At 56.5% G+C, this 240,418-nt stretch overlaps 9 protein-coding genes and 2 long non-coding RNA genes across 20 annotated transcripts; 7 read left to right on the top strand and 4 right to left on the bottom strand.

Moving 5' to 3' along the window:
• Nucleotides 1-39,005: 39,005 nt before the first annotated feature.
• On the bottom strand, nucleotides 39,006-41,075 carry PIGM (phosphatidylinositol glycan anchor biosynthesis class M). The gene has a single exon (XM_004775968.3). The coding sequence runs from the start codon at nucleotides 40,991-40,993 to the stop codon at nucleotides 39,695-39,697; it is 1,299 nt and encodes a 432-aa protein (XP_004776025.3). The 5' UTR covers nucleotides 40,994-41,075; the 3' UTR covers nucleotides 39,006-39,694.
• Nucleotides 41,076-41,250: 175 nt separating this feature from the next.
• Nucleotides 41,251-46,492, top strand: LOC123393728. 3 transcript variants are annotated; one of them, XR_006608532.1, is made up of 3 exons: nucleotides 41,251-41,580; nucleotides 42,437-42,600; nucleotides 43,014-46,492. It is a non-coding gene; the product is annotated as an uncharacterized LOC123393728 (long non-coding RNA). The 3 variants fall into 3 exon arrangements; XR_006608531.1 differs by having other exon boundaries at nucleotides 41,253-41,580; nucleotides 43,009-46,492; XR_006608533.1 differs by lacking the exon at nucleotides 41,251-41,580 and adding an exon at nucleotides 41,587-41,911 and having other exon boundaries at nucleotides 43,009-46,492.
• A 687-nt stretch (nucleotides 46,493-47,179) lies between these two features.
• KCNJ10 (potassium inwardly rectifying channel subfamily J member 10) lies at nucleotides 47,180-76,079 on the bottom strand. The gene is made up of 2 exons (XM_004775831.3): nucleotides 75,813-76,079; nucleotides 47,180-51,258 (listed from the first exon to the last, which is right to left on the bottom strand). Exon 2 carries the CDS (start codon nucleotides 51,256-51,258, stop codon nucleotides 50,119-50,121), a length of 1,140 nt encoding a protein of 379 aa, XP_004775888.1. The 5' UTR covers nucleotides 75,813-76,079; the 3' UTR covers nucleotides 47,180-50,118.
• On the top strand, nucleotides 71,472-82,262 carry LOC106004053. The gene is made up of 2 exons (XR_006608534.1): nucleotides 71,472-73,907; nucleotides 81,918-82,262. It is a non-coding gene; the product is annotated as an uncharacterized LOC106004053 (long non-coding RNA).
• A 590-nt stretch (nucleotides 82,263-82,852) lies between these two features.
• KCNJ9 (potassium inwardly rectifying channel subfamily J member 9) lies at nucleotides 82,853-91,165 on the top strand. Of its 3 annotated transcripts, none has more exons than XM_004775969.3 (3): nucleotides 82,853-83,057; nucleotides 85,006-85,871; nucleotides 88,238-91,165. In XM_004775969.3, the coding sequence occupies exons 2-3, from the start codon at nucleotides 85,025-85,027 to the stop codon at nucleotides 88,567-88,569; spliced, it is 1,179 nt and encodes a 392-aa protein (XP_004776026.2). In that variant the 5' UTR covers nucleotides 82,853-83,057; nucleotides 85,006-85,024; the 3' UTR covers nucleotides 88,570-91,165. The 3 variants fall into 3 exon arrangements, with proteins under 3 accessions (XP_004776026.2, XP_044942537.1, XP_044942538.1); XM_045086602.1 differs by having other exon boundaries at nucleotides 82,853-83,577; XM_045086603.1 differs by lacking the exon at nucleotides 82,853-83,057 and adding an exon at nucleotides 83,594-84,218.
• A 629-nt stretch (nucleotides 91,166-91,794) lies between these two features.
• Nucleotides 91,795-98,917, bottom strand: IGSF8 (immunoglobulin superfamily member 8). Its single transcript, XM_004775834.3, has 7 exons — nucleotides 98,614-98,917; nucleotides 95,177-95,554; nucleotides 94,015-94,476; nucleotides 93,242-93,649; nucleotides 92,640-93,053; nucleotides 92,175-92,305; nucleotides 91,795-92,039 (listed from the first exon to the last, which is right to left on the bottom strand). The coding sequence occupies exons 1-6, from the start codon at nucleotides 98,669-98,671 to the stop codon at nucleotides 92,190-92,192; spliced, it is 1,836 nt and encodes a 611-aa protein (XP_004775891.1). The 5' UTR covers nucleotides 98,672-98,917; the 3' UTR covers nucleotides 91,795-92,039; nucleotides 92,175-92,189.
• Nucleotides 98,918-111,476: 12,559 nt separating this feature from the next.
• On the top strand, nucleotides 111,477-135,590 carry LOC101678357 (sodium/potassium-transporting ATPase subunit alpha-2). Its single transcript, XM_004775836.3, has 23 exons — nucleotides 111,477-111,611; nucleotides 116,084-116,188; nucleotides 116,376-116,435; nucleotides 117,697-117,900; nucleotides 118,373-118,486; nucleotides 118,727-118,861; nucleotides 119,551-119,668; nucleotides 121,428-121,696; nucleotides 122,503-122,701; nucleotides 122,807-122,916; nucleotides 123,071-123,205; nucleotides 123,735-123,924; nucleotides 124,034-124,209; nucleotides 128,060-128,196; nucleotides 128,657-128,807; nucleotides 128,908-129,076; nucleotides 129,292-129,446; nucleotides 129,671-129,794; nucleotides 129,986-130,131; nucleotides 130,295-130,425; nucleotides 132,530-132,631; nucleotides 132,746-132,837; nucleotides 133,691-135,590. Exons 1-23 carry the CDS (start codon nucleotides 111,600-111,602, stop codon nucleotides 133,717-133,719), a joined length of 3,063 nt encoding a protein of 1,020 aa, XP_004775893.1. The 5' UTR covers nucleotides 111,477-111,599; the 3' UTR covers nucleotides 133,720-135,590.
• Nucleotides 135,591-141,556: 5,966 nt separating this feature from the next.
• On the top strand, nucleotides 141,557-170,749 carry ATP1A4 (ATPase Na+/K+ transporting subunit alpha 4). The gene is made up of 22 exons (XM_004775837.2): nucleotides 141,557-142,027; nucleotides 142,165-142,224; nucleotides 143,633-143,836; nucleotides 144,561-144,674; nucleotides 146,471-146,605; nucleotides 146,863-146,980; nucleotides 150,054-150,322; nucleotides 151,844-152,042; nucleotides 152,244-152,353; nucleotides 152,521-152,655; nucleotides 155,787-155,976; nucleotides 156,101-156,273; nucleotides 160,047-160,183; nucleotides 160,594-160,744; nucleotides 160,997-161,165; nucleotides 162,436-162,590; nucleotides 162,749-162,872; nucleotides 164,091-164,236; nucleotides 166,659-166,789; nucleotides 166,904-167,005; nucleotides 170,196-170,287; nucleotides 170,456-170,749. The coding sequence occupies exons 1-22, from the start codon at nucleotides 141,875-141,877 to the stop codon at nucleotides 170,482-170,484; spliced, it is 3,096 nt and encodes a 1,031-aa protein (XP_004775894.1). The 5' UTR covers nucleotides 141,557-141,874; the 3' UTR covers nucleotides 170,485-170,749.
• Nucleotides 170,750-173,986: 3,237 nt separating this feature from the next.
• Nucleotides 173,987-182,560, top strand: CASQ1 (calsequestrin 1). Its single transcript, XM_004775841.3, has 11 exons — nucleotides 173,987-174,552; nucleotides 176,204-176,288; nucleotides 177,056-177,156; nucleotides 177,385-177,496; nucleotides 177,814-177,887; nucleotides 178,177-178,307; nucleotides 179,225-179,270; nucleotides 179,682-179,736; nucleotides 179,963-180,063; nucleotides 180,880-180,954; nucleotides 181,937-182,560. The coding sequence occupies exons 1-11, from the start codon at nucleotides 174,268-174,270 to the stop codon at nucleotides 182,078-182,080; spliced, it is 1,209 nt and encodes a 402-aa protein (XP_004775898.1). The 5' UTR covers nucleotides 173,987-174,267; the 3' UTR covers nucleotides 182,081-182,560.
• A 2,721-nt stretch (nucleotides 182,561-185,281) lies between these two features.
• Nucleotides 185,282-193,540, top strand: PEA15 (proliferation and apoptosis adaptor protein 15). Its single transcript, XM_045086601.1, has 4 exons — nucleotides 185,282-185,434; nucleotides 190,710-190,883; nucleotides 191,981-192,136; nucleotides 192,288-193,540. The coding sequence occupies exons 2-4, from the start codon at nucleotides 190,712-190,714 to the stop codon at nucleotides 192,350-192,352; spliced, it is 393 nt and encodes a 130-aa protein (XP_044942536.1). The 5' UTR covers nucleotides 185,282-185,434; nucleotides 190,710-190,711; the 3' UTR covers nucleotides 192,353-193,540.
• Nucleotides 193,541-194,628: 1,088 nt separating this feature from the next.
• On the bottom strand, nucleotides 194,629-237,042 carry DCAF8 (DDB1 and CUL4 associated factor 8). 6 transcript variants are annotated; one of them, XM_013047459.2, is made up of 14 exons: nucleotides 236,907-237,042; nucleotides 235,807-235,879; nucleotides 222,852-222,926; nucleotides 219,450-220,120; nucleotides 218,379-218,519; nucleotides 217,048-217,142; nucleotides 212,484-212,594; nucleotides 204,119-204,191; nucleotides 203,577-203,634; nucleotides 202,957-203,064; nucleotides 201,275-201,405; nucleotides 197,681-197,800; nucleotides 197,149-197,265; nucleotides 194,629-196,533 (listed from the first exon to the last, which is right to left on the bottom strand). In XM_013047459.2, the coding sequence occupies exons 3-14, from the start codon at nucleotides 222,898-222,900 to the stop codon at nucleotides 196,417-196,419; spliced, it is 1,791 nt and encodes a 596-aa protein (XP_012902913.1). In that variant the 5' UTR covers nucleotides 222,901-222,926; nucleotides 235,807-235,879; nucleotides 236,907-237,042; the 3' UTR covers nucleotides 194,629-196,416. The 6 variants fall into 6 exon arrangements, with proteins under 6 accessions (XP_012902913.1, XP_044942531.1, XP_044942532.1 ...); XM_045086596.1 differs by lacking the exon at nucleotides 236,907-237,042 and adding an exon at nucleotides 236,736-236,875; XM_045086597.1 differs by lacking the exon at nucleotides 236,907-237,042 and adding an exon at nucleotides 236,579-236,662.
• Between the last annotated feature and the right edge of the window lie 3,376 nt (nucleotides 237,043-240,418).

The raw sequence follows: 240,418 nt of genomic DNA, 5'->3' as shown, positions 1-240,418 counted from the left end.
TCTGGCAGGACCAGTGAGCCCCGGTCCGGGAGGCAAGGGCCAGGCGCAGCCCCTTGCATGCTCTGGCGGGGAACTCCTTCCTCGTCTCTCGTGCATCCCGGATCCCACACTGGGTTCCCACACGCCCCCGTCCTTCCACTTCTGTGTCAGGGGCTCTGGTTCCCAGAACGCGGTTTGGAGCACGTGCAGGCAAAGTCACACGCAGTGCCAGGGAGGGCTGGTCACAGGGCCGGCTCCTTTTTTTTTTTTTTTAAAGATTTTTTTTTTTTATTTATTTGACAGGCAGGGATCACAGTAGGCAGAGAGGCAGGCAAAGAGAGAGAGGGGGGAAGCCGGCTCCCTGCTGAGCAGAGAGCCCGATGCGGGGCTCGATCCCAGGACCCTGAGATCATGACCTGAGCTGAAGGCAGAGGCCCAACCCACTGAGCCACGCAGGCACCCCAGGGCTGGCTCCTTTGGCTCCACTCCAGCCCCAAGGAATCAGGGGGAGGCTGTGGGGGGAGGGGCCGCAAATCCACCTGCTGCTTAAGGTCCCCTGGGGGTTCCAGTGTGCGCTTAAGTTTGAGAACACCACACTCTGTTCTTGTGTTTCACTGAAACCGAGAGGAAGTTCCCCAGCCTCCCCCGTCATTAGCCTTTGTCTTCTGTCACAAAAGCTTTCTCTCCCCATGAGTAGGGCAGTGAGACTGCCACCTTCTTGGGCTGGGTTTCCTAGAACATGAGAGGGTCTCTGGGGCTTTCAGTCTGTCCTCCTGCCCCCCCCCCCGGGGAATTTGGGAGCACCGTCTCCCAGGAGATGGGAAACAGGTGTGAGGCCTGGGAACTTGCACCTGACCCGTCTGCTTTATCCGTGGACATGGGGGGTGATGAAGCAGAACTTGTTGGATGCGAGGGCGCTATTGCCAAAAGAAAAAGAGTTTAGAATCTACTGGTCTTGTCCAGCCCCTTATTTTACAAATCAAAACCACAAAAGGCAAAAACAAAAACCAGAGGGCCTGGCATCAAGAGGTCTGAGGTCACACAAGGCAGAGCTGAGCCCAGTCTGCGTCACCTGGTGTCTTGCTGGCCAGACCGGACTGGAGTAATTCTGCAGGTAACAGACCTGTGTCTGGTGATGTCCCAGCACACAGAAAAACCTCAGTAAAGGGGCGCCTGGGTGGCTCAGTCGGTTAAGCCGCTGCCTTCGGCTCAGGTCATGATCTCAGGGTCCTGGGATCGAGCCCCGCATCGGGCTCTCTGCTCAGCAGGGAGCCTGCTTCCTCCTCTCTCTCTCTCTGCCTGCCTCTCTGCCTACTTGTGATCTCTGTCTGTCAAATAAATAAATAAAATCTCTAAAAAAAAAAAAAAAAAACCTCAGTAAGTGTTGTCGCTGTTGGTGGAATTATTACTTTGTATTTGTATTCGTTTGCTCATTGTATTGAAGACTCGAAGCTCAAAGAGGAGGGTGCAGAGAAAAGCTGGGGCCTGGGTGGGGGTGGGGTAACGGGGCGGGGGGGGGGGGATGGGCGTGGAGGAGGGGCGTGGAGGAGCGCACGCGATGGGATGAGCACTGGGCTGAGTTATACAAAACTGACCAATTATTCAACGCTACCTCTGAAACTAATGATGTACTGCGAGTTGGCTAATTGAATTTAAATAAATTTTTAAAAGGAAAAAAAAAAAGAAAGAAAGAAAGCCGTGGCGGGCAGCCCACGCAGGTCTGTGCCTGATGCTGTTTTTCTCACGGAACTCACCTGGATCCGACCCCGGCTCTCGCATCCCAGGCTCAGAACTCCAGCTCTTCCACATCCCAGAATCGACCAGAACCTGGGATGCTGCCTGATATCACCGCAGCGGTCACGAGCTGATGTATACAATGACCCCCTCGTCCTACAAGTATTTACGAAGCTCCGGGTGAGTGCCAGACGCTGCCCAGGATGGGGACAGCAGCCGTGCGCAGGAAAACGTGGAGGCCCCATCACTGAGTGGGGCTGGGGTAGACCGGCAACAGAGGAGAAGCAAACAAATCCCTGACATTGGGTAATATGAGACTGACGCGCTACCTACTGCGCTCACGAGGCACCTGACATTAGGTAATAAAGTGAGAACTGAGCCGGACCAAGTCATGACCCGGGACGGGGGCCAGAAATCCACGTGGTTGAGGGCGCTGGGATCCCGCCCGCCAGCAGTAGCCCTCCGGCCCCTGCGTGTCCCACAGGGACAGTCAGTTTGAGGGGTTATCAACAGAAGGCTGCCGGGAGCATGGGATTCGGGGCACAGAGGCGGTCGGGGTCCAACAGTTTTGTGACAACCCGCCGTGCCCATTTTCGTGGTGCTCCTTCAGCCAGGCCACTGGGCCGCCACGGGTCGACTGTCAGAGCCCCAGACAGAAGCCAGCAGCCACCGTCAGGAGTCACCTCTGTGACTGTCGTTGCAATGCGTCCACAAGCACCCCGTCTTGTTTTTCTAATAAGGCAGGTACTTCCGTTGGATCATTTGTTTCTTTGGGGATGATTTGTAAATCTCATCCCGGATCCACTAATTGGTCAATGTACTGATTTGGGACTCCGAAGGCGACCTCAATTTCCCCTTCTCCAGGGCTACCTGGTCCTCCCCGCCACTCGCCGCCCCCCAACACACTAAATACTTTCCGAGAAATGCTGCGCTCCTCATCTCAGATAAAAAACGGCTCCCTCTTCCCCATCCAGTTCCCCAAAGAGCAGATTCCCTAGAGAGGTTTCATGACACCCAGTGGGTTCAGCGGGCCCTCTGGGTCAAATCTTTCCTCCTAGACAAGAGAGGGGCTCTCTGGGGCCTGAGCCAGAGCACCGAAGGCGGCCTGGGGGCCAAGCCATCTCCTGGAACTGAGAGGGTACCCTTCTCCGAGGGGGCAGCAGCCTGTAACAGACACCAACAATGAGCCATGTCCCCTCAATCTGTGGACATGCGTAAGGAGTGGGGAAGGCCTCGGGGACCCCCATCTACTAGAAGAGGAACTGGAAGGTCATAAGGAGAAGTGGAGAATTAGCGGCTCCCAGCAGGCCGCTCTGTGGGAGGGGGAGAAGCGGGGGGAGACGGGTCCCGGGAACGGACAGCTCCTGGAGCCGCGGACCGCCAGGCCGGCCGACTGTGCGCTGGGAGGGCGCGCAGCAGGAGCAAGGGGCCGGGTCCGAACTCGACGCTTTGCAAAAGCTCGCCTGGTTCCGTGTCCCCCGAAGTCTGTGCCACCCAGTTCTACCTTCAGACCGGGGGATTCTCAATGTTCAAAAATATCCACACGGCCGCTTCCTCAAAGGAAGTATGAAGAGAAACCCAGTTTGTGAAACACAAGTGCACTTTTCTGGTGGGAGCTGGAGAGTGAAGCCCCTCTCGTCGTAAACCCCACGGCAGCAACCGGGGCCCTCAGGGTCCCCTGGGGGCGCCCACTGGGGACTGACGGACAGGACAGCAGGGAGAGGGGCTTCTAGACCTCCTCCCTCTTACTTACATGTTGGGCTTATGGAAAGATTTCTTGGGGGGCAGGGGAGAACTTGCCTTTCAAAAACCATCCCCCCACTATACTAGAAATTCTTTAAAATACTGTGTTGGTGTTTTGTTGTTGTTGCTGTTGTTGTTTTACCAACTTTGTAGCTCTCAAATCGCAAGAGAATACCTCACCCCGCTCTGAGCATGGTCGGCTCTAGCCGAGGTTATCACAGCTGGGGTGCAGGGAGTTTGCCCCGGCCTTGGAGAATCACCAGCCCAGTTACGGCAGAAAGCCAAACCACATCCCGCAGGGACCCTGCCCACTGGCCCTTCCCAAGCAATTGGCCGCGGGGCCCAGAGCCTGTGTGGAGGGGCATGAAGCAGGAATAGTCCGGGGGTCATGGACAAGACGCAGTGAGAGACGCAGTTTGCCATTGCCTTGAGATGGGCATAGACCTGTCCTGTGATGCCATAGACCTCGCTGCCATCAGGGGACAGCCACACCCGCGGCCCGGCCACTGCCAGGACAGAGCGCTGACGTGTGCCCTTTGGATCCTGACCTTGTTCCTGGCTCTGGCTCCTCTTTCCACCCTGCTGGCTTTGGCTCATTCCCCCGATGGACTGGCAGCTTTTCGCAGCCTTTCGCAGACCACACGCAAGAGGCTCGCCGCAGGTGCAGTCAGAGAACACGGCCCACCAAGCGCAAGCTGCAGAGATTCCCAGAACCACCGGGGCTTCGGTGATCTGCTAGAAGGATTCCTAGAACACGCTGGAAGCTTTTACATTCACTACTGTGGTTTATGACAGGGAACGGCGACAGATTGAGCTCAGCCCAGTGGGGGAGTCCGTCGGCCCCGGAAAAGAGCCGAGCGTATCCTCTCCCCGAGTTACACACCTGGCGTCCACGTGACCACACGCGTGGAAGAGCTCACGCCGGCCTTGGCTCCCACTGCTGTTGGAGGCTCCCCGCTCTCTGGCTTCCCTGCCTCGGGAGGCACATGGAAAGGAGACCGAGCACAGCCACCTCGTCCTCTAAGCAGCAGCAAGCGGGACAATCCCCGGGGTCGGAGAGGAGCAGTTTGCAGAGGAGAGCCGGACTCCAGGGTCGGAGTTGCGGAAGAGCAGCTCTCCACGCAGGCCCCTGCTCCGATGAGGTGCGTCCGGCAGGCAGAAAGGACTCCCAGTCCCTCGGCAGCCTGGCTCCAATTTGGAGTCCCCTGGGTGACGGCCGCCGGGACGGCACTCAGGCACGCCCAGAGCTCAGGAGGGAGGCAGCTGAAGATGCCCAAGTCACGTCTGGGAAGACCGATTCTTCGTACTCTCTGTCTTTCCCTCAAGTTTCTCTTTTGCTTACCCCAGTCTTCACTACGTACTTGTCTGAAGGGGTCAGCCACGTGGGAGAGGGAAAACAGGTCCCCCAAAGCCCAGCACAGGGGGCATTGGCAGTGAAGCACGGCGAGCCTCTGAGAGAAGGCGAGCCTCAGGGGCGGGGAGAGTGTCGGGTCTCTGGGGTCCAGCTGCCCCTCCCCACAAACCGGAGAAATGGGCTCCAGGCCCAACTTGGCTAAGCCCTGAATTCGGGTCCTGTCTAAGAAGGCAATGCTTCCCTGCAAATACATCGACCAAGCAGCACACCGGCTCTCTGCTCCGGCAGGAAGGGGGGTTCCTCTCACTCCGTCTTCTCTCCAAACCACTCCCAGAAAACACCCCATTAGACTGTGTGGCAACACGGGCTGCTTCGGGTTTTGTGGTGCAGGGGATTCATCTGTGCTCATGGCGAGGTACCCCCGAACCCCGGATGTTAGCACATGGGTCCCGTGAAGCTGCAGCTTTCTGTCCCTTGACCTTGTGACTGGCCACGTTCAGTTCCCCTTGTCCCCTTGTGGCTTGCTGGGCACAGCTGCCAGAAGGAACGCTTGCAGAAGTGGGGTGGGTAGGGGGAGTGGTCGCAGGGGTTACAGAGCAGGGGAAGCGGAAGCTGCGGGCTGGTGTCCTCCGAGTGGTTTCACAGAAGCCCCTCCAATCCCATGTCTCCGGCGTCCACCCCGCCCCACACATGAAATCTCGCTGATTTCTTTCTGGTCACTATGTTCCGCAAGTTCTTCTTTTAATATGCAAACAGTGCTAGGAAGATAAGAGGAAACCACATCATATCTTCTTAGAAACCATTCTGGTACGTCTGTAAATGTGCCCGGAAAATGTAAATCTTCCCGAGCCGGCAGGCTTAGATGAGGCCGTGTGCTCCTTTCAGTAAATGTGCTTAAACACTTAAAGCAAAGGGCTTTAAATCAATCTAAGCTTCAAAGGGCAGGAGTTGAGTCAAAGGACGGGCGCCAGAAAGATACCTTCTTGACTGGAAGAGCCCCTCGTGGGTCTCTTTGCCATGAATGACACAGACAAAATAACATCTTCTTCTACTCCAGTTCAACTCAACAAAGATCTCTTTAATGCTGCCACAGGGAAGGCACTGTGCTGGCTAGAAATGGGGACCAAATGGCATACGGCAGCCCCATTCCCAGGCGGCCTGGCCACGCAAGACCAAACACACAGACACACAAAGCCGAGGCGGGGGGAGCAGGAGAGCGGGGAGGGGGAGGCAGCCCACCCCGTCGGAGGGCTCTGCCGGCATCCGGAAGGGATTTGCCGGCAGCGGCAGCCCGAAGCGGGATGCGTTGCCTGTGAAGGCGGTGACAGGAAGGAGACACGGGGAAGCGAAGTCACAGGATGCTTCAGGAAACATCCATGGTCGGGTCTGCATGGAGCATGGGGCGGGAGCAGGAGAAATAAGAAAATCGGGAGAAAATAAGGGTCGGACTGAAGATTGGGACCCTCGGAGCAAGACCAAGGCCAAGGGGGTTGGGGCCGATCAGCAACACATCTGCTGCTCCTCTGTGTTTCTCTGCTGCTGCTGCTGCTGCTGCTGAGAACTCCTCCCGCCCGCCCGCGAGAACGGTGGTGCCAGGGGTGCCAGGCGTGCTCGCAGGAAGGGCCCCGTAATCCTTCCTTCCCCGCACCCCTCCCCCCCCAAGATACCCACACAGAAGAACAACCCTGAAGGTGCCGCTTACGTCCTGCCGTCCTGCTCGGGACAGGCTCCGCTCTCAGGGTCGTACCCTGCCCTCAGCACCTGCCCCGGGACAACCACAGGTCTGCGAGGCTCCGTCCCTTGCGGGCAGCCAGGGGCATAGGACGGGTGGGTAGTTGAGGAACCGCAGCCTGAAGTATCCCGGGCGTGAGTGTGGGCTGGGGTTCAGAGGTGGACAGGGAGGCTTCCCTTTCTGGAGAAGGGGTCCCCAAGTTACCAGGAAAAGCAAGAGATCAGATCTCCCCAAGAAGATGTTTCCTGGCCACGTTTTTTTTTTTTTCATGAGTTAATTCATGTCCGTTTCTATTACTTGCTACTAAGGGACTTTAATGAATTCATTGGAAAGATCTTTGTTAGAAAGGAAATGACTTGCTCGAGAGGTTAAGCTTCAGTTACAAGTCAGGGTCAGCGAGGACACAGCAGAGCAGGGTGGTGGCAGGGCAGGGCTGGGGGAAAAGGTTGCATGACATTTGAGGTCCCTCCTTGGAGGACAGAGGTGCCTCTTCGGGTCCATTATGCTGCCAGTCTCCTCCCTCTTCTCCCCACAAAATGAGAAGCAAAAAAGCAGCAATAAGAACTCCTCACACATCTCCAGCTCCCTCGGAGGAGGGAGGCATGTAAATCCAGACAGGGTCACTCTCAGCTGCAAGCCCCCAGGGCGGGGGAGGCACAGGAGTGGCCATACCTTCCCCAGCAACAGCCGTGCTTCTTCGGGTCTGGAGCAAAGGCAGTGGCCCCTGGCAGGAGCAGGGCGCTCTGACAACACGGAAGGTGAGAAGTGGAAGGGGAAAGTGGCCTAGGCTCAGCGTCCCCCTGCTGTGATTATGAAAAGGGAGGCCCCCTCGCTCCAGGCAGGCTGCATCACATCCCCTCAAGATGTTTCCAAGCCCTAACCCCCGAACCTATCACCATTCCACTCTATGACAAAAAGAGACTTTGCAGATGTAATTCAAATAAGGATTTTGCCGTGAGGACATGATCCTGGGTGATCTGGAAAGACCTGATGTCCCCACGGGGTCCTTAGAAAAGGGACTCTGGAGAGGTCACCATCAAAGGCGGCCGGGTGACGACGGATGCCGAGGGAAGCGCTATCAGGGACAGAAGATGCTCTGGGACAGACTCTTTAAAGACAGAAGAAGGGGTCCGCAAACCGACACACCTGCGGTCCTCGGGAGACAGCAGCCACCTCGAAGCATTGCTACCCGGGAGTCAGTGAGGGTTAAGTGATTAATCCCCGTCACGGCAGTGACTGTGCACTACCCGCAGCAACAGTGCCACAAGCCACGGGGAACTCTGAGCACCGGAAACGTGGCCCGTCCGGACTGAGGGATGCCACAAGCAAAATACATCCTAATGTTAAATACTCAATACCGAGAAGAACACGGCCCAATCGTTCTTCTATGGAACACATCAAAATGATCATATTCTGGATGTACTGGATACGTAACAAAATTATTAACATTAATGTCACCTGTTTCCTGTCCCCTTGCCATTAGCCTCATGGTAAAGTAGCTGTTAGAACATGTAGGTTTCTGACTGTGGCTCCCATTGTCTTTTCACCGGGCAGAGTCCTTGGCATCTCTGGCACCTGCTGGCCAAGGTACAGAGGAAAGCTGGACGCATTCGGAGAAGCGGCCCCCACTCCGTGGCTCACCTGCTGCTTCTCTTGGCACACCCATGATGCTGACCCCGGGATGCTCTGGGGATCACGCTTCGTTGGTGACTGTCCAGTACGACTAGACCAGGACTGCAAGTCTGGCTGGGCTCAGACATAGCGTGCGTCCCAGCCCCAGGGCTGCGGCGAGGGGAACTGCCTCTCAGCCTTTGAGACTCACGGTGAGCCAGAAGCACATCCTTACACGGGTTTCAGCAGGTGCCAGAACCCCCGCCCCGTGCTGGACTGTCCTTTTAATCGCTGCCATCTGTTCCAAAACGTTCACTCGCCAGCTGGCTCCATGCAACCGTTCGCGGTTCGGGCGATGCTCGTGAAGAGGACCTTTAACCCCCTCTGGAGGTGGAGGCTGGGGCTGACAACGGTCAGCCTCCAGAACCGTCGGCCTCCACACGCTTTCCCTGCTCCTCTGGCCCCAGAGCGGCCTGCGACCAGAACCTCCCAGCATGGCTCCCCCTCCACTTTGTCCCTGGAGACGCGCACACAGCCCTCAAGACAGGGGACAGTCCACAGAGGACAGGGCTGGGCAAACAGGTCCCGCTCGACTCTTGTGACCAGTCCCAAGTGTGGCACTGAAGTGGGCATCGGACCCTGCCCAGATGCCCGGGGTGGGACTCACCACCTGAAGGTGAGGGCTGCGGGCTCCCGTGTCTGCGGAGCCCACTCCCCACTAGTAGGCCTGGGTGATGCCCACTTCACTCCCTGCTCCTATCTCCCTCGGGACACCCCTCACCATCCCCATGAAGGTCTGTGTTCCTACCAAACAGAGAATTAACACAGATCCAGCCATCCTCCTTCTGGGTATAGACCCCGAAGAACTGAAGGCAGCCCCTCCAGACAGACATTAGGACAGCCATGTTCACAGTGTTTGCAAGACAGCGTTATTCACGGTGGCCAAATGCGGGAGCTACCCAAGGGTCCATGGGCGGGGAACAAAACGGGGTCCCCCCACGCGGCGGAACAGCATCCGCCCTAAAAAGAGAGCGTTTGGACAGAAGCTGCACGCAGGGATGAACCTCGAGGACCCCGTGCTCCATGCAACAAGCCAGACGCAAAATGGGAACTACTGTGGCACCCAGCCGGTGAGGCCGGGAGAGGAGCCCCGCGCCTAGGGCGGAAAGCGGATTCCGGGTTCCAGGCCGATGTCGAAAGCAGAGGCGGACTCCCTGATGAACGGTGCAGGGGGTGGTCTGGGATGTCCTGGGGGTCGTGGTGGGGAGGGTCGTGCATCAGGGTCAACGTACCCCACGCCACTGCGCGGCACACTTAAAAATGGTTAAAACGGTAAATATGTTACGGCTATTTTACCACGATTTAAAACAAAAAGTGCCTCCAACTTAGGGGGAAAAAAATCTGAGTTTCTCGATCTCTAACCAGAGCCAGGATGTTACCAAACAGGTCCCCAAATCTGAAACACTCCTCGCGTGCCCCTCCCTTTCCGGCGGGGAGGAGCCCCCACCGGGGACCCCCCCAGGCCTCTCCCACCCCGGGGCCTGGTGGGCTTCGCTCCCACGCCTCCCCGCCTGTCCTTGGGCCTCCAGAGCGCATGCGCCACAGGACCAACCTGGGGAGCCCGCAGGCCACGGCAGTAAGTCCCGCCCCTGGGACGCTGGCGAGCACTGAGGGCCTCACACCTGACACCCGAGCCTGGTGGCGATAAAGCCGAGATGGGTATCTCCTTCTTCTAACCACGGATGCTCCCGGGGCTGGCTCGACGTCAAGCCCAGGACAGAGAGGTATTAGCCCGTGACCCCCTCAAATCCCAGCGCTTTCCATATTAGACCAGAAGGCCAAGTGCGGTTTTCATGCGCCTAGGTTTGGGCAAGCTTACCTTAGGACGGTGTGCACTGCTTAGGAAGCTATCGTCTGGAGGTTCCAAGTGTGCCCTTCCCTGCTTGGCTCTGCAGATTATGTCTCCCCTCTGCCGGCTTGAGACTGCTGGGCTCCGCCAGCAGGGATGCAGGGCAGAGGCCCGAAGGCAGGGGGAGGGAGCGAGGTTCCTCCCCAGGCTTGCTGCTCCTCGCAGAGGGGGCCCAACAGTGGCAACAGCAGCTCTCCAAGCTCACAGCCCAGAACCCTGACCTCAGCCCTTGTGCCCCAGCCCCGGAGGGCAGCTGCTTCCTGCACCTGTTTCTCTTGTTACCTTCCTACCTCACGTTTGTTTTAGTCCTCCAATAACTATTTAACCAACTGCTTACATTAACTATTTTCTGCTAACCTGCCTAGTGTGCTGGTTGTTTTTCTGGCCAGCCCCTGACTGCAATGGTGGTTAAGGTCTGTGGCCTATAGACCCTTAGAGTGACCCCAGGACTCCTGGCCCCTGGCGTGCAGGCTCGGTAGGCTGTCCTGTTGAGCATGCGCAGGACCTGTGACCTGCTTCCAACCACAGAGCACAGCAGAGGGGAAGGAATTCTGCAGCCGTAATTAAGGCCCCAGAGCATTTGACTTTGTGTTAGTAAAAAGAGGCGGTCTGGGGGTGGGCCTGACTTAATCAGGTGGAAGTCCTTAAGTGAAGGACTAGGTCCTGCCTGAAGTCAGAGGGCTCTCCTTGGTGACCTGATGAAGTATGAGCCATTTGGAAGAAGTCTACACAGCAGAGAACCGAGCAGAGCCTGCTGCTGGCACAGAGACCTGTGACCAAAAAGGAACTGATGCTGCCAGTGACTCCGATGGGCTCAGAAGCAGACGTGCCTGCAGTCGAGCTGCCAGATGAAAGCACAACCCCGCTAAAACCCCGACTGCCCTCTGGGGAGACCCTGGCAGAGGACTCTGCTGAGCCACGCCCGGGCTCCTGACCCGGTAAGCTGATGAGCGTGTGTGTTTTTCAAGCAGCTAAACCTGTGGCAGTTTGTTCCGCAGCAAGAAAACAAGTCATACAGCATCTGCAGACGTGGCGCGAGGCAGAGGAAATTCAGTGTTAAAATTACCCGAGAAAATCCCTGAAGCAAGCCGACGTGAGAGCTAGGTTTCTCCCTTCTAGACTGGAGCTTATGGTACGAGTTGAAGTAGGTGGCTTTCATTTAGAGACCATGTGGCTCAAAAATGTATGTGTTTTCAACACCACGTCACACTCAGCATGCTGAGATGCTCGCACAGGAAAGCTGAGATTAACAGCGCGAGCCGAGCCGGGGCTCCGCTCATCCCCTTCCCGGCGGCAAAGGCACCGACCGGCGAGCGCGGCCTCCTTTCTTAGGCAACGTGCTCTCTGGCTTAGTATGTTCTCAGATTTACTCCTGAAACAAGTACATCCTGCAGTTCTCCTGTATTTGAGCTCGGGTGTTTGCATTTTTTAAATGAATAAGACATTTGTAATAAATGTCGGAGAAGCTGCTTTCATAACCGAAGACACCTCGTTTAGCCAAGACGATGCGGAGCCTGCCAATAACCCATCAGTAAGAGAAATGGGAAAGTCTCCTGGGACGTCGCCCCAGCCCAGCGCGAATATTTAAGGACAAGGGCAAGTCCCCTACCTCCACCCAGGCCAGAAATAATTAGTGAAAAGTGGAAAATGACATGTCTGTCACAAAAACGATCTATAACTCAGGCCAAAGAGATTTCTAAGTGTCTCCCAGAGCAGCGCTGGGCTCGATGCCTATCGTCGAGTCATTTTGCAAGACTGAGGAAGCTCGCGTGAAGCTCGCCATTCAGTAGATAATCTATCGCCAGGTGGGGCACCCAACCGTAAAGGGGTTCTGAATCTAATCCAACAATCTCAACTTAACACTTCTTTATTAAATTGCATATCTGTTGGGGCGCTTGGGTGGTTCAGTGGGTTGAGCTTCTGCCTTCGGCTCAGGTCATGATCCCAGAGTCCTGGGATTGAGCCCCGCCTCGGGCTCCCTGCTCAGACGCAAGCCTGCTTCTCCCTCTCCCCCTGCTTGTGTTCTCTCTCTCTTTCTCTGTCAAATAAATAAATAAAATATTTTTAAAAAGTAAATTGCCTAACTCTATCTATGTATGTATATCTAGTTCTTGCACACGGTCTGAGCCCGTTTGAACACCTTACTGGTTTCCATTTTAATTCATGAGTTGGCCGAATACAATTTTTGACATGGTTTATTTTATAGTTGCATGAGAATAGGGCTTTCATCTGTTTGAAAACTCTGCTTTAACCAAAGTTCAAAGAAGACAGCAAACACGTGCCGGAAACATCAGTGCATCTCTCTGAGACAAGCTCAGGTAGGACAAGGCTGGAGAAAGACGACAGGGTGGTTTTCACCTCTCTTCCTCTTCCTCGAGGAAGCACAACCGTCCCTCCCCGCCGCCCCACGCTCTGCAGCTTCCCCTGCTCTTGCACAGACAGAGGCCAATGCAAGGGGAGGCCCCCGGGAGGAGCCAGGAAGGGTGCAGATGGGGTCCGGTGAGACGGCGGGCTTCCCGAGGAGCCAAGCACGAGGCCCAGCAGCAGCAGCAAAGGAGGAACAGGAATCACGTCGGACGTTCACGGGCCCCACCAGCCATGAGGCCGGGCAGGGACAGGTCTACGCCTAAATGACGAGTGTTTCTTAATTGCAAGCACACACATGCATTACAAGTAAATTCCATCATTGCCAAGCATGAGGGTTTTGTCTTGTTCTCTGCTCATCTGGCGCCAGTGGGGTGTCCGCCCTTCACTGGGATTCCAGCACTAGGTGCACAGATGCGGGGCGCGAGCTAGCCCCGGACCCACGGGCGGCCGGGCTCCGTCCCATTCCGCTGTCTTCCCTTCAGAATCAGTTTCCGGCTCACTCGCACTTCTGCCCAACGTGGCTACAAAATCAGGGATTCCCACCAACCCACCCCCAACCAGGTCCCATAATTTGCTGGAAAACTCCCAGAATCCGGAAAATTCTACATTTGCAATTGTGATTCATTACGGTTCTGTTAATTAGACAAGGAGGCCCTGAGACTGAGGTAGTTCCAACTCCCTGACGGCCTAGAGAGTGAACCCAGATCTAAGCTCACAAATGCCTCCAGGTTAGGAAGCCAAAGCTCAAGGACAAACACCGACACAAACAGCCCACGAGCTTGAAGCTGCAGCCGGTCGATGCTTCCTTGCTTGCTTCTGTCCCTGCCGGGTCTTCAGCAGAGCGCGTCTCGCCGCTACCAAACCATGTTTGCTCAAATAAGCTCTTCGGAGTTTTAATATGCTTCAGATTCTCTTTTATCATAAAGCTCACAAGTGAACAAGCCAAGGAAATGGCCGGAGGGCAAGGTCCTGAGAAGTCCCGCATCTGGGAGCCTGTGTCCCCGCGGGGTGGCCCGGAGCCACCTGCCCAGCACACGGTGTGTTTGCCAACCCAGAAGCTGCCCGAATCCCATCATTTAGGGTCTTTATGGGGTTTTCTGTGAAGGCATGATTGCTCAGTCATTGGCCATCGGTGATTGACTCAATCTCCAGCCCCCCCACCCCCGCAACTCCCTGTATGTTGGAAGGGGAGCAGGAGGGGCTGAAGTTTCCAGGCATTCTCTCAAATTGAGAGTAAAAAAATATGAAACAAGCATGTAATTGAAGAGGTTAAAAAGAGGAACATTAAAGCTTAACAAAAAAAAAAAAGGAGAAGAAATAAATTAAAAAGCTAAGAGATGGAATTAATTGGAAACCCGTGAAAGAGCAGATGTGGCAAATCAGCCCCAGGGCATGGGGAGCAGCGGGTCCTAGTACATCGAGGGCTCCATCCCTCGGGGTCTTCGGGAGAAATCCCAGCGCCAGGACCTGCATCCCTTTGCAAGACACGACGGCTTTTTCTGAGATTGTGGGAGGCCTTTCTGCAGATGCCTAAGCCCCCCCAACACACCCCACCGCCATGCACAGTAGCCCTCAACCAACAACTGTTGGAGTTGTGTGTGAATCACTCGACTCCACCATCCCTCCGGTGGGAAGCCTCTGAGACATGCTTCTGCTCCCCAGAGTCCCCGGGATCACATTCCAGCCCCTCCCTACGGGGGTGGATGGCGGAACAATTCATCCTTTTTCGGCTGCTTTCCTTCCCCAGGGTCACCTCCCTCCGGCCCGGCCCCCGCCCAGCGTTTCCCTACACCAACCAAACAAACCACTTCAACTCAGGGGCGCCTGGTAGCTGCTCAGTCCATAGAGCATGAGACTCAAAGAGCATCGTTCTCAGGGTCGGGAGTTCGAGCCCCATCCTGGGCGTAGAGTTTAGTTAAATTTAAAAAAAGAAAGAGAAAGAGAGCAAGAAAGAAAGGAAAGAAAAGAAAAGAACAGAACCTGCTTGAACTCAAACCCTTGTCTTGGGAAAACCCTAACTATACACCAAATAAAAATCTAAAACAAACAAACAAAACTCTGTACCTATAGGGGAAGAAAAAAAAAAGAAAACCAAAATGAACCAAATTAGAGGTAACAGCCACAGATTAAAACTAAAGGTTATAATCACACAAATAGGGAGCAAATTTTTAAAAATTCTATATAAAACTTTAAGCCAGATTATTTGCAAATCTTAACAAAATGGCAAATTTATGGGAAAATACAAGGATCAAAACTGACTCAAAAGAATGTAGGTCTGAGAAAAGTAAGAAGCATGGGATAGGTCGTAGATCATCGCTGAAGAACCGCATCTTCCCTATGGCAGGTCTAGATACAGTCCCTTAACATGCCGAGAAATAGATAGTTCAAACCGACAGCCGGTTGTTAATGCTAGCAGAAAGCGTAAGGAGACTTTACAATATTAATGGTGAAAGAGATAGATTTCCAGCCCAAGTCTGACTAAAATAGCACCAAAAAGAGAAAATTACAGACCAACCTGACTCATGAATATAGACACAAAAATTCTGAATAAAATATTAGCCAATTAAATGCAGCACTGTGTTAAGAGAATAACACACTGTGATGGTGTAGGTTTATTTTTATAAGGATATAGTAAGGACCAAAATTAGAACATCTATTAATATGTTATTGCCCATAAAGAGAAAAATTAAAAGATTAACTCAACAGACACTATAAACACTGCTTTCTGATATTAAAAAAGAAAGTAAACTCGAGCTGAAAATACACTTATTAATAGGAAAAGGAATATTCATTTCAAACCAATGGGCAATGTTGGATTTAAGGCAAAACTTTAGGGGCGCCTGGGTGGCTCAGTCAGTCGAATGTCATGATCTCCACTCAGGTCACCATCTCATGGGTGGTGGGATCCGTCCCCTTGTTGGACTCTGTGCTCATCAGAAAGCCTGCTTGAGATTCTCTCCCCTTCTCCTTCTGCCCCTCCCGGCTGCATGCACACGCACTGTGTCTCTCAAATAAATAAATAAAACTTAAAAAAAAAAATGGGCAAAATTTTAGAGACATTCCCAATACAATAAAAAGAGTAAGAAATCGTGATTGCTCCTGCCCTCCTCGGGTGACATTGTGGTGGTGGTTTCAACCCCACGCAATAAGACAGGAAAAGACGCAAATGTACAGCTGTCAGAGAGGAGGAAGTTTTCATCGCCTGTCATACAACTGCTATCTGTTAAAAAGCCAAGAATGTTGTGGAAATAAAGAAGCCCACCCAAATGAAAACAGAGGCTATTTGCTCAGAGCTGGCTATCTCAGGGGAGTCAACCACCTTCCCTTGCTTTGTGGAAACTCAAAGGCCGGTCAGGGACAGGAAGGCTTTAAAGCGGAAACGGGAGAGTGTTCATATGTTCCAATAGGAGGCTGTTGGCATAAGGAGGCTGGGGGAAGCCTCACGAGGTGCAGCCTGTGGGTTCGGTTTGGGGAGCATCTTTGGTTTTCTCTCGTTGGTGTTGAGTTGGAATCGGGGGTAGAAACTGGGGCAGCTGGCTGTCACCGAGCGAGTCCTCAATTCCTGAGCCTATCCCTCCAGAGGTCCTGGTTCAACTTCCCTGCTTGGTCGCTGCCAAGGATGTGGGTCAGAGTGCTACAGTCACTTATGGTGTGACTGTCATTCATTTGCATATTTAATCTTTTAATATTGGCCGAAAAAGAAATGAAAACCAATAACATAATAAGGTAACGAAGTACAGCTGTAACCCAGATTTCTGCCACCAGGATGTCTGAGTCATTCAGGCTTCCTGAATTACCTTTCTCTTTAATTCAAACAGAACAGCATCCAATTAAATGAGATTCTCCGAGGACTTTATACCTCTCCCAGGGACCCATCTCTCTCTGTGACTCCTGCATTTCACTGATCCGTAGTTTTTGCCCTGAACTCACCTTTCATGACAATTTTATTCTTCCACCATCCCTTAGTGCTACCCTGGATGTGACCCTATTCCTTCATGCACCAAAGCACTGTTAACCCAAACGTGTTGTATATAGCGGACGTTTAGGCAAAGCACCTGAGAAAGAGACTTCTTTATTGCAGAACAGTGTAGATGACCACATGGAATATAAGGCATCATTGTCTTAAAAATGCATCTTTTGTTCCTCAACATGGGGACTTTCCCACTGACCATAATCCTTGGGTGCCAGTCTACACTAGCGTATCAACCTTGGGCATTAGTCTACACCAGCAACTTGACTTTGCATGCCAGTCTACGTGGGCATCTCAGCCTCTTTCTCTCCAGTCCCCTCCACCCCCCTCTCCAGACACCCCTCACTCTCCATTCACCTTCCGGGCCCTTGGCCCCTCACCCCCCCCAACCTGCTTGCAGGCACTTAAAATTCTTTTCACTTTATAATAATGTCATTCAGGCCTCTTTAAGTCTTGCCTAACCAAATATGAAGCTGTGACTTCCTCAAGCAAAATTGCCCTTGAGGAATTTGCTTAAGACACAGATCCATGGGGCACCTGGGTGACTCAGCCATTAAGCCTCTGCCTTCGGCTCAGGTCATGATCCCAGGGTCCTGGGATCAAGCCCCATGTCGGGCTCCCTGCTCCGCAGGAAGCCTGCTTCTCCTTCTCTCTCTCCTCCTGCTTGTGTTCCCTCTCTCGCTGTGTCTCTCTCTGTCAAATAAATAAATAAAGTCTTTAAAAAAAAAAAAAGACACAGATCCATGTACTCCAAAGATGAGTTATGACATTGGGGTATAAGGCAGAGGTAACAGTTCTTTCTTTAAACCTACTCTTGTCTGTTCTCTAACACAAGATGAATTTGTGAAAATCACCTATATTTTAGTATAAGAATTTATGGGGATAAATTCTGTTAACAATATAAACAATAAAAAGGATGCTTGACAATAAATATAAAAAGTATGTAGAATTGATATAAGGAAATATTATAAACCTTATATTGAGGATTATAAAAAAGATTAGAGAAAGAGACACCATATTCCTGGATGATAAAATCCAATATTGTAAAAGTGTCAGTGCTCTTATATTAACTCATAAATCTAATGCACTTTCAATCAAAACCCCAAGGGAATTTCTTTGTTTGCAAATCGACATGATTATCATAAAGTCTACCATGAAGAATAACAAATGAGAATAGCCAAGAAAACATTCTAAATGAAGAAAGACAGGTGTCTGCATTGTCACATACTAAAATGTTACAATGTTGAAATCAAATGGCATAATTTGTTACATGAATATGCGGATACTAAGGGAACTTAATAAGAATCTCCATCAGTTAGAATTTGGTTCATCTGCAATGACCAATAAAACAACCTAATAATGGTTTAAACAGTACAGAAGTTTATTTTTCTCTCATTTACTAGTATAAACAACAAGATAACAACAAAAACAACAACAACAACAAAAAAACAAGGCAAATAATCCATAGCTGATAGAAAGTCATCAAGAACCCTTTCGACACTGAGACTTCTATTTTGCCATAATGTTCAACAAGTAACTTCTGTTCATGGTCCAAGATGGCTTCCAGAATGCTCTTTGTCACCGCACTTGTCAGAAAGGAGGAAAAGACATGAAGAAGAGTATGATCCTTCTCTTTCAGGGTAAGTCCTGAAAGTTACATACAACATTCCTGTCTCACATAGCCACGTGAGCATACCTACCAGCAAAGGAGGCTGGGGAACATAGTTCTGATTTGGGGGAACCTTGTGCCCAGCTAAATTAGGAAGTTCCGTTACTGAAGATGAAGAAGAGAAGGGCCATCCTGGCACTGAGTGTAATTCAGCATAGTGTAGAGGTGGCATTTACAGCCAGTGGAGAGAGAGGGTTATCTAGTAATGGGGTGCTGAGATCAGTGGCTAGCCTTTCGAGTAGTTAAGCTAAAGCTCCACTACATTTTTTATATCAAAATAAATTCCCAGTGGATTAAAGAGGTGAACATTTAAAAAACAAAATCATGGGGTGCCAGGGTGGCTCAGTGGGTTAAGGCCTCTGCCTTTGGCTCGGGTGGTGATCCCAGGGTCCTGGGATCCAGCCCCACATCGGGCTCTCTGCTCAGCAAAGAGCCTGCTTTCTCCTCTCTTTCTGCCTGCTTCTCTGCCTACTTGTGATCTCCATCTGTCAAATAAACAAATAAAATCTTAAAAAACAAAAAACAAACAAAATCATAAAGGAGCTAGAAAAAAAACTCATACTCTTGGGTTTGGAAGACCCTTAAACCATAACACCAAATCCATAAAGGAAAAGATACACAATTTTGACTGCAGGAAAACTTAAACCATCTCTCAGTCCCAAAATGCCGTAACTAAAATGAAAGGCAAATGGTAAATCAGGACAAAATGCATGCAATAATTAACGAGTACAGGTCTATTCTTTTTTTTTTTTTTTTATTTTGAGAGAGGGTGCAAGCGGGGTGGGGAGGGGCAGAAGGAGAACGAGAGAGAAAGTCCCAAGCAGGCTCCGCGCTCAGCACAGAGGCTTGATCTCACACCCTGGGATCATGCCCTGAGCCAAAACCAAAAGTTGGGCACTGGACCGTCGGAGCCACCCGGGAGCCCCGAGGTACATTCTTATTCTATGAGATCCCAAAAGTCATTAAGAAAATGACGATCACCCTAATAGGAAAAATAGGGGAAGGATGGAAACAGACAATTCAACCTCACAAGCAGTGACCAAAAAATGACAATAAAACTAAGGCTATTTTTTAAACTCTACGGTATGAGGGGACGTGAGTGACGGCCATCACCCCGTCTTGGGAAGGGTAAGCGGCTGAAGTACCAGTGACGGCGCTTTGGGAAAGACAACTGGTGATGCCGGTCAGTGGTCTGAGATGCTCCTCGGACCTTGTGACTCCGCTTCCGGGCGTTTTCAAGGAAATCATTAGAGATGTGGGCAGCCGGCCGGTGCAGCGACGCCACCACAGCGTCACGTGTGTATCTGGCTGCAGGGTCTCCATCTAGACTCGGTTGGGGGGGGGGACCACAGACACTGTTCTCCCACGTTGGCAACTGGACCGAGATTACTGCCAGCGGGTTCGTGTCGTCCTGAGTCCTGCCGGCCCTTCCCCTGTGCCACCAGAAATGCTAGTATTTGAAAAGTGCTATGAATATCAGGCTGAGGGCCAGGGGTGTGGAAGACTGTCCTTTCTGCGAAGCTGCGCTGTTGTTGTCATTTCTGCTAAGCACAAAAACGACCCAGCCTTCTACGCGTGCGGTGTACTCTGGGTACCCGTAGCGTCCTCTCCTGACCTCTGTTCCGGCTCCTTCGCTCCCTTGCGTCTCTTTCTTCCATGCTTCCTTCCAACCAGGGCAACGCAACCCAAGGGTGTTGTGAATAGCACAGTTTTCCTGAGGGGTGGAGTCACGGCGGACACTTACCGCCAGGGGAGGAAACCACGTCCCGTTTAACAGCTGGCATTGCCTGCGATGGGGAATTCCTCGCCCGCCATGAGCCTCTGGAGGGTCTACCATGTTCTCTGCTGCCAGTGCTTCTCCCGCGTCTCCTGCCGCTCTGCAGCTCTGCACCCCTGGCCTCCAGCGGCCCCGTCGCTTGAGCTGCCAGCTCGAAGTTGCCATTCAGGGCTCTCCGCGCCCTGGAGGGGAGGCGGGGTGGCAGGTGCCCGCCATGCCCGCTGTAGACCCAGCAACAGGAATGTCTCTAAATTAAAACAAAGCTTCGTCGAGAGGAGTTCCCTTGTCCTCATAAAGGCAGAAGCAGCCGCCGTCGTGTGGACGCAGGTTGTCAAGGCGGACGTCTTCGCTTCGCGCTTCGTGTTTACGTATTACTACTTGCTGTGGTTGCAACGAAGGACGGGAAATCCCCGAGTGTGACGATGGTTCTTGTGCTGGTTGGGATTACAGGAGCATCTTCTTTTCTCTCCCTGGTGATATGGTTTTCCAGGTCTTTGGCAACGACTGTATATTAATTTCGTATGTATGAACGCCGTGTTTTTAAGTAATCACATGAACCAACCCAAAGTCCTTCTGTTACAGAGTTGTACCTCTCCAATGTCAATACCTTTCACTTCCTCTTGGGTTTCTTTATGCCACCGCGCCCCAGATACTCACCAGCACACTTAAGGAAGAACAGTTCATAAACAGCTAAGTAGTGTGAAATACGCATTTCGAAGATGTGCACAGACAAAGATGACTAAAAACCAACTCTTAACTAATGTGCCACATTGGTGCTTGGGTTCAAACTCTGGACGAAGACTGTCCTGGACTGATGCCACCTGCGTTTTGGATTTCTACCGCGGGTTGCCTTTCAGCCGTATTCAATCAAACTGACAGACATTTGGCCAGATTCATGGCCCATGAATTTTAAGATAAAATTTGATAAAATCTGTCAATCTTGATGTTTAGTTTTCAGAAAATATTTATATCAGCCATTTGTCTCGATAAAGTCCCTGAGGGACAGTAGACAGGCTGAGAGCAGGTATGTACGTGGGTGACGGAAAACTCAGGAGGGAGGGGACCGTGTATGGAATAGCGTCCCCCAAAACTCGCATCAGCCCAGAACCTCCGAATGCATCCTAATTCAGAAATAGGGTCTTTGCAGATGTGCTGAATGTATTGTGAACTTAGAAGAGAGTACATGTGAGATGAAAGTGCGGTTAATTAGCAGGAGAGACTACACTAAGATTCAGAGGAACTGATGGCAGTCTGTTGAGGTGGAGGAATTAGCCCCCAAGCCCCGGTCTGGGAGCCAGGGACACCCCCCCCCCCATGACCAGATGCCCTCGAGGAGGGGAGCACAGGGGGGTACGAGCACACGCTCTCTGGACAAGAGAGCTTGGCCTCTGGATGCATCGGATGGATTGGGATCGGTAGGGGACCGAAGACCACAGCCTCCCATCACAGAGGAGAAACAGCAGGAGCACGGAGGGCGCGTGGCTGGGGAGGAGGTGCTGCTCATTTCTGGGTGCAGCTAGAACATTGTTAGTGTGACAGTGCCCGCTGGAAATTAATCCACGGGCGCGTGAGTCTGACCCATGAGCCCCAGCGTCTGCCCTGCCAGGCTGAGAAAAGATTGTGATAACTCAGGGTCAGGAGCTATTTTTATATTCAATACATCCCGCATGGGAAGTATTTTCAGTTCATAAATGATGATGATGGAGAACCTTCCTCCCTTCGCGGGCAGGCGGAAGCCAGCGGCCGCAGGGCCAGGCGGACAGCGTGTGCAGCCCTGTGCACCAGTCAAATGTGACAGTAAATCTGTGTTTTTCCGTAAGTCTCCAATTGTCCTGTTTCTTCAGAGAACCCCGACTAATACAGGAGGTTTGCACTGCTTTGATGAGGAGGCTCCATATAAGAGGAAGGAAAGGGCTTCCGTTCAAGGCAGCCGGGAAGTGATTTAATTTAATGTAATTTAATAGAAATGACTCTCTGCATCTCAGTTGGGGAGGCTGACCTCGATATTAAGCCAAGAATCTTCCACTTGATCCAGGCTGAGAAAACAGTGATGCTGGAGGTGAGCCCAAGGGACTGCCAGGGAAGGCTAGCTTCTCCCAGGCCCCAGCCCCAGAGTTTGAAAATTCAAGTACCGTGTCCGGTGAAGACCGGCTGCTCAATAACGTGGCACATAGTGACATCTACTGGTCAGTGGGGGTATTGCACTCAATTTCTTTTTCTAGGAAATAGAAGGAGCCACTTGGGGTCGATCCTACTTGTCTCCCCTGTAAATCAAAATAGGAGAAATTCCTGTTATAGAGAGAAAACAGAGGGGAGATCTTGGAGTCTTCCAGAACAAGCCCGAGTTACAAGCCCGAGTTCTGGTCCTCGCTTTGCCAGCTGTATAAACTCGGTTGGGTCGCTTGGTGTCCCGGCCAAAGGAGCCTCATCTAGCATCACAGGGGGTGGGGATCACAGCATTTCAGGGGCTACAACCTTGTGCCCCTAAAGCCCTAAGGGTACCCCCAGCGGCGTGTCAGAAAGGCAGGGCCAAGACAGGCTCCTCCCCTTCCCTCTGATCTAGGTACTTCTCTTTTTGTCTCTTTATATACTAATTTTTAAAATAATACTGTGATTTCGAAAAGAATTTCAGAGCTCTTTCTAAGTTTTCAAAAATTCTGCTTCTGCTATAAAGACCTGGCCAGTGCCCATCAACAACATTTCCTGCGCCTGCCACATTCGAAGATCCTGTACTAACTCTCTCTGAGCTACAAATACAAGTCCCTTCTCCAAAAGGGCTTACAACCTGATCGTGGACTAAAACCAGCACATCGGCTGCTACTCCTTCCTTAATAAAGCATCTTTGCCAAATCTTTAGGGTATTTTTTCCATGTGATCATATCTTTGATTTTATAATACAGATCAATGGGAAAGAAAATTCTTTTTATAGTCTGTCTTGCTGGAAGTCATCTCCACTGTAAAACAAATGTTTCAGGAGTCTCTTGGGAAGAAGCCGTCACGGAGTTGAGATTCACTGTCACTACGTACCCATGTCCTTCTCATGGGAAGCCCGGGGGATTAAGAGACTTTGTAAGCGTTATCTTTGGTTTTTAAGCAAAGTCTATAAGGCTCTAGGTGTCCGGACCCAGAAAACAGGCTATATATCTACAACAAGGGCAGACATGTAAGCTATCTTCAAATTTCCCATTAGAGGAATTTCCTATTCATCTTCATTCAGAATTCAAGTTGTTTAATATTTAAACATTTCTATTAAAGAATAGGAAGAAGGGTGTCTGGGTGGCTCCGTCGGTTAAGCCTCAGACACTGATTTTGGCTCAGATCATGATCTCAAGGTTGTAAGATCGAGTCCCACATTGGGCTCCGTGCTAGGAATGGAGCCTACTCTGGGATTCTCTCTCCCTCTCCCTCTGCCCTCCCCACCCCTACCCCTTGTGCTCACATTCTAAAAAAGAATTTTAAAAGTATAGGGAGAAATTTACTCCTCAATGGTCCAAATAAGGTAACAATACATCATGAAGAATTAGCACTGATTAAGTACTTATTCTGGCCCAGAAAGGGTTCCAAGAGCATTGTTAACTCATTTAATCCTCACCACATCCCTAGAAAGGACAGTCCATTTTTAACCCCATTTTACAGACCAGGAAACTGAGACACGGAGTCATTAAATAGCTAAGGAAGTTAGGATTGGCTGACGAGGCTGGTCCAGACTTTCTGCCCGTGGGGAAGCAGACACAGCAGTCAGACAAGCCCCACCTGCACCCACGGCCCACCGCTCACCCTCCAAGGCCCTGCTGTGGGCAGCAGGTGCCTGGCTCTGGTCTCCAGGACTATTTGCACCAGGCCCGAGGGGGCATGGACGGGGCCTGAATATCGCCTGGCACTCTGTCCAATAAGAAAAAACAACCTAAAAAGAGACGGTTCAAGTCCTTTTGGCTGGTCTCTCGTCTTGGCATCCGGCCGGTCTAAATTAGATTTATCTATCTAATCTAATCCTCCTGTAGCTGAGATAAAGGAGGCTTATCTAATTCTTCCCAGGTTGGGCCCACCTGCCGGGTACTGTAGTCAAAGACGAGTTTCAAGGCTCCAACAGGCAGGAAGGAATCAGAGAGTTATTTTACTCTCCCCTCTTTTCTCCATCCAAGAACTCATGGTCATATGTGCGGTTTCCAGATCTTGGCTGGAGGTGCCCTACCCTCCCTGCCGAGCCCCACGGACACAACCGGGAAGGTTCTCACCCTTGCATTATCTTCGCTGCAGCGGGAGCTGTACGCTGGAGACTCCGGGTCGTAACTCAACATCTGAGACGAGCTGGATGGACAGGCCTGCTCTGCTAGACACATGATACAGGGAGTGAAAAGCAAAGAACCTTCCCTCAGAAATGTCGTGATCCCCATGCTTTCATCCTTTCTCGTAATGTGTGTGATTTATCTTCTCTTGGAAAGGCGCGTATAAATGTGAATGCACTGTACTTAGGAACAGTAGGCAAAGCCACTGTTTGCTACCCCCATGCGTTTCCCAGGACGAAGGGAAGTCATCACAGCCTGATGGGGGCCTTCAGGCCCGGCAAGGGGGCTGTCTGTGACGGGAGGGTCCCTGAAGGGAAGGCATCTCTGATTTGTCAGGCCCTAAGACAATAAAAATATCCCTGCGATCACCAGATGGCCCCATCCTTCAAAGCCTGATCACAAAACCCTCGGTGACATTGAAGGAGCCGCCACGCAACATTAAGACTCCAGGACTGGAGAGACTCGCCTTAGCGGCCGGACAGTGCACCAGTGATGGCATTTCTGGACAGAAAAACATGAAGGACACTGTCCGGCCCCTGCCCACAGTGTCCTTGGCAGAGGGCAGAGGGTCAGGCTCCCACGTGCTATCCAGAAAGGAAGAGGAGAGGCGTCTGATTCAACACGGGGAGCGGACCCTATGCTCCGGGGCATCTGCAGCCTTCAGAGGGGCCCCCCCTGGGCATCTGCAGCCTTCAGAGGGGCCCCCCTGGGCATCTGCAGCCTTCAGAGGGGCCCCCCCTGGGCATCTGCAGCCTTCAGAGGGGCCCCCCCTGGGCATCTGCAGCCTTCAGAGGGGCCCCCCCTGGGCATCTGCAGCCTTCAGAGGGGCCCCCCCGATACCCGCTGAATAGGCTCCGACTTTCTCAGGGCAGGGATCAGGGGGAAAAGATGCTGCCCGCCCCCCACCCTCCCCCCGCCCCCCAGCTCTGAGAGGCCTTGCAAACGCCCAAAGGTCCATGATGCAGCGCAAGAGTCAGCCCGGGGGACACGGGCTGTTTCCTGTCCAAAATGACCATTCGAGGGGATGCCTTTAAGGGCCGCCTGGGTGGCTCAGTGGGTTAAAGCCTCTGACTTCGGCTCAGGTCATGATTCCAGGGTCCTGGGATCCAGCCCTGCATCAGGCTCTCTGCTCAACAGGGAGCCTGCTTCCTCCTCTCTATCTCTCTGCCTACTTGTGATCTCTGTCAAATGAATAAATAAAATTTTAAAAAAAAATACAAAAAACTCGCCTTTCACAGGATGAAATGACTGGTGGCACAGACAACAAACCTCCTGCCGCCGTGTGACCCCAGGCAGGCCCGAGTGAGCCAGGAGGCCTTTTGGCTGCGGCCTGGGAGCCCTGGGACCGGAGGCGGCACCCCCCACAGCCAGCCCCTCTGACCCTCACAGACCGTGACATTTCGAAGGCTGCGGACATCAGGAAAATAGAAACTCGTTTCCTTTGCCGAGACTAAAAGATTTCAATGGGATCACATCATTTCTAACAGAATGTGGGTCACCCCCTGGCTGGACAAACCCAGATCTTCCCCTCAAGGTTGAGAACCTGCGGAAAACATTACCAGATACAGAATTAAAGGGGCGGAGATGAGACATGCCAGGCGGATGCCATAAAAGAAGTTTCACCTGGAAAGATTCTAGCAAAGATGGAATGTCAGACAGAGATAAAGAAAAAACAAACCCCTCTAACCATCCAGGTAGAAAACAGAACGGGGTATGGTACTGAGAAGGAGTGGGTTTCCTCTTTGCAACGTTTCAAATGCAAGAATGTCCTTCAATAGCAGAGCAGACAGTGAGCGCGTGGGCTGGACAGGGACAGGCCCCGATCACAAGCGGGAACGAGCTGCACACACGACACTCGGAGGGTGCGGGGGGCACGGGGGCGCCTGAGACTGCAGGGTGAGTCCACACACGCGGGCCTCAGATGCCGCCCAAGTGGACACCACCTTGTTCCAGGATGCGTAGCCAAGGGGGGACTGGAGGCGAAAAGCGAGGACGCAGGTACGCACAACTCGGGAGAGCGGGTCCGTCTGGGGGTGAGGGGGGCGCCATCGGAACGAACTTGCCGGCGGTAATGAGGCTCCACGTGCGGCTCGGGCGTGAGGCTTACTGTTGCCCTTGAAATGGCACAGACCCGTGTCGTACACTATTCCGCACGGACAACCCGTCTCAAACAAAATTGTAAGACACCGAAAAAAGACATGTCGGGGTGCCTGGGTGGCTCAGTCGTTAAGCGTCTGCCTTCAGCTCAGGTCACGATCCTGGCATCCTGGGACCGAGCCCTGCTCAGCGGGGAGCCTGCTTCTCCCTCTCCCTCTCCCGCTCCCCGTGCTTGTGCTCTCTCTCCTGCTTCCTCTCACTCTCAAATAAATAAATAAAATCTTTAAAAAAATTTTTTTAATTTAAGAAGACATCTCAAGTGGAAAGCAAAGGCAACATATAATGAAAAATTAATTTCTTGCAGGTTTAAAGAATGTCCCAGCCGACTTAAAAGCCGAGGAAGCACCAGCGGCGGGAAGAACGCTGCCCGCAGCAGATTTCAAGAAACAACAAGTCAGAACACCAAAAAGAGAGAGAGAGGAAGATTATAACAGAGGAATCTCATTCACAAAAATAGATGCAAAATCCCTACTTATTTGGTTTTTAAATAGGCGATTAGAGTGAGAAGTGTATTACTACTAGGGCCCATCCTGTCAGTCACTGTGGGCGTTTGTAATAAAAACACAGGCATGGTTCGGCATATCTCCTATTTGAATGGATTAAATTCAGAGAAAAGTCTCTATAATCGCTGGCAATTCATTTGATCAACTTGAACATTTTACTAATTTTAATAAGGAACCTGTTCATCACTGACCCACAGAAGTATAGCTCCTGGACAGAACAACACCATTTAGGGGGACCTGGGTGGCTCAATGGGTTAAAGCTTCTGCCTTCAGGTCAGGTCGTGATCCCAGTGTCCTGGGATTGAGCCCTGCATCGGGCTCTCTGCTCAGGGGGAGCCTGCTTCCCTCTCTCTCTCTGCCTGCCTTTCTGCCTACTTGTGATCTCTGTCTGTCAAATAAATAAATAAATAAAATCTTTTACAAAAAAAAAAGAAGAACACTGTTTACTTCATACTTACACGTCGGATGCTAGGGGCATTCCTATTAAAATCTGGGGCAATAGAAAGACGTCTGCTATCATGATGTTATTTGAAATTATTAAGTTTTAGGCAAGTATAATATGGTAAGAAAAAAATAATTAGGAAATATACATATGGAAGAGAAGGCCAAATTATCATTTCTGGCATAATTACCTTAAAATCCAGAAAATTTACTGAAACATGATTAGTACTAGAGAGTTCTTATAATATGTTCAGTTGCAAAATAAACATACAAAACTTGGTGGTGGTGATCGTGTCCTCCAACGCCCTCCAGCTCACAAAGCGAATGGAGCTTCCGTGAGGATGGAGACAGTAAATACACATCCCTTGCAAAGGGAAAGCGAGCCCAGATTTGTTATTCTGGTTGTTCAAGAGAATTGGTAAAATCCGCTTTCTGTATCAAAATTCCCAATTTCTATATGCGGGTAATGAATTCAAAAATTGTCTGGACTAACCGTGTCCGTAGGCTAGATGTGACCACGGGCCCCCAGTGTGTGACTTCCAATCAGCACGTTCCCGTAGAACTCATGCGAAAATGTAATGGGAGCAAATGTTAACCAGGACCAAAACTGATCAATTTTTCAATCAGAGGAAGACGACTATCCTATGATCTCACTCCTATGTGGGATTTAAGAAACAAAGCAGAGGATCCCAGGGGAAGGGAGGGAAAAATAAAACAGGATGAAATCAGAGAGGGAGACAAAGCAGAAGAGACTCTGAAATCATAGGAAGCAAACTGAGGGTTGCTGGAGGGGAGAGGAGTAAGGAGAAGGGGTGACCGGGGCCGGGCACTAAGGAGGGCATGTGATGGGACGAGCGCGGGGTGTTCCACGCAGCTGGTGAATCTGTGAACTCCACCTCTGAAACTAAGAATATAGCATATGTTAATGAGCTGAATTTAAATTTTAAAAATGAAATACATTTTGGAGGAAAACACTGATTAATTTTTGAATCGCTAATCATTTGAAATAAATTGAATTAAGCTTCTTCCTCTTAATGACACCAAATAAAGTCCACAGAAGAAAGATTTAAATGTAAAAAAATGAATCTAAACAAGCACTGGGAAAAAAAATACTTAAATATTTATATGATCTTGGAGTGGGGAAGTCTTTCTACAAATAACAACAAATCCAGAAATCAGAAAAAGAGAAGACTGACCTTGATTATATATATACTTTTTAATAATTTCAGGTCAAAAAATAAAAGGTCAGTGGCAGATTAGGAAAAACATTAAAAACACATGGGGTCAATATCCCCGAGACAGAGACTGGTCTTACAAATCAGTAACAAGAACCTCCGGAAGATCCGAAGCACAGGATTGAAAAGCCAGCCCAAAATAAGAATCATCGATGGCTGATGAGTATATGGTAGGCATTCAGTCTCACTAGCAATTAAACAAATACAAATTAGCCAATTACATGATGCCATTTCCCCCTATTGATTTGACAAACGTTTTTTGTTTGTTTGCTTTTTGTTTTTTTTTTGTTGTTGTTGTTTTTAGTCCAGGCGGAAAAGGCATTCATGGTTGGTAGAAGGATACACAAACAATGTGTACAACAATTCTGCAATATGTGTCAGAACCTTCGACTCAGCAAGTCTATTTCTAGAAGGTTAATCTAAGGAAATCAGAATATATACAAGTATTTAGCTGCAAAATGTCATTACTGCTATTGATGTGGGAAACAGAGACCGAAGAAAAATTATTAAATTTCCTTACCTATTGACAAGCCCTTAAAACAGGGCAGAGTGACTGTCCTCTAGGGACTCAACTACCCCCACCTTAAGGCTTTGCTAAGGGGCAAAGGGCAATCCTAGCCTGACCTACCCCTACCCCCAGCCAGGATCCTGTAAGTCTACTTGAACAATTCAGTCCTTTGGAAACTTCATCTCTAAACCTGCAAGATAGTGTTGACAATCATTCCCAAGCATATGGCCCACTGATAGACATCTAAAGGGTCTCAGGAGAAGGTTTTATTACTGGTAATGAATAACCTTTTCCCCAAACAATAGCTAGCCCCTCAAGGTCCTAGAAACCTTGCTTCCAAAATTCCTTAGAGACTTAGCCATCCCTAATCCCCTTCCCAATTTACAAGTATATAATAGAGCACTCCTCACATCCCCGGGGCAGCAGCTCTTCCTGCCCACGGGGTCTTGTCCCCCTGCTTTCGTAAACCACCATTTTGCACCAAAGATGTTTCAAGCATTCTTTCTTGGTCATCGGCTCCGGGCCTCACCTCACCGAACCTCACCTAGGTTCTAGAACTTCATTACTATCACAGCAAAACACAAAAACAGACAGAACAATGCCCACACGGACCGAGAAGTAGATAAATGAGTACTTTCACAGGATGAAATTCCTGGCATTCTTAGTCTGAAAAAGTCCTGAAAAGTATTTAATTTTTTTTAAAGATTTTATTTTTTTAAGTAATTTCTACACCCAACGTGGGGCTTGAACCCATGACCCCGAGATCAAGAGTCAGATTCTCCACCAACCCAACCAGCGAGGTGCCCCCCAAAATATTTATTATTGAAAGATATGATACACTGCTAAAGTTTTTTTTAAGTTTATTTATTTATCATTATTATTTTAAGTAGGCTCTACACCCAGCATGGAGCCCAATACGGGGCGTGAACTCATGACCCTGAGATCAAGACCTGAGCTGAGATCAAGAGTCAGACACTTAACTGACTGAGCTATCCAGGTGCCCCTTAAAGGCATTATTTTAATTTCATTTGAAGTTAAAACAAATAAGTTCAGTTTACTATTGAATCAGTGTCTCTTGAAACTACACAGTCTGTAGAGAGACGAGAAAGGAACTCCCTCAGTGGTCCCCTCTGGATAGTGCACTCGGAATTGTTGTGTTCCAGATTATCTTTTTAACATTGTTTGTTAACGGACATACTGTTCTGATTTCAAAAAAAGAAAGAGGGGGGCGCCTGGGTGGCTCAGTGGGTTGAGGCCTCTGCCTTCGGCTCAGGTCATGATCCCAGGGTTCTGGGATCAAGCCCCGCATTGGGCTCTCTGCTCGGCAGGGAGCCTGCTTCCCTTCCTCTCTCTCTGTCTGCCTCTCTGCCTGCTTGTGATCTCTGTCTCTCAAATAAATAAATAAAATCTTTAAAACAAAAAAAAGAAAGAAAGAAAGAAAGAGGAAAACTGTATTTTAAATTAAAAGATAAAGGAAGCTGGGGTCCTTGGGTAGACTCGTTGGTTATTATGTTACTTAGTTGTTAGGAGGAGCTAGACATAGTCCGCCCGCTGTGGTTAGCTGTGCGGGGACGAACACCCACGCTGGGTGTCATCAGCGGGCTTACCTGCCTACTTCAGCTTTGCTTGGGCGGCTTTTAAAGTCAAGTCACACGCTAAACGCGGTGAAGAGAGCCGCTCCGGAAATGTGCGGAGTGCCGGGAGCCAGCTCAGGCAGGCTTTCACGGAACGCTCTGAAAAATTAAAATGTTATTGCAAATAATCCACAAAGTGGGTTTTCTTTAGGTGGTTTACGAGAATTGCCTGTCAGTGCCTAGTTTATCCACAGCGACTTAACACAGTTAATGGACCGTATAGAAATATTTACAGGCCCAGGGAGAGATTTACTGGCGGACTTGGCCTTCCTTCCAGGTTAACAGTGACCTCCTGCCAACCCCTCAAATACACAGAGAAGCTAGAGCGAAAGCGTGGGGCTGGGAAGGGTGCGACATTCCCTAGGTGAATCGGGGGGGTGGGGTCTTCAGTCAGAAGGCAAGGCCCCCAAATAAATAAGTGGTACGTGTGCAAGCTACAGATTAAGAGCCTGAGCTTTAAAAACGTGATGGCATTTCTTGGACCTGGCTGACCACTACCTGCCCCTCTGCCTGTTGCTGTCCCCCTAGATCCCCACACCCCCTGGAGCTGTGAGTTTGTCTGGAATCGGGCCGCTGACTCCCAAGACTGGCCACCAGCGCCTCTCACCTGCACCGCTCCAGTGACCTCCAGGGGCGTCTTTCTAGAACACGTTCTCACTGTGTTGGCAGAGGGACTTTTTTTAAATGTCATTTTTGTGCCGGAATCCCTCCAACGGTTTTCTGTCGCATGTGGGGAAACCCCTTAACTTCTCGCCGTGGTCCGCAAGATCTATGACCACCCTGCCTCCGCTTCCCTGTCCTGCCAATTATTATTCTTAGCCACAAGGGCCTTCTTTCTATTTCCGGGACTCCAAGCTCATCCTGCACTTTTGTTTGCTTTGGGTGAAACGTCTCCTACCCCACTTTTGTCCATTCCTATTAATTAGATTTTCAAACGGTAAGAAATTCAAAATATGCTTCGAAGGCACGCGCTGTGTGACCAGCCATCGGAGGACTCGGCTACGGGTTTCCCACTCTTTTCGAGAGAGGACACCTGCCGCGAGCCCACCGTGGTCACAGCCGTATGCTCGCACACGTGCGCGAAGGGGCTCCTGTGTGCACATCAGTAAGTCTGAACGCTGAAGACACAGACACCTCTGTCTCCGGGGAGGAACTCGCCTCCCTGTCTTCCCTGGGTTATCTTTTTCCTCTCCCATTGGCTCGGGAACTGCGGGCCAACACCAGGGCTGGGGGCTTCACTCTTTGGAGCCCAGGGCCCCTCTGATGAAGGCTACAGATATTTCCCACCAAAAAATGGGCACAGGGGCGCCTGGGTGGCTCAGTGGGTTAAGCCGCTGCCTTCAGCTCAGGTCATGATCTCAGGGTCCTGCGATCGAGGCACACAAACACACACACATGTACACGTACACGCACACATGTGCACACATTCCTAACCATTACAGGCAGCCCGAGTTACGAGTCATTAAAAGATTCCCTGTTAGGGCACTTCCCGGGACAAACATTTTGAAATTTCCTAGATTACAGCAGATTTCACACAGGTGGGTTTTAAGTGCTTCCCTTCTCGGGGAGGCATTCCTGGACCCTGACAGAGATTAGGACTCTGCCAAGCCTTATCAGCAGCAGCCTGGGCCAGAATTCCTTAGGTGGGTTGTTTCCTGGAAGATTATCACAGTGATTAATCTCATCTACTTTCTGTTGTCAGTTTCAGAGGTTGACACTTCTGGACTTGTTCCCAGATTTTAGGGCTGTTGTCGGTTGGAAACCTGCTGCTTCTCGAACATTGACTCTACCCTCTGCTTAGGGAAGAGTTCTGAAAGCAGGGGAGGGGCCTGGGGCCCTTCTCCCAGCTAAATGGGAAGGTGCCATGGGAAGGAAGAAGCGAGAAGGAGGTGGAAAGAAGGAAGATTGTGTGGAGGCCGTAGAGAAAGCGGCGGCACATCGGGGCCAGTCAGGACTGGACGGGGAGCCCGCTTGCCCGCCGGGGCCCGAGGCTCAGGATTGCCCCCAAACCCTAAGGCTTCCTTCAGCCCCCTCTCCCACGCAAGCTTGCGTTTTGGTTGATTACTTGCTTTTCAACAGAGTCAACAGAGTCTGGGACAGGCTTTCCCCAGCTGGGCGTCGCTGACATTTGGGGACAGATGCGTCTTTGTCGTGGACCCGTCCTGGGCAGGGGGCTGATCTGCAGTGCCTCTGGCCTCTGAGCACTGGATGTCGGTGACCCCTCCCCCCAGCAACAGCTACACGTGTGCCCCGAGTCGGGACAAAACAGCCCCTGGCTGAGAACCACTCGGTCGAGGCAAGTTGAAGCCGACAGACTTGGGTTCCAACTGTCGCTCCATCCCTCACAAGCCTATGACCTTGAGAAAACCCACTATTTATTTGAGCCTGTTGTCTTGTCAGCAAATAATATTTCTCTCAAAAAGTTGTTTTGGGAATGAAATGCGTGCAAAGCATATTGGTTCACAATAGGTTCTCAACAAACATTTGTTCCCTCCCAACTCCAGCCTCATTGACTTCACAAATATTTACTGAGTGCTTGGGCTGTGTGCAAAGGATAAACACGCCGCGATTCTTGTCCTCGAGGAGCTAACCGCCTCGCAGAGAGGAACGCGCCGGCCTCTGGAACAGAACACGCGCGTTCACGGAGATACTTACAAATCTTGTAACTGTGACCCTCTTTTTCTCTTTTTTCCCTTTTTAGTTTGTCTCTCTCCATGAGCTCGCGGTCCTGCCTCCTGATAGCAGAAGGGGCCCCTGAGTCGGGTCTTGAAAACAGGAGAACCACGCGGGCTTAGAAACAGCAAGGCCAAGGCCGATGGCGCGAGTATCTCCGGACACTGTCATCCTGTGGGCGAGAGGGAGCGTGCGTGGGAGAGACCGGTGCAGCGTGGAGGAAGCGAAGGGATTCGGACCCGGTCTGGCAGGGGAGGCGGAGCCGCCCAGGCTGCTGCTCTGAGGATGGGGACAGGACCAGACCCGCTCGGGCAAGCCCGCCTGGCGGCAGTGGGAGGACACGGGAGAGGAGGGATGAAGGGCAGGAGAGCTGGGGAACAAAACCCGACGGCAGCCACGGACTCCAGAGGAGCGCTAATGAGGCCTGAGCTAGAGAAGCCGCAAGGACAATGGCGAGATGCCAGGCAGCTCGGGGACATCAGGCTGTAGACCCGACAGGAGCTGGTGCCTGATGAGACGGAGAGGTGGGCCGCAAGTGAAGAAGGAACGGAGGGGATTATGCGATTCTAGCCTGGGCACTGAGTGGCTCCCGGTGGCATTTAGAAAGGACAGGCACCGGGAAACGGCTCCTTTTCCCTTTCACAGCTGCCCGCACCGGCTCCGAGGGGAGGAGCGCACGCCCCCCCCCACCGCTCCCCCCCTCCAGACCGCCGCACAACTCAGTTTGGCAAACCCGGGAGTGTGTGTGGCTGACCCCGCCCAGCAGCCCGGGGACAGGTTAGACCTGTCTGTCTTTGCCTGGTCTGGGCGGGTGCAGGGAAATGGTGTCAATGGATAATCATCACCGTCCGCGGGGAGTTCACAGTCCAGGCGGCCAGGCACACAGAGGCCGAGCGCGGCCCAGGGCGCCCTGCGCGGTCACGGCGTGCGGAGGAGCTGCCCCCGGAAACGTTCCATGAAGGGTATCGGCCTCAAAGCAGGAGCTGGGGAGAGAGACGAGGGCACGACCAGAGTGTTCTAGCCCCAGTACCGGCAGCTGCCAAGGCGTGAAGGGGCGGCAGAACTCGGCAGGGCTGTGGGCAGGGCGTGTGAAGACGAGGCTGACACAGGCGAGAGCCCGACGGGATGCGTCTGGAAGGGCCAAGGGTCATCAAAAGCAGAGCGGACCCCGAGCGATGGGCTGCGGGCACAAACAGAAAGCTTTCAGGGAAAGGCCCCGGCGCTTGCCCGGTACCGGAGGAAAGCAGGGAAGGTAGCAAATGTCTCGATGCCTGGAGCTGGAAGGTAAACTGAGGCACACGAAACACTTTCAGGGCTTGAGTAAAAACTGACTCCAGCGGGCAGGTTGGACTGGAATGGGGTGAGGCCCGCTCCCACCACCAGCCGGAGCCCGGGGAGAGGCAGACCCAAAGCAAGGACAGCTGTGTCTTGCACGGTGGCAGCATTCGGGAAAGCCCACGGAAAAGCCGGAACTGGGACTGGCTGTTCTTCAGTTTTGACTTCTTCACCTTGAGCCACGGGCAGGCTGAGGGCTGCGTGCGCTCCGGTGGGCCACTGGGGAGTCAGACCCACCTGCAGCCCAATGGCCTCCTGTGTGATCACCACGGGCGCACCCAGCTCTGCACTAACCTCGCCCGACTCAGGGTTAGGGAAGCCCATCCAGCTACGAGAGAGGGGCCCTGCTCTAGCCTTCGTCACAGGGGACTGCCGTCCCCTTCCCGGCTGTGTCCTCGGCTAGAGGCACTGAGTTCCCTGAGGCCGGGACTCTGCTCGTCCTTGTACTCCCGTCCTTGCCAAGGGACCCCCCCAGCCTCGCCGAGGGACCCCCCCAGCCTCGCCGAGGGCCCGGCCCAATCGCCTCGTACGTGTGGACGAACGAACGAATGAATGATCGGTCAGGCAAACTTTCCTGAACGTCCCGCCTCCTACGAACCAGTTGGTCATCTCACCGCATCTAGATGCCAAGGGCAGCCCAAAGGAGTGAATTTGGCTCCAGAAGATCTGGGTTCTGCTACTGCCTCATGAGAACGTGGACCTCGGGCAAAGCGCATATGTTCTAACCTGAGAATCTAGGGTTCTCGTCTATGAAGATGGGCTTTTTTTTTTTTTTTTTAAAGATTTTATCTATTTATTTGACAGAGAGAGAGATCACAAGTAGGCAGAGAGGCAGGCAGAGAGAGAGAAAGGAGGAAGCAGACTCCCTGGGATCATGACCTGAGCCGAAGGCAGAGGCTTTAACCCCCTGAGCCACGCTGAGGGACCCCATGAAAATGGGCTTTTCGAAAAACCCTGGGAGTCTCAAAATAATGTGTGCCAACACTTCGTAACACTGCTCAAACGTAAGGTGTATCTAGTATACATTATCCTCTTCTTTACAAACAAACCTGTACTCCGAAGTCAGAAAAAACATATTGAACTCAAAGTTACTGTATTACAGGCCAGTCCAAATACCGTCTTTACTTGTGCTTTTCCACCAGCACCCACACTGTCCTGCTGGGAGCCGTAGCTGGCCTCTGGCTGTTCCGTTTGCCCCAATCACTTGCACTCACCTTGCTATACCTCAAACGTGCCACACTGGCTCCTACCCCAGGCCTCTGCCCCGCTGTTCACTCTTCCCCGATAATGGGAAGGTCGTGTCTGCACTTCCTTCAGGCCTCGGCTGGGAAGCTGCCTCACGGGGCCTTCCCTGAGACCTCTGTGGCAAGCAGCTCTGCCCTCCTCCCCGCGGTGGCTCTCCTCTTCCTCAGCCTGTCCTCCCTTCCCGGACGGCAGTCATCACGTTTTTGCTGCTTCTTGGCCTCCCCTGAAACGTCAGCCGCGCGGAGAGCACGCCTCCCTTACGACACCCAGAACGGAGCTCAGCACATGAAGATACTCGGGGCTTCGTGCTACGTGGTTTGCCAAATAAATGACACTGGGCAAAGAAATGAGGTTTTTCCCTGTCGTCACCTGTCATCATGTGCAATTAAAAAGGACTTGCAAAATAAAACAGGATAGAAAATAGTAGGATTAGAGGAGATCCAGTCTTGCCATGAACAAGCTGTTCGACCTTGGAAAGTCGTTTCTGTCAGCGTTCTTACCCATAAAACAGGAGCAGGGACACCCTCTACCTGCCCGCATCGCAGATCACAGGGCTGCTGTGGCCTCAGTGGGCTCTCGCAGAGCATGCAACAGGATGCGTTTCTGTCTTTACTGGTAACTCTTCAAACTCGTCCATTATAAGACTTGGCGCAGGCCTGGATCTCCATGTAATTGCCTAAAAATAGAGAACAAAGGTGAAAGCTTCCCTTTGACAAATGAACTGAGCTTCAAATATTCAGCCTCCAGATTATTAGTATAGTCACTGTGTCGTTTCATTTCCTACAGCAGACAGAGCAATTAGCAGCGGGTCTGAGCCGCTAGGAAGACTCTGCGAGTCTGAGGTTTTGTTCAGGATAAAGATACAAACGCCTGTTTTTACTATATGGATGGTTCTCCTTGGTTAGTGCTGAAGAAGTGCTTATGCTGTTTGGAAGCTTCTGTCGCCGGCAGAAGACATGTGCCCCCACCGACACTCTACCCTGAAGGAGCCCTTGACATGATGGACAATGACGGGCTGCCTCAGGGCCACGAGCCAAATTCTGGCTTAATTGGCTTAAAACCAGCAGGAACCAGACATCTGAACGTTCTGCCCGGGCATTTTCACAGGTAACTCCTGTGACTGAAAGATACTCCTGTAACTCCTGTTACCTGAAAAGGTAACTCCTTTTCAAAGAACCAGATCAAGATGAGAACGAAACAAAGAGGAGTGGGTAGATTAAATGATTATTTAGTATAAGCCCAGGCTCTTATCCTCTATTCGTTAGATTTGGGGGAGGGACCCCTGGGTGGCTCGGTCGGTTGAGCATCTGCCTTCAGCTCAGGTCATGATCCCAGGGTCCTCGGATCGAGTCCTGCGTGGGGCTCCCTGCTCAGTGGAGAGCCTGCGTCCCTCTTCCTCTGCCCCTCCCCATCTCATGCTCTCTCACTCGCTCTCGACCCCACTCTGACTCTATCTAAATAAATAAAATCTTAAAAAAAAAAAAAAAAAAACACAGATTCAGGGGGAAAGCCTTACACCTAGACTCCGGAAGTAGCTCCTTCTTTAAATGCTTGTGAACAGACAGGAACGCCTGGGGGCCGATGGGAAATGGTTCTATGCCAGCAGCAGTATATTAACTCATTTCATCCTTGCAAACAATTCTCTGAGGACTCTAGTATGATCCCTGTTTCACAGAGAGCTATCCCGTCTAGATAAAAGCGGCTTGCCCACGGTGGTGCGCCGGAATTTGAACGAAGCTGTGTTCTCATGTGCCACGCTCAGCCATGACTGTGAACGGAGGACTACAGAACGGGCATCGTACGCCGGACCCCAAGGGGAATCCGACAATGACCATTTACCTTCCGGAAAGCATGGTCACGGAATTTCCACAGCGGGAGCTCCACAGCTGGGCTAACGTGTGCTTCAGCAAAACCCACTTTCTACACTGGGCTAGGACAAGAGTCACCAAGAAACGAATCAATTTGGTGAGATGTGGATGTGGGAGGGCGTTATTGAAGGTCTAGAACTATCGAAAAGAAAAGTTTGGGAGTCCCACGAACTTCTGCACAAATGCAAGAACACTGCCCCTCAAGCAGGCCTTGTATTCAAAGTGGTGATGACACGGGCCATCTTGTATTAAAATACAAGACGAGGAGACACGGAGTGCTCAGTTCTGTTCACTTTGCAGTAATCTGCATCTCCCGGGCCTGGGCGCTTTTTTAATTAAAAAAGAATGGAAAAAACAAAAACCGTTAAGAACGTCATGGCTGGAAAGCCGCTAGTGGACGATCACATACAAAGAGCCCGCAAGGTAAGAACCAATGTGGGATCTGAGACCAGATGCTACAAGCAAGGTCACTGTCCTCAACAATCACTGGTCTCACCTGTTTTCACCTAATGACACCCTGGCAAAACCACCCACTCTTCCCTTCTTATAGCAGGTCCCAAAAGGTGCCCATCCAAGAACTGTGGCCCCTGCCAGCGCTCTTACTGATGTCTAGTTCGTATACACCTTATTCTCGAAGTCCTTTTTGGCCTGAACCGGTATGAAATATTCTAACTTCTCCGAAGTTGTTTTTGTTTTTTTAGTGTGAAAGAATGTTGATAAATTACTCATCTTTTAAAACCACGATCATAAAATCAATCTCCTGTATTACTACTGCATGAGTGCGAGGGAGTCCCCAGCCTACATGGGTTATGTTAAAAAAAATTTTTTTAGGTAGCTCATTTAAAACTGAGAAAGCATTTCTTCCCTAGAATATTATAGTAATAAGGGAAATGGATCTGCTCACCGAAGCCTCCTTTCCACACTCTCTCCCTCAATTTCCTGGTCCAGATTTATGACTACTTAGGCTGCTTCTTAAGCTTTCCAGCGCCTCCCACACAGGTCTCCATTTCCACCATGCATTTTTTTCAAGTGGGGTATTTTTAACCTGGGAAATGTCTTACTAACGACGTAATTTTGTATCACTTAAAATCTCCTAATTTTCATTTTCACAACACAGATGACGCTCAATTACCTTAAATTCTGTATGAAAAATATCTAAAGGCAATCAGAAAATTAAAAACAAGAGGTATAAGAGAACATTAAACTGTCCCTAGTAGTTTGTGAACTCCAAACATCAAAAGCAAGATGCTATTTTGAAATATGTACTGACTCAAGTTTAAAGATGGGTGAACTTTAATTTAATCGTGTATAAAACCAAATGGTAGTCTAATACCACTGAGACTAAGTGCTGAAAAACGAAGTAAATAAAACAACTACATGAAACATGATTACAATTTAAATTCTTTGGACTCTTTTTCTAAGCCCCCACTTTTAATACAGAACGAACTCTCCCAGTCTCAGCCCGGTGGTATTGGTTAACACTTGACATCCAAAAGCTGAACTTTAGGCACGTTCCACGAGTTCTCACAGCTGTTGGGAAAGCTTTAAAAAAGAAGAAGTGGGGGTTAAAAAGACAGCTTCGGACTGCAGCACAGTATAACCGGTAGGAATGCCGACTTGGACTTTAGGTCTCTAAGTCCATTCCTCTGTTCTTCTACAAAAACGCTAATTTTAGCATCTGATAGTTTAATCAGATTTCCCATTTTCAACAAGTAACCTTTACTTCCCATCATGTCCCAGAGAACAGACTCCTGAGATTAGGACAGAGGCAGACCTCAACCGCTGAGCCCGCTTTATATAAAAGGCAACCACTCCTTTTAATTCCCGCTGGACTAGGGTTTTGTGCTCCAAACTGAATCTTCACTAGAGCGCACAGGATGTTCACAAATGTGTCCCAAAGCTCTCTTCTGGTCCGCTCAGGACGATGACCCTGTCGCAGAAGTGGCAGAGGAACTGGAGTCCTATCAGTCGTATTTGATTCTCTCCACGGGGGGTTCCTCCTTGTAATGGGAAATTATTTGAATCAGGATGGAACAGTTGATAAGGAGGAAGAACAAACCAGCTAACCAGATAAACAGAAACGTGTTCTTTCCCTGAAACTCCAGGACGTAGGCCGGCGCCAGCCACAAGGCCTGCCCTATGAACCAGAGCATCAGGAGAAGCACAGCTCGCTTCCACGGGATTCGCACGAGCGGCATCACCAGCGGCAGCAGGCAGAGGTACCAGAGGAAATACTGGGAGGTGCAGACTTTGTTGAAAGTCACGAAAATGGCCGTGTGCAGGAAGCAACAGAAGGCGAGGTCCCGGTAGTAGGCGAAGGACACGGCGGAGAGCAGGACGAACTGCGGCAGGAAGGCGGCGATGCCCAGGGAGGGGCTCCACGGGCTCTCGGCCGTCAGGTAGAGCATGTAGAAGTAGGGCGAGAAGTTGTGCCGCGTGTCCCGCCGCGTCAGGTGGTACAGGTAGGTGTGCTCCACGAACTCCCAGCCGTACCTCCGGTAGAAGCCGGCGCCCAGGGCGGCGAACGTGAGCCCGGCCACCGCCACGAAGAGCAGCACGGCGCGGCTGCACAGCCTCCCGAGGAACTCGGCCAGGCGCGCCCGGAAGGAGCCGCGGCGCGGGCGGGGGCCCGGGTGGCCGCCGCCGCCGCCGCCACCGCCGCCGCCGCCGCGCTCCGGGAGCAGGTGCAGGGCGATGGGCAGCGCGTAGGTCACCGGGTACAGCTTCATGTGCACCGCGACGCCGTAGGCCACGGCGGCGCCCGCCACCTGCCCCCGCGCCAGCAGGTACAGCGCCGCCAGCACCAGCGCCGCCACCAGCGAGTCGGCGTTGCCGCGGCTGGACACCGCCATGGGCAGCGGGTTGAGCAGCCAGAAGACGCAGTAGCCGCAGGCGCGGCGCCGGCCCAGCCCGCGGAGGCGCAGCAGGCGGTAGAGCAGGAAGGCGGCGAGCAGGTCGCCGCTGATGAACACAAACTTCCCGAAGAGCTCGCCCAGGCGCACGCCGGGCGCCAGCAGCCAGCCCAGCAGCGGCGTGTAGCGGTAGGTGGCCCGCAGGTAGGGCGAGCGCCCCTGCGCGACGAGGCGCGCGGCGTCCGTGAACACCGGGTAGTCCGCGTCCGTGTAGCGCACCCGCAGCGTCCGGTCCTGGAAGGCGCCGTAGAAGACCAGGGCCACCCGCGCGAGGAAGGCCACCCCGAAGACGCCGGCGGGCGGCACCCGCAGGCTCAGGAACCACTCGCCCCAGGGCTCGGTCGGGCCCATGACCGCCCGGCGCCCCCGCCGCTCGGCCCCAGCCCCGAGCCGCCGTCCGAGCCGCGACCCTCGCCCGGCGCCCGCGCCTCAGGCGGCCGGCGCATCTCCCGCCCGCGCGCCGCCAACCGAAACCGCCGCGGGACGGTCGCTTCCGGCAGAGAGCCCCGCCCCCGCCCCGCTTCCGGGGGGCGGGGCCGCGCCGCGCCCTCAGTGGCCCGGCCGGGGTGGCCTTCCTTCGGATTGGCTGTGTCGCCGCCCCTCCTTCCTCGGGCGGGGGCGGGACTTCCGGCTCTCGCGGGAGGCGTGGCCCACGGGCCCGGGGGGCTCCGCGGGTCTGCGGCGGAGCGGGGCGGCGGTCCTCTTCGCACGAGGGTCCTTCCCGCTTCGCGGCTCCGTCCCGCGGAGACGGAGCCAGAGACGGAGCGAGCTTCCAGCCGCGTCCGCCGGCCCGGGGGCCCGAGAGTGAGAACGCTGGCCGGTCGCCGGTCGCCGGTCGCCGGTCGCCGGGGCTCGAGGGCCGGCCCGAGCGTGCGGGTCGCGCGCGTGCTCGGGACGGAGCCCGGACCGGAAGCTGCAGCTCCGTGTCCAGACCGGAGGTGAGCGGGGCCGCTGTCCTGTCCGGCAGCCCCGGGTGGCGGGTGCGCGGGGAGGCCGGGAACGGTGCCCGCGCCTCGCCGCCGCCACGGGGCTCGCTCGGCCTCGTGTCCCGGCTGCCTTCCGGCCCGCACAGCACCTGACCCTGCGGGCCTCAGCCCCGGGGCCCCTCCCGAAAGCGTCTGCTTTCATCCGCCGGGCGACGTCGCTGCCTCCTCCACCGAGGGTGGCCACACGGGGGTGGCGGGGCTCCGCGCTCTGGAAGGTCGTTCCCACGGAAGACCCCGCCTGCTGCCTGGCCCGTCCGGTGCCGCCCGCCATCCCAGGGCTTCGGTACGGCATTTGTCACGGGGCCTTGGGACACCTGATTTTTTTGTTTCTCTTTCCTGGTTTTCTCTGGGACACTCGGAGGCGATCTCGTCCTTCCCGTGCGTCTGTCTCACCCATCCGCGGGCGTTCAGGACGCGTGGGGCAGACGTTGGACGATACCAGAGGCCCCGCAGAGTGGCATCCTGGGAGTGCTCCCAGCTCCCGGGCCGGCGGTCCCCCGGTGTCCCTCCCCCACCTCGAGCTCCGATCCCTCCCCCACCCGCCCCTACCCTGGCTTCCCTGAATTTCTCACCAAGGACTCCCGCCCCTTAGGTCTTTCCCTCCTGCGGGCTGGGGCTGCTCTTAGTCTGCAGAACTGTGAATGCCCTAATCATTGTAAGTGACATTCATAACCTTTTCCAGGAGGTCGTAGGGTTCTTGAGGTCAGGGATTATATCTTATCCTTAGTTTTTTTTTCAGTTACTCATAATTTATTGCAGTCATAGGCACATTATAAGTGTTCAGCAAGGACTGATGGCTTCGTTTCAGGGATTGATCTGGCTTCCTAGGGGAAGCTTCCTTGGCTAGAATAAAGACGTAGATGACTCCCTGCAGCCTCAACACGCAGCTCCCTGGACGGCCCCCTCAAGCCCCCGCCCACACCTCATGCATCATAGGATTGACTCTTACCCTGCGGATGAACCGTGTGAATCGTATGTGTTCCATATTCATATTCCGCTATCTTTTTCCCCTTACATAAGCCTTCGTGTAACTACAGGCCTCATGTTGGTAGTTACTTTTGCTTTGCTTTATCTTTTTTTAAAGATCTTATTTATTTATTTATTTATTTATTTGACAGAGAGAGGGAGATCACAAGCAGGCAGAGAGAGGGGGGTAGGCAGGCTCCCTGCCAAGCAGAGAGCGGGGACATGGGGCTTGATCCCAGGAACCCGGGATCATGACCTGAGCTAAAGGCAGTCACTCAATGACTGAGCCACCCTGGCACCCCGGCAATTACTTTTAACTCCAGGGTTTTTTGTTGTTGTTGTTTTTGGTTTTTTGTGTGTGTGTTTTTGTTGTTGGTTTTTTTGTTTTGTTTTGTTTTGTGTTTTTTTTTGCAGCGCAGTAGCTACACGTACGGTGAGAGCCCATCACCGTGCTGCTGGCGATGATTGCCAATAGCCAGTTCTGCCGAGGACTTGCCTGCAGTGTGTCAGGCGTTGTGCTAAATACTTTCCACGTAGGGAGGATACGCTGCCTGCTGCCTTCTCAGATGAAGAAATCAGGATTTCCAGAGGTGAAGTAATTTCCCCACGTCACATCATGAACTAACGGCAGAGCTGGAACAGAAGAGCAGTTCTGCCTGCTGCGCAGCTAACCTGTAAACAAAATGTTGATGATGAATTTTGATTTCCTTCTCTGCGCCCTTCTCATTTGATCTCTTGTCGGACTCTTTCTGAGCGCCGCTCTCACTAGGACTCTGGCCCTGACTTTTCTCTCTGCCCATGATAGCCAAGCGAGGCTTAGTCCAGAGAGCAGACGATGTGGGGGCAGGGTGTCTGAAGATTAAGTAAGGGTCCTCTGACGGGTTGGTTTAGGTAATGTGGCAGAAAGGCCTCAACCAAATGACCCTGTAGAGCGTAATTACCTATTAAAGGGATGGGAGGCACCAAATGGAGCAGATAAGAAAACCAGAAACAGCTAATGAAACCTGCGCTGGGTCACTGAGGTCAAAGGTGTGGGATAGAGGAAGTAGTTGTGGGACCAAAGAAGGGCCTGGAGTCCAGGAAAATAACTTGGACGGGGCGGTCCGACTTCCTTACCGTTTCTAGGTGGGACGGATGTATTCCAGGCTTTAAGGAGCCCTCCCCGAGCTCTTTGCCCTGGGTTCAGGGATTCCATTTCTCATCTCTCCAAAGAGCTGCAGGTTTTCGCGTGGCTCAGCTGCTCGGTGCCTCTCGAGCTGCTACACACAGTCCTTCCCCTTCCCAGTCCCCCTTCCACCGGCCGCCTCCAGGCTTCTGCCCCGGTAGATCCAGCCACACCCATGCATGGCTTGTCCCCAGCATCCTCGCCGAGGGCCCTGACCTGGGTCACTGTACTGTTTCACTCTCCTCAGCTTTCCAGATCTACTCTTCCCTTTGTTGCCCTGTTCTGGGCGGCATCACACCGTCTCCCCTGCCGTCAAGCTCCCCATGAGAACAGGCCAGTGGGAGGCACTAGCTGAGACGAAGCTTAGTCCTGCTGCCTGAGACCACCGCTTCCCCTGGAACCACAGTCCCCTCCCTTGGCTACAACTCGCACCACTTCCTGCCAAGTTTAAGACTGCTAAAGGCTTTCCAGCGGCGGGAAGGTCCTGGGAGCCTCACCATCTCTCCGCTCATTAGCCCTGCCCGCACCCTTGTAAGGAATCCCTTCATTAAATGCCACCCCTGTTAGCTCTTGGAGTGTACCCTCTTGTTTTCTGCTGTAGTGCAGGCTGAGTCAATCACTTTCCTTATTTTGTTTTTGTAGATCTTGCTTCTGTTTCCTGCTTTGTAGTTTGCTTGGAATCTATTCCTAATTCCTTTCATCCTCGGGGTCCTATACCTTGGTCCAGACCTTCAACAGCTCCGTTTAATAGTCCATACCGACCACGTCCACTACCCAGGGGTCTCTGGCGATTACCTTCGCCCCAAGCTTTTGAAAGTCTCTTAACTGGTTTAGTGTTTCCTGCCTCTCAATTCTCCTGCTAGGTTGATATTCATAAACAGTACTTTAATTAGATTCTCTCCTTCCTCAAATATCTTCGGTGGCTCCCAGCTGCCTATAGAAAAAAAAAATCGACCATTTAGCCTCGCATTCAGTCCCTCCGTGGCCCTGCCCTTTCAGTCTGTTCGCCTATAAAGCCCTCGCTTCTAGGGTTACGACCCGTCCTCACATAATACACTCGTGCTTTCTGCCTCCGGTACTTCTGACGCTCTATCAGCCGCAGAGAATCCTTCCTCTCTCTCTTGCCTACATGCTGCTTGTGCTTTGATGCTGGCCTCCAACCTCAGCTCCTCAGACTCTCCCTAGACCTCAAATCTCTCTGTCAAATGATCTCTCCTTGCACGACCGTGATCTTACTTGTCTGTTCTCTCTCTCTCTCTCTTTGACAGTTAGTTATGTCCTGCCTTATGAAATATGTTACCTAAATCTTTTACGGGTATTTAACAAACGTACGCACTCCCCTGTGTACTGGCTGCGTGAACTGGAGACACGTTCCTTTCCTCCCCCTTCCCTTGCTTCTGCGACATCCGCTGAGCAACGTACGTGCAGGCGTCAGGCTCTGCTGGTGACGGAGCGCTGACACGAGTCCCAGTCACGTGGCTCTTAAACAAGCCAGCGACACAGACATTCATCCAGCAAGTCCACAAGCACAGCTGCCGCTCTGGTAAGCGCCACGGGAGGTGGGTCTGCGACGCAGCCACAGGTATCAGCAGGCGCTTGGGGGTGAGACTGTGCGACGGGCGCGGGTAGAGCGGGCGAGGCTGGGGCCCGCGAGCCGTGAGGCGTCGCGCAGGAGACCAGCAGGTGCCAGGCCCGTGCCGCGCGCGTCCTCACTCCTGTTTCCTTCTCAGTGGAGAGGTACCTCCCGCGGAGCAGGAACTCCGCATCTGCCGATCTTGTGTTCTAACCAGACCTTGTAGATCGATACCTTGCCTGGCCTAGTGCCTGTCCCTGGGAGGTATTGTTCAGAGGCGTCTCCTAGGTCGGTGTATCGGGCCCTTATCGGGCCCTTAGTGTGTGCGACTTGTTACTGTATCTTGTTTTCCTCACAGGTTTGCAAGTTTCTTGGAAGTTTAGGGGGGGCTGTGTGTATGGTATGTCTTGTATCTCAGATGTCTTGTGACCCAGCCCTCAGTTAGTGTTTCCTAAACGTTGTAGTTAAGTCTCTCCTTCCACCTCCCTCTGTCCTTCCAGTTCTGGGGAGCAGGGGTCAGAGACTCTGGGATGTGTTACCCCTTGTCGGAGAGGACTCAGGACTGGATACGGGCCACCGGATCTTTTTTGGGGAAGTGATGGACCAGAGTAGAAGAGAGATAAGAGAGATCCCTTTCTTCGAATGTTGGGGCACAAGGCCCCACTGTGAAGCGAATAGTTCTGGAGAGCCTCAAGGATACGTAAGGAATGTCTCTGCGCAGCAGCATGGAAGGGAACTTGGGCGCTGACTCGCTGGCTGAGAGGAGCGTTGCCCAGCATCCCAAACAACTTAACTTTCCTGGACGGAGCTGAGCCAATGTCCAGATTTCTGAGTCTTAACTTCTTCTTCTTCTTTTTTTTTAATCCTTTAAAACCCAAGTGTGAAGGGTATTTGCTACAGGATCCTAAGGTGGATGAGGGGCTGCGGTACTGAGGGAGGGAGGGGTGACCGCGGGGAAGGGGCAGGGCCGGGCCCCGTCCAGCCCCCGCAGCGCAGCCTCCCTCCACCCTTCGCTTCCGCAGACAGGCCTGCGGGTTCAGGCCCGAACACTAGGTTGGCTTCGATTTCCAAAAGAAGCTGGAGTAAAGCACAGAGATTCGTCCATTTTATTCAGTAGCTTATTCTGAAAAGACTAAAATTAAATAAAAGAAACCAAACAAGCTCCTGGTCTTGTTTGACTAGGTAAGTTTGACCTCGTTTAGTCTTTAATGCGGCGACTGGAAAAGCCGCCCCTGGACAGTTGTGCTTCAGGAGAGCTGGCCGTGACCGAGCTGTTTATCCACAGCAAGGGGGGACACGTCACCTGCTGCAAAGAAACTAGGTTCAACAGCAGGGGAATGGACCAGGGTAGCAGCCTTGGGGAGGGGGCCGTGTCCCCGACTTAGAGCAGTGTTACAGCTGGCGGCTTTTCTCTGCCCAGGCCTTATGGGGAAGCCCCCGGATGGTCTCACCAGCTGGCAGAGATGGGTGGTGGATAATGCAGTGGAGCAGAGTCAGGATTCCAGAAGATTCTCACGGAGCTGCCCCCTCCCCCCGGGGCAGCCGCTAGCCCCCTTCTCCTGTTTGCCACGCGTCCCCTTACCCCCACGCCCAGTGCCAGGACTGGGGCTCTGCTGGCCTAGAGAGCATCTGGGCAGCCTGCAGCCGCGCACAGAGGGCTGGGTCTTGGCCTTGGGCCCGTCCTGAGCCCCACACCCTTGCCGTGCTGATGTTTGGAGGCTGAGGTCGTGGCGTCCCGTCAGTGCCCCCCACGCACCGAAGAGGTCAGCTCCCGGTGGGACTTCCCGTAGCAGGCTGAAGCTGCTGTGGCCCCCCGGCCCTGTGCAGGAAGGGCACATACAGCGTACTTCAAGAAAAGGACACAGAAGGTGCTTTTATTTTAAAACAAAACAGAACAAAAAAAGTGCTACAGTGACAGGACACGGCCGGGTGCAGCACACAGCATAAGTGGGTTCCATATGCCTGTGGCCCCAGCAGCCACCCCCTTCCTGTCTCCCTCCTCCTGGACCTCAGCCCGCGGGGCTTCTCAGAAGCCTCAGCGGGCATCTCCTCGCTTCCGAAGAGCGGCTTCCCTGCCTCCCTCTCCCATCATCAAACCCGAAAGCCTCCTCGGCTGTCTCACTTCCATCTCGAAACCAGGATCACTGGTCAAAAGTCTGGAAATCGGGGGAGTCCTACCCCCAAACCAGAGCAGGATGTCTGCCCCCACGCTGACATCTCCTTTCCATACATTCAGGATATTTGACCTAAACACATCTATATACATCGTACATCTCTCCACGTATATATTATCTCTGTGTCTCTTTCTCCCTAGGTCAGCCTTCCATTCGCACCACGTCCTACTTCCTGAGCCTCCACCCAGGTCTCGGCAGCTGGTCCAAGGGAGACTGGATTCATCGATTTCACTGGGTCCCTCAGCAGTGCCCTGTGTCATCGTCACACCCTGAGTACCCTCCCCCATTGGTGGTTTTGCCCATGTGGCATCTCCCCGCTAACATCGGTGCTTAGGGCTCCTGCCATTCGAAGTCTATGGTTGGCGGGGCCAGGGGACCCCAGACCCGGCTGCTTCTCAAGCTTGTCTCATAGCCCGAAGAAGGGTTTCAGCTCCGAGGAAGAGGCCATAGTGTAAACTGCTGGTTGGGGGTGGGGGGGCGCAGTTTTCTGGGAAGGCGTATGGGAGAGTCAGCGAGGCTGTGTTAAAAGGACAGTGTGACTTAAAGTGCAGCTTAGAGCAAAGTCTGGGGTCCCAGAGGAGAAGCAAAAAGGTTAAGTCAGAAGATGTCCTCATTCTGTTACGCAAGAATCTGAGCAGCGTCTGGGACCTAGAGCGGACAGCAGGGGACGAGGGAGAGAGGGTGACCCTCAAGAGGGACGCGGCTGTATGCGGAAGAGACTAGTGGAAGATAGCTTGCTGTTGGGTGAGAAGCGTGTGCGCGCACACACACCCACAGTCCAGTACTCTGGGCCTTTGCACGTGGGAAGAAGGTAAGTCTGACGTTGAATAAACTTGAGAGCCTAGAAACTGGCTCTTTGCCTTCTGTTCTTCTGTGTCGGATTTTCAAGTTTTTCTGGTTCTGGTTTTCTTGAGAGCCAGGGACTGTTGGTGGGGTTTGCGGTCCGTGAAGAATGCAGGATCTTCAGTTTTCAAGTTGTGGTTAGCCAAGTTCGAGGAAAGATGCACGTAAGAGGGTCTTACGCGGATCCTGTGGTGACCGTGGGTCCAGCCTCAGAACCGTGAGGTTTCTCTGTAAAGCTCTGCACGCAGACGCACGTGCACATTCTGGGGAAGCGTGTAGCTTGTAACAACTGACCCGGGTCCTCCCGAACAAGCTGCCACTTGACTCGTTCAGGGGACTCTATGCCCGGCCCCCATGGGGGCAAGGGGGCACAGTTTCTTGTACCTAAATGAGACCAGGAGGCACTCTTGGGATTTGGGGAGAAACTTTTGGGGATTTAGAGAAAGTTCTGGGGCCCCTTCTCCCTTCTTGGCCCCTCCCACAGCCCCCAGCAGGGAACAAGGAACAGCTTGGTCTCCTAAAGTGTCCCTTTAACTCCCCTGAAGGTAGCTTTGTGGCAGAGGAGAGTGGAGATGGGGCTGGTGCCCACTTTAGCCCAAGTCTCGGGAATGGCTAAGGGAGACCCTGGTTATTTGATCAGGAGGCATGGTCTCCTTCCCTCCCAGCGTTGCCTGATAAGCTAGCTGACATTGTCAGAGGGCCACAGGCAGGAGTGATGGGGGGATGGTGTCTGCCGGCCACAGAGTTCTGCCCTGCTCCAAGCCCTAACAAAGCCCTAACTCCCAGAGGCTCCATACAGCAGTCTGGAAACCTGAGAATTTACTCCTCCTGCATGGTGGGGTTGATGTCACTTTCCTAGGGAATCTGGGCCCTGTAAGTATCTGGAACATCATTTCCAGACCTTTCTGTGGGACCTGGGAACATACTGGCAAGGCTCAACCCATCCACAGGTCGCAGGGAAACAAATCCAGGGCTGTGTGCAGAGTAGGGTCAAGGTCTTGGACAAGAGTCCTGCACTAGTCCCTCCACATCGAGAGTTCAGATTCCGGGATGGGTGCAGGTGTGGTGTGACCGGTTCAGGTGTCCTGGGTCAGCCTCAGTTCTCTGGGAGCAGAGGCGGCTGTGAAAGAACTGGGTATTGGAAGAGAGGGTCCACTTGAGAGAATGGAAAGAGGAAAACCGGTGACCAGGGCGCTAGATTATCGTCCAAATTTACCAGCAGAAATAAACCCCCTATGAAAAACCCTGACTTCTCTCAACAGGGCTTGGTAGCGAACCCAGGATAAATGAATTCCAGATTCCGATCTTTCTAAGGCACAGACCCCGAAAGGACTATCAGAGTCTTGCCTTAGGGAACCAGCTGGGTGGGAAATTAGAGGTGGTTGGGGGTTCCAGCCTCAAGCCACCAAACTGGACGGTGGCGGTGGCAGGAGGTGGGGGGAGTCTATCCATCCACCTGGAACGGCCCTCCTAATGTGAGTCTCCAAGCATGGCTGAGGCACTCAAGCCACTTCAGCCTAATCTTCCCTGTCCTTCCCCCAGCCTGTCGTCAGGGAGTTGTGCGTCGGGCGGGAGTGGGGGAGGTGAAGGGGACGATGGAAGGACAGCTCGGACTCCAGTTGGCCTCGCCTAGCCGCAGGCCACCAGGTTAAAGCAGAGGGAGTGGAGGATGGGTGCTTCGGGGACTCTCCAGTGAGCTCGGGTAGCAGCCCTCACCCAGGATGCCAACAGCGGAGAGACCAGAGGGATGGGGAGGTGGGAAGCCGCCATCAGACGTTGCTGATGCGCACGCTAAGGGCGCTGCCCTCCTTCTCCGCTTGCTCCCGCAGCGACTCCTCCAACTTGAGCTTCTCCGGGTCTCCGTAGCGCGTGGTGCTGTCACGGAGGCCACTGGGAGGGGCCACTTTCACTACTTGGTCGAAAAGGCTGAAGTCCGCTATGTACTTGCCGCTGGCTGACAGCGAGATGGCAGGTGTGAACTCGTAGCCCCAGAGGATCTCCTCCGGCAGGTAGGAGGTGCGCACCTGGCAGGTGGCACTGGTGGACTCCACCGTCCCGCTGAGAATCAGCACCAGCTCGAAGTCGCCCTCGCCGCTGCGAAGGGGCAGGTCCTTCAGGGGACTGCTCTCATCCACCACGTGGTAGAACGTCAGCGGCAGAATGAGGAACGGGCTGTCCGAGGCGGTGTCCACCTGGAACGTCACGTTGACCTGGTTGAGCCGGATGTTCTCACCCTCTTTGGTCTGGTGGGTCTGCAGCAGTTTGCCTGTCACCTGGCAGCCGATGAGGAGGCTCTTGCGCATGTTGGCGACGCGGATCATGAGGCAGGGCTTCCCGTCGTGCGCGGCGACCACGGCGTGCTGGCTGAACCGGATGGTCTCCGCCCGCTTCTTGGGCCGGGCGATCTTGGCCAGGAAGGTGCCCGTGATGAAGATCTCCAGGATGGTGGTGAGCACCAGCTGCGCGATCAGGAGCACGATGGCCAGCGGGCACTCCTCGCTGATGTAGCGGAAGCCGTAGCCGATGGTGGTCTGCGATTCGAGGGAGAAGAGGAAGGCCCCGGTGAGCGTGTGCACCTGGACCACGCAGGGGGTGTGGTTGGCGGGGGGGCCCAGCTCCAGCAGGTCCCCATGGGCCACTGCGACCAGGTACCACACCACGCCAAAGAGGAACCAGGTGCCCGCGAAGGTCGCCGAGAAGAGCAGCAGCTTGTACCGCCACTGCATGTCGATGAACGTGGTCCACAGGTCCTTGAGGTAGAGGAAGCGCTTGTCGGCAATGTGCTCCATCCTCACGTTGCTGCGGCCGTCCTTGGTCAGGACTCGGCGCCGTCGGACCGCCGGGCCCACGAGGGGCCGGCTCTCCGTCTGCGTGGTCTGACTGTAATACACCTTGGCGACTGATGTCATCTGGAGGGAGCAAGACAGCGTAACGCAGGTTACAGCAGAAACCCAGCCGACTCCTGGCCACCCCCCAACACGAAGGAGGAAGTCACGTGCGTTTGGTGCCACTGACTGGTCCTTACCAGTAGCCAAGATTTATGAGCGCCTGCTGAATGCCCAGCGCCGCGCAAGACCCCGGGGGGTCGACAAGAATGGCCTCGTCGTTGCTCCCCGAGGACCCGCAGCCCAGTGAGCGGGACTCGTTCAGTGAGCCAGTGCTCGCACCGCAGTCTGATCCTTGCGACTCTTGGGAGACGCAGAAAAGACTGGGTCGTAATCAGCTCACAGCGCCTTGAAGGTGGGCCCAGAAGAGAGGGCTCTACCGGTCTCTAGTCCCCGTAAGGCCAGCTCTGTGATGCCCTCTCCTCCTGAAATAGGGTCCCTCCCCTCCCTCATGAATGGCAGAGCAAGAAAGACGATCCTGTTGAAGTCGTTCCAGGCCAACCCCCCTTAAAACACACAAACCCTTCATTTACTCACTTTTCTCCCAGCCCCGAGTCCGTACTCATTGGTGACACCAAGATACTCATCTGGCTCAGGAAACAGCAGAAACCGCCCATCCTTCTACCCCTGGAGATGTCCTCTGAGCACCCAGTCCATTTCACCATGTCTTACGGTGATTACTCCTAACCCTCTACCGTCACCATCACTATCATCTATTCGCATCACAGCGGGGGCTCGGTCTGGGTCGGTGGCTCTGGGAAGAGCACAGATGGGACCCGAGCAAAAACAACTGAGCCACGGTGGAGAACCCCACAGCGAGGCCTCCTGACGGTGCGGGTGCAGGGACGTTTCCCCGGGGACTCGGGGACTGCCGGGTCACCGGGAAAGTCGCCTTGACGGGGTAAAGTAGGAAAGTTCGCGTGTATCAGTTAGCACGCGCTCCGATTCAGGATTGCTGTTTGTCCTGAGAGAAGAAAGGGGAGAGGCTCGGAGATAGGAGACCGCTCGCTTCCTACAAGGGGCCGGCACCCCGGCCCAAGGACTTGAGCTTTTCCAGCAGAGAAAGGATTTCAATCACTGGAACCCTGGGATTCTGGCTCTGGAGGCCAGACCTTCTGGGAAGGAGGAGGGTGACCTCAGGGGCATTCGGTCCTTGGAGAACAAAGAGGTTCATCACATTCTCTGTTCCAAAAAAATCTGAACCATTGCATTTTATCCCTCACACTGCTCCCTTACCCCGTCTTCCCCACGACCGACCTGACACCTGGAACACGAAACTATCTGGGTGCATTCAAACACCGATCCAAGTAGACCCTAGACCGGCGACTGGCAACGGACAAGAGTCCCGGAATGCTCAGAGGTAACCAGGAGCCTGTTCGGCCAGCCTCTACCCACCTGGAACTTCTGTTGGAGTGAGACCACTCGGCCAGACCTGGATGTCGTCCACTTCCCAATACCCTTAGCTACTTGGGAGCAAAGGGGAACAATTGGTATTTAGAACCCAAGGAAAGCCCCATTCAAAACTCAGTAGTAGTAGTAATATTAAAAAAAAAAAAAATGCACAGCACCTGCATCTCTGTACCATTTTTTAAAAGGTTTTATTTATTTATTTGACAGACAGAGATCACAAGTAGGCAGAGAGGCAGGCAGAGAGAGAGGAGGGAGCAGGCTCCCCGCCAAGCAGAGAGCCCGACGTGGGGCTCAATCCCAGGACCCTGGAACCATGACCTGAGCCGAAGGCAGAGGCTTAACCCACTGAGCCACCCAGACGCTCCACGCTCTATACCATTTTAAAGTTTACCTATTAGTCTGCCTTCGCATCTGATCCACAAACTGGAAAAGATGTGAAACCTCTGAGAGATTGGAGGAACTATTAACGGACAGAGAAAGTGCTGGAATGTTGTGGATGAGTGAACCTAATTTTAATATCCAAAGAGAAAAACAAGATACATTTCATAAACTGCAGACAAACAGGTAAGATGTTGACCCTCGGCAAGTTTCTAGAACAGAGCATTAAGACTGCAAGTACTTGGGGGTGCCTGGCTGGCTCAGTAAGCTAAGTGCCCGACTCCTGATTTCGGATCAGGTCTTGATCTCAGGGTCGAGAGGCTGGCCTCCACATTCAGCAGGGAGTCGCTTGACAATCTCTTTCTCCCTCTCTCTCTCTCTTGCAAATAAATAAACCTTAAAAAAAAAAAATTGCAAGTATTTGGGCAGGTTGGGGGAAGGCTGTAGGACCCAGCAAGGGGTGTTACCCAGAACAAGTCCCATCAGGGAACCTAACTGCCTTCCTGGACAAGGTTACTACATGGACAAGTCAGAGAAAGCAATAGAGAAAGTGTCTCCATGCAAGGTTTTTGACAAGATCTCTTATGTCCTTGGGGCTGAGACCGAGAAAAAAGAACAGCTACTCTGATCCTGGGGCCTGAAACATACAAAAATCAGTGGTACTAGTGAGTGGATCATTTTCTATTTTCTAGTGACGTACCAGAGAGCTTTATCTCTGGCCTTACCCCATTCAGTGTCTGCAACATTACTTTATTCGAAACCCCAGAACACAAGGCCGTCCATCACGTGGGTGACCCAGAGCAGGGCTGGATCAGAAATGCAAGGTCTGGGCAGGATCAGGATCCAAACGGAGCCAGAGGAGCTTTAACAAAAAAGATAATTACTGCGTATGTGTATGTGTATGTGTATGTGTATGTACTGGGGTCTAAAACTTACCTGAGCAATTCTGGATTGGAAAGATGCGATGCATTTTGGTTGCCAAAAAGGCAATGCTATTTCAAGCTACTTCAGGCGAATTCATTTATGCAGAATAAGGAGGCTGTTGATCGTGCTCAGATCTGCTTATCCTGTACCAGCTGTTTTGCGTCTCCAAGGACAATCAAAACCAGATCATGCAAGAAACGGCTAAAGGAAACGGGGAAGTTAGCTGGGAGAAGAGGCGATCTGAGGGGTACGAGTGGCTGTGTGCAAGTATTTGGTTTGAAGTGCTGTCCCATGAACGAGGGTTTGGACTTGGTCTTTGAGAGCTAAGAGAAACCACCAATGAGCTTACACCACAGGAGGAAAGATCCCAGACTGATATGACAAAGAACAACGCAACAATCAGGACATGCAGAGCTTCTCTAGAAGTAGGCAGTGCTCTGTCCCTGGAGGGGTTCACGGGCAGGATGGGCAAGCACTTTGCCAAAATTCCGTAGACAGACGGAGGTGAAGGACGGTCTGTACCCCTCACCCACACTCTTGGAGGACCGGATGCTCACCCACTCTGCATCTGCGGTCTCCGCCCTTCCCACGGTGACCTTCAGGGCATCTGCCCCAGAGTCCCAGCTCTGTTGGTGCTGAGGAAAGATTCCACCTGTCTTGAGGAATGGAGGTTCTTGGGGCCCAAGGGAAGGCTTGCTTCTCATCCCCAAAACAGTAGTCTGGGGTTCTATATCACGTCACAGTTCTTAAAACATGTAATTTGACCCTCACACCATGAACTAAGTACAAATCGTTAGAATCGGCTCTGAGATTTGTCCCAAGCAGATTAGTGGTAGAGGTGGAACCAGAACCGGTCTTCTGTCTCTTGGCCCAAACCTTTTTTTATTTTTTTTTTTTTAAGTAGGCTCCACACCCAACGTGGGCCTGAATTCACAACCCTGAGATCAAGGGTTGCACGCTCCCGGGATGGAGCCAGCCAGGCGCCCCGGAACATTTTAATTACAGCAACTGTTTCTGGGACCCCCCAGGCGCACCACCATGGGTCCCAGGGTCTCGGGAAGTGCCTCCGTGGTGCCCCGTAGAGAGAGGATCACAGCTGAGCCGCAGAGGACAGGGCCTGGAGCTTTCAGATTCATGGCGCTGGAGATCTGGGCTGCTGGCGAGGGCTGCTGTGATTGCCGCCTCCAGCTGCGTGCCTGCTGCTGCCAGCCTTCTCCCGGCCTCCTCCAGCTGCTCCCAGCTGTTGGGCCACCTCCCACAGCCAGGCCGCTTTGTTCTGCGAGGGGGCCGGAGTAGGAAGCGGGTAAACAATCCGCCAATCTGCCCCCACCCTCCTCACCCCCCCCCACCCCGCCTCCTGCACTGGCCCGGCCCTGGCTCCCACTCTGGGGAAGGGAGCAGGACCCAGCTCTGGAACAGGCCTCCAGTGCCCCCAGCACACCCGCGCCTTCCTCTAGAGGGCGCCATTTCCCCCAAAACCGACCCAGCCGCAGGCCAGGGACAGTGTCTGAAGACATCAGGTGACAAAGCCGGCCCCCAGCGGGTGAAAAGACAGAAACGGAGAGACGTCCCCTTCGTGCTCCAAGATCTGTACTAAGGATTTTTTTTTTTTTTTGTAACACAAAGGCCAGGCACACCCACAGTGGTGTCCGGCATGCGTCCTCGGAACACAGGGCTCCCGCCTCCTGCTTTGTGCCTGACCCGGCGGCACCTGAGAGCGCATGAGTCGCTTATGCTCCAGAACGAGCGCGTTCATCAGAGCCTTACCCCACGAGGGGTCTCTCGTGATTCACTTGGTCCACAGCTCCCAACTGCCTTTAGGATAACGTGCAAAAGCCTTTGGTCTGGTCTCTGGCTTCCCGTTGGCTTTGCTCCCGCCGCTCTTCGCCAGGCCTCTGGAGCCCAGCTCTGCCGAGGACCTGCTGCATCGTCCTCTTTGGACCTGCTCTCACACTGCTCCCTGCCTCCCTGCCGACCTCCTGCTTATCCTTCCGAACTCAAGTGTCGGTGGCCCGCTTCGAAGCCATTCCTGACCATCCAAGAAAGAGTGGGTGTGCTCCGTCTCCCTGGCCTCCCGTCGCGAGCGTTTAGGAAGCCCGCTCTTACTCACGTTCCCACTTCAGAACACCAGAGTGCTTTCCAGTGGTGCATTCCCCATCGCGTGTCACCACTGAGTTCTCACCTAACCCCCCGGGCTGGGACTTCCACCTGTTTTCCCAGGGTCGGGGACGTTTGTTACTAGAGACAGGGTGTGAGGCACGGGAGATGGGGACGCAGAGCTTCTGGAGACCTCCAGGGGGAGCCACAGCACAGCGGGAGGGACACAGGCTCCCCGCGGTCCCGCTAAGCCAGTCACAAACATTCCCTTCAAAAGGCGGGAGAAAGCAGGTCCCCAAGGCATCAGTCCAGGTTCTCCTCTGGGTCAGCAAAGGATGGAGAGAGAGAATGAGCTCGAAAATGGCTGTGGGCATTGGGGTGGACCAAGCCAGTGTAAGTGGCTGGAAGGGATGCTCCGACCCCCCCCCACACACACCCCAGGGCCATGGAGGAGGCACCAGTCGGGCTGGAGGAGCAGGAAGGGACCCTGAATCTGTTTTCTCTGCAGCAGCTCTCCTGAAAGGAGCCCTGGGGACTGATTTCACTGCCTTCATTCCCGCATGTGAACAGATCCTCCTACTGCCCCTCTGGTCTCCTAAAGGGTTAATGGTGCCATCGGCCTGGGGGTTCCCGTGCTCAGACTCGGGGCCACCAGACTCTCCTTCCTCGTGTCAACTGTCAGCGTGTGTCTGAGCTGAGGGCTGGGGATCTGCCCCTCGCGCCTCTTCCTCTCCTGGCCCGTTTCACTGGAATCACCGCACCGGCCTCCACGCCTCTGCTGCCTTATCTTTCCCTCCTCAAATCCCCGCGACTCTGCGGCCGCCGCGTCTCATGTCACGACCCCACGGGCCTTTCTCCGGCTTCAGTGCCTACGAGGTGCTCAGAGGAGCCTCCTTGTTTCCTGACTGAGGACGCCGAGCCCGGGAGGGGGGTGTGACCCCAGTGAAGGCTGGCCCCGCGCTCAGGTCCTCCGCCTTCCAGCCGTCCGTGGCCTTCCCTGGCCCAGAACATGCTAGTGTCCCTGCACCGTCGGTCAAGGGCCAGGCCTAGAGGGCCCTCCCGGATCTGCTTCCAGCCTCACTCCCCACCTCTTCTCTCCTGTGGTGAGCTTTGGGCAAAGCAGCTGCTCCGTGCCCTACGCACGCAGGTGTTCACGCTCCTCTCCCTCCCGGGCCTCCCCTCTGTCCTTGTCCCTACGTACCCGAGATGGCCTTCAGAGCCCGGCTCAAATGACCCCTTCTGCCATGAAGCCTGGGATCCCCACAGCCTTAAGTAACACCTCCCTTTTCTGAGTCTACACGCACACACACACACGCACACACACACACACGTCACCATCTGTGTGTTTTATGGGACATCCATCCAGCACGCTACCTCTTTTCTACTATAAATATGCTTATTGAACTGAGGATTCAGACATAAAGCATTTTCATGGCCCATGACACGTAGTAGGTGCTCCAGAAGTATCTCGGGAGTGAACGAATGAGCAGAAGGGAGCGAACTGGGAACAGACTGCCCCCCTCCGCCGGCGTGGGAGCTCTCGTCCTGCACAGACAGCACTTTGCGCTGGTCCAGAGCCTCTCCTCTGAAGCCCTCTTGTCCTTCCTTCTTGTTTCTGTCTTCTCTCGGTTTTTCCCACGTTTTTTCCCTTTTCCTGAATGTGGAAACCCCCAAAACTAGTTATCATCACTGAGCGACGCACAAACCAGCAGAGCTGTCCTGGTCCGCGGTGCTGCTGCCGCTGTAGGAGGACGCAGGCAGACCCCGCCATGGGATCACGCATGTACACGACCTTCTCTAGCATCTCCTGGGTGCCGGATTCGAAACAAGACCCTGGAGTTGGGGAGATGAATTAGATGTAGATTCTGGCCTGTCCCAAGCCAGTAAAGGAGCCAACCCTAACACAGGCAGGAAGCAGTAAGCACCCTAGACCAAGCATCCAGGAGGTCCTCGGGGAATCTGCAAAGGGGAAGGTGACATTTAGCTCAAGGGAGTGACCCCGTGAGAGTGGTATTATCCCCATTTAGAGCAGGAAACAAGTGCAGTAACGAACAATCAGAGGCTGAGGTTTCCCTCCGGACCTGGCTGTCTCTCTCAAGAAAGACTTTACAGAGAGAAGTGGCGTTGAGACGGGGCCTGAAGGTCGGGCAAGACTGAGACAGGGGGAGCCTGGGGCCTGGGGGTCAGAGAGAAGGCGCTTCCAGGGCAGGAAAGGGAGCAGTAGGAGCAGCAGCTGTAACACTGAGAAAATCCAGAGCCAGCCAGGGACCAGGAGCCTTTCGTTTTGGCTGAAGTGTTAGGAGCCCAAGAAAGACCCTTGATAGTACAAATTGGGACAACATGGTGGTGCGCTCCCGCCCCCCAACACCTCTGCTTTGCGGCCAGCCTGGGTCCCCGGATGAGAGGAGCAGTCACAGTGTGGGAGGGGCGCCACTGGCTCCTGCAGGGGTGAGGGGCGGGAGCTTGACTCCCCCCATGGGCTCTGGCCAGTGATTTCTCCTCTTTGGCTGCAGAGTGCTTCCCCTTCCTAAGGACTCAGGGAAATGGGAGGAGCCCGAGGGGCCGGACTCCCCTCCCCCAGCACTTATGAGTCCATAAGAGTTTCTGCCTTCACAGTTCCTGAGGAGCCTGGGGCGAGGGAGCCCACACGACACAACCTGCTGGCCACAGAGCCCAGATGAGCACCTTTTGGTCAGACTCCAGGGTCCTCTGTCCCGGAGCTTCAGGCTAATACTACAGTGACTTTGCCTTCCCTGAGCCAATTCCAGGCTCAGCCGCCAGAGAAGGTGACTCCTCGACCTGCTGGGAGGTGAGCCGGGGCCAGCCTGGCTGGACATGGCAGCAGCAGTGACGCCCGGAGAGCATCTCATGACTGGCGGGGATGCTTTTGTTGTGTGACTGCTCCATCCCCGTGTCCCCTTTCCCAGGGTTGCGTGGCACGTCCCTACGGTCCCCATTTCCTTCTGGGACTCTGCTCCCAACTGTCTTCCCAACTCTCCTCCACCTGCGCTGCCCGCTGCCCTCGTACTTGGCGCTGGCCGCTACTAACGTGAGTGTCCCCCTCCGTCCTTGTCACCTGCCTTGGGCCCACTCTCTCCCCACACGTCTGAACGGAGTGTCCAGGCTCCTGGATCCTGCTCTCTGAAGGTGGTGATATGCAGGCAGAGCCTGCTGTCCCGCTCGTCCAGCTCTGACCTCTGAACGGCCTCACCCACTCGGCCCTCCTGAGCGCCGTCTGTACTCCCAGGCCCAAGGGTCGGCATTGGTGGCAACACTGTAAGCCCCCCAACCCCCGCCAGCCTCCTGTTCTCCCCCTTCTTCCCTCCAGAAAAGAGCCCTTTGATTTAGGGGTTTGGGAATGGGATCGGAAAGGAGCGGTGCTTTCCTCCAGGACCGGAGGGCTTCCCACGCTCTCCGCGAACCAGTCCACTGGGCTGAGGCTTGGAGGAGGTCCTGAACCAACCCCTGGGGGGGCCTGTGTGAATGACGGGATGGACAGAAACAGGCAGTCGCGGCATACCAGGTGCCTCCGGGCCAGTAACTGCCGAACTCGTCGTGCTGTGTGTCAGGGAAGGCCTGTGCACAGAGCGGGGGCTTCGGAGCCCCATCAGCCCTGAACCCAAGGCCAGGTACGCCTGAGCGCAGCATTCGGGAGTTCTGGAGATCGTGTGTGGGATTCGGCCTCAGGGATGTTTCAAGACCCTGCCAGGAACTAAGAGGTTACCGGTTACCTGTTACCTGCTCGGACGGGGGCTGGACGGGGAAGCAGGAGCCTTAGGTAGGAGTCTCGGCTCTGCCACCGACTCTCGGGGACCTGGGGCAATGTCTCAGCCAGCCCCTCAGGTCACTATTTCCTTAATTGTGGCATAAGGGGGTTGTATTCGTCCCATTCTCAAAGCAGTGTGCCAGGAGGGACCCGAAGTCACCTGATTAAGGGTAATGTATTTTTGCCACGATATCAATTCTCCTCAGAGACGTTGAGGGAAGATCTTATTTTCATGTGAAACAAACAACATGTGATAGAATTGAATGAAAACTTTACCCGATCTAAAAACGAAACAGTGGGGCGCCTGGGTGGCTCAGTGGGTTAAGCCGCTGCCTTCGGCTCAGGTCATGATCTCAGGGTCCTGGGATCGAGCCCCGCACCGGGCTCTCTGCTCAGCGGGGAGCCTGCTTCCCCCACCCCCGCCTCTCTGTCTACTTGTGATCTCTCTGTGTCAAATAAATAAATAAAATCTTTTAAAAAATAAAAAAATAAAAACGAAACAGATCACAAGGCCGTCGCGGGGTGACCGATTCCGCTCATCAACGCGTCTCCTCTCTGGTAGCTTCCCCTCGTCTCTGCCTTTCAGGGCCAGTTGCGGGGTGGGTTTGGGGGGGCCTGTGTTTGAGGATCATCAAGGTCCCTTCCAACTTTTAAGACCCCATGTCCGGGCCTCTCCCTGACTTGGCGGGGAGAGGAAACGGCCACTCAGCCTCCTGTCCCCAAACATATCATCTCCTCTTCAGACACTAATTCCAACTTGGTTAGTGACCCTGGAGGCTTCCACGGAGATCGGCTGCTCTGGGGCCTGAAAAGAAGCATTTCTGGGCTTCCGGGTGTTAAGGAGGGGGGGTGGGGAGCGCAAGGGGCCCGGGTCGGAGAGGGAGGCCAGCAAGAAAAGTGCCCCGGGTTATGTAAGCCCTCGAGGCTGGAAGAAGACCGGAGTTGGGTTCGGGGTTCTTTTCAGACGAGACGCCCTCATTCATTAATCTCCCTCCCGTCCGGCCCCCGAGAAAATCCACAAATAGCGACGGAGCCAGACGCACACAAATCGTGCCGAAAGGGGGGCAGAGGGTGTGTGTCCGGGGGCCTGCTTTTCCAGCTGAGTCACTGTGGCCTCTGTCGGCCACCCCTCCGGCCCCTTCCCCTTCCCTCCGGTCCTCTGGCCTCGGCCTGACACCAAGGCCCTGGCCCAGGGAAGAATAGGCTTTTCTTCCCTTGTGTCAACGTTTGGAAAGTTCTCATAGCCTGATCAAAAGAAAGGATAAAAGCCTTCAAAGCATTTCCTGGGAGCCTGTGACCCCTGTCTGGCCCTGCTGACCCTTCTGTGTGTTTTCCGGTCAAGAGAGGGAGGGACACAGAGATGGGCCGTGTCAGATGTTCTCCTCTGTCCAGGCAGCGCCCCTGCGTGTCCGGGTGGGCCGATCACGAGTATTGCCCCTTCCCTTGCCCTGATCCCCAGGCGGTGTCTCCTGTTCCCCTACAAGAAGGAAACCATAATCTTGCAGAGAATGGCTCGGGGCGTGGGATCTCGGGGATCCCCTCTCTCCCCAGCCAGAGCAGGGATGACTTCCTGGCACGTGCCGCAGGTGGGCACTGACTCTTGGACCTGCCTCCCCAGCCCTCACCACCCCCCAGAGCACACGCCTTCCCCGAGTCATCACCTCCCACCCACGGGCCGGCTCCCACTCAAGACTGAGCATCCTGATTGTGGGTGAGGAGCCCAGCTCTGTGCAGAGTTCAGCTGAGGACAAAGGATGCAGCCCCAGCTCCGGCCATCCCCAAAGCCTCCTGGCCTGGCCCCTTCGGGGTCCTCACCTCAGAAGAACAAGCGCCCCCAGATGTCACCCTGCCCCGCCTCGCCTCAACCGATGAGCCAAAAAAAGTCAGTTTGTGCTAAGATACAGCTGGAAGCAGCAGCATTAATGTGAACAACGTCCTCTGTTATTATCTGTCGTTATCTGTAAGACAGGAGCTGCTGGAGAGGCTCCCAAGGACGCTGGGGGACACCTTCCAGGGTCTGGGCGGGTGGCGCAGAAACAGGGTGAGGACCAAGACGTCTGCTCCAGACGCCTGCTTTCTGCGGCGGCCTGCCCCGAGTCCAGCCAGCCCTCATGTGGCCGGGCTCCTGAGAGTCTCCCCACGGCAATCTGTACCCCGCTGTTCCCCCAAGATCCTGGCGGAGGGAGTCATCCCCGCTGAGGGGTTAAAGCAGTCTTCCGGATAGAACCCATGCTGCGCAACCCGCAGAGGGGCGGAGGGGTGTCCTGGATGCAGATGGTCGGAGGGGAGGGGAGGAGAAGAGGGGTCTCCGGAGCCGCCCCTCAGCGCTGCACGGAGATGACTTCCCTGCCACCAAGGGGCAGGGCTTCCCAGCCCTGGGCCCTTGCCTCTTCCCCTTGCCCCTCTCCTGTCCCCTCCCCAGCCCACTCCCTGTAACTACTAGGTTGAACCAAAAGGTTGAACCAAATTGCTGCTCAGGGGCTCCTGGGTGGTTCAGTGGGCTGCGTGTCCAACTCGGTCTCGGCTCCAGTCAGGGTCCTGACACTGAGCCGCGCTGTCCCCGCTCAGTGGGGCGTCTGCTTGAGTTTCCCCCCCACCCCTCCCCCGACTCTGTCTCTAAAAAAGAAACAAATTGCCGGTCGAAAGGAAAAAACAGGCCCCATGTCAGCAATATCAAATGTTTCCATCAAATATTTAATAGCCGTGAAAACAAGTATCAGCCCCTCAGAGCATGAGTCCCCGCAGACTACAGGGCACACAGAAGCCACTGCACGTGGTCCCGGCCACGTGGGGGCAGTGAGTGCCGCGGGGAGCCTCTCCGAGGGCACAGTGGACCTCCCCGTCTTCACAGCTCTGGGCGTCCCTCGGCCGCGACCCCAGCAGCCTGCGGCCCCTGGGCCCGTCGGGACACTCTCGCCACCCGTCTCCCTTCCCCTGCCGCTCCAGCCCTCCCTCCTCACCTCTGCCCTCTGTCTGGAGCATGCCAGCATCAATGTGCTCAGGTTCCTGGCCTCGGCCTCCGGCAGGAGCCTCCTCTGCGTGTCCCCCCTTCACAGAGTCGCCCCTGGCTTCCCTCCCGCCCCGCCTCCGGGTGGGCGCTGGGTCTCCCCCATTCTGCCTTTGTGGGTGTCTCTCGGTCTCCCTCAAGGCTGCCTTAGTCCAGGCTCCTTCGCCTCCTCCAGATGCCGCAGTGACCTGGTGTCCCTTCCCCCACCCCCACCCCCACCCCAAGGCTCCCCTTCCCCGCACCGCCCCCCCGCGCCCCTCAGCTGCCCCAGGGCCTCATACAACTGGCTGCATCCTGCAGTTCGACCTGAAATCCTTGAGGGGGTTCCCCAGCTTCGGGGTAACTTCCTGACAGCTTCAAGCCCCCCAACCCCCCCCATTCTGCCCCCAAGGTCACAGCCTGTGCCTCGGGCACTTGTCCCTGGGCACCCCCTTCCGGGGGTAGAGCGCCACTGTATGCCCTTGACCGCGGCCTGCACTGAGGCTGCTGGTGACCACAAGGGGCACCTGTGGCTCCCCGGCCAGGGGCTGCTGTCCCTCTGCTGTGTCCTCAGTAAAGCCCCTCCGGCTTCGAGACCCACCCGGAGCGCAGGGAAGGCGGGACCACTCCTTAGTCATCTCTCCGGCTGCCCAGACCCGGATTTCACCTCCCGGTTAGCAGAGAGGAAGGACGCAGACCAGAGATCCTTGGAGACCCCGATCTGACAGGCCGGGGAAGTCACCACGCAGCCTGCGGGCCACCGCGGCTAGCAGGTGTCACTCATGGCCCTGCCTTTTCTCACGGGGCCTCTGAATGTCTCTGCGCACGGTGACACGAAGAGAACCGCTCTCCTCCCAACCGGGTTAGCCTAACCGCTGAAGCCCGTCTGTTATCTTGGCCCGTCCGGGGCACAGCCGAGGTCCCCGTCTGTCGTCTCTCCCACGAGTGGCCATCCCACTCTGGGTCGCTCACGAGCCACGGGAGCTTCGGCCAGTCTCTCCGTCTCCTCCCCTGAGGAGGCAGCAGCGCCTTCCACCGTGCGGTCGGGGTCGGGCGAGATGAAGCGCGTGGAGTCTGTCAGGCCCTTACAGGGTATGACCATGGCCCAGCTCTGCCGCGAAGGAGCGAGTCTGCTCAGTTAGAGGAAACCGGGCTCCGAGGGGCCAAGTATCTCGCTGGCGGTGAACGCTTAAGCCTGAACTTTCGTCTCTCAGCCCCGCGGCCCTTCGCTCTCCGCACGCCGTGGGCTTGGCAATGCTCAAGGCCAGCCCCGCCTTCCTCCTCTTCTAGGCTGACGGTGACTTGTGGACACCAGAATGGGAGGAGGCGTCCAACCCACTCTCCTCGCCCCCCTCTTGTGGTCCCCAAGATGAGGCTCCGTCCGAAACCCGCAGCCCGCCGCGAGGTAGGAAGGTGTGCGCCGAGGGAGACGGAAGAGCCACGATCCTCGGGGACTCCCCGCTTGTCCCCAGCCTTGGTGGCTCCAGGCAGCTGGCCAGCTTCTCACAGCCCAGGATGGCCAGGCCCCAGGGGACAAGGGTGTGCGTGGGGAGGCCAGGGAGCCCCTGAGCTGTCCCCAGATCTGCCCACAGGGTCTGAGAAACTAGTCAGGGGCCAGGCTGATGAGACCTGCTCCTTGGGTCCCAGGGATCAGCGGGGGCCCCCCTGAGAGAGGACGGGGGGGCGGGGTGCTGACCAGACCCCAGCCAAGGGCCCCCGCCTCCACACACGTTCTAAGTCTGTGGTCTTAGAAGTTTCGCAGCTGTGAGGAGGGCCGCTGGGCCCCGGGGGTGGTGGTGCAGCGTTGGAGAAGGGAGGGCCGGGGAGGCAGAAGAGAAACTCCCCCAAGTGGAGGCACCCTGGGGAGCCATTCCAGAGGGGTCACGCCCCAGTCCTCGCAGGAGGGACCATGCCCGCCTTCCCAAACAGGAGACTTTTTTCTGAACTGATCCGTGACCCGTATTTTGTTCATCGTTGTGTCCTCCGCAGGACTAGACTACAGCTTTGCTAAGTATTTCTTGAAAGAACCCACAGGATCCCTATTCCACATGATCTTTTCCTCCCGAGGTCCCCTCCCGCTGTGTGACATGCTTCATCCCTGGAAGTCCCTCCTCCCAGCTTCCCAGCCAAGGGGGGTTCTGACTTTGTAACAGTGGGGGCACCGACCAGTATCCCCATCAGCCTGCACTCTGGGTGAAGAGCTGCCGTTTCCACAGCTGCCCTCAGCCCTCCTCCAGCGCACACCCCCGATGCTGTCTAGTGATGGGCCAGATGGGGAAACTGAGGCCAGCAGGGGGAGCGCAACGCTCAGCAGGGGAGCTCCATGCCCGAAATCTAGAGTCTTCTAAGGGAGGTCGATCCCTCTTCCACAGTCCAGGGTCGGACAACTCTGGACTTGAGCTTCTCCCTGGACTGACCAAGTCCCCCTGGTGAGCCCAGCGCTTCTCCTGCCCAAAGGACAAAGGACAAGAAGGCTGAGTTTGGGAGAGTGGGAGAAGTTGGAAAAGGGGGACCCCGCGCTGAAACCCCAGAATTACAGCTGGGACAGAGTCTGGCATAACCCGTCCCTGCTGACCTCCCCAGCAGCAGCGTCCTCTGGCCTGTCTCCGCCCTGCCAGTGCCCTCTGTCCAGTCACACCAAGCTCCTCTCGGGTCTTGGATGGGCCATGCCTCCTCCTTCCAACAGCTCTTGGCAAACAGTGGGGCCTCCTCTGGGAAGCTGTGTCCCCCACCCCACTACCCTTCTTCCAGGCCTCAGCTGAGTCGCCCCTTGCTCCAGGAAGCCTCTGCAGACGCGCCCCCCGGACCCCGTGGGGGTTGCCCCCTCCTTGCAATGAGCTAGGCCTTGCCCGCAGCGCGTCACCCTGTCCTCCTGGGAGGTCGGTAATGTCACTGCTCATGTGTGAATGGGGTGTAAACCAGACTCAGAAGTTTAGTCGACTGGCTCAGGACGACCTTTAGGAAGGGTGAGCCCAAGGCCGAACCCTGGTGTGTTTGCAGTGAAGACCACACTTTCCTCTTGCCCCCGGAGGGTCACACAGCACGCATGCTCGGAGGCCCTCGGGTCACCTCAGTGAAATCCCTGGTTTCACCAAAGAGGAAGCCAAGGCCAGGAAAAGACAAGTAACGTCCCTACGGCCCTACGGCCACACAGCTGGCCGACAGCACGGGTGTTTTCATCAGAATCAGAGCAAGAACCCTGACTCTTCCCTTGTCCCAACGACTCCTCCTCCAAGATCCTCTCTTGACCCCGGGGTCCTGAAGGGCCCGCTGGCGTAGAGCCAACCTCACAACGTCACCCACCGAGCTCTTCAGCTCTTCCGCTGTCCAGCCACAACCACAGCCCAGGGCAGCCCCTCCCGGGCTCAGGTCCCCAGGATCCCCTCGGCAGAAGGAGGCCACCAAGGAAGGCAGAAGAAATTGCAAAGTTTCTTTCCCTCCGGAGGGAGGGGACAGACTCAGTGCTGCTCTCTGCTGGGGGCTGAGAAAGAGCCAAGGGAGGTCTTGGAGAGAGCTGGAAATCCCATGGCCCCCAGGAGCTCTGAACGTCGTGCGGAACACCGCCCAGGCCACCCAGCCTCTGTTCCCGCTCCCCAGGCAGGGTGAGCCCTCCCCTCCTTCCGTCCTTCCCCTTGGCCTGGTAATACCGTATCCTGGGAAATGCTTCCTTTTACATCTAAATGTACTTACTGCTGCCCAAGCCATCGGTCCTTGTCTTTACCCTTTGGGGAGAGGGACACCGGGGGCACCCTGTTCTTACAAAGCAGATTTAGGGAACTGAGCCACCTTTCCAGACGGGTCTCCGTCTCCTTCCGTCCTCACTGGTTCCGTGTACAGAGAGCCTCGCCCGACCCTCATCCAGGGGAGCGTAAGGGGCCCCCCTCACCCGGGAGGGAGTCTCCCCCATTCCTCCACTTCTTCCTAGCCACCTCCCTGGTCGGAAGACAAGAATGGTGCGGCGGTGGCATGAAGACTCAACCTAGACACTTCTAGATGCTGGATGGATCTAGAAAGGGATTCGGAAGTGGCTGCCCCGGTCCTCCCTCCTGCGGGGACCTGGAGGGTCCCTGAAGAGGGGCCTCTGGCAGCCGTCTCTCCAGCAGGGGACATGTGAAGGGACAGCCAGGGCAGAAGGATGGACCAGAGAGTAAGGCCAGGGCAGGGCGGGGTGCTGCACATGAAGAAGACGGACGCATGAGGCGGCTTAAGCAGAATCTGGCCTCCGGAGAGGCAGCATTAGAGGGGGAGGGGCCGAGGAGGAGAAGGGTCCTGTGCAATCCTGAGGAAAGGGAAACAACATGGAGATCAGCGTTCGGGGACCCTTGTGGAAGAGCAAACCAGTATCGACACCACCGTCCAGCTAAGTGAGTTGCTGCTGCCGAGACCCCATCCACTGCCCCACGTCTTGGGGTCCTGCTGGGCCCTCCGTCTCTTCCCTTTTTAGACTGCCTGCTCCAGGCTTCCAAAAGCTGCCAGGACCAGAACAGCAGGGGACTCCTGGACATCCCAACAGAGGGAATTAGCAGGGAAGGTCAGAGCCAGGCATCACTAAGGACTTGGAATCAACAGAGAGCTCAAACTTGAAAGCCCAGCTTTCAAGGAGGTCCTGGGGTTTCTCTCTCCAGCCATGCAGATTCCACGGCTGGAGTGGACTCGGCACGAGAGTAGGAAATGAAAGGAGGTAGTCTAGCCCTGCCCGGAGACCATGGAAGGGTCAAGGTGACTTTCTGAGGTTCTTTCTAGACCCAGAGTCCTTCTTAAGGTCCCTGTGCCAGTTGTCCTGCCCACTCCCTGCCCTTCCAGTCCCCCAGCTCATTCCCAGGGACGGTGGGTACCGGAAGGTTCTGTTAAAACTCCACGTGCAGGCGCACCCTAGCTAAGCCAAGAGACAGATGGTAACCCCCCACCCACCCCGGGAGAAAACACACACCTAGAGGCCACAGACCCCCTTCCAGTCCTAGCCTTGCCACTCAGACACACTGTGTCACCTCTCAGAGCCTCTCTGTAAGACAGGTCAGGAGGAGCTGTGACGCAGGGCACATTGGACAAGTGCGAGGGGCAGTCACACTGGGCCTGTGCTGGCCTGCAGAGCTCACACCCCCTCCCCCAGTGTGCTGGGCTCAGCTCTGGGGCTGGGGTCCTGGCCACTGAACCCCCTGAGGTGGGGGGAGGCGGGGCGCGGCGCTCAAGAGTTCAGCGGAGGAGGCCATGTCCATGGTTAACGTGTAAGCAGCCCGGTCTGGGGCAGCGGGACATTACCCGCCCCAGGGCTACATTCTCGAGGTCACAACAAGCACAAACTTGTTATAACCTGTGTTGGAGCAGCAGGGGGCAGCGAGGGCAGGGGGGGGGTGGCAGGAAGCCTGCCGAGGAGGCCCGCGGAGGGGGGCCAAGGGGAGCGGGGGGAGGCGGGGCAGGGGGCAGCCGTGCAGGTGCATACCCCGGAGGACGGTGGCAGGACGGCGGGTCCAGGCTCCGGCGCGAGCGTGTGGGATCCGTGTGTGGGGTTGCATAGAATACTGTGTGCCTGTGTGTCTCCGCATATATGAGCCCCGTGGAGGAGGGGCCCAGGCGGGCAGCCACGGGCCCAGGCTGGGCATGTGGAACGGAGGAGTGGGCGCCGTGAGCACCCCTTCCCCATTGCTGGCCTCACGGAACCTGCATTCCAGCTCCCTCCACAGACCGCACCCCCATCCCCACCCCCTGGGAGCTGGGGCCTCTCCCCACCAGTGCCCATCTCCCGGGCCTGCTTCCAGAGTGGGGGGGGGGTCACCTCCCGCCCATCCCCCCTGGCCCCGGGCCCACTCCCCCGCGCTCTCTTGGCCCTCCGGACACTGGGGCGGGCGGGGGTGGTGGTGGGGGGAGGCTTTGAAAGCAGGTGACTGTTTGGGGGAACTCAGGGACAGAGCCCCCATTGTGCCCGCCCCAGAGCCGCCTCAATGGAGCTCTGCGGCACAAAGGGGCTTTGACAATGGGCAGGCCATTAGTATGCACAGCCAGCCCCTCGGCCCTCTCCCTGTCCCACAGCCCAGAGGAGGGAGCTGGGGGGCTGCTGGCCCTGCCTGTGGAGGCAGGGGCCGGCAGGGCTGGGACTGGAGATATCTTAACCCAGAGGGGCTCCCCCAGGGAGACAGCAGAGGGAGACTAGCCCAGGGCCCCCAAACCAGCCATGGGCCACAAGCCCTGGCAAGTGGAAAAAGCCATAGGGACTGGTAAAGATGGGGGACGGGGCCGGGGGCTGCGGGGACCAGGCTGGGCGGGAACGAAACAGGCGGAGAGTCTGAGCCCACCCACTTTTTGCCTCAGCTTTACCATGGATGGCAGGGAACCCTGTGGGCAGGAGAGGCGAACAGAGCAACAGACAGCAAGGCCCCAAACCTAAGGCCGCCAGGTCTCTCGGGGGCTGCAGGTGGGATCTGAGCCGCCACAGGAGGCAAAATTGGAGTGTGCTCAGGGTGTGGGGCGTCTGGGGTCTCTGGGTTTCTGACAACGGTGGTACCTGCAGATGGGCTCCCGGGACTGCGGCTGGAAAGCCAAAGAGCCAGGACTAGCTCCCTGCAGGTGCAGGGAAGGGGCTTCTCTCCTCCTGCCCAGGGGACACCAGCACCCTCCCCCCAACACCGTCAGTACCCTGCGTGGCCTTGCCACTCCACTCGCTGGGCGCTGGGTGCTGCCCCCAGGCTCTAAGGCTCAGCAGGCGGGGCGGGGGGGGGGGTGCGGGTGCGGCAGGTGCCGGGGCTGCTGAGGTGGGACCTGGGAAGGGGCTTCGGGCAGCGAGCAGGGAAGAGGTACCCCGTGACCAGAAGTGTTGGGAGAGAGGGCTGAGGCCTCTTTACAGAACTGCCCCCACAAGGCAGGAGAGATGGGCTGGGCTTACACACCTCCTCTCCCGGCTCTCCCTTTCTCCACTGCTCAGTCGTGCTGATGGCCCGAGGTCCTGCCTGTGATCTGCCCTCCAGGCTTCCTCTGCACGGCCCTGGCCCCCGACGTCTCGCTTGCTTCCTTCTCCTTGACCTTTGGTTCTGCGCCCACCCCGGCTCCCAAATGAGTCTGCTGGGGGGACGTAGGGGCTAACAGTTAGAACTCCTGTTCACCTTCCCAGGACCCGACACAGGTCCCTTTCCTTCCCCGGACTGGGAAGCTCGCTCAGCCACGCGGGAAGGACCCCTCGTGCCGCTTCCCCCTTCGGGGCCCAGGGGTTTCAGGGGCAAGGGAATGAGTAAGAGCCCATGTCATGTAGCACCACACTAAGCCCTTTTCTAGAATTACGTCTGGTAATTCTCCACATCTCTAAAAAAGTGGGCGCTTTCTTAGAGGCCCATTTTATAGAGGAGAAAACAGAGATGTGGATGCTTGGCTCAAGGCCACACGGCTAGTGAGCGTAGGATGCGGCCCCACAGGCTAAGCCACCCCGTACTGTCCCCCACCCCGTGAGCACGGTCAGAGGAGCCTGGGCAGCCAACGGCGATCAGCCAGAACACTCTGCCTGGCTGGGGTGTGGGGGCTTTGAAACTGTTTTCTGAAGTTCCCCTAGACTAGCGATTCTCAAGGTGTGGTCCAGGGACCCTGGGGGTTCCTGAGACCCTTTTGGAGGCTCTGTGAGATCAAAACTGTCTTCACAACAACGCTAAATGTGACTCGCTTCCTTTGCTCTTCTGCTCTCATGAGGGTTCAGTGGAGTTTTCCAGAAGCTCGGAGACACATGACATGGCAACAAATCGAATGCAGAAGCAGATAGGAGCATCGTCTGTCTGCCGTGCAGACACGTGTTCCAAAGATCTGTGAAAACATGAGACACCGCCACTCTTCTTATGAAACTTTGTGTTTCTTTGTTTTTAAAAATATAGCTATTTTCTATTGAAAAGACATCACTTAGGTGGACCGGTGATGGGTTTGGGTTTTTAACCAAACTAATAAATATTTAAGCCTCCTCAGTTTTCATTTCTCACGTACCAGTGAGTGTCACCCACAGAAACAAAAGATCTCTTGAGCCTGCGATCATTTTTAAGAGCACCAGGGGGTCCGGGGATGAAGAGGCTTGGGAAGCCGTGACCTAGACTCCGTCAGACATACTCTCGCTCCTTGCCAGCTGCTCATGACTTCTTTATCGGAGGGTCAACAAGGGAGGGCTCGACCTGGGCAGAAGGTATGTGCCTGGGTCCCCTGTTTGGGACGAGGGTGGAGGGTAGGGACCGGGAACAGTCCCAGGGACAATGTGACTAGGAGGTGGGGCCTGGGCCTCCAGGAGGTGTCCCCACAGGTTGCAAACCCCTTCCCCAGAGGTGTGCTCAAGACAACGGGGCCGCACCAGGCTGGGCTCTGACCTTCACCTTTTCGCCACGCTGGATGCCTGCCAACAAGCCTGGCATCAAGCGGGGGTAGACCTCCCTGGCGAGAAGAGAAAGGCTCAGTAGATCCCCACATGAGTTTCTGTGTTTGGGCCAACAGTGCTTAAAGGATTGGAAATGGAGGTTTCTGGGGTCTGCTGCTTGCAATCTTCGGGTGAAGCCATCTCTGCAGGATGGGCCCGTTGCCAGAGAGTGGCTTTTCTTGAAGTTCCCTCGAAAGTTGAATAACCGGCTCTTGCATCCGTACACCCCACCCCACCCCCACACTCATAAGCCTCTAATATCACCGTCCTCCGCCAAGAATCAGCATCTAGGAAGGTGTCCTACCTAGAATCTAGCTGGCTGGAGGCACTCTGTTCCTCAGAGCTGAGGGGTCCAGGGAGGGAAGAGAGGCCTTTGCTCTACGGGGTCAGGAATGTCCGGGGCTGCAGGGGCATGACCGCACCCCAGAGGCGCCCCCGTGTAATGAAGGAGACAGGACGTCCCCTCCCAACATTCCCATCGCGTTGGGCATCTGGGCAAAGGAACAGACACAGGGACAAAGGACAAGCAGAATACTGAGAAGCAGGGGTACAGTGGACAGGGCGGCTGGGGAAGCGGGGATGGAAATGGGGGGCCTTGGGGGGTGAGGCCCGAGGGAAAGGAGGGGTGAAGCCCGAGAGCTGCCGGGGGACTCCTCCTTCCCCAGAACAAGGTCTGAAGACAGCAGGGGAAAGTCCAAAGACCTTGATTGGAGTTTGCATGTGAAAACCAACGGGGATGTCTGGGTAAGAAAGGGGCGAGACGAAACAGGTGCTCTTTGCTGACGGTTCCAGTGGAGGGAAGGGGAAAGGGAGGGACCCAAGGAGAAAGACAGGCTGGAGTTCAGGAGGCTGCTGTGGGCACCAGGTGACCGCCGACAGAGGAAGGGGCGGGCGGGCGCGAGTGAGGGAGACCCGGGCACCTGAGAACAGGCAGGGCCGCGCGGGATGGAGGAGCTGTGCGGTGCAACCAAGAAGCTGGGAGGGAGAAGTTGCTCTGAAAGGCCCAACAGACTGTTTTAGGGGAACTCAGCCGCCGAGGTCACACCTACTGGGCCGCAGCTGAAGACGGGACATCCGCCTGCTGCAAACAGGGGAAGGAGCCACGGCTGAGGAGCCCCAGCCCACGTGACGGCCCAGCTGCGGGAAGGAAGACAGGCATCTCCTCCCGCCGTCCCAGACTCGGGAAGGGTAGGACAGAAGCCGGGCCTTGACGGCTGCTCTGCAGAAGAACCAGGGAGTGGGTAAGGGAGCCGGGAGAGCCCATAGAGTGGGGTCAGACAGTGCGGACAGCACAGCAGCAGGCACGCTTTTTAGGACCTAAGCGCTGTCCCAAGCCCTCCACAAAGTCTGACTCTCAACCCCGCACTGTCACCGTCCTGGGTAAAGATGAGGGTCTCAGGGCAAAGTGCTGGAAGCAGGACTGAAACCCAGCAAGTCTGACTCCACAGCTGCCCTCTTCATAGCTCTACCCGCGGCCTCCCCGGCAGGGCCTGAGCAGGAAGGAGCCCTGGGCCAGCGCCGCAGAGGGACGGGCCACCTGGAGCAGGGTCCCCGGCCCCTGACAGCTGCCACATCATCCCTGCGCCGATCGCTGAGCGGCACGTCCCAGCTCCCCTAGAAGCCTTCACGATGGGCTTGGGGGTCTGCTTTCGGTGCCAGTAGGTGGCCTCCTGCTCTTTCCCCATCTCCATTTCAGATCTCTTTCCTGGAATGGGATGTGCTTCCCGAAGTCGAACCCAAGTTCTTCCAGCGGCAGCACCCCGCCTTTCCAGGGCCTTCTGCCCCTGGCAGGAGAGCGGAAGGGCCCAATACTTTGACCTTGGGTCTTGAGAAGCCAGAAATGCCCCTGCTCTCAGCCCCGGCTTCTCTGGGCCACCCCGGCAGGTTCCTCCTCCCCACATTCCAGAGCCGGCCCCTCCCTTCTGCCCACCGCCTCAAATCCAGCTCTGCCCACGGACACCCACGGCAGAGTTTTTCCCACAATCCCCTTCTCTTTGCCCTTTCAAGGTTCTGGTGGGGGAGGGGGTGAAGAGGGGCTGTGCCAGGGCCATGCACACGACAGCAACATGTATGTGAACACAGGATGAAGGAAGAAAAGCACTGAGCTCAGCCCGTGGGACGGACGGGGGAGGGGCACACCCTCCAAGTCTGGGAGCTGCGCCCACCGACCACCCTTCACCGGGCACCCGGCACTCGGAGTCCGAATCTGCCGGCTCGCTATCCTTCTGCGGTTCCCTCTCGGTGGCCTCTCTGCCCCTTCCAGGGCCTCACCACTGTCCCAGACAGCTTGGCCTCAGCCTGGACGGTGGCACTGACCAGTCAGGCAAGAGAAGAATCTAGGCCGGGAAGGGGAGGGAGAGCGGAAGAGGTTTCCTCCCGTCCTACATAACCCTTGGCAGCAAAGTTGGGGGCTCCATTGCCCGATGCCTCTTACTCTCCCCACCAATGCCAGGGGGCTCAGCCTATCGTCCACATTCTGTGCAGAAACCAAGCATCCTGCTAGGAGGCCCAAGAGGCCTTTTCTCCTCTGAGGAAGCGTGTATTTCTGTATGACTCACCCCCAGGGCCCTAAAGCCCCCATCCCACCAATCCCAGGATGACCCCAGAGGACGTCGTGTGAGACCACCCAGATCCAAGTGTCCCAGCCTCTCCGGTCCCGAGGGAGCACAAGGGAAGGAGGCCCCTGGGTCTCCGGCCAGGCCCTTCCCTTCCAGCCCAAGCCGAACCAGCTGGAGCTATAGGTGAGCTCGTGCGTGGAGGTGCGGGTGGGGCACCGCGCACCAGTCAGCCGGGCACAGGGAAGAGGCGGGGGTCGCCTGTGGCTGCCTCCGGTGCAAACACGAGGGACCCTAGACTGGAAGTGGGGCTGGTGTTGGGAAGACCCGGCTTTTTTCCCCGCGGGGTAGGGGCAGGCGTAGGATGCGGCATTAGAACCACAGAAGGAATGGGCCCATAACCCTGCCACTCCCCACCCCTCCGTTCCGTGGAGTCATTGCCATTCGATACCCACTGAGACAAGTTGGCTGCTCTGGCTCCGGCTGGGGGGGCACCGCTCAGAAAACAGCAGCTCCTTTCAGGACCCAGGCTGGCAAGGGCTTTGGGAGGCTGGACTGGCCCAGATCACCCCCCAACACCCCCTCTCTCCCTCCCTCGCCACCACCACCAAAGGACAGAGGGGCGGGGAGAAGGGAGTTGGCGCTGCCTGGGCCATGCCTAGTCCTCCGCTGAGCGGGCCTGGCCCCGCTCCCTGGCATGACGCCGTGCCTCCCCCTCCCTCACTTCCTGCTCCCTGAAGAACTAGCTAGGACCCAGGACACCTGCTTCCTTCCCCACGGGGTCCTCCAGACCCAGCCTATGCCCTGAGGAGGAAGCAGACCCCACCCCTGGGCACTGGACAGTGCCCACCCTTGTGAGAACATGTTCAGAAAGTCATAGAGGTCAGGGAGAGAGTTTGGAGACGGAACCCAGTGCAACTCAGGCGCGGCCGCCGGCCCCTCCTCAGGCTCATTTCTTGACACCCTCCAGGCCCCGCTGGGCACCCCTAAACACCCGTCCCCACACGAGGGCCCCAAATCTTCCGTCTCCTCCTCTCTCCTGCCTGGCCCTCCCTAAAGCAGTCCCAGTGGGGAAAAAAGTCAAACACCCAGGCAAGGCAGACCAGCCAAAAAATGCTCAGCAAGAATTCGTATTGATAAGCAGCATAACCAGGCTTTGAGCCTTTGGGTCCAGATTTGTGCCCTGCTTCTCTGCCACCCCCAGTTCCCATCAGCCTCACCCTGGGGTGCTTTGGTAATAGGAATGAAATCTCAGGTGACCGACTCCCACCGTGTCCCGGTTTTGTTCTCCTACCCATTCCACCCGTCCCGGGACTCCGCTCTCTGCCCCCAACTCAGGAGGCTGGAACCCTCGCCTCTCTCCTAACACCAGCAGCCTTGGTCAGTTCCTGGCGCGGGGGGAAGGAGTGGGATGGGGAAGGCATCTCCTGGCCTCCTAATCCCGCAGGAGCTGCTCTGCCGGGCTCTTCCTAGGGATCCTACTGGGATACAGGGGGGGAGGGGGGCCAGAGGTGAGGAGGGGAGAGCTGGAAGAGCCCGCCAAGGGGAAGTGGAGGGAAGGGGCAGGACGGGCAGGGGTCCCAGGCACACCAGGCTGCCAGGGCTTCCGAATCCAAGCTGTATGCGTCTTTCTGGCCATGCGTGAGCTTGTGATCAATGGATGTCACTATGTGAGAGTCACTGCGTGGGGAGGGGGACGGGCTGGCACGGGAGTGGGAGTAACCTGATGATCCTGGGAAGAGGGGGCGCTGTCTTGAGGCCTGTGGGGGGGATGCGTGGTCCTATGCAGGCGGTGGTCACTGTGTTCCCTGAGAGGGCTAGGATGAGATGCCAGGTCCGCCTCGGAGGAAGGACATCAAGAAAGCCCCTTCCTCAACCTAATGCGCCTGAGGTGACCAGCTTCGGCCAAGCTTCCTTCTCGGGGAGTCCTTCCCCGGAGGGTCCGTTTGGGGTTGCTGAGGTGGGAGGCTGGGGAGCAGGCTCTAACCGCTGAAGCCAGACAGGGAAGGGCTGGGGGCCCACATCTCCGGAGTGAGGTGGTTGGCCAGGGCGGGGCAGCACTCCTCCTCCGTCACCGCCAGGGGGGCTTACCTTGGGTCCGGAGTGGAGTGGTCCCTCGGATGGGCCGCGGGACGGACGGACGGACGGACGGACGGGGCGGGCAGGAGTGAGGAACCGAGCTGAGCGACGGGCAGAGCCAGGACTCTTAAACCCGGAGCTGGGATCAGATAAGGGCTGGTCCGGGGGCCAGGGCCGGGGTCGGGCCGGCCGGGGGGCAGAGCTGGGCCGGGCCGGGCCGCCCCCTCCCTCCGCAGCGCCGGAGCCAAACTTCGTGTGAATGGAGGGGCCCGGAGGGGGCCGGCGGGCGGGGGCGGGGGGCTGCGGCCGGACCAATGGGGACGTGGAGCGCCAGGCCCGAGCTGCCGGGATTGGAGGGGCCGAGGCGGGCGGGGCGCAGGGGCGAGGAAGCGGAGCCCCGAGACAGATGGAGGCGCAGGGCCGAGAGCCGCGCCCGAAGAGGGGGACCCAGACAGACTCCGGGAGGAAGCGGGACGCGAGACGATGGGCGAAGCGATAGGGGCTGCGCTGGCACGATGACAGGGGAGAGAGGAGGAGGCGGCGGCGGCCGTGTCGGGACCGGGAGAGGGCGCGACGGGGCGGGGCAGGCCAAGTTAATGAGCTGGAAATGAACTCGGGACGGCCCGGTGGCCCTACGCGCGGCGCGAAGGGGCCGCCGGGGCTGGGCTCCGGGGCTCCGGGGCTCCGGGGCTCCATCCTTTAGCACCACTGCCTGGCCGGTTACCGTCCGCTAAGCACTGCGTGCGGTCCCGGGTGCCAAGCGCGCGCAACAGCCTCCCCCGCCCGCAGCCGGCTGTGTCCCGGTCCCGAAGGGCGGCTGGGGCGGGGCGCGCAGCGCAGGTGCGGGGGCGCGGGAGGCCGCAGAAGGGCGAGGTCGCTCTGCTTAGGGGGTCCTGGCAGATGTGGGGCATCTGACAAGGACCCTAAAGAATGCTGGGGATTCGGGTCCTGGGAGATGGTGGGGAGGACGTTTGAGGCAGAGGGAACTGCAGTCACAAAGTCCTGGGGTGCGGTGGGGCCTCGGAAGTACAAGTCTGCGTGGGAAACAGCCTCACACTGGCCCCCTAGACTAGACAGAGCTCAGGTGGTGGTTCTCAACCTTTTCGTCGCCAAGGACTTCTTTCCGTATCTGAATGCGAGTTTTGAGAGGTGCTTACCCACAATCTCCCACCCTCTGCATTTATTAAGGAAAGAATTATTTCCCTGATTTTGTTCACCATCAATACTTAGATATTTAATTACTGATCAGTAACCAGTATTATCGTACTGAGTTGATATACATCTTGGGGGGAAAAAAAACACAAACTAAGAAACTTGACATTGTTAGTTTAGTTTTGCTTCTAAAAGCCATAGGATGAGAAATGTACAGGGCACACAGGCTGCCCCTCGGGGAGGGCAGTGGGTGACAGGGGCGGGTACCACAGGCAGAGTGTCTGTGTTGGGGGAAGAGCTGGAGTACAGAGAGGAATGTGCCAGTTCAGGGTGAGCTCTGAGCTTCTGGAGGCCAAGGAGGTCCACGGAGGCTCTTGACCCAAGGATGAAGTCATAGCTGAATTTTAGGAAGATAAATCTGGAGGCAAGCCAGAAGGTCTGCAGGGAAACCAGACAGCAAGCCCAGAACCTTCATCCTCCCTCCCCTCATCTTCTCTAATCAGTGCATGGACTTTGTGAAGCCCCTCGGGCCTGTGCCCTTCCTCTCTGCTGCATCACTGGGCTGTGGTCTGGGCCACGACCTAGACCCGGGACCATTCCAGCCTCATCCGCCACCACTGGCCCTGCACGCCCGAACCTGCTGCAGCTCCCTCCTCCAGCATGGAAGGCTCCGTCCTCTGTTCTCCCTGTGTCCTTGTTCTCCCTGTGTCTGATGTCCAGCCTTCATCGCTGACATGGCTCCGGCGACCATCACTGATCCCACGCAAACCTCTATCTTCATCCTGAGGCTTTCCCTAGAGCCTCACGGGTCCAGCTGCTGGCGGGGGATTTCCACTTCCACCGGGCAGGCCCCAGACCGAACTCACCATCTTCCTCCTCGAGCCTCGTGACTTCTTTATTTCTGTGTTTCTCCAGGCCAAACAGATTTTAAAACCGAAGTGACCTCTCCTCTTCACCCCTCCCTCTCCCCCAGCCCTTGACATGTCAGCTAAGCGACCAAGTCCTGCCAGGTCTCCCTTTGCTGTATTCCTCTTGGATGTCCCTTTCTATTTCAAGGCCACTACCAGAATCAGGAAGGTCACTAACAGCCCAGGACCTGGACCTACCCTTCACCCTTTCCTGCATTCTCAAAGGAAGAGGCAGCCTGTCATCATCATGTCAGTCCCTGTGTTCTTCTGTCAAACCCCAAACGGGGTACTCCTTGCTTACTGGGCACAGTCCAAGCTTTCTGACACTCAGGGAGGAAGGAACCCAAGGGCAGGAGCAGAAGAGATACCTTCTGGTGAGGGAGAAGTCTCCGAGGAAGTTCTTTCCAAATGGTCTTTGCCTTTCCTGCAGAACAGAAGAGCCATTTGTTGAACATCAGGGTGAGGACGGGCCTGGGCAATTAGAAAGAGCTTAGAAGTTCTAGAACAGCGCGGTACAAGACTGTGGGAAGCACGGATAGCTGGCATTGAGCTATAGGTTTCTAATTTAAAAAGAGTGACTTAAGGGAGCCTGGGGGACTCCGGACTTGATTCCGGCTCAAGTCATGATCTCAGGGTCCTGGGATCGAGCCCCACATCGGGCTCCCTGCTCAGTGGGAAGCCAGCTTCTCCCTCTCCCTCTCTCGAGTTCCCTCTCTCGCTGTGTCTCTCTCTGTCAAATAAATTTTAAAAAAAATTTTTTTAAACAAAACAAAGAAGTCTTAAGGCTGGCTTAGTTGGTAGAGCATGTGACTCTCGATCTCGGGGTCAGGTTGTGAGTTCAAGCCCTATGTTGGGCATAAAGCTAACATGTATTTAAAAAAATTCAAAAGAAGTTCTGAGATAGTCACTAGGAAGCCAGTAGGGAACCAATGGCCAAGGACTTGGGACATCTGTGAGTGTTTTTGACGCGAGATAGATGTATTACGTGAGCCTCTGAGAGGCTGGGTGACTTGCCTATGGTACTGTAGCTAGAAGATGTCAGTTCTGGAACTCGAATCCACATGTATTTGACTCCAGGGCTTGTCTCAGGGTAACGCTAGAGTGAATCTTCGTGTGTTAAATAGAATCTGAATCATCGACATGCGCACAGGTTAGTGTGACAAATCGGCCAGGTTGTGAAGCCCACCATGTAAGAGGGTCTCCTGGGATCCACGCCGCACCAGTGCAGCGAGGACCCATTCTGGGTCACCTCTAAATGGCAATCATGGGAACTGTCTCTCTCTGAAGACCTCTCCTCTTCCGTCAGCTTAGCAAATGGTGTCTTTCTCATTCTCAATTGCTTCTTTTGGACTCACTCCTTCCAACTTTGGCTTCATGTTTTCTCTGACCTTGTTCTGGAAAGAGTAGAGGTGACTCTATCCTGTGTTTACTATAGGATTCCGAGAACATTTTAGCTCAACAATATCCACGAGTAGTGGGCACCTCGTAGCGGGACGATTCAGACCACAGAGGAGAGCTTCGAGAGAGGGCCTGAGCTCCGGCGCCCCGGTCACGAAAGGACGGCTTAGATAAACATACCCTCTGCCTTCAGCAAGTGCAGTATTCATAAACTCACACTTCTGAGACATAATTTACGTGCTCCCATTACTAAAGGATTCTTCCTAGAAGTTCTTTAACTAGGTGGCTCCTCTAGTATCTTTCCAATGGGGGCCAATGGATAAAAATTCCATTAATACCCAAAACACTGTGGCAGCAGGAAGGCAACAGGGAATAAAGAAACAACCAGGGACCAGGAGCTGGGATGCCTGGGTTTTTAGTCCTGTCTGCTCTCTTGGGGCCCATCCCTCACTTGGAGAGAGACCTGGAGAGTCTCACTTGGAGAGACCTCACTTGGTCTAATTCTAGACCACCTCCAAACACCAGGACTTTTAAATCCTGGTCATCCGGCACCCGATCCCATCAAGCAAGACAGACCTGTATATGAGAAGGCTCTGATCCTCCAGCTGTGCTAGAAAGAGCCAAAGGGCCAAAAATGTGCCTCAGACTCAGGGGCCCAGTAGGGTCCCACCTGTCCTGGTGCTGGGCTCGGCTTCTCCCCATGTCTCTCTAACCTCCAGCTGCAGCCACTGCTTCAACCATATCCTCTTTCAGCTCTGACTCTTCTAGGGCCCAGACTCCCCCGAAGTTGTGAAAAATTATTATAGTTTCTGCCAGATGGGCCTCCCCTGTTCCATTAAACCCATATCCTCAACCATCTCCTGTTTTCCCATCATACTTCCTCTCCCACCTCCAAGATTTTACCCGAGAAGTCTCATGATCTCGCTCAAGGAAACCTTCACAGACTGGTTAGTCCCCGGGCTCCCACATACAGCTGCACGGTTTGTGGACTGCACAAAGGCACTCACAGAGGGGGCAAGTTGAGAGCTGAACTGCATCTACCTTGCCAATCCTTACACCCTGGCTCAGAGTTGCGCCCACTTGAGGCATTCCCTTTTTATTTTTATTTTGCCCCAAAGTACCACCTGCTCTCCAAGCTACTTGCCATAAGGAACGAACCTGCCCAGAGCCGCCTCCTTTTTCTACTTGGTAACGAGCTTCCTGATGGACCACCGATGTGGCTCCAGCTCTGGCCCTCTCACCCTCAACATTCTCAAGTTCCAAACTGACAGGTTTTACTAATTCCTTGTAAAGTTGCTTGCTCTGTCACAAAACTGAAAGCTGGGATCTTGCCTATTTTTCTGTACCCTGGAACCTAAGAAAACTTGCTTTCCCTCCCTCTATTCAAGTTCAGTGATAAACAAGGGACTGGAGATAGAGGCCGGGTAAAGTCCCCGGACCTGCAGGGGTGGGTGAATCAGAGGCGGGCTGGTGGTCAGCCAGAATGAGGCAGGGGGCTGCCGGGTACCCTCTGAATGCCCTGCCAGCCCCATCACCACCCCCCCCCAAGAAATGGGGCCAGTGCTATGCAAATGAGCTTTTGCCCAGGGGTCCGGTTTCATCTCTCTGAGCTCCTGGCACAGCAGAACCAACGTGAGCAGCCGCTTGGCAGGACAGAGAAGGACAGGCTTGCAGTCCCAAGGCTCAGGTGACAGGGCCAGACCCAGGAGACGGGGATGGTGACTGGGACTTTAACAGCCCTCCTGATGCCAATCTTGGGCTGAAAACTTGGTATTTCCACTTAGAACAAGAAACTTGGGCACGAGTGCTGGGGAGAGGAGGGCAGTGGACCGGGAGTGCCCTCTGCAGGGCTCAGTAGGCGGCACCAGAGCAGAGGAAGACAGCCCAGGGTGGGGATCTCAGGGGGTGTCTGGGAGAAGGAAGATCTAGCTAGCACTTACTGAGGACTTCGAGGGGGCCAGGAATTGCCTCATGGAAGCCTCAGGACAATGCCCAGGAGATGGACAATAGAGTTATTCTCATTTCTTGGATGAAGAAACTGTTCAGAGAGGTTAAGCAACCTGCTCAAAGTCACCCAGCTAGCAGTGGACGGAGTTGAGACTTGAACCTAGATCACTGCCTCCTGAGATTATATTACGCAGAACTACTTTTTCCAACTCAGCAGATCATTCAAGCAACTTCTAACCCTCTAGTGTCCATTTCAACATCTCCTCTGGTTCCTATCTTCCTATTCCGACTTAAAGGGATCTGGAGAAGAGCAGATCAGCATGTTGGCTATGACAGTACCCGTCATAACAACGGCCACTTGTATACCACTCTCTGCTTTTAATGATTCCCCCGGGGTTAAATGAGCACTGAAATATTTGTATTTCTCCAAATTCTGCTCTGATTTTTATCGGGGTCCTGACACCCATTTCTGTGGTGATGATCAACTTACAAGAATGGCTGTGCGTGCTGCTTTTTCCTGCAAGACTGTGTCTCCGCACACATTTTCATATGTGAACATAGCAGCTGATTATGTCCCCACATCACAGCTATTGCGTTCCCGAGGTCCCGTGGTTTTGTGACGAGCCTGCGGGGTGGCAGGGACACCCTGGGGTGAGTCTAACCACCGTCTCTGCCTCTGTGACATCTGGCAAATCGTCTTTCTCTGTTTCAGCTTCTCATCTGTAAATGGAGATCAGACCCAGCTCGTGGGGTCCCTGTGTGGGCTGTCAGATGAGTCCTCTAGTCCACAGCCACCGCTCGATGAATGACCGGCAGTGACGTTACCGTGACGTGTCTGCACATCTTTGTCCCCCCGCTGGACCGTGAGCTCCAGGTGTGCAGAGACCAAGTCATCTCTGTAACCATCCCCCACCCAGCACACTGCCCAGGCCTTGGCCTCCACGGAAGTTTGTTGGATGAACGGTTTTAAGCCCTAACCTGGGCTCTTCTCTCCGTCGAAAGTTTGGGTTGTTTCTAGACTTTTCGCTGTTAACAAAATACACTTAAAGCCCTTCTATTTCTTTTGCCTTGTTTGGTCTGCACGCCCGGGGAAGCAGGCTGAAAAGGGATATTTGCACGTGTCCTTGCCCTGTGAAAAACAGAACAGCTGTGATTCAAGGAAGCGACGCCAATCCTTTGGGTCACATTACAAATCAGTGACAAAGATTAGAACACTTGACCCCACCCCCCTTCCCCAGGTGAATCTTTCTCCTCTCTAGCTACCTCCTTCTGGATCAGGGCGCCCTCTTCAAAAATTGGAGACAGCGTAGTGCCTGCTGGAGAGAAGAGCTGGCACCCAGAGGCCCCTGCTGGAGGTCGTGAGCTGCCAGCAACCAGGGGGCCCTCCGAATCCCCGGGAGACCAAAGGTCTTATTCCCAAACACATCGGGCCTGTATTTTCTCAGAGCAAGAAGCCTCTTAGGGAAGAGCGTGCCGGCTTTTCTTTTCTTTTCTTTTTTTCCTGAGGGGGTGAGGAGGCGAGCTCTGAGTTGTCCAGGAGGAGGGACTTGGGCTAAAAATAGCTATGGCGTGTGGCTCAGCCTCCAGTGGTACCCAGGACCGGGGAGGGGAGGGGGATGCTCCGGAGCTGTCCCCAGACTGGTTGCTGTGGAAACGAGAGAGGAGCAGGGGAGCCTGGGAAGTGGGGATGACACAGATAGCAGGTCCTAGCCAGAGCTGCCGCTGCATGTAGGAGAAACAACGGTGTCTGTGGCTCCCACCCTCCACGGGGGCCGGGGAAGGGGTGGTGTCAGGGGCATGGACGCTACGCCCCAGGGGTCTCTGCTGCCGGCTACTCTCCTCTCTACGCGCTGTGAGTTGAGTTGCGGGGGACTTGGGTTTGGGCCCCTAAATCCAAGGCAAGTGGGGGCTTGGGAACAGCTTGTTCCTGAGGGAGTTTTCACCAGATCCTCTCCCACAAAATAAACCCTCTCGCTGGCCAGCACTCCCCAGGGGGAGAAAGGGCGATCCAGGAAAACGTGGCACTGGGGTCTTCCGGAGAGGGCTCACAGCATGCACAAGAACTAAGAAGGAGCAGGCTGGGGGAACAGGGATCTTCGGAGGGAAGGTGCCGAAATCAAGGCTAGTTCACACATTTACTTCCCCAATGAGGAACATGCGGCCTCCACTCAGGAAGACAGGAGGGGCCACGATCAAAGTAAGGCCCACCTAGACGCCTGTGGCGATGGAGAGCAAGACAGATCTGGCAGCGATCAGACTGTGGGGTTCCTCCCACCCCTGGGAAGACCGATCTGTCTAAGCAGGCAGATTGGGGGTCAGATAACCTAAGACCCTGGGAAACATCTGGAAGTCCATCTGGGGCTGATAGTAGGGTAAGTGGGACGCAGGGGCTTCTCTGCATGACTCGGGGTCTCCGAACAGTCCGTGTGCATAGAGAGAACTTCTAGAGGACATCTCTGGCGGCAGGCAGGGCAAGGGAAGCCCACTCTGGGGGGAGGAGAAGACCCTAGTCTTCATTGGACCCGGTGTCCCCTGACTCCTCTTGCAACATAAATGTGGGGAGGGGCATCCCTAAGCACCAAGCTATCTTTTTGGGTTTCCCTCCTGCCCTCTACCCTAGTACACACACACACACACACACACACACACACGGCCTCCCAAGGCCTGGCTGCAGAGCACCTCATTCCAGAACTTGAATTCTGGAGACCTGGGTTTGGAGTTGCATATCCAGGCGGTGTCTCCCCAGGATCTGGTCAAACATCCAGGCCATCTGTGGTCCTTGTCACATTCCTCCCGTCCACCCCACCCTCCCCCACCCCAGCCAACCCAGGTTTCCCTGGAGTGGGAGGACAGAACAACCCCCAGGAAGAGGGGAAGGCTGGAGAGAACCAAGTCCTTCTTCTAAACCTTTCCTTGTAGGGGTCTGGGGCCTAGGGAGGGGCTCTGGACCTCTCCCCCAGGGCACACTGCAGCTCAGATCGCTCCTCGGGGGAAGAATTTGAAGCAAACTCAGGTGGGCTTCCCTTGGAACGGGAGCTCTGGGCCAGATGGCTGGGGGTGGGGGGCTGTGCTTAGGGTAGTCAGTGAGGAGTGGGAGGCTGCCGGCAAAAAAACCGGAGGGAGTGGGGCGGTAAATGTGGGGGCTTAGTGCTTCGCCGGATCTGGTGGAAGAGGGCTCAGGAGGAACAGGAGACTCCCCGGGGATACGAGCCTAACTCCGGCTGAACTTTGCGCGCCCGGGCTGTCCGCCTGGGTCTCCTCTCTTGCAGCCCTTCCAACGCCCTTCCAGGCTGCCTCCGCGGGGGAAAGAACCCAGGGGCCCGGGGGGGGGGGGGGGCAGACACCCAGCAGTGATGAGCGGGAGGGGTCTAGTGCTCCGGGAGGGCTTGGAGTGGGCACGTCCTCGGGCGGGGCTGCTCAGCCCGGGCCGCCGGAGAGGTCGCGCTGCCTTTCCGCCCCCCCGCGCGCGTCTTCTCCGCCCGCTGCGGGAGGGCAGGCAGCTGCGGGAGGGGGCTGAGCGCGCGCGGGGCGCCGGCAGGAAGGCAGAGGAGCGCGCGGGGGTCACGGTGAAGTTCGGCCGAGCGGGTCCCGGGCCCGCGCAGGCCGCAGCCAGGGCGCGCGCGGGGGCGCTGGGGCGGGGGGCCGTGTCCGCGGGCTGGGGGCGGCGGAGGGGGGCGCGGGCAGCCGCGGGGAGGCGTGGGGGCGGCGGTCGCAGGCGGCCGGGGCGGGTTGGGGGGGTTGCACCCTCCGAGCCGCGCGGTCCCGCGAGCCTGACGGCGCCGCGCGCTCCGGTCCCGCAGGCCCCCTGCGGCCGCCGCCATGGCGCGCGCCGGTGCCCCCCGCTCCCCGGGCCGCGAGCCCCCGCGCCGCCGCGGCCGCCAGCGCTACGTGGAGAAGGACGGCCGCTGCAACGTGCAGCAGGGCAACGTGCGCGAGCCGGGCCGCTACCTGACCGACCTGTTCACCACGCTGGCCGACCTGCAGTGGCGCCTCAGCCTGCTCTTCTTCGTGCTCGCCTACGCGCTCACCTGGCTCTTCTTCGGCGCCATCTGGTGGCTCGTGGCCTACGGCCGCGGCGACCTGGAGCACCTGGGCGACGCGGCGTGGACGCCGTGCGTCAACAACCTCAACGGCTTCGTGGCCGCCTTCCTGTTCTCCATCGAGACGGAGACCACCATCGGCTACGGCCACCGCGTCATCACCGACCAGTGCCCCGAGGGCATCGCGCTGCTGCTGCTGCAGGCCATCCTGGGCTCCATGGTGAACGCCTTCATGGTGGGCTGCATGTTCGTCAAGATCTCGCAGCCCAACAAGCGCGCCGCCACGCTCGTCTTCTCGTCGCACGCCGTCGTGTCGCTGCGCGACGGCCGCCTCTGCCTCATGTTCCGCGTGGGCGACCTGCGCTCGTCGCACATCGTCGAGGCCTCCATCCGCGCCAAGCTCATCCGCTCGCGCCAGACGCTGGAGGGCGAGTTCATCCCGCTGCACCAGACCGACCTCAGCGTGGGCTTCGACACGGGCGACGACCGCCTCTTCCTCGTGTCGCCGCTCGTCATCAGCCACGAGATCGACGCCGCCAGCCCGTTCTGGGAGGCGTCGCGCCGCGCCCTGGAGAGGGACGACTTCGAGATCGTCGTCATCCTGGAGGGCATGGTGGAAGCCACGGGTGCGGAGGGGCGGGGGCGGGGCGGGGTGAGGCTGGCGGGGGGGGGGGGGTGTCCCCTGGGGGGTGGTCACCGGGAGCTGCACAGGGCCCGGAGCCCACACGCAGCTAGCGTGTGCTGCGCGGCCCCGACGCACGGGGCCTCGGGGTTCATCTGGTCCTAGCGAAGGTCACTTCCAGGCTCGTTTTCAGACGGGAGGCTGCCCGAGGAGAGGTTAAGGCAGCTGTCCGTGGTCGCGGGGAGGTCAGTGGATAGGGCGGGGGCAGTGCTACTGGCTGCAAGGTTTGATGTTCCAGAAGCGCAAGGACGGTAAGTTCGGGGGTTTCCCACTGCGGAGAGGTCCAGGCCCCTGAACTTGCTGGCACGGCTCTCCCATGGCCCAGAGCATGCCCAGCCTGGACCTTAGGAGCAGGCTGACAGCCGGTCTCACTCCGTCTCTGTTTCCCCACCCATCAAAAGACTCTGGGCTCCCATCGACAAAGGAAATAGACGGTCTTAGCATTTCTGGCCCCTTTCCAGAAGGAGCGCTCAACACCCCTGTGAGGTCAGGACTCAGGCCCACCCCCTGCAGCGTTCGGGAGCAGGTGGGAGGGCCCAGTGCAGCAGCACAGATGAGGTGCTGCCAGACTTGACATCTGGAAGCGGGAGGATGAGAGAAGCCTAGCGGGTGAGCACAGGGCGGTGAGCTGTGGCCTCTGCGGCTTCCCAGGCTGGTGCCCTCAAACCCGTCTCCTGGCCCTTCCTGCCCAGCCTCTGGCTCACCACCCTCTGCCCCAGTGCTCCCCACTGCCTCTTTACTAGCCTGCATCCCCCCACCCCCACCCACGCTCCTTCTAGCTCCCGCTCCTTCCCCTGCTCACCCAGGCCCTTCCCTTGCGCTCTAGCCCCTGTCACTCTCCTGCCAGCCCCAAGACAGCTGTTGTCCCTGCAGACAGGTCCCTACCCGGTCCTCTCCTCCTCGTACCCCCAGCGCCTCCCTCTGTTCCTCAGAGACCTCTCTCCCCAGTGTCCCTTCTGCCTCTTCTGCCCTTCCCCCACTGGACACTTCCTATTCCAGCCTTCACGGGAGGAACACCACCGTGACCCATGTCCCCAGGCTATGTCAGGGCTGGGCTTACAGTGCCGAGACCCATCTCTGGTTAGCTACCGTTCAGGCTTCCATTCTCCCCTGCTCTGAGGTGGGCATGGGCTGGGGGACAGACCCAGGCGTAGAAGGAGGACCGTTTGTCCTGGTGAGTGTGCCAGCCCAGCAGGGAGCACGGGGCCCAGCCCCGGGTTGCAGAGGACTGGGGAGGGTGGTGTGGAGGAGACAGGGATGGGAGCTCATCTGACTTTTCTAGAGAGACCAAGTTGGAAAGGATGGCAATATTTTGGGTGAGAGAGTCAGGATTCAAAATGCTTTTGAAAAGCAAGGATAATGAGCCAAAACCCAACAAGATGACATTTAAAAGGAATAAATATAAAATTCTACATTTAGGCTTTAAAAAAATCACTTATGTAAGCACCGCATTGAAGAGCTTTGGTGAAAAAAAAGAACTGGGGGTTTTAGTTGGCCACAGGCTTAATGTTGCAGCACTGTGATTTTGATTCCAAAAATGTTTATGTAACGTAATCTTGCGCCCCGTTAGCTAAAGCCTCATGGCCGGAAGAGAGAGAGAGGAGGTGAGCCCTCTCCTGTGCAGGTCAGGCCCCAGCGGGGTATTTATCATACGCAGAGTGCCGAAAGGGTCCTCCTTGGTCATTCGGGTTTGCAGTCGAGAAAGTAATATTTCTGGAAGCCAGGTCACCTGAAGAAGGGTGGAGAGAGCCAGGGGTGTTCAGCCTGAAGAGGAGAAGACACGACGGGCCCCGAGGTTCCCGAATGGGTGTCAAAAGGCAGGGGAGCAAAAGCAAAGGTGGCGATCCTGGGGGGGCGGATCTGACTGGGGGGGCGGATCTGACTGGGGAGGCAGATCTGAGCTCTTCCTAAGAACAACCGCTGAGAGTGTCCCACCTGGGAGGCGGTGAGAAGCGCCAGCTGGATGCCCAGTCGTGGGGAGGCTGCGGTAGGAAGCCCCGTGTGGAAAGGGAGGTTGGACTAGACGATCCCTAAGGTCAGATTCAAGGTTCAGCTCTCTCTGATTGGCATCCCCCGCAGAGAGGAGGGGAGAGCCTGAGCTGGAGGCTGAGTTCGGACCCACTCCCAGGGGAGAGAGCTGGGCAAGGTATAGGAGTTGAGAAGGGGGAGAAGACAGGTTGGACCCAAGCGGGCATGGGAGGCCCTGGCTGAGGAAGAGAGGGAGCAATGTGGGAATCGGGCTGTGGAATGAGAGCCAGGAGAGGGAAGCCCCGGGCTGGGATCCCCCCTGACCCGTGCCCCTCCCCCCAGGAATGACTTGCCAAGCTCGGAGTTCCTACCTCGTGGACGAGGTTCTGTGGGGCCACCGCTTCACGTCAGTGCTCACCCTGGAGGATGGCTTCTATGAGGTGGACTATGCCAGCTTCCACCAGACCTTTGAGGTGCCCACGCCCTCGTGCAGCGCCCGGGAGCTGGCCGAAGCCGCTGCCCGCCTCGACGCCCATCTGTACTGGTCCATCCCCAGCCGGCTGGATGAGAAGGTGGAGGAGGAGGGGGCCGGGGAGGGGGCGGGGGCAGAGGCTGGCGCTGACAAGGAGCAGAACGGCTGCCTGCCGCCCCCAGAGAGTGAGTCCAAGGTGTGACCCGTTCCCTACAGACCCCTGTGGCAGGGCCAGACACTGGTACCCGGGAGCTGGATGTCAGAGGCCGAGAAGGAGGCAGGCAAGAGCCCTGGGCATGTGCTGAAGCTGGGGAGCCCCCTCGGAATCTTAAGCCTAGAATCCAGTAGAAGGGAGGGCATCTGATTCCATGGAGGGTGGGGACGGGCGAACGTGCCAGCCTGTGTTTGTCCTTCATGTCTGTTCAGGGGTGGATGGCTGGAGCGAAAGGTGGACTGCTGTGGGCCACATGGGGAGGTGGTAGCGGAGTGAGGGCTGCTGGGGGCTCCGTAAACCGGCAGACAGAGGTGGTGCACTCGGGGCTGCTGCTAACCCAGAGAGAAGGACTTGCAAGTTCTAAAAAGGCACCCTTTACCCCCAGGCCGATGCCACCCCAAACCAGCGTACACAGCGTGGGGAGCAGAGCGCGGGCTAGATTTTAGTCCCCCCTCGTCTCCTCGGCCAGCCTCCGGTGTATGGCACACCTGTCTCGCTGGACACAGTGGCCGATTTGACCCAGAGGAGAGGAGGCTAGATGGTAGGTGGGCAGAGATGAGGGTCACCATGGTGATGGGGGGAGCAGGAGGTTGGACCCTGCAGGCATGGCTCAGCGGGGTGTGAATGACCTTGCCCCCGGTGCAGGAAAAGCAGGCGGCGCCGGACCCCGTAGCAGGGCCTGGAAAGGAGAAGAGGAGAACCAGGGACCGCTCTTTTCTGAGAGCGAATGAGATCTCAATAGCGCCTCGGAGGCAGGAGGTGGGGGACATTCTGCGGAGCAGGAGGGGTCAGGAGAGAGATTCAGAAAGTGAGTTCTCTAGACCTAGGACACAGGGGCCCACCGGAAAAAAAGAAAATTTGTCTTGGGGCCCAGCGACAGGGCATTCCCAGAATTCCTTGGGGCACACCAAGTACAAAGCAAGGACCCCACGAAGGTGGGGTGGGCATTCAGAGCGCACTGCGCCCAGGGAAACAGAGAAGTCAGCCCCTGCGGCAACTGGACAAGGTATGTTCCGGACTGAGCCCGAGCCCTCCCTTGGAGCAGAGGGCGGGAGGGCTTGGTGATGGGAAATTTAGGGAGAATGAGTAAGCCGGCGGTTACCAAACCGGAGTGTGCGTCAGTCACCTGGGTGGCTTGCGAAAGCACAGACCGCCGGGCCCCACTCCCAGAGTTCCTGACTCAGTAGGTCTGGGGTAGAGATCCGAAACTCGTCTTTCCAGCAAGTTCCCAGGTCATGCTGACGCTGCTAGACTGGGGGCTGCCCTTGGAGAACCACGGCCCTACACAGAAGACTTGGGAATCGTATCAGGAGTAGCTGAAGGGGACGGAGGAGAAGCTGAGAGGGAGCGGAGAAGCTGGGCAGTAGCTGAGGGGAGCGGAGGGGGGCTGGGGTTGCTGAGGAGAAACGGAGGACATGGGGGGCAGAGACGGAACTGTAGACCACCGTGGGTGGGAAAGGGGACCCTGAAGCCCAGGCTGACAAGTCAAACTCTGGGCCTGGGAACGCAGCCATCAGGGGAAAACTCGGGTGATAAGCTGATAAGCGTGGGATGGTGTTCGGGGAAGATGAACAGGCGAGATAGGGAAACCCCCGAGGGGTTGCTGGGCAGGGGCTGGGGCTGGAGCGGGACGGGCCTCTGCGACCTGAGAGTGAGGCCCTCATAGGACTTAAGAGGCACGATTGAACACGATGTGAGGCGAAGCCCGATGTGTCTGTGGCCTGATGTCTGCCCAGCTGGGGCCACCCGCCCCGCCCTGGAGACACGGTTCCCGCCCCACCTCCACCCCTCCCGGGTCATCGAATCACAGGTGGGGGGGGGAGGGCAGCCCTCCAGGATGGGGAGGGGGGAGCGATGACAGCCTCGGACAGACCGAGGTGGAGGGGCCTGCGGCTGGCCTCCTGAGAGAAAAGGATCGGTCCAGGCAACCACTTACTCCTGCAGCACAGCCAGGCAGGGACCTCCTCTCCTTGGTCCTGGCCACACCCTGCCCCTGTGCTTTAATAAAAGACGGAGCCCCTCGGGGGAAAGCAGCCCAGTCGGCTCCATTCCAGACTGGGAAGCCGAGGTCCTGTGGGTCCCGGGGCCTCAGGCAAGCAGGAGAGGGGGCCGGAGAGAGCTGCCAGCACGGGTGCCCCAGAGAAACAGCTCTGCCTCAGGTCACAGGGCTACCTGAGTCACCGGCAGTCGAAGAGGAGGTCCTGGACCCTGGCCTCGGCTGTTCCCTCCAGAACAAATGGTGTAGGACGGGGTTATTAGGTTTAATTCGGTGGAACAGGTGAGTCTGGACAGGAGGGGGCTGTTGGCAGCCGTGCCGCTCAGTTACCGCTCAGGGCTCCGCTGTGCGCAGTGCGAGAAGGCGGGAGCCCTCGGGTGGGCCCCTGCCGCTGCCGCTAATTAGCTTCATGACTCTGGGCAAGTTACACCACTTCTCTGGGCCTCAGTTTCCCCTTCTGTAAAAATTACACTTAGCGTACTAGTAATGCTCAATAAATGTTTAAATAACTGAATTAAAAGAGGTAAACCGGGTGCCCCTTAAGGAGCGGAGCAACCACGAATTCTCAGATCAGAGAATCCTGAAGCAATGATGCGTTCAGGGGGCCCCTGGGGCACTGGAGGGGAGGGGCGCCAAGACCTGGGGGGGCGCATGCCGGCTGTGGGGGGTGCGGGCCCGTGCGCAGGGGCTCTGTGGACAAACAGACCCTCCCCTGACTGCTGGCCTCGCTGCCACCCAGGGGGCCGTGCTCTGAGGCTTCTTTCCTTGGGGGTCAGACAGAATAATGAGGATCTGATGAAGACTGGGGAGGAAAAGGCTGAGGCCCCCGGGCCTGGGAGGAGTCAGGTCCAGGAGGAAGAGAGCCGAGAAGGAGAAGGCGAGCGGTGTGGAGAGCAAGAAAAAGACCCCCTGCAGCCCCTGCCCGGCCACATGCAAGAGGAACAGAAGAGGGAGGGGGGCCGGGCTCAGTGAACTCACCCCAGCTCTGTGCTCCCCTCCCCACGCTGGAGTCCCAACAGGGATTGGCAAGGCACCGACAGCTCAGGCAGCAGATGGGACCCAGGTGTCCCCTCCTGGGGTGGGTGGCACGGCCCACAGAGGCCAGATGGTATTTGCGGTGGGAAGGGAGGGCGGGGTCATGCAGACTAGGTTGTCAACCCCCCAACTACCGCCTGGCCACACACCTCAGCCCCGGGGCAGGGAAGAGCGGCTAGCCCTGAGTTTTATAAAATAAGTTTATTCACATTTTAGAAAAACTAATTCTGGGACAGGGAATGGCCTTTCTATGGGCTGGACATGGGAGGAAGAACAGAAGCCCAGAGGGAGGAGTGGGGGATCGGGCCGTGTGCCCCACTCTGGGTGGGGGACATCGAATAAATTAGAGGAAGGGGGCAGAGGGAGACGGGTAGCCAGGCAACCAGCGGTGGTCTTGGAGCTGGAAGACAGTCGACACCTGTGAGAACTGGAGAGACAGTGTGGGGTGCACTGAGGACGGAGCCCCCCGCGCCTGCTCCTCCCCCAGGGAGGGTAGGAGGGGCAGCTCGCCTCGGGCCTGGGGCAGGGGAGAGACCATGAGGTTGGGGTTCTCCCCTCTCACCTGGGGAGCGAGGGATCACCGTTTTCGCAGCCTCTTCATGAAGCAGCAGGTGATGGTGCCAAGGACGGTGGCGCCGGTGACGAGGGCGACCCCGGCACCCACCAGCAGGGGTACAAACAGGGTGTCCAGGGCTGGGTGAGAGTACAGGGCTCTGTTCAGCCCCGGGTAGAGCCGCTGCCCGGCACCCACTGCCACGCCTGCTCCCCGCGCCTCCTCCATCGGGCTGTGGGACCCGCGTCCCCCATTCACCGACAGCCTGCCCTGCCCCCTCCATCCTGACTCTGGTCAGTGGGGATGCGGGTGCCAGAAAGAGCGGAAGGTGGGCTTCCGAGACCCTTGGGAGGGAGTGCCGTGGAGGAGGAAGGGGACAGGAGCAGGAGAGGTGCCAACAGGACAGGGCAAAAGAAGGGCTGAATGGGGGTGGGGGGTAGAGACCGGGGGTGGAGGTGGGCAGGGGCCACTCACCATGCGTGTAGGGGTACACCGTGACGGGCCCCGAGCGGGCACTGCCGGCCTGGTACCAGCTGTAGTCGGCATGCTGCACCCAGGCGCTGGGGGCACAGTGGTACACGCCTTCATCCTCAGGCCCCAGGCCATGCAGGCGCAGCCGATGGCTCCGGGGCCCCACCAGCTCCACGCTGACCGGGCCTCCTCCGGGCCGGACGCCCAGCTCCGCCACACCGTCCTGGCCCACGCCGCCCACCAGCTGGGCAGGGCCAGAGCTCAGCTCCCCAGCCTCGGGTCGCTCCACCCACCAGCTGGCCGCCAGCCGCAGCCCTGGGGGGCCGCCCCGCACTGAGATGTTGCAGAGCAGGGAAGCCGTCTCGCCGCGGTACACGGTGCCCCCTGCCAGCCACGCCACGGCCTCCAGCACCACCCCTGCGGAACACGGACACGGCATCAGTGGGGCACGGGGCTAGGACCGCTCCCGCCATCCTGAAGAAGAGGAGCGTGAGAGAGAAGCCCGGTGGCAGCTGATACAGGGAGGGGGAGAGAAGCCCCGAATCAAAAGGGAAAGCTTCCTTCCACAAGCCCTGAACCCGGTAGAGGCCCTGCCACCCCCTCACCTTCCTCCCGTACGTGCACGGGGAGCGGCCGGGAGCGGGCACTGGCTGCTTCTCGAAGCCGAGCCCCAGACCCTCGGACGTAGGCCTTGGCAAGGCAGCGGTAGGTACCCGCATCCCCCGGCCTGGCGGCCTCCAGCCGCAGGCGGTAGGTTCTGGACGCCACCTTCTCCATGGCAATGTGCCGGCCCTCGTAGCCCGGGCCCAGGCTGCCCACGCCCTCTGTGTCCAGCTGGGCTACCAGGCGGCCAGGCCCCGGTGCCCCCGCGGGTGCCATCTCCCAGCCCACAGAGTACGCAGCGTGGCGGCCTGGCGGAGGCAGGGCCCCTGACACGTTGCACAGCAGTTCCAAGGGCTCCCCTGGGCCGATCCGACGTTCCCCGGGCCCTACAGCCACCGCCAGCTGGCTGGCTGAAACACAGGACAGGGAAGGGGGGTCACGGAGGCAGGAGAGGAGCACAGAGCCTCGACTCTCCAGCTGTAGTTCCTTCCTCTGCAGCAGCACCGCGGGGTGGCCTGTCTGCCCCTCACAGGGTACAGCCATCCCCACCACCCAGGGCCTCTCCCCTGCCAGCCATGGCCCTCCTGCCTCTGCAGCCAAGTCCTGAGCAGAGAAAACCCGCCGGGGGAGCGAAGTGATGTTAACAGGACCCGTTCACCCGGGAAGATGGGCTCCCTCGAGGCAGGCAGTGACCATCGGTGCCCCCCCCTCGGCCACGGTGCCCCTCCTCAGCCACATGGCTCCCGACTCCCACCATAGGATACGCGGCACTCACACAGCGTCTGCACGTCCACGTGGGCCAGGACCGCTCTCTTCTCGGCGATCTGGGCCCAGCTGCCGTCGGGGTCCTGAATCCACTCGGCCGCTGTGCAGTGGTAGGTGCCCGCGTCCTCTGCCTGGGCACCCCCCAGCACCATGCGGTACTGCTCAGCCCCCTCCTTGGCCAGCCGCAGCTCCCCGGTGGCCAGCCGCTGGGCATAGGGAGCCCCGGCCTCCACGGCCAAGTCCGGCCGGAGCCCCACCACTTCCTGCAGAGTTGCTCGCCCCACTGGTGCCTCGGGCACCGCTTTCCCGAAGGACACAGCCAGGTGCGTGTGCTCCTGCGTGCTCGTCTGTGCCAGGCAGCCCAGCGCCAGCTCCTGCCCCTCGTGCACGGTCAGGCGAGGAGGTGAAATTGGGGCCTGACGGCCTCGAGGCCCTGGGGGGGCAGCAGACACCTGCAGGGCATCTGGAAGAACTGGAGAGAACAGCTGGACTGAGGGAGGGCTGGGGGCTGGTGGCCCCCGTCACCGTTCCCGGTGCACAACCGGTCTCCCTAAAGGGACAGCAGTTAGCTCCTCTCAGGCCGAGTTCGTCCTGTACTATTTCTTCTGTGACCCCCTGGTGCTGGGCACAGTGCTGCGCACACAACAGGCGCTCAATAAGTACTCACTGAGGTTCACAGCCCAGCCCCTTGCCCACTCACCCCTACGTTTAGAACTAACCCCCATCAGGACCGCAGAGAAGTGGCTCCATCTTCCTTCTCAGAAGACAAAGAAACGAAAGAGAGCAAGTGTCACGTGGCCCCACTCCTCCGCTGCTTCCTCTGCTGCTACCTCCACTTCACCCCCCTGCCCCCACCCCTGCATCCCAGAATCTCTAGGAACAGAGTCCCTTCACCCTAGCAGGCTCTCCCCAGCAGGGAAGGCAGGGGATGGGCTCCCCCTTTCCCGGGAGGCAGCTCCACAGAGGAGGAAGGCCAACGAGCTGCCAAGAAGAGATCTTGGTTCGAGTCCCAGAATGGCCACTAACGGGGTGGGTGATTTTGTGCAAGCCCCACAAGCCGCTGGACCTCGGCTTCCTCAGCCACAACACCTGAGGGGTGGTTAGGTAGGTCCCTCCGGGCCCCGACTCTGTGCCCTTTGGGCAGACGGGCCGGGGCCCAGCCCAGGCCCTACCTCTCAGCTCCACCTTGCCGCTGTAGCTGCCCAGGTAGCGGGCGTCGGTGGACGGGGTGTAGCACTCGTAAATGCCCGCGTCCTGGGCCTGGAGGCGGGTGATCCGGAGCACCACGGCGTCCCCCTGCAGACGCTGCACCTGCACCTCGCCGGCCGCCACGCGGGGCCCGAAGACCGCGTACGAGAACCGGGGGTCCTTGGTACTGACGATGCCCAGCGCCGCCTCGGGGACCTCGGGCCGGTAGAAGAACCACTCGAAGTCCTGCTGGGCGGGGCCGTCGTAGCTGCTCACGTTGCAGGAGATGGAGACGGCCGTGCCGGCCACTCGGTACAGCGGCCCCTTGGGGACCAGCACCTCCCGGGCGAGGCACTGCACTCCTGTAGGGAAGGGCAGGACAAGCTGATGATGCCGGGGTCCCCGCTGCCTCTCCCGCTACCAGCACCGTTCTGGACCCCCGCCCAATAAAGGACAGTAAACCTGGGGAAGGTGGGGAGAGGGCTGGGCGCCGGCCCGTCTGCCCAAAGGGCACAGAGTCGGGGCCCGGAGGGACCTACCTAACCACCCCTCAGGTGTTGTGGCTGAGAAGGGACCCAGCAGGGGCCCTGCCCTGAGGATCTCAAGCAGGTTATAGACCCAGCTTTGCCTCAGAACCTGGAAACACCCCCCTTCTGGCAGAAAGAGGCCCGTCTGCTCTCCCTCCGTGATCTCAGTTGTACCTTGGCTTCCTCCGGTATCTCCCCACTCCCACGGGGTCCAGCCAGTCAGTGGGGCCTTCCAGCTAAGGGATTCCGAGACCCCATGTCCCTCTTCTGTGTTTGAGGGGAGCTGGCAAAATCTTGCACGGAAGGGCGGGTTGGCTCAGCAGTGTCACCTGGACCAGGGGACTCCAGACAATGGAGCCAGTGGCCCGAGCAGGACAGGGCACCGACCCAGCCAGTTCGCACCACACAATGCCCTCCCCCCTCCAGCTGTCCATGAGCTCACTGCGGCTCCCACCCCACCGGGCTGCCGCTGCTGAGGCAGCTGAGGCTTGTGGGGCAAGAACCAGCCTCTGCCCTAGCCTCTGGGGGCAGAAGAGCCCCACCCCTCCCCCCAGGGCCTGCCTATCTTCTCTGCTGGCCCCAAGATGCACAGCACCCCCTCCCAACTCCCTGACAAAAGCCTTCATTTGCATTTCTTGGGCTGTCACTTATATAAGGTTCCCGCTCTGTGGAGAGGCACCAGCTGCAGATGTCCTTTCCATCTTTCTCTCCAAAATCTTCCTCTTCCCCCCACCCCAGCGGATACTCCCGACCCCCTGCAGGGCCCTGCTTCTTCCTTCTCTCCCTCCATCCTTCCAGAGCCCCATGGGACGAGACCCCAGAACGCCGCACCACAGGACAGAGGACTACGTCAGCCTCCTGCCTCCATTTTACAGATGAGAAATGTAAGGGAAGAGAAGAATAATGTCTTGACCAAGATCCTATTGTCCTTAGATGGCTTGCACAGCCCCCTGCAGAGGGACAGTCCGGGGGAGGAAGACGGGAAAACTCCCAGGGGAGGCCCAAGGGCACTGACCTCACCAACCAGCACGTCTGTCACTCCCGGGGGCATACCTAGGGCCTTTCTGCAGAGGTTGGAGGAAAACACGAAGTCTGTGGTCGAACTCCGTCCTCCAGCCCCTCCAGAAGTGCTCCCCTTCCCACCTGAGCTGGGCTCTTAGCCCCTTCTTTCTGTGGCCGAGTCCAGGGAGGAGGAAGGCCCCTGTCGTCTGGTTAAAGCACGTGGTGGGCCTCAGGAGGTTGGGACCCAGCCCCCTCCCCAGCTGTACTGACCCGTCCCTTCCTCTCCCGAGCACGTCTCCATTCCAGCCGAGTGAGTGTGTGACACAGGAGGGCCCTGCCCCAGGGCATTTCATAATCTCAGTGATGGTGGAGACAGTGGCACTGACACCTTTGGGCCTCCAGGCAGACTGGTCGGAAGGGCCCCCTCCCACCTTCCCGCTCCACAGCTGCTGAGGCCTGGAGAGCCCCATGGGAAAGCTGGCCAGCCAGGCCGCCTAGGAAAGCAGCCACGAGCCAGCTCTCTCCCCAGCCAGAGAGAGAAGGCGGGGCAGAGACCTGCTCGGCAGTCAGCAGTCAGGCGGATCCGGATCCGAGTTCAAAGCCAAGACCCCACCACGCTCACAAAGTGGGCTCTCTGGAGCAAAGCACTTTCTCTTCCTCCTCTTCAGAATGAAGGCGAGCGCCTGCACGCAGTGGGCCCGCAGCTCTCCGCAACTCTCCGCAGACACCGCACTTCCCCACCCCTGGGGCTCCTCCACTCCACGCTGCCCACTGGGGACAGTGGCCACTTGCTAGGCAACCGGGCCCCACAGCAACTTCCTCCTGCCTCCCACCCAGGGCCCCAGGGAGAGGCCTCGTTCTAGTTCCCCAGGGCCCAGGGACCTATGGAGCTGGGGGGGGGGGCGGAGGCTCTGCTTGGCGCTGCCGGGGAGCTCTGCTCTAGAAACAGGCTGCTGGGGCTACGTCAGCCTGCGCCTTGCCGATGGCAGCTGTGAATCTGGGTGGCCCCACTCTGCGCTCTCATTTCAGAGGGCTTCAGCCTCCTGAACATCTGCACAGGCGACCTCCCTGTCTCGAAGCCAGACCACCCCTGAAGGGAACCCTCCAGCCCAGACCAAAAGCCACTGCGTGGTCAGGGACTCTCCTGAATCCAGGCAGCAGCGGTCAGAACACCTCCCCAGGAAGACCCCCCACCCTCAGACAGAAGGTGCTTGGAGATCAGGCATCAGTCACCATGGAGCCTGGCTTCTCCTGGGGTAGGGAAGCAGGGACCAAGGGGTGTGATGAGCGGTGGGACTCTACAGAGCCCAGAACGACCCCAGAGAGGGAAAGTAGGCAAAGGGAGACCCTGCCCAGGGTGGAGACAGAGGTAACAGGGGTAACTGCCCCAAACCTCAGAAGATAAAGTCTGGGGGAGGGGAACCGTTTGGGGAGACTGAACTTCAAAGATCACGGGCAGAACCAGCCCCTGGGCCTCCAGCCAACTCCGGGCAATTACGAAGCCGGGCTAGCACTGCCCACGCAGGGCGGGCACCCAGCGCTGGGCCTCAACTGAGTGTGGGGCGCAGGGAGTCGCAGCATTCGGGCGCAGCGACCCCCGGACCTGAGTATGGCGGCTGAGAAGTGGGGCTGGCCCGGCGGCCTGGAGGTGGCACCTCGGTGGGTGGGTCCTCGCTGGGCCCCAGCCGGGGGCCGAGAGCTGGGGGCTGGCTCCGCGGGCAGCCACTCAGGGCAGCTGGGCGCTGAGCTCGGGGAGGCTCGGGGCGCCCCTGACGGAGTAGCAGGTGCTAGGGGCTCCGAAACGCCGGGGACGCGGGGGGCGGGCCGGGCTGGGCGCCGGGAGGCCGGCACCTGCCGGTGGGGGGTGGGGGGCCGGGACGGGGTCGGCTTACCCAGCATTAGCAGCAGCAGCGGCGGCGGCAGCCGCGGCGAGGGACGGAGGGCGCCCATCCTGCGCGGCCGGCTTTGGGGAGGCTCCGGGGGTCGGCGCGGGCTCTGGGTGGACGGGAACTGGGGGGGCGCATGCCCGGGTAGGGGGCACGAAGCCGAGCAGCAGCAAGGCGTGGGTGCACCGAGCCGAGGCGAGCGGCGCGGGAGCTTCCGAGTCCCCCCCTTCCCCCTCCTTTTTCTACCGCTTTCCCTCCTTCCGCGGAGACTCGGGAGACCGTTCGCGCCCCGCCCCACCCAAGCCCCGCCCCAGCCCCGCCCCGCCCCGCCGCCCCGCCTGACCCTGGCCCCGCCCCGGCGCCCGGGCTCCGCCCCTCCCCGCCCCGGTCTCGGTCCCAGCCCCGCCCAGGCACCCCTCCTCCAGCCCCCGCACCGCGGACCCGCTCCGACCTCTGCTCTGTTTCCGCCCCGCTCCCGCACCCGGGGCTGCTTCAGACCCCGCTCCCCGACCCTGGGCCCCGGACCCCGGATCCCGGATCCGATCTGACCCGGGACCCCGGCCCCGACCCGCTCCGACCCCGGACCTGCCCAGACCCCAGCCCTGGTCCGCCCACCTCGGTCCGGGCTCCGGCCCAACCTTGGCTTCAGTCGCGATCCGACCCCGGACCCCGGACCGGCCCCGCCCCAACCTCGGTCTCCGCTGCGCCCGGACTCCGGCCGACGCAAAGGGGCGGCACCTGGGCTCGGCCCAGACCCTACCCAGCCGCCCGCCCCCACCCTGCGTCTGCCTGCCTTTCCCTCTGAGACGTGGGTGCAGGGGCCTCGGGGTCGGTCAGGGGACCGGCCACGCCATTAGGGTCCAGGTGTTTGCCCCGGGGCCGCTAGGCCTTGCCACCAGCCCCGCTCGAGTGGCCGTGGGCGGGACCCCGGGGTTCCGGGATGCCGGGGCCTGGGCTGAAGGGCGACGCTGGGGGCCTCGCGAAGTCCCCGGAGACCTGTTGGTCAGCCCCTCCGGCAGAACCAGAGGGAGTGGGGCAGGGGAGGGCGCCGTCTGGGCGCCGTCTGGGCATGTTGGTTGGACATCCCACAAGTTGGCTAACTCCCTTCCACCTGCTTCCTCGTGTGCACTGGGATGACATCCGCCCCGAAGGGCTTCCGTGACGATTAACTGAGATAACGTCCGTGAGGTTCTTGGCACAGGATAACACAGAATAGGAGACTGGGTGTAAAGGGGCTTGTTTGTGGTTTTGAATGATTCTTTAAACTGCGGCCTGAAGGGTTCTGTTTAGCCTTAGGAGCAGCGAAGCCATAGGTGAGGGAGTGGATTTCCCGTGGGAAGAGACGGAGGTCCCTGGCCCTGGGGAGAGTGGGGCCTGGCCTCGAGGGGCGAGGTGGGGAGAAGGTGGGGAGTGGGGAACCGCAGGAAGGAGGGGCCAGATGGGAGAAGGGGCGGCTGGGTCTACAAAGCCGCCTGTCAAAGGGGCGGTCCCTGGGACGTGACCCCAGAGCTCCTCTGGCACCTTCACCCTCTAACCCCTACCTGCCCAGGCTCCTCCTCCCAACGGCTCACTCCCTCCCCTCCCCCTTTGGCAGAGGAGGAAACTGAGGCTTCAAGAGGAAAAGTGGCAGAGCCCAGACCAGGTCCTCCTTGGATGCAGCCAATGCCTGGCTCAAAGGAAGGGCTCCTTGGACGCCACATTCAGAGACCAGAGAAACTCTGAAGCAGAGTGCTCCTTCTGGCAAAGGACGCCCCTCCAAGTGCTCCCAGGACTGGCCCGGGATCAGGGCGACAGGATGCCTTCCTCCCACTTCCACATGTTCACAGCCCGATTTCTCCAGATCCGTTTCACCTAAATCAATCCACAGGTCGGACTGAGCTGTGTGAAGGTGGAGAAGTGTAGGGCGGCTTAGGAGGAAAACCACTGTCCCTTTACTTGGGAGCAAAGCAGACTTCTGCTTCCTGATGCCCGAGAGATGGGCGATGTTGCCATCCATCCTCATCCAGCAGATGTCATGAATTATGGGACACGAACACGCTGAGGCCCTTTTGGACATTATTTCTAGTCTTCACAGCATATCTTGTCAGATGGTGTCATTTAACAGATGAGAAACTGAAGGTTCAGAGACTTAAACATTTCCTCCAACGTCACACAGTTTTTAAGTGGCCAATGTGTGACGAGCTCCGGCCCATCTGTCCCCAGAGCCCCAAATCGTCCCCCATCCCGTTGTCTCTCCTCCAAAGCTGCTTCATCCTATAAACTCCGTCATTCAGCAAACACTGATTAGGCCGGGCCTGGGACTGGACCCTGGAGATGATGTGGTCAGCATGGCCCGCATGGTCCCCTGCCTTGAGGGAACATACCGCCGTGCCAGGGAGACACCCCGGAAGCAAGTAATAACCAAGCCCCCAGGCTGAGTGTTATGAGAGGGGACACTCAGGTTGTTGGGGACACCCTAGGGCTTGGGGCTGGGCAGGAGCTGGGGCAGGTAGGTGTTTAGGGCTGGGCTGGTGTTTCCGGTGGGGCTGAGGTCCTGGGAGAACCAGACTCTCCCATGCGCACCCCTCCCAGACTGGGAGTTCTGGAGGCTGCCAGCAGGAGGAGCCCGCAGCCCAGGCTGAGTCCAGCTCAGCCGCTTATGTAACTGGGACTGCTGGGGGGAGGAGAGGAGAGCCCCAGCACCAGGCGCGTCACACAAGGGACAGACGCATGTACTCGCCATAAAACACAGAGGGACCTCATACAGAGAGACGTCACTCACACGTCCCAACACAGAGACACACGTGCACACGTACACATGCACACGCACATGCTGCCCGGAGAGCTGTAGCCTACAGACTGGCCAGGGCTCCTGCCCCCTCCCCAGCTGGCCCATTAAAAGCCACGCGGGCGTGCCTGGCACCAGCACTGTGGCTGATGCTTGTGGAGGGGGCAGCAGAGAAAGGAGGGAGGCAGCCTGAGATGGCGGAGAGACAGGTCCAGCAGTGGCCACGGGGGTTGGGAGGGGGCGGTCAGCCCTATGCCATCACCAGCTGCCCACTCACCCTCCAGGTATCCCTGGTGGTGGGGGGGGGGCACATGTCAGACACCAGGACTCTGGTTCACGGGTTTACGTAGCTCCCCTCAAGAGGACAGATAGAGCATGAGACCCCGAGACGGCTGTGAGGCATCCCGTGTCCTGTGTGTCGTTGAAGATCATTGAGACCCACGCTGGGCCTTAAAGCATCTCTTATTTTGACGGAGGCGTCACACATCATGGTCACAGCCATGAAGACACGGTTCTCTCAGAGACTAGTCAAAGACAGGACCGTTAACGTGTTCTGACCTGTGTCAGGTGTGTGTTTTCATCTCATTTAAACGCTGGCCAGAACCTGGGGCAGTAGGTGCCACTATTACCCTCGGGAAGAGACAGGTGCCCAGAAGCTTTGGTGCGTGTCCAAGGTGAACGGATCGGCTACTGTCCAAACTTGGATTTGAGCGTCGGATTGTCTCGGCGTGGAGGGGCCCGTGCTCCTGCCCCTGGCACGGGGATTCTTGGAGACAGATATGGACCCAGGACGCACAGGCACAGCCCCAGCTGCGGACACAGGTGCTGCCTTGTCCCCAGCTGCGGACACAGGTGCTGCCTTCGACACACGCATCGAAGACACAGACACAGACACACACACACGTACCCTCCAGACAACAGACAGACGTGCGGAAACCCCACACACGCACGCAGAGGACTCCGCGCACTCTCTCTCTTCATGGTGCATAAATCCCAGCTCGGCGCAGCTCAGGGTCCCACAGAAGAAGGTCCTGTGACCTGTGTGTGTGTGTGTGTGTGTGTGTGTGAGTCCCTCAGCCCTCCTGCCTGATGAGCCTTTCCCACCCTCCCAAGAAAGGGAAAATTCTCTCTGCCAACTTGCTGAGAGCCTCGGGCAAAGAGATAAGACAGAGGTAGAGCCAAAACTCACCTTCACTTCAGCTCACGTGGAAACAGAGACATCCCCACGGGGACTGAGGCGCACACTCACGGAACCTCGGAGCCATCTCCCGCACCCACACACAGACCCGCGGGCTCGTTTCTCCTTCCTCCCCGGCACTGCACCCTCATGATGTCCTCCGGAGGTAGCGTGTGTGCGTGTTTGTGTGTGTGTGTGCACTCCCTCCTCTTGTCCCGGCTGAGCCCACACTCCTTCCCCACGTCTCAGAGCCCATGTGGACAGCTGTTCAAGAACACAGGCACCCCAGTGCGGCTGCTGGCCTCCGCGTGACCCAGCTCGAACTCCCAGCAAGGCCGTGCCATTTCTCTCTGCAGGATTAGCGCCAGCCGCAGCCCACTCCCAAATGCCAAGGACAGATCCCTCTGAGCTGGGATCCCCCCAACCCTCCGTCCCCTCCCCAGTCCCAGAGGGCTTGGTGCCTGGGCTCTGCCCGGGAGGCACCCCCCACCTACAGCCCGCTGGTGGCGCAGACAGCTGTGTGGAGGGAAGCCCCCGGCGCAGGCAGCCCCCACTGGATGAATCTCTTCTCCAACCCAGTGGCCTGGGGCGGGGGGAGGGACCCAGGACAGAAGAGGCAGTGGTTTGCCAGATGGGGGTTTGTGGGCTGCGGGGGACAGGAGGTGGTTAGCGCCAGGTGGCTGCTCTGAGTCACTGAGGTTGAGCAAGGGCCAGACGGGGAGAACGGGTCATTTATGAGCTTGCGCACAACCAGCCCTGAGCCCGGGGGTGGGGGGTGGGGGTGGCTGTTGCCAGTGCTTCCTGTGCACCTGCTTTTTGCTGGCTCTACACTGAGCAGCCGACTCTCACTCAGTCCCGTGGCACCGCCCGGGGCGAGGATTCTTGTGGCCTGTCCTGCAGACGGGAAAGGGGGATTGTGCAAGTTATCCAAGGTCCCCTGGCTGAAGGGCAGCACCAAGCTTCAAATGCAAACCATCCGACTCTGGGACATTCTTCTTCCTCCTGCTTCCCTGGCCTGCACTTACTCATATATACAAGTGCAAAAGCACACGTGCGTGCCCACGCACACACACCTGGTGCCTCGGGAACCTTCTGAAAGCGCTGCTCCACCAGTGTAACCTCCAGCTGCCAGCACCCCGTGGGCGCTCCATAAATATTTGTGGAATAAATGGGTGTGATGCTGGAGGCCCAGGGAGAGGGCACTCAGCAAGAGAGCATGTGTGTGTGTGTGTGTGTGTACGCATGTTCGTGTGCGTGGGGGGGGGTGGCCCAGGATTTCCACACACACACACACACACAGCCCTCTAGAGCTGGAATGGTATTGAAAGCTCCCTTCTGACTCTGGGTCCCAGCCCCTTAGAGCGCCCCAGGTGGGGAAGAGAAGGGACCCAGGGTGCACGGGGTTCCTTAGGTGGCAGGAGGTCTTCACTTTTCTCTCTTGTCAGTGTGGGGAGCACGAGGAGCGGTCTGGGAAAAGCCACCAAGCCACGTGAGCCCGCTGTGCTCCCGCTTGTCCCCATTCCTGCCCAGGTGCCCCAATGTCTTCCCGGGCCCCCACCTGACGGCCCCTAGCTCCCCTGTTGTGCACACCTGGGCTCCCCAGGAGCTGGCACCCCTTGGCCCTCCTGGCCGAAGAACGGACAATTCTCCCTTTCCCCGAGTCCAACTGAAACAAGGGTGGAATTTTTCCAAAGGCTCTCTGTTGGGAAAATGAAGAGAAAACAAATCCAGAAATAAAAATTACAAAAACAAAGCAGCAGATGGGCCAGCGGGGGCGAAAGCGTGGGCCATGGGAGAGCGGGGCCCAGAGTCCTGATGCTGAAGTGACCCTCCCCTGGCTCCCAGCACCCTGTCCCCAGCTCTTGGGTGGCATTTCCTGCTCTGCCCCACCATTGCAGAACTTGCTTCTATCTGCCTCTCCGTCTTGGCTGTGAGCTTCCCAAGGCCACTGCTGGCTCTTCTCGGCTCTGCCCCCACGCCCGGCACAGTGCCTCGCAAGGAGGGGAAGCTCCGTGAACATTGGCCAAGTGATTGAGCAAGTGCGCAAGCACATGGGAGAGGGAGAGAGGGAAGCCAGGTGTCTCCTCTTGGGTGGCCAGATCACCTCCACAGCGGGCGCTGTTCCTGCCTCTGGAGCTCATCTTACCCTTGAAAAGCAAGGGCACCGGTACTGGTTCACGCTGTTAAGGAAGCGAGCTCGAAGGAGCGAGAGCTCTGCCTCGCAAGCGGCGGGTCCAGGCGCAGGACCACGCGCCTCTTGCCAGGACGGGCCATCCTCCCGCGAAGGAGCTGGCGTCTGCGGGAACAACGAGGGTGCAGGTCCAGGCAGCGGGCAGGACAGGGGGACGGGGTGACCCTCGGACATGGGGTGTTGGTGCTGAGGACGCCAGCTCCCGAGCCAGACGTCCAGAGCGAACGCACGATTTCTCTCCCAAACGGTTGCCTTCGATCCTGGACCCTGATTTTAGTTAACCTTGTATCCACGTCCACCCCTGCCCGCAATGTGACATACGATCCGTTGCCAAATCCTGAAAGTCTGCTCCCAGAGGCTTTTCTCATCTGCCCTTCCTTGTCCGATGGCCCGTCTTGTTGCGGACCCTCACCCCCTCTTGGCTGAATCATCGCGGGAACCACCTGCCTGTCTCTCCCTTCCAGTGTGACACCCCTGCCCCGCCCAGGCCTGCACCTGCAGCCCCAGGAGCCCTCCTAGAGCATCCGGCTCCCGCTCAAAACGCGGAAATGCCTCTGTATCCGCATTTCCAACTGAGGTGCCCCCCTTCCGTATGGTTAACAAGCGCCCCGGTGATCCTTTCCACCAAGCCCAGCAGGAATCACCGGTGTTTGAAAGGCCCCCGTGAAATGGCTCACACGCCCACTCCCAGGGTGGACACTCCTGTTTCTTCTTTGCCCACAGGGCGCTCCAGGCTGAGCCCACGTGGTTCCTGCTACAAGGCTTGTGCTTTGTCTGGTGCTCAGAGCTGGATCTTGCCCATGTGTCAAGGCCCAGCTAGAATGCCGCCTCCTCTGGAAGGCCTCCTAGTTCCTCCTGCTGAGAAGCCCCTCCCCTCTCTGAGCTCCCTTCACCCTGTAAACCTGTGGGGTGCAGCCCGCAGCCAGCCCCATGGGGCTCAGCACGCAGGCTCGAGGTAGCACTGCTCCTTCCCTTTATCCTTCGGGCCATCGCACAGCGGGACTTCTGCGGGTGCCATCCCGGAGAGAGACGCAAGCCCAGAGAGGATCTCTCTCTCTGCGTCCTCGCAGTGCCGAAGTTCCACGTGTGGTTCCTGGAGCCAACCTGCCTGGGCTTGAGTCCCCCTCCCCTGGTTGGGTCAGCTTAGGATCATTGTGCCTCAGTTTCCCTATCTAGGAAAGAGTGTTGTTACCAGGACCTAATCAGGTAACACGTGGAAATTGCCCATACGCTAATCTGGCACCTCAGTAACCGTCACTCCCATGAGCTAGATAGAGATCCTGGAGGCAGGCTGGCTCTGTGGCTCTCACCCCTGCCTGCCCATGGAATCCTCTGGGGACACCGATGCCTGGGCCTCACCTCCGACCAGTTACAGTGTGTCCGCGGGGGTGCGGCCCAGGCGTGACCCCGTAAGACACAGGCAGGGGTGAGAGCCCTGCCCAGCCACCCCCTCCCCCTTTATCGATGGGAGTCTGAGGACCACTCAGGCTTACAGCTGCTAAGGACTGAGCCAGTCCCGCATGGCCAGCCCATGGCCCGCCTTGGCTCCCCTATCTTTGCGGTGGGGGAATGCCCAGGTGGGAGACAGAGCCCAGGCCCCCACCCAGTCCTGCTTGGCAGACATGGAGGTGAAGAAGTGAGGGAGCTGCAGGAAATGGGGAGTCGACCCCAAGGGCTGGGGCTGGCCTTGAGGAGACCGGGTCACGGGGCGGGGGAGCGGGAGAAAACCAGGGTGACTAGGTGGCATGGGACTGGACTGGGACAGAAGGACCGTGAGGCGGGGAGCCTTGTTGGCCTCGACTGGAAGAGTCTCTGCTGCCCCCCGTACGGAATGGGGCAGCCGCGCTCGGCCAGCGCTTGGCGAATGCCAGAAGAACTTCAGAATGACGTGGTGCCCCCCAAAACGACCCGGGGCTGCTGAGTCAGGTGAGAGCTCACATTCCCCAGCAGGCAGCGCCGAGAGCCCCCAGGCAGGAGCTCAAGAGTGAAAGCGTCCCGGACCTCGAGAGGAACCAAGGCACAGAGGAGGCCGAACTCCCTGAAGGCCCTAGAAGGGCTCCTTACATGGGAACGAGGCTGGGCCCCACGTGCCAGATGTTTGCAGGGCACCCTCTCCGGGCCCGGCGTCTGGCGCGCCAGCGGGGACAGGCAGACCCGCAGAGCCACATCCTGGGCCAAGTGGAGGGGGCCTGGTACGGGAAGCAGGAGGTAGGAGGGGGGAGGCTGGGCGCCAAGCTGCCTCTCCATAGGGGGAACAGGGAGGCGGGGTGCTCCGGGCCAGTGGCTGGGTCAGATCTCCGGCCAAAGCAAACCTGCCTCAGGGGGCCGGAGGGCCTCTCCCTCCCTGTCCGGACCGAATCAAAGGCAAACAGGAACCCTAGAGGGCCCAGCTGTGACCCCTGACTCCCAAACTCAGTGAGGTCCATTAACCCCCTGCACCCCGTCACCCCGAACATATTTTTCCAGCCCAAGGAATCTCTGGAAACAGACTAATCTGGTATTTGCCGATCGCATGCCAGCGAGGCGACGTCAGGTTTCCGCAGCCTCACCCGCGGGCCTGCCCTGTCCCCTTCCTGCCTCACCCAGCAGCTCTTGGTAAGAAGCAAGGTAATCCGGTCCCAGCCCCGAGCCCCTCTCTACCTCTGTGCCAAGAGTCAAAGCAATCACACTCCTTTTCGTGGGTCACACGGGTCAACAAAATGGAGGCACCTGCCCCTCAGCTCCTGCTCTGAACCCCGGTCTCCAGACACGGCTACGTGTGATTTCTCCCGTTCACCTGAGCTGAGCCATGAGCTGGGGAGAAGGTAACCTGGAGTCTGGGGGCTCAGAATTTCCGGCTCTGGCCCTTGTCCTTCAGAGCAAGGAGCAAGCCCGGAGTAGGGGCACGTCTGATCCCAGGTCAGTCCGCGGCTTGGGCCCAGCAGGACCGGCTTCAAGGAGCGCAGGCAGGATGGTCAGAAGACGGGGTACCGGGACCACCGTGCTCGGGTGGGAAGGTTAGCATGGGCAACCCGAGCTCTCCAGACCCAGACAGCAGGGCAGAGAGATGGAGGAAAAGTCTAGGTGTTCTTTCTTCTATTCTCTGCATTCTTTATCATACGGTGTTAACAATAAAAAGGATAATAAAAATCATCTGTGGGGGGGTGGGGGTTAAAGACAACAGAAGCGAGGAGAGACCGCGAAGGAAGGTCTTCGCATCCATTTCGAGTAGATTGGAAAGAAAGACCAGAAAGAAGACAGAGGAGCTGGCATCAAGGCAGAGACGGAGAGAGAATCCAACACCGGCTTGTGGTTCAGTGGGGAAACTGAGGCCACAGCAGGCAGCAGCCACGCACTCTGTGGCTCTGAGCCCAAGCTTTCTACCACAAGGTCACCGCCCCTGGCGGGAAGTGGGAAGAGAGGCCTGGAGAGGAAGCCGAGTGAAAGGGACCTCACTGGACACTTGTCAGGGCCACTCCAGGCCTTTCCGGGTTTCCCACCCATGCTGTCCCCCCAGGCCTGCCTCCCGTTGGAAAGAGAAAACTCCTTCTGTCCCCAACGAGGCCCCAGAAGCCTGGTGGGGGAGAGCAAGAGCCCAGGCCCTAAAGAAGGATGGGGGGGGGTCTTCCCGGGGACGGAAGAGGGAGAGAAAGGGAGACCCCTGAGCGGGCCGGCCTTGGGAGGGCTGCGGAGCTGGGCCCCACGCGGGCCTGGGGCGGAGAAGCGGGGTGAGGGGCGGAGGAGGACGGGGTGGGGGGGCAGAGCCTCCCAAGTCTCCCTTCACCCCCCCCCCTCCATGATCTTGAAACAACCTTCAAGTCTGGGCTGGAGGCCCCAGGAGGCTAGTCACTTAGGAAACAGAACTGTTTCTGGGAGACCTTGACGGCCATCTGCAGCTGAGCGGCCTCCCCGCCCCCTCGTGCACACACACTTTCTCCCAGGGACGCTCACGTAGGCCGCGCGGGCTCCGCCCCAGCACTCGGGCTCACACGGGCTCACACGCCAGGCACGCCAGGACCGCGCACTCCCCGGGCGAACCAGCGCGGCCTCTGCCGTCTCGCAGGCTCGTGCTTCCCATTTTCCGCGTGTGCCTCACACCTCCCCTTCCCCACACTCGGGTCCCCACACGGTCATGCCCCTCGGTCACAACATGCACACCCAGGCACACTCACGCACGCACGTACACACCCCTGCTCCCCACGTCTCCCCGCGCCCACCGAACGCCTGACTCAGGGTCACCCATCGTCTCCCAGACCCACTCTCCAGCCAGGCCCCGGCCCTCCGCCTCCTGCTTCCAAGTCGTCGCTACTCTGTTCTCTGTCCCGCTGACGTCCGGGGCCTTACCCCACTGACCGCTGGCTGTCTTCACAGGCAGCAGCCCAGCCAAGGCGCCCCGGATCAAGGGGCCAGACGTCCACACCCTACCCATGTCCTGGAGGCTGAGGTCCACGCTGGAGGAGAAGGGGTGGACTCCCAGGGCCCCCTGTCCCCCAGGCAGGGAGGGTGGTCCGGGATGTTTGGGCAAGGGATGGGACCCAGGGGGTCCTCTCCAGCCTTTCTTTTGTCTGAGCCCCAAATGCCACATCGCCCTGGGGCCACATGCTAACCCCAGTGCGGGGTACGGCCTGAGCCCCCACCAGGCTGGACAGGCAAAGGGAGCGCACAGTCCTTTCCGGGATGGGCCTGGCCACAGGGACCAGAGCCAGGGCCTTGGAAGGACTGGGCAGCCCCGGGCGGTGCCAGCAGGGGTGAGGGTCGGGGAGCAAGCTCAGGGCCGGTGCCTGAGGCCCCCCTGCCTGCGGGCTCTGGGCAGGCTTGCCCTCTCATCTCATCTTGCACCCTAGAGAGTGTGGGGCAGAGAGAGGGAGTCTGAGCCCGGACTGAGGAGCAGGACCCTCCTACGTCCCGAGGGACCCTCTTGCCACCCTCCCAACACCCCCACCCCAGCCGCCCCAGTCCAGGGCAAGGCTGCCCCGCTGCTGAGCGACCCGGCCACCCACGGCTACTTCTCCAGGGTCTTCTTCCCTGGGCCTTCCCTCCTGACGTCTAAACACCAGCCTTGGAGCTGTGTCTTCACCAGCTCTGTCCTGTCCACACCAGGGCTTGGACTGGGATCTGCTTTTTCCTTCTTGCCTCCCCCCCCATGGCCTGTTCTCCCCCAGGCTCAAATTCCAGGTCAGAAGGTGTCTGCCCATCCTGCCCACCCCTCCAGCTGTAACCCCAGAGGAGAAGGGGGGCGGAAGCGGGCTGTGACCTTCCGGATCCCCGTAGTGGAAAATCCCAAGTGCAGGCCCGGAGGGGGCAATTATATGGGGAATTCAGGCCTGAGCCCTGTGCCCTGACAGTGGGTTTGCTGCAGAGGTGGATAGCCCTGCAGGGAGCTCCCTCTGGGGCCTAGAGGACTGGCTTCTTGGGCCTTCCTTCCCTGCTAGCTTTCTGGACCCAGGGTTCTCAGACCTGCCCCCACCGCACTGGCTTTCCTCCACCGCATCTCTGTGCCCAGAGAAATGGGGACACTCCGGGAGGATTCTGTCCTCCTCCTGCTCGCAGACGGCGGGGACGGGCGCTTTTCTCCTCTCTCTGCCCCTCTGGTCGCCCCTTCCCCTCTTTGTCCCTCATGCTTTGCCTTTTTTATTAACTGGTCCTGTTCCAGCTCGTCTCTACCCTGTTTCCAACTGGTATAAGGTTACAGACGCCCCTCCCAGCCCCAAAGCCCCCTCCCCACTCCCAGAACCTTCTTCGGGCTTCTCCCCTGCTTCACTGCAGAGACGCCTCTCCCCAGTCTAACCCCAGACCTGCATCTCTTCGGTCTAACACGGGGCTGCCGGCTAGCCCGGCCCTCACCACGGGAGGAAGGAGGCAAGCACCTCCTCTCTGGTTCCCAGGCCTGGCCCTTATTCGACGCTGACCTCCATATACCTCTGAGAAACTGCGTTTTCTTCCCCTGCACCTGCCGACCCCAGGCACAGATCCAGCCTCGGGCTCCTCGACAGAGAGTAAGGGCGAGGTGTGACCACTCGGTGGCAAGGGGTGAACACGACCAGAGCTACGAGCGTGGGTGTCCGCTGGCCTGGCTCTCGGCTGTCCCCCGGCTGGCCTGTCCCTCCCCAGCTGCCTCGCTGCCCCCCACCCCGCCCGTCCCAGAGTCCTGTTCTCAGGACATGCTTCACCTGGAGGCTTGGGGACACCCTTGCCCCTCCACTGCCAGCCCTGGTGCTGTCTCTCGAGCCACCCTTAGCTCTCACCAGGGCCCCTCTGGCGGCCTCCTATGCAAGGGTGGCCCTGGGGTCCCAGGCTGACTGCTTCCTCTGGTTTCTGTGTCCCCACGTCTCTGCTTCTTTCTCTGGGAGGTTGGAAGTCAGGAGCCCTGAATTCTGGTTCTGTTTTATCCGCTCAAGTTGTTTGTCTCTTGGGGTCTGTTTCCCCATCAGGAAACCAGAGAAAGGCCGGGACCACACAGCCTCTGGCATCCCGGGATGCTGTGGGGACTGTCCCCCGTCAGCCCATCCCCAAGGAGCACAGTTCCAGCCCCAGCTTTGCCGCTCGCCTCTCTGAGTCGTGGCTGCCGTGGGCCAGGGGTGAGTGAGGGGGGACGAGGGGGAGCACACAGCAGGACAAATGGACTGTCCATGGTCCACCCGCCTGTTGCTTAAGGGGCGGGAGAGGAGGAGTCCTCAGGGATCCTGTTTCAACAAACGTTTCTTTCCCGAGGAGGGGAAGGCGGGGGAGAGGGGGAGCGGGACCTATTTAAAGCTACCCTGCTGCTCGCTGCCGGCTCTGTTTGCCGGGGTCTCTGGCCATCCCAGACCAGAGGTGTGGGCTGGGGATCCTCCCGGTGACCTGCCCAGTCCAGGTTCCCTCAGCCACTCCGCCCCAAGATGGGCCGTGGGGTGAGTATCTCCAAAAAGAGGGGCTGCTCTGTGGGGAGGAGGAGGGCTCTCTGGAGGGTGAGGGAGGCTGGGGGAGAGCAGGATGGGGCGGGGAAGGACTGAAGGGAGGAGCAGAGGGACGCCAGGCTCTGGGGCAGCATGAACTTGGACGGAGAGGCTCCCGGCTCCAGACGCGTGCTCGCCCGTGCGTCCACGGCGCGCAGGTGCCCACGTGCGCTCCGCTTCCCCACTCCCCGGATGAGCCCCGCCGCCCTCCACCCTACCCCGCCTCTCCAACCCTGTGTCTCCCCCATCCCAGACAGACCCTCCCTCACCGCACCTCCAAGCGAGGGGAGCCTGGCCCTGTTCATGCTCCTGCCTCTGCCACTCCCCCAAAAGAGCCATTCCTCTGGCAGTCCCAGCCCCAGAAGAAGGGGGTCCAGTTTGAGGTTGGAGCGGCCGGGGGCATGGCTCCCAAGTCACCAAGCGGTTCTGACACCAGCTCTCAGGGCCCCGAGAGCCAGCAGCCGGGAGGGTCGTGGGGCAGAAGAGCGATGTGCCCCCCGGCCCCAGCCCAGCGCCTCTCCTGATGCCTTGGTGGTATCGCCAACCTCCCCGGCCCTGGGCTGTGAGCGTTTCCCCAGCGGCTGGTGAGAGCCGCCTGCACCCTCTCAGCCCACCCCTGCCCATGGCATTCTGCAGCCCTGGGACTGCCAAGGGGAAGATTAACAACCGTGGAGTGGGGGTGGGGGCAGGGCAGGGACAGGGCTCTGGATTCTTGGAAATGAATTTTCCATATGGAGGAAAGTCACCCAGTCCCTTACACCCTGCTCTGGGCTGCTTTCCTTTTGTGGAGTGCCTGCGGAGGGAAGGAGTCTGGGGAGCGCACCGGAGGGCCTGGGGAAAGAGGGTGCCTGTCTGGAGCTGTGGGGGAGTTTCTGGGCCCAGGAAGGGGTCAGGCAGGGACATGTTATTGCACTGAGTTTAGCAGCTGGGGAAACTCCGAGCTTGGACACCAGGGTTCCTGTGCTGAGGTAGGAGCTATAAATAGAACCGGGGTGTGTGCGTGTGTCTGTGTCTGTGTCTGTGTCTGTGTGTGTACATGTGCCTGTGACACACGTGTTCTCCATTGGCCGGAGCTGATGCAGATACTCCAGGCTGAGCACGTGTGTGGGACTCGGCAGGCCGATCCGCGAGCCCGCGCAGGCCCTCAAGCAGGCGCGAGACCCGACATCCTGCGTGATGTCCCTGCGGAGGAGTGAGGGTCTGTGCGTGGGCTTCACGAAGGAAGAAGTCACCCCCATGGGAAGATAGGGTCCTCTTAGGACCCTGGCATCTCTGGTTCTGCCGTGCGGGGACTCAGGACTTGGAGGAAGGCCAGGCCGCCCTCTTCCCCTGGCGGCAGGGAGTGCAGAGAACAGGGGAGATGCAGCTCACGAGGTCCTGCTCGGGAAGCAATTTGGCCTTTACTTTGTCCTGGGACCCCAGCTGCCTGGGTCTCTGCTTCCCCCGGTCCTTCCTTCCCACCGGCAACCCCGAAGCCCCCAGACCCCCACCCCAGGGACTGTGTGCAAGCAATGGCAGGTTGGGAAGTGGATCTGGTTCTGCCTGGATGGAGAGGCTGTGGGAAATGGGGGGGGGGGTCTTAGGGCTGGAGCTTGGAGTTCAAACTGCCAGGAGAGCCCTGGAAAATGAAAGCAGCGGGTCTGCCCCCCTGCTTGGTTTGCCCCCCTGCTTGGTCGGCCCCCCTGCTCGGGCTCTTTCCATCTCCATCCGTGCCCCTACGCCTGCACTACAAAGCGAGGTCCAACCGTCACCCTGTGCCCTGTGGCCCTGAAGGGCAGTGTGCGAGCTGGGGGAAGGGATGGCCCTGGTGGGAGGGAGCCCAGCCCGCCCCAGCTGCCACCACGAGGCTGCGGTGGGGGGAGCGTGGCTCCTTTCCAGCTGCCCCCACTCTGTCCCAGCCTCTGGCTCTCTCAGAAAGAACTCTCTGTTCTCCTTCAGCATTCAAGACCCAGAGAGGGGGACTCGTGGTTGGGGGGGGCAGGGAGGGGGGCTCCTTGCTTCCTCTCTTTCTTTCTTGCCTGGGCAGCCCGCTGGCCCCAGATCTCCGCAGGCTCCTGGCTGCAGAGCCTGAGATCCTTGCCAGGACAGGAGGGGGAAGGGGCGGCGTGTCCCAAGCTCTGTGCCGGCCTTGGGGAGAGCAGGGTGGGCGCGCCGGGCAAGGGATGCCGTAGCGAGCGGCAAGGTCGGCCGCCGTGCCTCCTGCCCCAAGCGCGTGGGCTGGCGATTTGGTTCTGATTTTCACAATCTTTATTGCACGTCGGAATGTACAGAAATTCCCTGGGCTCGGCCCCAGCCCCAGCCCCAGCTGCCCCCCTCCGTGCCCTACCCCCCCACCCTCTGTATGCCCAGGCCCCATTCCTGCCCCTGAAGCTCTGGAGGGTCACCTTGAAGCCTGTCTGGCCTCATTTCTTGCTTATGGTCCCTCTGCGTCTTTTCGTCCACTCTGTGTTTCTGTTCCACCAAGGAGAGACTCGGTGAACCCAAAGCATTTCAATCCATCCGATAAAAGGGGCCTCCTTAGGGCTCCTGGAGAGAGAGACGGAGAACCCCAGGAGCCTTTCCCCTCTCCTTCTGTTGGGCTGCTTCCCTCTCCCCAAGATGGCCAGGCTTCAGGAAGCCACAGGTCCCCGCGATCCGTGGGTGCGCCCTATGGAAACGAATGCAAGGTTGCGGGTCTAGGGGACAACGGGGTCCACGTCTCACCAAGCCCCGCACCCTGTTCCTGATCTCACTGGTCAGACCTCTCCAGGTGCTGGACTCATGACCTCATAGGGTGAGGGCAACTGCCACATTCTGGGATCGCACTTGACTCTTTGATGGGGAAAAAATGCATCATCCCAGAGCACAGGAGTTTATGGGGTGACTCCACTCTGGATGGAGCCGTGGTAGGTCCAATTCGGTTTGCATTTGTCCAAACCCTCAGAGTGGACGCCGCCACGAGGGAGCCCTCACGGCCACTGTGGACTCGGGGTGACTCTGATGTGTTAGCACAGGTTCATGACTGCCACAAAGTCACCACTTGGGGGGGGGGTGATGTTGACAATGGGAGTGACATGGGGGGGCGGGATATGAGAACTCGCGGTACTTTCTGCTCAGTTTTGCGGAGAGCCTCAAACTGTCTTGAAAAGAAAAGTCTACTTTTATAAAAAATGCACACGATCCTGTAAAGAAGGACAAATAAATTGGCTGCAGATGCCATCCAGGGGTCCAGGCTTTTTTTTTTTTTTTTTAAGATTTATTTGTTGATTTTAGCTGGGGGAGCGGCAGAGGGAAATAGTCTTAGGTAGACTCTGTGCCGAGCACCAAGCCCCACGTAGGGCTTGATCTCAAGACCCTGAGACCACAACCTGAGCCAAAACCCAGAGTCAGACACTTAACGGACTGCACCCCCCAGGCGCCTCCCAGGTGTCCTTGCGAAGAGGACTTCGTGTCTTGACGAAGAAATGAGATACACCACAGTGTAGAGAGGCTCGCTCCTGAAAGTCGCATGTGGCCTTGGGGACAGAGATCCGGCCCATTGCTGACAATGACAGGATGCCCTGAGGGGTGCGGGGGGTGGACAGGGAGTGACCCCCCAGGCCCTGCCCAACCCCTCCCCCACCAGTACCCCAACCAGCCCCACCCCTTACCCCCTGGAAAGAGAAACTTCCCACCCCGTTTCCCAGAGGTTCCCTGTGGCCCCCGGCAGCCTGGCGGAGGTGAGGGACCACAGGCAGAGAAGAGGAAATGGAACCCAGGGCCTCACGAGGCTCCAGGGAAACTGCCCACCTGATCTCACGAGAGGCCCCAGGCATGCCAGGACCTGAGAATACTTGCATTTTAGTACCGATTTCCTCTATTTTGGACAAATGGGGCCCAGTTCCCTTCTTACCCAGCTGTGCCTTGGGGCCTCAAGTTGTGCAAATGCCCCCTTGCCCAGGAGCAGGCCGGCTGGCTGACGAGAAGGGCGTCCTTCCCTGGCCTGACCCTTAACTCCCCAGAGACTCTGCCTCTCCCAGATTCGCAGCTGTCTCCACTGCTCTCTAAGTGGCCGAGGTGTTGGGATGCCCCCAACCCTGGCCACCGCCTTCCAGAATTCTAAACAGTGTAGGCTGAGGGTCTTTAAAGTTTTTGTTCTGTTTAAAACTTAGCTGCAGGGTTTTCTCAACACACAAAATCTTAGCAGAAGCCCAAAGGCAAACAGCCAAGAGTGGGGTCCTGTGTCCCGAGGCCCTTGGCCTTCCCTGAAACTCCAGCACAGAGCCCAGGGCCGTGCGACCAGTTTGCAAACCGAGGGCCTGGGGCCCCCCCGCCCCCCACCCTTTCCTCCCCCGGGTCCATCATGGGCCTTGCATTCACCAACCCCAGCCCAGTGCCTGGCCTCCTGGCCTGTGCAGGGCGAACATAGTCTCCCTGACTCTCGGGGCTCTCCCTCCCCACCCCTGCAGGCCGGCCGCGAGTACTCGCCAGCAGCCACCACTGCGGAGAATGGGGGCGGCAAGAAGAAGCAGAAAGAGAAGGAGCTTGACGAGCTGAAGAAGGAGGTGGCCATGGTGAGCGCCCCAGCCCGCCCGGCAGGTCGTGGAACACGGGGGTCCCCGCAGCCCGGCGCCCTCGGAGAAGCCACGCCGCCCCCCTACCTGTGCCCTTTGCCTCAGCCCCGGGCCCCTCTGTCCTCACACACATCCCAGACGCAGCGCCCAGCCTGCTGCCCCAGAGTGACCCGACTTCCCTTCGCAGGACGACCACAAGCTGTCCTTGGATGAGCTAGGCCGCAAATACCAAGTGGACCTATCCAAGGTGAGTCGGGGGCCGCGGGGGCGCCCGAGACCTGAGAGAGCCACACAGTGCCTGGTGGATAATCACGCCCCCTGCGCCCGCGAGGAAACTGAGGCCCACAGACACGTGACTAGCTGGGGCAGAGCCAGGCCTAGAACCCAGATCCCCGGTTCTTAGTTAACAGCCTTCTCCTGAGTACCTGGAAGCCGGGCCCCGTACCCAGCTGCACAGGCAGCACTGGTGACACACGTCCCAGGGAAGTGACACCTGCGAAACAGTGAGGTAACCCCCACTGTCACGGCAGCCCTACTGTGCGCCCCACTATGTGTGATGGGTGCTTTATGAGCACTTCCCTGACCCTCACGACCCCTGTGACATGGGGTCATGCCCCTGTCCGTCATAGCAGGGAGACTTGGGGCGGGGGTCGAGCTTCCCACCATCACAGAAATGAGTAGGAAGTGGCACAGTCAGGTGACCACGCCCGTCAAATAAATAAATACAGCATCAGGCAAAACCAGGGTGGGCGCACACCTCCTCCTGCAGGCCCTCCCTGACTCCCCTTTGAAAATTCTCTGCTCCCCGCTCCTTGACCGCGTCCTGTTTTCCTTAACGATCTGGCAGTGACAGCTACTTATCGTGCGTCACGCCGCTGGGTCATAAGCTCCACGAGGCAGGGACTTCATGGGTTTGTCCTCCTCCGGGTCCCCAGAGCTGACAACGGCCCAGAATGTAACGGGCATTCGATGCACATTTCTTAAATAAGTGAGTGGATGGAGAGAAAGGTACTGAAGTGGCCTCCGCCCTCCAGGAGCTCACAGTCTAGAAGAGAACATGGGCCAGCGTTCCCATGCGCGCGGTGTAGCACCACAGCCAGGCTGGGCCCCGGGAGGAACCTCTGCGCTGCACCCCGGCCGGCTCCCCGGGGAAGGGGGCGGACTCACCAGAGCTCTGAGAACAGGTGGTCCCCCATCTGGGTCTCTTCTTGAATGCTCGCCGGAAAGGGGCCCATCTTCCAGGTGACACTGGAGGTGACACTGAGGCCCTGACCCACAGGTGTGTCCACCCCCGGACGACGGCCGCAAGCGGGGCCCCGAGGCCTCCCACACCCGAGGCAAATACCCCTCCTCGCTGTGGCCTCTCCCGATGGCCCCCCCACCCTCTCCTGCCAGGTGGCGTTTCTGTCTTCGAATGGACGCTGTTCCCAGGCCAGGGAGCCGGGGGACGCCGGGAGGAGCGCACGGCTCCGGACACGCACTCACACTCCTCTCCCCGCCTCTCTCAGGGCCTCACCAACCAGCGGGCCCAGGACATTCTGGCCCGGGATGGACCCAACGCCCTCACCCCGCCCCCGACAACCCCCGAGTGGGTCAAGTTCTGCCGCCAGCTCTTCGGGGGCTTCTCCATCTTGCTGTGGATCGGGGCCATCCTCTGCTTCCTGGCCTACGGCATCCAGGCCGCCATGGAGGACGAACCATCCAACGACAATGTGAGCAGCCGCGCCTCCCCCCTGCACCTGCCCGGCACGCGCCCTCCCGCCCAGATCGCAGGACAGCTGGGGGCAGGGGGCCCAGAGCCGCACCTCACAGTCCCACGGGCCTCGCTGCTGTTCAGGCTGTGAAGGAATGAGGCTCCTCCGTGTGTCGCTAAGCACCTCCGCACACACGCACATGCAGGCAATCCCGAATGAGACGGAGCCCCCCTGTTCCCGCACCCCTAACTGAGCTTGTCTGGATCTGTGGGGCTTCGCCCCCTGGAGAAGCCCGAGTCCTGGGAAGTCCCTGCGATTTCTCCTGCCTCTTCCCTTGCCCGGGAGACTGAAGGGGAGGTTGGGGGGAAGGGCTCTCCTCTGCCATTGTCGCTCCCAGTTGCAGACGAAGTCACCCAACACCCTGTCTGAGAGGCTGTGCCCCTCCAGGGCGGGGAGAAGGGCCGTGGCCTCACCCTTCCCTCTTTACCAGCTCTATCTGGGCGTGGTGCTGGCAGCTGTGGTCATCGTCACCGGCTGCTTCTCCTACTATCAGGAAGCCAAGAGCTCCAAGATCATGGATTCCTTCAAGAACATGGTGCCACAGGTACCCAGCGGGCAGGGCGCTGGGCTGGGGCACAAGGTTTCTGGGGGAGTCCAGCTCCCCCTCCTGAGTTCCTTGTGCTCTGAGATGGAGGCGTGGGCAGAAACCAGCCTCCCATTCTCCACGCACGGCCCAGGTGTATGGCCTGGGGGCGCAGGCGTCCTCCTGGAGGGTCGGGAGAGGTGGGAAGCCAGGCAGAGGGACGAGCCGTTCCTGAGGTGCCCGTCCCCCTCCCACCCCCAGCAAGCCCTGGTGGTGCGGGAAGGAGAGAAGATGCAGATCAACGCAGAGGAGGTCGTGGTGGGGGACCTGGTGGAGGTGAAGGGCGGGGACCGCGTGCCCGCGGACCTCCGGATCATCTCTTCTCACGGCTGCAAGGTGAGGCGGCCGTGCCGGGGCAGCTGGCCGGCTCCACGGAGCTGGGACAGGTCCAGTTAGAGCCTGCACGCCTGGGAGGCCCCAGTCCAGTGTCCCCGCCTGCCCCCCACACGGCCCAGCCCAACTCCATCTCCCACAGACTGTTTGTGGATTGTGTCCTCGTGTCTGCGTGCTGGGCGTGCCCTGTGCCCCGGGTACATATTTGATGTCCACTTTCCGGTGATCGTGTAGTGGTTATTACTGTGTCAGACGCTCCCTATGCCTCCCAGAGCTGTCTCGCGTCACTCTGCAGGAACAGTGACACCGTGCTCTGCTGTCCTAGGTGGCCACAGACAGCGCCATGCGCCCCCCAGACAGCCCTACTTTCTCAGACTCTCGTGTTAGAGACCTCGCCCCACCCCCGCGCCAGGGTTGTATAATGCAGACGTGCCCCTGACCTTCCCCACTTTACAGATGAGTGAACGGTGATTTCGCTGGTTAGGTCACTAGCCCAAGGTCCCGTAAGAGGTCAGGGACAGCCAGGACACCAAGCCAGAGCAGGGACAATGGCTGAGTAATGCTATAAATACGTGATGAGCACGAGTGTCATTCTGTCCCTCGTGTCATGGAGGCGGAGTGTGGCCAGGGGACAACTGTGTGGGCACCCCTGTGCCTTCCCGTCGATGACCGCACACCTGCTTCCTCCCCAGGTGGATAACTCATCCCTAACAGGCGAGTCCGAGCCCCAGACCCGCTCCCCCGAGTTCACCCATGAGAACCCCTTGGAGACCCGCAACATCTGCTTCTTCTCCACCAACTGCGTGGAAGGTGAGCGACCGGCCACCAGGGAGCCCCCGCCCTGCCCCGGCGGAAGGAAGAGTCGAACTCCCGAATCCCCAGGCAGCATGGGGGACAGTGGCTGTGCTTACGTGTCCTATGTCCTGTCCAAGGCCGGGGCAGGGGACCGAGGGCCTGAGGGGCCTGAATATTATTGGCTGGGGTGGCCTGACTCCGTGGAAGGTACCTCCCCCCAGGAAGATCTGTGTTCTGTCTACGCCAAGACTGAGCAGATCCCAAAGCCTTCAGATGCTGGGCTAAGACCCCCACGCACACACACGTACACACACACGCACACTATTCACATGCAGTACACACACACGATACGCAAAACTCACAACACATAGGCACACAGACACAAACACATACAATACACAACACTCACACGCCTCTTGACTCCCAGAAGTCTTTGGTTTGACTGATTCCTTCCGTTTCTCCTGACGCTGGGTCTAGCTGCTTCTCTGGCCTCACTTTGACCAGTGACCAGGCTGGGGAGGCTCAGGCCAGGTGAACACGGGCCAGCAGGAGCTCCCCAGGTTGCCACCACATAAGGACAGGAGACCAGGCCCACCCGAAATCCATGCCTTCTGTGGCCGGGCTTCCTTGAGAGGGGCCGACAGCGAGAGCTGGTGGGGAGAGAGTTCTGGCTAAACCTCGGGCCTGGGACTGGGGCCGGAGGAGGCCACGTGCCCCACCTCCACGCCTTTCCTTTCCCTATTTTCATTTCTTCTCGGCGTGTTATGTCTTTCTGAGCATTTTTGTAAAGATTTTATGAGCCTTTTTAAAAAGATTTATTTCAACATTTTAGAGAGAGAGCATGTTGGGGGGAGAGGCAGGGGGAGAGAGAGAATCCCAAGCAGACTCCGTGCTGAGCGCGTGGAGCCTGACACAGGGCTCGATCCCACGACCCCAAGATCATGAGAGTCGGACACTCAACCAACTGAGCCCCCAAGGCGCCCCTCACCAGGTGTTCCCTTCCCTTAGCAAGTTGCAGTTACAGTGAAAATCACCACACGTTATGTATCTTAAACTGTTAATGTACTGAGATTCTGAAATTGGCCCAACATTTCCCACCATTGGTAAAAACACCCCGTGAAATACTCGCACGCTTTCTTGGAGTCTGGCTTTGGGGAAAGGAGAAGAAATGAGCAGAACCGACGCTGCTGAGTGCATACTGTGCGCCAGGGGCGGGCCAGGCGTATCCCAGCCCTCTCTGGTTTCCTGAGGAAGGCAATCCCGTGGGGGCGGGGGGCTGTCCGAACAAGGGTGCAAACCCTGGTTTGGCCGGCTCCTACATCCACGCTCCCTGCCTCATCCCTCACTGTCCCCGCCTGGGCCCCCGGGCCCAAGTGTCTACATAAGGGCTCAGCAACTGCCTGGCTTCTTCTGCGGGGTCTCAGGGCCCAAGGCTGGGAAAGAACATCTTAAGCCCACGCAGAAAATCCATGACCTGACACCCTTCGGGGTCCTCACAAGCAGGACACTGATTGCACGGAGCTACTCGGTGCTGGTGTTTCATGGCGGGCATCTCCCTGGTCTGAATTCCAAGTGTATTTGCAACATCTCTTGTCAGGCCCAAGTGTCAGGGGAATGAGTTGTGGTGGCCTGAGTCCGGGCCTGGAGGTCTGTGCCTGGGGGAGGTCCGGCCTCGGTGGGGGGCGGGGGGGTGACCCTCAGGACCCCCATTGGAGGTCCATTTACTCTGCCTTGGTTTTCCTTTTCCAAGCAGTAGGGCCCCCCTGTGTTGCAGGCACGGCCAGGGGCATCGTGATCGCCACAGGGGACCGGACGGTGATGGGCCGCATAGCCACCCTGGCTTCGGGCCTGGAGGTGGGGCGGACGCCCATCGCCATGGAGATCGAGCATTTCATCCAGCTGATCACGGGGGTGGCCGTGTTCCTGGGGGTCTCTTTCTTCGTGCTCTCCCTCATCCTGGGCTACAGCTGGCTGGAGGCCGTCATCTTCCTCATCGGCATCATCGTGGCCAATGTGCCCGAGGGGCTGCTGGCCACTGTTACCGTGAGTGGGTCAGGCGAGGGGCCGCCGCGGGAGGTCTTGCTACCCGTTCCTCAAAGGCAGTCGAGGCTTACTGTAGCTCAGCAACTTGCTCCCTGCCCCTAAAGTCACCTGTCAGAGTTTCCGTACCCGGCTCAGAGTCTGAGCTGCGCTTTGGCCCGCGGCTGCTCTGCCGGAGCTCGTCCCGGCCCCTTCCCCGACACACAGTCCGAAGCACGGTCCACCGCCGTCTGCAGCTCGTCCCGGCCACCCTGGCTGCAAAAGCCTCCCTCGAAGGTCACTGATGACTAACTGGCAAACCCAGTGACCTTTTCTCTCAAACCTTTCCTTGCCTCCGCTGAGAAACGGATACGGCTGTCCGCCCTCCTAGAATTCTCTCCGTCGGTCACGGTGACATGCCCCTATTCTGTCTCCTCTGCTCCTCCGTCCCCCGCAGGACCTCCTCCTCCTCTCCCCAGCCCCGACTCACAGGCCTGGAGCTCTGCTCTCCCCGCCCCCCTGGGGTGAGCCTGTCTCCCCTCCCCCCCAGTCTCGTGCCCGTTCTCGCACACCCCTGGCCCAGCTCTCCGCCTCCCGCTCTGCAGCTCTGGTCGTGTATCTTCAATTCCCTGTTGGACTTTTCACCTGAATGCACACCACGATCTCACTCAGCATGTCTGACATCGAGCGCAGTCACTGCCCACACACAGGTCCCACTCGGTGCTTGCTGACCAGGATCGAGGAGGGCGGGGTCGCGCCCTGGTCCGGGGTGAGGTCACGGGCACTTCCGGCTCCAGGCTTAGCGCCTCGAACCCTCCTCCCTCTCCCAGGTGTGTCTGACCCTGACAGCCAAGCGCATGGCGCGCAAGAACTGCCTGGTGAAGAACCTGGAGGCCGTGGAGACGCTGGGCTCCACGTCTACCATCTGCTCCGACAAGACGGGCACCCTCACCCAGAACCGCATGACCGTCGCCCACATGTGGTTCGACAACCAGATCCACGAAGCGGACACCACGGAAGATCAGTCCGGTGACTGAGGCTCTCCAAGGGGGCCCCGGCAAGGTGGTGGGGGTGGGGGTGGACAGGGGCTCTAACGGGGAGCCCCGCTCCTGCTTCTCCCCTACTGCCTCCCAGGGGCCACTTTCGACAAACGATCCCCCACGTGGACGGCACTGTCTCGGATCGCCGGCCTCTGCAACCGTGCCGTCTTCAAGGCCGGGCAGGAGAACATCTCTGTGTCTAAGGTGGGGGTCAGCGGCGCATCCGTGGCTTGCCCGCCTTGCCGGGACCCAGCACCCGCTCCGGCACGCCCTGGCAGCCTCGGGGGCTCCGGTGCCCCCTTCCCCCGGGTCTCCCACTGCCCCCCCGCCCGTGTGACTCTGAGTTCTGCTCTGTTAGCGGGACACGGCGGGCGACGCCTCCGAGTCAGCCCTGCTCAAGTGCATCGAGCTGTCCTGCGGCTCCGTGCGGAAGATGCGGGACAGAAACCCCAAGGTGGCGGAGATCCCTTTCAATTCCACCAACAAGTACCAGGTCTGGCAGCCACGTGGGGACAAGGGCGGGGGAAGGGGCCAACGTGAGGGGGCGCTCAAAACCTAGGAGGGGGGGCATCTGAGGGCCATGCCCCTCCCCCTGCCTCGTCCCCCAGGAAAACGGGGGTAACTACATGTCTGGTTGCAAGGACCCCCCCCAACTTCCCAACCTCCATCCCTCGATACACCCGGTTGCCTTCCCTACTCTGCCTCAGCCTCCCGTCCCTTCCAGCTGTGGGGGTGAACCACGGCTCTGAAATGTCCTTAGGATGCCCCCGGGCGGCAGGCGTCTGCTAAACCAAGAAAGCATTCTCAGCCGGGTCGTGTGTAAGCGCGTTGAGGCCAGCATGACTGTGGGGCGCCGGCGAGAGAGCCCCCCAGCCCCTGGCACCGGTGGTCAATATTTGTGACCCACAATGCCCTTTACACACACGGGCTCTCCCTCCGGCGACGAGAGCTGACGGACGGGGCTGTGCGTCGGGGAGGTCTCCCAGGCAGGCCCCCTCCGTGACCGCTTGTTTTCTCTCCAGCTGTCCATCCATGAGCGAGAGGACAGCCCCCAGAGCCACGTGCTGGTGATGAAGGGGGCCCCGGAGCGCATCCTGGACCGCTGCTCCACCATCCTGGTGCAGGGCAAGGAGATCCCTCTGGACAAGGAGATGCAGGACGCCTTTCAGAACGCCTACATGGAGCTGGGCGGGCTGGGCGAGCGCGTGCTGGGTGAGAGGCCGGAGCGGGGCTGCCCCGGGGCGGGGGCGCTGGGGGCACCGGCGCAGCCCCCCCCACCCCGCCCTGTGCTGGGCTCACTCTTCCCTCCTGCCCGTGTCAGGGTTTTGTCAGCTGAATCTGCCCTCTGGGAAGTTTCCGCGGGGCTTCAAGTTTGACACGGACGAGCTGAACTTCCCCACGGAGAAGCTCTGCTTCGTGGGGCTCATGTCCATGATCGACCCTCCCCGGGCTGCCGTGCCGGACGCCGTGGGCAAGTGCCGCAGTGCGGGCATCAAGGTACAGGCCTGGCCTGCCCCTTCCCACTCTCCCTTCCCCGGTGCTAACGGTCAAAGGACGGCAGGGGCTCCTGCCTTGCAGGTGCCAGACCCCTCGTGGCCACCTCCCTCTGCAAGGAAAGGTCGGCCCCGCCTGGAGCGCTTGTCCGGGTCCCTTCCCGTCAGTGACCAGGCACATCCTCTCCCCGACTCGTCCCATTCTGCTCTCGGGCCGACCTGGCGCTCGGGTCTTGGAGATCTGTTGGTCCTGCCTTCCCGAATCGCGTCCGCTCTCTCTACCACTGGCGGTGCAAGGAGCAGGCTCTCGTCGGAACCCGCTCGCCCCCCGGCAGGCTCCGGTCCTCATCCCCCAAGCACACCTCTCCTAGGTCCTTGTGTCCACCTGTCATTGCTCCTCGGTGGCCGCTCCTGCCTCGGCGGCACATTTGTCCTTCACGCAGCAACTAACCGTTTGCCGCCTGTGGCCCAGGCACTGTTCAAGGTGCCCGAGTTCAACAAACAGACATAAACCCTGTCCATCTTGGAGCCTCTTTTCCCGCTTCAAGGCACGCTCCACCCCATCCCCATGGCCGTGGCCGTGGCCATCCCGTGGCCAGGCACAGGGCAGTGGCCAGCTCCTCTTCTCCCAGCATCAGCTGGAGCTGCCCGATCCGCTGAGGGCCAGGGGCTGCTAAGATGAAGGACGCGTGGTGCCTGTCCTCTGGGGTTCACGGGCGCTCGGGGAAACAACCGTCTCCACACTTAATCACGGAGCAACCTGCTAGCTAGGGTCGTGAGCCCCTGCTCCCGGCCAGAGGCTCTCATCCCAGGAGCAGCCAGTCGCAGGAGTCAGGCGCTGTGCTCGGCACCCAGGCCGCAGGAGTTCATGTAATCTGCGCAACGGCCCGGCGAGGAAGCTCCGGCATCTTCCCTTTTCACAGAAGAGGGAAACTGAGGCACAACGTGACAGGCTCGTAAGCGGTCGGGCCGGGATTTGAACCAAGGCAGCTTGCCATTTCCTCACACACCGAAGCGCTTGTGTGTAGACATGTGTGTGTAAGGGATGTCTCTGACCCAGCCACTCTGTCGCTGAGGTAGGCGTCATCACCCCCACTTAAAAATAAAACCAGCTGAGCCTCAGAGTGGGTAAGTCGCTTTCCCAAAATAAACCTGCCCGTCAGGGGCGGATCAGGCATGTGAAGCATGGTCAGCCATCCGGAAAGCCGTGCTCCGGCCCATCCGGCGGCCTCTTGCCACGATCAAAACTATCCCGGGGTGTGTGGGGACCGTTCCTCCAGGGGACTCCGAGCAGGAGCAGCTAAGTCTGCCTCAGAGAACTGGACACGTTTTACAGAGCACGTGATATTCGATCTGGGCCTCGAAGGCCGGCAGCGCTTTCTAAGGCAGGGAGAGGAGGGCTGTCAAGGTCAGGGACAGTGCGTGTCCTGGCGGGGTGACACAGCGGGGGAGGGGACAGTGCGTGTCCTGGCGGGGTGACACAGCGGGGGAGGGGACAGTGCGTGTCCTGGCGGGGTGACACAGCGGGGGAGGGGACAGTGCGTGTCCTGGCGGGGTGACACAGCGGGGGAGGGGACAGTGCGTGTCCTGGCGGGGTGACACAGCGGGGGAGGGGTGCAGGTGCGTGTCCTGGCGGGGTGACACAGCGGGGGAGGGGTGCAGGTGCGTGTCCTGGCGGGGTGACACAGCGGGGGAGGGGACAGTGCGTGTCCTGGCGGGGTGACACAGCAGGGGAGGGGTGCAGGTGCGTGGGGGCGGGAGGCTCCGGAGCACTGGGGATGGGCACTGGGACTTCGGGCCAGGGCCAGCTGGAAGGGCTTTGCCCAAATGCCTGACTTGGGGACAGAGCCAGCTCTCAGGAGGCCACCTGGGAGGAGGAGGGCCTGGATCCCGAGGAGGGCTGGAGGCGAGGAGGCAGGAGAGGGTCTGTGGCGCTGTCCAGGCGAGGACACGAGCCGGGGCGGTGACAAAGGATGGAGGCGAGGAGTCACATCTAAGAAACACTTTGGGAACACGGTGACCGAGCTGGACACGGTCAGCGAGGGAGATGCAGGACAAAGGGCTGGAACGCCCGCGAGGGCAGTGCCGAGCTGGGGGCAGGGCAGGCCTGGCAGCGTGGGGGGAGCGGACGGCGAGCTCAGCTCTGACCTTCGGCTGGAAGCCTCCATGGACACCCAAGGAGAGACATCCCAGCGAGAGCACCAGCTTAGAGCCCAGGACCGAAGTCCAGGAGCAGAGAGCGCGAGGCCCCTCACACACGAGTGCAGTTCCAGACCCACTAGTGAACCCGGATCAGGGAGGGGGCCCGGTTGAAAGCGGGGCCACCAGTCTCCGGGCAAGTCGAGAGAGAGGCGCGGGGCAGGAGGGGGAGGGGGAAGTCACAGCTCACGTCTGCCGAGTGTCCACCTCGGTGCCCACCTCGGTGCCATTCACTCCTCACGACAGCCTTGGAAGGTGGGGCTCGTCCCCTCTTGGGACCGAGACTCGGTGAGAAGACTGGTCCGAGGTGCCACAGCCCGGGAGGGCCGGTGCTCAAGCTTAGGTCCGCCGTCGCACCCCACAGCCGCCCCCTCTCAGCCGGCGGCTGCTCGGAGGAGGCAGGAAAGAGCAGGAAGAAGCGGGGAAGGGAACCGGGAGAGTCAGCGTCCACGCGGACCAAGCTGGCCGGCTTCGAGGAGGGGCTGGTGGGCAGTGCCAAGTACTGAGGGGTCGAGCAGGATGAGGGTCGCAAAGATGCTTCTGTCTTCAAGGGGGCCCTTATGGCCTTGGGGGGGCAGGTTCCGTGGGGGGGGGGCGGTGGCCTTGAAGGACTTTCTCCTTGGTACCTGTGCGAGGCTTCTTCCTCCAATCAACCTTTTTTTCGTTACAGACATTTTTTTTTTTTCTTTAAAAAAAAAAAAAAAAGATTTTATTTATTTATTTGACAGACAGAGATCACAAGTAGGCAGAGAGGCAGGCAGAGAGAGAGGGAAAGCAGGCTCCCCGCTGAGCAGAGAGCCCGATGCCAGGCTCGATCCCAGGACCCTGGGATCATGACCTGAGCCGAAGGCAGAGGCTTAACCCACGGAGCCACCCAGGCGCCCCGACAGACACCCTTGAACCACCTCCCAGGCGCCGACTGCCCTCCCCACCAGCCTCCGTCTGCGCTGCAAGAACCGCCTCCTTCCCACATGGAGAAGGCGTGTCCGGGGCAGCTAAACAGGTGGTTAGGAAGGCCGGGGGCTGGGGGCGGGGGCCGTGTCCCCTTCGTCCCTACTCTGACCAGCTGGATGGCCCCAGCAAGCAGAGTGGACACTAAGAAAATGTGTCCTGCTCCCGGCTCCAGTAACCTTGAGAGGGTCACGGGCCCTTTCTAAGCCTTCGTCCCTCGCTGGTCAGTGACGGCTCCTTCCGGCTGCGACAGCCTCGTAGCCCATGAAACCCAGTCTCTGAGGGGCCTCTTCCAAGAGCCCCTCATCCATTTGTTCCTCGTCACGGAGGCTTCCTCCACGGAAGCAAAGTGTCCCTGATCCCCTGCGTACAGCGTGTCACCCACTCAGACACTCACACACTCTCTCACACTCACACACTCTCACGTGCACACACAGAGTCTCACACACACACTCTCTCTCTCTCTCACACACACACACACACAGTCTCACACACTCACACAGAGTCTCACACACTCACACAGAGTCTCTCTCCCTCACACACACACACGCATACACACACACACACACACACACACAGTTCCACCACCTTGGCTGGGATCCATCAGTCCCACGGTCGGGGGGTCTGGCTTTCTCTGACTTTGGGAAAGGAAAGGATGGGGAGGGGGTGTTAACACCACTTTTCTCTTTTCTCCTGGCTGCCAGGTGATCATGGTGACCGGGGACCACCCCATCACAGCCAAGGCCATCGCCAAAGGTGTGGGCATCATATCAGAAGGCAACGAGACTGTGGAGGACATCGCGGCCCGGCTCAACATTCCCGTCAGCCAGGTCAACCCCAGGTGCGGCCTCCGTGGGGCTCCCTGTCCCTGATCAACCCGTCCCACAGGATGCTCGAGGGACCCGGGGGGAGGGGCCTTCGGAGAGCCCCTCTGTGACTTGCAGGCCTTCCCCGTGACACCTCAGCGGCCGGCTCCTCAGTCCTGAGGGTGTCCATGCTGTGCCCCCCACTCACTGTGCAACACAGGGGACACATTACTGTCCTGAGCCGCCAGTCTCCCAACTACAGATTTAGGGAACCATCGCCCCTTGCGGTGGCTCCGGGGTAAAGCGTCAGTAAGAAAAGCAGCACGTGGCCTAGCACCGACTGTGCTGGGTGAGGCTGTCCTTCCTCAAAGAGAGAGATGAGACACACAGGCCACGGGGACAGGGTGAGGGGGGCCACAGCCCTGGGACCGTGCGGCTCGGCGGCGGGGGGACAGGGGCGGCAAGGAGTCACCCGCCTCCACCCCCACCGTCCAGAGAAGCCAAGGCGTGCGTGGTGCACGGCTCAGACCTGAAGGACATGACGTCGGAGCAGCTGGACGAGGTCCTCAAGAACCACACGGAGATCGTGTTTGCGCGCACGTCCCCGCAGCAGAAGCTCATCATCGTGGAGGGCTGCCAGCGGCAGGTGAGCGGGACGGGGGTGCGGGGCCGGGCCGGAGCGGGCCGGGCGGGTTGGCCCGGGCTGCAAGGGCTTCCTCCTCCGATCCGGCTGCGTCCTCGTGCAGGGGGCCATCGTGGCGGTGACCGGGGACGGCGTGAATGACTCCCCCGCGCTGAAGAAGGCTGACATCGGCATCGCCATGGGCATCTCGGGCTCTGACGTGTCCAAGCAGGCCGCCGACATGATCCTGCTGGACGACAACTTTGCTTCCATCGTCACGGGCGTGGAGGAGGGTGAGGAGCCCCGCAGGCCGGGGTGGCATCTGGGACAGCTTCCTGGGCCTTTACCCCAACACAGAGCCAACTCAGGATCCCGGGCACCTGCCACTGGCTTTGGCTTCCCTCGAACACAGGGTCTACCTCTCTGGGGAGCACGGGCAGCATGCTCCAGGGGTTTGGGCTGGGGAGAGGAACCTCCCATCTCCCTGATACCACCAAATCTCCCCCAGGCCGCCTGATCTTCGACAACCTGAAGAAGTCCATCGCCTACACCCTGACCAGCAACATCCCCGAGATCACGCCCTTCCTGCTCTTCATCATCGCCAACATCCCCCTGCCGCTGGGCACTGTGACCATCCTCTGCATCGACCTGGGCACCGACATGGTGAGGCCAGGGGTCGGAGCAGCACAGGGGGGGTGGAGGCGGGCAGCTGGGGGAACCGGCCAGGCTGGGACAGTTGAGGGAACAGAAGCCTGAGCGAGTCCGGGGCCATAATAGGGTCTTAGTAACGTGTGCTGATTGCACCGAAGATTCCTCCCCGCGGGCCGTCCTCTGCACCTGTCGGCTCCTTTCCACTGCCCTCCTCCCCCAACACGCCCCGTACACAGGTCCCCGCCATCTCCTTGGCCTACGAGGCTGCGGAGAGTGACATCATGAAGCGACAGCCGAGGAACCCCCAGACGGACAAGCTGGTGAACGAGAGACTCATCAGCATGGCCTACGGACAGATTGGTGAGGCGGGGCCCTGGGGCCGGGGCTGGGGCGCGGCCGAGAGAGGTCTCTGTCCAGCGGACAGAGGCATGAGCCCCGGTGAAATCCCAGGCCAGGGGTCAGCCCCCCACCGAGCAGCCGTCGCTGTCGAGTGCCGGTCCCACCCGGCCACCCCCTCTGACCGCGGCCGGCCTCCGTCCCGCTCCCCACAGGGATGATCCAAGCCCTGGGCGGCTTCTTCACCTACTTCGTCATCCTGGCGGAGAACGGTTTCCTGCCGTCGCGGCTGCTGGGAATCCGTCTGGACTGGGACGACCGGTCCATGAACGACCTGGAGGACAGCTATGGGCAGGAGTGGGTGCGTGGGGCCTCCGGGGGGGGGGGTCCGTGCCTGTGGGAGTGCCCGGGGGGCCAACTGGGGCTGGGGGCTAAGGCGCCCCGTGCCCAGGGTTTGACGAGCGCCCCCAGCACGCTGCCCCCGCCCCTCCCTTCGCCTCTCACACGGCCCCGTCCGCCCCCAGACCTACGAGCAGCGGAAGGTGGTGGAGTTCACGTGCCACACGGCCTTCTTTGCCAGCATCGTGGTGGTGCAGTGGGCCGACCTCATCATTTGCAAGACCCGGCGCAACTCCGTCTTCCAACAGGGCATGAAGTGAGCGCCCCCGCCCCCCACCCCCACAGAGAGCACCCTGAGGTCCCTCAACCCCCGCCATGGGCCCCTCGCCCTGCGCCCACATCCGGGGAGGAGGGAGCGTCCGACCACACCTGTCCAGCCGTCTGAAACAGGTGTCTGAAGGCGAAGGGGTCGGATCACCTTTTCCGACGAGTTTTAATTCTGCTCCTAATCGGCTGCTTGAAGGTTTCCCTCCCTCTTCCTTCCTTCCGTCTTTCCGCACGTCTTTCCCCTCTCCCCTCTTCCCCGTCCTCCATCTCACACTCCGGCAGCACCCCCTGCCCGGCCCTAAGGCCCGCACAGCACAAGTGCTCTGTGCTCCAGCTCGTAGCTCGGGCCCCGGCCGCGGCCCTGTGTGATCCTCCCCGTGAGGTTGGGAGTTGCTCCGGGGCGGGCTCGGTGCCGCCTCAGAGTGTGCGTTACCTCAGTCACCGTGCTGTGACCCGCACGCAGCTCAATGGGGCGAGAACTGCTTTCCTTTTCGGGACCAGAGACCCCAAAGAGGTTACATGAGGTCCCTGGGGTCACCCAGCTGTTAGGGTTCACCCAGGTCTGCTTCTAGCACCCCAGCTCCTGGACACGGCGCAGGGTGGCTTGCCTGTCAGGGTCTGGCCCCTGTTGGTGCTTGGCGATGGCTCGGTGACCGCGGCGCGTGCGGACGGCGGTTAGTGCTAACTCCAGGTCTCTGTGAAACCAGTGGAAGACGAAAGGGGTCCTGGGGACGCCAACAGCCGCTGGCCAGCGGCGCCCCACCTCGGGCCCTGGGCCAGGCGGCCTCAGGACCACTGTCTGCAAGGCTCCTACGCTTTATAGAAACGAGCCACCGAGTAAGGCCGCAGGGGTTACTCAAGTGTCACTCGGAGGCAGAACCATTGGCGTGAAGGACGCGCCGGCACGCTAGCGGCTCTGTTGGGAATGCGGATGTTTCCAATTTTATTTTATTTTTTTTTTTAAAGATTTTATTTATTTATTTGACAGAGAGAAATCACAAGTAGACAGACAGGCAGGCAGGCAGAGAGAGAGAGAGGGAAGCAGGCTCCCTGTTGAGCAGAGAGCCCGATGCGGGACTCGATCCCAGGACCCTGAGATCATGACCCGAGCCGAAGGCAGTGGCTTAACCCACTGAGCCACTCAGGCGCCCCGGATGTTTCCGATTTTAAATGGAGAAATGATATTCATTACTTAGTAACAAATATAGCTGAAAAGACTACAATCAATTAAAATGGGGTCTTTATCAAAGAATCAGGTGGGTCCTTTAGTAAGTGGAGAGTTGGGGAACTATTAGCATGAACTATTAAGGCATGCAGCGTGCAAGGTTGTACACGGGTCAAATGGTAACTCAACCGAGCACTCTGCACTTTCCAGAACGTTCCACGCTTTACCTCCTATCCTGTTCCCAGCAAGCCCAGGGTATACCGGTAACCTCTCCAGCTTACAGGGAAAACCACGGGGCTCAGAGAGGCAGAGACATGGCTTGCAGCCCAAAGCTAGCAAGGGGCAGAGCTGCGGCTAGATTCTGCCTGTCTGACTCCAGAAGCTGCTTTCAGACCTTGTTCTGTCCTGCTTGTCAGGTCTGAGGTCGTGGATGCACATCCAGCTTTTAATTTCCAGGGAGTGGACAGCTTCCTCTCTGCTAAGCGCTTGACAAACGTTCTCTTCTATTGAGTATCGACAACCAACAACGACCAGGGCCGGGGAGACCCTGGGAACGTGTGGGATACACACGGGCTCTCCGAGCCCCTTGCTGGGCAGATGACACGGGCTGAACACAGACCACAGGCCTGGAGGCATAGCAAGTCCGTGCGCCGCGGGAGGGCGGCCCCACGACCCGGGAAGGAAGTGTGTGCTGACCACAGCATCTCCAGCCCAGGGCACGTCAGCCAACACATTAGAAGCATTCATTTACTAGACGAGTATGTGTGTTATAGGAGGTGCGATCAGTCAGCAGAGAAAGTGAAGGAAATCTACTCTGGTTACGTGTAGCAGCAGAGGGGCACCTTCGCCACCAGGAGCCTCCCTGGATGTCCCCCCCTCTGCCCCCCGCTTTCCACAGCACCTACCCTCTTTTCTTTTGCCTTTCCAGGAACAAGATCCTGATTTTCGGGCTGCTGGAGGAGACGGCGCTGGCGGCCTTCCTGTCCTACTGCCCGGGCATGGGCGTGGCGCTCCGCATGTACCCGCTCAAGTGAGTGTGGCCCTTCCCAGACCCCGCTAGGCTCCCGCTTCTGGTCTTCAGACCCTGTTCTCTGTCCCCACCCTGCGGCACCCCCGACACACTCCCTGTTTCTGTTTGGTGCAGGGTCACCTGGTGGTTCTGCGCCTTCCCCTACAGCCTCCTCATCTTCATCTATGATGAGGTCCGGAAGCTCATCCTGAGACGGTACCCTGGGGGTAAGTGCCCCCGTCCCCCAGCACCCTGCTAGTGCTCCCGACTGCTGCCCCCGCCCCCCGGGCTCTGCACCCAACCCTTCCGCATGCGGCTCCTTGCTCCTCCTTCCCATGCCCCCCCCAATCCGGGGGCCCCAGGTCCTCAGAGCCCTGACCCTGCCTCTTTCCCACCAACCTGGGACCCCAACACACCGGGGTGCTCAGGCCCCTCCTCCCACCCGGATCACAGGACACAGAATTAGATGGGCCCAGGTCACCTCGTGCCCCTCCACATCTTACAGACACGGAGAGGTGCAGAGGTGAATTTATTGGCCAGGTCACAAAGCAAGGAGGAGCAGAGCGGCTTCTAGAACCCAGGCTTCCTGATTCCTGGGCAATGACCAAGTTTGCTTTTGTTTTTTCCCAACAAGCCCTGTTGACCCCTTACTGGAAGTTGAAAACGGATGGCCGGCGAGCCAAATACGGCCCCGTGCATATTGTTTGGTTCCGTCCGCCCTTTATTGCGTGGCTGTGTTTTGTAACTGGTCCAATAACTAAAACTTACGGGCTCTCACATAAAATCCTATTCCTGATTCTGAAAAATCATGAGCCATCAACCCCATACACGTCTCGGCACAACCACCACGGGCGGTTGCCCCTTGAGACAGTCCTGTCACCGCCTCGCCCCTGCCTCTCCCCTCGAGCCCACTCTGCGACGCCCGCCCTGTGCTAAACACATCTCTCCCGTCCCCTGACCCGGGGCCCCAGCTCCCCGGCTTCCTCCCCTCCCTCTCACCCTGATTTGCCCTCCAGCCCGCAGACACGGACCTCTGCCCCCATGAGCTCATGCCTTGCCCCCGTCCCATCTCTCCCACAGGCTGGGTGGAGAAGGAAACCTACTACTGAGCTGTCCGAGGAAGACCAGGCTCCGGGCCGGGGGCGCCTGGAGGCGGTGCGGGGATGGTGATGCAGAGAAGACGAGAAGACGGGGTGTTGGGGGAGGGTCGGGGGAGAGACAGAGAGGCCACTCTACGGGCTCGGCGGGGAGGAGTGGGTGCATAAGCTCGCGGCCGTTGCCCCGCAGACCCAACTGAGAACCATCGGAGAGACACCACATGCCGGGGTCCTTCCCAGTTCCAGCTGCACCCTGTCCACTTTTTCCGAGGACCTGAGGGTCACCCCAGCACCCACCACCCACTGTCTGCCCCTGCACACCCACCTCCCACTAGAACAGATCAACACCCAAAGGCAGGGACCTGTCTCCACCAGGAGGAAGGGACAATCTCAGAGATCCCCCGCGTACCCTGTTCTCTCCGGCCTTAGCCCACTGTCACGCCACCTCTCCTCTGCTCCCTGCCCGGCTCTGCGCCTGCTCTCCCCTCGAGATCAGACACAGCTCCTCCTGGTGAGTGCCAGGCGTGGGCCAGAAAGGGAAGCTGTGCAGAAGGCGGCATCCCCAGGCAAGCCTGAATGGGAATGTCTGGAGGCAAGGGGGGGGTGTGGGGGGGTGTGGGGGGGAGGCTGAGGACTGACACAGCCACGGGAGCTGGGGAGGAGCGATCCAAGGACAGGACAAGATGTGTGGTCTCCAGCCCTGGGTCCTGCCTTTCAGAAATTCCTGCCAGTAGGCCAAACTCGAATGTCCGCAGAGCAGGCCAGAGCAATCCGGGAGCTCCCCTGGGTCCCCCGCCCCTGCAGCTTGCAATCCCCACCGACCCTGCTTTGTGGCGTCTGGGCCATGAGGCCCAGGTGTCACAGAGGCTCCGGTACACTCAGTCCCTTGCGCCTGGTGACACCCCGCCCTCCAGAATGCTAAGTCCTCCGAAGCCCCGTCTTGTTCCCAGAGGGCAGCGGTCAGTCTGTTCCCTGCCCCCACCACCCCTTCCTCTTTGGGTCCCTCCGGATGAACCTGAGTCATTCCAGGAGCTGCCTGGCCGTCAGCTGGAACTAGGGTGGAGAAAGTTTCCGGAACCTTCCTGCTGCCCAGGGACGTCCAGAATCAGCTTAGGTCAGGGGCGTGGTCAGACCCTCTGGGCAGCGAGAGCCCGAACATGAGGAGGGCTGCTCCTCCCAGGCAGACAAAGGCCCTTCGTGTTAGTGATCAGTTCCCACAAGACAGGGAGTTGGTTTCAGGTTCCCGCGGGAGACCCTCAGCCTTCCCTTGCCTGCTCCCCGCCTAGCAGCTTTGCTCTGCAGGCAGCCCTGCCCCTTCCCTAAGCCTGGCCCAGAAGGCACTGGGAAAGAGACCCCCAGGTAGGCCCAGCAAGAGTGCCACAGGGGGAAGCCGGCAGACCTAAGACAGAAAGGAAGGAGACCGCCCGGGAGGGCCTCCCGCCGGCTCTCACCTCCCTCCCCTGGTCCTTTATCAGAAGGACTTTGAAATGAGTGAGTCGTTGCTTTGGGCTCAGAAAACTAAATAAGAAACCATGTTCCTTCGGGCCGATTAATTTGAGATATGTGTTGACTATGGACAAAGCTTATCTTTGCACAATCAAAAAAAAAAACGGTATTTGTTTAGCAAATTAGAAGCATTAAACCACATGGCTAGGGCTGGCATATTTAGTCCTTCTAAACACTTCTGAAGCACTTTAGGAGTATCTACGTAGAGACAGCGCGTGCATGGGCTAATCACCATCGGTTCTCCTGTGTCGGTGAGACGCATTTGCAGGACCTTTTCCGGGAGACCTTTTAGAGGGCACTAGTTTGCGGTACTACCTACGGACTTGAAAATAATAAAGTTGCACTTCTTTATGAAAAAGAAATCCCTCCGTAATTCAGATTTCGAGCCTGAACGCGTGCCTCTGTCCGGGAATGTGGGATTAGAAGTGTGGCGAGCTGTGGTGAGACTCGGCTGGAGGAAGCCGCACAGTGTGGGAAGGAGATGGGGAGACGGAGGGAGACGATTTGGGGGGCCGGGGGGGGGCCGATGTTGTCGTTGCTGGGGGAGAAAGCCAGAGAGAAAGAAGACAGAGCAGAGGCCTGCTTCCTCGAGGCGGAGCCTGGCCTCAAGAGCCACAAAGGTCTGTGCAGAACAGGGAAGGACTGGGGAGTCCATCTGAGCCCAAATCCTTAAGGCCACTTCTGTTTTTTCTGTTCCAGACAGGAGTCGGGCCACTCTTAATCTGAGGGGTGGGGGAAGAGGACGGTGAGCCGAGGCCCCCTCCTGCCCCAAGGTCAGGCGCCAACTAAGAGTCTGCAGTGCAGGCGGAGTCCCGTCCTGGGTGCTGGTTAGGGGACGGAGGGAAAAGCAGCTGCGATCCTGGAAACGGCCCTCAGTAGCAGATTCTGGGAGCCTTCCGGCGGGTGGGGTGGCATGGGCAGGCGTGTGCTGCACCCACAGGGCTGGCTGGGGGCTGTGCCTTCTCCCTGGGGTTCCCGGGAATGGGATCCGGGAAGAGAAGTCAGAAGTCCGTGGCTGGTACCTTTATTTCATCTCTGAGGGCTGACAGGGACAGGGACAGGGACGGTGACCATGCCAGATGCTGTGGGAGCTTTAACCGCATTCTCTGCCCTAACCCTATCGGGCCCCTGTCGGTATCATCTAGTTTAATTCTCCCTCAGGGCCTTTCTTCTTGGTAGTGCCGCTGCCAGGAACACAAGCCCGGCTCCCTCACCCCAATCAGAGGGCTCCTCCCACAGTCTGTCCTCAGAGAGGCCCGCACAGGCCACCCCAATAAAATCGCACTTCCAGGGGTGCCTGGGAGGCTCAGTCGGTTAAGCGTCTGCCTTTGGCTCACGCCATGATCCTGGGGGTCCTGGGATCGAGTCCCGCGCTGGGCCCCCTGCTCGGCAGGGAGTCTGCTTCTCCCTCTCTCTCTGCTGCTCCCCCTGCTTCTGCTCTCTCGCTCATACTGTCTCTCAGAGAAAGAAATAAAATCTTAAAAAAAAAAAAAAAAAAAAAGAAAAAAAAAGAAACAAAACCACACTCCCAGCAGCTCTTCCCTCATTCTTGTAAATGCTAATACCTCAAAATAGAGAGAAAATAGAAATAGACATGAAATTCAAATATACATAGAGTTGTTTGTACTTTTTCTGTTTGTTTGCCTGACTCCTTAAGTTGCGGGCACACAGGGATTTTTTGGTTCTTCTATTCACTGCCTCTATCTTTAATACCTAAAACAATGCCTGATGCACCCGGGACAATTAATAAGGATGGGTCGGATGACTGGAAGAACCCCAGAATCCAGGAGGACGGGAAAACTGCAGCATGGAAGGATTATTTATTTAGTTTAGCTTGGAGCCCAACACGGGGCTTGAACTCACAACCCCGAGATCAAGAGCCCAAGAAACTGGACATTCAACTGACTGAGCCCCCCGGGGCGCGCCCAGCTTGGAAGGGCTGATTTCTGTTGTCAAAGTTTGCAGGACGCTGTGTTTCCGAATCAGGATCTCACTCGCCCTCCCCGTGGTTCCAGGGCCAGCCTCCTAGCCACACTCATACTCGCCGCAGCCCCAGGGACCGCCAGCCCGCCCACCGGGAGCCTGGTCAGCCCAGTGGTGCAGTGAACTGGGCGGGGGTGGTTTTGTGGAGGGAGCCAGGAATCCGTAGGTAATGAAGGTTAGAGCCGGAGGACTGGGCAGACCCAGGGAGCGGATTGCAACTTGGTGGGGGAAGGCTGGTAAGAAAAAAGGTACAAAGAAATCCATCAATCTGCTGGAGGGAGGGCTTAGCCCAAGGTGGAAGTCCCGCTGGAGGTCACGGCCAACCCCGGATCCAGGCAGAAATGCTTTCCGCGGCCTTTCCTTTTTATCTACGGAATAGGAAACGTGATGACTCATCAGAGACAGATGACAAGCTAAATATTCATAATGCTAAGAACGCAGCAAAAAATAGGAAAAAATGAGTAGATCACTATCAAAGGAAGACATCTGATACGAAATGAATTCAGAGAAGGAGACAGGCCTTGAGAGACTCTTAATCATAGGAAACAAACTGAAGGTTGCTACCGGGAGGGGCTGGGGACTGGGGTAGCTGGGGGACCCGCACTAAGGAAGGCACGTGAGGGAATGAGCGCTGGGTGTTTACGCAACCGAGGAGCCACTGACCTCTACCTCAGAAACTAATAATACGCTGTTTGTTAACTGATTTTTTAAAACATGAGTCTTCCAAAAGCCCTTAGACCCAGTGAACTCAGTGGAGAATGTTTTTTTCCAAATTCCTCAAAGACATCCTTATATTATTTCAACTGTATTAGGATATAAGGGAAAAAACTATATTGCCCAGCCTATTGTAGGAGACAAATACCGCTTTGATAGAATTTAATGAGATATGTCTATAATGAATGACCAGTACATCTCGGAATGCAAGTAACAGTATATTACATGGAAAACTAACAGCTAAGATTTACTAGAAAAAAGTGATTAGTCATTTCCAAAAAATGTTGAGAAAGGGATTGGTAAGATTCAACATCTATTCTGGATTAAAATGTTGGAGGAAAAAGCGTAGGGGAAGGGCCGTGATGCTAAGGAGAGAGGAGGGACACAGTACATCTGGAGAACTAGCACAGCAAACCACGCCAGAAGCGCTAGCAGCATCTGAAATCCCGAATTAGGAGTTCGTATCCAAATGGTCTAAATAAAGGGACAAACTAGATGAAATAAAAACGTATTTCTTTTTTGGTAAAGGAGATGTTAAATACCTTTAAAAAATCCGAGGAAGTCCTCCAAAACAAGGCAGCCACGATGACAAAACCTGGAAACAATGAGTTCAAAGGTACAGGGTAGGAGATACCAGTTCTTTCAAAATCCCACATATCCCTAAAATCAGTGAGATAGAAAATACAGCACCAACCGCTCCATCTACGACAGAGCCAAACCCGACTGCACTCAAGATGTCGCGCGCGTGACATGCGGCGTCTACTAAAGGAACTTGAAAGCACAAGGAGATCAACAAGACAAGCAGGAACACGGGAGAGCTGATCCCGCCTGCTGTCTGAGAGGTTGAACGGAGGAAGGAGCCGCAGAAGCTGCTCTAAAGACTCGATCTAATATCAAACCCTCCCCGTGTTCTCACAAAGCCTGGCCTGTTAGTTGTGACGTTTGGCGGCAGGACGGGTCGGGCAAGAGTCTAAGAATTTGTTGAATTATGAAACCCACGAGCAGACACCTGTGGGACTACCATATTGACCCTAACAGATTTTAAACCATGGCAGACCAAAGTGGCAATCATCAAGACCTTAAACATTAAGACAAAACCTGAAAGTTCATCATTCGTTCCACATACTCTTAGGAACTACTTGTGGACCAGCCACTCTGAGCTATTCTGGGAACTGGGTATGCGGCCGTGAAGAAGCCGGTCACGGTCACCGTCACGGTCATGGAGAAAATGACAATTAACAAGTCAACAGACAAGTGGGCGGATGGTTTCAGAAGGTGGGGAGTACAGCCAAGGTCACAGGGGTGGATTGAGGGCTGCATGTTGGGGTGTGAGGGAACGGTGGGGGGTGGAGGGTGTGGGGGTGGTGAGGGCTGAGGATGGGGGCTGGAGGGTGGGGCTGGGGGCTGAGGGGTAGGGGTGGGGCTGAGGGGTGGGACAGCTATATTGGGCTTGGAAACCAGAAGGCCTCTCTGAAGAGGTAGACCTTTGAGCTAAGATCTGTGGAACAGAATGGGGTTTCCAAAAATAATTTCAATCGATTCTCGGTCAGTTAAGTTGCTTTGTGGGGGGCGGGGGAGTACCTCCCATGTGCAAGGCTGGGCTGAGCGCTGTGCTCGCATAGATGACGCACAGATGAGCTGGGCGATTTTAACTTTGATTCGATCCTCGCTCCCAAGGGCTTTATGAGCCGCATTACACAAGAAGACTGGGGGATAAAGCTTGTACTGCATATGACAAGGGGCTCCTACAAATCCACGAGAATGAGAAAACAATGGGAATCTGGAAAAAAGCGTAAGAATAATTCGCACAAAGAAAAATCAAATCCAGAAAGCCCATTAACTCGGAGAAAAAATGCTCACCTAGACAATCCAAAATGCAAATTAAAACTATAAGATACCAAATTTCACTGACTACGATGGCGGAAATAAGAAAGATCAAAAGTCGTGTGATGCGAGCACACACTTGTCTCTCGTTGCTGGGACAGAGGCAGGAAGAGCCCTTTCTGAGAGCAGTCTGCCGGAGTCTTCTGAAACTTCAGATGAGAAGACCCTATGATTCAGCAACAGAAATCGCTTCCGCGGAAACTGAAGCTCCGGGGCGTACGTAAAGGGAGCTCTGTGGGACGTTGCTACTGCAGCGCTGTTTCTAATGAAGAAAAGGAGGGGCGCCTGGGTGGCTCAGTGGGTGAAGCCTCTGCCTTCGGCTCAGGTCATGATCTCAGGGTCCTGGGATCGAGCCCCGCGTCAGGCTCTCTGCTCGGCAGGCAGCCTGCTTCCTCCTCTCTCTCTGCCTGCCTCTCTGCCTGCTTGTAATCTCTGTCTTCCAAATAAATAATAAAATAAAAAAAGAAAAAGAAAAGGAAATTATCCTATAAATCCATGAGGGGGGGAATGACCAAGCAGCTCAGGGTCGTGGTGGAATCCGGAACCGGTCGCAGACATTACACACACAGCAGCGCAAACATGAAAGACTGACAATCAAAGGGCACGTGGATGATTCTCTACAGATTGAGAAGGAATCTTCTTCGAGATTCTATCTGTCTCAGCAGAGAAAAGCCTGGAAGGAGGTACACACACCGTCAACAACAGTAGCAGTGGGGAAGTGGGACTTCCAGTTTTTATTCTGTATGTTTTTAATAGAGAAGAAAAATCCAATCCGATCTAGTGAAAAAACAGATCATCATTGTCCCGGCGGGGAGGGAAAATCTCTATTTCTGAATAGAGAAGGAGCTTTGCGTCAGCAGCAAGATGATGTTTTCTGATGCGGTCGTATTTTGTTTTTTGTTTTTTGTTTTTTTCTTGGCGCAGGCGTACTTTTAAAACGCCAAATTCAAACACAGTGAAACAAATATCAGACAAGATCAGAAAGGGAAAGCGTCTGTGGCATGCGTCACGGAGAAATTCTATAAATGATAGAAATAGATGGCTGCTTCCGAGATCCATGTTGGAAGGACGCATTTCCACAGAAGACATAAATAAAATTAACATTATCAAAGCACTCACCGAGATGTCAGAGAAGGAGAACAGAAGAGAAAAATACATCCTATTAAGATGGGAAATACCATGCTGTCATACAGAAAAGCAGAGCTTTATTCTAAGAAGGGCTACACATTAAGCCACAAAAGAAACTAATCATAGTTCATTCAAGCTATTTCTTGAGCACATACTATATATACCAGACATTGTGCCTTACACAGAGCACTTCAATTTAATCCCAACTTTTGCCATCTTAGGTAGTCGGTATCCCCCTGACGAGGAAAAGGAGACACAGAGACGTTACATAACTTGCCCAAAGCCACGCAGCTTGTAAGCCTAAGAGGCAGGATTCAAACCCAGGACTGATTCAAACGCCCAAGATCTGACCTTTTCTGCTATGATCTCCTAAAACTAAAAGCTCAAGGTCAAGGGGGCGGAGAAGTGGGCTCAGTAAGGGCGTGCCCACACACAGGGCCTGCTTTATTTTTTCTGTCAGCTGCTGAGGGTCCCCGTGAGCCCTGGAAGCCAGCAGGACCCAGCGGGGACCGGGGTCCCGTCTGGCCCTCCGCCAATGTTCTCCCTGGGGCCGTCGCTTCTCCTGTGGAGAGGTGGGACTTCTGGACTCTGGGCCAGAACTGTCCTGAGGCCTTTGTGACCACAGCCCTGGGGGTTGCCGTGGCACCCACGGGGGCCTGGGCCAGGGGCCTCCTCCCCCCCCCGACCCACCCACTGGGCCCCCTCAGCATCCACACCTCCTGTGGGGCTGCCCTCACCTGTCCCTAGCCCTGGCTCAGCCTCTCCCTCCCTGGAGCCCACCTCTGGCCTCTGCTCTCCCCTGGCGCTGCCCCCCCTGGGCTTCCCTCCTCGCTCCGCTGGTCCTTCGGGTCCCCACCACCTGACTCCTCGGTGCCGCCCACCCCGCTTCTTCCGCTGGCCCTTGGCTCCCTTCCCGCCCGCTGAGCTGGGTCAGCCGCATCTAAGGAGGACCATGGGGCGCGGGGGGAAGAAGGGGACTGTGACCCCTCACGAGCAGAACCCCAGCCCAAGACCTAAAAAGGGGTCTAAGACTAGGATAAGAAGAAAAATGAAGAGGAAAAAAAAGAAGGCTGAAATGGAAGAGCTGAAGAAGGAGGTGGTCCTGGTGAGAGCCCCCGGCCGCGGCCGCGCTCCCCAGCCCGCAGCCCCCCTCCTGCCCGGAGACCACACCCAGGCTAGCCCCCCCCACCCCGGCCCCACCCCGTAACCACCCATCCCCCAAGGGCTCCCCTGTCCCCGCAGGAGGACCACAAGTTAACCTTGGAAGAGCTGAGCGCCAAGTACTCTGTGGACCTGACGATGGTGAGCAAGGCCACCGCTACCCGCCTCCCCCCACCCCCCACCCCCCACCCCGGGGCACCCGAACTTCCAGCTCAATGTTGTTACCCTTCCCTCCTCCCAGCCAAGTTCCCCCTCCCCCACACCTGCTCAGAAAGCCCAGCAGGGTACCCCCCAGAGTCCAGGGTCAGATGACAGAAAGGAGAAGGGGGTGGGGCAGCACCTCTCCAGTCCTGGTGGGGGGGGGGTACCCCCCTCCGCTTTCCTAAGTTCTCAAGACCCTAAAAAGCTTTCATGTATGTGAGTAAGATCTGTCCATGGCTACCATCTTCAACATTAAAACTGAGAAAATTAAAAAATTCTTCCTAATTCATTGAAAAACAAGAGTAAATACATTATATATTAGAATAAATAATATTCGTATGACAAATAACAGTTTTCCCAAATAAAAATTTAGGGGCGTTTGACATTTTTGCGAACCTCTTTAATGTCTAGCTTTTTAACAGAAGACAGCTGGATTCCCAGATCTGTTCAGGATTAAATCTGTCTCGATACCTGGCATGTAGCTCTTGGAACATTCCACCCTACACTAGAAAGCAAGAGCGGAAAAAGGCGAACCACGATTTAGCACTGTTGTGAAAATCGTCTGACCTTGTGGAGCCCCCGAAGGGGTCGAAGGGGTCTCGGAACCCCCTGAGCTCCCAGGCCACACTTTGAGAACCACTGGATTAACAGTAAAACCACACATTCCGACTATGACCCTTAGTGCTGTTGCTACTGTTACCACTAATACCAGGACCACAAGTAAAAACTTACAGGCCCTCAAAATAGAAGTTCTTAGCTCTGGACTTTCTTCACTGGAGGGGCTTTGTCTGGTAACCAGGGAGGCCCGCAGAAGGTTTGTCCTGTTTTCATTCAAGTTGTGCGTTTTTCAGGGGAAGCTGGGCGTGGCGGGTGGGGATACGGTTTGTTTTCTAATCCTCCAGTGGGTTCCACCATTGCTTTCAGTTAGAGGGAAAGGCAGGCTCCCGGGGAAATCTGTGCCTTCCTGTGTTGGGTTGGTATCCGAACTTCCCCCCCATGTCTAAGTTAACAAGCCCCAGTGTGACTGTCCCCATGGTATTGACGTAAGCTAGCGGACCCTAGCATCGGCTTGCGCGTGATCTCACGAACTGTGGACGGCTGCCTCTTAGGGTACGCGCTCCACAAGGGTGAAGACCCTTCCCACTCTGTCCTGCCACAGTACCGACCCAAGACAGGGCTTCCAAAGTCTTGTGAATCCGTCGCCATTCTGTGCCGCAAACTCTGGGAGACTTTCCAGGGCGATCTTTGGGGGGCTTCACTGGTCTCTAGACCGCCCCCACCTCCGCGGGGGACCCTAAATGGCACCTGTGAGCTTGGTGGCAGCTGCTGCTTCTTCCTCTCCACACAGGGCCTTAGCCCAGGGAAGGCGCTGCAAATCTTAAAACGAGATGGACCCAATGCACTTACCCCTCCCCCAACCACTTCAGAATGGATCAAATTCTGTAAACAGCTGTTCGGTGGCTTCTCTATCCTTCTGTGGATTGGTGCCATTCTCTGCTTCGTGGCCTACGGCATCCAGATACATTTCCACGAGGAGCCCACCAAGGACAACGTAAGTCTTTTCGGCTGCCCCGGCCAGCCCCGGCCGGCCCCGTCTCTGCTTGGCCCTGCCCTCTGCCCCTCGATAGCCTTGCACTCCTCAAGGCCTCTGGCCCGAATCCTCTGTACTCCCAGGATTTTCCAAGGGAGGCCTTGGTCCCTCCTGGTTTTCGTCTCGCCTTTCACCTAACAATCTCCTGACTCAGTTCCCCGAGAGCCATGGTTCCACCGGAAACGTGCTCTGCTTTGATCTCAACTCTGTCTTCCTGACTGACCATCAAAGCGCTCCGCAGCCCCTTTCTCTTGCCAGCATTTTCATCTCCTCATCTCCTTTCTCCCAGGCTCCCTCCCTGGCCCTACCCCTACCCCCCAGGCCATGAATAGCTTTCCTGGATGTTTGCTGGATCCCGCTGGCCCTCACCCAAGCTCAGGCTCTCCCTCAGCCCCTGGCTGTTACCCTTGCAAGTGGGTTTTCTCTTTCTTTTCTTTTCTTTTTTTTTTTTAAGATTTTATTTATTTATTTGACAGATGACAAGTAGGCAGAGAGGCAGGCAGAGGAGGGGAGGGAGGAAGCAGGCTCCCCGCTGAGCAGAGAGCCTGATGCGGGGCTCAATCCCAGGACCCTGAGATCACGAGCTGACCCAAAGGCAGAGGCTTAACCCACTACAAGCGGATTTTCTGAGGGTGAAGAGGAAGGAAAAGACATCCTGATGAGCCCTCTGTTTCCCTGCCCCCAGCTGTACCTGGGCAGCGTCCTGGCCATCGTGGTCATCATCACGGGCTGCTTCTCCTACTACCAGGAGGCCAAGAGCTCCAAGATCATGGAGTCCTTCAGAAAAATGGTGCCGCAGGTAGGCTTACTATGGAGGATCTAGTGAGAGGGGTGTAGAATGTGGCCGAACACACACTTTTGGAGTCTCCGGAAAATTACGCCCTACGATGCGTGAACTGAGTGAGGGTGGTGATGAGTGTGGGGCTCCCCAGGTTTTACTGGGTCAGACCTTAAAAGCACCCTGAGAAAGACTCGGCATCACCTATGAAGCAGTCTGGTCCAGCCAGCATAATCTGAATGGGAGGAACATAATCTGAAGCTCCAAAGGAGAACATTCTAGTAAAAGCTGGGGAGGTACAGAGCAGGTTGGAGAAGCCGGATTCTTCAAATGTCGATGACCTTAACGACAAAGAAGGGCGCCGTCTGGGCGGCTCAGTTAAGCGTCTGACCCCTTCAGCTCAGGTCATGATCTCAGGGTCAAGCCTGGCCCTGGGCTCGGCACGGGGGGGTGGAGTGTGCTTGGGATTCTCTCTCGCCCTCTCTCTCTGCACCGCACCCCCCCACCTCAAGCGTGACTCTGTCTCTCTGTGTTAAAAAAAAAAAAAAAAAAAAAACAGCTGTGAGAATGTTCTAGATTACAGGGGGCTAAAGAGGCCCCCTGTCATGCAGGGCCCCCTGAAACGCAACACGAGACAGAATCCTGTGCCTCAGGAGAAAATAATGTGCCAAAGGACATACAGGGACCTGACGAGACCGGGATACAGACAGTAGAGGACAGGATGGTGTCAAAGCGAAATCCACCGAAATCAGTAACTGTGTTGTGGGTACTAACATACTCGTTCTTGGGACGTGCACACTGAAGGACGCAGGATAGATGCTCAGGACGTATGTCACCTCCCCTCAGATGGTGCAGGCAAAGAAGTTTCACGCACATGCATATGTGCAGACAGTGACCAAAGGACAAAGCAAACGCGGTTCAAGGTCAACAGGTGAATCTGGGTACGGGTTATACAGGTATTCTTGGTACAATTTTTAAGCTCGCCACTTTGCTGAACGTTTAGATTATTTTCTACTAAGAAGGTACGTTTAAGCATCTGGAAATAATAGGACAGCAGAAGGATCTCTCTAGGCACACAGCAGGAAAGCTGGAAAGGAGCAGGCACCAGAATTTCCCGACAGCACCGTCATGTTCTAGTGTCACAGCCCAGGATCTCTTCCCTTCGGTGTCAACATGAATTAATTCCTCCCTTGCGTGAGAGTTCAGGCAGGGGATGATGCTTTGGTAAAATAAAGTAGGATTTGGAGACCATTCGTTAGCTTTGGCTGCCTAACAAGCCACCCAAACTTTGTGGCTCCAAAACAACAGACAGAGCAGTTCCCACACTTCTATGGGGGGTCTGTTCTGATCTGGCCTGGGCTGAGGGGTGCTGGACGGTCTCAGATGACGTCATACCAGTGTCTGGCGATGGCTGGCTGAGATGGCTGTGACAGCGGGGCCTTTCTCCTCCCGACCTCTCTTCCTCCAGCAGCTAGCTCAGGCTGGACCGCCATGGTGGTAGAGGGGTTCCCAGTGACGACAGGGCAAGCCCCCACTTTTTAAGTCTCTGCTTACCTTACGTTTCTAATGTCTTATGAGCCAAAGCCAGTAAGGATGGAGAGACAGACCCCCATCTCTTAGACAGAGGGTCATCAGAGCCATCTGCAAGCACAGGGGTGGCAAAAATTTGCAATCTGCCAAAGAGACCTTCAAGGGTGATGCGGTGAGTGAGCGCGTAAGGAAGGGCGTCGGCGGAAGGCGACCGGGCACAGGAGCGCAGGAGCGGGTACAGGGGAAGCAGGAAGCTTTGGAAATGATCCTGCGCCGTCTTCCCACAGCAAGCTCTGGTGATTCGAGGAGGAGAGAAGATGCAGATCAACGTGGAGGACGTGGTGGTGGGAGATCTGGTAGAAGTCAAGGGCGGAGACCGAATCCCGGCGGACATCCGGCTCATCTATTCCCAGGGATGTAAGGTGAGGGGGTGCGGGAAGCGCCGTGAGGCGGCCAAGCACTGTCCTGGGGCGGCCTCAGGCACTGAGCTGGAATCCATGAAAGAAAGCTTGGTCAGAACCTCAAGGTTTGAGGCTGGAGACAACAGGTGCTGGTGTGTGTGTGTTTCTCCCCGCGTGCCACGAATGGGACGCTGGGGGCGGACAAAGACATGCCATCTTTGTAAAGGAATCTTTCTTCCCATGCTCACTCTTTCGGTCCCTCCTCCCTCCCCTCCCAGGTGGACAACTCGTCCTTGACCGGAGAGTCCGAGCCCCAGACCCGCTCCCCCGAGTTCACCCACGAGAACCCTCTGGAGACCCGCAACATCTGCTTCTTCTCCACCAACTGTGTGGAAGGTGAGCATTGCGTCGTAAGTAGCCTAGTTTCAGAAGCAGAGATGGAAACAAAGATTTCGAGAACTCTCTGTCTTCGAAATGAGTAGGTGAGTAACAGCTGGTGAACGGTCTAGGTCCTCCCATCACTCTGGTGAAGGGTCAAAGCCACCATCTCCGCGTGGGCACCGTGATGATACTGAGTCGCTGTCTCATAGGTTGTTCCGTGGATTCCATGAGCTCACACGTATACGACGCTTGGCGCAAAGCCTGACACGCGGAAGTGCGCTGTGATCGTCAGCTCGTATTAGTCTGGCCAGTGAGTGGACTGGGCTCTAGAAGTTGAAAATAGCATGGAAAGGCAGAAAATTACCCAGCCCTGCGGGGCAGCCTCCTTCTGAGAGGAGGCCCACTTGTCACTGTTCCAGGGAGGTACTGGCGTTGGAAATTAGAGTTCACCAGAAGTCCCCCCTCACACTTGGGCTTTGCCCCTAGAATCTAAGGTACCTTTGAAGGGGGAGGCAGTTCTGGCCAAGGTGGTACTGATGAGCTCAGTCTCGCGTCAAACCGCCCCACACTTTAGGAGGCCAGCAAGGCTCTCTGAAACACACAGGAAAGCCACTATTCACGCTTAAGAATAAATGTTTGGGTATCCAAGAAACAGCTTTTTTTTTTTTTTTTTAAATTCAACGCCTCACTTGTGCCAAATGTTACAGACGTGTCTGAGTCTCACGACACGACACAACAGACATTAGCTCTATTTTGCACGTGGAGAGCTCAAAGAAATGAAAGGCAGTATCCAAGAGCTCAAGTCAGCAGGAGAGAGAGACTCGGGGATTCTGGGGCGAGTCCGTCCCCCAAAGCCCGTGCTCTTTCCACAGACCCTTATCTGGTCTGTGAGCCCTCCGGTCATGAAGTTATTTATTTAAGTTTAAAATATCTTAAAAGATTTTTTTAAAAAATACTTTAAAATAAAATAAAGCTGAAGAAGAATCCAACCAGAAAATAAAATATATATTGAAAAAAATTTTTTTTTAATTTTGATTGGACAGAAAGAGGCAGGTTAGCAAGCTTCTTTCAGAAACACTAGATTTGTATTATTAAATTTTAGGGGAAAGTTTTGCTCACATTTGTCCTTCCCAGGCAGGTTTTTGGTCAGCAAAGTGTATTCAGGCAAGGGGAGGAAAGTGGGTGGTGACATCCCTCTCCAGAAACAAGGGTCCGGCCGGGATGGAGGGGGCCTTAGTCGAAGACCAGAAGGACATGAGATGTGGCCGAGGGCGCGGAGCTAGGTCGAAGGAGCTCCTGACTCTGAACCGAGGAACGTCTGCGCACTTTGCAAACGAGGAGCCGCCTCTAACCTTTCTCCCAGACCCTCTCCTCCTACTTTCAGGGCCGGTGGGGCTGCGGATACAGACGTCTGTCTTTGGGTTCTCACGCATCTCCATGGGGCCGGAGCTGTCTCCCTGGCCATGTACAGCAGCACGGAGGCATCAGTCTGGCCTGGGGTACGGGAGGCTGCCCGTGGCCTTGACTTTCCCCTGGCTGACACCCACCCATCTTGTCTCCAGACACGTGGGATTCGATACTAGATCCTGCCTCTCTGCGCCTAGGGAAACCCATGAAGGAGTAAAAAGGAAGAACTAGACCAAACCCTGGCACGAAATAGATCCAGGCAGTGGCATAGTCCAGCCCCGCCCCAAACCCCAAACCTTCTCAGCACCTCTCGGTTACCGTAGTGTCTTCGCCAAGCCTCCGTGAACGCCTCCGGAGGGCAGCCCTCCGGCGGGCAGCAGGTGGGGAGCCCATCTGCAGATGGCCTCGCAGAGGGGCGGCTCCTCCCCAGAACCCCACCTGCCATCTGGGCGGGACCCCGCTCTCAGACTCCCACAGCAGGAGGCCACCCCGGAAACAGCGTTTGTGGGTGCTGTCGGAGTAGAACCCCCCCAGCCCAGTCCCACATGGGAAGAAACGAGAGAAGCCAACACTGGCGTGCCTACGATGTGCGCATTCCCGTTCTAGGCTCCTTGAATACCCTTTACTGTGCCCCTGGTTCCTCCATGCCTCCATCCCCTTCTCAGAGCCCAGGCAGCCGGAGGGTCGGCACGCACGGAGCCCCAGGGCTCCCAGGGGCCTCGCTGAAAAGCTGAACTTCCAGCCAGAGCCCTTCTGCTTCTAGCATAAGTGATATTTCTAGGATACGTCACTTTTCTGAGTGATTCAGACCGTGCCTTGGAAGGGTAGGAATTTCAGCCATTACTTTGATAAAGCAGGAAAAATGGTTTTGAGCCAAGAACCTTGTTTCAAGCCACGTAGGTGAGGGGCCAGCATCCCGTGCAGGTGAAGCCAGACATGATGTCCAGGTCCCCCTTCTGACTCAGGGCAGGGGGGCATTGGCGGAGGGAGAGGCCCTGAAGCCCAGCTGTTATGGCGTCCGCTCCCCGGCAGGGGTCAGGCTGGTGCCAGCAGGCGGAGCGGGGAGGGGCTCCGGCCAGAGCGGGGCTCCCCAGCCTTCCTACTGTCACCGTTAGGGCAGGAGAATTCTCCCCAGGAGGGGGTGGAAGGGGGCGCTCCCATCATTTGCAGGATGTGGAGCTGCACCCCTGCCCTCTGCCCGCCCGCTGCCAGGAGCAGCCCCTCCCACCCCAGCTGTGACCACCGAGAGGCCTCCGGGCATCGCCCCGTGTCCTTTGAGAAGCTGAGAACCTCTGGGACAGGGAAGAACCAGATGCTGGGAGGGAGGACTCTAGCAGACGGAGACCCTGATTCCTGGGGATCTAGAAACCATTCAGCCGCATTTTGTCCATTCAGGACAACATAAGAAACGTACAGACAATAGAAGACATTTAGATGAAGGGTGATCAAGACCTTCTTGACGGGGAAGGCAAGGAGTCGATAAAATCGGAGAACTGTGAAATCTCAGAGATTTTTCGGGTGGGGAGAACCTTACTTGTGTAAACTAAATACCAGGCGAAGAGTACTAGAAGCTCTCGGAGGGTCCTAAGTGTCCACCTTGCTCTGGACCCTGGACAGTGCTGTCCTCGTAGGAACAGAGGCCGCAGCGCCCCCCGCCTCAGACCTCCTCCTCGTCTCACAGGAACGGCTCGCGGCGTTGTGATCGCGACGGGAGACTCCACGGTGATGGGCCGCATCGCCTCTCTGACGTCAGGCCTGGTGGTCGGCAAGACGCCCATCGCTATAGAGATCGAACACTTCATCCATCTGATCACAGCGGTGGCCGTCTTCCTCGGCGTCACTTTCTTCGGGCTCTCGATTATCTTGGGCTACGGCTGGCTGGAGGCTGTCATTTTTCTCATTGGCATCATTGTGGCCAATGTGCCCGAGGGGCTGCTGGCCACCGTCACGGTGAGTAGCTTAGGCAGAGGGGGCCCTCTGGGCAGACACGCCGCCCCAAGGGATGAAACCATGTATCTCTTCTCCTGTTGGGTCTTTCTAGTGCAGAGGACTCCTGATGTGCGCACACGTGTCCACCGCTTAGCGCCCACAGGACCTGGACTTCCCCCCACCCATGTTTTCTAGTGCCTTCTCTTTCTTCTCCAGGAGTTGTGATACAGGAAGCATTTAGATTCTAAGTCACCAGCGGTGAGTTCCAGTCTGGGCTGTCCCGGTTAGTGAACTTGGCCAAATCACTGAATATCTCCAGGCATCAGTTTGATTAATTATCAGCTTCTAGAGGAAGATTAACTCAGAATTATAGAATCTTATTGGAAAGGACTTCAAAGCCCATAGAAATCCAACCTTTCCACCAAACTTGAGTATCTTACGTACAATCCATGGGAGATGATGAGTGTTTCTAGTCCTGGGCACCCCTCCCCTTTCGGTCTCCGCTCATTTCGCCACGGGCTTGCTCTTGCTGGATTTCATCGTGTTGAGTGGAAATACGACTTCCTGTTGGGTCCCAGTTTTCCCATCTGAAGAGACACAAAACAAGTCATTTTTCTCTCTTCCACAAATAACGCGTTTGACTGATGGGAGCCATCATGTGTCCTCAAACTCTCGGGGGGGAGGTGAAATCACCCCCTTTCCTCTTGCTGCTCTTCACAGGAAAACGGTCTTCACACCCGTGGCTTACTGACCACTTGGTGGTGGGGGGAGAGGGTGCTCCCGTTCATCAGTACAAATAGAAATGGATAACAAGATACTACAGTAGGAGATAAAACAGAAATGAGAACACTACTCAGGGCGCGGTTGGTTAGCACCAAAACCTCGGGACTAGTGATAATACGTAAATAAATCATAACCCCACGATTGGAGTTCTGTATTGATATAACAAGAACTGATTGGTTTTTAAAACAACCCTGCCACACACACCTGACCTTCACTGAATTTATGGTCCATATAATTAATGGTAACAAAAATGTCCCAGTTTATAAATGATCTCTCAAGTCCTTTCCAGCGTTGCCATATTCCTTCTCAACTTCAGGATTCTCCTGTTTTCTTCTTTTTTTTCTAACTATCGGCACCAGCCCTCTTACACCACATGAAAGGTTCGCTATCGACGTGGTCCCTGGGAAGGAGGGGTTGGGGGGGGGCGGCCTGAACCTGACTTGAGCAGGGTTGCTGAGCTGCCAGGATGAAAGCGTCCTGGGGGAGCAGAATACTCCAGGAGATAAGGTCGCCTTCTACGTTCCCCAGGGGAAGGAAAATACCCTTTTTCCGAGCTCTGCCGTAAAGCTCGAGCACAGTCACTCTCCTGGTTTTCGTTACCGTGGCCACAGGTGGAATTGCGAAATGGGTGGAAAGAAAAGAGAAAGAAGTACCAAAAATTACAAAAGCGATACAAATGACCGGATTTCCAGAACGCAAAGTGGCGTGCGCAGCTGACCTCTGCGTCCCCGCTGAGTCTCAGCCCTCTTGTGGCTCCAGGTGTGTCTGACCCTGACAGCCAAGCGCATGGCGCGCAAGAACTGCCTGGTGAAGAACCTGGAGGCCGTGGAGACGCTGGGCTCCACGTCCACCATCTGCTCCGACAAGACGGGCACCCTCACCCAGAACCGCATGACCGTCGCCCACATGTGGTTCGACAAGACCATACACAAGGCCGACACCAGGGAGGACCAGACCGGTGACTCGAGCGGCGTGGGGGGGGCAGCCGTGGAGGGGCCGGGGGTGGCGTGTGGGCCGAGGGAGCGCGGATACAGAGGACAACTGGGTCCTGAGCGCGGACGAGGGCTGTCCCTGTCAAGGCTGGGGGACAGAGCAGGAGGCGAGGAAGTCACCGGCTTCACACTCCCCGCCCTGCTCACGAGCCCTGGCTTTTCCCTAGGGAGAACATTCACCAAGAGCTCCGAGACCTGGTTCATCCTGGCCCGGATCGCCGGCCTCTGCAACCGCGCGGACTTTAAGGCTCACCAGGAGAACCTTCCCATTGCTAAGGTATCAGGCCTGTGGGGGCAGCCGACGCCTCAGGGTCCGGGCGTGCCCACCCTCTCCCCCCGCAATCTCTCTCCTGGCGCTCAGGTATTGCCCCCAGGTCCTCCCCATCACACCCCTCGCCCTGTGCCGTTCCCCTGGTGCTCACCGTGCAAACCCCGTCCTGGCAGCGGGAGACGACGGGGGACGCCTCCGAGTCAGCCCTCCTCAAGTTCATCGAGCAGTCGTACAGCTCTGTGAAGGAGATGAGAGAGAAAAACCCCAAAGTGGCCGAGATCCCCTTTAATTCCACCAACAAGTACCAGGTACGGAGCCCACACAGGTAGAATGGGGGCGGGCTCCTGGTTTGGGGAAGTGGGAGCTGTGCCTTCGTCTTGGGCCTCCCCTCTGAACAGTAGGATAGAGACAGTGGAGACCTGGCGTCCCCGTCCAGAGGAAGGCTCAGCTCAGGAGAAAGGGACCAGCAGGTAAAGAGAGGAACAGGTGTAAAGGAAGAGACGTTCAATCCCCGATCCCCGGCCGAGCGTGGGGCTCCGTCCCCAGTGGAGAGAGCCAGCGGGAAGTGTCCTGTGGGTAGGACAGGCTGGTTGGTGGCAGTCAAGATAGAGCCTCCTGCAGCCGTGCAGGTGCAGCCGTGGCGGCGTCTCTGGGGCTCCTGCAAGGTTTGCTCCTGCGGAACAAGGCTGGGTCTACAAGGCGGTCCCCAGAAGCCCTGACTGTAGCGGCTGGGCACGGGACAGGGCCCCAGCACCTTTGTGAAGCTCTGTCCCCAGGCAGGAGTGACAAGGGAAGGGGATTCATGGGCTGAGAGGTAGTGGTGGGGCACAACCCCAGGGAGCAGCTGGCAAAGCCAAGGGGACCCTCCCACATGAGGGCCCGTCCACCTTGAAGAGGGAGGGGGATGTGGGGCGAGCCGGGCGAGGGGGCCCGGGTGTCACCGCAACTGGAGCGCCACCAGTCAGGTTTGGGGCCCCCAGCACAGTCGTGGTCGGCTCCGCGAAGGGGCATTCTCCAAATATGTGGGCTACCATGAAGGTCAGACGTTCAGCTGCTGTGGGTGACAGAGAAGCAATGAGACTCCCCAGAAGTCTCTCTTGCCGTCCGGTCTTAGAAACCCAGAACCGTACTCACTTGGCAGCTCAGAGACAAACGTCAGAACAACACAGAGAAGCTTAGCGGGGCTCTGTAAGCAGACGAGCCCGTCAAGCGCTGTATATGAACGCTGCTGAGAGGGTAGAGCCCCCAAATATTCCTCGCGAGGGGAAAAAATTGTAACTAAAAAAATAATACAATATTAAAAGCTATGTAGAGCTTTGAGTTTTTAGGACCCGATTGCCTCTCTTTTCACACTGTACGCTATCTGTGTGAATATCCGACTGTAACTCTACAGTCAGATTTTCTGACTATGACTATATCTGAATACCGGACTATAATGCCATCCCACTGCCTATCTCTTCACACTGAACGCTGAGCGAGTAAGAGTTAAAGAGAGACGCAGAGCTTTTCTGCCTGGGCCGGCTTTCGGTCCCTGTGATACGACAGGTCTCACTCACTTCTGCTTTTTCCTGACGTTCAGTGGCCTCACGACCCAGACAAGAATTCCGTGCTTGGCGGGGCCGGCGTAAAGCCCAGGACTGCGAAGTACATACTTGTTCCTTCATGTGATTTAAAATAAAAGCAAAACATATCGATGACATTTGTTGGGACGTCCAACAAAATAGCAAGTTTCCCCCAAATGACACAGTTGGTGCGTTTTCTGAGTATCCTGTGAAAAGGACCAGCTCTTCCTCCGGGGCGCCCGCGCCGCGTGAGCTCGGCCAGCTGGGCACGGCCATCGCGGATGGGTCTGAGGGCACCGGAGCCCCCCACCCCCCGCCAGGCCATCCCAGCCCTGTGTCACCTGCAGGCTCCGTCTTCCTCACGCTCAGACTGACATGAAAGGCAGGGTCTCTGTTCTCGTGGCCCCAGACTTCTCCCACCTTATTATCTGTAATTTCTATCAAGATCTGAGTTTTTTGTGACCAAGGGACTGGCTTATACGGAAGTCTTGCTGCCTCCTCCGATAATCCCCAGTAAATAGGGAACAAATACATATTAAGCACTCAGGAAATCAAGCTTTTTAAACCTCTTAACAGCTTTCTGGTTAAACAAGTTAAGATTTTCCCTCTTAACTGCTTAGGCCTATTTTGAATATAACAGAATTATAGGAAATATTCGAAGGTTTTTAATGGGACGGCTTTAACAGCAGTTTACACACAGGCTTCCCACCTTGGTTATCCTCTGGGGCGGTGTGGTCCGGCCCCCTCCCCCCCCACTTCAAGATGCCAGTTTGCTGACCCAACAGCCTTCATACTGAGAAGCTCCTGGCTGGGAAGAGCAACTCCCTCACAGTTCCTGCTCACAGATCAGAGATCAAGGGAAAATGCAAAACTGAAATGCATCTCATTCCTCTCTCCTTCTGGCCTGTGGTCTCCTCCGATTCACTGTGAACCTGGCCTTCCCTGCTCCCAGCCCGCCACGCCAACCCCAACCCCAGCCCCAGCCCCAGCCCCAGCCCCACCGCGAGCCCCTGGGACTTCTCACGCTGCTGGGAGAGTGGCAGAGAGGGGACGATGACGAGCCTGTTTCTGGATTGTGCTTTGTGGTTTCCAAAGTACTTTCTTACAGATGATCTGACCCCAAATGGCTCGGATGTTTCTCACTCAAACACGAACGTTTCTCGATAAGCACAGTACGGTACTGTCCGTGAACTTTCTCTTCCTGGTGATTTTCCTAACATTTTCTTTTCTCAAGCTCACTTTACTCTGAGAACACAGCCTGTAATACCTAGCACATACGGAACATGTGTTAAGTGACTATTGATGTTATTGGCAAGGTTTGGGGTCGACCGCGAGCTATGTTAGTACTTAGGTTTGGTGGAGCCCAAAGATCTATGTGGGGTTTTGACTGGACTGTGTCTCATAAAAACCCAGTGAAGTCGGCAGCACAGAATCTTTGGCATCGTATCAAAGGACTAAGGTTTTGAGAGGTTCAGAGGATTGACCTGAGATCACAAAGCATCCCGGCTGGGGGGGGACACAGGCCCGTGGCCCCGGCGTTCTCTTCCCTGTCTCCCCTGCTGCCTCTGCTGGGACCACACTTGTGCTTTCCAGAAGTGAGAAGCCTGCTTGTGCCCTGAGCTCCGGCGGAGGTAGCAGAGATCTGTGTGCAAATAACAGCGGGTTGGATCCCCAGACAAGAGGAAGGCTGGGCTTGACCCTGAGTTGGACTTGACCCGAGGGAGGGCGCTGCACTGGACTTAGGGCACAAAGGAAACAGGGAGGGGCATGTGGACCGAGGAGCCTAGTGTTGTGCCCTCAAAACCTTTGCCCCTGCTTTTCTGCCCCAACCCTTGCTCCCCCTCCTGCCGCAAGGAGTCTCCCTCTCTCGCCCCCAGGTGTCCATCCACCTGCAGGACGACAGCGTCCAGCCCCACGTGCTGATGATGAAGGGGGCCCCGGAGAGGATCTTAGAGTTTTGCTCTTCTTACCTTCTGAAGGGGGTGGAGTACCCCATGGACGACGAGATGAGGAGAGACTTCCAGAACACCTACCTGGAACTAGGAGGCCTGGGGGAACGTGTGCTGGGTAAGGGGCTGTGCAAGATAACAGCCAAACGGTTACTTGTGGGGTGAGAGATCGAATGTTGGGGTGAGCGAGACAGGGATGCACACTCTGCTGAATGACCACCGGTCCCTCTGTCTCTCCCCAGGGTTCTGCTTCTTGACTCTGCCTAGCACTTTCTCCAAGGGATTCAAGTTTAATACAGATGAAATCAATTTTCCCATGGATAACCTTTGTTTTGTGGGGCTCATATCCATGATTGACCCTCCCCGCGCTGCAGTGCCTGACGCTGTGGGCAAGTGTCGTAGTGCAGGGATTAAGGTAAATTCTGGACCACGTCCCGCGTCCCTGAAGTCCCCTGACCTGTCACAACCCGGAGCAACCGTAGAAAGCCTCGCCTCGAAATAGGTTCTTCGTAATCTTGGTTTAACTGAACTGATGTCTGTCTCCTTGACCTTATGATTCTTCGTCGTAACAGAGAACCTAATAGGAAATAGTGAGTTTCTTCTGTAGTCAGAATCCTGTCTTGCCCTGAACATTAAGATCACCGGGGGTCCTTTAAAATCTGATGCCTAGCCCTCCCCCCAACCCAGAGTAGGACGTACAACTCTTGATCTCAGAGTTGTGAGTTCAAGCCCCACACTGGGCGTAGAGATTACTTTAATTAATTAATTAATTTAACTTAAAAAAACATCTGATGCTTAGCCCATACTGCAGACCCATTAAGTAGGTAATTCTCAGGGCAGGCATCTGCATGCTTCAAGCTTTTTTTAAAGATTTTTATGTATTGATTATTCATTTGAGAGAGAGAGAGAGAGCACAAGCAGGGGGAGCAGCAGAGGGAGAGGGAGAAACACACTCCCCACTGAGCAGGGAGACCTGAGCCGAAGGCAGAGACACTTTAACCGACTGAGCCACCCAGGCGCCCCGTCTCATAAAACTTTCTCAGAGATGTCACTAGGCAGGTAAGTTTGAGAATCGGTGTCCTAGGGTTGCGCACGTGACTCATCTAGGGGTTTTGTCGGAAGCCAAAATCTCGATTCTGCAGGTCTAAGACACCCTGAGATCCTGCGTTTCTAACCAGCTCCCAGGTGATGCCTCGCTGCCGGTCTGCAGACCACAGCAGGAGTAGCAAAGGGCTAGAAGGGGTCGGGGAAAGGTGCTGCTGGGAAGGGTCTGGGGGCTGGAGTGGGTGCCAGAGAGGCTGAGCCGCAGAGAGCAGGGCCCTCGGGGCACCTGCTTCAGGGTGAACAGCTGCACTTACAGGTACGGGTCCAGGAGTAAAAGCTAGAAACTGAAGCAATCAGTCTGGGAGTGAAACACAGCTGCAGAACACACGCCCAGGGGTGAGAACCCCAACTTGGCCGTGAGGGGAGGAGGGCTCAGACGTCACGGGATTCCTCTAGTTCTGAGACACTCTGCAGCCCGGTTCCAGGTCACATTCTAAGACTCCCCTATGTCCCCCCAGGTCAGAGACTGATGCCTTTCCTGCTTCTGCATGATATTCTGGATCTCGGGCCTGGGGTCTCGAGAGCAGGTGGCAGGGCAGGGGGCGCTGGAGGTATTTGGGGAGAACGAGGAGCTGTGGGTTAGAGCTGGTTTGCCTGGGGGCCGCTGGGCCATGCCAAGGTCAATGACTGGTTGCTGGAGTGAGAACCAAGGGACGGAATTAGGAGCTGTTTGGAGTGGGGTCTCTAACCACCATGCACTGTTTGGGCGGCCGGTTCGCTGGAGCAGCAGCCCCGACACAGTCCATCTGCACAGAGCAGCCCATGTCCTGACCTCCCCCGGTGCTCTAAGCTCCCACGCCACCTCGTGGGCGTCCGCTGGGGAAGGGCCCACCCGGGTTCTCTGAGCCTTGAGGTGGCCGTTGGAATGGGAAATCACACTGGGGGTATGAAACAAATCTCCTCTGGGGATCTGTGGGTCCCTTAGAGCAAGATGGAGAGACTTGCAAAGGCAGCCGAGGCAGGGAGACCTGAACGGGGCCAAGGGCTGATCTAGCCTGAGTGTCGTCCCCGCGGCCTGCGGCCGGCGAGCCAGAGGCCCGCCGCTGAAGCAGGAGGCCCTGGGGCTGTCTGAGCCAGTCCGTGTCCTGGACAGAGGCTTACAGTTCACATGACCGCTTCTCACTTCTCCTGGACCCGAAGCGGGCACAACTTGGGCAGACTCGGTGAGAAATTCTCAATCGGCCCCCTTTCCCTATAGGGGCGTGTAAGACGGACACACCATGCCGTCCCTAGAGGAGGACAAATGTAATAGACCTATGGCGGATTGTCACGCAGGGTAGACCGTCCCAGGGCTGGTTCCAAAATGGCCTTGGTGTAGAGCCGAGCCGAGAGCTCTGAGGTCACGGGCCAGCAAAGCTCTTACAAGAACATGATGGCAGGGCCGGGGCTTCCCACGTAGGGCCACATGCTCGGGCCCCGGAATAAGTGTAATTTAAAAATGAATAAAAGTATCCCTTATATTTGCTGCTCACTGAGGCTGTCGGCGCCATGAAGGTGTCTGGCCTTACAGTGAACCTGGCCTCCCCAAGGACGGCAGGCAGACCGCCAGGCCTACAGCCGTGTCACCAACACCGGACTCCGCCTCTCAGACGGGCCCGATGTGGACAAAGAAGGGACAAGGGGACCAGAGGGCAGCTCGCAAGACGACGTGGGAACGGCAGAGCCACAGTCCACTCCCACAAGCTGGAGAGGACGTCCCTTAAGTCCCTGACGGGTCCCAGGAACCGTGAAATGTCCTTTACCTCAAAGGGAACCATTCTCGGCAGGACTCGCGTCCTGAGAACTCAGTCCTGGGGAGACCGACCTACCTGGTGTTTTTCTTTCTCCAGCCTGGCCTGGAGGTGGACCTGCTGGAAACTAGTAAGGAACAGTCCCTTTGAGTGGTCAGAAGGGGCATGTGCCGGGGGCGGGGGGCGGCCGGGAGGACAGCGCACCTGCCCCAGGTCCCCAGTCACCACGGGGAAGCCCCTGGAAGGCTGTCCGGGCGCGGGGAGCCTGAAGGGCATCTCATCGCGAATGTCGAAAGCTTGCATGCAGTCACCCCACGAGGCCGCGTTGGTGAGATCCGGACGCTCGCCATCTGTGGTGCAGGTACAGCCGCCTGTCCGGCGTGCCTTGGGCCACACGGACGTCCGCGCCACCACCACCCTTCAGCAAGCCCGGCCTGGAGTCCCGCTGCTCTCGAGCCAGCTCACAGGGAGACAGGCTCTGGGAAGAACTCCCTACAGGCTTGTTTCCATGCTCTGAAAGCAAACAGATGGATCTTTCCAGAACTTTCCCAGGACAATTCAGTCACAGCCACACAGCTGCCTTTTCCTCCATTGGAACCGGGAAGGCCGAGCTCCCTGAGGGCCCTCGGGAGCCTGGGCGGGCATTCTTGAGAAGCACTCGTTCATTCCTGCCTCTGACGGCTGTTTGTGGCCCGCGGGCTATAGCCAGGCTCCACGACAGAACAAAGCTTCACAGGCAGCCCAGACTGGGCCCATTCTGGCCGAGCGCTCCACCAGTGGACAGAGACAAGCCCGCCCCACGCGGAGCAGGAAGCGGGCTGACAGAGGGAGCAGAGTGCCAGCACAGCCCGGAGCCAGGCCCTTGAGCTTTGGGGAGCCAGGGGACAGGGCTGGGGCTGGTCCGGACATCTGCAAAAGGGCTGGAACCCAGGGGAGACCCCGGGGAAGCAAAACAAAGAGGGTCAGAGCACACCTGGGCCTGGGGGATGCTTTGGCAGGCAGACAGGCTCTCCCAAACGCCTCCTTTTTACCATGTGTTTTATGCGTAGGTATTTGTCTTTTGAGCTTAAAGAAACAGGATAGCCCTGGAATGATTCAGTGAAATTCTGAGTATAGTAATATACTCCCAATTTATGCCTGGGAAACCTAGAACCCAAACTGTTGTGTGTGTGATGGTCTGGTGGTCCCGACCCTGTCCCGGGGGTGAAGCCACCACAGCGGAAGTCCTTGGGGATGAACAAAGAATGTCCCCTTGGCATGAAGGCGGTGATCTGTTAGGTCCTGGAGAGAAAGGCTAAGGGTCCAGGACCCCCTGAGGATGGCTCAGCTCCCCCCCCTTCCCCTCCCGACCCAGGTGATCATGGTGACCGGAGACCACCCCATCACAGCCAAGGCCATCGCCAAAGGTGTGGGCATCATATCAGAAGGCAACGAGACCGCGGAGGACATGGCGGCCCGGCTCCAGGTCCCTGTCAGCCAGATCAACTCCAGGTGGGCCCCCTAGCGAGCTCAGATCCGCCGTGTGTCCCCCCCCCCCCATCCTCAGCCGCCCCATGCCGACCCCATTCCCAACAGTTCCTGGAGGTTCCTGCGGTCAGTAGGACATGTAGGGTTTATTCAGTGCAAAATAAGACTTAATAGGAAAAGGACCAAGTGACTTGTCAGTGGGTTTTCAGAGGAAGTAGACAGAAGGGCGCAGAGCCAAGGGAGGAGCGGGTGGGAAGCGGGGAGGGGTGCAGCGTGTCTGTCCGGGGACGGACAGTGGGCCGGGGACAGTGGGCCGCTGGGGACAAGCAAGGAGCCAGACCGAAAGCAGAAACAGGCGGTCACGGCGGAGGCTGGACCGCGGCACCAGGACCCCTCTGAGCGCTCTGCACTGGCTTTTGAACTCCTTCCCTCAGGGAAGCCAAGGCCATCGTGGTGCACGGCTCCGAACTGAAGGACATGACGTCGCAGCAGCTGGACCAGGTCCTCAGGAACCACACGGAGATCGTGTTCGCGCGGACGTCGCCGCAGCAGAAGCTGATCATCGTGGAGGGCTGCCAGCGGCAGGTGAGGGGGACGGGGCGCCCTGGGGCACCTGGCTCAGTCCTGCCCCCAACCTCCTCAGGCTGGTTGGGGCACTCCGAGGAGCAACCTGTCCAGCCCCGAGAAGGGCGTCCTGTGGGGCCTGAGAGTTTTCTCGTCTCGGGAGGAGCAGGGGACAGAAGGGCCGAGAAACAGCGACGAGGGGCTCAGAGTGACCCCTGGGACTGGTCTCGCTCCGACGCAGGGATAACCTCTCTCGTTCTGGGCCTCGTGCAGGGGGCCATCGTGGCGGTGACCGGGGACGGCGTGAATGACTCCCCCGCGCTGAAGAAGGCTGACATCGGCATCGCCATGGGCATCACGGGCTCCGACGTGTCCAAGCAGGCCGCCGACATGATCCTGCTGGACGACAACTTTGCCTCCATCGTCACGGGCGTGGAGGAGGGTGAGGGGTCAGGGCGCCCATCAACTCAGGTGACAACTGGGCGGGAACTGGTGTCCCTTTGCTCATCATTCCACCTCCATGGTCCTGTACAGACAGAACAGTCGGTGTAAGAGAAAATTAGACTTGGCCGTGGCTGGACGCCACTCTCTGGGGCCCTTCTGTACGAGGCCAAAGGCACGGGCAGACTGAAGGAGACCGGGACTCTGGTCTCGCGGCGTGTCCTCTGTCCCCTCGCACACATTCCACTGGGTCTGCCCCAGGTTCCGAGACGTAGCTGTTCTCTCTGGGACGACTCCGTCCGCCACCATCGCGGGGGGCCCTGGGAACCGGTGGTCTGAATGATGCTGACGCAGTGAGATCAGCCGGAGCCCGATCTGGGACTGTCGGCCTGAGCAGGTCAAGCGCCCCCTTTCCCAGAAACTTCTGCAGACCACACCCACCGGCGAGCAGGACAGACCCCCGAGTCCTGCTTCCCGGACTCCCGGCTTCCTGCCTGTGCCCATCTTACAGAGACCTACGACAAACCACATAAGAGTAACAGCGGCACCATTTTTCGGAGACCCAGTGAGATCCCGACGCTCCGTATCTGGTTCCACTCGGTTCCGCACAAGTTCAGAGCACCAGCCGCGTACCAGGCTCTATTCTAGACTCTGGGATGTGACAGTGCGAGATAAGAAGACACAATTTCCTGCCCTCATGCTCCTTCGTTTCTGGTGTAGCAGGACAGACAGACAGGGAACCGCACTGTGTATTACAAGGATATAAGGACAACGGGGCTGGGCTTGTGGTTCTTGAAAGGGCCGTCAGGGACCGACGCAAGCCATCTTGCAAGGCAGGAGGAGTGAGGCTCGGGGAGCGAGAGAGGCCCCACATCACAAGCTGTTGGGGCAGAAAACAGGATTGGAACCCAAGTCTGGACTTTTTCCACATCGGCCTTGAACTTCTAGGGGCCTCTAAGCTGCTGTTCTCAGACATCTCTGCGAATCGGCCCAGCCCTGCCCTGCCCTGCCTCCCTCTCGGGGATCAGGCGCTATTAGCCCCACTGATCTGAGGACAAGGAGGCGCAAGCCTGGCGGGCTAAGGAGTGTGGCTCCAAGGAGGAATCCTGTGATTCGGGAGCAAAGCTGGGAACGAGACCCGGTTGAGGTCTCAGACCTCCAAACCCTTGCAGGGGCTGTGACGCCACTTTGTAGCATTCTCTGTCCAGGGGCCGGCGTGCGGGTGGTGTCCCCTCGGCGCCGCTCACAGAAGGGATGCTTTCCTCCCCCAGGCCGCCTCATCTTCGACAACCTGAAGAAGTCCATCGCCTACACCCTGACCAGCAACATCCCCGAGATCACGCCCTTCCTGCTCTTCATCGTCCTCAGCATCCCCCTGCCGCTGGGCACCATAACCATCCTCTGCATCGACCTGGGCACCGACATGGTGAGGCCCAAACCGGGAGCCGGCTCGCAGTGCCGCCAGGGGAACCGGGGAGCAGGAGAAGGCTGTGTCCGGGGGAGGGACAGAGCTCGCGTGAGTCACTCCTGTGTTTGCTTCTGAACTTTGTGTCCCTCGTCATCCCCCGCCCCCTCGTCCTCCAGGTCCCGGCCATCTCCTTGGCTTACGAGTTCCCCGAAAGCGACATTATGAAGAGGGCCCCCCGGAATCCGAAGACTGACAACCTGGTGAACAATCGCCTCATCGGCATGGCCTACGGGCAGATCGGTGCGGCCGGAGGCATGAGGGGCTGTGGCGGTGGGGGGTGGCCGCACCTGCCAGGCCACGGGCGTCAGGGAGATGCTCTCGTGACAGCAAACTGGGTGCTGGGCCCTGGGGACACAAAGCCACTGCTGTCTGATGTGCCCTTGACTTGAGAGCCCAGCCGAGAAGGAACAGACATACATAGTCCGATGGCATCTTTCCCAGGGTCGAGAAAGGAGCACGCACAGAACGTGCGACAGCGGAACAGAGCAGGGGCTCGGGGGTCAGGAGGACAGTCGGGGAGGCGGGTGGGGTAGCAGGACTCACGCCTGCTACTGGAAGGTCGCAGAGGCACCGTGAGCCAGAGGAGAGGACGCTCACACGCCTGCTTGTGGAAGAGGGAATGACCAGTTTGGGGGAGCCCGGGCTCATGAGAAAGGCGCAGTCGGGGTGAGGCTGTGGCTACAGGCAGCACTTCCCCGGGGCAGCCTTAAAAGGCACAGGCGAGCCTTTAGAAGTCTTTCTTTGCTCCCGAGTTGCCGGGGCCGGCCGTGTTCCAGGGAGCCGGTGAGGGGTGCACAGGGGAGACCGCCCCAAGGTCTAGAGGAGGGAACTCACGGAGGAAGCACACATTTAGAAGCCAGACCTGTGTCTGAATCCCAGTCTTGCCGCTTACTGCCTGTATGACCTTGGACGAGGGCTGAATCTTTTCTGTGCCACCGCTTCCCCACCTCTGAAAAGTGAATGATAGCTCACGGCTGTCGTGAGGATCAGGGTCCACAGGGACTTGGATCACCGCTCAGCAGACGGCGGACAGACACTGGCGTCCGCTATCGCCATGGCCGGGCCTGGCAGACACAGGTGTCGACAAAAGGACAGGCCAGGGGCAGAGGGGGAGACGCGAGGAGAGGACAGGGCCTGATGGGGTCCGCCTGTGAGAGAAAGTGGATGCACAAGAGTCCAGCGCTCGTGGAAAGAAAAAGGATCCTCTCCAGGGTCCTTTCAGTTTTCAGGTTCTGTGACTCAGAGATGACTCTGGCTTAGAGCCTCGAGACAAATGTCGGGGCTTGGAGACAAGTGCCACAGAGTGAAGGGATCAGGTCGCTAATGGCAAGCGTCTTCAGCCCTGAAAGCTCAGACACCCATCAGCCCGGCTAGAACCCGGCCATGACCTTCCATGGTCTGCCATTTGAGGTCCCACTCTGAACCAGGTCCCTCTGTCCCGATGACTGTCATTCACAGGGATGATCCAGGCTCTGGCTGGGTTCTTTACCTACTTCGTGATCCTGGCCGAGAATGGCTTCAAGCCCCTTGACCTGCTGGGTATCCGCCTGAACTGGGACGACCGGTTCTCCAATGACCTGGAGGACAGCTACGGACAGCAGTGGGTGAGTTGAGGGGGTGACGCAGTTGAGGTGAATGAGCAGTGGGTGACGCCTGAGACAGTGACCAGACAGACAGAGCTGACGCCGCCGCCTCTCCAGTCCTACGTGACCTCAATCTCCCATTGCATCAGCAAATCCTCTTCAAAGGAAGACTTTCCAAGCGATGACTTCATTTCTGTTCATTCCTGCCGTCTGTCCCCTGTCCTTACTCTGCTGGGTCTTTCGGCATCCTTGGGCCTGGAGGTCTTCCTCATCATGTCAACCTTGGGGGCTGATTTCTGTGTTTCCAGGTTCTCGGCATCATTCCCTCAGAAGTGAGCGCTGGGTCTTCCCTCTCTGTTTCGCTCCCTCCTTCCACGGGAGTTCACATAACACGACTTCAAGTCTGAGAACCTATGTGCTTCGTATCTCCCTTTCTCACCTCTCTACACTTGTTCAACATCAAGGATGCCTCTGTAGTAGTCTTTCCTAAAACCCAAGATAAATGAGGTTCAAACAGAAGCCCTCTGGCCAACAGGATGTGTCCAAGAAATTTTAGTATGTTTTTTTTCCTACCTGTGAACATGCCTGTCCCGATTTGTAAAACAGTGGGCGACATGACACCAATTATTGCTAGACTCGTAGGACCGCAGAGGACGCAGAGTCTATAGGAGACACATAGTCTGTTATCATCACTCTGTAAACAAGGAAACTGAGTCTAGAAAGGTTTGGCGGCTTGTGCCGAGTCCCATGGGGCATCCCTAGAAGGGCTTCGCCAGAGCTCCGCTCTGGTTCCTGCCTGGCACCTTCCTCCTCCTCCATGAGCTCCAAACCAAGCTAACCGTAGGTTTCTCAAAAGTAGGTTAGAATCCTGGTTGTTGGAAATGCGCTCCTGGTACATAATTGGCTTCCCATAGCCGAGCCCCATGAGGCCGTCAGAGGTCAATTGTTCTCAGCCTTCAAGATCACTCCTGGGTCTAATGATGCCCAAAGTCATTACCTTGTCAGCATCTCCTCGATCCTCAAGTCCAGCCTTTGTTAGTTTAATATCTTGATAACATCTCCCTGCTGCTAAGACACAGCTCAACATATATTTATTTGTAATAAATTAAAGGTAATTAAAATTAATTTGAAGTAGCACCAAATTACATCAAAGACATCTTGAAGTATTGCGGAATGGGTTGAGAACAATTGCCCGGAGGAAGAAAGTTCATAAAGGCAGGGTCTATGCCTCTTCCCCTGCCATAATCTTCGGATAATCTCATAGGGAGCCATCCGCCCAGCCCCAACCAGGAAGGACTCCATAGACTGCTAGAACCAGGGAGAGTTCCCTACCTTCTAAATACGTTTCGCCTTCAATCCCACTGATCACCACTTCCTCATCCAGGAAGCATCTTCTAGGTACCAGATGCTCTTCTGGTCAGCTTTCGGCAAGGACAGATCCGAGGTGTGACATGGGCACCAGCAGCCCAGGTGGGGAGCGGAGGGCCACCTCCCTGGAGAGGGAGACCGTGGTGCTGGAAGGGTCGTCTGCACGGATGTCTGAATTCCCAGAACCTAGGACAGGAGCGGGCGAGTCAGGGCGTCAGAGCTGAAATCTGCCAGCCACGGGGTGCCGGGGTGCAGGTGGCTGACGTGCTGGGGGCAGTGACGGGGACGTCACAGATGGGCCCATGGGACTGGCTCCTGGCGCAGCACAGGGCTCATCAACGTCAGCCTCTGTGTTCCAGTCACTCAGGCAGAATCTCTTCCTCCACGCGCCACAGTTCTCGAGGCTCCGTATGTGGCATCTCGCCGTCCCTCAGTCTCCAGGGCCTCAAATTCTGTGCTCAGTCGACCGGTCAGTCAGAACCACGCCGCTCTCATCTTTGAAACACGGCCTCTTCTCCGGTCTAGTGGAGATGCGCCTTTCTGTGCTCCCACGTCCTCGGTGACCCCGCGGGCCCTACTCTGGTGCTGGCCGGCCAGCCTACTTCTCTTCCCCCTAGACAGGTTCCTTATGTGTCACGTTCGGAGGCGAGGAAGACCCCCTGGGGGTCCGACCCCCCCACCCCCGGCATCCCCCCCTCTGCGGCCGGATGCCCTCCGTGCCCCTTCCCCTTCGGAGCTCCGTCCTCAGCTCTCGGGTCTGCTTCTTCCTCTCACCACTCCTCCTCTTCACCTGCTGAACACTTCAAAGCCGCCCAGCTGCAGCCCCAGAACTAAGCATGGGAGGGCAGCACCCAGGTCAAGGAGACAGGTGCTTGCCCTTGAGTGGCTCTCGGTGGGCCAGGAAAGCAAGGAAACAACTCAGAACCCAACACGGAAAGTGCTGAGAAGAGATGAGAGGAAGGCTGGGGGCCGAGACCTGACTGGGCCTTGAAGGGGTGCAGAGGGAGAGAGCCTGGGAGGCGGCCCCGGACCCCTTGGGACACACACCCTCTCTCCTCCACCCACCCTCCCCCAGACCTACGAGCAGCGGAAGGTGCTGGAGTTCACGTGCCACACGGCCTTCTTTGTCAGCATCGTGGTGGTGCAGTGGGCCGACCTCATCATTTGCAAGACCCGGCGCAACTCCGTCTTCCAACAGGGCATGAAGTGAGCGCCCCCGCCCGGGCCCGCGCCCCGCCCCTGCCCACACACTGCAGGGGGATGCCGCTCCCCTACCTCGCCCTCCTCTTCTCCAGCACACCCTTCCCCATTTCTTCCCAGAAACAAGATCCTAATATTCGGGATCCTGGAGGAGACCTTCCTGGCTGCTTTTCTGTCCTACACACCAGGCATGGACGCAGCCATGAGGATGTACCCACTCAAGTGAGTGAGGGAAGGGACACAGGCTTGCGGGGGGTTGGGGGGCAGGGGCGGGGGTCCCCAGCACAGGGAGACCCCGGGAGAGGAAGCCGCCCGCTGGGGGCTGCCGGGATGGACTGGGCCACCCTGGGTGATGTAAGAAGAACCGTCTGTGCTCCCACAAACGCGTCTTATTTAGGGAGGGATGGGGGGGCCTGTGCCGAGTGACGGCACCCCGCGAGACGTGGAAATTTAGCAGACTTGCCGGCACTCAACACAAGGGCGTCTTTTTGACAGTGTCGGGCGGCATAGCTGTTCAAGGATACAAATGGCTTGGGGCGGAAGTAAACATAAAAATAGTCTAATCCACGCACGGCTGATTGAGCTGTGCGGAGGCAGCCCCGGCAAGGTGCGTCTGTGAGTGGGCACGCAGAAAGTCACACTGTCTGCTACCTTGTTCCCCTCAAAACGGGCCCATGTTTCTGGGTTTTTTTTTTTTTTTGTATATTTTTTTTTTACATTAGTATATCCTTGTTGTGAACAAACTTACGAGGAGGGGCTCCTGGGGGGCTCAGCCTGTTGCACATCTGACTCTTGGTTTTGGCTCAGGTCATGATCTCAGGGTCTTGTGGGGAGGCTGCTTCCCCTCTCTGTCCCTCTACCCCTCCCCCATCCCCATTTGCATGAGCACAAGCACGCTCTCTCTCTCTACCTCTCTAAAATAAATCAATAAATCTTTAAAAAAAAATGTTTACAGGGAAAAAAGCAAAACCACCATGGCTCCCCATCACCCCCACCTGCAAAGGCAGCCTATTCCTGACTCAGACTGTTGCTTCCAGCTCATCTGCTACAAATTCACACACCTCACTCACCTTTCTGTCTCTTGCAGCATTTTACACAACGCTTTGTATACTGTCGGTGCCCAATTAATGCTTAATACCAGACACTGGCGCTGCCCTTAGATACTGACAAGCCCAGGTTTGCATCTCAACTCTACTGTGTATTATTCAGGACAGTGTGTAACCTGGCTGGGCCTCAGCCGTACCTGCGTCCTACACGCCGGGCAAACCGTTGTGAGAACTACGTGCAGAAACGTGTACAGGGCACCCAGCACGGCGGCGGGGGTCACTGCGGGAGCTTTGTTCATATGAGCTTGGTTCCTGTTGCTAGCGATGTCAACATTCAAGTCCTTGTCGATGCAGTAGGGCGTTAACTGGGCTCCCAAACATTCTGTGCGCACCCTGACCCCAGCACACGTCACCTAACATGACACGTCTGCTGTTTCTCTGTCTTTGCTTCTCGGACCACCTGAGCTCCTTGAGATCAAAGGCCATCACCATGCCATCAGTTTTAGTCCCTCGCGCCCTACACGGACACGGAGGGACACATCGCTGTTGCCGTTGAATGAGTTTGTGGCCGTGTGTGTGGAGCCGTGTGTGTGGAACCTTGTGTGCACGTGGGATGAACCCCAGCCAAGGCCCCTGCTGGCCAAGACGGCAGCACCTGATGCAGGAGAGACGTCAGGGTTCAAAGCCGATGGCCGAGAAGGAATCCTTGAGATGTCTTTGGTGCCAAAAGGTAGTTTTGTTAAAACCCAAGAACAGGACCGTTGGGCAGAAAGAGCTGCTCTGGGGCTGATTGTATACTTTCATATTTAAAAAATATATATATATTATATATTTATTTGACACAGTGAGAGAGAGAGTGAGAGAGACAGAGCGAGCAGGGGGACGGGCAGAGGGAGAAGCAGGCTCCCTGCTGAGCAGGGAGCCCAATGTGGGGCTCGATCCCAGGACCCTGGGACCATGACCTGAGCCAAAGGCAGACACTTAACCACTGATCCCCCCAGGAACCCCTGGTTCTATACTTTCAAGTTGGGAGGGGGCTAGGGAAGCGTCATCAGTCTCTAAGGAATTTTGGAGGCACGGCTCCCAGGACCCTGAAGGGGACGGTTTCCTATTGTTAGGAAAAGGTCAAAGGTCATTTATTACTCTCCAATAAAACCTTAGTCCTGAGACTCCTCAGATGTATATCAAGGGGTCATATCCTTGGCGGATGATTGCCAACGTGTATCTTGAGAGGGTAGGAGTAAAGGAAGTTTCCAGAGGAATTTTTTTATGTTAAAGTACACTTACAGGGTCCTGGGAGTCGGGCTAAGATTGCCTTTGGCCCTTAGCAAGGTAGGAGCACCAAGGCAGCTGAATCCCAGGAGGCACGTCACTCGGCCTGGTTCAAGGACTCGTCAGCGGGCTGGAGGCAGTACGGAAATTTCATTTTTCTTTTGCCTTCTTTCCCACAACACCCTCAGTCACTCGCTACTGAGCTCTTGCAATATGGTTAGTGAGACTGAGAACCAAAACTCGTAATCTTCTCTAGTTAATGTAGACGTAGACTCTCAGGGACTGTCCCACTGAGCACAACTTTCCTGTCTGGGCTGGACTACATTGTCTTGACCCTTGGAAAACCCAGTGTCTGACGTGTGACACGCCCTCAGCGTGTAATACTCCCCAGACCCCAAGGACTTAGGGGAAAAGAAGCTTGTAAACTACCTCCTTCAGAATGCTTCCTTCGGTTCCCTGTGCACACGATGATGCTTTGGATATATTGGGTTAAATAAAAACCTAGTATTAGAATGAACTGCCCCCCGTTTCTTTTTACTTATTTTAATGCAGCTACTGGAAAACAGTGAGCCTCGCGGCTCCGAGTGATGCCACTGGGCTAGGTCACCTCCCTGTCACCCAAGGGAACAAACGTGGCTGTGATTTGACTCTTCCCCGGAGTCTCCCTGGCCTCTGAGGACAGAAGAGATTCCAGAAGAAAAATGTTCCCCATGTTCGCAACATGGACAAGTGTATCCATTCCTCGGGGAAATATCCGCCCAGGGGTAGTCCCGGGGAGACCCCTCCTGCTCAGACCACCCGCCCCTTTGGGGGCACAAGGCCCAGAAGACCGGTAAGGCAACAGGGGTCTCCGTGAGCGACTGCAGAAGCCAGGAGCACTGCGGGAACTTCTAACGCGGAGTTTGTTGCCTTCTGTTGTCACTGGCTTCTTGGGTTCCCACCTCCCCCCTCCCCCACCGGGCTCTGACCTCCCCAGGGCTGGGGCTCAGCCCTCCAGCCGGTGATGAGCTGTTCTCTGCACCTGCCCTCCGCACCTGTCCTTCCTCCTCCGGCCCTTCGATCCCACCCTGCTGACTAACACTTGTCCCCCACAGGCTACCCTGGTGGCTCTGCGCCACTCCCTACAGCCTTCTCATCTTTATCTATGATGAAATTAGAAAACTCACCATCCGCTGTCATCCTGGCGGTGAGGGCCCCGCTCCCTGCTCCAAGGCGTCTCCAGCCTCCGACCAGCTCTCCCCTCCCCACCTTGTTCCCAGGGGGCCGGGCCCCTCCCTCTCCGCCCCTTTTCCTCCCTCCTGAGCGGGCTCCCCTCTCCCTTCCCCAGTTCACTCTGGTCTCCTCTCATCCACAGGGTGGCTGGAGAGAGAGACCTACTACTGAACTCAGCAGAAGAAGAGCTTCCCGTGCGGGGGGCGCCCCCGGGTTGGGTGGGGGGCTGGGGTTATGAGTCGGGCGCATCTGAGAGAGCATGAGTCAGGGCAGAGATGCCGGGATGGATTACCCGGAGGAGAGAGACAGGCAGTCCTGGGGCTGGACTGAGGGCCCTGGGGAAGTGGAGGGCCCGCTCAGCCTGTGTCTGGTGGGAGAGGCGCTATCCTGCTCAATCAGTAGCCAGTGTAGACAGTAAATGTTTGCAGTGGCCCTCACCTGGCTGGATGTGTCCGTCTGGTTTCTGCAAAGAGGGGACTACTGTGACAGTGTCTCTGAGGTCTCCATGAGAGCCGGGCAGGGCGGCCTTTCAGGGACCGAGTTGGGGTTGGGAGGGGGTCGGAATCAAGCCCCTTGAGGGCTGACTCCCGACTTAAAGTCCAAAGAGCCGAGGGAAAGTGAGGACAGGACAGTGGAGCAGGGTCAGAGGCACGGGTGAGGTGAGAGACGCAGCAGAGCCCCCGACTCGAGAGGGGACTGCAGCACCCCAGCCCAGAGTGGCGCATGGACTCATCATGGAACGTGGTGCTAGGAAAGACCTTAGGTCGTCCATGAAGAACCCAAGGTCCGACCGGACTTGGGAAGCGTCCCACGGTGAGTGGCGAAGGTGGGACACAGCCTTCCTCTGGGGATGGGACGCTGGTCCCTGCCCTCCGGCACCTCGGCCCCATCCCATCATTCTGGATCCCGTAGCCTTGACTTTGGGTGAAGCGCCCTGCCCCTTCACCCCTGGCTCTGCCCAGGGGGACGGACATTCCCAAAGGTATGGTCTCCGGAGCCTGAGAAGAGGGGCCCAGGCTCCTGGCTGTGTCTGGGGAGGAAGAGGAGGAGCCCTGGGCCCTCCCCCCTCCCCCGCTACCCCCGCCCTCGCACCCTCAGAGGTGGCTCCCCTTTCCTCTTCACCCCTGTACTGGCTGTTGCTTTGTGAGCCGGTCCACTTTGCCCTGGAAGTCGTGATGGTCCCACCTCTCTGGGGGCTGAGCGCAAAGCATGCAGGGCAGAGAGATGCGACGGAAATCTGCCGGCGTGGTCGACTGTCACCAAAAACAAAGCGTGTGCGTTGAGGGACAGCCCGGTGCGATGAGCGCCTGAAGCACACTGTCCAGTGACTCACACAGCACGTAGACTCGGAGCACCCACCCTGCTTCCCTGATGAGTCCCCCAAGGTCTGTCTGATCCCAGCACTTACACCCGAAACGACTTAGAGCCCAAACTCCCAAGGAGGGCTGCGGCGGAACCAGAACAACAGGGTCGGGAGGAGGAAAGGTCCCCGGAGGGTCTGGAGGCTGAGCGGCAGAGAAGGCGGCTGTAAGGCGAGCCCGCGGCGCAGCACCTGCACCAGGCTCCCGCCTTGGTGTCTCCCTCCTGTGACCGCCCTCCTCCCGCAGCAGGTCCCCTAGGGACAGGGCTCTATGGGTCTGGGGTCCTTGGCAGGCTGCTGATTCGGCTGCTGCACCAGGCCTGGAAGATGGAGGGGCCAGGGCGTGGGGAGTGAGCGGGGGTGGGGAGCGCCGAGGGGCCAGCAACTCCGGTTTCAGTGGCAGGAGCTTCGGGCCTCTGGTGGGTTAAAAATACAGAGGCCCCAACTCTGGGTCATTTGATACCCGATGCCGAGGCCTATTAAGTCCAAGGGCCTGAAGCCGGGGGCCCAGAGGGAAGGGACAGAGTAGAAAGTGGGGAGCCAAGCAGCAGGGGTGCGGGGTGGGGAGCAGGAGGGGAGGGTGCCACTGCTGGGATGGACTGGGTGGGAGTGGGGGGCCCAGGTCACCTTTTAGCCCCATCTCACACCCTTGGGGGTGCTGAGGGGCAGGTCCAGTGTTCCAGCGTCTGCCCCTCCCCCAGAGTGCAGCTGAAGTCAGAAACTCCCTCCCGCAGCCTTCTGTCTGGCTGTCTGTCTGGCTGTCCGGCCGTGGCCCTGGCTTGCTGCTGGGGGCAGCTCAGTGGCTTTCCTGTGAGGCCAGGAGATGGGTTCCGAGGCCTCTTAAGTTCAAATGGGCCCAGCTCAGGTTAGCTCGGGCCTCTCCCGCCCCAGGGGCAGCTGTCTCTCTTGGACAAACACCCCCCCCCCCCCCCCCGCCCTGCCGCACCACATTCTTGAGATATCCCTTGGCCTTACTTGCTTACTTTGCTTGTGGTGCGAGGCCCACCCCACAGGAGGGGAACGCTGTTCTGCTAACACAACTTCATGTCCCTGCCCAGGTGCAAAATAAACCCTCCCTCTCCGAAATCAGAGATTGCTCAGGGTGGGGGCGGAGGGCTTCGATCTAGCCTCTCCCCTGGGCTCCCTTGTGCCTCACTTTACCTGTGCCTTGTAGGAGCCCTGGAGGGCCATGAAAAGGGTCCTTCCTTCCTAGGTACCCAGAGCCAAACTTGTCCCCAGCCCTCACCCCCAGGATGGGGCACAGGAAGTTAGAGCCCCTCCCCCCACTCCCCCGGGCTCTCAAGTGCACAGAACGTGTCAACCCCAGGCTCTAGTGCAGGGAACCGTCTTCAGGTTTTCCAGGAGTTAACGTCTCCCCCACCAACCCCCCAACCCCAACCCCCCACCCCCACCCCCGGCCTTTGCGCCTGATCCTCTTTGTCAGAATGTTTGTCAGAATGTGCTCAGCAACTCTCCCTCCTCCGGATGGTCCAGCCCCCGGGAGCCACCCCTCCCCGCTGTGCCCTAGAGAACGGAGTCCCCTTTGATCCGAGGCTGTGCTGAGCACGAGGGCGCGAGGCAGCACTCAGGACTTTCCCCTTCTCCGCTCAGCCCTGTGGGGAGGAACCCCAAATCGCATTTCTGCAGGGTGGACGCGGGCCAGCGCTCCTGGCCCCACGCCCCGTCCTGCCGCTGCGTCCAGACAGGAAAGCAGCTGGGGCCGGGCCAGGCGGCCCTTCTCGCCGGCCGCCGAGGCTCCATCTTTTATTCAGAGAATGACCTCATCCTCGGTCCTGGCTCTTGAAAGGGAAGCGCAGGGCCTCTTTCTGCAGCCCAGGCGCTTCGTACCAACCTCTCGGCCGCAGGATCGAGGACACAGTCCCAGGTTTTAGGACAAGAAGCAATCTGGCATTTGTGCCCCTTTGTCCAGTCTATGAATTTATTCTCTGACCCAGAACACGTCCTGTCCACCCCGTCTCTCTTGGTCTGAGCACCCTTACCCTCCCTGGACTCTCCCTAATGACCCCACGCCTCCCCTCCCCCAGCCCAGCTCATTTACCTCCGACTCATCTGGTCCTATTTTTAGCTCAGCCTTTTTCCTTTCTTAATATGGCGATGAGCTTCATCGGGCAGTGGGGACCGTGCTGAGGAACCCTGCCCGAGGCGGAAGGCAGCGGGGGAGGGGCTCCAGGAGCCTGGGGGCGCGGTGGAGAAGGAGGGAGGGTCCCGGCCCTCCTGGAGCTGTCCTGGCCTCAGAAGGTTATCTTCTCTCCTGCCAACCCCAGAGACAGAGACATATTTAGACGGAGCCAGGTGGGGGCCTCCTGGTGCCAAGTTCAGGGACAGCTCCGGTTCCCTCCCCGCCCCCTGCGCCTATCCCGCCTCCTGACCCTTTCACTCTTGGCTCTGTCCTCAGTGTGTCCAGAACCCAGCAGCGTCCTCTGTCCCCTGCTCTGGGCCATTCCCCACCCCACCCCTTCTGTGAGCCCCTCACTCAGGGTTCAGGACCCACGCCCCGCCCTACCCCAGCTCCCTCTTCAGGACCCGGCCAGCTGACCCTGACCCTGCTCCCTCCACGCGCACCTGCCGACAGGATGGGGGCCAGTGCTGGGGCCAGAGCTGGGGCCAGAGCTGGGCCCAGGCTACGGCCTGCACTGCTGTTCCTGTTGATGCTAGGGACACCCAGATTGGGGGTGCAGGGGGAGGACGGGCTGGAATTCCCTCAGTACGATGGCGTGGACCGTGTGGTCAATGTCAACGCGAAGAACTACAAGAACGTGTTCAAGAAGTATGAGGTGCTGGCGCTGCTCTACCACGAGCCCCCCGAGGACGACAAGGCCTCCCAAAGACAGTTCGAGATGGAAGAGCTGATCCTGGAGGTGAGTGGGGTGGGGCCTCTCCCGGCCACCCCCAGCCTGGCCACATGCAGACTTGGAGGGGGACTCTCGGGGGGCGAGGGGCAACATGCCACCAGACTCGTGGCATGTGGCCTTGGCCCCACGAGAAAGTGGCTTGGAACCCAAAGTCGCACCACGGTTAGGCACGCTTAGGAGCCAGGGGCTGCAGGAAGACCCCTCCTCCAAGCCGCCCGAGGCTGCTGGTGCTCCGTTAGGCCAGGACTGAGGTGTCCTTGGAAGGGGAGCACAAGAAAGAAAAGGGACATGCTTCGGAGCAGGGGGTTGGAGCTGTATGGCAGCCCCAATCCGCTCTCCTGGCCAGTACGTGCCCCCTGTCTGCGCACTGTGGGGCCTGCACCCCGAGCCCATCCAAATGGAATGCATTTTCAAGGCTACCTACCTCTTCATTTGCATGGCATCACTTTCTCCCGCCCAAGGTTTAACTGAGCCCACCATGACTCCCACTGGCCTCAGTCCCTCTCTCCCTAATTCTCCATCTGCCCCTACTGGGTCAGGCCAGATGCCCTGCATCTGGCTTGCCATTGCAGGAGGCTTCAGAATGCCTTCCCCAGCTTCTCTCTGCGGGAAGGCTCTCCTCGCCCAGGAGCAGAGCAGACTTACAACAAGAGAAAAGGCCTGTTCTGGGGGATGCCTGGGAGACACAGTCCCACACACTCTCTAGCAGCTAGGATGCATTCGTGTTCTGGTCCAAGCTTCTGGAGCCCCTTCTCCAGCCCGGCAGGACGGCAAGGCTCCAGCCTGCCCGAGAAAGGGACCACAAGCTCTCATTTCCGTGTGCCCCTGTGGGTGCCGGGACCTGCCGTCTGATGAATGCGCCGAGTATTTTTATCCCGAGTGCTCAGCATCTCTGCCCGTTCGCCTGCCAACAGCCTCCCTGTCTTTGGAGAATCCGGGCGCCCAGCGTCACTTAAGAGGGAGCGTGGCAGAGCGAGCCAGGGCTGAGTCCAGCGGGGTGGCTGGAGGGGGCAGGGACCTAGGGGAGTGACTGTCCACAGCCTGAGTAAGGAAGGGCTGGGACACGCAGGGTGAGTTTGGCCTCAGTGCGGACAGCTCTACCTGTGTCCCCTCTCATGCCTGCTAGAGTCTCTGCCTCTGAAGGTGACAAGTGGTGGCCACGGTGACCTCTACTCTCATCTCTCTGGCTTCGGCCACTCCTCAGTGACATGACCGCCCACCCCCACACACCCCTGCCCTCCAAAATGCTCCCCAGTGGGGGTCCCTCAGAAGAACCTCGAGGACTTGAAATGTCACCCCACACTGAGCCTGGCCTTTAACGATGAGGGTGGGCAGGGCTCAGCCCCAAAGCAGGAAGGGCCTAAGCTGCTCTGAAGTCAGACTCCCCAGCATCCCCGGGAGCATGGAAGTGTCCCGCACCCGCCTTGCAGAGCAACGTCGGAAGCTCCATGCCCACGAGCAGCCGTGTCCGGGGGCCGAAACGGAACCACAGCCCAGGGGTGGCCTCGTGGGGAAACGGAGGTTCCCTGGAGCCCTGTGCCGTGCCAAGGGCAACTCTTCTCTTCCCCATGTCCCCAGAGACCACTCTGGGAAGCATGAGATGGGTACGGGGTGACTAGGAGCCCCAGAGCTGATTCCGTCCCTGTGTTCCCTCCAGTTAGCGGCCCAAGTCCTCGAAGACAAGGGTGTTGGCTTTGGGCTGGTAGACTCGGAGAAGGATGCAGCTGTAGCCAAGAAGCTAGGTAAGGAGGGGGTGGGGAGGCCCTGTGTGTGCACGTGTGGGATGGGGGAGGCCCAGGCCAGGGGTTTGCGTGGGCCCCACCGCGTCTGATCTGGCAGTGGGAAGAAAAGATTGACACGGTGGGGGGGGGCGGTATGGCGGGCGTCCTGGCACCTCCTCCACTCGTAGAGACCCATGATCAAATCCCAGAAAGAGTCAGGGGCGGCCTCCCTCATCCTAACCTAAACACCACGGCTGAGTGCTGGAGGAAAGGGGCAGAACGCAGGCTGGACAGGCCGGCTGGAGAGGCCTCTGGGTCCAGGGCCTGCGGGGGTGGGGGAGGGTCCCCAGCACCGGCCACCAGGGAGCAGCAGAGGCCTGAACTGGACCCCGGAGATGCCTGGGGCCGGCGGTCAGTAACCAGGTCATCTGGTCAGTCATAGCAGTGGGTTACAGGGCCGGACCGGCAGGGAGCGACGGGAGTCCTCGGAGGAGGTAAAAGGAAAACCTGTCTCTAGTTATGGCGAGCAGAGGAAGGCAGACATCTTGCTAGAGTCCACGCCTCCCCATGTCCCCCCCGACACCCCCGCTGAGCCCACCTTCTGGAGAGCCCCGGGGCCTGCCCGCTGCCTGGGCTAGACGCACAGGCCCAGTGCCCAGGCCGTAGGGGCCTGACGTGAGGTGAGCGGGGTGGGGGGACGGAGAGGTGGAGGACTCCAGGGGCGCGGGGACGGGCCCTGGACCTGCGGGCCGCCTGGCCGCCCGGCTCACCTCCGGCGGGCGCCCTAGGACTCACGGAAGAGGACAGCATCTACGTGTTCAAGGGAGATGAGGTGATCGAGTACGACGGCGAGCTCTCCGCAGACACCCTGGTGGAGTTTCTCCTCGATGTGAGGCTCTCCCGGGCCCCGGGGCCTTGCTTTAAGACTTCACACCCATCCCCAACCAAGCCCAGCCTCGCACACGCACACACGCGCGCTCACACGCCCGCACACACTCACACACGCGGGCACACACACTCACCAGGCAAGAGACAGCCCCTCCCTCCCACCCCATCCCTCATCCCTCCCCTCCCCGGCTGGCTCCTTCCAGTGAGGAGACCCCTCGTCCTCCTCCAGGTCCTAGAGGACCCCGTGGAACTGATCGAGGGCGATCGCGAGCTGCAGGCGTTTGAGAACATTGAGGACGAGATCAAACTCATTGGCTACTTCAAGAACAAAGATTCTGAGCGTGCGTAACCCGCAGGGCCCCCGTACCTCGGTGGACCCCCGTTTTACCCATCTCCGTAACCCCCACTCCACCCACTGTCCCCACGTCGCTGCAGCTAACCCCCTGGCGTGGTCAGCTCCCTCACGGCTCTGACTTCCCTGCACTTGGGGCTCCCAGACAGGGACCCCCCCAGCCCCCCAACGTCCCCCACTGAAGTCTTGCTGCTCTTAGAGGCCTGGCGGGGGCTCTCAAAAGGAATCCCTCCGGCCAAAGGAGACTTGGGGAGAAACAGAGTGGCCTTGGCTCCCCCAGAGACTGACTCTGTCCTACTCCTTCAGATTACAAGGCCTTCGAGGACGCGGCGGAAGAGTTTCACCCCTACATCCCTTTCTTCGCCACCTTCGACAGCAAGGTCTTCTTCCTGTGGCCATACGGAAGCCCCCTGCCTGCAGCTGCCCTCCAAACCTCTCTCCCAGAATCTGTGGGGGGACCTGGTCACACATGACACCCCCATCCCCACCTCGGGCCTCTCACTCTTGCCCCCAAAGATTTTAGACCCTTTAACCCACTCCTCTAGGGTTCAACCAAAGCCCAGAGACCTTGTCCATTGTCCTAGGGGCAGCGACACGGGCCCAGGTCATCTGACCTCTGTCCTAAGATCTGCTCCCCATGATGCGCATCCCCCCCACCTCCCCCGCCAGGTGGCAAAGAAGCTGACCTTGAAGCTGAATGAGATCGATTTCTATGAGGCCTTCATGGAAGAGCCTGTGACCATCCCAGACAAGCCCAACAGCAAAGAGGAGATTGTCAGCTTCGTGGAGGAGCACAGGAGGTGGGCACCAGGGGCGCCCCTGACCCAGGTGGCACCACCTAGGGCCCCAACGCCCCTGCGCAAGAGGAGCCGGGGGTCCCCACCGGCCAAGAAGCTGGTCTGGCTGCGAGTGAATGCCGTCTTGGGCATGGCGGCCGCTCACTCGCGCACAGACCAGGTTCAGCCAGGGGCCTTCCAACTCTACTATTGTTTTTAATCCTCCCAACAAGCTCAGGGACCCTGGCCCCACCGGTAGGAAGTGTCAGAACGGGATCCTGACCTGGATCTGGGCACCACTGTTTCTCGACCGGGGCGACCTGGTGGAGGAGAGGGCCAGGTGGGGGAGGCTCTCACTCATCAGGGGACACTGGCATTTTTGGTGGAGGAGAGAGCTACCGCTGTCTGGTGGGGAGAAGCAGGGACGCTGCTAACCCTCCAGGGTACACCGGACTGCGCCCCACAACAGAAAATTCTCCAGCCTGAGGCTGGGACCCTGCCCTCACTCCCACACGGTGACTGTCTTCCTTCGCCGCACCCCACAGCTGGAGCGTCCCCTCACGTCCGTGGAGATGCCACTGCCCTCACCCTCTCCCGCTAGGTCACGGTCCCTTTTGTCGGGGAGGGCCGTCACAACACCTCCAGGGCGCCTCGCACAGTGCCCAGAACATCTCAGACTCTCGCTGTGTCGTATGAAGGACGGAATGCCCAGAGACCCCGTTCTTACCTTTTTCCCAAAGAGTCTCTTCCAGGCCATGGGCCCCCCCCCCGCTGCCTTCCCACCTGCTTTAACCAGGCGGTGACCCGGGCCTGCCGCCCGGAGCTTAGACACTGCCAGATGGCTTTGCTCTGGCCTACAAGCTGTCTGTGCCCTAGGATTGACCCAAAACCCTCTTGGGGGGCATCCTTCTCCCCTGCTGAGTCGTAACCGTCTCTTCTAGGTCCACCCTGAGGAAGCTGAAGCCTGAGAGTATGTATGAGACGTGGGTGAGTGTCTCCCCCAGACGGGGCCAGGTCCCCAGGGGGGGTGTGGGTGGCTGAGGACGGAAGTCCTGGAAAGTTCCCACCCCGCTGCGCTCCGTGTCTGGCTCGCGGGAAAGACCAAAACACCAGCAGAGTATGGAGGCTGTTGCTCTTAAGAACGTGCCAGGAATTAGGAGACACACAGACCCTGACACAGATGACAGGGAAGGAGGTCTGGGGGCTGCAGAGTTGGCCAGAGGGGACGCGGGGGCCCTGGAGGGGAGGCGAGCCGTCCGCGTCCCCGGGGGCCGCCGCCACAAGAGCCTACCTAATCCAGGAGCTGGGGTTCCACGAAATTCAGGCTCCAGGAGGAGGCAGCGTGGGTGCGGCTCTCAAACTTCAAGAAGCATAGCTAAGCCGCGCTGTCCCCAACAGGAGGACGACATGGACGGAATCCACATTGTGGCCTTTGCGGAGGAAGCCGATCCTGGTGAGGGACGGACGCTGGTTGCGGGGGCGGGGGTGGTTGAGGGACACAGGGGTGCTTGGGAGATGAGCTCGGGCTTCCGTGGGAGGCCCTCCTGGGAGTGCAGGGGCCCCGGGGTGAGGCAGCAGCGATGGTGGGAGGAGGGGAGCACCCCGACACTGCTGCCTCGCCTCCCTTGCCTCCCGGTCCCCCTACCGCTTCCTACTCTCTGACTCGTGTTCCCTCCTAGATGGCTACGAGTTCCTGGAGACGCTCAAGTCTGTGGCCCAAGATAACACTGAAAACCCCGACCTCAGCATCATCTGGATCGACCCTGACGATTTCCCCCTGGTAAGAGGTCGGCTCTTCCCAGGCAGGACCTGACGCCGTCACCCTTCCTGAGAGGACCTGCTGTCAGGGTTCTGTCCCCGACTTCCGGCCTGAGGACATTGGGGGGTTACGGCCCGTGCTCAAGGGCACCGTGGGCAGGCACCGAAGTCACCCCGAGAAGGGGAGACAGGATGGGAAGTAAATCACATGGAACATCGCACACGCCATGCCCAGAGCAGAGGCGCGGCAGGGAGCTCGTGTGCCCGGGGCTGACCCCTTCTACAAAAAGACAGAGTGTTGGGGGGCAAGTGGGCCCATGAACCCTGCAGATGGTTCTACACCGTCACGGACTGGAAGTGGGGAGAGTCCGTGCCTCAGGGGACAGCTCCGTTCCCAGCCGGATCCCCAACACTGGAACTCATCGTTGAAGGAGCAGCAGAATGAACAGATACGTGAGGAACATTAGCAATTACTGGGGACAGCGGCCTCAGTTTAGAGATACAGAGCCCGAGGGTCCCTGAGAAGTGACTTGCCCAAAGTCGCAAGATCAGGCGGTAGCAGAGCCAGGATCGGAACACGGGTTCCGATCCAGTTTTCCTGGGAAAGTCTGGGCCAGTGTCTTCAGCTGACCCCTCCGGATAGTTTCTGTTTGGGACTTTTACCTGCAACTGCTCCTGCACACACCTTCTCTTCTGGCCCCCCAGGGGGTCTGTCCCCATCCTCCAGCGTGAGTTCATAGTGACCTTCCCCTGTCCCCAGGCTGACCCTCTACACTCCCCGTGCCAGACACACGTGTTTCCAGATGCTGCTTCGTTACCGTATGTGGTCTCTCCACAGCTGGTGCCCTACTGGGAGAAGACATTTGACATCGACCTGTCAGCGCCGCAGATAGGCGTGGTCAACGTCACCGACGTGAGTTTCCTTCCCACACGCCCCGCTTGCCCCCCAGCTCTGCTTCCCAACCCGTCCAGCTCTCCCTGCTCCGCCGACCGCCCCCCAGACGTCAGACATGCCTGGAGACTCGGGGTCTGAGTACACAGCGCCCTGCGCTCCTCCTTCCAGGCCTGGCCCACCATCCTCTCCAGATCTCCCGTTTGGAGTCAGGAGCCCCCATCGGCACCCCCAGAGTCCATGTCCCATTGCTAACTGGACTTCGCTTCCCCTAGCTCTGCATTACGCCCGCCGCCCGCCTCTCGGGTAGACTCTGAGCTCTTGGAGGGCAGAAAGCTCATTCACACACAGCAGGTGGCCTCTGCAAGTCTGTTCTGGCAAACGGAGTAAGCCAGACTTTGCCTTCATCCCCTTCGCCCTGTGACCAGGGAGGCGGGTATTTTGTTAACAACACAGCCAGATCTTATAAACTCGATTCCAAAGAGACTCATAAAATGCTAGGAAGCCCCAGAAAGCAAAGCAGCTTCTGCCGGAGAGAATCGGAGAGCAAGGTTTCAAGGAGTGGCCCCGAACACGGACGGACGCTCGCGGGGTTGATGATGAGTCTTTCCAAACCGACGGGAAAGTTAGTGTGAAAGGTCAAAAGTAGGAAAATGAGTATCAGGTTCTGGAAAAGGCAAATCATTTTTTATAGCTTGTGAGACTAGAGGCTTCTGCAAACAGGGCTGGAAAAGCAGGTTATGAAAAGCTGAAGGGTGGCTGGCCTGGCTCTCTGGCCGCCGGCGCTTCCCCATCAGAGGCCAACCCAGCCATCCCTGTCCCCCACCCCGTCCCCCTTCCCACCTAGACCTTCACCTGCACAGCAAGTGTCCCTGGCCGGTGACAGGAGAAGGGGAGGGACAGAGGATGCAGGGAAGGACAGAGGGGGCCCCGTGAGGGGGAGGACAGGTCTGCAGACCCGAGTCGGGCTTAGCTGCGGTCCCCTGTCTGTGCCTCACCCCAGGCGGACAGCGTGTGGATGGAGATGGACGACGAGGAGGACCTGCCGTCCGCGGAGGAGCTGGAGGACTGGCTGGAAGACGTGCTGGAGGGCGAGATCAACACGGAGGACGATGACGACGATGACGATGACGACGATGACGACTAGCGGCTGTGGCCTCGTTCTCCAGCCCGGCCCCCCCCCCCCGGGCTCCCTCCCAACCCCGTCCGTCCCTGGGCTCCCCTGGGGACACTGGGCCATCCTCTGCGGTCGGGAGGCCCGATGCTGAGTGCTGAGACCCCGACCTTTGCCCCACGAGGCCAGGACCTGCTCGTCCCCACGCGCCAGCCCAGCCACCTCTGCCGGCCATCTCCTGTCCCTACGATCCGTTCCCTCCATGATGCATTTCCTTCCCCATTCCCTCTGCTCTGACCCACCGTTCCCCATACTCTTCCCTCGGGTTCTCTTCTCCTTGGTTCCCGCCACCTGTGCACGATCTTCCCCACACTTTCAAATCCTCCATCCTTCTGGCGGCCTGATCCCTGGCCAGGAGAAAGGGCGGGCCCCGTGTCTGCGGCTCTCGGCCATCTCTTGTTAATGCATTTGGGTCAGATATCGGAAGCCCTCAATAAAGGATCTGGGGCAGCATGAGCAAGTGTCTGCTGGGGAGAGGCAGCCCCAGGACGGGGGCTTGGGGGTGCGGGCCTCGTTAGGGCACCAGGATGGGGGCGCTCCCTCTAGGCGGTCCTCCCAGAGGACAGAGGACTGTTTATCTGCCACCAGAGCACAAGCTCTCCCCTCACACGTGGTGTTTGTCCAGCACCGCTGGGAGGCTCTGGGAGAACACGGAGTGCTGGGCCTGTCCCTGCTCTCGAGCTGATTAGCCTCACTGGGAAGTCAAGACGAGCAGCCCAACGACTGAAGCCGAGCACAAAGCAGCACGTAATTAAGTGATTATGTGCTGCTTGATAGCACCCTTCCTGCAGCTGCTCTTGGAACCCGCAGGACTGAACCCAAACAACTCTTCTCGGGGAGGCCTTCTCTGAGGCGGCTGCTGCGGTTCCCTCCTCCGGGCTCACGGGCCACTCTCTCCGCCTCCAGTCCAGTGCTCCCTCACCTTCCCCGGACAGGTCCCTCTTCTCCACCAGACTGCGGGGTGGGGGCGGGGGTGCTCGAAGGCAGGAGGCCAGGCTTCTCCTCTGTGCCCCCCAGGGCCTGGCACACAAGAGGCGAGCTGCCAGCAAATGTCTGTTGACAGAAGGAATGAAGGAACACGCAGGGTCGGGACAGAGAGGCCCCAGCGGGCTCTGACGGCTTCGGGAAGGAGCACTTTCTAGGCCTTCAGTGAACCACGGGGTTTGACAGGGCGCAGGAGACAGGGAAGGGACATTCCTGTCCGTGGAGAGCACCAAAAGCATGGGCAGAATGTGGGTGTCCCACGGGGGGTGCAGAAGAGACGGGAGGGGAAAGAGAACCTCACGGGGCGGCCATGAGAAGGGGGAGACGTCACGGGATGCAAAGAAGTTCGACTTTAAACCCGGGTGCTGCGAGGAAGGACACAAAGATGGCAGTGATGAGCCGGATGGACAGAGGGAGGGGAGGACGGAGCCAGCAGGTGGGGGGGGCGGCGCTCACAGCCAGAGCCCTTCAGAGGTTGGGAGAGCGTGGCCCTGCGCGGTGGCCGTGGGATGAAGAGGAGACACAGAGCTCTGCGTTCCAGGGCTCCCCATCCCCACCCCAGACCCGGGCTGCCAAGGCTCCTGGCAAGAAGGACCTACACCAGCACCGCCCAGGCCGGGGTACGTGTCAGGGGGTCAGATGACGTGGTGTGGGGGAGCCAAGGAACGGACCACGCCCAGAGCTCCCAGACGGGACAGCGGTCATGGGGCCGGGGTAGCCACGGGTGGGCTGCCTAGCTGCCGAAGGAAACCTGAGGTGACACATGGGTCACCCTTCAGAGACAAACGCAGGAAGTGCTCCCAGAGGAGGCAGAAGCGTGTTGAGCAGAAACCGTGTGTTCACCCAACTAACACAGGGCTAACGGGGGGCTGACCGTCCAGCGTTGGTCAGCAGAAGGCCCCAGATGGAGCAGTCACCCTAGGTTTCCAGCGCCCACTTGTGCCAGTCCTTACACACTTAGGATTTCCAAGTCTCAGGAGAACCATGCCAGGTGGACGTCAGCACCTCCGTGTCACTGGTGGGGACACTGAGAGTCCGAGGTAGACCCAGCATGAGAAAGGGGCGGGGCCAGTGCGGAAGCCCGGGTCCCCTGCGCCTGCAGCCTCAGGGAGACTTGACCCTGTCTCTGTCCAGAAGTCCTTCCGTTTCTCTGGGTCTCACCAAGGGGCCAGTGACATGAGGCAGACGTGAGCAGAGGACGAGGTGGTCTTGCTCCCAGAGGGTGGTGACGGGGAGAGTTGCTGAAGAGCACGGAGAAGCAGCAGGAGCCTGAGTGTCTTTGGGCTTTGGGCGCAGTGTAGACCAAGAAAGGAGGGGCTCACCTGAGGCTTCCTGACAGGGTGTCTACTGGGCCAGAACTGAGGGGAGGCCGGGAGGCCAGGGCGGTCCTGGCCATGGCGTACGATGGGGCTCAGACCTCTTTCCAGGGCCAGACTCTGCCAGAGTGGAAGCAAGGACCCTCGGGCGGGACAGGGGGTGCGGACAGATGCTTCCCCACTTCTTCCTTCCCTCTTTGAGTCTGGCTGAGAATCTGGGGGAGGAAAGTCCCTGGGGTGGAGAGGAAGTGAGAGCCGCCGTGCGGGCCTGGGCAGAGAGGCAGCGCGAGGAGCCGGAGCTAAGTGTGGCTTTGCGAGCTGTCTATATTTGCATGCTGAGCTCACTGCTGCTCTTTTCCTCCCCAGAAAATAAAATTACATCATGGTGGGGGGAAGGCAGGAGGGCGGTATATTCGGGAAAGGTGAGAGGAACACAGGGGGCATCACCCCAAGGAGAGAGAGCGGACGAGATCTGGGCTCTGGGTCAAGGCAAGGAGGCCCCGCTTTGCTTCCCGCCCGCACCCGAGCCTCCACCCCGGCCCCTCCAAAGTGGACGAAGTCGGAGCGGCCCCTGGGGCCCTCGCCCCCGGTCCCCCGACCCCGAAGGGGAGGAAAGCGGTTCCCCCAACACAAGTCGGCCCGCTAGGAGGACGAGGCCCAGGGCCCTCCAAAGGCCCAAACGCCCGCTCGGCGCTCCCCGGGGTCCCCGCCGCCGCGGCCCGCAGAGGGGCGCGGGGCAGGACGTGCCCCCCCCACCTCGGCAACCGCGCCCCGCAGTCCCGGGGCTCGGGCGGCGCCCCCGGCAGCCCACCCGCGAGCCTTCCCGAACCCCCGCCCCCCGCCCCGCCCCCGGCGCTGACGTCACCGGCCGGCCGGGCGGGGCGCGCGCGGGGCTCGGGCTCGGGCTCGGCGGGCGGAAGCGGCGGCGGCAGCGGCAGGAGCGGCGGGAGCCGAGGCGGAGGCTCCGGACGCTGCCCCAGGACCCGGGACGCCGGACAGCCGCGCCCTGAGCGCTCAGCGCGAGGCGGTGAGAGGCGGGCCGGGGGGCGGCGGGCTCGGGGCCGGGCGGCGGCGGGGCGGCGAGCCGGGGTCGGGGGGCGTCCGCGGACCGGGGTGCGTGGCCGGGCCCGGGGCCTCGGCGGGAGCCCGCTTCCCGCGCGGCCAGCCCCCCCCTCCCCCGCCGGCGCGGGGATCGGCGGACCCGGGGCCGGGGTCCGGGCGCTGGGGGGCGGGGGGCCGACGTGGAAGCTCCGTTAATTCCATACGCCCCGCGTCGGAGCGGACGGGGACACACACACCTACGAGAGACACGCCAGCACACACGGTGACACACGCCCATGTGACTCTTACACACACCGCGTCGCCCGCAGCAAATCACAGCCGTCCCCGCACTACGCGTCCCCTCCTCCCCTGCCTCCATGTGCCTCCCGGAGGAACATCTGTCCGCAGGACAGCTGGGTGGGGGCCCTGGGCCCCCGACCCCCCGATTGTCTGGGCAGATGCTCCCAGCCCTGCGCTTCTGGGGGCCCCGCTCGCCAACACAGGGGGGACAGGGCAGGAAGTCCTGCTCGCTCCGCTCCGGGACAGGGGGCAGGATCCGGGGCCGCTGGCCTCTCTCGCTGGGTCCACTTAGAGCCTAGGGGGCTGGGACTGGCTGGTTTCTGCGCCCCGGAGTGGCCAAAGGACGGAGGAGGGGGGTGGGAGAAAAGGAGAGGGAGAGAAAGAATGAGTGTGAGTCAGCCGGGGACGGAGCCCAAGTCGGGAGGGAGAGAATGAGGGAATGTGTGCGAGGGACAGCGACGCAGTCGGGGACGGCAGGGGAGGACGCGACACAGAGATGGCCAGAGCAGTGGGAAGAGGGCTGGGGGCTGGGCTCCCCGGGCTCAGAGCGCGGGGGAAAGCGGCATGGCGTGAGACCTCGGGGAGCCGGGAAACATGCTGAATACGGGGGTTTTGTTTCTCGACGAGTCTGGCCCCTGGGCTGTCAGAGCGATTAGCTTTAATTGCTCTTCCCTTTGTGGCTAAACACTCCGTTGGGGAAATTGCCAGGGATGCCCTAGGCTGGCCGCTGGCCTGGTTGCCCAGTTCCTCACGTCCCGGACACCTGTGTCCATCCCGTGCGCGGGGACCATCATGCGTGAAGAGGGCCGCACGCCCTTCCTGCCGGCCCTCCCCTTTCCTATAGACCCTCTGGCCACTACAGACCTACAGACTCCCCTTTGCTACAGACCCACCGACTCGGCCCCTCCCCACCAAAGTGAAGATCCCTTTACAGCCAGGAAGCCAGTTCCTTCCCAGTCGGACAGTGGCCCTGAGTGTTTGGATGGGGACACTGAGTCACAGGCCCCAGAAGCCCTTCGTATTCAGGGTTCCCCCCACAGGAGATAAAGCCCACCGGGGGGAAGGAGGAAGAGAGACTGGAGGGGGAGGGGTGGGAAGGAAACCAACGGGAGGGGGGAGCTCCCCCCCAGTGGTAAGCCCACAGGCCCGGCCGGCCTGACCCTGTGCGGGGGGTCTCCTGACGCCCCCACCTTGGATCCATGTCTCTCCTCTTACGCTAAGGGCTGAAGGCTTAGCACCATCTCTGTGCCCCAGGCTCACCCATTTGCTTCTTGGACTGAGCTGAACGTTTTGAGGCCCAGGTACCTGCCTCCCCTCACTCTCAGGCTGGCAGAGTCTTAGAGCCCCTTCCTTTGTTACAGAATAAAAACATTCCCTGCCCCCCCCCCCAAAAAAAGCTGAATGGAAGCTAAGGGAAGAAGCCAGCAGAGTGTGCTGTTAAGGGAATAATTAGGGACGAACTGGGGGGGGGGGCAGGTAGATTTTAAAATGGGCACCCTGTGCTCTCCCCGCCCCCTCTTCCGGATCACCGCCCCACCCCTGAACCAGGCAGCATGACCCCTGCACCTGCGTGGGCTGGCCCTCCCCTCCGCACCTCCGCAGCAGGTAGCCCAGGTAGCCCCAAGCAGAGAGGAGGGAGGGAGGGGTGCCAGGGCTCCTAATCCTCAGGCTTTCTTCCAAGTTGAAGCTAACGCTGGGGCCTCCTTCTGCACAGGTGGCTGTCCCACTGGGCGTGGGTGCTGGGGGCCGGGAGAGGGCAGACCACCCGCCTGTCCCGCGCCCAGCTCCCACGCCCAGAGACCAGTCTGTGAGCTTCTGACCTCCTGCCCCTGTCCCCCAGCACCCTCGGCTGGTCCCACCTTTGTCCAGGCTCCACCTGGGGCCAGCTGGGAAGGAGAGGGAGGCAGGCAGGAAGGAAGGTGTGAGGAAGCCGCGAGCAGAGCACAGAAGGATCCGGGAGGGAAGGGGACCGACTTCCTGGCAGCCTCAGCTCCGGTCCCGGTTCCTGCCCCGGTATCCTGTCCCAAGAATGGCCTCCGCCCAGGCTGCCGGGTGTTCCCCAGGCCGCCTTGCGCTGCTCCAGCAATCAGGAAGACTTTTCTGGGCCAGGAGGGGAGGAGAGGCACATAGGCCCCGAGGAATTCTGAATCTCCGGGAGGACAGGGCCAGGGAGGGTGTCGGGGCCCAGCTCCGCCACAGCCACACCACTCCAGGGGCGATGACAGATCAGTGAGGCCAGAGAGCCACTTCCTGGTACCCCCAAAACTCCCCCAAGGGACTGGCTGTGCCCCTGCGGCCACACCCAGGCTGCCTTTCCCCCCCCTTCCTCAGGGGGCCCCACTCCCCTGCTCTGTCCCTTCTTACTCACTCGCTCCCCACGCCCCTCCCCTGCAGCGGTGTCATTGTCCTGACCGGTGGGGGGCTGGGCCCCCAGAACTGCGGTTGCCGTGGTAACCGCCGAGTCCCGGCGGCCCCCCCCCCCATCACTGCGGCCTCCGGCCTCCTTCCCTCTCCCAGCCCCACCTCCCTCCCGTTTGCAGGGTCTCCTCACCCTTCCCCTTTTCTCTGGCCCGGAGCCTGTGATGACAGACCTTGCACACGCTCTGTCTCTCTCTCTCTCTCACACACACACACACACACAGAGCACGTATTTGCACGGCCAGTGCTGGCACAGTAGCACCCATGGCAGAGCGTGCACACGCCCGCACAGATGCCCGCCGCTGCCGCCTCCACGCACCCGTGCCCACGCGCGGGGGGGGGGGCAGCAGCCGCGCGGGCCTGGCTCACCACTCGGCCTCCCCACCCCCGTTCTCCGAGGGGTCTCACTGTGTCTGCCTCGCGCTCTTCGAAAGCGCCTGCCCACCGCCCCCCAGCCGATGTGGGTGGTTCACTCACACATTAATCCCTCCCCACCGCCTCCCCGGGAAGTCTGTGTTTTCCATCCAGAGCCCTAAACCTTAACTCCTTCCAGGAGATACACACACACACACACACACACACACACACACACACACACACTTTCCTTCCCCAGGATCTAGTTACAGTCTCTTCTTCCACGTGAAAACAGGACAGGCTGACCCTAATGCTGCCCCATTTTCCAGATGAGGGCTTGCTCCCAGGGTCTCTGCCCGGGGGCAGAGTGTTCTTGGGGGCCCCCTGCTCCCTCTTCCTTTTAAGCTCTCCCCACCCCCCATTAGTTCCTCGTGCATGGACCCCTTCCCCTTCACCTCCCCCTTTCCTGGCCGGGGATTATCAGTGGGGTGGGGGGCTGGGCTCCGGAGCCGGCTGCTCTGACCTAGATTTCAAGGCGGAGACGGTTCCTGGTGCTGACAGTCCGGAGAGCATTGTTCCGGCCGAGCCTGGCAGGGCCACTGCTGGGCCCTTCTGTCTGCTTGCACCTGGGAGTGCCTGCTTCTTGAGGGGGTCCGGCTGGCCCTGCTGCCTGCCTCATTGTGTGCGTGTCACGGCGCCTGCCACGGAGGGAGGCAGGCGTGTTTGTTCTGGCCCAAGTAGGGGGCTGGGAACGGGGACTTCTGGGTCTGCGCCTCTCCCGATGCCTCTCCCGATGCCGTGCCTCTCTGCCTCAGTTTCTCTGCACCCAGGCCAGATGCCGCCTGCGCTCTGCTGCATGCCCAGCCCGCTGCTGGGGAGGTTTGGGGGCAGTCTCAGTCCAGTACAAGGTCATCTGGCTCCTAGCCCCAGCCCTTGGTCTAGCCACAGTGTTTATGCTATAACTTACTTTGTAAAATGTTTTACTTTTCTGATTATAAAAGAAATATTTCCTTGTTGTGGGTGAAGTTCACATTTTATCCCATCCAGAAGGTTCATTCTAAGGTTGGCCTTCCTTCTTCCTGTCTTAAACACACTTTCTGCCTAGTGAGTGCCAGGAGGGCCTCGCGTGTTCTCTCCCTTGCCACGTGGAGATCTCCACGCGACAGGCATGTGGGCTCAAGGCCCTGAGACCCGGCCGTGCCCGGCCCCCTGTGGGAGCCCCCCCCCCCCAGTGACGCAGCAGGAGCAGCAGCCCCTTTCCTGCCTCTCGCCCAGCGCTGCCGCGAAGCCCCTTCCCCTGCCACCCAGCCAGCCTGGGAACTGGGCAGGGGGCCAGAGCCGGCCGCTTGGTATTCTCGGGCGCGGGGGCTGTGGGCACAGCACAAAGGCTGGGCGAGGGGCTGCGTGGAGGCCCGGCTGCGGTCAAGGGAGAAACCGGGCTGCCCGAAGGTTGGCGGGGGGAGCTCATTGCCTGCCGCTCCCCGCCCACCCGAGCCCCAAGGACTGAATGCAGGGGGCCGCGGAGGGGCCGGGGACCATTAGACCCAGCACCCAGGCAGCTGTCCAGAATGAGTCATTAGCGAGGTGGTGGGGGGCTGCGAGTGAGGGTCCACTTTGCTGCTGGGGCAGAATGGAAGCGAGAACACATGAGCTCAGCCATCCACCCCCTCCTGCCGCTTCTGAGCTTCTCCCTGCCACAGCCAGCCCGTCTCTCCCTGACGGCTGTTTTGGAGTGTTTTCTCTTGCTTTTTCTTTTTTTTTTTTTTTTTTTTTTGACAGGGGGAGGGGTTGCAGGTGGGTGGGGCGATTCTGGGGGGGCCTTGGAGGCAGCGGGTGAGAAAGTCTGGAGCAGGTTGCTATGGTAACCGCCTCCTCAGTCAGGGGAGCTGTTGCCAGGGTTACTGTTGGGGGGGTAATGAGGAAAAAAGATGGGGTAAGGAGGTGTGACTGGTCACTCTAGGCTGTAGCCTGGACCCTGGCTTCTGTTTCTTCCTGTCCACTGCCACCACCCTGAGGCCTTGTCCCCGTCCGGCCCAGCCCTCCCCAGCCTCCTTGTGTGGGGCGGCCTCCACCCGCCTCCCCTCCCCGGCCGCCCCACAGAGCGGGGATGCTAGTGGGAGGGACCAGCGCGTAAGCCCTCCTGGCACCTCCAGCTCAGCGGCCTCTCCCTTTGTTCGTCCCCACCGCAGTCATGGCCGAGTACGGGACGCTCCTGCAGGACCTGACCGACAACATCACCCTCGAAGACCTGGAGCAGCTCAAGTCGGCTTGCAAGGAGGACATCCCCAGCGAGAAGAGCGAGGAGATCACCACAGGCAGCGCCTGGTTCAGCTTCCTGGAGAGCCACAACAAGCTGGACAAAGGTGGGTGGGCCGGGGGGGCCCCAGCCTCTCGGGCTCCGTCCCTTGGGCGACGAGAAGCGGCCAGGCCGGGGGAGGCTGAGCGCCGCGGCTCGGGGACAGCGGGCCGCGCGGCCCTCGCAGGGCGCGTCGGGAAGCCGCGCGGCGCTCAGATACTACTGTGTTGTGAGGAGTCACGTGGTACAGATCATCAGGTCACAGAACAGTAAAATACAAGTTACAAGTGGTAAAAGTTAAAACCGCGAGCTCTAACGTTTTCAGAGGCACTGGCAGAGCCCTTGGGAAGGGCCGGGGGCGGGGAGCTGCGTACAAAGGCGAGTGGTTTCAAAGGCAGGGTCCAGAGGAGGGCCTCCTGGCAAAGGACCCGAGTCCCAGAGGCCGGAGTGTTTGGTGCGTCTGGAAGATCAAGGGGTCCTGCTTAGCTTGGCTGGGGCCTGAGTGAGCTCTGAAGTGGCTGGAAAGGGTGGTTAAGGCTCTGCCGTGGAGGGCCTCGAGTAGGTGGGGTGAGCCAGCTGAGGCCTCGGGGGTGGGCTGGGGGGCCCAGCAGGCAGGGGGGCTGGGGTGGACCTGGCCCCGGGAGGAGGCACCTGCAGCAGTCGGGGGGGGGGATGGGTTGGGGGGGTGGAAGGGACTGAGGGCGTCCCCAGTCTCCTAGAAGCGGCCCAGCCACGGACAGTGTCCTTCTGGCCACAGGGGGGCCTTGTCGAGAGACCCCCCCCAGGTCCCACATGTGCTAGCAGGAAATTTCTCTGACTCCCGACTTGGAGGAAGAGCGGGAGGGGGCCCGGTGGGCGACCGGCTGGGCGGAGGGTATGAGGTAGGCCGACTCATTTTTCTCTTCTCCCTCCCCACAACGTGGGACCTCTTTAGCCTGATTCCCTCTGAAATCTCACTGGCCAACCCCCTGCTGTCCTGCACAGTCCCCGGTATCGTTGGGGCCTTGGCTCTCTGGTCCTGCTCAGTAGCTTGTCCTCTTCTCGCGCTGCCCCCTCCAATAAGCAATGTGAGCACCTCCGCCGTGGTTCCAGAAGCCCGGTGCGGTCAGGCAGGGGACGCCGGCCTCTTCAGCCTGGCTGACCCTGTCTCCCGCCTCCTTCCAGACAACCTCTCCTACATCGAGCACATCTTTGAGATCTCCCGCCGCCCCGACCTGCTCACCATGGTGGTGGACTACAGAACCCGTGTTCTGAAGATCTCGGAGGAGGAGGAGCTGGACACCAAGCTGACCCGTATCCCCAGTGCCAAGAAGTACAAAGGTAGGCGCCGCGCCTTGAACACGCACCTCTGCCCGCTCCCCTGGGTGACCCTTGGGGCGCTGGATTTGGGGCAGATGGGAGCGGACGTCGGGGGCTGGCCTGCCGTCTCCCACGCCTTCTGTGCCCGGACACATCCCTTCTTGCCTCCCAGACATTATCCGGCAGCCCTCCGAGGAGGAGATCATCAAACTGGCTCCGCCACCGAAGAAAGCCTGAGCGAGGGGAGGAGAGGAGGAAGGTCGGACCTTCAGCGGACCACTCCCTTCCCCCAGCCTCCAGGGGAGGGGCAAGGGCCACCCCCCAGTCTACCCACTTACTAACCTGGTCCTAACCCCCTTACTGTGCGCGTGTGTGTGCGTGTGCGCACGCTCTGTCTGTCTCTATGTCTAGCTCATCTAGTTCCTCCTCCTCGTGAGGGGGTGGGGGTCGGGCTGGGGGGGGCTTCGTTTCCCCACTTCAGGGGGACGTGGGGGCTCTTTCTATGCAAATAGAAATGGGCACATTCCTCCTACTGCCCTTTCCTCTATGGCTGAAGTGTGGGAGCAGAAAGGACCTGTATTTTCCTACGCCGTGGAGCCGAGCTGGCGGTGAAGCGTGGGGCGAGGTGGGTGCGTCTAGTGACAAGCAGTGGGAGGGAAGGCGGTCACCCAGCCGCCACCTGGAAGGGGCAGAGAAAAGCCAGAGTTCCGCGTCTGTACCCTGTGCTGGACCGGCGGAGGGATCTTTCCTAGATGTTCCTTAGGTTGGGGGGCCTGGGCCCCAGCAGGTCCCTTTCTCCTCCCCTCCTGTGGGCCTAGGATGGGTATGAGCCAGGGATCGAGCGAGGGATCTAGTGAGAGGACCACAGGACCCTTCCGTGTCCCCGAAGTACGGACTCCACGGAGCAGCCAGCGCTAGTTACTCCCCCGCACCCCCAAGAGCCCACGCTGGGAGCAGGCCCCACCGCACCAGGCGCCGGGGGTGTGGGCGAGAGGGGCCCTCTTCGCCGCTCCTTTATTCCTACTCAGACTGTTGCACACACGGACTCCAGACCTGGGGAGGTTGAGGAATGAGCTCCTTAGGTCTTCACTCCCACCCTGCCCCACCCACAGGGTCCCCGCGTGGTCACCACAGGTGACCTTCCTTCTTTGGGGTCTGGAACACCCCCAGCAGGAAAGACAGGAAGAAGCTAATTATAGCCTTTCCCTTTGGACTGAACCCCCCAGTTCAGTCCAGGAGGGGACTTGCTAGCCCGTCTCCCTCGATATCCTGGCGTGTTGGGCTCGTGAATGCCTCCTAGCCAAATCGCTAGACCCCAGCCCCCTTCCTGTGCCAAGACGCTCTCCCCACCCTGACCGTGCTAACTGTGTGTACATATATATCTACATATATGTATATTAAACCCGCACTGCCATGTCTGCCCTTGCTCGTGGTGTCCAGCATTAACTTACTGTCTAGGCCAGGGCGGGGCTGGGAGCGGAACACCACAGCCAAGGGAGGGCCCGTCGCGTTGCTACACAGGCAAAATGAAAAAACCTTTTTTTTTTTTTTTTAACTTAAATTCACACGCCATCTCAAGAGACTCTTTAGAGAAAGTTGAAGTTCAGAGCTTGTTAAGATGTGGGAGCAAAACTGACGTGGGACAGGAAGACTGGCTGCTGGAAGAGGGAGGAAGCCAGGCTGGCCGGAGAGCGGCTTCCGCTCCCGGCCTGGCCCGGCCCCACCGTCCCCTCTGGCCACTGCTGCGGCACCTGCCTTAACACGCACACCTGGAGCACTCCACAGCTCTGCCTTAAAGGACCCCCATGCCTGCCCAGCCCTGTCTGCGTCTCCCTCCAGGCCAGAGAGATACTTGTAGAATTGGGAGGAGGGGGACTGAGCATGAATCGTCCTTCCGGTCAGGATTCTGTGATGTGAGTGTGTGTGAGAGAGAGAGCGCGAGAGAGAGAGAGAAGGGAGGGAGCCTTCTCTGAAGAGCAGAGCGGGCGAGACGGGAGAAGGAGACAGGGTCGTCTTGAGCAGAGTCTAGGAATACCTCTGTAAGGCAGAAATCATCTAAAAAGACTAACCTGCCCTCCCACCCCCGTATGGCTGTGAGGTCGTCCCTATCCTGTGCTCCTCTGTCTGCAGTGTGCACGGCCTTCTAACCCTGGAATAAAGGTGATTGACTGTACTGCATCTGACTGAATTCTAGAGTTTCTGTGAAGGAGCCTTTGGCTGGGAAGGGGGGGAAATAATACCCCACGTCCCTCCCTGCGGCCTCGAACGGCGGCCGGGAAAACGGGAAAACACCGAGTGCCACCGTCCCGCTCCCCGCCCCTAAGTAGCCCTGAGCTCTGGGGCCTGGTCCCCGGACAGCGGCTCCAGCTGGAGCCCAAGCCCGGAAACGTGGCTGTCACAGACCAAGCCGCCTCCAGCCGCAGTATGGGCAGGGCCAGGCACCTACACTGGCCGGAGCAGAACCCGCCCACCGTGAACGAATGGGCCACGCATCACACACACAACAACAGTGGTCAGAAAGAAAAAAAAGCTTTACTGAGAGAAAATACACAACAAATTCCAGAGTGCATGGTTTTCAGGCCACTCCAGCACCCCAGCAGCCGTGGGAACGCAGACCACTGTGGCCACACGCCGCCTACCTCAGGGCGGAAGTGCAGCACTCACAGCTGGTCTGACAGTTGCTAAGAAAAGGGCCAGGAGGAAGGAGTGTCTGGGAAGTCCATCCTTCCGCTGTTCCCTTCCTTCCCGGCCGGTTCTAGAGAAGCGCACCGCCCCGGGGTGCAGAGCTCCGGGATGGGCGCAAGGAGACAGCAGCACAAGCGACAGGCCGGAGCGCAACTGCGACTTTCACAGCCGCGACCGGCGACGAGACACGTGTCCAAGCCCCAGCCGCCTGCACCCTCACCGTGTCCCTCGACCGCAAGGTCTCAAGAGGTGGACACGCTGTCAAGGCCAGCCCAGGAAGGCTCTGGCGACCACGTTCTTCCCCTAGGAAGGGAGCTGCTAGGGGGAGGTGGGCGGCTTGAAGAGCGAAGCCGCTGACACTAGCGTGAACATGTCCTCTGTCACATACGGTAGGACAGTCCGCAGCGGCAGCACCCTTTCCGAAGCCCAAGTTCAGTCAAGTTTTAAAGACGAGCCAGCCTCTGGTCGGGAGAGCCATCCTGGGGACCCCACAGGACAGGAGGAGAGGTAGGCGAGCTGAGGCAAAGAACTGAAAGGAATTCACTGTTTTCCCAACCCCAAAACCGTGGCAGGAGGCAAGGGAGGGCCACACTGAGACTCCTTCCATTCTGGAGCCTCCAAGAACCGCAGGGGTTCGCCCGATCTCCGCTGGCCGCACACACAGGGCGGGCTGACCCCAGTGCGACCGCGCCATCGTTACTCCCGCGCTCTTTTCAGTCCCTTTATTGCGGTCAGAATATGTAGGTATTTAAACTGACAATAATTTTAACGTGATACATCCAAGTTTGACTTGCTTTTTAATATATTTATAGATATAAAATTAGGCCTCTAACAGTGACAGGGCAAAGAGATTGCTGCCACCAAACAACTTTGTTTTAAAAGTAACAGAAGAGGTAACGCGTCCTTCTATCCTTCCTCCACCTCCACCCCTCCTCCCGCCCCCCCGGCCCCCCGCACCGGACCTAGTTAGGGGGGACGGGATTAAGAGCGTGAACGACACATCATCAAGTGTGAAACACTGTGGGAAGTACAGAGGGGAACGGTGGGAAGGAAAGTGAAGAGTGGGGGGCGGTGAGGGGCTCTAAGGACTCCCCAGAAAAAACAAGATCCTGGGTTGGGGTTGGTCGGGGGGAAAAAAATGCAACTGTCACAGACTTTTAAAAAATAAAGAAGAAAAAGGCCAAAAACCTAAACCAGAGAGAGAGTGGCACTCCCACCACCCCCACTCCGGCCCATGGGTACTGAACAGCCAGTTAGCCCCACCCCCCACCCAAGAAACAAGGGAGATTAAAGAAAAGGAAATCCCATTCCCTACCCCAAACCAGTTAACAAAATAGGCTCCCCCCTCCCAAAAAACAAGGCTTTGGGGAGAGGCCATTTCTGCTGAGCCCTGTGCACCTCTCCACGGAGCCCATCCCGGGGTGTGGCTCCCGCTCTAAGCTACTCCGCGGGTTCGCTCCCCCTCTGGTCTTTCTCCTGGGATGTCTTTCTTTTTTTTATCTAAAGCAAAAAGTCCAAAGTGCGTGTCTGCTGACTGGAAGGGCCTGGCACAGGAAAGGGCTGTCCAGGCAGGATCGGGCCAGCATCCCCAGCCCGCCCCTCCTGGCGACGAGGCCTCAGGACGGCATGCACTGCACACGGTCGGGGCCCTCGTCCTCGTCCGATGTGTCCGAGGAGCTGGGAGACTCCTCGGAGTCGGCGTCTGGGGCCCCAACCCCGGGCTCTCGCCAGCGCTGTAGAAACGGAAAGGCTCTGTTAGTAACTGCCCCGGAAGGAGGACAAGCCTGTTCGGTCTTAACTCTCTTCCAGGCGCTGCAGGCCAGGGGTCAGCAGAATGTTTCTTCAAGGGCAGATAAGAACTATGAGAGTCACGGGCCACAACCCTGCTGCGACTGCGGCTGCGACTGCGCGGCGCGGCTGTTGCAGCAGGGAAGCGGCAGCAGACAACAGGAATGAATGGGATGGTTGTGTTCCAATAAAACTTTATTGCAAAAAACAGGCAGCATGCCAACTGCCAGAGTCTGCTAACCCCTGCCGCAGGCCTCTCAGGCATAAGGATGAAAAGATGGTCACCTGACACTTATTTCTTCTCAACTCCTCTGGCACGCTCCCGCCTCACGAGGACAGCACTCTGTGTGTGGCGACGGTGAACAGAAAGCAGACACCACCCGTGCTGCCTGGCGGTTCTACCAAGGCCACAGCAGGGCTCTGGTGGGGCTGGACGACCACGGATCGGACACCCAACCCAACCACCGATCTCTTTTTAAAGTAGCGAGTAAGTGTGCCCTGAACTGTTTTACCCTGGAGAGAGTCACTGCCCTTGGATCTCGCCTCCCATGGCCGCTTACCCGGTGGTGGCGTCTCTGTCTCAGGTGGTGCATGAGGAACCAGAGCATGTGGCTGTCAAACAGGTCGGTGTGGTGCAAGCTGTCTTCATCACGCTCCCGCTTGTTCTTCTTTATCACCTGGAACCCAACAGGGGGCGGGGGCGGGGCGGCCATGGACGAGGGGCCCTGGGCCACCCCGGCTGGGCCTCCATCCCCGTGAAAACCTCCCCGACAAACTGTGCTGCTGCAGGGGAGTGAGACCACATCGGGAAAGGAGGGACCGGGCTCACCCACTCGGGAGGCTGGGAAGCCCTGAACTAGAACGATTCTTCCTCCGGACGCCCGGCCCCCGGCCCACCGGCACGACAGGCACTCTGCAGCTGCCCCGGAACCCCACGCTGGGGCCACTCTCCGAGCGCCCACTGAGGCCAGGCAGGGGCGGTGTGCGGCTGGGGCCTCTGAAGGGCGGGCAGCCGGTGGCTACCCCTCCCCACACTCCTCAGGACGCAGCGAGGAACGCGCGGAACGCACACGCCCACGGTCAGCTACTCACGTCCTTCAGCCCTGTCAGCTCCGTGGAAGTTTCAGCTGTGGGTGCCCAGATCTTGACATCGTGGTCAAGGCCACTGGTTGCCAGCACCGGCAGGTGAGGGTGGGGCTCGAGACAGTTCACCTGGTCGGGAAAGGAAAGCACAGGCTCAGGCGGGTTGGGAACAGGCTTAAAACCACCACTCACCTTGAGCCAAACATATCCTCAACCAGAGCTGGGGCAGAGCAGGGAAGACAGGCCCGACCGTCGTGAGCGTGGGCCCAGGGCCCCGGGGATGGAGGAGACACTGGACACAGACGGGGTGTAAGACCAGGCCTCTCTCTCATTCCCTAAGCAGAGGCAGGGGTGGCCACACCCTAGACACAGCCCCAGGGGTGGGCGGGTGACTGGTCAAGCTCACTGCTGCCTTGGCGAAAAGGCAGTGAGGTCCAGATGACCTCATCCACTCCGGATTCCACAGCTCCGACTTGCCCAAAGATGGGGGGCAGGGGCCGGGGGTGGGGGGCCTCTCAGAGGCTTTCACGAAATGGCAAATTTTTTAAAAATGAAGAAAACAACAGCTGCCGCTGAACGCCCAGAAGACAGTCCAGGGACGATTACATTCACTTGGTGCTGCGGCGAACTGGAGGGAGGCACAGGCTGCGAAGAGGCAGCCCACGCGAGCGAGGAGGTAGGGGAGGCTCGGGGAGGCTTGAGAACCCTGCGCGCCCCGGGGCTCAGCACCCTGCTGTCCACCCGAAAGCCCGCTCAAGCGTGGCACAATGCAGGAAGAGAGCTTCCCACAGCCCTGGTGTGCGCATCAGCCACCTCTGGGTACCGTCACAAGCAGGGGAGATGTTCTCCCACAGATGGGCCGGCTTCTGGCTCAGGCAGCCTCCTTTGCTCTGGAGGCACCCAAGCCCCCTGCTGTCTGACCCATCACCTTCCGAGCGGCAGGGCAGGGTCGGGCGGGGTGGGACAGGGCAAGGCAGGCAGCTCCCAAGGCCACTGGTCGAGCTGGTCCCAGGTCGAGCTGCCAAAGCATTTTCGGGCTTTGAGTCAGCTGAGGGATAGATAGGAAAGGCCCCAAAAGGAAGAGGGTGTGGTCCCAGCCGCTCCTCACCGCCCCCACCCCACCCCATCGCATCCCGCCCTGCAGCTGCCCTGTAGGCCAGGAAAACAACCCCTGGCAAAAAGCCTCCTTTATCTGCACTTCTCTCCGGACCAGCCTCCTCCTGGCCTGCACGCGCAGGGGGAGCAGCTGAGGGAAACGGGAGCCGGCACTGGAAATAAAACTGACCCAGACTTCCAACCTTTTTCGTTCTTCCATTTGACAAGTAAATAAAAATGCTCCAGAAAAAAAATGAAGCTAAAGCCTGAGCCTAAGAATGAAGCAAAAATCCTACTTCTCTTCTCCTTCTCTCATTCCCCAGGGGATCCCCAGTTTGTGTGGGGGCTCTCTTGGGCAGTGGGGAAGAGCTTCTGGCCTGTGCAGCACGAGGAGGCATTAGACAGGGCGCCACTGCCTGAGAATATGATCAAAAGCTCTGTGACCACTCACACACGCCAACCTGAGCTCCTCCATCCGCCTCCTGATAAGCCTCTGCTCCGCTCTATTCTGACCTAACCTCTGCTTGAGCGGGTCAGTCAACTCAGAACGCACAGAGGAGAAATTCCTTGGGACTTAAGGCTGAGGGCAAACCCGAGGGCAGAGCCAAGGGCGAGAGGCAGACAAGGAGCACACGGTACCTTGGCTGGAGCCTGCCGGGGGCGCTGGCAGAGAGCTTCTGGACCAGGCCCGTCTGAGCGCCAGGACTTACCCTGTCAGTAACACGCCTGAGCAGAGCGAAGAGCTCCAGCCTTAAGAGGACCGGACTGGGCGACGCAGGGATGGGAAGGGGCAGCCAAGTGCTTTGGGAGACTAGGGACTGTCTTCCAACATCATCCCCCCATCCGTCCCTGAATGGGAACAAAGAAAGGACTCGAGTTTGAGCCAAAACCAGACTTAAGAAACCTGGGCAAGGCAGACAAGAATGTCTAAGGCCCCTCCTGGTTCTAAAATTCTACGTCATGATGAGCTGCTCTCTGCCTGCTTCGGAGGCCGGTGCCTGGTGACCCACTGCAGGCAAGTCAGGCCCAAAGAACAGAGGGGCCCAGCAAGGGCACACAGGTCATCAAGCTCCCCAGCTGGGAACCTTGTTTTGGGGTACAATCCCTCTAACTCTCACTCTCGGGACCACTCAATCCAGGCCTGGGGCCCACCCATCCCGTGCAGGTGCCCTCCCCACCTGAGCGCCTGGACGCCTCGCCAACCCCGAGCCTGGCCGAGGTGAAAGCAAGCCGGCCTGCAGAGTGGGCTAGGGGAACGGACAAGGGCTGGCCTGCGGGAGGGCACACAGCCCCCCTTCTCTCTGGAATGGAATGCAAGACAGTTTAGGATCTAGAAAGGATCCAATGGCCCTTTGTGCCTTCCTTCTGACTACATGCCTACTGCAGAACTCTCATGAGGACTCCGGTGTTTTAGTGTGGCCACTGCCGATGACAGAAGAGGACCTAGGGGAGAGCAGGACATGAAGCAGGCAACCGTGAGACACACCTTCCCGCTCGGGACCCCTCTCCACGTACGTGCAGGCCGTGGAAGCCTTGGATCTGTCCTGGCCCCAGGTCCCCAGAATTTAGACAAAACCAGAAAACAACCTGAAATGATTTCACAGCAGGGCAAGAAACACACAAGGAAAAGGAGCGCAACAGCAACAAACCATTCTACACTCCGCTGCGCTCTCAGGATGAGCCCACGGAGACGGCCGGGCGCTCTGCAGCCCCGCGGAGCGCAGAAGGAACCAAGTGGGAGAGAAGCCGAGCCAGCTCGGCCGCTCCCCAGAGGCCCTGCACCAGTCTGCCTACGGCGATCGGCACCATGTCTGCCGCACCGCCTCTCCTCGGCCATCTGAGAACCTTACGCTAGGAAGCCACTCGACCCCCTTCCTAACTCTGGGTCTCAAAAGGAAAGAAATATATGGTTAGCTAGATGCACACAGAAGCAGACCACGCTTCACTCCCCCACTCAGGGTCCCCGTGCTGCTTTTCTGCCCAGCCTCTGGGAAGGCGGCCTGCAGGTCAAAGGACAGGCAAAGCAGGCCGCTCAGTCATTATTTAAAAATAAATTTTAAAAATTCTAAAAAATGAAAAAAAATTTTTTTTGCCGTGTTTGCTCTGTCCCCATTGGGCCCTTCTAGCTTATATCCGCCGAGCCAGGAGCTAGTCAAGATCACTACTTCGCACCCCATCGGGGAAGAGGCATGAGCCTCGCGAGCGTCTCTGGCTCGGCGCAGGGTGGAGCGCCTCGAACTCCAGCGCTTTTCGTTTAGAAAAGGCGTCTGCCTCGAGATCCCTCATTCAAACCAGAGGTTCTCTCCCTTTCTCTCCTCAATAAAGCATGCTTTAGAGGGGCAGAAGACAGAAAAAGGGAGACAAGATCCCACCAAAACCTCGGCAGCGCCGGACGACCCCTGCCGTCACTGCGCCGGCTGGACCTGAGCCGCGGCGCCGCGGGCCTGCTGGGACCTACCTTCCAGGCAGGAGAGCAGGGAGCCTGGCAGCCCCACGCGGCATACTCACCACGCCTCCCTTGTCCCCCTCCATGAACTGGACGATCTGGCAGGACGACTTCTCCCAGAGGAAGATGTGCCCGCAGTCACTGCCGCTGACCACAAACTCACTCTTGGGGCCGTAGAAATTGACGCCTTTTACTGAAATGATAAAGGAGGGAACAAACCACTGGAGAGCTGGCAACGGGCCTGTGTATATTTACCTCATGGGGACCTGAGTTATTCACAGACTCTAAGTCAGCTAAGAGCCAAAGAAGTCCTCTCACTTTCACAGAACAAATCAAGGGGCTGTGTGTATATTAGAGGCCAAAAATCACACCAGTCCCAGAAACGATTTCCGATCCCCCGCAGGGCTCCACGGGGCTGAGGGCCTGCAGTCCCCCAGCAGCAGCCTCGGCCCCCGTGGTCTCCGCCCTGCAGAGCACCTCCAGCCTCACTAATGCCTTACTTGTCCCAGGCTGAGTCACCCCAGCTCTGCCGACGCCCAGGCAAACCTGTCTATGCCCGAGGATCACCCTGGGTCAGTGAGGGCTTCCCGGGCTGCCAGCAGGCCTGAGAATGAGGGCGGGCTAGGCCGCCGCCGCCGTCAGAGGCACGGGAACTGTGCCTGCTACCGAGACTCTCAAGGACACGGCTCCGGCCCCTGAAATGACTAAGAGAAGCCGCGCATCCCAGCACCCCTGTGCGGCGCCACGGCGGTCATGGGACCGCACTCAGCTTCTCTCCGCCCGAGGACTACCTTCCAAGCACTGGTTCCCGGCCCGCCTCACCAGCTCAGAAGAAAAAGGACAAGTCACTGCTCTCCCCAAGTCAAACTTACGACGGGTACCTGTTAGGGGTGGTGAGGACAAGGAGCAGCGGCCACCCCAGCTCTTCCGTATGCTGGTGGCACACAGGGAGCTTTTAAAAAACCCCTATCAAGCTGCAGCCAATCCCAATTAAACCAGAATGTCTGGGGACAGAAGCCAGGCCTTAAAAGACTGGCAGGTGACTCTGGGGCGCCGCCGAGCTCAGGGACCACAAACACAACACACACGGCCCCTCTTCACCGCAGCCTGGGGACGAGGCCCTGGCACCAGGCCTCCGTCCCCGCCTCGTTCTGAAGATGTGTTGCCCCCTCCCGCCCTAGAGCCAAAAGCTCCTCACTCCTCCCGACCCCTGGTTTCAGGCAATACAGTGCCCCAGACTGAGGAGGGCTCTCCCAGACTCCCTAACAGCCTGTTAAGCCTGAAGTTACCTGAGATATTCATTTATTTATTTATTTTAAATATTTTATTTATTTATTTTTTTGACAGAGATCACAAGTAGGCAGAGAGGCAGGTAAAGAGAGAGGAGGAAGCAGGCTCGCTGCTGAGCAAAGAGCCCAATGCGGGGCTTGATCCCAGGACCCCGGGATCTTGACCGGAGCTGAAGGCAGAGGCTTAACCCACTGAGTCACCCAGGCACCCCATTACCTGAGATCACGAGAAAACCACGTTCACTCATGTCTTCTTATGCCTGATCGAGGCCCCACCCCCGCAGTGAGAGAGGCTTCCGGGCCACTGTGCTTGAGCACAGCACGCCCACGGAAGCTCCAGCCCGATGAGGGACACCCTCTCACGGCCCTGACAGGCAGCCCCGTCCTGTCCGTGCAGCCGGAACGACACGCTGCAGTCCCTCGGCCAACCCCGGCGGCTAGGGGCACGAGCTTACCCGTGGCGTTATTCCGGTGGCCCTTGTATCTCTTCACGTACTGGGCCCCATCGCTGTGAGCGGAGTTGAAGAGGTAAATGTCTTCGTCGTTGTAGCTGGCCAGGAGCTCTGCCAAGAGTAAGCACACAGCAGTGAAGGCAAAGGCTGAAACAGAGCTGGGACCAGGAGTGGGGGCTGGGGTGCAGCTTCTCGCCGGGAGCGCCCCCTCCTAACACCCAGCCAGAGCGCCCATCTCGCTCCGCTGGAGCAGCAGGCAGGTCAGGCGTCCAGGGCGGACCGAGAACCGCTGCCGGCCCAAGGGCGGCAGGATGCTCGGGAACATCACACCCGTGAAGGCAGGAATGACACTGCCACAGGCATAAGCACCTGCTCAGGAAGGAGCCTGGGCTTCGGGACGGGCACTGCGAGCCTCATCTGCGGCATTCTGCGGGCGGCGCCGGCCCCTCGAGGCTCGCCTGCGACAGCCTCCCACTGCGCGCCGGGCCTCAGCAGCCAGGCCCCGGCGGCTCCAGGGGAGCCAGAGCACAGCGGTGAGCGCTGGAGGGCACACGCCCCGCGGGCTCCGCAGCTCCCCAGACAGAGGGGCGTGCCAGCCGAGGAGCTGGGCCCCGCTCACGTACCTGTGCCGTCGTGGCTGTACACAAGACAGGTGATGTTTGCTTTGGACTCACTGTTCACCTGCAATAAGGAGCAGATACTGACTGATGCCCCGCCCCCGCCCCTCGTAACACAACCTTCAGGAGACAGGTTTTCCTTCAAACTCCCCTCTATCTTCTCCCAGAGAGTGAGAGAGAGAGAGAGAGAGAGAGGGGCAGAGGCAGAGACAGGAGTACAACGAGTGAAACGTGGCCAGCTCAGGGGAGAGGGCTTCCTGCTGGTGGTTTTCTGTGTGTGAGCCATGGGACAGACACACTCTGTCCTCTGGCCTTACCATCTCGGGGCAAGGCGATGACCTTTATCTCTACACTCTGTGACCAAGAAAACCTAGGCTAAGAGAGGTAAAGTGACTGCCCAAGATCGCAAAGCTGGTAAGTGGCAGAGCCGGGACTCAAATCCAGGGAACGGACTCGAAAGTCCAAGCAACTCCATGCCAACGATTCTGGGGACAGCCCTGGGCTTGAGTTAGGAAAGCTGGGAACCACTGGCCCCTCGTGAATCTTACCAGGTGGTGAGGACAGAATTTCTTGAGCACTCCATTGTTCTCGTTCTCATCGATTTTCCGCTGGTCGTAAATCCTGTAACGGAAGAAACAATAAAATGTTAAAATTTAACAAACGCCCAGGGCGCCTGGGTGGCTCAGTCATTAAGCATCTGCCTCCAGCTCAGGTCTTGATCCCAGGGAGTCCCACATGGGGCTCGCTGCGCTCAGGGGGGAGCCTGCTTGTCCCTCTCCTTTCCCCCCTGCTTGTGCGCTCCCTCACTCTCTCTGTCCAAAAAAAAAAAAATTTAAAAATTTTTTAAAAACCCCCAAACTTACAAACTGATCCCTTGGATCACTGCAAAGCAGGGCAGCAGAGCCGGGAGCCGGCCGTCAGGTCAGATGAAGGCCACGGCACTGGGCTTCCGGCTCCCACTCTTCCCGGAAGGCCCTCCTCTCCCGGCCCTTCCGAATCCCGACTGTCACCCGGACCCTCCCCGGTTCAAGCGGGAGCCCTCCAGCACGGGAACCCGAGCGGCTTCTCGCTCCTCTCAGCTTCTCAGCGCTGTTTATTTCCACTGAAAGTTCCCCAACAGCCTTTACTGCTACAGAGGCCAGGCTTCTAGAAGTCCGTGGGTCTTCCAGCCTGTCTTGGCCTCAAAGCTGGCCCGTTCGCCCTCTCGCTCCTCACCGTGACGACTACACCCCCCGCCCCCGCCAGGATCTCCTCAAGACCGCTTTCCTCCTGCCTTCACACCCACCCAACCCCTGTCACCCCTCCTCATCTCTGTGAGCCACACTCTGACCCTCCATTCCGACACCTAGGACAGATGTCATCAGCCAGGTCCCCCGTCAGGTGCGGGGCCTTCGGGAGGAACGAGCCACCGCCGGTGCACGTCCCCCATCTCGGCGCGCCTCTCCACAGCTGTGCTTTCCCCGCTCTGAGGCCCGACGTCCAGTGCAGTCCTCGACCTGTCCCTCGTGCCTGTCTGCCCATTTCCCAAACACCCTCCCTCCCTCTCCTGACTTCCCACTCTTGCTTGTCTGTCCTTCCCTCTCAGAGGCCAAGTACTGAAACAAGCCACCTGCGCGCAGTGCTGTCCGTCGTTTCCGGCTCCCTTCTCCATCCATTCCCAGCTAGCTTGGGCCCTCAACCCGCTGGTGAGAACTCCCAGGCCCGAGTCACCCGTGGCCCGACAGCCTCCACCCACAGGCCACTCTCTGGGCCTCTCCCTCTCCTCTGGACACCATTCGGGCGGTGGCCAACCACCCCCTCCCGGCGTGCACGAGCTGGTCGGTTTTTCTCTCTTCAACGCTGACACTCCCCGGAGCTTTGGTCTGAAGTTCTCCTCTGACTCTACAGGGAAACCATGACATAGACGGAGGTTTGGCCTAGGTTATTTGCAGTATCCTTCTAAGTGACTTCCTTGCTCATGCTGTTGCCAGCATTTTTCTAAAATGCAACATTTTATGCAAATTCCCCGCTTGAAATCTCTCCAGTGATTCTGTATTTTTCTCCGAAATAAAGTCCAAATTCCATCTCTTAGGACTCTCCACCTCTTCTCCAAGAACCTGTACATTATACCAGAACAAGCAGAAAAGAGCGAGGCTTCCTCGAACACACTGTGTCACGTGTCACAGCCTTTGTCCTACCTCTACCGCAGTGGCCCCTCTACCCGCCATCCTCATGTCCCGTTGGGTTTGAGGATTTCCTCTGTGAAAAAGAACAGCGTGGAGAAGTGGTTTCTCCCATGTTTAAGGAGTCTGAGGTCAAACACTGACTCTGCTGCTTAGCAGTGGAGTAATCCTGGGCATGTACTTCACAGTTTCTATCCTTAATATACCTGTTTCTCCAGAATGTTCCTCAAAGGCGAGGTCTATTTAACTGTGGGCTAGCACTAGGGTGCTCAGTAAGTGCGGGAGGAATGGAGGAATGAATCAATACATGTCTGTGTTCCCCACAACTTCCTGCTTAACGTCCTGCATTAAGAGAATTGTCCAGAGGGCGCCTGGGTGGCTCAGTGGGTTAAGCCGCTGCCTTCGGCTCAGGTCATGATCTCAGGGTCCTGGGATCGAGTCCCGCATCGGGCTCTCTGCTCAGCAGGAGCCTGCTTCCTCCTCTCTCTCTCTCTGCCTGCCTCTCTGCCTACTCGTGATCTCTCTCTGTCAAATAAATAAATAAAAATCTTTAAAAAAAAAAGAGAGAGAATTGTCCAGAAATGTCTGCTAAGTGAACCCCGAAAAAAGACAAACAGGAGACTGCTACTGCCAAGTACTCCTCCTCAGCAAACACAGCAGCTGATCATCTGATGTAAACAAAGCCTAATCAACAGCTCTTAAATAACACTAAGCCACCATAAACTCTCTAAGTCAGCAAATTAGTAAAACATATTTAAGTATTCAATATTTTGGTGTATGGCCATTCGGTGTTCCTCGGTATGTAAGGCTCTCTGCTCTTCCTCTTTTTTTTTTAAAGATTTTATTTATTTCTTTGACAGAGATCACAAGTAGGCAGAGAGGCAGGCAGAGAGAGAGGAGGAAGCAGGCTCCCCGCTGAGCAGAGAGCCCGACTCGGGGCTTGATCCCAGGACCCTGGGATCATGACCTGAGCCAAAGGCAAAGGCTTAACCCACTGAGCCCCCCAGGCGCCCCACGCTCTTCCTCTTTCTGAGCAAACCCTTACCTTCCTTCCCCTCTCTTCCCTAACTATTTAAGAAAAACCTACTATACTCTAGATAGGACGCTAGGCTGGGGGTTGGCAAACTTGATCTGAAATGGTAAGACAGGGAATGTTTTAAGCCGGCAGGCCATCTGGTCCCTGTCACAACTACCAAACTCTGCCACTGTAGCATGAAAGCAGCCTTGGATAATATGTAAATAAATGGCCATGGCTGTGTTCCAATAAAACTTTATTTATAAAAAAACAGGCAGTATAGGGGCATCTGTGTGGCTCAGTTAAGCATCTGACTTTGGCTCAGGTCATGATCTCAGGGTCCTGGGATGGAGCCCTGCATCAGGCTCCCCACTCGGCCAGGAGTCAGCCTGTCCCTTTCCCCTTATCCCTCCCCAGTTCCTGCTTGCTCGCTCTCTCTCAAAACTTAAAAAGAAAATAAAACAAAACAGGCAGTAGAATTTGCCAGCTCCTGTGCTAGACAGTGGGATACAAAGATGAATACGAATTATTCGCCTATTTTCTAAGCATAGAACAGGCTCTTGATATCAGAGACTTTTTTTTTTTTAAGATTTTGTTTATTTATTTGACAGAGAGAGATCACAAGTAGTCAGAGAGGCAGGCAGAGAGAGAGAGGAGGAAGCAGGCTCCCCGAGGAGCAGAGAGCCTGATGCGGGGCTCGATCCCAGGACCCTGAGATCATGATCTGAGCCGAAGGCAGAGACTCTAACCCATTGAGCCACCCAATGGTGGCTTTTTCTTTTCAGCAGGTTTAGGTTTACGAAACTATCCGGGGGTGGCAGGGGTTTCCCTCAGTCTCTGCCCGCACACACATCACCTCAACACTATCAACACCCCTCACCAGAATTGTTTTTTGTTGGCTTTTACCAAGTATGAACCTACACTGACACACCTGTGACCACCTGGGCTTTTGCTCCTGATGCATTTTCTACAGGTTTAGACAAATGTCTGACACAGATCCATTGTTATGATACCATACGGAGCATTTTCAGGGCCCTGAAAATCCTCTGTGCTCTGCCTGTTCCTCTCTTCCCCGCCCCACCCCTAAAAAGCACTAGCATTTTTATCGCGTCCATAGTTTTTTGCCTTTTCCTGAATGTCATATGCTTGGAATCATATAGTATATCAGATTGGCATGTTTTAAAGTTAGTAACACGCACTTTATGGTCCTCTGTGTCTTCATGTCTTGACGGCTCACTTCTCGAGCACTGAATCCTGGTCCAGCATCTGGATGTACCGGTTTATCCATTCACCAACTCAGGGACACCACAGTTGTTTCCAAGTTTTGCCAACAGCGAAGAAAGCTGCTCCACACATCCGTGTACAGGTAACCAAGCGCACGTACTTCTCCGCTCCACTGGGCAAACACCAAGGAGCGTGGCTGTTGGATGGTGCACGAATATCATGTTTAGTTTTGTGTGAAACCACCAACTGGCTTCCGGTGTGGCTGTCCCGTCTCGCATTCCCACCAGCAATAAATGAGAGTTCCTGTGGCTCCGCGTCCCAGCCAGCATCTGCTGTTGTCAGTGTTCGGGAGCAGTATCTCGTCGTTTAGTATGCATTTTCCTGATGACCGAGGACATGCTTTTACATATTTATTTGCGATCTATCTACCTTCTTCAGCAAGGTGTCTGTGTTAAGGTCTTGGACCCATTTTTTAATTGAACTGTTTTCTTGTCAAGTTTTAAGAGCTCTTCGTGTATTTTACGTAACAGTCTTATATCAGATATGCCTTTTGCAAGTACTTAATCCCAACCTGTGATTTGTCATCAGATTCTTTTGCACAGAGAAGTTTTTCATTTTAACGAAGTGTACCTTATCAACTATTTCACAAATCATGTTGCTGGAATCATATCTAAAAAAGGCATCACCACTTTCTGTCCAACGTCTCAGCAAGGCTCCAGGCGTGGCCGCTGCGCTCCAAGCCTCCCAACACCTCCGAAGGACCAGAAGGAAGATGCCGGAAAGCCGATCAAAAAAGACAAAGGCCCAGTGAACAAATCTGGGGGCAAAGCCAAAAAGAAGTGGTCCAAAGGCAAAGTCTGGGACAATCTCAGTAACCTGGTCTTGTGTGACAAACCAAAATGTGACTAACTCTATAAGGAAGTTCCCAACTCTAAGCTTGTCACTCTAGCTGTTGTCTCTTAGAGACTAAGGAGGCGACATCCTCTGGCCAGGGCAGCCTTTCAGGAACTCCTCAGCGAAATCCTGACTGAATTGGTCTCAGAGCACAGAGCACAGAGCTCAGGGAGCTTCCACCAGCAGCCCCGAGCGGGGAGGTGCCCGAGCTGCCAGTGAAGATGCATGAACAGAGCCGTGACTGGACATTCCGGAAAACAATTTATTAAATCAAAATAAAAGTCACCACCATACCAAAGGTCATCCAGGTTTTCTCCTATGCGATCTTATATAAGTTGTATAGGTTGGGGTTTTACTTTTAGGTCTGTGATCAGTCCGAGTCAGTTTTTGTGAAGGGTGTAGGGTCTGTCTAGATTCCATTTTCCACGTGTAGCCGCCCAGCCGCTCTAGCACCGCAAGCAGAGCCTGCTGCTCCACTGTACTGTCTGTGCTCCTTTGTCAAAGATACTTCGACTACATTTACGTGTGTCAATGTAGGGCTCTCTGCGCTGTTCCACTGATCTACTCGTCTCTTCTTCTGCCAATACTGCACTGTCTCCATGACTACAACTTTATGGGAAGTCTCGAAGCTGGGGGTATCAGTCCTCCAACTCTGTTCTTCCCCTTCCATACTGTGTTGGCTATTACAATTTTAGTATATGTGCTGCCGAAGCAAGCACTGTGTTGGCTATTACAGATCTCTTGCCTCTCTATATAAATTCTAAAATCAGTTTATCACCATCCACAAAATAACTTGCTGGAATTTTTACTGGAATTGCACTGAATCAACAGATCAAGCTGAGAAAGAGTGACATCTTCACAACAGTCATTCTTCCCATGCCCTTCAAATCCAGCGTGGTTTCAGCACAGTCTCAACACCCTTACGGCATCTCCACAGGCCTTCACGCACCCATTAGCTTGTTACCTTAAGCCTCTCTCTTTCCTCCACCCCCACCCCGCCCCGCCCCGACCCCAGCCCACCCACCACTTCCCCCTGCCCTTAATCTAGCGTTCTCTCAGTGTTGCTGATATCGGCCTAAGGACAGAAAAGCAAAGGGACTATTTATTGAGTGTTGATCAGCCAGGGCCTATACCAAATCCTTTACCAATATATTTACATGTCAACACACCAGGATTCATTCATCTGGTATTTTCTCCTTTTCCTCACTCACGTCAATTCGTAAACCTAATCCTACCTAAGTAGGATCAGTTGTAGGCACCCACACCTCCACCACCTCCATTTACCTACTTTTTCCTTTCTTCCCCCACCCCTTTTTTGGCTATAGGCCAAAAAGCAAATCTCTCTAGGCTTCCTTTAAATGCTTCTTCACAATACTAAACCAAAATTCAGTATTCATAATGCAAAGGCCTTGAGAATGAGTAAGCAATTTCTCTGTATTCCCTTGAAGGAATTCCTTCAGGCTAGGAATGAAAGCTAATGGTGTCATGATACAAAATATTCATCAAAAATGTTTTCAGATTTGTACTGGAAGATGAGCTCTTTAGGACCCTTCAAAGAAATAATCAGAAAGGGGAAATCCGGGGTGCCTGGATGGCTCAGTGGGTTAAAGCCTCTCTGCCTTCTGCCTGGGTCATGATCCCAGGGTCCTGGGATCGAACCCCCACATCCAGCTCTCTGCTCAGCAGGGAGCCTGCTTCCCCCCAACCCCCACTCTGCCTGCCTCTCTGCCTACCTGTGATCTCTGTCAAATAAATAAATTCTTTTAAAAAAAAAAAAAAAAAAAGAAAGAAAGGGGAAATCCCAAAACATTCAACTGGCTGAACTGAAAAGGTGCCAGAGAAACTGAACGAGCCTAATGTCAGAGAAGAGCTAGGGTGCTCGAAGGACCACCTACTTGCACGGGGTCAGTGTGCCTCCAAATCTACACACGCCAAGTGAACAGTGTACATCTGCTAAAAATCTGCAATATACAAAGGGACAGAGGCTATTGAGCTGATAACAGACAGAAAATCCGGGGCGCCCGGGCGGTTCAGTGGGTTAAAGCCTCTGCCTTCGGCTCAGGTCATAATCCCAGGGTCCTGGGATCGAGCCCCACATCAGGCTCTCTGCTTAGCAGGGAGCCTGCTAAAATGTTGACACTGATTTCCAGCCTTAGTCTAACCCTGGCAACATTATCAGCTTTGGATTAAGGCATCATCAAATGCAGCTCTGGATAAAGCCAACTGCTCTATTCTCCTCCAAACATCAAGGACCTAGTGGTTGGATTATCTACAGATACAGACTTCTCAAGCAATCCAAAGCTCTAACTAAGCAGGAAATCCAAACCAGGAATTTCAGTAAATGCTTTATATGGAGGAGGCAGCACCTGACAACTATAACCCTTTCGATCAATAGCTTATTAAAAAAACCAAAACAAACACTATTCCTACGTATTTACTACTGGTGAATAAAGGAGAAGAATTTGGAACGCAAGGGACACAGGAAACAGGCACAACGTTGTCTAATTCTCTTGTGGCAGGATTCTTGAACAAGGGAAGGTCATCTTTCGTGTATTTCTAAAAACATCCTCTAACCCCATGATATGTATCAGTGAGATTAATTTCAGAATCCAGTTATGGAAAAAAAAAGTGCTCTTATTTTAAAAGGAAAATAATGCTTTTCACCCCCCACCCCAATCAGAAAAGCAAAAAAGTCACTCATTTTTCTAGCGATCCTCTCCCTCCTCCTTCTCAAACCGATGATCCCTGGGCAAAGCGGGAGAGTATAACCAGAGAAACAGAGTCAAATAGGCCAACTGGGTAGGGAGGGGATACAGTTTGTGACTAAGGGCCAGAAGGAAACTAAGTGATACACATGGGGACTGAAGCTCTGAACTCTTTTCCTTAGGATATGCCTCAACAGCCTGTGTTACAATAAACATTCACAGTAACAAAGATATCACTAAGGAGAAGGAAAACTGGTTCAAGACAGTGGGAGTCAAAAATCCAGAGCTCACACTGAGTACTCCCACTCACATCATTTCTGTATCTGAAGCCAGACTTCAAAATTCCTAGTACATGTTAATTTATATATGAAAAATGGTGGAAAATATTTACTAATACACTGATTACTAGTAAACCCAGATTTAAGTCACAGCTGCTATATGGGGACCTTGGTCAATTCATCAAACTTCTTTAAAACGTGGCAATCTCATATGCCTGGAGCATCTGCCTTCAGCTCAGGTCATGATCCCAGGGTCCTGGGATGCAGCCCACCATCAGGCTCCTTACTCAGCAGGAAGTCTGCTTCTCCGTCTGTGCCCCACCTCCCCACCAAACCCGCTCCATGCTTTCTCTTGCAAGCTCTGTCTCAAGTAAATAAAATCTTTAAAAAAAAAAAAAAAAAAAAAAAAAAAGAACTTGACGATCTCTGTAATATGGTAAGCTACCCCTCAGGAATTCCCACTGCTACATCACGGAACAGAATGCCTCAGAAGAAGCTTAAGCTCTTTGGAAGAGGGTAAAAAGTTCAAGATGGTGGTTAATGGATTCCGAGCCCATACTCGTGGGCCACAAAGGACCCCTGGCGGTCCCCAATGCATCAGTCTCTAAGTCTTAACACAAAAGAGCCAGACTCACCTTACAAACTGATCTCGTCCCCCCACTGCAAACTGGTGGGTACTGGCAGGATTCACGTAGATCGTATACAGCCCCACTTTCTTCTCCTTTTCTTTTGTCACCACCAGTTTCCTTCAAGAGTAGAAGAGTGTAAAAGTTACATTCTCTAAAAGACCCGATGGTCACGACAATAGAGAGCACAGGGAGTAATGCAGACACAGCTAGTAAGACCAGATTCTTGGGGCGCCGGGGTGGCTCAGTCGACTGTTAAGCATCTGCCTTCAGGTCATGATCCCAGGGTCCTGGGATCGAGCCCCGCAATGGGCTCCCAGCTCGGCAGGAAGCCTGCTTCTTCCCTCTCCCACTCCCCCTGCTTGTGTTCCCTCTCTCGCTGTGTCTCTCTGCCAAATAAATAAACAAAATCTTTAAAAAAAAGAGAAGACCAGATTCTCACTGTGAAAGCAAGAAAAAAGCGGTTTTGTTTTGAACACTGGAACAAGAAAAAAACAAAAATCACCTCCACATATATTTAATAAATGCTACCTTGGGGAAGGAAAAACAAAAGTGTAGTGAAGTCATTTTCTGGTATTCCTCAAGACGTGTAAATTAAAGTATATGAAAGTACAGCTTCTCAGGTAGTGTCGGGTTAGCCGGAGTCCGACACGATGGGAAGCTATCATTAAACAGACGACACACCCACATTTTCCATCGACATAAATACATCCTCCCAATCCATCTGGGAGCAGGGAGCAAGAGGAGGATGAATCATAAAAACAGTGGCCAGAAAAGACCTTAAGGTTAGAATCCACCTCCTAGGGGCACCGAGGGCTCCTAGTGGCTCAGTCAGTCAAGGTCTGCCTTCGGCTCTGGTCATGATGGAGCCCGGAGTCGGGCTCCCTGCTCAGCGGGGAGCCTGCTTCTCGTCTCCCCGTGTCCCTCTCTCCCTTGCCTGGGCCCTCCTTCTTTCTCTCTCTCCCAAATAAATAAAATCTTTAAAAAAAAAAAAAAAGAAAGAAAGAAAAGAATCTACTTCCCAGATTCCACAGAAGTGTCACTTACAAGCCAGCTCTAAAAATGCACATGGAAAAATGACAAGCCTCAGCTCTAGGACGGGACGGCCCGGAGGAAAGCAGCATTCTTCCTTTATCTGAAGCAGGTGAGGAGAGATTCGTATGGAGGCAGCTATTTCTAGAACTGGAAAATCATCTCTAAATTACTCCTCTGGTTGTACCACAAAAAAAAAGGGCGATCCTTAGGTCTTTGGGGTCCTGAGTAAAAGTCACTCAAATTTTAGTTTTAGCCAGAAGATTCTGGCTAAACAGCCCTATCTGTCCCAGCTTAAGGGTGGCACTATGAATACTTCTCCCGAATCCAAGAGTCCAGCCAGTGGAATATGCTATCACAGAGATTAACGCATCGACAGGGAAGGAAAGGGCTGGGTTCCAGCTTTCGTTTTTAATTCTACGGTTTTGTGCATTTTGTTGTTATGGAAACTGAAAGAAATATAACCATGACAACGAGTTTCTTTGTAAAGAAATGATTTTAGCATCTTTTCTGCATGGTCAAAGTCCCTCCAGTCTAGAACTGCTCTAAGCAAAGTGGAGAGATTTTACTTGATTTTAAAATCTCGGCAGCTTTTCACTGAAGCACTACGTGGGGGCGCCTGGGCGGCTCAGTCAGTTAACGTCTGCCTTCAGCTCAGGTCATGATCCTAGTGTCCTGGGATCAAACCTGCTTGTCCCTCTCCCTCTGCCCCTCCTGCCCCCTAACTTACTGCTCGCATGCAGTCCCTCAAATAAATAATAAATAAAATCTTGAAAAAAGAAACAGTGCATAAAAGTCATGAAAATGAATGTCATTAAGGAAAACACACACATTCACAACCCTCAAAAACACAAGGTAGAAAACATATCCAAACTGAGTTTAAGGAACAAAACTAGCACAGAGGAGAGGCAGCTCGAATCAGGTCTCAGTCGGGGAAAAGCAGATGCTGCTGCTCTTCACAAGATCATCTCATTTTCTCAGCAATGTGGATTTTCAGAAGGAAAGAGGCAGACAAACATAAGGCTGACCATGTGGAAGCAGAAGGAAGAAACTGAAGAGACAGATTACGAGACAGGGCTCTGCCACGCTGTAATCCTGACAAAGAGCTCGATCTTTCTAATGCCTCAATGTACTCATCGGAAACAAAAAATTCTCTCCCAATGGATAAATGCAGAGTACCATGGGGTTTCCAGAGAGCTGGCTATAAAAATGATTAATCATGGCAGCAGGTGAAAAGAAAAATATTTTTTTCATATCAGGAGGAGGAAGCACATGAAAGCATAAGAAACAAACTTACCAAATTTTGCCTTAAAATTTGCATTTTTAAAAATAATTCAATAATGTATTATTTGTTTCAGGGGTACAAATGTGATTCATCAGTCTTACTTTTAGTGAGCAGGTATGTTCCAACAAAAAGGGAAAAATAACTACAGATCAGGGCGAAGAAGTCCTCTGAAGAGTATTTCAAACGGGCTTCCGCTGGCTAAAGGACTATCCCACCCACAGCTCCAAACCCAACTCTTTTCCTAAAAATGTCAGCCAGTCTCACCAGCTTCCAGAGCCTTAGCTATCATAAATACACAAAAGAGAAGTTCCCATTAAGCCAGCTTCACACAAGGATGCCTCTGTGTGTGGATGTTCACACACTAGCTTCACACATAAACACAGTTGGACTTTCCAGCCATGACCTTACATGCGGGCCCCCACCTCAGTCAAACTTTCTACTACTTCTTCAGCCCCTAAAGCAAAAACTTCTTGAAAGTTCACAGTCTCTTATTTCCCCGAATCCAGAATCTGGGCCTTCTCCTCCTTCAAGCTTCTCCTATATTCCCTCTTTAAATTTCTAGCCCACCCGTCAGTGCTTGCATCCGGAGCCACTGCTTCTGTCATTTCATTCCAAATTCAGTAATCTGCCCAAGTCATCTGTTTTGCCCACGACATGGTCTCCGACTTCTTGTGATCTAACAGTGGTTTTCCTATGAGCTGGCGCACAGGGTAAGCTCCCACTCTGTTTCACAACTCTCTATCAGAGTAGACCAAACAAACTTAGCCCATTGGTTGCATCTTTGAGCTTCCCCTCCCCTCTGGAACTAAAGAAAGAAAATAACAAGGGGCACCTGGTGGCTCAGTCAGTTAAAGTAGCTCCTTCTGCTCAGGTCAAGATCCCAGTATCCTGGGATCAAGCCACGTCGGGCTCCCTCTCTCTCTTATAAATAAAATCTTAAAAAATAAAGAAAAACAAAAGTCTAATAATAACCAACCGTGAGACTGTATTTCCTAAATTAGCTTATCTTCTACTCGTATGTTTTGTAAATCATTAACATCCCTTAGTTAACACTGGAAATGACATACACGACTTGTTTTAAGTTTTAACACTAATGAGACCATAAATAATGTAGATAACTCATTAACAAGGTAGCAATTAAATAAACTGTTATAATAAACCACTGCTTTAACTACCATGGTTAAATAGACCTTCATGGTCGGATGTAGAAAGATCTCTAAAACATGTTTCCACATGAAGAAAGCAAACTGCAAGGGACTACGTGTGTGTATTTATACGTATGTACATTTAATCCCATTTACGAGGAAAACTGTATATATATATCTTAAGATACATAAAAGTATACAAACAGGATTGGAAAGGTATTCCAAAATTTTTCACAGTGGCCACCAATAGCCAGAAAAGTGGGGGCAGAGAGGTGTGCACGAGACAGCATTTACATTCTGTCAATATACTTTATTATTTGAATTTTTAAAGTAAGATAGATTTACTTATTATAAGAAGAATTAAAATTTTTAAAACTAAACTAACTAGTAGCTATAATGTAATCAGTTCCAAATGTGGAGCCAGACACTACGCTGGGGCAGCAAGGACATTATCAAAAACACTCAAGGAGGTCACAGACGGAAATACTGATTGGTTATGCCCCAAGTTAAGGCTGGAGAAACGGCGGTCCAGAATGGTTAGCGGTGCCTGAGGGGCAATCTGACCCAGGTCTGTCCAGATCCAAGTAAGATGCTCTGTTCTTTACGGGACATCACACGGCTGAGGAGTGATGCGATTAACTAGGAGTCTCAAATTCATGTAAAAAGAAACTGTTATGACAGACTATTACAGGCACTAATATTTTCGCGCAAGACTTGTCCTTTGCTTACACGTTTCCATACATAATTGAACTGAAAACTCCATCAGACCGTATGGCTAAGCTGCTCTGCAGAGTAATGTGCTTCCTGTGGGCGAGTGGAGCGGAGCGGCGCCCAAGTGCATGGAGAGGAGATTGCCCCGTGATTACAGGCGGCACAGAAGACAGCCGAAGCTTGTTTTAGGAAAGAAGGTAGACCGAATAGTCCCATGCTGCTGAGCAGCAGACCAACCACAACAAAGAAGGGAAGCAGCACTCAACCCTCAACCTGCTTCTCTGAACAGGCACGGAGGGACCCTTCGGATGGGCCAGACACATGGATATTACCTAGGACAGGTGGGGTATTTTCAAGGCCAAGAGATCCAGTTCTGTAAAAACATTACTGCTGTACTTACGAAGCTGGCCGGTCTTGTCTGAGGTCAATGGTGAAGACAACCGCATCTTCACCTGCAGAGAGGAACGTACAGGGAGAGTCCGGTTCCAGAGCCAACTACGGGACAAAAAGACAAAGATTTCTTTTTTCTTTTTTTTTTTTTAAAGGACTTTACTTATCTGACAGAGAGAGACACAGCGAGAGAGGGAACACCAGCAGGGGGAGTGGGAAGAGGGAGAAGCAGGCTTCCTGCCGAGCAGGGAGCCTGATGCAGAACTCGATCCCAGGACCCTGGGATCATGACCTCGGATGACAGAGCCACCCAGGTGCCCTAAGACAAAGGTTTCTACAGATTAGAATTAGAAGCCACCTAGTTCATTCCTTTATCTTCAGGAAGGACTGCACTTTAAATGTCACAACAAGAGACATGTCTAGCTTTTTTGTTGTAAAACCCCAGGAAAGGAACTAATAAACCCATTCTCTCTTGTTCTATGTGTTCTATGTGTTACAGCTTATTTATTCCAAACAAGTCAAGAAGACAGGAGTTTTGCTATTTCAACTAAGTCCCCAAGGGATCCGAATAGAGATACACAGAAAAACATTAACCATTAAGGTTCATTCTCAAAGAAAATCAATTAAACTCTCAGGTGGGGGGTGAAATGGTGCGCAGGTTTAATTCCTTACACCTCAGTTATAAAAATTAGTTAACAGGTTGAAGGCAGGCTTAAGAATCAAAGAAACAGGTTAACTTCCATATTTTTCTGAGCCATTCGGCCTAGAAAAGGATATCCCACGTCCACCTACCTACTGCTCAGAGTTTGTGAGAGAGGGCCGCCGTCCTTCTACAGCATGACCGCTCTGAGACGAGCTCTCGGCTGCTCACTGGCTGCCCCAAGACTGTCTGTTCTATATTCCCAGTCCCAAACAGGGCGTCCATAAATAGTGCTGTCCCTGAGAGCCAAGAGAAGCTGGAGCTCTCGCACATGAGGGGCCGGCCACTAAGACCTTGGAGCTGTTAAAGTGTTCCAGATACAATCAAGGGATATTTAAGAGGTTTGGAAGACACAGGAGACCTCAAGGATTTCCAAACCAACCGCCGGTCAGCTTAGGGCTTAGTATCATCACCTGAACACTGTATGTGCAAGATCTAGAAAGCTTTCAAATACTTCACTTGCAAGAAATTAAGGGTGGCTGCTTTTCATCCTTTTTTAATCTACAAACTTTAGGACAAAAGAAGTGAGGCAGGTGACCACAACAGAGGAGACACAACAGGCAGAGATCTGGGAAGGCCCCGGCTGAGATCCTTGGTGGAGGAGTGAGACCACACACCCATGGGGACAAGAGCTTACTTACCTTGTGGGACGCTCCCTTGTGCTGGGCCACACGCTTGGTGTTCTTGCAACACTGCGTGGCAGACAACTCTGCTACCCGCACCTGCCCATCGCGGGCACACATGGCCAGGGTGGAATCACCGCTGTTGGGAAGGAACTTGGCCTGGGTATTAATGAAAAAAGAGACATACGAAAGAAACTGAGGAGGTGAATTTGAGAGGGGGAAACTGTAATAACAAACATAACCCATCCTTTTGGTTGCACCAGAGCTGGAAACTTCGCTCTCCTAGTCTTACACCGTGGGCTCAAGTCCAACTTCTTCCCAGAGTTAAAGAGGGAGGAAAACCTTCTGATGCAAGAGAGCATTTCACCGGACTCTGCAAGGCTGAACTGGTATAGGGTAAGTGCTCGGGTGAACTAGGACTATGCCTACTAGGGGAGAAACTTAAGAAAAGAAGAAGGAAAATCTATCTTGATTCAGAAAGCAAACAGAAATTTGCTACAAAGACAAAGGAAACCAGAGGAGATGCTGGGGAAGAGATCAAGCCGAGGAATCAGTGCTGGGACCAATATGATGGGTTGGGCTGCTGAGTAAACAGACACTGGTAACGCTAACAAATACTCGTCAAAGGTTCCAACCAACCCAACCAAAGGATTCCACTAACCCTATGCCTGGTTCCGAACTGCTTAACTTCCACTGCTGTATAAATGCCCTGGTCCTCTGTGTTATTAGTTCGACACTACAGACCAATAAACTAAAGCCGGAGATTAAAGAATTTGCCCATGATCACAAAGCTAATAAGGGGCAGGGCTAGGAACCAAACCCAGTCTAGGTCTAGAGCCTTCCCCCAGGGCACACTGAGTGCCTTGCTGAGAACCTCCAAGCACCCCACCGGTAATGGGCTTCTAACCCCCTCTGTGCTTAGGAAAAACAAAAGGCTGCCGTGGATCTCTGGACCCACGGGAGCCACGACAGGACTAGTCCTGATGCCTCCTTCTACCGCAGCTCTCCGTCAGCTCCCTCAGCAGGCCTCTCAGGCTCGTCTAACTGCCGCCCGCCTTTCTCAACTGCTGTTCTGCCCCCATGCCTCACCTGGAAGACATTGCTCTTGTGGCCACTCTCAAAGTCCAGTACTGGCTGCCGCCGCACCCAGTCCCAAACCACCACCTTCAGGTCATCGCTGCCACTGGCCAGCCAGGTGCCGCGCTGGTTAAAGTGCAGGGTGTTGACACAGCCATTATGGCCCTCCAGCCCGTGCTGCAGGCGGAAACGCTGCACGAAGACTCTCGCCCCGCAAGCCTCATACACGAAGCGGGCGCTGGAGCCCAGCTCCCGCTCCCGCAGAGCAGGGAGGGCTTGCCAGCGAGGGCGCGGCAGGGCGGACGTCTCTGAAGACACCCAGTCCTCCAGGGCCCGCTCATCGTCTGACGAGTCCTGGTCACGGCTGGCCCGCTTCCGCTGGACCCGGCGCCTAGGATGCTCTTCCTCCTCCTCTTCTTCTTCCTCTTCTTCCTCTGATCGGTCATGGACCTGGTTTTCATCGTTGATGGAGTAATGGCCAGTGTCCTCCATGCTGTCGGAGTCCTTGTCTTCACCCGAGCTCTCTGTATCTGTACCCCGACTTCCTGTGCTGGTGCGATTGGGGCCACCGTCATCCCCGGTCAGGCTCAAGCTCAGGTCCGAAGCCTCCACTTCAATGCCTGAGGATGTCTCCCGGCCCTCCTCAGCGCCAGACATCTCCTCCGGACTGCTAGACAAGCTTCCTGCAGGCCAGTGAGAAGAGGGGAGTGAGAGGGAAATAAGGAAATGGGGCCGTGATCAGAAGGATGTCCCGCCTCGGTCTAAAAACCATCACCCAAAGGTCCGGACACCAACTTCGATTAAAGTGTTTCTGTTCATATGCTTACCAAGACTACCTTCTGAGTAAAGGACAAGAAACTGAAAAGATTAAGACCGAAGCCACATGCAAATAAAGGTACTTCAACACCAAGTGGAGAATTCCAGGATGGCCCGAGAGTGATCGATTCTCTCTCTTGCAAAGCATGGACGGGCTATGCCCAAGTACCAACCACCTTAAGCTCTGTCCTGCTCGAGGCACATCCACCGGTCACACCAAATAACTTAACCACATGTAAGAGAAAAGAACATCCATGCCCAGCAAGAAATGGTCCAGACATCTTCTCAGAGAAAAACAGAAAATAACAGATGAAAATCATTCTGACAATGGGTGGGAGCTGAACTATTTCCTACTTCAAGAAAGCACTGCTCCTCCCCTCCCCCCAAATCCTAATTCCTTCCCTTGAGGTCCTAAAATCCACTAACAACCAGAAGGAAGCAGAAGGGACAAGTGGGACTGTGATCGTTAGGATGGGTTTTGCTCACCTTTCACTAATAAACGTATTCTGACTTCCACTGACCTGACCATGTTAATGCTACTGCTAGTTACAGGAACTCTTTATTGAGGGAGAGCTTTATCAAGACGCACACACAAAACTGATGAAAAGCAGGGCCACGAGAGCGGTATCTGAGAAGGGAAGCTCACCACATCCAGGCTGGCCACGTTGGTGGTTCTCCAAGAACTAGGTCACTCTGGGCAATCTAAGCCCCGGGCGATCAGACACCGCACTCGCCTACCTAGCAGCAGCCAAATCGCATTCCAGCGAGCGTCCCGCTCCGCGGTGTGCTGGAGACGTGACCACAGCCTCCGCACTGAAGCCAAGGTAGAAGGAAGGAAGGCAGGCAGGCGGCTGAGGACGTTAAACACTGTTCACGGCCTCCTTTCCTGATGATGACGAACTTGACCTCGCCAGAAGAGAAGGTTGTGAGGTACAGCAGAGCAGCTCCGTGCGATGCTGGTAGGAGCTACCCGACCCCACGAGGACACTGAAAGGATTCCAAGTAGCTCCTGACAGCTTAGTCACCCGGAGCAGAGCAAGAAGTTCCAAAGATCTCTGCAGCCATGGAAGCCCTGGACGTCAAACTCTCAGGCAAAACCCACCACGGAAAACAGACGAACAATACCAGCACGCTGGCTCAAACGGCGACAGAAGGTAGGGAGGCCTGTAAACAGCTCTTTTCAGAAAGCACCTCAAGTAAGATCCCAGCGTGAAAACTACGGGGGTAGGAGCGGGAAGAGAAAGGGGGAACGTGCAGCAATTCGCTCGCAGGAGCGACAGCTGCGGAGACGGCGCGGCGCGCCGAGGAAGCTGGCAGCTGTGCTCTGTCGGGTACAGCCGGCCTTGAAGCCGCGCTGGGGAGAAAGGGTGAAGTGTCACGCGCTTCGATTCTGGGGAGAAGGAAAACACAAACACCGAAACTCCTAGCATTTCTTGTTAAAATTATGATTAGCCAATCAAGAGCACTTGGAGGCTCCAGCATATTCACACAAAGGCCAGAGTACATCACGAGCTCAGCAAGGGGACCCTCACAGCCAATGACCAAGATCCAGAGGTCAGCAAGTTTCTTCTAGCGAGGGCCTTCACAGGCCACAGGGATCTCTGTCGCTAGTCCTCAGCTCCACTGTTCGAGCATGAAAGCACCCGTCAGCACCACGTGAATGAGTGAGGCATGACTGCGTTCAACAAACCTGACAGAAGCTGGGGCAGGCCAGATCCGGTCCGAGGCCACAGTCTGCCAATCCCTGACCCAGCTGACGGTCAAATTCCAAATCAACTACATACCTCAAACCACGCTAGAACCCCGAGTCTCTCAACGAAGCCCAGTCAAAAATCTGGTTCACTTTTCTTAACAGAAGATGAACGAACAGCGGTGGTAAGAAGAGAACACAGGGTCAATAAACAGCATGTTGACAAATCTCACTTTCCCTTACTCGACTTCACTGCTCTACCAATCTCATCAACCAGAACTGAGCCTATAATCCTGACCAACGTGCTCAAGAATGCCGGATGCTGTGCTGCCCAATTACATCTGAAGGGCATTTCTCCAGTTCAGAAGTAAGCTCAAGGCTGAAGCATTAATCGAATAACCCATTATTAAAATCTTGATATTCTACCTTCAAACAAGCCCCAGACCCAGTGAGTTCACACCTGGCCAGACCCTACAAAGAACAGAGGCCAGCCCTCACACCAGTCGGTTTAGGCTGGAACTTCATCTCTCGTCTGCTGTCTCCACCGAACTAGGACCTGCCGCAGAAAGAGACCCCTCGTCACAACTGGGGAACCTTACCCTCCCACAGCTCCCTTCTTTCCACCACTAACTGATCTTTTCCTCCTAGGTTTCATCCACTCTTACAACCTTTCAGAATTCCAAACTACCTGAACTCCTAATGGCATACCTCTATTACTGACCTTCTGGAAACAGTCAGAAGTTGAAGCAACAAAAGTCCCAGATAGTCCAGGGTGTCTCCTGTATAGTTTTCTATACACAGAACAACACAGGCAGGGTCCACGCTTAGGCAAGATTTCCTTCCCTCCACTAAAACCCCAGGTCTCCACTTTCTTCAGGGGAGGAGCAGAACCTCAGGTGGCCCCTTACCATTGGCTAAGTCTGTTTTGCCATCTGCGCTGCTCCCTTTGCTGGACATCTTGAATGATGTTTATAGTGGCCAGCCTGCATTTAGGAGAGGAAGAGAATGAAACAATTAGGAAATAACCTAGGAGAAAAGACAAAAGGGACAAGACATTTAGCCACGCACAGCCTTTGTCATTTTCATAAAAATGATTTTCTGAGGGGTGCCTGGCTAGCTCTGTCAGTGGAGCATGCAAGTCTTGGTCTCAGGGTTGTTAAGTTCAAGCTCCACACTGGGTGTAGAGACTCCTTTAAAAAAAGGGGGAAAGACAGCTTTGACTGTGTGTTCAACAGGGCTCGTCAGCTGCTGGAAATCATAGCAGGTCCTCCTCCCCCACGTCTCGATTCCAGACAGAGACACCTTTGGGAGGTCATCTCTTTATCTGGGTAGCTGGCAGGGATTTCCGAGATGGGAAAGAGGGAACTGAGCTCAAACCTGCACCGGCAGGCATATAACCGGCGCCAGGTACTACACGCACAGAGGCCTAACACAAAGAGCTAGCTTCAGCCTTGTCCTCCAGGCAAGAATCTTCTGTTGTAAATTTAATCATAGGCATCACCCATAAATTCTGTGGAAGACATGCCTTTGTTACATGAAGAGGTGGGCCAGACTCCAAATACCACCTTACACACGAATCAAGAGACAGGAAAGACCAAGCTATAGGGGTGAGTGTTCGGGCTCTGTGTTCACTCAGATGCCAGGCTCTGATCTTACAGGCAGACACTAAGGATTGTTAAGAGGCAGAGCCAAATTAGAATTCAGGAGCACCCTTCCCCAAGAAAGAACCTAAAAGGTTTCTTTTTTCCTCTTACAACTAAGCCACCAAGTCCACAGCTAGGGAAGGAAAGGGCCACATTTCCATGAAACCATCTCAACCCATCTCAAAAGTGGCAAACGCTATTTCATCTAATTCCGCCAGCTCTCACCAGACCTGTTTGGCGAAGCCCTGTCTGTGAATTGGGGTACCTAGCCTTTTCCCTTTCATCCCACTGTAACACATTATTTTTACAGGGCCTCACTCCCACCTCGAGCAAATTCCAAAGAGCAAAGAATAATATTATTCAGACCAGAATTTTGTTAAGCCCTTTCAGTGCCTGGACAAAAGGCACTGGTCAAAGACAAAGTATGATTATGACTCCGGTCCTCGTACCCAGGCACACGGGCTTCTAATCTTTCAACAGCCCTTTCATTCCCACAACAATTATCCCAGAAGCAGCCCCATCCCTATCCTGACCCCCTACTCTCCTCTACAGAAATCCAAGTTGCTTCAAAAAGTGTCCCCTGCCAAGAGACAGCTGCCCAGAGCTTGCTCTGCAGGCCAGCACGGGGGGGTAGAAGCAACGCACGGGCAGGACGGAGGCCGAGTCTGAGGCAGGCCCTGGAAGGGTGCTGGGAGACGACGCCAACAAAGCACAGATTTGTGAAGCCACCGCGAAAACACCAGCGGCGAGCGGTTTGCAGAGCAGGCTGTTTTCGTCCTCCTACTGCAAGGAGGTATTTCTGCACAGCATTCTTCACACAGCACTGGCTTTTTCCTGTTGGGAGTCCCTGTTTACATTCTCCAGCATCTCGGCAATAGCTTCTTCCCCACCTAGGGTTTAAGTTAATTATGCTGCAAAAGTCTCCCAACGTGGGGAAAACAAGTGTGCTACTTTGTTACGATTAAACACTCAGGTCATAAGCACACGACGCCTTCTGGTCAGCGGAGAAGAGCTCTGATGTCTTCTCACCTCTCAACCGCGCCATACCGTCCACCAGCATGACCACCTTCCAAAGAAGAAAGTGGGTCCAGAGACCCTGGCTCAAAACTGAACGGCACCGGTTCCTGCAGGGGCCCAGCCGGCCCGAGCCACAGATCCGTAAGGCGCTGGAGAACGCATCTGCTCTCGTAGCCCCCACGACCAGGAGCAGCCAGGGCTCCTCGCCCTGAGAGGCAGCAAGAGCGGAGCCATACGGTTCCACTCACACTCAGGGGCTGCAGAGCTGTCTTTTGGGGAAAATGGTTTAAGGTTCTTACAAAAAGAGATCTTCTCTTTGGGAAGAAGTTGACAAAATGTACCACAAATTCAGAAACAGGGACAACCCGGCGTGTGCCGACGCCAACTCTGTTTAATCCCTGAGCTGGCAAGCGGACAGCTTCTAAAGGTCACATTTTAGGGGCCACAGAGTTTAGCAAAACTAGTTCTAGACCGAAAACTAGTCCCGGGTTGTAGTATCAGTGAAGCCTTTCTGACCACCGGTGAGCTACTTATCCTTCTCCAGATTCATTTTCTCTTTCTGTACACTAGTACACTAGCTTCAGCAACCGCAGAGACGGCGCACCGGAGCAGAATTCCAGTTTAACAGGCCCGCAGCAGGATGCGCCAGCAGTGCTCCCAACGCTGCGCGCAAACCCCGATCAGCAGCAAGTTCTACCACGAGCCCCCAGCATGGGTGCATGTGCGTCACACATCTAATCAAGTGACATCGAACGCGAGCTTAATTTTTCTAGGGGAAAAAAAAAAACAAGTTCCGACATTCTTTTTCTATGTATCACCATGTCACCTTCAACACTCCTTGGGGTACACACCTTCCCCTTTGGAGGACCACTCTTTGAAAAAGTCAAGAAATGATGACAATAAAATACAATCACTTTGGAAATTATCTGTTATTCTTATCCTTTACATTTCTATCAGAATAAAGAAATTTAAAACCGTCTCAACTCTGGGGCAGGAATTAAAGCACCCAAATTAAGAGCCAAGACGCCTTGACTCTTATAGATGCCCCTCTAGAATCTCATTCAGCACCAAAGAATTAATCTTATTTAAGAATCAGAAGTTGGGGCGCCTGGGTGGCTCAGTGGGTTAAAGCCTCTGCCGAAGGCTCAGGTCATGATCCCAGGGTCCTGGAATCAAGCCCCGCATCGGGCTCTCTGCTCAGCAGGGAACCTGCTTCCCTTCCTCTCTCTCTGCCTGCCTCTCTGCCTACTTGTGATCTCTGTCAAAGAAATAAATAAAATCTTAAAAAAGAATCAGAAGTTAAGGGGCGCCTGGGTGGCTCAGTGGGGTAAGCCTCTGCCATTGGCTCACGTTCATGATCCCAGGGTCCTGGGATAGAGCCCGGGCATCCGGGCTCTCTGCTCAGCAGGGAGCCTGCTCTCCCACCCTCACCCCCACCTGCCTCTCTGCCTACTTGTGATCTCTGTCTGACAAATAAATAAATAAATAAATCTTGGGGGGGAAAAAGAAAAGAATCAGAAGTTAGGGACTAAACTTGATCCAAACATAAATTGCCTTCTTCATGCACTACATTCCCAACAAATCCACTGCTTTTACCTTGATGAACTGTCATGTAAAATCCAGTCCAGAGCAAACCAATCTCAGCCTGGAAGAGCTGAGGAGCTCACTGTCCCAGGTAGCTGGGGGAGTTTAATTAGATTAGCTCTACTGCCTACACTCTAAAAATAACCCTAACCTCTGCCAAACTGAAGGTTAAAGAGTAAACTATTGGGGGATGGGGAAAAAAATATCCAGGTGTCATTTTAATTTCTACCCAAGAAATTCCAATGACCTAGATATCTCTTGCGTTAATAAAAAGGCTTTAAATTTTTAACCAAATATATGACAAATTATTAACTAAAAACCAAGCAAAGGGACAGTTAATACAGTGTATAAAAGTACTTTGTGGAAGAGGTACCAAACATCTCTTGTTTAAAACCACTGGGGGGGTTTTCTTTTCTCAATATTGAGGAAAGATTTGTTTAATAGACCACATATACCAGAACAACAGGATATCCAAATGCAAAAAAGAAAAAGGAAAAAAAGGCAAGAAAAAACCCACAAAAACACCTTTCCTCCTAAGTTGTACAATATACAAAAACTAACTCAAAATGGATCATAGACCTAAACGTAAAAGCTCAAACAATAGGGATGCCTGGGTGGCTCAGTGGGTTAAAGCTTCTGCCTTCAGCTCAGGTCATGATCCCGAGGTCCTGGGATTGAGCCCCACATCGGGCTCTCTGCTCAGCAGGGAGCTGCTTCCCCTTCTCTCTCTGTCTCTGCCTGCCTCTCTGCCTACTTATGATCTCTGTCAAATAATAAATAAAATCTTTAAAAAATAAAAAAGTAAAAAATTTTTTAAAAGCCCAAACAATACAACTTCCAGAAGAAAACAAAGAAGATAATGCTTGTGACACAGGTTAGGCAAATATTTAAGAGAATGACTCAAAACAAAACAAGCCCCCCACAAGCTGTGAAAGAAAAAATTAAACTGGACTTACCAAATTAAAAATTTACTCTTCAAGAGACACTACTAAGAAAATGAAAAAACAAGCCAAGAACTGGAAGAAAATATCTGCAAAAAAGATGGTTTCCTAGAGGGCAGCAGCCAAAATCTACTTCTCACAGCTGAATAACAGTCACCTGAGAAGATGCTTGACATCCCTCAGCCATGAGGGAACTACAAACTAAAACTACAATAAGTCTCTATACGCCTATAAGAATGGCTAAAATTTATTAAAATAATAATAACGAAAGCTTCCTTTATCAAGTGCTGACAAGGAAGGGAGCAACTCCAGTCCCACACGCTGCTGGCAAAAATGCAAATGGTAGTCACTTTGGAAAACAGTTCGGAAGTTTTTTACACAAACTTACCATACAACCCAGGAATCCCACTCAGGTACATACTCAAAAAAAAAATAAAAAAAGTTCACCCAGAAACCTACAGGTGAGTGTTTTCTTTAGTGGCTTTATTTAAGTTCACCAAAAACCAGGAACTATCAAATATTCTCCAACCATGTCATAGATAATACGTAAGTTGTGATCCATCTACTGAGCGACAAGAAGGAATGACTTAGTGAAACACAGGAATGCAGATGGGTGGCAGGTATGTCGCACTATGTCAAAGAAGCAAGACCCCAACAGCTCTGTGGTAGGATTCTATTCTCGGGACATGCTAAACAAAATAAACGATACGGACAAACAGAAGAGCGGTTGCCGGGGGTGGGGGAAGAGCACGGACCGAGAACAGGCATGAGGAAACCTCTGGAAGGGATGGAACTGTTCTATGCCTCCACCTTGGTGCTGTCATGTGACTGTGTGTGTGTCAGAATCTACAGAATGAGTCACTGAAAAAAGGTGTAAATTTTACATGTATGTAAGTGATACCTCAAAAACCGTGGCCAATAAAAAGGGAATAAGAAAAGGGATGTGGGAGGAAGAAGTCAGGCCAAGTGTTAATGATGGACAAAGCCCAACAATTAAAATTGAAAATACTAAATTCTCAGGGTCGGGGCACCTGGGTGGCTCAGTTGGTTAAGCATCCGACTTCGGATCTCCACCCAGGTCTTGATCTCAGGGTCACAAGTTCGAGCCCTGTGCTGGGCTCCATGCTAGGTATGGAGCCTGCTTTTACAAAATAATAATAATTAGAATAAAATTAAAAATACTAAATTCTTAACGCTGGGACTACTAACAGACACTGGCTAAAGTGCTCAACATGACACAGTAACTGAGAGCAAGATACCAGTTCTTGTTCGAAAAAGAAAGTATGGGAGGAGTTTGGCTGCAACAGAAGCCACCTGTGATTTCCCAGCAACACCATGACAGGCAAGATGAATCCTAAACTTATAAAAAGACTCCAACCCCTCTGTCTTGGTGACAACTAAAAGTACTGAGAGCCTGAAGGAGTTTAAAATAGTTCTGTGGTTGTACTGTCAATTTGTATACTTGATGCTTTTTAAAATTTCTCTCAAATTAAATTTCATTTTCATTCCTTTGGAGTCTAGAAAAAGAAGTGTGATAATTCTTCCTCACCTCAGGCCCAATGGGAGCATCAACAACTACAGACATCACCATCCCTGATCCCTTTTACTAAGACCCGGGCTCAGCCGGCCCCGCAGTCCCCATGCCTTACATAAGCCCAGCAGTCTGGTCTGGCATGCCTCCCTCTGCAACTGAAGCACCAAGCTCTCCTACATCAACACCCATATTTAAAGTAGACAAAGTTTTAGAATCGCCTCTGAAACTGACAAATGGTGGTAGAAAATACTTCAGTTATGAGCAGAACAGACATCTGAGAGTCACAGTGTTTGGCTCCTCTTGGGAGGACAGGCGTCCCAACACGCCCATAACAGGACAGCTGTTCAGGGCCCCAGCTCCATCTCCAGGACAAATCTGCCTTTCTGCCCTGGGCTTTGTGTCCATCTGGAATCGACCAGACCTTCCCCCTCTCTCTCTGCCTGCCTCTCTGCCTGCTTGTGATCTCTCTCTCTGTCAAATAAATAAATCAAATCCTAAAAAAAAAAAAACAGAACTGGAATCGACCAGACCTAATTTCCCTATCCCCAATTGTGGTTTTCAAGCTGAAATGGCTCATTTAAAATTCATTCTCCTCACCTTATTTCTCTACTTCACAATAAACACTTCCTCAGCCAACTTCCGACTCCCAGCGATGCTCCAGCAGTGCAGTGTTTATTAATCAGAGAGCCCCGGGCACTGAAATTCAAAGGATAACCCCGAGGAAACTGAACTTCAGGCGACATACAGCATGCTTCAGGGGGACAGGCCTGTAGTGCGGGGCCACTCCTCTGAGGCACTAAGAAGAGGTAAGTATACAACGGTCTCCTCCGGCACGCTGGGCAGAGGAGCGGAAAGAAACTGTAAGTGTTTCTGGATCAGGAAAATTCAGCCCTCTCCGTGCTGTGCGGAAGATCTGACAGCACAGGGCCCCCAACTGCCCGCACGCCTGCCGCCTTTGCGTACACACATCCTAGGCCTCTGACACCACCCAGTGGCCCAACGACGCACGGGCAGGCTAGTCAGGCAACAGCCTACAAGGCACCAAAGGAGCTACAAACCCGGTCCAGGCAGTCCGAATCCCTTCTGCAGCCACTCATCAGTCGGAAAAATGAGTAGACAGTGAGGACACGAGGGATGCCAGCATCAGTATCATCAAAAAAAAAAAAAAAAAAAAGAAAGAAAAGAAAAGATAAACTCGGCTTTGAAGGGAAGACAGGATTTCAGGGGGTGAAGCAGAGAAGGACCAGGACAAGGATGAGGAGATACATGCAAGATGAAAAACCTGGTATGGCCCCGTCCGTCTGGGCCAGGGGGTGGGGCACAGCTCATCAGTTGAGAAGTTGTGTGGAGGGGTGCGGGGGGGGGGAGGGTGCCAGGAAAATTATTTTGTCAAGATTAGCAAGATGGGACTGAAACGGACAGAAAAGGAAGGAGAAACAAGTTTAAAAGCGTCCACAGCTGTTGAGGTAAAAAGCACGGAGCGCCTGTCTGGGGCTGCCGGCAAAGGCAAGGAGAAGGGAAGCGATGTGAGCGGGCCGTGCCAAGGCAGAGCGGGCCGTAGTTACGAGGCCCCCAAGATCAAAAGGGCAAGTCGGAGTCTGGGTGCCCAGGGAGAATCAACATCATAAATGAGAAGCTGGCATGTATGGGAGACGAGATGAATTTGATTTTGACTATGTTTAAAATCCAAGTTGACATGTCAGGAAGGTACTGGAAAACAGAAGTCGGTCTGGAATTTAAGAAATCAGGGTCAGAGATACATACTCGGGAATTACTGTACAGAGAAGCTTCGAAATCAACCACCATGTAAGTCATACCTCACTAAAAAAAACAACAACAAAAAGTTAAGTACCCAAGAAAGGTGAGACAGTCCAAGGAAAGAACCTTCGGGAACACCTACCCTTGGGAAAAGAAGTAAGAGGGAGACTGCAAAATGCACAGGAGAGCAGAAGGAATAATGAATGTCAAACATCTTGGAGGTCAAGAGACAGGAAGGTTTCAAGAAGGTGGAGACCAGGGGCGCCTGGGTGGCTCAGTGGTTAAGCCTCTGCCTTCAGCTCAGGTCATGATCTCAGGGTCCTGGGATCGAGCCCCGCACTGTGCTCTCTGCTCGGCAGGCAGCCTGCTTCCTCCTCTCTCTCTGCCTGTCTCTCTGCCTATCTGTGATCTCTGCCTGTCAAATAAATAAATCAAGTTTTTTAAGAAAAAAGAAGGTGAGGACCATCCACACTGCAAATGCTTCAGAGAAGTACAGGAAGAGGCAGACCGAGGAAAGGCTCTGAGAATCAGAACAGTGTTCTGTGGAGACACCTTCAGACTGAAGGCAAAATGCCATTTTCTCCCTCTTCAAGGATCAAAAAAGGCTTCAGCTATCTCCTTCAGTGTAGTTACGTCCATTAAAGTTATTGCCTCAAAAATCTCAATAGCCTACCAGTTAATCATAACCTGAGAGCCGTGTTTAAACAATTCAGAAATGTTATTTATACTGTCTTGGGGACAGACCTTTTACACTTCACATATGTTTTATAAGAAATACCAAATTCTTCTTTACAGTTCATTTGTTTCACTGGTTGGCATGGAAAAGTCCAGGTTTCTAAAGGCAGCACGAGGTATAATAAAAAAGGACTTTCGGCGTCAGTCAGAGCGGAGTTTGAGTTCTGATTCTACCACTTGGGTCTGTTTCTCTTTCTATAAAGTGGGACAATACCATTACTCTGCAGGAGCTGGTTTCGAAAATTAGAGACATTTTTGCAAAGAGCCTGTCTGTACAGGGCAGGGATGCGCATTATTTTTCCAGCTTCTCATTTCTGCAGACCGCACTTCCTAGAGAAGCCGGGGTTTCACCACTCAGGAACGACAGACACTGCGCATCACGGAGGACACGGTCCCAAGTCTATAAAAGCTGCTTCCCCGCTCACTGGCCTTTTAAAGAACCAGGGAGCTCTGTCAGTATCCCTGGCGCACACTCACGCTCTATGAACTGCGGTAAACCAACATACCCAGGTGCCCAAAACACAACCCTCGCACTCTTTAGTTCTCCTCCCTCCTGAGGGTCCCTAGATAGCCAAGATGAGAAGTTCAAAGAGATCCTCACCGATGAAGAAAAGAAGGAATTCCTGCATCGACTATACGATGAACAAGGAACTCCCTTCGGCCCTTCCCTCCCTGCTGGTAAGACCAAATGCCCTGTGTTTACAGTTCACGGGCTCTGACTCTAATAACGGTGTTTCTGAGTACGTCAGGAGAGCACGCCAGCTCTTAAGTCCCGCCGCAGCAATACAGCTAAGGAATTTTTTCTGTCCGTACTGAAGCCCATTTACCTCAATTTAAATGATTCTAAGGAAAAGTCATTTCTAAGGAAACTCCATTGTGTTCCCACAATTTCCAGATTTACCTTCACGTCAGAATCCACCGCCACTACCAGCTTTTACCACTCCCATTTCGGAGTGCTCTTTAGTCACTGGAAAGGACTCGCAACAGGACGCTCCGAAGACACAAGGGACAATGACACAGTACGAACAGGAAGGCTAACGACATGCACAAGTGCCCTCCCACCTGCACCAGGTGAGCACCAGGTGAGAGCAGAGTCTAACGTGGGGCCCTCAGTAAGCTAAAACGGGTCTGGTAATGGGGCAAGGCTTACGGTACGCCAGAGGAACGCAGGCTCTTGGCTACCCCCACACAGATCTCCAGATGGCGAAGACAAACCAAGAGCGACAGGACGACACGGGAGGCAAGCACGGATGCTTCGCGTTAGGACTTTGCGAGACCTCCTCAAACAGTACCATCGGAGGATGAGAGCACACACCGAGGCTCTCAGGGGCAACACCAAAGACGTCTGCAGCAACCCAACCCGTCAGACACACTACCTTTTGGTAATAAGATGCCATCTTTGCCATAGCAATCACCCCCCCGCCCAACCTGCAAACTCAGAGCAGGCTCAGTCCAGTAATTTATCTTTAGTGTACACGTTCCGGAGGTCAAGGCAAGCACTAGAGAAAGTGGGCTCTGGCCCAGAAACTAAGTCCTATGGAGACAGAGATAAAAGCCTGCAGTAGAGGAGTGTGACCGATTCGCAAAATTCATTACACACTAACTTTCAAAGACCTTTCAAGGACTTCCATCTCCAAGAGAATAACTAAATCAAGTAAACAAGAATTTCTGACCAAGCTTAATGGTGACAAAGTTTCTCTATTATATTCACAACATTAAGATGAAAAGTTTTCCTATTACTGCAGAGCTAAGCTAAAATCACTGGCGTCTGGCTCTGACATTTACACACGTCACCACCTCCACGTCTGTTGCCGATTCAATTCTTTCAGCTAGTTCCCTGGGTTCCAGATTGGGTGACAGTAAGTAGATTACCTTGGCTTACTGATCATTTGTTTTTAAAGAAGAAAAAGCTAATTCAATCTTAAAAACTAACTTAAACACCAATGTTATGCAAAAAAAAGCTCTTTGGATAACTCTGTTTTTTATACTCTGGACCATTCCTAAACAGGTTTAGAATAACTTTCCTATGGTAGAAACAATCCAGAAACAAATCTGTCTCCTGAAAACAAAGTTTCATTGTCACCCCATGCTTTTAAAAGCCTGTAAATTCACCTGCTAGAACACAGGACCCAGAGTGTGAAAGTCTGAAGGTCTCAGTTAGCCACAATAGGGCGCACGTCTGCAGAACGTCTTCTCCTAGAGTCCCTTTGCTCTTGAAATGTCAGTATTGTTTTAAACTGGCAACAAAAACGCTGCTTGCTTTTGGCTCTCTCTGAAGACAAGCTTCCGTCTTAGGTTGATTCTAGGCAACATTAAGGATCACAGCCCTGGTACTGATTCCTATGCTTTCCACAGACCGCTGTACAAAATGCCCTATCAGGTTGGTGGCTGGAATTAAGGTCACAAGCAAACTGGCCTCCCACTTCAGCCATACTAGGAAATACTTCCTAATAAGATGTGACAATTCTTATGCAACGCTCTGAAATATAAAGCATCTTCAGAAAGGTAACAAGGTAACAATTTTACAACTGTGGCCGGAGACTAAGAATACTGGTTCACTGTATACAAAGATGTCACCTGGACTTCAGAATCGGAAACCCCTGGGGGAGGAAGGATTCTTACCCAGCACACAGAGAAGAGCAAAGCTACGCCTCTTTCAACGTATGTCCCTTTCACCTCCCAACCCTACCCCCCAACACAGATCTCCAGATCTCATAAAAACACAAATAATAAAAATGCAGTCTCGGCCCACCTCAAAACCCTCCATCCAAAAGTCTACTTTTCAACAGGGAGAGCTCAGACCCTGGATGGTGGTAATGAAAGCTGATCAACTCTAATTTGATCACTGGCCTGAATGAATACAGTTGATTTCACTGCAGTATTATCAACACTTTTAATTTCCATCCGCCCAAAAAGATGTAGAACAAAAGCCAACACGAGGTTAAAAAGCTGCATCTTTGCCATCACACTGTTAAGATGGTCCAGCTGCAGAGATCAAATCAAATGCTCTGCAGTCCCTGCTGCCTAGCCCAGACTCACTTCCAAGAACAAGGAGACCGTCTCGTGGTCTAGTCCTCTGATAATCTATTGATGAAGATCACTGCAGAGCCCGATAGCTCAGAAAAAATGTATTCTCTTCAAGGCAAAAAGGAAAAAGCATAACGGGGAGCCTGAGCCTCTGAGGTGAAAAACACCACCTAAACAGCAAGGGGAGGGATTACAATCCTTGTGTCAACACTGATCACGTGTGCTAACAGAGACCAGGAGGAAGGAAGCAACGAACTAAGGAAGAGACTGATGTTTCATCTAAGAATGCACTGAGAGATACACACAGACGGACGTGTAGTATTTCCGCTGTCCTCTGACCTCGAACCCCCACCACACAGATCTCAATCGTGTTCAGATAACTGTAGGTGCGTACCCACAAAGCATGTATCCACGCTGACCAATTAAAAATGATTTTTAAAAAAAGGGGGGGGAACATGTTCGAAAGCAGAATGCAAAGAAGCATCGACTAATGCATACCTTACTCAAACCCAAAGCCCCAGCAATGATGTGTAAAGAAAACCTTTTTTTTTTAAGTGTCCATCCTATGTTAGGCATCGAACGGCTTAACACAGGTTCCCTCATACAATACTAACAATGACCCCAGGAGGTAAGTGGTATTATCCCACTTTGAGAGATGTGGAAATTAAGAGTCCAAGTTTAAGTAGCTTGCCCAAGGTCTCAGGGCCAATAAATCTTAGTATTTAAACTCGGGTCTGTCCAGCTCTCAAAGCTGAATTATCTTTTTACACCTTACTGATACACATACAGGCCACCAATAATAATCTTGTTCCAGTTCATTCTCTAACGAGCACACCATGAGAAACAAAACTTCCCAGTGTCACGCTCAGCCTTTACTGACTACCTGGCATAAAGGTATTAGCAATCACCCAGGCCTACCTTCTAGAGCCACTCAGCTCTTCTGTCACAGCCCATGGACGTCAACCACAGCACTAGTCTCTGCTACCAGAAACCTGAGAGTCCTACAAAAATTACATTCACAAGCAAGTTCGGACTCCCTCTTGGACCCTGGCCCATGCTGCTAAATGCACAGGATGACTGCCCCGCTCACCAAAAACTCTTCAGACCAAGTATAAAAGAACAGCCGAATTTTTTTAACCCCCAATTGACTACTATGTCCTGAAAAGTTGGAATTCGGAGGTGGACTGAACTCAGACACCGACTGACGGCGCCGGCACTGCCCAGCCTCACAAGCAGCTGGATTCACCCCTACACAGACACAACAGTCCAAAACCCCGAGAAGGGAAGAGACTGGATCTGGCAAGAGGCCAGCACTCGGGCAAGCGAATTCCCAGCTTTTAACAGTGTAAGAATCACGACCCACCAGGGGGAGAAACACGGACTTGCAGGCTTCACTGGGGTGATTTGACGATACCCAGCAACAGTTTAGGACAGAACGTCAAGATGCCCCCAGCCAGTAAAACTTGTCAGAGTAACTTAACCGGAGCCGGAACGCAGCCAACAGCAATACCCCAACTCTGGGATACTGTGGCAGGAATTTTAAGATCTCAGTGGTCAGCACTTGAGCATCAGGGTAGGGTCTGTCTTGGGTCCAGGAATTCGAATGCCTTCAACTCCTACTCACCTTTCCTTCTTTATCACTGAAGTAGGGCCAGGCTGCGCTCCTGAGAAAACAGGTCTGTTGATTCACTGAAGGGCTGAGAAAAGTTAAAGTTTAAATGGCAAAGGTATCTCTACCAAACATCACAATAAAACGATTTAGGAATACATTTCAGAGTCTCTGTAGACCTCCTCGGAACGCTTTAACACCAGAGCAGCTCAAGCTACCCCACAAATCACCCACCCAGTTAACAGGAATAAAATGAACCAGGGAAGTCCTCTCCCGGCTCCACCTAAACAAGCCACCTAAGAGGAAAACCTGAATCCTTCCCACGCTAGCCCACAAGCAAACCTCTGAGAGCAGGGGGAAATCCCGGGGAGAACGCGATAGCGCTAGTGCCGGTTTGTTTACAGGACTCCGGCAACAATCCTAGGAGTCAGAAATTCAAGCCACCAGATGCCTTCCAACTAACAGGGAGCAAATGGTACGGTTCTGCGGCGCCCTGGAAGGTCTGGGGGTGAGGGGAAGCAGGCTGCGAGAACTGTCTCACAAAGGGGACAAGAGCGGACGGCGACAACTGACTTGGACCTCGGCCTTCCGTACAAGGTGCTGGGCCCGAGAACTCGCGGTGGGGGAGGGGGCACGCTGCGCGGTGGCCCCGAGGTGACGGGGAGACGCAGGGCGACCGCTTCCCCCGGTCTAAGGGGTAAAAACGCGCACTCGCACGGGTCACCCCAGGAGCAAGACGTCCCTGAGGGCTGCGGGGCAGGCTTTTGGGGGCAAGCCCAGGGCTGACCCGAGGCAAGGGCAGCCAGTCCTCCCGGCGGAGACTCGGGTCAGGGCCAAGAACAGACCTGAGCCCCGGGAGCTCGGGAAAGGAATCCAACCTATCCTGACGGGGAGCGGGCCGGGGGCGAGGGGGTCAGGAGGCCAAGCCGGAACGAGACACGGACCGGATAGGTCAAGGGGGGGGGTGTCCGGCTGGGGCAGTTACAAGCACGGGAGCCGGCGAGGCTCAGCAGCCCGCTTCCCGCCTTGGGTCATCCTTCTGCCAGCGGCTGCTCCGACTGTTCCAGGCCCAGCCGCCCCGTCCACTGCCGCCACCAACGCCGCCGCCATCTTACACTGGCCAGCGGCCGCCACCACCGCCGCCTCCGCTCTCGGCGCCTGCGCCTGCGCCGCCACGCTTTCCGGCCCCGTTTGCGACGAGGTGCTGGAGGAGACTGAGGGAAGAGTGGTCGCGCGAGCTCTCGGCTCCCAACCCTCCCCGGAGGACGCCGAAGGGGCGGGGCTTAGGACCAACGGAAAAACAGGGCGAGGGGCGCGTGCGCAGTCCCGGGAGACGGAGTTGCTCTGGCGGCGGGTTCCGGCGGCGGGTTCCGGCGGCGCCGCTTGCCTGGCGCGGGCAAAGCGGACGCGAGCTGGGGGCCGCCCCGCGTTGCGGCGGTGCGGTGGGAATAAACTCCGTGTCGGGCGGGCTGGCGGGCGACCTCCTGGGCGGCCTCCATTTTGCCCTGCTTCTCGATACTGGGAACGGGCGGTTGTGGCTGGGTTTCCTCCGCGAGCCCCGTTGCCTCTGAGGACCTTGTTTCGCAGCGGCCTCTGCACCCTCGAGCCCCGTTGCCCCCGAGACCTTCCATCCCCGCCTTTCCAGATTCAGAGACGGGCTTGGGAAGCTCAGGTGCCGCGGAGCTCTTGCACAGGCTGCTTGCCGGGGCGGGTGCTGGGCGGTGGGTTCCCCGGCGTGGCCCTGTGCCCTGCGCTCTGCTCGGTTCGGACGCCCGAAGGGCGCCTGCAGAGGTCTGGAGAGGCGGCTGCCCGGCGCGGGGATGTGGGTGCAAGCAGCTGACCCCTCTCACCTCCTCTGTCGCTACCGTGCTATTATGTCATTATGTATTACTTAGCCTGTCGCAATGGACACCTAGCTGGTTTGTCTGCTTCCACTATTTACCTGCCAGTTAGACAGAAGGCAGCCGGGGTGACCTTTTAACACGCAAGTCAGGTCATACTATTTATCCCAAATCTTCATCACACATTTAAAAAAATAAAATAAAATGATCACAGTGGCTTCCAAAGAGGGCCTCACGTTTGTTGCACCTGTTTCTCTGATTTCCTCTCCTCCCATGCCGCCTGCCTCTGGCTTAGCCCCATTGGCTTTCGCTGCTCTTTTAACTCCAGCCAAAGCATGGCCCACCCTTAAGGTTTCTGCATTTGTTCCCCTTTCTTGGGATAGTCGCCTACCAGATCTTTACCAGTCTGGCTCCCTCCACTCAGATCTCTACTGAAATCCTACTTCTGGGTGGCAGCTCTTGACTGTTCCAAGGCAAACGGTATCACACACTGCCATCGTCCTCTGTCTTCTCACTCTGCATTGTTTTTTCCTAACATTTTTTTTTTTTAAATCTGTGAACACTTAACCTATAATTATGTATCTGTAATCTAAGTATACCAATAGAATATAAGCTCTATAACAGCAGGGACTTGATCTTTCTCATCGTTGTAACCCCAGCATCTAGAAGAGGATCAGAGCACAAAGTAGCTCTCTGATGCCTTACCACTCCATTCTTTCATTCGCTCCGGCAACATCTGTTGAATTCCTGTAGCGTGTAAGGCCCTGTTCTAGGTACTGGGGTTGAAGCAGTGAAAAAAACAAACCCAGATGCCTGCATTCGCAGAACTTAACTTCTTTCTTAATGCAGGGTTGGGACTGTAAGGGGAAGACAGAGCCACACACACGAAAACACTGTCATGGAGACTAGCTGCAAATAAAGCAGGGTTCACCTGAGTAGATGTGCTCTTTCATAGAGGGAGTCCAGGGAAGTCCCTCTGCTGGGGTGACATTTGAATAAAGATTTGAAGTGAGAGAGTGAACCATACACACAAGGGAGAGAACCTTCCGGGCGGAGGGAACAATAAGGTAAAAAGAGCTGAAACTTCAGTGTACTTGTACCCAAAGAACAGCGGGGAAGCCAGCGTGGCCAAGAAGCAGGGAGGCAGTTAATTAGTTTGGAGATACACGATGGGGGCCAGATCGCTCCCAGATTTATAGGCCAAGGAGAGGACTTTGGATTTTATCTCCAAAGAGTGTTAGAAAGCCATGAAGGATTCTAAGTAAAAAATTGACACAATCTGATTTATAAGTAAAGAGATTTACTCTGGTTGCTTGCTTCTTTGAAAACCGCCGAAGGGAAGCAAAACAGAAGCTGAAAGACCAGTTAGGAAGCTATTGCAAAAGATCTGCAAGACTAGTGTTGCAGTGGACGTGGTAGAAAGTAGTTGGATTCAGGCCATACTTCGAAGGTGGCAGAGGTGATTTGCTAATAGTTTGGGCATGAAGTGCAAGATAAAGAGTCAAGCTATCTCAGATTTTTTGACCTGAGTGACAGGGTAAGTAGTAATGCCATTTACTGAGATAGAACTCCAGGCAGGAGGAGGGGAGCGGAAGGGTTTGTTTGGGTTTTTTGTTTGTTTGTTTTTTGGGAAAATGTCCAGTTCTATTTTACACATGTTAAACTGGAGATGCCTTTAGATTTCCAAGTGGAGCTACTGAGTAAACAATTGAAATATGAATCTGAGGTGCATAGGAAAAGACAACTGGGGGTATAAACGATATATATAACCATGGAGTGGGGAGTACTTAATGTGGAAGGAAAGTGGTCTCTATACAGGCTGGACCCTCTAATCCCAAGGCGCCCCAACTAGTAAAGGTCAGGGTGGGGAAAAAAAAATCCAGCAAAACTTATTTATTTAGAAGAAGCAACCAGGAAATGTAATTTAAAACCTGAGAGTAAGGGGTCTTATAAAACAAATTTTGTAAATGTTTCAAGAAGGACACTATCAATTGTCATTCTTGTTGAAGAGTTTGAGGTTAGGATGACTGGAAACTGACCACTGGACTGGGAAACACGGAGGTTAAGACTGCCAACAAGAGTGATTTTAGTGGAGCTACGGTTACTGGGACCCGGTTACTATGCTTTGATGGACACCATTGCTCTTACCACCAAATCTTATTTTGGGCTTTTCTATTGCGTTTGAGATTGTGATGATCCTTGACCCCTTCTAAAAACTCAATCTTACAGACTTCTGTGACATGTATGTCACAGTTCGTTCATATCTCTTGACAGTTTGTTCCATGAGCTTTTCCTCCTCTTCACTCCAAAGTGATCTTGTGCATTCTCACAGTTTAAACTACCGTCCAGATCCCCAAGCCTTTACTGCCAATCCAGGCTTCTCCTTCAAGCTTTAGAATCACATATTTGATAGCCAATGGCATTTAAAAAAAAAAAAAGCTTTATTAGAATGAAATTCACATACGATTCACCCATTTGAAGTGTGCCATTTGAACGGCTTTTAGTACATTCACAGATATGTGCAACCACCACAATTTTCCACCATTTTTATCCTCTCAAAAAGAAATCCAGACCCTGTGCTATTCTCCCCTATCTTCCCATCCCCCTCCAGCCCTAAGAAACCATTACGTACTTTGTGTCTATGGATTTCCCTCTTCTGGACTTCCATATAAATGAAATCCTACATTTTTGTGTGTGATTGGTTTCTTTCACTTAGCAGGTCTTCAAAGTTCATCCATGTTGTATCATGTATCAGTATTTCATTGCTTTTTATAACCAAATATTGT

This window comes from Mustela putorius, unplaced genomic scaffold (assembly GCF_011764305.1).
Source record: "Mustela putorius furo isolate JIRA1106 unplaced genomic scaffold, ASM1176430v1.1 tig00000997_pilon_pilon_pilon, whole genome shotgun sequence".
NCBI lineage: Eukaryota > Metazoa > Chordata > Mammalia > Carnivora > Mustelidae > Mustela > Mustela putorius.
The sequence above is the reverse complement of the archived record's forward strand: the minus strand, read 5'-3'. Positions and strand labels throughout refer to the sequence as shown.

Coding starts and splice junctions, on each gene's coding strand:
- PIGM (XM_004775968.3), bottom strand. CDS start 40,993: ATGGGCCCGACCGAGCCCTGGGGCGAGTGGTTCCTGAGCCTGCGGGTG.
- KCNJ10 (XM_004775831.3), bottom strand. CDS start 51,258: ATGACATCAGTCGCCAAGGTGTATTACAGTCAGACCACGCAGACGGAG.
- KCNJ9 (XM_004775969.3), top strand. CDS start 85,025: ATGGCGCGCGCCGGTGCCCCCCGCTCCCCGGGCCGCGAGCCCCCGCGC. Junction 85,872..88,237: donor GGGCATGGTGGAAGCCACGG/GTGCGGAGGGGC, acceptor CCCTCCCCCCAG/GAATGACTTGCCAAGCTCGG.
- IGSF8 (XM_004775834.3), bottom strand. CDS start 98,671: ATGGGCGCCCTCCGTCCCTCGCCGCGGCTGCCGCCGCCGCTGCTGCTG. Junction 95,555..98,613: donor GCTGCTGCTGCTAATGCTGG/GTAAGCCGACCC, acceptor CCTTCCCTACAG/GAGTGCAGTGCCTCGCCCGG. Junction 94,477..95,176: donor CGGCAAGGTGGAGCTGAGAG/GTAGGGCCTGGG, acceptor TGTTCTCTCCAG/TTCTTCCAGATGCCCTGCAG.
- LOC101678357 (XM_004775836.3), top strand. Junction 122,702..122,806: donor CACCACGGAAGATCAGTCCG/GTGACTGAGGCT, acceptor ACTGCCTCCCAG/GGGCCACTTTCGACAAACGA. Junction 129,795..129,985: donor CATGGCCTACGGACAGATTG/GTGAGGCGGGGC, acceptor CGCTCCCCACAG/GGATGATCCAAGCCCTGGGC.
- ATP1A4 (XM_004775837.2), top strand. CDS start 141,875: ATGGGGCGCGGGGGGAAGAAGGGGACTGTGACCCCTCACGAGCAGAAC. Junction 144,675..146,470: donor TCAGAAAAATGGTGCCGCAG/GTAGGCTTACTA, acceptor GTCTTCCCACAG/CAAGCTCTGGTGATTCGAGG. Junction 162,591..162,748: donor TCGACCTGGGCACCGACATG/GTGAGGCCCAAA, acceptor CTCGTCCTCCAG/GTCCCGGCCATCTCCTTGGC.
- CASQ1 (XM_004775841.3), top strand. CDS start 174,268: ATGGGGGCCAGTGCTGGGGCCAGAGCTGGGGCCAGAGCTGGGCCCAGG. Junction 177,497..177,813: donor CAAGAACAAAGATTCTGAGC/GTGCGTAACCCG, acceptor CTACTCCTTCAG/ATTACAAGGCCTTCGAGGAC. Junction 179,271..179,681: donor AGAGTATGTATGAGACGTGG/GTGAGTGTCTCC, acceptor TGTCCCCAACAG/GAGGACGACATGGACGGAAT.
- PEA15 (XM_045086601.1), top strand. CDS start 190,712: ATGGCCGAGTACGGGACGCTCCTGCAGGACCTGACCGACAACATCACC. Junction 190,884..191,980: donor CCACAACAAGCTGGACAAAG/GTGGGTGGGCCG, acceptor GCCTCCTTCCAG/ACAACCTCTCCTACATCGAG. Junction 192,137..192,287: donor CAGTGCCAAGAAGTACAAAG/GTAGGCGCCGCG, acceptor CTTGCCTCCCAG/ACATTATCCGGCAGCCCTCC.
- DCAF8 (XM_013047459.2), bottom strand. CDS start 222,900: ATGTCCAGCAAAGGGAGCAGCGCAGATGGCAAAACAGACTTAGCCAAT. Junction 201,406..202,956: donor CCACCGGAATAACGCCACGG/GTAAGCTCGTGC, acceptor TTATCATTTCAG/TAAAAGGCGTCAATTTCTAC. Junction 197,801..201,274: donor AGGGGGACAAGGGAGGCGTG/GTGAGTATGCCG, acceptor TTTCCCGACCAG/GTGAACTGTCTCGAGCCCCA.